The sequence below is a fragment of the Neofelis nebulosa genome, chromosome 14 (genome assembly GCF_028018385.1).
Source record: "Neofelis nebulosa isolate mNeoNeb1 chromosome 14, mNeoNeb1.pri, whole genome shotgun sequence".
Taxonomy (NCBI): domain Eukaryota; kingdom Metazoa; phylum Chordata; class Mammalia; order Carnivora; family Felidae; genus Neofelis; species Neofelis nebulosa.
Genome location: NC_080795.1, coordinates 41,548,247 through 41,836,604, shown reverse-complemented (window position 1 = coordinate 41,836,604; position 288,358 = coordinate 41,548,247). Strand labels below are relative to the sequence as shown.

General features: G+C 41.6%; 3 protein-coding genes across 17 annotated transcripts; 2 read left to right on the top strand and 1 right to left on the bottom strand.

Moving 5' to 3' along the window:
• The first annotated feature begins 55,331 nt into the window (after nt 1-55,331).
• Nucleotides 55,332-83,547, top strand: PLEKHF2 (pleckstrin homology and FYVE domain containing 2). 5 transcript variants are annotated; one of them, XM_058698628.1, is made up of 3 exons: nt 55,843-55,980; nt 80,409-80,563; nt 80,914-83,547. In XM_058698628.1, exon 3 carries the CDS (start codon nt 80,928-80,930, stop codon nt 81,675-81,677), a length of 750 nt encoding a protein of 249 aa, XP_058554611.1. In that variant the 5' UTR covers nt 55,843-55,980; nt 80,409-80,563; nt 80,914-80,927; the 3' UTR covers nt 81,678-83,547. The 5 variants fall into 5 exon arrangements, with proteins under 5 accessions (XP_058554610.1, XP_058554608.1, XP_058554611.1 ...); XM_058698627.1 differs by lacking the exons at nt 55,843-55,980; nt 80,409-80,563 and adding an exon at nt 55,332-55,480; XM_058698625.1 differs by lacking the exon at nt 80,409-80,563 and having other exon boundaries at nt 55,841-55,980.
• A 15,532-nt stretch (nt 83,548-99,079) lies between these two features.
• On the top strand, nt 99,080-255,664 carry TP53INP1 (tumor protein p53 inducible nuclear protein 1). Of its 4 annotated transcripts, XM_058698623.1 has the most exons (7): nt 99,080-99,642; nt 101,112-101,148; nt 166,347-166,492; nt 192,382-192,535; nt 245,342-245,601; nt 246,150-246,507; nt 250,819-255,664. In XM_058698623.1, exons 5-7 carry the CDS (start codon nt 245,490-245,492, stop codon nt 251,066-251,068), a joined length of 720 nt encoding a protein of 239 aa, XP_058554606.1. In that variant the 5' UTR covers nt 99,080-99,642; nt 101,112-101,148; nt 166,347-166,492; nt 192,382-192,535; nt 245,342-245,489; the 3' UTR covers nt 251,069-255,664. The 4 variants fall into 4 exon arrangements, with proteins under 4 accessions (XP_058554606.1, XP_058554605.1, XP_058554607.1 ...); XM_058698622.1 differs by lacking the exons at nt 99,080-99,642; nt 101,112-101,148; nt 166,347-166,492; nt 192,382-192,535 and adding exons at nt 237,469-237,700; nt 238,789-238,909; XM_058698624.1 differs by lacking the exons at nt 99,080-99,642; nt 101,112-101,148; nt 166,347-166,492; nt 192,382-192,535 and adding exons at nt 237,469-237,700; nt 249,673-249,710 and having other exon boundaries at nt 250,819-250,956.
• Nucleotides 125,850-157,073, bottom strand: NDUFAF6 (NADH:ubiquinone oxidoreductase complex assembly factor 6). 8 transcript variants are annotated; one of them, XM_058698615.1, is made up of 11 exons: nt 156,447-156,613; nt 155,568-155,758; nt 149,281-149,384; nt 144,141-144,263; nt 142,616-142,742; nt 138,543-138,599; nt 134,699-134,801; nt 133,536-133,669; nt 133,009-133,110; nt 128,724-128,780; nt 125,850-125,993 (listed from the first exon to the last, which is right to left on the bottom strand). In XM_058698615.1, the coding sequence occupies exons 4-11, from the start codon at nt 144,194-144,196 to the stop codon at nt 125,865-125,867; spliced, it is 765 nt and encodes a 254-aa protein (XP_058554598.1). In that variant the 5' UTR covers nt 144,197-144,263; nt 149,281-149,384; nt 155,568-155,758; nt 156,447-156,613; the 3' UTR covers nt 125,850-125,864. The 8 variants fall into 8 exon arrangements, with proteins under 8 accessions (XP_058554598.1, XP_058554597.1, XP_058554600.1 ...); XM_058698614.1 differs by having other exon boundaries at nt 149,285-149,384; XM_058698617.1 differs by lacking the exon at nt 142,616-142,742 and having other exon boundaries at nt 156,447-156,616.
• Nucleotides 255,665-288,358: the final 32,694 nt, after the last annotated feature.

The window sequence follows — 288,358 nt, the reverse complement described above, 5'->3', positions numbered from 1 at the left end:
CCCCTTGTTCAAAAAGTAAGGGAAAAGTGCTGTTAAAGGTACTGAAATATAAAGCTTTTTCCTTTCTTCCATGGTGTTTTTAATTTACTATTTAATATTGTTCTCAGTAAAGGAAAAGTAAACTTTTAAAGTATTAGCATGAATTAGGGCGCCTGGGTGGCTCAGTCAGTTAACCCGGCTAGATCATGGTCGACTCAGGTCATGATCTCACAGTTTGTGGGCTCGAGCTCTGCTTCAGGCTCTGGGCTGACAGCATGGAGTCTGCTTGGGATTCTCTCCCCGCCCCCGCCCCCCCCCCCCCCGTCTCTCTGCCCCTCCCCTGCTTGCACACGCTCACTTGCTCTCTCTCTCAAAAAAAATAAACTTTAAAAAGAAAGGTACTAGAATGAATTATACTGTTCATCTTTATATTGTACAATGCCAGTTTTAAACACAAATATAAAAGCATTTTACAAAGTTTCTATTTCAGAGTTGGTACTTGCATATGTATTTCATTTTTAACAGTGGAAATGTTGTACAAAACTAACTCAGCTGATATTATTTCACTTAATACAAAACGGAGTACCAACAGAAATGCCAAAGGATACGATAAGAGTCCTTTGTTCACTCGTGTTTCTCACCTTCTTTATGTGTTCAAAGCAAGTCCTGATTCAAACAAAAATGTACAGTCCCCCAGACTGTTAGAGCTCCTGCTCACCCAGGCAGAGATCACATACCAACCTTGCACCTGCTTTAGTCTCACTGAACTCCTGTACATCGTGGATCCACCAGAACGCTGTGTCCCGAGGGCATCACGAACATTATATGTAAATGGGATGGTGAGGAATGGCATTGAACACTCATATTGTGTAAGTCTGTCTCTCACGTGCATCCTCCATTGTCCCGCTGGACTTCACTTATGAAGCAGAAGTTCAAAGAAAACAGTTATTAGGAATTTTGGCACAATGACAGCAGAGCATTAAATCCAGCACAGGACCCTTCTGAACACAGGTCTATGCGACTGCACAGAGCACACCCAGGAAGCTGACCGTGATGACAACCATATCCCCTCTCGTCTCATATTTAGCAACTCTGAGTGACACTGATCTAAGAGGTGTGAACAGAGCTTGAGCGATATGGCCTGCCATTATTTGTTCATCACAAATATTTATTGAGCATTTACTATGTGCCAGGCACTGTTTCGAGTGCTGGAGATAACACAATAAACAAAACAGAAAGCCCTGGCCTCATAAAGCTGAACTTCTGCAAGAGAGACAACACAGTGTGTAAACAAAATAAATAGTGTGTTAGATGGTAGTAGATGCTAAGGAAGAAAAAAATAACAAGGAAAGGAGTAGGAAAGACTGGAGTGAGGGTACAGCTTTATATATTCATGTTTAACCTTTAACAGCCATTTACTGCCATAGTTAAACATAGATAAAGTATCATAAGAGAAAGCTGAGAAAGCTGATGGGGAAAAAAGCAGATCCTGGTAGTTAGAGAATAGGAGGGTTTTCCACAGAGGGGGCCTATGCTGGACAAACCACCCCTCCCCCCACACAGGCAGGGTGCCTGAACAGGGGGCTTCCTGTCTTTTCCAGCCAAGATCATCGATTGTGTGTAAACGTGAAATGAGGCTCGTTAAAAGAGTTTCCCTGAATGTAAGGACTAAACAAATTATGAGCTTTTGTAGCACCGGGAAAGTTCGGTAACCTACATTTAAATCAACTTTTCAGTCAAACTGTTCACATCCATGGTTAGATGAGCTCGTAGATCAGGCACCATAATTTAAGCCCCAAATGGGGGGGGGGGGTCCCAAGTCCTGGGAACCAGATAGCCAATTTTCCTAAGTGAAAGAGAGAAGGTGAGGTATCTTCTGCCAGGGCTTTATTCTGCTGGTTGAGTACAAAGCAACACCAGACCTTCAAGAACACTGTCCTTGCCAGTCTGTCTTTTTAGACATCTCTAAAAGTCATTCAATTTACTCCAAGAGAATTGCTCACTAAGCAGATTATTTAAAAAAAATTTTTTTAATGTTTATTCATTTTTGAGAGAGAGAGACACATAGAGCATGAGCAGGGGAGGGGCAGAGAGAGGGAGACACAGAATCCGAAGCAGGCTCCAGGCTCTGAGCTGTCAGCACGGAGCCTGACGCGGGGCTCGAACTCACGGACCGCGAGATCGTGACCTGGCTGAAGTCGGACGCTTAACCGACTGCGCCACCCAGGCGCCCCCTCAGATTATTTTTTAAATGAGGTTATAATGCATTTCTCGACAAATGTAACATTTGACAATAGACATTAAGATGGAAAACTTTGGAAAAAACAAAAATTTCCTCTTTACCCTTTGCTTTTATGATGTTTTTCTACTCTTCTAGTAAATTAATGGACAAAGATTATCAGAAGTCTCTCTGGGGGACGCCTGGGTGGCTCAGTCAGTTAATCCACCACCTCTTGATGTTGGCTCAGGTCGTGATCTGGAGTCATAGGATCAAGCCCCTCATCCGTCTCTTCACTGACAGAGCAGAACCTGCTTGGGATTCTCTCTCCCTCTTTCTCTGCTCCTTTCTCTGCTCATGCACTAGTGCATGCTCTCTCTCTCTCTCTCTCTCTCTCTCTTTCTAAATAAATAAATAAATGAACTTTAAAAAAAAAAGGCTCTCTGGGAACTTGTTCTTGAGTCACTTTCACATCCTGGGTTCAAATTCCACTTCTATTAATTTTTAAGACACCGGGTAGTTTGGGGAGAAGAAATTATAATTTCTGCAACTAAAGTGTGGTGACCTTGTAAAAAAGAAATCAGCATCAAATATGCTAACCATCCAGGGACACCTGGGTGGCTCAGTTGGTTAAACGTCCGACTTCAGCTCAGGTCATGGTCTCAGGGATCACGAGTTCAAGCTCTGCATCAGGCTGTCCATTGTCAGTTTGGAGCCCACTTAGGATCCTCTGTCTCCTTCTCTCTCTGCCCTTCCCCTGCTCATTCTCTCTCCCTCTCTCTCTCTCTCTCTCTCTCAAAATAAATAAACTTTAAAAAACTATGCTAACCATCCAGACACAGAGCCACGTACTATTGTCTCCTCGTCCCCTCTTTAATCTGGGCAGAGCTTGACTTGAAAATTAATGCTTAGCCAAATCTTCCTGCCTGGCTCCCCAAACTTGTGCCTGCAGGCTGGCAAGGGAAGAGGCGCTGGGGCAGCCAGCCGAGGAAACAGTCACTGGAGGTTGGGGAGCGGCCCACATGGGCACCGTTTATTCTGTGCTCTCAGGCAGAATGAAGAGGGCTGGTGGGGATGCTCGTTACTCATTCACCACTCCTACTCAGAACTCGGTCTGAATGGCTTCATGTTATTATTTGTTGGCAGATTCTGCCCACGTCCCTTCAGCGTAAACCCTGGCTTCTCTGAAGCTGGCTTTGTCTCTCACCCCATGGTTGGGTGCGAGCTGCTTGCATTTTGAGGCCCTTAAAGAACTTCACGAAGTAGAAGAGACAAGAAAAGAGGCAGTCACACAGGACACACTGGGTGTACTATTCTTACCAGTCCTTCCAATTCCAAGGAACTCCCGCATCTTGAATAGTTAATGAAAGTTAATGCACAGCTGGGCCCCACTGACCTGATACCTTATCCTAACATGCCGGATAAAGGGTGTCCTTAGGAGGGCTCCCGGAACACAGGGATGACAGGACGACCACTTTACAGAAAAATTTATATTTGCAAATAGTATAGTTAAAAAAATAAAAAGCCAATGTAGGCTCATTGATTATAACAAAGGTATCACTCTGATGCCCCATGATTACTATGGGGAAGGCTGTGAGTGGTGGGGAGAGGGCACACATGGGAACTCTGTACTTTCTACTCAATGTTTCTATGAACCTAAAACACTTCAAAAAATAAAGTTCATTAAAGACTAAAAAAAAAAAAAAATCTATGGGGATATCTCCCTATTCAGAATAGTTTCATAGCCCAACCATTTTTTTTATCTTCAGGCAGCAGCTATTTGCTGTAACTTAAAATACAAGTGTTAAATTTATTATTTTTTAATGTTTATTTATTGTGAGAGAGAGAGCAGGAGGGAGGGCAGAGAGAGAGGGAGAGAGAGAATCCCAAGCAGGTTCTGTGCTGTTAGCATAAAGCCTGATGTGGAGCTCGAACTCACAAACTGTGAGATCATGACCTGAGCCAAAATCAACAGTTGGACATTCAGCTGACTGAGCCACCCAGGCACCCACAAGTGTTAAATTTAAAACTCAAAATCTTGGGGCATCTGGGTGGCTCAGTCAGTTAAGCATCTGACTCTTGAGTTCAACTCAGGTTGTGATCTCACGGTTCATGGGTTCAAGCCCCACATTGGGCTCTGTGCTGATAGGCCAGAGCCTGCTTGGGACTCTCTCTCTCTCTCTCTTTCTGCCCATCCCTCAGTCACACACAATCTCTCAAAATAAATAAATTAATTTTTTAAAAACCTGAAAATCTTAATTTTTTTAATGTTTATTTATTTTCAAGAGAGAGAGAGAGAGCAGGTGAGGGGCAGAGAGAGGGAGACACAGAATCCAAAGCAGGATCCAGACTCTGAGCTGTCAGCATAGAGCCCAACGCAGGGCTCAAACTCACAAACCATAAGATCATGACCTGAGCCCAAGCAACTGACTTGAGGCCAAGTCAGTTGCTTAACCGACTGAGCCACCCAGGCACCACCCCCTAAGAAACTGAAAATCTTAATAGTTACCATTAGTTAAACATTTGCTATTTCCAAGCTGAGCACTTTAATTATCTCATGGGCTTCTTAAAAACAACTCTACCAGAAAGGTGCTATTATTACTCCTATTTCACAGAAGAGGAAACAGGCTTAAAAAGGTTAAGAAAATTGTATCCAGTCATACAACCAATAAATGACCAGCTAGGAAGTTAGCATTAACTGAAAAAAAAAAATTAAGTTGAGGAGAAGCCATCAAATATTTTTTGCCTAAAAACAAACAAAATAAACACTCAAAAATTTAAAAAAAATAAAATAAAAAAACCCTTACCCTAGAAGATAAACAAGCTGTAGTTGACAAGCTTGGGCGAAGGGAGAGATAAAGGAGTAAATAGAGGGACATAGAAAGTGGGTATCATTTTCTAAGCAAGATACAGCTAGTGGGGGGAAGGGTGGTTAAAAGAATTCTCCCAGAAAAAAAAAAAAAAGCTAAATTTGGAGAAAGAAAGGAAAGGGAAGCATAGGAGAAGAGAGAGAGAAGAGTATTGAGAGGATGGGTCATCTCATTTATTTGACTTTCATATTAGAATTAATTGGTTTCAGGGTGCCTGGGTGGCTCAGTCGGTTAAGCCTCCGACTTCAGCTCAGGTCACAATCTCGCGGTCCGCGAGTTCGAGCCCCGCGTCAGGCTCTGGGCTGATGGCTCAGAGCCTGGAGCTTGCTTCCGATTCTGTGTCTCCCTCTCTCTCTGCCTCTCCCCCGTTCATGCTGTGTCTCTCTCTGTCTCAAAAATAAATAAACGTTAAAAAAAAAAAATTAAAGAATTAATTGGTTTCAACAAAATCATAGTCTCTGGTGGCATCAAACGGGCAAATATGCCTTAAAATACTTAAATTCAATTATACAGTTCAATAAAAAAGGCTTTAAATAGTTTTTAGTTTTTATGTAGTGTGGCTGCTTCTGCCTGCCTTCTGTGTCTTAGAGTTTACACTACTGTGTCCGGGGCCCCTGGTGGGGTGAGGATCTCACTGCGCAATACTTAAAATATGTGTTTTGGGAGACACCTGGGGGGCTCAGTCGGTTGAGAGTCCAACTTTGGCTCAAGTCACGATCTCACAGTCTGTGATTTCGAGCCCCTCATTGGACCCTCTGCTGTCAGTGTAGAGCCCACTTTGGATCGTCTGTCCCCCTCACCTGCCCCACTTGCACTCTTTGTCTCAAAATAAATAAACATTAAAAATTTTTTTTAAAAAAAGATGTGTGTCTGGGGTACACCGTGGCCCCAAATGCAAGCCAGTTGCTTCGCCTGGTGCTTAAATGAAGAAACAGCCACCTGTTCCTAAACTGGAGAAAACGCTGTGTTTGTCTTCCTGAGGCTGTATGCTGGTCTCTTCCTGAAGGATTTTCAGAAGGAGCCTTAACTTTGCTGGAATTCTGCCCCCATGTGCTATTGTAGAATGTAAGCCCTACGGATGGATGGACTCGAGGGGCAGCTGTCCTTCTACTTCCTACCCAGCTGTCCCCAAACACTAGAACCATGTGTCAGGAGAAGCCACACCCAATATCAACGATGAATCTCTTGCTCTCTGTTCTCTTCATTAAGACATTCATTTTAAAGGACACACCTTCATTTCAGAATTCTTTACCAAAATTACACTGTGACCTCAATCATTCCAATTAGCAAATACCACCAAGTAACTAGGAAATTGGGTTGTTGGCAGGCCCCTGTCTCACAGCCTCAGGTAGGTCATCACCTTGCATCTCACATTCCTTATCTGGACACACAGGAGTGGGTCAGGTGACCTTAAGCCCTTCCAGATACAAACTTCTATTATTGTGTTCACCTCGAGCCACATAGCAGGCAAAAGCTAGAGTTAAAAAGAACTCTAAATCTCAAACTCTGACCGATGAATGAACTTTGGATATATTACCCAAGACAGACCAGTTCACACTCAGACATAAGATCACACACACTGCACAAATATACTCATGTACATGGCCTCTACCCTATATACCGCATGCAGCCTAAAAAAGTTGTATCTCAGGGCACCTGGGTGGCACCAGTTGGTTGAGCGTCTGACTTTGGCTCAGGTCATGATCTCGTGGTTCATGGGTTCAAGCCCTGCATCAAGCTCTGTGCTGACAGCTCGAAGCCTGGAGCCTGCTTTGCATTCTGTGTCTCCCTCCCTCTCTGTCCCTCCACTGCTCGCATTCTGTCTCTCTCTCTTTCTGTCTCTCAAGAATAAATAAACATTAAAAAAAAAAGTTGTATCTCATGCACGTAAAATAAGAAAAACAGTCTCTGTTATTGCCCTGGTATCCCATGAGAACATCTTAGGACAAATTGATAATAAGGTCAGCAAAATGAGCTGTCCTTTATGGGTCATATGACTGAACTTCCAAACCTGTACAGACTCCTGCTGTTATTATTACAAAACAGCAAAAGGAATAAAATAGTGATGAGTTAATATTTAATTGTTGAGCAATCGTGGAGAAACCCAGACTGAATTCAGAATGTTTAAACATCCAAATGGTGGATGACTCTGAGAATAGCACATCTAACAGTCACTGTGTGAGTTTACTGATCCCTGTAGCACTTCGGAGCCTCAAATCCTGCATTGGCTCTCTAGTTAGATTTTTACTTCAGTTACCTTTTATTTATTTAGTCTGTCTTTTGTTTCTGAATTACTTACCCCTGGATTTTTAATTAAAGAAGTCCAGGCATGAATAAATTCATAAATCAAGAATAACAATGTCTCATTTAAGGATTTTCAGGTGGTGAGGTGACTGCAGCTTCAATGATGTACATATATTTGGTTTCTAGTGAGTTTGGGGTCTTAGATTAAATTACAAGAGATTTAGTATAGTTAATAATCACCATTTACAAGAAGGGAGGATAACAAACTACATGTACATGTTCACGTAGGTCACGTAGGTCCTGACAAAAGCACGTAGGTCACGTAGGTCCTGAAAAAGCAAAATGTACAGAAAAATCTGTTCCTATTTAGGGTGGAATGGAGTCAGTGCAGCAAGGGTCAGAACCTCAGCATTCTGGAGCTCCCCCCAACCACAGTCTGCATTCAGCCACTGTCCCCACCGGCATCACGTAACTAGTCACGGCACATCTCTGCTTACAAACACTTGAGCAGGCGCTGTAAGGCCCTGCGGACCCCACCAGTCACTCTTCCACAAACACTGTGTCCCAGCCCCACTGAACTACTTAGTCATTGGTCCCTGGTAGTGTGAAACTCCCTCTTGTGCCTCGGACCATACCCTTCCCTCATTGGGAAAATCTACCCTCTCCAATCCAGAGAAGGCTGCTTTTTTCCAGAAATACCTGAGTCTTGATGGCTCTCCCATCAACTGAAGGACTTCTGAACTTGTGTCTTTGGAACACTTACAGCTCACCAGTTCTTCCAAGCACCAGATTCCTATTATCTTTGAGCAATGGCCAAAAGGTGAGCCCTTCCCACTCCCTGACGGCCCTGGTCATCTCTTTGCCTACTCTAACGCCCAAAGAGCTCTGAGCTTCCTTGCCATTGATCAACTTCCTACTGCTTCTTTCTCTCTGTAACCTTTACCTGAGCCCTATACAACTTCATTGCATGTTAAAATGTCTCTCATCCATAATCATGTCATCAATGTGTCCTTCCCTCCACCTCCTTAGGCTAAACGAACTCCAGCTCATCCCTACAAGGACACCACTTTTCCTTGGCAATTTCCAGGCACATTTCCTGAGGAGATGCCATTCATTCTCCTTCACCCCACAAACTATACCCAGGAGTTGAGAGAACCCCAATGTCAGTTTCAGATAACACAATTCCTTTACCCAGTCAGGCTAATGCTAAACAAGCCTTTACACTACATCCTGTCAACGTCAAAGTGCTGACCTCCAGACATTCCTCCTCCTCATTCAAGGAGCCTTTGGCACTTTGCCCAATCTTCCTTTCCACACCAAATCCTGCCATTATGCTGGATAGCTTCAAGATCTTGGTTCTGTGGTCTCAAAAGAATGTCCCCTCAATGCCACTTAAGCTATCCTTCCCCTGGCCACCTCCTAAACCTTGTCATCACCCAGAATTGTTCTACCTATGAAGTCTTAAATTCAACAGCCTACTCTGATCACAAACTATCACTTTTCATTTCAATTACCATCACCATATCTGTATTTTATTTCAGCAAGACTTTCAGGATCCTGACTCCTCTGCTGTCTCCTTTTCTATCAACCTATTTCTACTTCCCTCCCTGTCAAACTAAGACTCTATGACACATCACATTAATCACTGTCTTACAAATACCCTCAACTCCACTGCTAAGTTCATTATCTTTCCATTGCACTCTCCCTTGATAATCTCATGTCCTCTGTTTGGGTATTTCTGATATATAATTTCTTTTTCTATAGAAGATGTGAAGTCATTTGCTTTGCAATTTCTTTTCACGAGACTGTAAAATCTCTGTACTTAATTTTTTTGAGCTAGAGAATTATCTTGACACAAATACAGGTATAAAATACTGCCAAAAATTTGCTCCCGATGCATGTTTATAGCATTTTTATGAGAAGTTTCCCAAATCATGATAGCCACATGTTTTGCACATTTATTGCATGCCAAGCATGAGTATTCAAGCTTTGTGAACTCTAGGGTCTACCCCAAAATTCTGCAAGATATTTTCTTTTTTTAATGTTTATTTACTTATCTGAAAGAGAGAGAGAGTGCACACGAGCAGAGGAGGGGCAGAGGGAAAGAAATCCCAAGCAGGCTCCATGCCGACAGCCAGAGCTGGAAAGGGGCCTTGAACTCACAACCCCGGGATCATGACCTGAGCTGAATCCAAGAGTCGGAGGCTCAATCGACTGAGTCAGCCAGGCATCCCTCTGCAAGGTATTACTGACCTCAGCTCTCAAATGAAGAAACTAAGACTCAGACCGATTATATGAAACCAACAAGGTCCTGCTGCAAGTCTGCAACAGCATGGGCTGGGCTGTAGTTCTGGTTCTGAAGGAAGCTAAAGTCCATCTGCTTCCCACTTGCTTGCTTCTCCAGTGTGGGAATTTCTGTACCCATCCAGTTCAGTGATGGTCTTCTTACCAATGCTAACTGGAGAATATTTGTTATCTGTGACATGGAAATAATATGCAACAGTATAATCAATAGCTAAAGGACCAGAGATTTTCCCTAGAGTCGACGTTATGGATGACATCTCTTTAATTTTTTTTTTACATTTTCTTTAACATTTATTTATTTTTGAGAGACAGAGACAGAGTGCAATCAGGGGAGGGGCAGAGAGAGAGAGAGGCAGACACAGACTCAGAAGCACGCTCTAGGCTCCAGGCTCCGAGCTGTCAGCACAGAGCCCGAGGCTGGGCTCGAACGCACGAACTGCGGGATCATGACCTGAGCCGAAGCTGGACGCTCAACCGACGGAGCCACCCAGGCATCCCATGGATGGCATCTCTTAAAGAGATTACTCCATGCCCAGGCCACGTATTTTTTAATATTACATGATTTCCTTTACTGAAACATACCATACCCATATCATGCTTTATAAAGACTTACTATAAGAAAATCCTATTAAAAAGCCAGTTCCCAACTTTCTTTTTTTTTTTGCCATTAGAAACAATATTGATACCAACTTTCAAAGTTCCTTTTTTCTAAATTCTGATCACCATAACATCTGGGAGAGATTTCTAAGATCTTGAATTTTTCTTCAGTCATACAGCCTACAATGGGATACTGACTAAAATGTTAGCAGTCACCAGAAGAAAATGATATTTTTCTCTATACACATCCCTGATCCCTTTAACGTGCCATATTTTTTGAAGCTACAAACTGATCAGTCTTACCCTCTGCCTCAACAAAGAGGCAAGCTTTTGGTTTCTCTGTTCATCAGAAAAGAGAGAAGCAGGTCCTCGAAATTTAAATAAACAGATCCAAATTGTTCCCAAAGGGAAGTCAGTAGCAAAGCTTTTCCAAAGCTTTGCAAGGCAGTGGAAAGCAATTTGAAGTCTGCCTAAACTTAGTATTCTTATACTGGTTTGAGGGGGGATTTGAGTAGCTGAGGTAAGAAATCAGGAAAGAGGTAATGATGAGTAGCAGAGACATTCTTCACTTTGGGTAGGATAGCTTTTGTCATTTCCAAAGCGCACTTTGAAAAGGAAAAACCTGCTGAATCTTCTTTTGCAGATATGCGAAAATCAAGAAAAGGCCCCTGCTTGGCAAAGGCAGAGCACAGAACTGTGAAGAGGCCCAGATGCCTTGCAAAGGGAAATCCCTGCCATGGGCTTCTCCTTCTGGCACTTGGAACACAAGGCTGGGAGAGCCGCCTCTCCTGTCACACCCACAGAGCTGGCCTGTTAAGCAGGAACAAGCAGCCTGGCATTCCTTGGCACCCTGGCACTGGATGAATTAAAATGTCAACAAGCTGTAGCACTTCCTTTAAGCTTGCAACACTTGCTTCAAGAAAATAATGTATGTATACAGGCTCAGGAGACATTTATCTTTCTCCTGAGAGAGGATGTTCAAGTGGATACTTTTATCACATTTAATTCAATTAGCAATTATTGAGCACCTACTATATGTCAGACACTGACTGTGTGAAGTGCTGATGATAAAAGTAATGAACAAAACAAACCCCGGCTTTATGAGTCCCACAAAAGCCTAAGAAAGAGCCATGAGAAAGCAACTCTAAGACAACAGAAGCAGATTAGACTAGCAGATGAGTGCAGTTCTGTTGAGAGGCAGGGCATGGAGAGGGGGAGGGGCTAAAGGGAGAGCACAGCAGGGGAAAGTGGTCACTTTGGAGCTGGGTTTTCTCCAAACTTCAAGCCAGGAAGCCCATCTCAATCTTTCCTTTCAAGGTTCACTGTTCTAAGAACTCACAAAGGCCTGGAAAGAGCTACATTCTTTAGATACATAATATCCTAATTAGTGGCCACCCTCGGAAGCCAAACAAATCAGTGGGGCAGCAGACTTCAAAGCCACTCATCTGATGACAGGCTAGGACACAGAATGACTTTAAATAAGAATAAGCCCTGACTGTGCTGCATTTTGCTAACATCCCAGTTATGACCATTCCCAGCATGCCTAATTTTTTCACTCCTAAATTTTTTTTCTCTTTGTCATGCCAGAGCAAGATAAATCTGTCTTCAGTAATCCACAAAGGGAAATCTTAACAATTAATTTATTTTTTATTTTTATTTTTATTTTTATTTTTTTGAGACAGAGAGAGACAGAGCATGAGCAGGGGAGGGGCAGAGAGAGAGAGAGGGAGACACAGAATCCGAAGCAGGCTCCAGGCTTTGAGCTGTCAGCACAGAGCCCGATGCAGGGCTCGAACTCACAGACTGTGAGATCATGACCTGAGCTGAAGTTGGACGCTCAGCCGACTGAGCCACCCAGGTGCCCCAACGATTCATTAATTTAAAAATGCATATAAACTCGATCCTGAAAGTTATCATTCTGTTTGAATTTAGTAAGTGAGCAAAAGTTCTTGAATCCAACTGACATATTTCCCAGCAGGGCCTAGCTTCCTCTTGGTCTAGAGGCCAACTTTATTTTTTAAACTATAGGTTACATAAGCAAATGTTCAGCCTTCAGAATAGAATTATAACCTAATAGTTGGTTCTAGCTTAGGACAGGAGACTACATCTCTATCTTGAGCTGTAACATGCATTCATTCCAAAATTTCTGAAGTACCAGTTATGTACATTAGCAGGGGTTCAAAACTGGAGCCCTCTCCACCTCTCTCCATCTGTCACACCAACCTCATTTTCATCATAGAATTTATACTAGCTGGCATTGTAGGATGTGATATACTAGAACAAAAGCTTCATGAGGGCAGGAACTTCAGTACCTTTGATTTTAGCTTTGATCACTGCTATAATCCCAGAGCCTAAAACAGTGCCTGGTGGAAAGTACTTGCTCAATGAGCTACATGATGGTTCATCCAGGTGAATGGATGAGCCAGGCATTGTGCTGTGTAGTTGACATGAATTTACAGGACACAGAAGTAGCTACCTCATTTCTACATAAAAGTAGTTGATGGGTTTCAGTCTAGAGCAGGATGGAAGGATGTGCCTTCAGGCTGATTTGCTTTAGCAAGCACATTGTTTCCACTTAGATCATGGATTGATTTGGGGTGATTTGACGTAGAGAATAATGGAGATTATGGAAAAGCAGCTAAATTCCCTCCAATAAGTGGATAAATAAATAAAAGAATAAGTGTGTTTGATTGAATATCAAAGTTTCTAAAATAGCAATCTGGGATCCTTTCCCTCAGGATGTTACATTTAGTAGGGTAAATAGACACGTTACGATAAACACAGTGGATGCAAAACACACATAAATAAAGTGTTGAAGAAGCCCCAGAAAATCAACAATTAAATAAAAAAGACAGGTGAGGATATTGAGCTGAGGCTTATCGTAAGAATAAGAATTTGCCAGTTTTGCTCATTTGCAAAAATCTTCAGTAGTTCCCTCAAATACCCACAGAGACTTCCCCGACTTTGTATAGCCTGTTCAGATTAGACATAGCAGCATGACTTTGAGCCAAACTGGCTGGGTTCATACCATGGGCTGGCCAATTATTAGATGTGTAAACTATGTCGCTATCCTTACAAGTTATCCAACAATACTAATATACCTACCTCACAAGGTTGACAGAAGAATTAACTGACTTAATAACTGTGCTTAGAATAGGGCCTGTCATTAGAAGCAACATCAAGTGATAGTTGCTATGATCTGTTATTGTTATTAATGGAATCACTATTACTGTTGTTGCTATGAACAGAATAGCATGCCTAGAGGTGAAAAAAATTACCAATTATGATTTAAAGGCAGTTCTAGTTTCCATCCTAGGCAGTGAGGTCAACGGGGTCTGCAAACGACGACCCATGCCAGAGAGAAAGCCAATTTTAACAGTCTAGGTAAATCTTGCCCCCAAAACACATAGCACAGCCTTTAATATAAAGGGATGTTAAATTGAGCTAGTCACATATATACAACATGAGCTTAGATAACAGATGCATTACAGAAGGGAAGTTCCCTGGGGCGCCTAGTGGCTCAGTCGGTTAAGCATCCTGACTTTGGCTTAGGTCATGATCTCACAGTTCACAAGTTCGAGTCCCGCGTCAGGCTCTGTGCTGACAGCTTGGAGCCTGGAGCCTGCTTTGGATTCTGTGTCTCCCCCTCTCTCTGTCCCTCCCCTGCTCATGGTTTGTTTCTCTCTCTGTTAAAAACAAATAAAAAAAAACTTAAAAAAAAAAAAGGGAAGCTCCCAATGAAAATACATAATTACTACTTATTGATAACGGGATAATTAATTGGTAAAAGGGAAAAAAAATGGGAAAACCTAAATGTTCAACAGCAGTAGAAGATGTAGAATACTATATAGTCATTTAAGAGTCTCATGCTCTACCGACTGAGCTAGCTGGGCAGTTTATAGTCATTTAAATAATTGTGCACAATCCATCTTCTGCCTCTATTGTTGACTCCTAGTTGAAAATTAAGCTTTTCGAAGTCGCTGTGCTCTTAAAGAACTAATTTCTAGAACTTAAAGTCACAGAGTGGGAAGCCTAGGATGTGATGACTGTGGAGTGCTTTGGAAAATCCTGCTAAGTGGCGACTCACCTGTTGCTTGTTAGGGATCTTGAGGGCTGCGCACATTACCAGGACCTACTTTGTTTTCTGAAGTCAAGCCCTCGACTGAAGCAGAGGATGGTGTACAGACCTACTTTGTTTCCTGAATTCTAGAGCTGGGCTGGAAAAGAGGCTGCTGTTGCAGGTGTTTGAGAGAGATTTCTGGTCGGTTCTGAATCCCTTTGTCTGCAGTTGCTATGAAACATTTAAAAGGTGAGAGGCGGTCCTTTATTTCCTATAGCTCCTTGTGTATAAAGGGTTTTATACAGGTGAGAGCAGCTGATGCCTTAGTGGGAATATTCTGATCTGGAGTCTCTTCTGCTTCCCCAGAGTGAATTTCTTAACAGATTGAAAAATTCAAATTAGTGTCCATTGGCTACATCTTGAGTGTTCCCCGAATTGGGAAGAGGTGTAGAGAGCACTGAACAATGAAACAATGAACTGGCTGCAGTCAGGGGGAAAGGTGTGAAACCTCATCAACCACAGCTTCTTAGACCACAGAGGGAGAAAATGCAGAGAAAATTAGTTGAGCCGTAGCTATGGGGCAGCTGGAAAACCTCGTAAGTGCAGTGGCCGCGATTTCTGAGTTAAATATTGGTGTTCTGAGTATAGACCAAAACTGAGCTCTGTTGGAATATTTGGAATATGTGATTTCCTAATTCTGCAAAATCTTAATGGGAAATCAGACAGATTGTGTCCCAAGAAGAAGAAAACATAGTAGCTGCACTTGAGAAATCTTGAGGAAGTTGAAAAGTAAATGGATGATTTGAGAAATCTGAGAAAACTGGAATTTGAAGACAGGTGTTTAAAAATTTTTTTTCTTAAGGTTGTTTATTTGAAGAGAGTTTGAGCATGCGTGTGGGGGAGAGGCAGAGAGCAGAAGAGAGAGAATCTCCAGTAGGCTCTGCATTGTCAGCTCAGAGCTCGACTCAGGGCTCAATCTCACAAACCAAGCGTTCATGACCTGAACTGAGGTCAACAGTTGGATGCTTAATAGACTGAGCCACCCAGGTGCCCCTAAAACTATTTTTTAATTTAAAAAATGTTTATTGTAGAAAATTTGGAAAATACAAAACAGCATAAAGAAAATAAACTGTCTGTAATCTCACCACCGCGAAGTAACAACTCCTGGTATTTTGTTGTATTTTCTTCTACTTTTGAAAATTGAATATGTAATGTTTTAAAACTATGGTAAAATACACATAACAAAATTTATCATATTGCTCAGTTGCTAAATTTTTTCTTTAATGTTTATTTACTTTTGAGAGACAGAGTGTGAGTGGGGGAAAGGTAGAGACAGGGGGAGACACAGAATCCAAAGCAGCTCCAGGCTCTGAGCTGTCAGCACAGAGCCCAACTCGGGGCTCGAACTCACAGATCATGAGATCATGACCTGAGCCAAAGCCGGAAGCTTAACCAACTGAGCCACCCAGGCACCCCTCATTTTACTCAGTTTTAAGTGTGCAGTTCAGTGGCATTAAGTACATTCACACTGTTGTGCAGATACTACCACCATCCATGTCCAAAACACTTCTCCCCTCAACACACTGGAACTCTGTGCCCATTAATCACTAACTCCCTCCCTCCAGCTCCTGGCAGCCACCATTCTACTTTCTGTCTCTATGATTTTAATCGAACACATAGTTTTTATTTAAAATTAAAATTATACTGTATATAGAGTTTTGTGCCCTGCTCTTTTTAACTAATATTGTATCCCTCATTAATAGTCTTGTCAATGTCATTTTGTAATATATTCTATACGGATGTCTCTTCCTTTTTTTTTCCATTTTCTTTTTTTTTTTTTTTTTTTTTTTTTTTTTTTAAATTTTTTTTTTTTTTTAATTTTTATTTTTGGGACAGAGAGAGACAGAGCATGAACGGGGGAGGGGCAGAGAGAGAGGGAGACACAGAGTCGGAAACAGGCTCCAGGCTCTGAGCCACCAGCCCAGAGCCCGACTCGGGGCTCGAACTCACGGACCGCGAGATCGTGACCTGGCTGAAGTCGGACGCTTAACCGACTGCGCCACCCAGGCGCCCCTCCATTTTCTTTTAAAATTGTCCATATGCATACTTAAACAAAGTTTTGTGAGTAAGCGACATTCTGTAGAGTGTTTAAGTAACTCCGTAAAATTAACAGCTGTTGAAATCTTTTGGGAAAAACAAGATTAATGCTGTCACGCAGTGTCTTCTCGTTTGATTTTGATAAAGAAGCTACACTTGTTAGAACAGAAACAAGAAAAATACTTACCTAATCTAAGTGAATTTTCTGAGGCCATCTTAACATGATAAACACCTGTGCCAACATTCTACATTTGTTCCCAGTGTAATTATTTACATAGAAAAAGAGAGGATTATAAAACATAAAGGAACCTACAGTTTTCTATAACACTATCTTTCCTAGGAGAGTTGTAAGATTTTTGGCCTCACTTCTACTATTTTTTTTTTTAGACTAAATGCAGAAAAACCTAGGTGGTAGTTACTCTTAACCTAAAACACTTACCAAGAAGAAAATTTTTCAGTTCTGACATGAGACTAGGAAAACAGGACAGTCTTCTTTGGAGGCCCCATCCCACTCCCATCACCCCTTGGCTCATCTGTTAAGGTGTTAATGGGATTTTCTGTGTGGTGTTGGGATCTTTGTGGAGCAGGCATTGTGTCACTCCCTTCCCTGGGTCTAGAGTGCCTCTCCTGAGGGAAAGAGCAAAATTTACAGTTGTGGCCTAGGTGAGGGAAAATCCCTGAATCTTAAAAGCCTGTTTCTTCCTAGGGCCTCATTTCCCAACAAACCAAGCCCTCCCCAGGACCGTGCACTATGAAAGGAAGTGTCTTTTTCCTTTAAACCTTAGAAAATACACCCATGCTGAATCAGCCATGTTCCAAGCATATTAAAACAAGCCATTGCTAATGGTAGATTTCAACTAGATCTGTTCTCCACTGTACAGACCTCAAAGTCTTCAGTACCATTGAGGACTCTGTTCTTATTTTCCAGTGTGATGGGAGCACCACCCCAATCCAGAGAAATCTAGTTTCCTTGAAAGCTGGCTTTGCTCTCAGGGCATGTTCTTATGGGTGGCCAACGGTTCTCCCGGGCTTCCGATTGGCCAACAAAAATGGCCATGCTCACCATCCCTGCCTCCACATTCTCTCCATTCCATGGCTTCCACTGCCTGGCCAAAAACTTCTATGGTTCATGCCAGGGGTTGATGACGAAGAGTTCCTAGTACTTTCCCTGTCCTAAATGCAGAGGAGAGCTCCTGTAGTGATGGTCCCTGGAGACCAGCCTCTTGAATGTTCTACCCAGGTTACAGAGCCCCAGCTTTCTCACTAGGGCTTTCTGGAGCCACCCACCCCCTCCCTGGTGTTTGGTTCTCATTCCTAACCACCCCATTTCTACTGTCTCATCTCTAAAGTGTTTCCTATAATTGGGCAACTTCAAGTGCCTGTACAATAATAACCTTCCATTAGTAGAAGTTTGACTTCTAATGCTTTCTCTGGTACCCCTCTCATTGCTTTAGGCTTCTGGAGAATATCTGCAATTGTGCTTTCCCAAGCCCTCTCCCTCTGAGGCTCCAAGAGTGTGGGATCTTTTGCATTGGTCTGGGCTGCAGAGAATGATCCCCTCAATCGTACATAAAGCATTAGGATGAATTGAATGTGGATGAGCCTGTCTGATCTAGAAATTGATTTTAACCAATCAGGGAAGCTACATTGTAAAGGCTCAATCCAGAGGCAGTCTCTACCCTTCTCAGCTCCTAATCAATTCCTGTTGTTCCTCATCCTGTGTGAGAAATAAATTGGCAATTGCAAAAAGTTCCCGAAATGAGGATATCCGTAAGAGTTAGGTTTTAACAGTGATTTCCTCCTCAAGTCGATATTCAAAATATAAATAGAGGGAACAATAGTAAACAGAAGGACAAAGCAAATAGTTAAACTTGAAAGCAAGTTTGCCTCCACAAAAACCCTGACGGAGTTGTGGTTGCATTTATTTTTCCTCTTAAAGAAAAGAAAATGAAAATTATTGATAGTGAAAAGGAAATGAGTTGATAGTGAAAAGGAAAAAAAGGTCTGAGTTGCTGAAATGTTTGGTTTAGAGGATTACTTCATATAAGGTCAGATGCAAAGTTGCCTTTGGCTTTCTGAATATCTTGTACCTTTGAGTACTGATTCTCTATAGGTTTTAGTTTCACTTTCTGTGTGTTTTTCATATATGTTAAATCAATTTATATCGTATGCTAATAACTGGCTAGTTTGGGATCAGGTATTTTTAAAAGTTATATTAATTCAGAAGGTGTTGGGAAATATTGGCCCAATAATGCAGCTTTCAGTATAATTTATGACCAGAAATCTTTGCATTAAAAAATCTTCTGAGTCACTGTATCAATTATGTCCATAGAAGAATACATTGTTTTCTATTTTTGTAGGCATTTCCTGTTTCACTTTTACATATTCTGTAATGTAGGTACAACTATTGTTTTGTTGATTCTTGTACTTGGACAAACCAAAGTTCAGCAACACCGAGTTTTTTTCTTCTTCCCCTCCACGCCTCCCTCTCTTGCCCCAAGGTCACTATAAAAAGCAGGAATAAAGTGCATGTTGGCTGTCTCCCAGCTCAATGTTCCATACTTTGGGTGAAGCCGGATCTTGGAGCACTTTTCAGTTACCTACTCATTTATGCAATCTGAGTCAGGTAAATATGCTTAAGCCAAATCAAAGCCAAGTGTTTAATATGCTTATTTTCAGAATGATTTTATTTACAGTAATTGCTTTCCTGTTTTTTACACAATACATTGTGTTCTTAGCAGGGCAGAGAAGTGTATTTAAACCCCCTATCTGGTGACTTGGCCCATTTTCTCTGCATCTGATGATAGCATCTGGCAGGACCCAAAGCTCCAATCCCAAGTGATTCACATAATGTACAATGTTACCCTTGTCTGGTTTTCTCTTCACTAGGACTGTCTAATAGGATTTGAACTAAAGAATTTCCACAAACTTAAAAGTTGAATCTTAGATTTGGATGGGATCTTTCAGTTCATTAAGTGCATTTCCCACCCAATGCAATAATCTCTTCCATAGCCTACCTGACAGTGGTTATCACCCCTTATCCCCCAACACCTCCAAGGACAGGCCCTCACAGTGGATGAGGCCGTTCATTCCACTCTGAACAATGAATTCCTGGAAAGTTCTTCTTCAGGTCTTCATGATGAACAGATATTTTTGTCTCTAATTTCCACCCATTGGTCCTACTTTGATCATCAGATGACAAATTACATTATGGTCATAAAATTAGAATTGACCTTAACATTTTTTTTTCAGTGTATTTACTTATTTTGAGAGAGAGAGAGAGAGAAGCAGGGGACAGAGCCCAACACGGGGCTAAATCTCACAAACGTGAGATCATGACCTGAGCCAAAATCAAGTCGGTTGCTTAACCAGCTGAGCCACCCAGGCACCCCTTGACTGTAACATTTAAATTCTTGGGGCGCCTGGGTGGCGCAGTCGGTTAAGCGTCCGACTTCAGCCAGGTCACGATCTCGTGGTCCGTGAGTTCGAGCCCCGCGTCAGGCTCTGGGCTGATGGCTCTGAGCCTGGAGCCTGTTTCCAATTCTGTGTCTCCCTCTCTCTCTGCCCCTCCCCCGTTCATGCTCTGTCTCTCTCTGTCCCAAAAAAAAAAAAAAAAAACGTTGAAAAAAAAATTAAAAAAAAAAATAAATTCTTCTTTCACACAGTGAAAATGTAAATAATTCTCATACTACCTCCTAAGAAGGTGACTTTTATTATCCAGGTAGATATTTCTTGTTCTTTTAACTGTTCATTCTCCTTTTATGGCTCACATAATTGAGATTCTTCAACTTGCCAGAGGCAGGAAACCCAACTCAAAATGGCTCAAATGAAGAAAAAAAGTATTGATTTACTAATTGAAAAGTCCAGAGGAAGAGGAGGGTTCTGGCCCAGCCAATGCCATTAGGGCTAGGTCTCACTTGCCATCTGTGTCATTCAGTGTCCCATCAGGAGAACAAGCCACACAATCATTTGAACAGGGAAATTTTATTTATTTTTTTATTTTTTTAAACTTTGTTTTAAATATAATTTATTGTCAAATTGGTTTCCATACAACACCCAGTGCTCCTCCCAACAAGTGCCCTCCTCAATCCCATCACCCACTTTCCCCTCTCCCCAACCCCCATCAACCCTCAGTTTGTTATCAGTATTTAAGAGTTTCTTATGGTTTGCCTCCCTCCCTCCCTCTCTGTAACTTCCCCCCGCCTCCCTGGGTCATAGGGTAGATTTATTTTTAAATTTTTTGAGGAACCTCCACACTGTTTTCCAGAGCAGCTACACCACCAACAGTGCAAGAGGGTTCCCGTTTCTCCACATCCTCGCCAGCATCTATATAGTCTCCTGATTTGTTCATTTTAGCCACTCTGACCGGCATGAGGTGGCATCTCAGTGTGGTTTTGATTTGTATTTCCCTGATGAAGAGTGATGTTGACCATCTTTTCATGTGTCTGTTGGCCATCTGGATGTCTTCTGGATGTCTTCTTTAGAAAAGTGTCTATTCATGTCTTCTGCCCATTTCTTCACTGGATTATTTGTTTTTCAAGTGTGGAGTTTGGTGAGTTCTTTATAGATTTTGGATACTAGCCCTTTATCCAATATGTCATTTGCAAATATCTTTTCCCATTCCGTTGGTTGCCTTTTAATTTTGTTGATTGTTTCCTTTGCAGTGCAGAAGCTTTTTATCTTCATGACGTCCTAATAGTTCATTTTTGCTTTTAATTCCCTTGCCTTTGGAGATGTGTCGAGTAAGAAATTGCTGCAGCTGAGGTCAAAGAGGTTTCTTCCTGCTTCCTCCTCTAGGGTTTTGATGGTTTCCTGTCTCACATTCAGGTCCTTCATCCATTTTGAGTTTATTTTTGTGAATAGTGTAAGAAAGTGGTCTAGTTTCATTCTTCTGAATGTTGCTGTCCAGTTCTCCCAGCACCATTTGTTAAAGAGACTGCCTTTTTTTCCATTGGATATTCTTTCCTTCTTTGTCAAAGATTAGTTGGCCACACATTTGTGGGTCCAATTCTGGGGTCGCTATTCTATTCCATTAGTCTATGTATCTATTTTTGTGCCAATACCATACTGTCTTAATGATTACAGCTTTGTAGTAGAGGCTAATGTCTGGGATTGTGATGCCTCCCACTTTGGTTTTCTTCTTCAATATTACTTTGGCTATTCGGGGTCTTTTGTGGTTCCGTACAAATCTTAGGACTGCTTGCTCTAGCTTTGAGAAGAATGCTGGTGCAGCTTTTATTGGGATTGCATTGAATGTGTAGATTGCTTTGGGTAGTATTGACATTTTAATGATATTTATTCTTCCAATCCATGAGCATGGAGTATTTTTCCATTTCTTTGTATCTTCTTCAATTTCCTTCATAAGCTTTCTATAGTTTTCAGCATACAGATCTTTTACATCTTTGGTTAGGTTTATTCCTAGGTACTTTATGATTCTTGGTGCAATTGTGAAAGGGATCAGATTCTTTATTTCTCTTTCTGTTGCTTCATTATTGGTGTATATAAATGCAACCAATTTCTATACATTGATTTTGTGCCCTGCAACTTTGCTGAATTCATGTATCAATTCTAGCGGACTTTTGGTGGAGTCGGTCAGATTTTCCATGTACAGTATCATGTCTTCTGTGAAAAGGGAAAGTTTGACTTCATCTTTGCCAATTTTGATGCCTTTAATTTCATTTTGTTGTCTGATTGCTGATGCTAGGACTTCCAACACTATGTTAAACAACAGTGGTGAGAGTGGACATTGAACAGGGAAATTTTAATCTAAAGAATTATTAACTATAACAAGGGATTGGAATAACAATTTATTTCTTGGCTTTCAAGAAATAAAGAGAATTCTAAAAAATGCAGAAGTAGCACATATAAGGAGCAATATTCCCCCTGGGGCTGGGATAGAGTACCCAAGGAAGAGCCAACCATTCCCATCCCCTGACCCTGAGTTGAGATCCAGACCTTGTTGGAGAGGTCACAGCTCTATTTCACTGATTGGCAGAGGAGTAGCTCTCATGCTGTTTCAGGGGAACTTCCTGGAAATTTACCCCCTGGAATTTGCTGGAAATTCACCTTCTTAGGATGCTGGGGAAAGTGTAGATGCTGATGAAGTTAACATTATTACAGCTACTAAAGAAAAAATATTTGAGGGCCCATGTACATTTTTGCAGAGCAGACAATAAATTGGGGCTGAATAAATTGGGGTTGAATCTGGGGCTAAGAGACAATAAATTGATAACTGGCAAACAACCATTATATTCCTTTCCTTTCTTCAGGCTCTATGCTCACTCTCCCATGGTAACAAGATGGCTGCCAGCAGCTCCAAGTTCCTATCTCTTCCTCTAGGTGACTCAGCTGGGAAGAGAAGACTCTCCCAAATATTACACTGGATCACGGTTAATCAAGTCTAACACAAGGTTAATCAAGATCTTGTAACACAAGAATGTGTTCATTCCTGAACCAATCACAGTATCCAGGTGGCTCTGTTGCCCTGATTGGCCAGGCCTGAGATATCCTACCCCTGGAGGTAGGAGTGAGTCAACCTCACCCCTATCAAATGTACAGAGAAAGTTCCAAGTAAAATCAAGCTGTTGATCCAGAAGAGGGAGTGGCTGATAAGCAGGCAAAACCACACTTACGGTCATTAGGGGTAAAAATCTCAATCAGCCAATGCCTCTCTTTTCTCACCTTGGTAAAGTACAAACAATAATAATGTCTATTTGAGTTAGAAGGGATTTTTAAAATGCCACACCTTTATTCCTGCTCACATTTAGAAAAACTTGGCAAATAGGCTCAAGAGCCAGTGGGATGCAGTATAGCATGTTAGCTTTATTAGGGAGAAAGGCCAATATCAAATGCCATTCAGGGGCTGTCACCATCTCTGGTAGCACTAAACAGCCCACAGGACCCTACATACCTCCCTGCCCCTCAGGCCATATGAACTGGCAACTGTAAAACTTATGAACTTATGGCATAGACAGAGATGAGTAGACCAAATCTTGTGTTCTTTGTAGCTAGACAAATCTCAAAGAGGAGAGTAGTGAGCTGATCCAGATATGCACAATTCTTTTTTCTTTTTCTTTCTTTTTTTTTTTTTTTTGATGGGGGAGCACAAGTGAATAAAGAGCAGAGAAAGAGAGAGAGAGAGAAAATCCCAAGAGGGGCAGAGGGAGAGACAGAAAGAGAAAGCGGGGCTCACCCAAAGCAGGGCTTGTGTTTTTATCCCAAGTGAGGCTTGTGTTCACCAGAAGCAGGATTTGTGTTCTCTCAGTGTGGGACTTGAACTCATGAACCGTGAGATCATGACCTGAGTGGAAGTCAGATATTTAACAACTGAGCCACCCAGGTGCCCCACAACTCTTCTTTCTAAACACTCCCTGCCCCTGCAAAATAAACTATTCTTCTTCCCCTGGGAAGAATACGTGAGGGTGGGACAAGAGAACAGGAATGTAATTCTAGCAGAGTCCCATCTACACTCTCTAGCTTGGTTAATTGGGTTTACCCATTAAGATTATGGTTACCTGAAGTTTTAGCTACCTCCTTGGAGGATCAGGCATCTGTCAGATCTGGCTCCCTCCTTAATGGGGCTCTGTCAGTTCCAACCACTTTTCCTATGGGTTATTTTCTGGGCACTTGCAGTATTTTATTTTATTTTATTTTCCAGTATATGAAGTTTATTGTCAAATTGGTTTCCATACAACACCCAGTGCTCATCCCAAAAGGTGCCCTCCTCAATACCCATCCCCCACCCTCCCCTCCCTCCCACCCCCCATCAACCCTCAGTTTGTTCTCAGTTTTTAAGAGTCTCTTATGCTTTGGCTCTCTCCCACTCTAACCTCTTTTTTTTCTTTTTCCTTCTGCTCCCCCCATGGGTTTTGTTAAGTTTCTCAGGATCCACATAAGAGTGAAAACATATGGTATCTGTCTTTCTCTGTATGGCTTATTTCACTTAGCATCACACTCTCCAGTTCCATCCACGTTGCTACAAAGGGCCATATTTCATTCTTTCTCATTGCCAAGTAGTATTCCATTGTATATATAAACCACATCTTTATCCATTCATCAGTTGATGGACATTTAGGCTCTTTCCACAACTTGGCTATTGTTGAGAGTGCTGCTACAAACATTGGGGTATGGCACTTGCAGTATTTTAAATTTGCATTGGTTGCAACATTTAAAGAGGGGGTGATATCACGTACAAATCTCATTTCAGGTTCTTTGGGTGAAAAAAAATAAGTGACTTAGAACCCTCATTCTCACAATGAAACGATCTGCTCGACCTGAGTAGCAGCTGCCACCTTGAGATTGAGGATGATCTCTCCTGTTTGCTGTAGTCCACACAAATCCCGTTTATTACAACTGGCCACCTCACTCATTTACTTACCTGCCTGGCCAATGTAGGCATTTAAAAGTATAACCCCTGTGCTAGACCCCCTATAACTGGTGCCTTCCCTGCCATTCTGGGTGGCCTGGTTCCACTAGGTGGATGCCCATCCGTACTCTTTTAGGTGGGACTAGCCAACTCTTACCAAGTGAGCCTAGAAGGGTGCAGGCAAAGGCTGGTCTATTTCTATAATTCTTAAAAGAATAAAATGACAATAGGCATGTTACCTGTGCAGTTAAGCATGGCTGTGGTTATTATAATGGTATAACCACCATGTAGAAAAGAATTTAGAATGTCCACATTCACATTCATGAACAGCCCGGAATAGAGGAAGATGGCGGTGTAGGAGGACGCTGGGCTCACCACGCGTCCTGCTGATCACTTAGATTCCACCTACACCTGCCTAAATAACCCAGAAAACCGCCAGAAGACTAGCAGAACGGAGTCTCTGGAGCCAAGCGCAGACGAGAGGCCCAAGGAAGAGGGTAGGAAGGGCGGCGAGGCGGTGCGCGCTCCACGGACTGGCGGGAGGGAGCCAGGGCAGAGGGGCAGCCTGCTGGCCAAGCAGAGCCCCCAAGTCTGGCTGGCAAAAGCAGAGGGGACGGACGGAGTGTGTTCCGACAGCAAGCGCGACTTAGCGTCTGGGAGGTCATAAGCTAACAGCTCTGCTTGGAGAACGGGAGGGCTGGAGGACAATGGGAGGGAGAGATGCTGAGCCCCAGGACGACAGAGCTCAGCTTGGCGGGGAACAAAGGTGCTCGCCAGCGCCATCTCCCCCGCCCATCCCCCAGCCAAAATCCCAAAGGTGACTGGTTCCTGCCAGGGAACTTGCTTGCACCGCGCAAACACCCAATGCTGTGCTTCTGCGGATCCATCCCCCCAGCGGGTCTGACTCCCTCCCGGTCTGACTCCCTCCCAGTGCTGCAGGGCCCCTCCCGAAGGGGATCTCCGAAGGAAAAGCGAGCTGAGCCTGCCCCTCCCACCCCTGTGCACCTTGCTGATCCACCCCAGCTAATATGCCAGATCCCCAGCACGACAAGCCTGGCAGTATGCAAGTAGCCCAGACAGTGAATCCCGCCCCTAGGAGAGGGGAAGAGAAGGCACACGCCAGTCTGACTGTGGCCCCAGCGGTGGGCTGGGGGCAGACATCAGGTCTGACTGTGGCCCCGCCCACCACCGCAAGTTATTCAAGACAGCACAGGGGAAGTGCCCCTCAGTCCCGCACCACTCCAGGGACTATCCAAAATCACGAAACGGAAGAATTCCCCTCAGAAAAACGTCCAGGAAATAACAACAGCTAATGAACTGATCAAAAATGATTTAAACAATATAACAGAAAGTGAATTTAGAATAATAGTCATAAAATTAATCGCTGGGCTTGAAAACAGTATAAAGGACAGCAGAGAATCTCTTGCTACAGAGATCAAGGGACTAAGGAACAGCCAGGAGGAGCTAAAAAATGCTATCAATGAACTGCAAAATAAAATGGAGACAACTACGGCTTGGATTGAAGAAGCAGAGGAGAGAATAGGTGAACTAGAAGATAAAATTATGGAAAAAGAAGAAGCTGAGAAAAAGAGAGAGAAAAAAATCCAGGAGTATGAGGGGAAAATTAGAGAACTAAGTGATGCACTAAAGAGAAATAATATACGCATAATTGGTATTCCAGAGGAGGAAGAGAGAGGGAAAGGTGCTGAAGGTGTACTTGAAGAAATAATAGCTGAGAACTTCCCGGATCTGGGGAAGGAAAAAGGCATTGAAATCCAAGAGGCACAGAGAACTCCCTTCAGACGTAACTTGAATCGATCTTCTGCATGACATATCATAGTGAAACTGGCAAAATACAAGGATAAAGAGAAAATTCTGAAAGCAGCTAGAGATAAACGTGCTCTAACATATAAAGGGAGACCTATAAGACCCGTGACCGATCTCTCTACTGAAACTTGGCAGGCCAGAAAGGAATGGCAGGAGATCTTCCATGTGATGAACAGAAAAAATATGCAGCCAAGAATCCTTTATCCAGCAAGTCTGTCATTTAGAATAGAAGGAGAGATAAAGGTCTTCCCAAACAAACAAAAACTGAAGGAATTCGTCACCACTAAACCAGCCCTACAAGAGATCCTAAGGGGGATCCTGTGAGACAAAGTACCAGAGACATCGCTACAAGCATGAAACCTACAGACATCACAATGACTCTAAACCCATATCTTTCTATAATAACACTGAATGTAAATGGACTAAATGTGCCAACCAAAAGACATAGGGTATCAGAATGGCTAAAAAAACAAGACCCATCTATTTGCTGTCTACAAGAGACTCATTTTAGACCTGAGGACACCTTCAGATTGAGAGTGAGGGGATGGAGAACTATTTATCATGCCACTGGAAGTCAAAAGAAAGCTGGAGTAGCCATACTTATATCAGACAAACTAGACTTTAAAATAAAGGCTGTAACAAGAGATGAAGAAGGGCATTATATAATAATCACAGGGTCTATCCATCAGGAAGAGCTAACAGTTATAAACGTCTATGCGCCGAATACAGGAGCCCCAAATATATAAAACGATTACTCACAAATAAAAGCAACCTTATTGATAAGAATGTGGTAATTGCAGGGGACTTTAACACTCCACTTACAGAAATGGATAGATCATCTAGACACACATTCAATAAAGAAACAAGGGCCCTGAATGATAAATTGGATCAGATGGACTTGACAGATATATTTAGAACTCTGCATCCCAAAGCAACAGAATATACTTTCTTCTCGAGTGCACATGGAACATTCTCCAAGATAGATCATATACTGGGTCACAAAACAGCCCTTCATAAGTATACAAGAATTGAGATCATACCATGCATACTTTCAGACCACAATGCTGTGAAGCTTGAAATCAACCACAGGAAAAAGTCTGGAAAACCTCCAAAAGCATGGAGGTTAAAGAACACCCTACTAAAGAATGAATGGGTCAACCAGGCAATTAGAGAAGAAATTAAAAAATATATGGAAACAAATGAAAATGAAAATACAGCAATCCAAACGCTTTGGGATGCAGCGAAGGCAATCCTGAGAGGAAAATACATTGCAATCCAGGCCTATCTCAAGAAACAAGAAAAATCCCAAATACAAAATCTAACAGCACACCTGAAAGAAATAGAAACAGAACAGCAAAGACAGCCTAAATCCAGCAGAAGAAGAGAAATAATAAAGATCAGAGCAGAAATAAACAATATAGAATCTAAAAAAACTGTAGAGCAGATCAACGAAACCAAGAGTTGGTTTTTTGAAAAAATTCATGAACAGCCCATCACAGTGTACCCAATAGAATCCTATGATCATCACAGTATTTACACACACGCACACACACACACACACACAGAGTGAGGAGAAGAGATTTGCTGGTAACTACTGTTGGGAGACAATTCTTCATGGATCTTCAGTGTTTCTGTATGGCTTGCAAGGACAGGTACTGACCTCCCTTTATTCTAGATCATATTTCTTAGCCTCATCTAAGGATGTTTATACAGTGAATAGCCTTGGAATATAGAAATAGTGTCTCCCTGCAGAGCAAAGGGCAGTCATGTTTACAGTCCAGTATAATAAAAGATAATGTCTCCTCAGGAGCAAAGGGTATTATTACTGCCCATTGTAAAACAAGATTTGTGTTTCCTAACCATAGGCTTCCCTCCTGTAACTTACCCCATTGTGTGTGTAGTTCCCACTGGGTTCTCTTCACATTACACCAACAGCTGTGTTTCTTTATTATGTGACTTCAGTCCCCGCTCATGGCAAAGAAAATTGGGCCAGTGTGGGCCCCTGATTCCAGGACAGCATTACATTAGCTGGTCAACACTTACCCTGTGGTCTGGCTGGGCAAGATAAGCCTGGCCAATCAGAATTCTCTTTTGAGAGAATAAAGTTGCTAGTAACAGGAGCAGGAAAGGAAAGGATGCCTAGAAAGAGTGAAGACAAATTAGAATTGGGGACACAAAATGGTAACAGCAAGTCAAATTTTGAGCAGAACAGATGCACACAGAGAAACAATGTTGCTATAAGAAACAGAGACAGAGATAGAGTAGCCCAAGAAAAAGAGAGAAAAAGTAGCTTTGGTTCCTGATGGCTTCCTAGTTTCTGTTAACAAATATCTTTATCATAAATGCTCTTTTTCTAAAGATTTGAGTGACTCTTTGTTTCAATCAACCAAAGGACCCTGACCAAGACAGCTGGCCATGCCTGTAAACAGGCATCTAGCTGAGAAACAGTACACTATTGCTCTATCACAAAATACTCCTCTTCCAGAAAGGGACCGTGAATGTGGGAGCAACCATGCTAATCACCCTTAGGAAACAGAAAGTTGCCTTTAAGAATGTTACCTTAAAATGATGAATTTTGTGGCATTGAACTATATCTCAATAAAGCTGTTGATTTTAAAAAGTGTTTTTTTAAGGGGTGCCTGTGTGGCTCAATCAGTTAAGCATCTGACTTGGCTCAGGTCGTGATCTCGAGGTTCATTAGTTCTAGCCTGGTGTCAGGCTCCATGCTGACAGCTCAGAACCTGGAGCCTGCTTCAAATTCTGTGTCTCCCTCTCTCTCTGCCTCTCCCCCACTTGCACTCTGTCTGTCTGTCTGTCTCTCAAAAATAAATAAACATTAAAAAAATTTTTAAGTGCTTTTAAAAGAAAAGCTAATGTAATACAAATTATTGGGTTTTTTGAAGGTACCAGGGAAGTCATTAAGGACAAATGTGTGGGACAGATTGAGTCTGCCTTTAAGGAAGAGGAGGAGCTTGGGAGTGTATAACCACATGCCCTGGGTCATTTGGATTTGTGACCTAAGAGCTTGGACAGTCCCAAGGAAACCTGAGGGGACCAGGATGGCCCCTGACTGTGGTATTAAATAGTCTGGGCAGCAGGTGTCTACTTAGGTAGTATTGACAATCCCTCCCACTCAAATGATCTTAACATCTGCTAGTGTTTCTCATCCATTAGGATGGCTATTAACAAAAGAATAGAAAACCGCAAATGTTGGTGTGGATGTGGAGAAATTGGAACCCTTGTGCTTTGCTGATGGGAATGTAAAATGATGCAGCCACTGTAAAGAAATTGCTATACTATTTTGTACAGAAAAGGAAACCAGTTACATGGAGGTGACTGTCTAAGTGGAGACTGTGGAGTGGAGAATGCCTAAGGAGGAATGCAGTGAGATTAACCCAGATAGGGCATTAAATGACACCAGAGACCATCACTCAGGTTTTAGCAAAATAAAGGACCCAGAAGAATTGAGCAGAGGCTTGAGATGACTCTCAGACCAACATGGAATTCTTAGGGGCTCTTCTCTCTGTAGCTCCAAGCTCATGCATAAATATTCATATTCATATTGTTTTGAGTCTGCAAATTGGAATATCATAAATGTACATGGCATCTAGGCCCAAGAACATTGGGACAGGCTAAGGGGAGGACATGCTGTGTGAGACTTGAGGAGAAAAGCCTTGTCTGAGCCAGGTGAACTTTGCTGCAGATGCACTGGGGGCATCATAAATGAGATGCTCCTCACTACAGACCCTCTAGGATAGTGTTTCTAACGCGTCATGTGAGATTCTGCATGTTCTAGGTAAGAAAGGATTTGGTCTTCCAATAAGGCTGATCTAGGTCACTGTCTGCAACCTCCCTACTCCCTTTGCTGATAAGGAAACAAACTTTAATTTGTGAAATAAAAGTGACTTATCCAAGATTATGCAGGTAGGGCCATCTCTGCCTCTTCTCATGGAATATTTTGCTACACTTCCAAACAATTTGAAGTTGTGTATCAGTAGGTCTTTATAACAATTCTACTTTTCTCTATTTTCTTTGAATTACCTTTATCCAGCACCCTGAATGATGATAGAATGCATTCTTATTAATTCAGGAAGGGGATCCTAATGTTGCCCATGGAGTTGGGGCAGTTTCTCCAATAATGGCGCCCTTAGCCCAAGAGTAGCAAATAATGGTGGCCAGGCATCCTTAGGACTAGTGGTATATACCTCAAAGATGGTTAGAGAAGCAAAGGCTTCATTTGGGGGTCATGGGACAGAATGAACATATTGAACTCTACAGCTGTGGTCCCATTAGCATCTTGCCTAACCAAAAAACCACACACCAGACAGAATATGCTTCGGGTCCCTACCCAGCAACTTTTAAGATGCCTTTGCGAAACTCTGTATCAACAGACACAATTTCATTGCTCTGTGATGTATCTATCATTCATGGGTGCCATTTACTTCAGACGCCAGACGGGCTGCTTAAGCAGTTTCCACTGTCAGTTGTGTAGAGTGTTGGACACATTCCAGTAAAATTAAAACTAATACGTGTTGAGTGTTTGCTATGTCCCAGGGACTGTTCTAAGTGTTTTTTAATTTTGTTTTAACATTTATTCATTTTTGAGAGACAGAGCACGAGTGGGGGAGGGGCAGAGAGAGAAGGAGACACAGAATCCAAAGCAGGCTCCAGTCTCCCACCTGTCGGCACAGAGCCCTACATGGGACTCAAACTCACAAGACTGCTGAGATCATGACCTGAGCTGAAGTCGGATGCTCACCGACTGAGCCACCCACGTGCCCCTCTAAGTGCTTTCTATACATTTATTCATGTAATCTTCAAAACAACCCAGTAAGGTAGAGGCTATTATTATTCTGATTGAGTAGGTGTAGAAACTAAAATAAAGAAACTAAACTAAACTAAAATAAGTTAAGTCACTTTTCTGAAAGCAGCAGCCAGTAAGTGGCAGAGCTGGGATTTGAGCCCAGAAAATCTGGAGTCAGAATCTGTGCTTTTAAATCTTTACACTATTCTGCCTCTCGTGTACTATATGGTTTAATATAATGGGTAATTATACATCAGAACTACATTGTCTTTCAGTCTCCTGAAGGGCATTTTGACCTTCTTCAGGGTTGACTATCCCCCCCCACCCCAACCCTTTATCAAGAGGCCATTGGTTAATATCCTTTCTGGATCCCAATGTTTAGTGTCAGTGCTATAATTTGTGTTGCTATGGAAAATTTCTGGCTGAATGCAGTTTTCCTTATGTTGATTAGTAAATAACTTGTAATTTTTTCAGGCAAAGAGTTTCTGAAAAGGAATTACTGGGTTTTTTTAAGATTTTATTTTTTTTAAGTAAATTCTACACCCAATGTGGGACTCAAACTCACAACCCCTAGATCAAGAGTCACATGGTCTACCAACTGAGCCAGCCAGGCATCCCTAGAAAGGAATTATTATCCCATGTCTCTAATCCTCTACTTGGAGGTGAAGCCTGGTGGGCTGTCCCTGCTTATCTGACCCAGAGTAGCCTGGGCAGGGAGCCTGAGGTTCTCACCCATGGCTATGAAGTTGGAACCAAGACTCTCAGACAGATTGGGGACATACATAGACAGATAATGAACTCAGGAGTTTTATTCTAGCAGGGTCACCTAAACAAAGTAGCACTGAGGTGGGTCAAAAGAGCTAAAGCAGAGTGGAATGGGTTGAGAAACCCAGCAAAGATAGGAGAAGGAAGAGGCAAGCCAAAAGGAATCATTAGAGGGCTTTCCAGGCAACTTTGACTGACTCTGTGCAAGATCAGAGAAAGGAAGCTGTTGCCAGAAGTACTGACATGTTTGAATAAACTTCCCAAACTTCAGAGAATGCTTAAGACTCTATTCAAATCTTTATTAATTTTCACATCCCTTAAATATGCATATAATCAGTGTGAACAATTCTGTGTGCTCTTTCACTTAGTGTTAATAAAGCATTTCTAGGAATCAACACAGTCCACATTCTTGGATCTTTTATGACATTCCTTCCTATTGCTCTTTGGCCATTTCCCTACCCTTGAAGCAATTCCAATATCTTTCTCTACTGGACATGCTTGATAAGGTGTTGTGGACCTGTGCCTGCTAAGGCAGAATTCTCCCAGGCACATGTACACCTGGGCTCGTACTCATTGTGGGCATAGAATCTTGAATTCTGAATAGTCATCCGGGTCCACCTTGCCCAGCTGGCTACCTCCAACAATAACCAAAGGTGTCCTAGGACTCAGGGCCTCATAAAATCCATAAAGAATTAATTTAAAAAGACCAAACCCAGATTGAAAGAAGAAAAACTTATTATGTACCAGTTATCCTACACATAACCAGATATCAAATATTGTCTATAGTGATTCTATGTTAACTTTAAAAATCCTCTGGTCATGGTTAACACTTCTGTCCTTGCAATCCAGTGTGATTCTTCTTCTGCTTCTGTCATCCTGATTCTGTTGATTCCATTCTCTTACTTAAAACCCACCACTGAGTTCTGGGCTCTTAGGATGAAACCCAAGTTCCCAACTCCGGTCAACAGAATTATGGCCCCAACGGGGTTCACGTCTTAATCCCTAGAGCCTGATTATATTATTGTACATGGCAAAAGAGACTCTGCTGATATAATAAAATAAGGATCTTGAAACAGGAAGATTACCCTGGATTATCTGGGTGGGCCCAACATAATCATAAGGGTCCTTATAAAAGGGAAACAGGAGGGCCAGGGTCAGAGAAAGAAGATGTAAATAGGTAGCCTCCAGAAGCTGGTAAAATGAAAAAACTGATTCTCCCCTAGAGCCAGAACAGAAGAATGGTGCTGAGGAACATTTCTAAGTGCCAAGGTTCCCACATTATCCTCTTTGATGTCATAGAATTAGTCTTCTGAAAATCCGTAGACATATATCAGCCACAATATTTATTAAGTGCCCTCTGTGTGCAAAGATCTCTGCTTTAGTACATAATTATAGTTGGTTGAATAGTGGTACCCCCAAAATGTGTTCAAGTCCTAACCCCTACAACCTGTGAATATGACCTTATTTTGAAAAAAAGTTCCTGGGGCACCTGGGTGGCTCAGTTGGTTAAGCATCTGACTCTTGATTTCAGCTCAGGTCATGATCTCACGATTCGTGAAATTGAGCCCTGTGTGGGGCTCTGGGCTGACGGTGCAGAGCCTGCTTGGGATTCTCTCTCTCCCTCTCTCTCTGCCCCTCCTATGCTCTGTGTGTGCATGTGCTCTCTCCCTCTTTCTCAAGGTAAGTAAACTTAAACAAACATAATTTTTTTTTAATTTTTTTTCAACGTTTTTTATTTATTTTTGGGACAGAGAGAGACAGAGCATGAACAGGGGAGGGGCAGAGAGAGAGGGAGACACAGAATCAGAAACAGGCTCCAGGCTCCGAGCCATCAGCCCAGAGCCTGACGCGGGGCTCGAACTCACGGACCGCGAGATCGTGACCTGGCTGAAGTCGGACGCTTAACCGACTGCGCCACCCAGGCGCCCCCAAACATAAATTTTTTAAAAAGAGAAAGAAAAATGTCCTTGCAGATATAATTACATTAAGGATCTCAAGATAAAATCATCCTGGCATTGAGGTGGCCCTAACTCCAACAACAGATGTCCTTATAAGAGAAAGACAGAAGGAGGGGTGCCTGGGTGGCTTAGTTGGTTAAGTGCCAATTTGGTTTAGGTCACGATCTCACAGTTCATGAGTTGGAGCCCCACGTGGGGCTCTGTGCTGACGACTCAGAGCCTGGACCCTGCTTCAGATTGTGTCTCCCTCTCTCTCTGCCCCTCCCCCGATCACACTCTGTCTCTCTCAAAAATAAATAAACATTAAAAAAAAAATTTTTTTTTTTAATTTTTTTTTTTTTCCCAACGTTTTTTATTTATTTTTGGGACAGAGAGAGACAGAGCATGAACGGGGGAGGGGCAGAGAGAGAGGGAGACACAGAATCGGAAACAGGCTCCAGGCTCCGAGCCATCAGCCCAGAGCCTGACGCGGGGCTCGAACTCACGGACCGCGAGATCGTGACCTGGCTGAAGTCGGACGCTTAACCGACTGCGCCACCCAGGCGCCCCTAAAAAAAATTTTTAAGAGAAAGACAGAAGGAGATTTGAGGCACAGAGATGCACAGGGGCAAGGCCATGTGAAGACAGTGGTAAAGATTGGAGTTATGTTGCCAGAAGCCAAGGAAAGCTTGGAGATGCTAGAAGCTGGAAGAAACAAGGAATGATTCTCTTCAGAGGGAGTACAACCTGGCCAACACCTTCAGAGGGAATCCAGACTTCTGTCCTCCAGAACTGTGAGAGAGTCACTTTCTGTTGTTTTAAAACCCTTTCTATGGTCATTTGTTATGGCAGCCACAGACAATACTACAACAACCTTCCCTACACTTCTCTGTTCTGTAAACTACTAAGATCCTGTTTGCCTATCACACTACAGACAAAAGACACCTTTCCATCCTGCTCTTTCCCATCCCTCCACACTTCCGCTTGTGGTTCCTATCTACCTCTCCTGTGCTTTAACCACCTGTTAGTACACACTTCTCTGAGTGACTTTGCTTTCAACACAAAAGCAACCGGTGCTGACCGGCCTGAATGGACGCTGGCTGCCATGATGGAGCAAAGTCCAGGAGGCCTCTGCTGTGTCAGGCATTACCTCTTTAGGTGCTGGATCATGGCTAGCAGATATTGGCAAGAGTCCCGATGGGAATTCTTGTTGTGTACCCAGAACTGTGCTAAGTGGCCTATATCTGTGAAACCACAGCACAACTAGATGGGTGAGGAAACTGAGGCTAAAAAAGGTTCAGTGATGTGCCATATGTCACTAGTTAGCAAGCAAGTAGCAGAGTAGGGGCTGGAAGCCAGGCAGCTTGACTCTGAGTTCTGTTGTGGAGCAGCTGAGGAAATGCATGGAGACGGTCATTTCTCTATGGAGTAGAGAATAGTTGGAAAGAAGTGCCATCCAGTCTGGGACCCTCAGAAACAGGAATTATTTATTTCAGAAAAATGGCATCAGAGGGGATACAAGTTGACTCATCATTCGGTCCCAGCTGGAGCCTCAGAGCCAAGGAATGCATCAACCCCAGGGGAAAGTGAGCAGGGGTGTGGAGCACTCTCCCACTGGTACCCCAGGGAGGGGTGAGCTCCAAGCTCGGGATACAACCATGGCAGAGAACTCAGAGTACATGGAAGGCTGAAGAACTTTTGGGGAAGCTGGGGAATGACAGCCAGAACCCCAAAGGCGGGAACTTGGTAAGATTCCCTGAGGCCTGAGGTTTCCCCGCATTTGCCGTTCTTTCCCCTCCCGCCTCCCTGAGCTGACCCTGTGAAACCTTGGCACGGAAAGGACACATGCGCTTATGTGAGTGATGCGCAGACTGGGTAAAACAAGCCAACCTGAGTCTCCAGCCTTGGAGTGGAGAAGTGAAGCCAGAGATAGAATGGGTAGTGTTGCCTTGAAAGAGGGAAGGGCCCTTAGCAGCCCGAGGCCTGTAGTAGAGAAAAAGGAGAACCAAGGAGACCTACCTCAGCCTCAGCCACAGGCATGGCCCCTGGGGCTTAACCACTGAACACTCAGTGCTCCCTGCACAGACAGGTGGAGGGAAAGTGAGGGGAGCCGACTTAAAAGTGAAGAGCAGCTGGCACCATGGAACTTACCAGTGCATGACCTCCTTGCTTTTACTCCCCAACCCCCCATATTATGATGGCCATGTTTGCTGACAGTCGGTGGCCTTTTCTGGTACTACGTATGTAGGTGTGCCTTACAGGGATTTTAAAATAAATCTAGTCCCAAGTGATTCATTATTCTATTACATTAGTTAGCTGTTGGCAGATCTGTCACACCGTATACAAAAGCTGAGCTATTTTTGTGCTTGTACTTATGAGTCATCTCGCCAACTTTCTGTATATATTTTCTACCACTGTTCTATAATCACATTTTTTCATTCTGGGGATACAGGTGTTAATTATGTTTTTACTTTCTCCTACATTCTTTTTATTCTGAGACCAAAATAGCAACAACAAACAAAAATATCTTTATTTCTTTAATATCCCATGGAGATGTCTAAAACTGACTTTGACACCCATGCTGCAACTTAGATCTGAAGTTATAAATAAGCTACTGTAAATGTTCTTCTGAGATTTGCAATCAGCAAAAGTGTATATCAAGATAGCCTTGCATTTGTAGAGCCTGTCATAGTGTGTGCTCATCTTACCAAATGACTAAGTCTTCAAAAATTCTTTTTTGTGTTCACTAGATCTGCCTTGTCCATCATTGCTATGGAACTTTAAAAAGTTCACCTTAAACCCTCAATATGTGTTTACACCAAGAGAGCTGAAGGAGAGAGGGAAAAATATACAGTGACTCAAGAAAAGATGGATTTGGGGGCGCCTGGATGGCTCAGTCAGTTGAGCGTCCGACTTCGGCTCAGGTCATGATCTCTGTCCATGAGTTCGAGCCCCACGTCGGGCTCTGTGCTGACTGCTCAGAGCCTGGAGCCTGTTTCAGATTCTGTGTCTCCCTCTCTCTCTGACCCTCCCCCGTTCATGCTCTGTCTCTCTCTGTCTCAAAAATAAATAAACGTTAAAAAAAAAAAATAAAAAAAAAAAAGGAAGGATGGATTTGTATGGCAGAGAAGACTACAAAACATGTGTTTCATTTACTACACTATTTCTGGAAGGTCTCCCTTTGGCAACTTTAAAAACTTTTTTTTTTCATGTTTATTTTTGAGAGAGAAAGAGAGAGAGAGACTGCGCATGTGCGCGTGTGCAGGGGAGGGGCACAGAGAGAGGGAGAAAGAGAATCCCAAGCAGGCTCCCTACTGTCAGCACAAAGCCCAACGTGGGACTCAATCCCACCAACTGCAAGATCATGACCTGAGCCGAAATCAAAAGTCAGCCACTTAACCAACTGAGCCACCAAGGCGCCCCACCTTGGCAACTTTTAAGTGTTGTTATATCATTTCTTGGAGGCTTCTCTAGCTGTTCAAATGTGGTGAAAAGATGAGAGAATTGTAATATGAAGGTAAGGGAGGGTCTGGCTCCTCTGATTGAAAAACGTTTTTCCATTTTCCCCTTTTATGTCACCTCGAAACCCTGTCGAGTTGACTCAGTTACACTGGCTGGAGCTGAGTTGCATATACTTGAAGGGACACACACTTCCCCATTCGTATGACCACACTGGGAAGTTAGAAGCATAACTTTGACTCAACAGGAATTTTTCTGTCCACATACTTTCCATATCCAAGCTGTCAGGCCTCAGATGAAGGTCTTTACACTGTGCCAAAGTTTATTCTCATGGGCATCAAACCCAATTGCTCAACAGATAGCTTGTTGTTGCTGCTGCTGTTGTTGTTGTTATTTGTTTTTAAGTAAACTCTACACTCAACATGAGGCTTGAACTCACGACCCTGAGATCAAGAGTCACATGCTCTACCAACAGAGCCAACCAAGCACCTCTCAACAGATAGTTTTGAGAGAAATTTGGACCTCAGAGAGCTTCCCATAGTCATTTGTCCAGACCGATGCCCTAAAATTACTGATGTCCACAAGTCAACTTGTGGACTTAAGGGATGACACTTAAGGAATGACACTCTTCAACAGCTGAAAATATGAGATGTTCTTGATTTTTTAAAATATTTCATAGATGCTGCAGATGATAATTTTGTTCTGCAACCATAACAACAGGGGCCCGGACCACTCTTTTTGTGGTAACTATTCTCAATATATTTTCGGCTCAGTTTCACCTTATTTTGAAGTGCAAATACACATATTCTAGAGAATCGAAGGTAGTGCAGGGTGGCTGGATCATTGTTGGTATTAATTAATAACAATCAGTCTTTTTGTTGAAATCAACAGAAAATCCAATTTACACTGATTTAACAAAAAGAAATTCATCGTCTCACCTAAAAGGCAAGAGGTTGTTCAGGCCAGAGATGATTCAGGCCATAGAGATAAATCTTGATGGTGTCAAGGGCCTCATTTCTTTTCCTCTCTCTGTTCTGGCTTCTACTATGGAAGCTGTACCCCCAGGCAGACTTCCTTCATGGTTGCAAGATGAATGTCAATAGTCCTGAGGTCATATGATTCCTTGTTCATGTCAGAAGGACAGAGAACATCTTTTTCTTCAATTATCAAATAAACTCCTGGGTTTCATTCCAGAAATGGGACCGTTTACTGGATCCAGGAATATGGGGTAGCATGCTGGGCAAAAGTAAGCTCATCCCTGGAGCAGAGGGAGAATTAATCACATGTAAACTGTTTTGCTGAGAATGGGGTAGAAATGCTTATGCAAAAGAAAATGGGGGCAATGTTTTACCAAAAGAGGAGTATATGGATACAAGGAGGGAAAAATAACCAACATCCTTTATGGAGTGTTGGGAGGAAAATTGTAAACTACCCAGAAAAGTAGTCATAGTTGTTATGCCCAGAATTCGTGATCCCCAAATACCGCCAGGGAGCCGAGTCCGATGTAAAAGCAAAAGAGCCTTTATTCAGGCTAGCTAGAGCTCAATCCCCTACCTGCACCGACGCAGCGGTGAGATACCGGGGAGAGAGTGAGTTTCAAAAGGACAAAGGTTTTATTGGGGCCTAGGGGCAGTTGGTGAGGTAATGGCTATGGCCTCGGCCGATTGGCTGGGGAAGGGTCCGAGTCCTGTTAGGCAGGTGGGGGGGGGGGGGGGGTTACTCAAGGGGAGGAGGTGTGGTCAAGGTGAAGGACACAGAACAAGATGGAGTCAGCCTGCGTAGGCCCGCCCTTTCATTCCCCCCTTGTCATGTAGCTGAGGGACCCAATCATGGGACCGGCTGCATTTATGGTGACAAGGGGAACAGAGTTTGGAGGTTTACGCAAAGTTCTGGGAACCAAGTGTCCCTGGGGTGGCTCTTGGAGGTCTGATTAAGTATTGTCCCCAAGCTGGTGTCTATGATCTGCCAGGTGATGTTTTGGGGGGCGTGGGGACTCCCGGCAGCATGAGCAATGACAAGCAGAGTTAACAGAGTTACCAATATTAGGTGGGTCGAATGCGCTGTAGCTTGAGCTTGAGCGGGTTGTGTTGGTCCCAACTGATGGCCCATCGCGTGACGAAGTCCTTCCGGATCGAGGAGGGGTCCGCTGGCCGAACGTGGGTGTGATGGACCCAGGTCGCGATGCCGTCTACCTTGAGAGCGGTGGGGGTTGTCAACACCACGATGTAGGGTCCCTTCCAGCGCGGCTCGAGGGTCTCTCGGTGGTGCCTCTTGACATAGACCGTCTCCCGGCCTGTACTGATGAGGTGTCGGGGTCGGGCCAGCCTCATAGATGGCACGGAGGCGCGGCCAAATGTCCTCGTGCACCCTCTGGAGCCCTCTCAAGGAAAGAAAAAGTTCTTGATCTTTAAACTCAGCAATAAGTTCAGCTCGAAGGCTGGGAATAACAGGGGGTGGCCTGCCAAACATGATCTCGTAGGGAGTAAAACCCAGAGTGTAAGGAGTGTTTCTAACCCGGTAAAGGGCGTACGGTAGGAGAGTCACCCAGTCCCCGCCAGTCTCCATGGTTAATTTGGTAAGGGTCTCTTTTAGGGTTCTATTCATTCTTTCTACCTATCCTGAGCTCTGGGGCCTATAAGCACAATGTAATTTCCAGTTTGCCCCCACCGCCTTGGCTACTGCCTGTGTTACCTGCGAGATAAAAGCTGGTCCATTGTCTGATCCTACCATGGCAGGAAAACCGTACCTGGGTAAGATGTCTTCTAGTAGCTTCTTAGCCACCGTCTGAGCCGTTCCATGCTTGGCTGGGTATGCCTCCACCCAGCCAGAGAAGGTGTCTGTAAATACCAGGTCCTCGTGTGGTGCCTAGTCGAAGATGGTGCGTGAATTTTTGAATCCCTGAGGTAGCCATGTCCAGGTGAGTTGCCCACTGTAGCCCTCCTCCGGATCATGCCACTCAAAGGCGAACAAGGGTTCGCTCTGGGGTGCCAACGGCAGACTGAAGAAGGCGTCCTTTAAATCTAGTACAGTATACCAGACCCTGGAGGGCGCCAAGGAGCTCAAGAGAGTATATGGGTTGGGAACAGTTGGGTGTATGTCTGCGACCCTCTTATTTACTTCCCGGAGGTCTTGTACCGGGCGGTAGTCATTTGTGTGAGGCTTTTTGACCGGCAGTAAGGGGGTGTTCCAGGCAGACTGGCAAGGAACTAGTACCCCTAGGCTTCATAGTCTCCGGATGTGTGGCTGGATCCCCTTCCAGGCCTCCTGAGACATGAGGTATTGTTTGATCCTTACCGGACTCTCTCCTGGCTTGAGCTCTACCAGGACTGGGGTCCCATCCCCCGTCTCTGCCCAAACCGAGGGGAATTCTTGTAGCCATCTGTCTATATTATTCTCTCTCGGGAGCGCCTCCTGGTGGAGGAGGTATTCATCCTCCAGTTTCATGGTCAGGACCTGGATGGGGTGGCCCTTGCCATCGGTGACCTGAGGCCCCCCCTTGTCTGAAAGTTATCTGAGCTCCAATCTTGGTCAGTAAGTCCCATCCTAACAGTGGGTAGGGGCATTCTGGTATTACCATAAAGGAGTGGGATACCCGGCCCGTTCCCAAATCTACTGTTCTTCGGGTAGTCCGTGAATACTGGCTCATACCAGTTGCCCCTTGTACCCAGGACTTCTTGCTAGCTAGTTTTCCTTGTGGGGTGCGGAGAACCGAATGTTGTGCTCCGGTGTCGACAAGGAAGTCAACAGGGGTCCCCTCCACTTTAACAGTTACCCTGGGTTCGGGGAGAGGGTCCGAACCCTGACTCCCCTAATCACTGAGTTCATCTAGCTCTAGGACTTTTACTCAATCAGTCTTGCTTCCCTTCCCGCCGGCCCTTTTTGGACAATCTCGGGCCCAATGCCCTATCTCCTTGCAGTATGCGCACTGATCCCTCTGCAGCCTCTGCTTCCCCCCCCTTGGTGGTTCCTTTACCTTTTCTTGCGTCGTCTGCCAGCTGCCGGAGATGGCGGTCTCGTTCCTCGGGGAAGTCAGCAGTGGTAGCTAGTAGTATTCTGGCCAGGTCTCGAGTCTGCTTACTGCTGGCAGCCGCCATGGCGCGAGCCTGCTTGTCCTCAGGAGGCTCCCGGTTATTATATACCTTTTTAGCTACCACCAGTAAGTCCTGCAGACTTTTTTCTCCTAGTCTATCTATTTTCTGTAATTTTCTCCTAATGTCTATGGCCGATTGGTTTACAAAGGCCATAACAGCTGCCTTGCTTTCCGGAGCCTCCGGATCCATGGGGGTATAGGTACGGAATGCCTCCATGATCCGTTCTAAAAAGGCAGCCGGAGATTCATCTTTTCCCTGTTGTACATTTCCTACCTTGGCCAAATTGGTTGGCTTTCTAGCAGCCATTCAGAGACCCCCCATTAGAGTCTGGCGGTAGACCCGGAGCCTCTCCTTACCTTCTGCCGTGTTGAAATCCCACTGGGGCCGAGTTAAGGGGAAGGAGGCATCTATCTGAGCCTGGTTGGTGGTGGGATTCCCGTCTGCGCCCGGAACTAGTTTTCGGGCCTGATTGAGGATTCTTTCTCTTTCTTCAGTCGTGAACAGGACCTGCAAAAGCTGCTGGCAATCGTCCCACGTGGGCTGATGGGTAAAAAGAACAGAGTCTAATAAATCAATAAGCCCTGCCGGTTTCTCAGAAAACTTAGGATTCTGAGCTTTCCAATTGTAGAGGTCACTAGTGGCGAAAGGCCAATAGTGATGGGGCTGATTCCCCTCTGCGTCTGGGGGTCCGGTGGCTCACAGGGGCAGAATAGTGGAGTAGGCGGCGGAGGTGGGTTACTCCCTCTGAGCCCTTTGTCTGGTAAAGGGCGGGCTTCCCACTGGAGTGTTTCCGCCTCCCGCTCTCGGAACAGCGTCTGCCTCCCCCGGAGGGGGAGGATGGTGTTCTTCCAGCATCCTAGAGGGGTTATACGGGGGAGGAAAAATTAATTTTTCTTCAGTACCCCCCTGTAGGACAGGGTAGAGGGGTGCTGAAGGCTGGGTAAGACTTTTCTTCTTCTTTGTCCCCTGCAAAGCAAGAATGGGTTTGGCTCCGGAGGGAGCGGGGCTAGGAAGGGCTTAAGCCAAGAGGGTGGGTCTTCTACAAGGTCCTGCCAAGGGATAATGTAAGGGAGCTGATCAAGATGTCCCGTCTTAGGCTGAGAGATGATACTCCTGACTCGGTGGATGGTAGGGAGGTTGAAGGTCCCCTCTGGTGGCCATCCAACATTGAAAGTTGGCCACTCGCTAGAACAAAAAAACTGCAACCGACCCTTTCGGACTTCCACACTGAGGTTGTTAGCTCTTCCCCTCACATCCTTAAAGTGATCAATCATAATACTTAGAGGAGTAGTCTGAGTCTGTCCCATAACGTCCGTCCAGTAAGTCCACAGAACAAAACAGAGAAACACAAAAACAGACAAACAGAGGGCCCCTAGAAAGTCTTCCAACTCCATGGAAGCAAAACTGAGAGCTAGCTTAGACATTTGAGGGGATTCCACATCCCTCCAAAACCAATGAGGGGATTCCACGTCCCTCCAAAGACGACGGCCTCACGCCGACCAGTGGGAGTGACCTGCCTCGTCTCAGACCTTTGAGGGGATTCCACGTCCCTCCAGAAGGGAGGATCGGAACGTCTTCTGAAACTCCCGGCCCGTGGTCCTCCAGTGCGTCCACTTAGACCGCGTCGGGCACTACCAGAATTCCAGAAGTGAGCTCACACAGAAAAGACAGAACAAACAGACACTAACCATGGCCAGTCAGGCTCTCTGGGTCGGGGCTCCCTCAGGGGTCTTGGGGATCCCGGACGAGCCCCTAAATGTTATGCCCAGAATTCGTGATCCCCAAATACCGCCAGGGAGCCGAGTCCGATGTAAAAGCAAAAGAGCCTTTATTTGAGCTAGCTCGAGCTCAATCCCCTACCGGCACCGACGCAGCGGTGAGATACCGGGGAGAGAGAGCAAGTTTCAAAAGGACAAAGGTTTTATTGGGGCCTAGGGGCAGTTGGTGAGGTAATGGCTATGGCCTCGGCCGATTGGCTGGGGAAGGGTCCGAGTCCTGTTAGGCAGGTGAGGGGGGGGTTACTCAAGGGGAGGAGGTGTGGTCAAGGTGAAGGACACAGAACAAGATGGAGTCGGCCTGCGTAGGCCCGCCCTTTCAATAGTGAAGGGGTTTGTTAAGGAGTCTGAACTCGACATCCTTTGAAGGGTTATAATCAGCTATTATCACCCAACATCTACAGAAAGCTCTCCAGAGCCATTTAATAAGGCTTTTTTTGTGTGGTTGTAAGAGTTTGATGTCTGGTTAGTGAGTACACGGATGCCTATTATTTTCGTCTTTGTATTCTTTTGTTATGTTTAGAATATTTTACAATTAAAAAGTGAAAGTAATGTAAAGTCATAGTAGACATTATATCATTTTTTCTCCTTGCCTCATACCCAAGAAACTATATTTCCTTGTTTACCTTGTCCTGACCTATAGGCTGTAGGCAGCCTATATGATATCTGTCCCTTCTGGGCTGAGGTAGAGAAAGGTCCTGTGTAAACTTTTAGTTCTGCCTTCTCCTTTAGGATGATAATGATGGCCAGCTGTTGAGATGATGGAGCCACAAGAGCAAAGCAGCTTCCTTGGAAAGTAAGTAGTCACATACTCTGGTTATGAATTTCTGTGTGTCAAATAACTCTAAAACTTACTGGCTTAAAGCAATAATTTTGTATTACCTCCCATAGTTCTGTGTGTGCTGAGTGGGCTCGGCTTGACCATTCTCCCTAGGGGTCTCTCATACTGTTGCAGAAAGTTGTTGGCTAAATCTGCAGTCTTTTGACCACTCACCTGAGTTGGAAGTCCAAAATGGTTAGAATTGATGCTATCAACTGGGTGCTCTGGAGCTATCAACCACAGCACCTGTATGTCTTGGGCTTCTTACTGCATGGATCCTAGGTTCTGAGAGGAAGCAGCCCAAGAGTGTGTGTCCCAAGAGACCCAGGAGGAATTAAAAGTTTTCTTATGACCTATCCTCAGATGTCACACACCATCATTGCTGCCATATTCTATTGATCAAGGCAAGTCACCAAGACCAATCCAGATTCAAAGCAAGGGAAATTGGACTCCTACATTTGATATAGGGAGTAGCATATGGTACAGGGAGGGTAAATATTGATAGTGGCCATCTTTTATTATCTGCTATATCTGACCTGACCTACAGTGGACTTGGGATGAGCAAAAAATAAATTTTATGTGTGAAGCCATAGAAATTTGGGGGGTTGTCTGTTACCTTAGCATAAGACTCACTTAAGCTATCAAACAGAATGGGAATTATAGAAAATATGAAAAAGTCCAAAGAAAACGAATGACCATGATTAACCTTTCATATTTCCTTCTTACCTTTTATGCATATTTTAATATAGTGATCATGCCATGTGGATAAGTTTATAGTGTTTTTTCCCCACTTAGAATTTTAATATAAATATAGCCTTTCTTATACAGAAGTCTTAGTAAAGACTTTAAATTATTATTATTTTTTGAAGATTTTATTTTTAAGTAATCCCTGCACTCAACATGGGGCTCAAACTTACAACCCCAAGATCAAGAGTCACATGCTCTACAGACTGATGCAGCCAGGTGCCTCAAGACTTTAAATTATTGAATAATATTTCATTGATAAAGCACTCAACTGCTTCAAAATACACATTTAGTGTTTTCCCCCTTTACTTAATGTCATAAATAATGCTGCCATAAATATCTTTGTGCATAAAGCATTATTTCTTTTTGATAAATTATATTCATTCATCTTTAGATCCTTGATTTTATAAGGTTTTATCCTAATAAATGTCTTGACATCATCCCTAACTGTATTTCCTGTGGACAGTGCCCCAGTTTATAGTTCTAGTCCTGATCTCTCCACTTACTCTAGAATTGACATCACTAGTTGTGATCACTAATAGGCATTTCAAACCAAATATGTCAAATTATTCTTGATTCTCCTTCCATTTCTCAAACCAGTTCCTTTCCTAGGCCTCCTTATCCCAGTCGATGAGGCCATAATCTGCTCAACTGCTTACGCCTAAGCCTGGGAGTTACTCTGCATTCCTCCCATTCCCTTGCCTTCTTTCAGTCAGTTAGCAAGTCCTACCTGTTTTATCTCCAAGGTATACCTCATTTGTCCATTTCTCCTTCCAAAGCTGCCCACAAGGCCATGCTATCATCATCTTCCTCTGAGCTACTGTGATGTTTTGCTGAGAGGTCTTCCTGTTTCCATTTTTGTTTTCAATTCTGAGTTAAATCTGTTAAAACTGTAAATCAAATAGCGTCACTCTCCTACTTATAGCCAGGCCCCTCTGGTTCAGCCCAGAACGCTTCTGGCTTCTACCTACCTCACTTAGCTCTTAACACCAGCTCCTCCCCTGCCACACTGATCTCTCTACTCTGAGTTCACTATAAACTCTTTCTGCCTCAGGGCCTTTGCATAATGTCCCTTCCTGTCCTTGAACACTTTTCTCTACCTTTTCCTGGAGTTGCCTCTTTCTCATCTTTCAATTCGATTGTCTTGTCGATTGTCGTCTTCTTAGAGAAGCTGTATGGACTATTCTATTTAAAATAGCCAGTCACTTTCCATTAAGTACTCTGTGATGGCTCCAGAACTTTTATTGAAGAATAGTTTAGGGACAATAAATAATCTGGTTGAGAATGTGGGATGGTGGGAAGGGCTATGACACGTGTCTTGAAGATTCATTTACATAGCAGTTTACATTAGACTGAGAGACTATCAGTAGTCTTCTCAAAGACCAGTAATAGTGGTGGTGGGGTTGATGAATATTATGGGGATAAAACACCTCCCACCCTAAACACTCCTGGGTGATGTCATTGTACTTACCATATCTGTTTCCTTTACTGCACTCATCACTGTCTGTAATTATCTTATTTTCTGTGCTTTCTCCCCTTGCTAGAATCTAGGCTCCTTAAAAATATAGTTCTTGTCTGATTTCCCTCCATACCCCATGCTACCCCCAACTCTAAGAACAATATCTAACTCATAGCAGTCAATAGATATTTTTAATAAGTTAATGAATTGCTTTATAGATAAATAGGACTAATTTACTCTATTTTATATTTCCACCCCAACCTTATCACCAAGTAGATGTCCATGGATTATTTTGGTTTTCAAATCCAAGATGTGCATATTTATGTTTCTATACATATACATGACACTCCACTTCTGGGAAAGTAGAATGTGTGTCAGGATTCCTCACACAGGAAGGCGGAAGCTAGGAGAAAATAAGGTAAAGATATGCTGGAGATGATATGGAAAAAAAAAAGACAGTAAAAGGGTTCAGTACTTGGAGAATATGGAAAGAAGGTGCTGCATGCAGAAGAGACCATTCATACCTTTGCATTATCATTAAAAAGCTATTCAGGGGGCGCCTGGGTGGCGCAGTCGGTTAAGCGTCCGACTTCAGCCAGGTCACGATCTCGCGGTCCGTGAGTTTGAGCCCCGCGTCAGGCTCTGGGCTGATGGCTCGGAGCCTGGGGCCTGTTTCCGATTCTGTGTCTCCCTCTCTCTCTGCCCCTCCCCCGTTCATGCTCTGTCTCTCTCTGTCCTAAAAATAAATTAAAAATGTTGAAAAAAAAAATTTAAAAAGCTATTCAGTGTTTTCCAGATCAAAATGTTCTTTCTAACCTTTAGGAGTTTTGACCCCAGCTTTAGAAATAGTACTCTGCACCACGTCCTATGGTCTCTGGCTGTAAGCCTGTCTCTTGACTGTGTTCCCTGTTTCTTGGCTGGTTTCCTGCCTTGCCACTCAGTTTCATTTCCAAATTCGGGTTTCCTTATGTGTGAGTCATAGTTCAATAAACAGTGATTGTATGTGCTGAGGCTCAAATGAGGCAGAGCAGGGCTACTACTCTGCAAAGACTTTGGACATTTTCTCCAGAGTACTCTTGGTCCAGGCACCTCACCCCTCTTCTAGAACCAGGGGCCCTGTTGTATTTGGCCATTCAGCCTGGTGGCTGAACTTGGGCTAAGAAGTGAAGAAACATATGGGTGGGTTTGGATAGAAGTCAGGGACTGAGATGGGTGCTGGGGGCTTCTCCATACAGAGCCAGAGGGAGACTAGGTAAGGAGTGCAGTTGGGTGGTTACAACTGAATGATGGCTTGTTTTCATAGGATTTGTTCTGCTTGTGAACATTCTTCATTTGTTGTCAATCTAGAGTGTATGAAGAGTCACTAAAGAGGCACAGATATGAAGGAAGGATCTTTGTAAGAACTGGCCAGAGATCTATAAATCAGGCATGTCAAGGTTTAATATACTATTTCCTGCCTTGTCACATAAGTGATAAAATTTATATTTTATTAATAATTTCAACAGCAATAACATTTAGTACTATAACATTACCACCACATCCACTGTTTATTTAAGACGCTCTATTTTCCAGGCATCTACTATTTGCTATGTGCTTTGCTTATATTAGCCCCAATCTTTATAATCCTAGGGCATAGGGGATTATTTTCCCATTTTTACCAATTTTTACTAACAAGAAAATTGAACAGAACAGTTAAGCCATTTACACAAGGTTATAAGCTAATAAGTTGTAGAATCAGAATTTGAACTCAGGTCTATCTGGCTTCAAACTATGAAAGTTTTTATTTTTATTTTAAAATGAATTTTTAATGAAATCATGCTTAACTTTCTTCCCTTTCCATAAAAGTATGAACGACCTGTTTACACTACTACTCCAGAAAAGTATATTGCTTTTTAAAATAGATTCTTTCAATAATATTTGGATTTAAAGTTTCTGTTGGATTTTATTTAATCTGGCACCAACTTTTAAAAACATAATACAGTATTCTCATTTTGCAGTTTCCATACTTATTTTAAGCTAGTTTATAGAAGGTAAACTTTTTCAATAACTGCTTGTGGAGGTCAACGTTTTGTCATTTACAAGAGTTAATGTTGAGAAATAAGGCATTTGTTGTATAATTCCACTCAACTGGCAGGGAAGGTAATGTGCAAATAATTTAGGAATTTTCTACAGAAGAAAGCAGACATTGTGCCTTTTTGTGTATAGAGTACTTGAATGTGATTTTTACTTCATTGAAAAACTTACCCATGATTATGCCTTGTGTTTTTTTTTAATAAAACAATACATACTTATTGTAGAATATTGGTAAAACACATAAGAAAAAAAATCATGTATAATTCTACCAAAGATAAAAAAAATTAATGTAGTTGTATATTTTACATGTCCCTTTTATACAAAAGTTTCCATATTTTACATGTAATTTACTATCCTACCTGGAATTTATTTCAGGATGGGGTGTTGAGCCTTATGTTTCTAGAAAAACAGAGATGAGCATGGAACTAGTTCCTTAGTTTCCAATATGACGTGATGTCCCTGTTGGAAATATATAAACTCAGTTTGAAGTGAGACAAATCCCTGATCAATTTATATCCACTGTTGGAAAAATTCACAAGATTCTTGATGTATACTAGATGCATATGTTAAAACTCCCAAGATCAAGATAAAAAAAATTTAAGTTTATTTATTTATTTTGAGGGGGAGAGAGAGAGAGAGAGAGAGAGAGAGAGAGAGGGAGAAAGCACACGCAGAGGAGGGGCAGAGAGAGAGGGAAACAGAGAATCCCAAGCAGGTTCCATGCAGGGCAGAGTCCAACGTGGGGCTCAATCCCAGAACCCTGGAATCAGGAGCTGAGCTGAAATCAAGAGTCAGATGCTCAACTGACTGAGCCATCCAGGTGTCCCAACATCAAATTTCTGCCAAGAAAATTTATTTTTTTTTATATTAATAAGGTTCTGTGTTCAAATTTAAATTTCATTTTTGAAGGGCATCTTGGTGGCTCACGGTTGATTTCGGCTCAGGTCACGATCCCAGAGTTATAGGATCAAGCTCTGTGTTGGGCTCTGCCCTGAGTGTGGAGCCTGCTGAAGAGTCTCTGTCTCTGTCTCTCTCTCTCTCTCTCTCTCTCTCTCTCTCTCTCTCTCCCTCTGCCCCTCTCTCCTGCTCACGCTCTCTCTCTAAAATAAAAAATAATAATAATAAAAATGTCATTTTTTGATTCTGAGGTAAGATAGCTTGACAGATTGTTAAAAGCGCAGTAGTCGAGAAATACAATTTACAATAAATCTTTCAAGAAATGAATTAAAATTCCTTCCAAAAAGCTTCTCAACTCCCCAGCCTTAAATTCTAACCTTTCCAAGAGACATATGCAATATTTTTTTCCCTTTGTATGGATTTTATTTTTTAGAGCAGTTTTAGGTTCACAGCAAAATTGGGTGGAAAGTACAGAGTTCCATAAATCTCCTGCCCTTACACAAGCAAGCCTCCACCACTCTCAACAGCCTGCACCAGAGTGGTGCATTTGTTACAGTCAATGAACCTACACTGACGTGTCCTTATCACCCAAAGTCCATAGTTTATATTAAGTTCCCCCCTGCTATAAATTTTGACAAATTATATAGTGACATGTATCCACCATTATAGTATCATATAGAAGTTTCACTGCCCTAAAAATCCTATTTATCCCTCCCTTCCCCCTAATGTCTGGCAACCACTGATCATTTTACTGTCTTGCAATATTTTTTTTTTTAATTTTTTTTCAACGTTTTTTATTTATTTTTGGGACAGAGAGAGACAGAGCATGAACGGGGGAGGGGCAGAGAGAGAGGGAGACACAGAATCGGAAACAGGCTCCAGGCTCCGAGCCATCAGCCCAGAGCCCGACGCGGGGCTCGAACTCAGGGACCGCGAGATCGTGACCTGGCTGAAGTCGGACGCTTAACCGACTGCGCCACCCAGGCGCCCCTGTCTTGCAATATTTTTGAGAGAATTTTCTTTGTCATTTAATCAGAAAACATTTCTAAATGATCTTCTAAGACATGACTATAAGGCTCTCTAATAAAATAGCATAGAACTACATTTCCACGAATCACGAGGCCTTCTTGCTTTAAAGCAAAAAGTAGACAATGATGCAATTGGGGGATGTGGTTATAACTTGGATTATTCTCTTCACATAATGAAGTTTTATAAGGAATATAGTATCTGTTCCTACTTCCTGCAGCCCAGGATGTGATTGTGCCAAACTAGTTTGTACGACACAGTGGCGAGCAAAGCCACAAACATCCCATATTTAAATGTTTAGAAAGACCCACTGTGTATGATAGATTATAGCCAGGGAGCATCTTGTCTTCTGCAAGAAGAAAAAATTCACTTTTTGTTCACTGAGGAATTAGAAAACATAGAGTACATTGTTTTTTAATCATGTTGCTGTCAGTCTGGACCTATTTTGAGACTGGATATTTAAGACAGCTATCCTAGTTTGTTTTGAATTATTTAGTATTGTTTCTTTAGTGCTTTATTATATATATATATATTTTTTTAATGGGTTTTTTTGTTTTTGTTTTTTTTTTGGGGGGGGGTAATTTCAAACTCACAGTTTGCACAAACAGAAATTATAGCAAGAACATCCATAAACTCTTTACCCGGATTCATCTACTAACATTTTACTCCATTTGCTTTATCAGTTATGTAAGTGATTTCTTTCTTTTAGAGGTAATATTTACATTATATGTTATGTATGAAACATTTTCTGAATCATTTGAGGGTATATTATATACCTCATCGTCTTTTACCCCTAAATAGTGTGTATATCCTAATAGGGACTTTCTCTTAAATGACCAAGACAGTAAATTTAACTTTAATATAATACCTTTGTCTACTTTTCTGTTCATATTCCGATTTTTTCAATTGGCCCAATAATGTCCTTTGTAGCGTTCTTCCCTTCCGCTAGAGGGCTTAGTCTAGGGTCAGGTATTATATTTAGTTGCCATGTCTTTTCACCTCTTTTATTTTATTTATTTATTTTTTAAGTTTGTTTATTTATTTATTCTGAGAGAGACAGAGACAGCACAAGCAGAGGGAGGGGTAGAGAGAAAGGGAGAGGGAGAATCCCAAGCAGGCTCCACATGTCGGCGCAGAGCCCAAAGTGGGGCTCAAACCCACAAACTGTGAGATCATGACCTGAGCCAAAACCAAGAGTTGGACACTTAACAGACTGAGCCACCCAGGAGTCCCTCACCTCTTTTAATCTGGAACATTTCCACTGCCCTTTTTAAGAATACAGCCCCACCACCCCTTTCAAAAACGGAATATTATGTTTTCAGGTTTGTCTGATATTTTCCCAGAAGTCTATGGAAACAGCCCCCTCTAATCTGAGCTGTTTGAAGCTGTACTGGAGAATAATGGTTTCTCCTTTTCTTCTGCTTTTCAAATTTCACACATGTGTCTCCATTGGCGGGATTTAACCTGGAAACATTTAAGGAAAAGTCTTCTGGAAAATGGAATTCTAAACTTTCTCCCACAGCGCACAGAGGGGTGGCAATAGTGCTAAGTTGACCATGGAGAAGCTGGGGATAGAACAAAGAAGACCGTGAACTCCCTGTCCTCATGGAGCATACTGTCTCCAGGGAGATCTATAAGTGCCATGAGGGAAACATAGGGCTGTAACCCAGAATAACAGGGGCACTCTCTCGGGGCACAGAGAACTGAAAGATGACAAGGAGCCACAGCTATGTGAAGGGTGGGGTGCGATGGGCTTGACTTTCTAGGTAGAGAAGTGGCCAGGACAGCGGGTCCCCTAGCAGAAAAGAGCTTGGTATATTTTTAAAACAACAGGAGATCAATATGACTGGAATTTGGTGGAGCTTGGCATTATTTTATGGTGGAGAGGATGGCAGAGGTTGTATTGTGCTGGGGTTTATAGGACCTAGTGATCAACTGGCATTTTGTTCAAAGTGAAATAGAAATGTTCCTACCCCATGTGGCACCTTTGGGCAAATTAGAAAAGAGCATCCACTTCTCAAAGCATTTCCATCTTGTTGGGAAATTGTTGTAAAATACTTTTAGTAGAACAAGGCACTTCACTGAAATCTGCCAGAGAATACTTGTAATAAATACAAAATTTGGGGGCACCTGGGTGGCTCAGTCAGTTGAGCGTCCGACTGCGGCTCAGGTCATGATCTCGCGGTCCGTGAGTTCGAGCCTCACATTGGGCTCTGTGCTGACAGCTCAGAGCCTGGAGCCTGTTTCAGATTCTGTGTCTCCTTCTCTCTCTGACCCTCCCCCATTCATGTTTTGTCTCTCTCTGTCTCAAAAATAAATAAATGTTAAAAAAAATTTTTAAAAAATACAAAATTTACAGTGTTCCAATGTGAAAGGCAGTCTTCCAAAGGGTGGGTTGTTCTACTACAACCTGTACAACTGCATATTGCAGCCTCCATGGGGAGTTATAGAAGGCTTTCTGTGGGGAAGTTGAACAATCCTGTGTTATCCCTCTGCGGAGGGGACACAAGGAGAGGAGAGGATTTCAGATGAGGTGTTTTGCAGGCAGATCCTACAATATTTTAGAAGCAAAGAGACTGGATGAAGGAGATAGGAAAGAGGATGAGATGGTGATGACTCATCAGGTTTGAGGGTAGCAGTGCCATTTTGCTGAGATGGGCACAACTGGGAGAAGACGGGGGCCTATGGGTGGGGAGAACAAAGAAATCAAGGAGTAATTAAAATCCAGGTGTTTGCCATCTCCCCTTGAATGCTCTTTTCAACTAAAAGTTTACCAAATTCTTAACTTTAAAAAAAATAAATATCCTTGAAAAACTTACCCATTAGAATCAAGGACAATAATAAACTTTTCAGGTTTATCAAATTGGGTAAAACTCAAATTTTACCAATATTTTCAAGTTCCTCTATGTTTTAAGTATTCTGCCAGAGACTTTACATACCTTATCTCATTTCCTCTGCTCAGCAGTCCATGAGGTAGTTCCCATTTTTATTTCCATTTTATAGAGGAGATGTGAGGCTCAGAGAAAGATCTTATCACTGGATTTGAACATGGTGCCATGGTTACAGGTCCTAGTCACAAGTTGATCCTACTGCCTTAGTCCCTTGTTTATTTCAGCTTTATCAGTGCTATCCAAGAGTACATTCTGCAACGAAGGAAATATTTTATATCTGCACTGTCCAGTAGTCATGTGGCTATTAAGTTCTTGAAATGTGGTCAGTGTGACTGAGGAACTGAATTTTTAATAACTACATGTGGTTAGTGGCTACCATATTTGTCAGTATAGCTCTAAATCAGTGAGGTCCAAAGAGGGTTGTGCTACAACCCAGGGAAGGTACAGAACACGCAGAGTGCAGAAAGAAAACACAATGTTTTACATAATTACTTCTGATTTTTTGTGTGTATGTTTTATAATGTACCTAATATAGGTATACTAGGTATATAATAATAGATGTATATCTGCATACCATATATTACATACATTATTACATATGCAATTAATATACATCCTATACAATAATTTTTATCTAGCACTTACATAGCACTTACCATGTACCAGGCACTATGCTTTACAAATATTAACTCATTTCACCTTCATAATGAGACTATGATGTAGATACTTTCATTATAGTTCTTTTAGTTTCTAACTCCATGCATTTTAGGTTAAGCTAAATAAGTACGCTGGGAAGGGAGAGAGGGCAAATATGTTCACTGATGGCTGAATGACCAAAAATGTTTGGTGACTAGACATAGCAATTCCTAATCTCAAAATTTAAAGAGATTTTGGAGATGATCAAGCCCATCTTTTTCCCCACTGAAATGTGCTTTGCACATAGAGGGATGAGGCTGAATGAAGGTGGGGTAGGGTGATGGTTGAGACAAGTGTCCTGGAGACATTTGTACTTGTCTACAGAGACAACCACAGCTAACATATGTTAAGATTTGTGTAATGATCCTAAAAGTTTCCCCATTAAAAAAAGTTCATCCTTGGGGCGGGCACCTGGGTGGCTCAGTAGGTTGAGCTCCAACTTTGGCTCAGGTCATGATCTAGTGATTTGTGAGTTCGAACCCCAGATTGGGCTCTAAGCTGAAAGCTCAGAGGCTGGAGACTGCTTCAGATTCTGTGCCCCCCTCTCTCTCTGCCCCTCCCCCCTAGCTGTCTCTCTCTCTCTCTCTCTCAAAAATAAAAAATAAAAACATTAAAATTTTTTAAAGTTCACCCTTGCTAGTTTTGTTCTAGCTACTAATTAAAAAAATTTTTTTTATTTTTGTTTCTGAGATGTTGAAATAGGAGAGGATAGGAGCCAAAGACCTAAAGATGATAGAATCCCACATCAAAAGAAAGCCGATCAGGATCAAGGCCTGCTCATGTTCCCTTGGTGGGTGCTCAGTTATGTGCAGCTCGGATGCTGGCGGCTCTAATTCAAGAACTGTCAAACAAAGGTTAAACATTCTTGAAATAATACCCAAATCTAATTTACACCTACACACTTTTTGTGTTGAGTATGCCGCAGTCCCCTTCCCCCATTCCTTGTCCATTCTCAGACATCTTTGGTATTTCTGCATGTACCCATCAGCGCGCTTAGCAAACAGTTGCTGCGGTATGAGGAAGGGCGGGTTAACCTTATATACTATCATCACTGTTTCCAAGCCTGTTGAAGTAGGTAGATGAGGTTTTGCAGCGTCAGAGAAAAGTTCTGGGAAGACGAGAGTTCTAAGGCAGGCAATAAAGGCATGCCCTTAAAGGGCTGTGCAAAGTACATGGGGTAGGTGTTGTAACCGCAGTCCTTTCGGTTTCAAGAGGTATAGGCTTTACGGAGAGCAAATGAAACATGTGATGGGCAGGAACGCCGTGCTAAGCGGAACTAGCAAACAGACGTACGCCCGGACGCCTTTGCGAATCTACATTTACAAAGCCTTTCTTTCCCGCCTGCAGAAAGTTCTGAAGTTCCCTGGGGAGGCCCGTTCGTGGTAGGGGAAAGGGAACCCAGCCTTCCTTCCCTTCTTCCCAAGAACCTCGTAAAGAGATGAACAATCCTTTCCAAAGGAGTGCCAGAGCCACGCAAACCAGGTAAGCCTTCCCACGTGCACCCAAGGGGCCCCGGAGACCCTGACTGCACACAGAGCGGAGGAACGAACCCTCTGCCTCGGACTGCCTAGGTGGGTGTGTCCACTACAGAGGCCCCGCCCCCTCGAGCACGTCGCGCGGGCCGCACGGGCGGGGCGAGGGAACAAGCAAGAAAGGGCGGGGGAGTGAGTGGTGTGGGTGTGCTCGTGCCCGAGCGCTCGCGCCTGGCGTGTGGGCGGCGGCGCGCCCGTGCACGCGCAGGGGAGAGGCCAGCCCCGGCGGCCGTTGTGGGGTTCGACTGGAGGGGCGGGGGAGTCACCTGCGAGCGGCTGTGCCGGTCGTCCGCCCGCCCGCCGCGTCCGGATCGCGCCGCCTGCGCGGGGCCGCTGGCTGCACACACCCTGGGAGACTGGGGCGGAGGAACGGGCAGAGTCCGCTCCCGGCGCCCGGGACGACGAGGAGTCGGACCTTCGCTGCCGTCGCCGCCGCCCGCGCCCGGCCGGGTAGGTGAAGCCCGAGGTTGGTTGTGCGCCCGTCCCTGGCGGGCCGGGAGAGGAGAAGCGAAACTTTCCGGCGCTTGCCTCCGCGGTCTCCGGGCCGTCTGCGGCGCGGGGAGGTGTCGTCGTCGCGGGCGGCGGCCGACGCCATGTTGGGGTCTGTGAGAAACGGGGCGCTCCCGGGCCGCTCCCGGGCCGCTCCCCGGCCGCTCCCCGCGCGCTGGCGTTGGCCCGCGGGCGCCGGCAGCGAGCCTCGCCCGCCCGTAGAATACAGCCGCCTGCGCCCGCGGGCTCGGGGGCCGTCCGGAGGGTCCGCGCTGGTGCCTGCCGGGGCCGCGGGACCGCGGGCGGGGGGCGGGCCGAGGCGCCAGCGGGGCCCCGAGGTCCGGCGAGAAGAGAAGTTGCGGGGCGTGAGGACTGGGGTCCGGTTCGCGGCCGGTGGCGTCCTGGGGCCCCATCGTTTTTCTTTCCGAAAAGTTTGCAGTGTCTGGGCATCAGGGACGGTGTAAGTTGAACAGCATATTTTTATGTGACTTGGCAAAATACGGCACCGCAGAATTTGCTCGGATAGAAGCGTTGGCTGCAACGCATTGTTTATTTCGAGTCTTTTAAAGTTGTATGGTCTTCTGCCGAATTTATTTTTTCTTTTTAAAATGTTACGGAGGGCCAACAGCTTGCTGCTCATGTTGCTTGAATTCCCTTGTGTGTTCTTTCATCATAGCAATCACTTGTGAGTGTGCGATGGCAATGGTAGTATTAAGGTTACAGATAACTAAGCCCTTTTGTAAGACTCACAAAGTATGTAAGTTGTTAAATAGCTTCTTTGTTGTGTTTTATAGTACGTTACAGAGGAGACTAAAGAAAGACTTACGAACTTTGAGGGACTTACAGGCATGTGTCATAAGGTGAAGTGATCTTTTCATTACGAAGTTTTTTTTCTCCTTTTCATTTTTTAAAGGTGCATGCCTGCCATGTTTTGAGCATTTACCTTTTTTTCTGTATTCTCGTGGCTCACGGGGTCCTCAGGTTAATTCAGTATTAACGAAGGCTTCTATTTTTAATCTATTTGGGTCCTGACGGCGCTGGAGGTGAATGGTATTAAGTTTCTGTCCTTAATTGGAAAGCACATGCTATCGCCTCAAAAAATAAAACTGGTGTACTCACCAAGGCATCAGAGATTCAGCTTGAATTACCCCAGTAAATGAATGTAAATTGATATTTTTAAACAGAGGCATCTTAGCTTTAAAATTCTGTTAAATGAACTGAGGGGACTCTTAACCACAAGTAAGATAAACCCTAAATCATGTTTTGGAGAATTTCTTTTCTTAATCTAGAGGTAGAGATAGTTTCTGCTCAGATATGGTTGCTAATTTCCTTAGTTCTTAAAAAAAAAAAAATCCTTTTTGTTTTGCTTCACTGTCAAGTAAACACCATTATACACATTTGTTTTTCTGGATGAAGAATTAACCTAGAAATGAGGTGACTTAACTAACTTCACAGATCTAGCAACCAAACTGGTATTTAACTGAGGTCTTTAGGATTCTGAAGCCTTCTTGTTTTTCCTATAGCATAACTTTGTAGAATACATAACTCCCAGTTGTGGGGCAATCTCTGTCCACCTTGTCTCCTCTGTCTTTGCTGCTCTTCTTGATTTTAGTTCTTCAGTATACTTATTTCCTAGAGAGCTGACTGACAGGGGTTCTTGTGGTGAAATTTTCACTTGAGCCTAACTTTTTGAAACCTTTCCTATGCTGTTCTCCTTACCATAACCCCCTTTTCTCCTCAAGAATAAATCACTTATCACATTGCATTCCAATAAATATTACATTGATCTGTCTTCGCACCTCCTTGACCACAGACACCGCACGGAATCTGATTTACGTCTTCATCCCCAGTGTGCCGAGAACACAGCAGATGCTCACTCAGTAAAGGTTTGAATGGATGAAGACACATATGTCCCATATAAATGTACTTCATGAATTTCTTATTAAATTGCCCTTTCCATGGGCATAGAAGTTAAATCTTCTCTAATGCCTCTTTCTTTCTTTTTTTCTTTCTTTCAGAATTTGTTAACTCAATAAATTTTGGCCTAGGGATACAGAACTTGAATGTTTATGAAATTTCCATGTAGATAATGGGCTGAAGTATAAACAAAGAAGAAGCAGTGTGTCAGCAAAAGAATAATCATTTTAAAGTGTAAAATAGAGATAATGCCTGATAAATTTGAAGGTCATGTTTATACATTGAAGCTCTTTGGTAGAGCAACTCTCATTTCTCTGTCAATTTTTCAGAATTGTCTTAAAATTTTGGTTTAGAATGCCTTACTCGATGCAAAGCATTTAAAAATTGCTTTTCTATTGATAAGCTTATCTTTGAGAACTGGCTTTGTATGCCAGCTGCATGCTTAATAGCAATGTTCTTGTTGGCTTAACTGAATAAAGCATATATGTAGATACACTTTCAGAGTGCTGTTTCAAGTTGCAGGTCTCTCTAGGTGAAGGGGTTTAGTAATTCTATAATGAAATTACTGTAGAATTTGGGGTCAATTTTCTGCTCCCATCCAAAGTAACTTTCTCTCCAATTGATCCATACACCAAAAATTGGTATGCTCAATTTGGGAGGCATTCAAGTAGTTGCTGTGAGTGCTAGAAAAAGCAGGTTGCTTATATGATAGACTTGAACAAATAACCAACAAATTTGAATTCTAGCTCTCCTCCTTACTAGCTTGTGACTCCTGAACAAGTTGCTTCATTTCTCTAAACTTCACTGGACTCATTTTTGAAATGGACACAAATATTGCCTCAAAGAGTTGTGAGGATCTACTAAAATATGTTTGTGAAAGTGCCTGGTGCATGATACTCAGTAAGTTATATTAGCAAATGAACAAAGTGGCTGTCATTTACTTAGAATCATAGAATTTTAAAAGGAAGCAACCTTAGAAATAGGCAGTTTAGTTCTCAGCCTTGCCGGCACATTAGGATTCCTTGAGGAGCTTCTTAAAAATACTGATGCCTGAACTCCACCCTAGAACAGATCAGAATTACTGGGTTTGGGGTCAGGCATAGGTAGTTTTGCCTGTTTTTTTTGTTTGTTTGTTTTGTTTTTTTTAAACCACCCGTGATTTTAATGTTCTGTCAGAGTTTGAGAATCATTGATTTAATTCATTATCCCATCTCCTTATTCTCCTCATTTTGTGGTTGAATCAAATGCAGAGAGAAGTTAAGTGCCACCCAGATTCCTATCTCTCAGGCTGAAAAGGATGTATCTGAGTCAAAGGAAAGTAAAGGATTGCAGAGGTTAAAGTAACAGTTATAGTCATTTCAGACCATAAAGGTGGGCCACATTTGTAACTACAGTTCACTAACTCCAGTGACCTTCACCTGTACTCTACATCAGTAACCTACGTGGATGACTGAGTTACTTAACCTTGTCATCATCCTTAACTACCTCAAGTCTTAAAATCACCAGAGGTGATGATTCAAGAGCCCGTGTTTCTGTTTCTGTTTTCCATCATACCTGATGAACCAGCTTTGTGTCCTCATTGTCACCTCCCAGGCTGTTATTTTTCTTCCTTCTTTCCAGTACTGAACCTTATAGTTCATATTCTCTGAACTCACTAGCACCTCATATTCTTCTCCTTGACCTTTGCTGTGTATAACTGGTCAATTCTCAACCTGTAAATACCACCATTTCCTTTTTCTGCCTAGCACTCCTGATAAAAGTCACAGCTTTGGTAACTTAAATATTTCTTTTCCAGCTGCCTGTGTACTAGTTGCTTTCTAATCCTTTTCTCATCCCAAAGTTGACTCATTTTCTCTGTTCTGTTTTTACTTTAACTCAGGTTGCAAACCCCAATCTTGACATTGTTGTCTCTTAGAGATGAACATGCTTCCTTCTAATATGATTAAGATTTTGTGATGTGAATTTTCTATTTTCCTCTTTGTATCAACTTTTTCATCTTTCTTTCTTTACATTTTTTGTAAGTGGAGCTACCCTTTTTTTTTTTAATTAAAAAAAAATATTTTTTTATTTATTTTTGAGACAGAGACAGAACCTGAGCAGGGGAGGGGCAGAGAGAGAGGGAGACACAGAATCCGAAGCAAGCTCCAGGCTCTGAGCTGTCAGCGCAGAGCCCAACGTGGGGCTCAGACTCACAGACTGTGAGATTGTGACCTGGGCCGAATTCGGACGCTTAACCGACTGAGCCACCCAGGTGCCCCTAACCTTAATTCTTTATACTTGTTTAATTTAACAGTAGTTGGGGGGAGGGGGGGAATTAAAAAGATCTTTTTTTTTTTTTTATCAATTGTACCTATAACTTTGCATTTGTTTTTTTACACCTGATTTTTTCTACATGTTCTTTGCATTTTGTTACTTAAGAAGGTTTATTCTTTTTTTTTTTTAATCAGAGAATATGTGTTCATTATAAAATAATTAAGCAGTACAGGAGTGCCTGGGGGGCTCAGTGGATTAAGCGTCCGACTTTGGCTCAGGTCATGATATCACAGTTCGTGAGTTTGAGCCCCCTGCATTGGGCTCCACACTGACAGCTCTGAGCCTGGAGCCTGCTTTGGACTCTGTCTCCCTCTCTCTCTGGCCCTCCCTCACTCGCACTTTGTCTCTCTCTCAAAATGAATAAAAACATTAAAAAAATAACAATTGGGCAATATTAGCATATTTTACCCTAGTGCTCAGAGACAACCTATACTAAATTTTTGATGTGTATTTTCTAGACTTAAAAAGAAAAAAAGTTTATATGTGCTGTTTAGAAACCTTTATTTAAGAAACTGCCTTATTTAACAACTTTCCACATTAAATATTAATCTCTGTTCTGTCAAAAAAATCCATTATATAGATAATGCCATTATTTACTTAACCAGTCTCCTATTGTTGAATGTTTAGGTTATTTCTGACTTTTCAACATTACTAAGACAAAGCCACAGTATGTGAATAACTTTGTACAATGATTTAAATTTTTTTGCATATATACTTGGAAATAGAATTTTTGTGTAAACTTTCTAAAGTGCTTCTGTTGCCAAAAATGGCATTCAGAAAAGTTGTTCCAGTGTGTTTTGTCAAGAATATGAGTGCCCATTTTCCCCATATCATGGAGAGGTGAATAATACATCATTTCCCTTTTTATTTCTTTGATTAGTACTGAGAACCAACATTTTTCTATTTACTGGTCATTCTTATTTGTTTTGGAAATTGCCATTCGTATCTTACCCATTTTTCTTTGGGGATATTTTACTTTTTTCTTATTGATTTAATTACATGGGCCCTTTGTATCTTAAAAATGTTGACCCTTTGTCATAGGTTACAGATATTTTTCTTTTCTTTTTTTTTTTTTTCAATGTTTTTTATTTATTTTTGGGACAGAGAGAGACAGAGCATGAACGGGGGAGGAGCAGAGAGAGAGGGAGACACAGAATCGGAAACAGGCTCCAGGCTCCGAGCCATCAGCCCAGAGCCTGACGCAGATATTTTTCTTAACATTAATGCTTTTTCCTTTCAATGTTGAAGTTTTAAAATTTTATGTGGTAAATGTTTTCTTTTAAGATATTTGGCTTTTCATGTTACATTTAACCATTCCTGTCTATGGCTAGGAATTTAGATTCCATTTTCACTATTAGAGTTAATGGCAGAGGGAAAATTTTTTATGCACAGATGTGTGCCCCTCCCCCTGCCCTCCTCAAGAGTTTCTTTCTTAGGATAAATTTCTGTGATTAAAAATTCCAGGGTCAAAGGGCATTGCTTTCTGAAGTATTTTATTATTATACATTATCATTAGTCCTCGATTTGTCCACATGTTTCACTACTTATTGTGGCCTTTTGGCACAATAAGGTTATTTAGTCTGTGAGGCTTGTGAGACATGTGCAATTATGTTGAAAAGGTGCTTTGTGCTCTGTTTTCTCCCCTTCTCTTGCTTCCTCTCTAGGTGTTCTGAGAGGTCAGTCCTTTGCACTCTTCTTTCTTCCAGAGTATCAGTCAGTATCTCTACATGAATGACTACTCCATCTTTTTAGTCCTGGAGCTCCCTGCTCATCCTAGCATTTCTGTTTGTCTGACAGATGTCTGTCTCGTGGATATGCTGAAGGTACTTCAAGATAAATATGTCCCAAACTGATTTCTTGTCCCTCCTGAAGCAAAACCAGCACCTGCCAGTGGCTTATGCTTAGACCTTTGAAGTCATCTTTCACTCACTTTTCATCCACATGTTCAGTTGGTCTCTAAATACTGTCCTCTATACCTCACTAATTCTCTCTTCCCCTTCTTATTTCTGCTGTTAATTATTGTGACTCAGGCTTTTGTTAATTTTCTGGGTTTTTGGGTTTTTTTGTTTGCCTTCAGTCTAGTTTCAGGAGTCTGTCCAGTCCATCCTGTGTACTGCTTTTGTATATGGATTGATATTTTCCTATTTGAAGGCCTTAATCTTCCTGTTGCCTGTATAATAAAGTCTAAACTGTTCAGTCTGATACTTACCTTTCTTTGCGGTTTGCTTTTCCCTATCTTACCAGATTTCTATTCAACCACCGTACTTTCTCCTGGCCCTACCCCCTCTAGCATGGACTCAACTGTTTCTTCTGTGGGGAAAATGTTTGTACATCATCGTCCCCCTTGTCTTCCTCTCTCCCTCTCCCCCAAATAGTTTGACCTACTATTGCATTAAGGCCCAGCTTGAATTTCTAGTCATTATAGAGTTGTTTCTAGATGTTCTCCCTGTCTACAGTTATCTCCCAACTAAACTTTTTGGCCCTGGGCTTTATCACTCTTAATTTTTTGAAAATATTTTTAGTTTGTTCTCCTCTGCTCCTTTATTTTTTTTTTATAATGTTTAGTATTTATTTTTGAGAGAGAGACAGCATGAGCGGGGAAGGGCCACAGAGAGGGGGAGACACAGAATCTGAAGCAGACTCCCGGGTTCTGAACTGTCAGCACAGAGCCCAATGCAGGGCTTATACTCACAAGCCATGAGATCATGACCTGAGCCAAAGCCAGAAATTTAACCGACCGAGCCACCCAGGCGCCCCTAGTTTTGAGTGCTTCTTTTATCACTACTTTGTACAAAGTAAGGGTCAATAAATGTTTGCTACTACTTCATGTTTTATTGAAAGTTAATACTAGTTTTACCAGCTTCCTCGCTGCTTAGACCAAAAATCTGTGGAGTTAATTTCAGCTTTATTCTTCCATATCTAGTCAGTCATAGCAATCCTGGACCTGATCTCTATTCTTTCTTTTTCTGTTGCAAACTTCACTCTTATCAATTCTTACCAGACCACTCCTTCCAAAAGCTTCAGAAAAAACTGTGAGGAACAAAAACTCACCGTAGTCTTATTTTTTTTCTCTCCCCATTTTTCTACTAAATGTCTCTGTCTAGCCTCAGCTGCAGACGTACGTGTGAATTTCTGTCTTATTTTATTTATAATGTTTATTTTTAAGAGAGAGACAGAGTGGAGCGGGGGAGGGGCAGAAAGAGGGGAAGATACAGAATCTGAAGCAGGCTCCAGGCTCCAGGCTGTCAGCACAGAGCCCGAAGTGGGGCTCAAACTCACGAACTGTGAGATCATGACCTAAGCTGAAGGCAGACACTCAACAAACTGAGCCACTCAGGCACCGCACATGTGACTTTTTTTTTGAAACAGATATTTTCCTGTAGAGCTTTGTGCCTTTACCATTGTTTTACTTTCTGAGGTTCCACATATTGTTCACACCTATTTCAAGTGTTCAAATGCTACATTCTTTAAGCCATATCTTCACTCTTCCTTTTTTGCTTCCTTACCACTTTATTATTTTTATCACAGTATTTATCTTATTGTGCTTTTCATTAAAATTTTGTGGTAACGTGTCTTGATTCCCAGCATCTCATTCATTCTTTCCCTCTGACACAAAGCATAAAGCCTTGAATGTGGTGAGCAGATTATAACTGCTTTGAAAAATACTAAAGAAAATTTATTAGGGATGTGATGGAATAATCAACTCCACAGTAGCATTTTAGTTGAGCTTTACTAGCTTTGTTTTTCAATATTATACGGTGGGTTTTTTGTTGTTGTTTTCAGCAGTCAGCCCTGTACAGCTGCCCCTGTACAAATACTTTTTGAAATGATGCACTTTTTTATCTGAATTTTGTTGATGGTAAAAATATGCACACATCATCATTTTTTGTTTGCTAACTAAACAGCTGTGCTTCTTGGCAAGAGAAGAAATAATTTTTATATATTATCATGAGATTGAGATTTTTTTAAAACAGGATCTGCCATGCTCAATACTTAGAATTTATAATTAGATGCTAGCTGAATGGACCTGAACATTTGCTTGTAAATTTAAATTCTGTGGGTCTAGTGAAGCAGTTGATGTATAGGGTGTGGTTCCTGTTTTCTGTGAATATTAGTACAGATGTCAAAAATGAAGTCTTTGATTTTCTTTAAACTCTAGGTTGAGAAGCTTCTGCTTCTGCTGGTTATACTCACCTCAGTACAGATTGATGGCATATATATGCAAGCATTTTTGTAAGTGTTTTGGGGAATACAAAATTGTACGAAATAATATTCTTCTAGGAACCTCCAAATATTTTAGGGAAAAGTAGGTATATAAATCTTGATTCAAACCTGATAGAACATAAAGTGCCGTGAAGTGGTACAGATAAAATGATAGGAGAATTTAAAGATGAAACAATATCTCTGGGTGTGAAGCTACTGAGCTGACTACATCTTGAAGAATTGGTAAGATTTCAGAATGGCAGGGGAGAGGGGCACATATTGGGCTCAGAGGTAGGTGAGGAAGCCAGAGTATATTCTAGGAACAGGTGGTAATCTGGTTTGATTATAATAGAACATATAGAAAGAGGTAAAACTAGAAAAATAGACTGAGGACAAGCTTAGGCATGACTGATGGGCTTTGAATGCCAGGTTAAAGATTTTTGATTTGATTTGGTTGGCCAGGGAACCTTTGGTTTTTGAATAAGGAGTTAACCTGATTATAGTATAGTTAAAGAATATTAATCTTGCCTTGGGTTATATGGCTTAAATGCTAGTTAAAGTCTGGAGGTCTTGTTTAAAACCTGAGGTCCTTATTCTTCCCTCTATCTCCAACTTTTCTAAAGATGTTTTGTAACTCCCAGTGTCTTTATTCTGTTTTTCCAATTTTTTAAAAATTCTCAACTATGACTTAGTTCTTACACACCATGGTGAATTTCTCTACCAAGCCTAACCTGTTTGAAATTGCCTTTACTGACACCCTAAAGTAGTCACAGCTTTTACTTTTTACTCCCTTATAGTATTTGAATGATTACTTTTAGCATTTTAATACTTATTACCATATTTCAGTTCTTTTCCTCAGTGGCTTTCCCCAAATACATAATAAGGTTCACATAAGTTAAATATTTCTATAATGTTTATTTCTGAAGGTAACAATGTATATTAGAAAAAAATTGCATTTTTATAAAAACTAGCTGTGAGACCATGGGAAAATTGTTTAACTATACATGACTCAATTTATTTTTTTGTAAAACGTATGTAATTACCACTTAACGAAATTTAGATCATTAAAACAGTAAAATGTGGAAATGCCTAACACTTGTATAGGTGTTGAGTACATGTTAACTTTTCTTTTTTCCTTTTCTGGCTAAGCCTGTAGAATAATGCATTTGAGTCTGCTCTTCAGTAATGGGCAGATTGGTGCCTAGAGGAGACTTCTTTAAAAATTACTGTGGCTTCTCTCTATATGTGGTTTAAAATTTTGGTTTCAGTTCCTCTCAAGTCAGCTTTATATGAGTTTAAAATTAAAATACAAAAGCTTGTCCCTCTTTTTCTTATCTAAGAAATGTACTTTTTAAAAAATCATTACTAATTTCTGTAATATGTTGTGGAAGAGTGTTCAAGATGCTGGCATAGGAACTCCCTCCTCCAATGGACACATCAAATCTACAGCTACCTATGGGACAGTTTCCTCTGAATAAAACTTGAAAACTAGCCAAACAACTCCTTCACAACAAACTGTTAAAAGGGACCACATTGAGACAGGTAGAAAAGGCAGAGATACAATCTTGCCAAAAACTCCACCCTCATTGCGGGAACCCTCAGTTGGGATGGATCTCACAAATGGAGCTTCTCCCTGAGGAACCAGGGGGTTCTGCCCTGATAAAGTAATGATCATAAAGATGCTCACTGAACTTGGGAGAAGAATGAACCCAGTGAAGACTTCAGAGATAGAGAAGTAAGAAAGTACTAAACAAGTCACAGAACTGAAGAATACAATAAGTGGACTGAAAAATACTCTAGAGCTGTTCAGCAGCAGACTAGATGAAGCAGAAGAAGGGATCAGTAGTCTAGAAGTCAGGGGAGTGTATAACTCACCCCAACACAGCAGCAAAAAGAAAAAAGAATTCTAAAAAATGAAGATAGTTTAAATGACCTATTGGATAATATCAGGCAGAATAGCATTTGCATTATCAGGGTCCCAGAAGGAGAAGAAAGGAGAGAAAACTTATTTGAAGACCTAATGGCTGAAAACTTTCTTAACCTGGGAAGGAAACAGACATTCAGATCAGGGAAGCCCAGAGAGTTCCAAATGAGATGAACCCCAAAAGACCCACACCAAGACATATTGTAATTAAAATGTTTGGGGTACCTGGGTGGCTCAGTTAGTTAAGCATCCGACTTCAGCTCAGGTCATGATCTCACTGTTCATTAGTTCAAGCCCCACATCAGGCTCTCTGCTATCAGCGTAGAGCCTGCTTCAAATCCTCTTCCCCTTTCTCTCTCTGCCCTTACCCCACTCAAGTGCACTGTCTCCCTCTCTCTCTCAAAAATAAGTATAAATTAATAAATAAGTAAAATGTAAAAAATTAGAGCACCTTAAAAGCAGCAAGAGAAAAAACAACTGGTAACAAAAGAAGGCACTGTCAGCGTACTTTTCAGTAGAAGCTTTGCACACCAGAGGGGAGTGTGGCACAGTGTATTCCAATGCCGAAAGGTAGTAGTAACTTTCAACGAAGAATGCTCTACCTGACAAGGTTATCATTCAGAATTGAAGGAGAGAGTTTTTCCAGATAAGCAAAAGCCTGCTTCAGATTCTGTATCTCCCTCTCTCTCTCTGACCCTCCCCCATTCGTAGTCTCTCTCAAAAATAAAAACATTAAAAATTTTTTAATAAAAAAAAAGAACATCCTATCAAAGAATGAATTGGTTAACGAGGAAATTAAAAATTACATGGAAGCCAATGAAAATGATAACATGACAGCCCAAAACTTGTGGGATGCAGCAAAAGCAGTCATAAGGGGGAAATATATGGCAATCCAGGCCTTCCTAAAGAAGAAAAAAGGTCTCAGATACACAATCTAACCTTACACCTCAAAGAGTTGGAAAAAGAACAGCAAATAATACCCCAAACCAGCAGAAGACAGGAAGTAATAAAGATTAGAGCAGAAATCAATGCTATCAAAATTTTTAAAAACCAGTAGAACAGATCAGTGAAACCAGAAGCTGGTTCTTTGAAAGAATTCACAAAATTGATAAACCACTGGCCAGTTTGATCGAAAACAAAAAGGAAAGGACCCAAATAAAATCAAGAATGAAAGAGGAGAGATCACAACCAACACTGCAGAAATACAATAATAAGAGAATATTGTGAGCAACTATATGCCAATAAAATGGGCAATCTGGAAGAAATGGACAAATTCCTAGAAACATATAAACTACCAAAACTGAAACAGAAAGAAATAGAAAATTTGAACAGACCCATAACCAGTAAAGAAATCGAATCCATAATCAACAATCTCCCAACAAACAAGAATCCAGGACTGGTTGGCTTCCCAGGGAAATTCTACCAAACATTTAAGGAAGAGTTAACACCTATTCTCTTGAAGGTGTTCCAAAAAATAGAAATGGAAGGAAAACTTCCAAACTTGTTCTTTGAGGCCAACATTACCTTGATTCCAAAACCAGACAAAAACTCCACTAAAAAGGAGAACTATAGACCAATTTCCCTGATGAACATGGATGCAGAAATTCTCAACAAGATGCTAGCCAACCAGATCCAATAATACTTTAAAAGAATTATTCACGATGATCAAGTGGGACTTACACTTGGGATTTAGGGCTGGTTCAGTATCCACAAATCAATCAATATGATACATCACATTAATAAAAGAAAGGACAAGAACCACATGATCCTCTCAATAGATATAGAGAAAACATTTGACAAAATACAGCATCCTTTCATAATAAAAACCATCAAGAAAGTAGGGATAAAAGATCATACTTCAAGGGGGCACCTGCGTGGCTCAGTCGGTTGAGCGTCCAACTTTGGCTCAGGTCATGATCTCGCAGTTTGTGAGTTTGAGCCCCACGTCGGGCTCTGTGCTGACATCTCAGAGCCTGGAGCCTGCTTCAGATTCTGTGTCTCCCTCTCTCTCTGCCCCTTCCCTGCTCACACTGTCTGTCTCTCCTTCAAAAATAAAACATTAAAAAAAAAAAATTTAAGAAGATCATACCTCAAGATCATAAAAGCCATGTGTGAAAGATCCACCACTAATATCATTCTCAGTGGGGAAAAACAGCTTCCCCCCCCTAAGGTCAGGAACACGACAGGGATGTCCACTCTCATCACTGTTATTCAACATAATATTGGAAGTCCTAGCCTCAGCAGGCCAACAACACAAAGAAATAAAAGGCATCCCAGTTGGCAAGGAGGAAGTCAAACTTTCACTGTTCACAGGCAACATGATACTCTATATGGAAAATCCAAGATTCCACCAAAAAACTGCTAGAACTGATCCATGAATTCAGCAAAGTCGCAGGATATAAAATCAATGCACAAAAATCGGTTACATTTCTATACACCAATAATGAAGCAGCAGAAAGTGAAATCAAGGAATCGATCCCATTTACATTTGCACCAAAACCCATAAAATAACTAGGAATAAACCTAGCCAAAGAGGTGAAAAAGCTACACATTGAAAACTATAGCAAGCTAGTTGAAAGAAGTTGAAGAAGACACCAAAAAATGAAAAAATATTCCATGCTCATGGATTGGAAGAGAAAATATTGTTAAAATGTCGATACTCCTCAAAGCAATCTACATATTCAATGCAATTTCTATCAACACTGGAATTCTTCACAGAGTTAGAACAAACAGTCCTAAAATTTGTATGGAACTAGAAAAGACCCCAAATACCCAAAGCAATCCTGAAAACGAAAGCTGGAAGCATCACAATTCTGGACTTCAAGTTGTATTACAAAGCTGTAATCATCAAGGCAGAATGGTACTGGCACAAAAATAGACACTTAGATCAGTGAAACAAAATAGAGAACGCAGAAATTGACCCACAAACGTATGGCCAACTAATCTTTGACAAAACAGGAAAGAATATCCAGTGGAATAAAGACAGTTTCTTCTGCAAATTGTGTTGGGAAAACTGGACAGCAACATCAGAAGGATGAACCTGGACCACTTTCTTATACCATACGCAAAAATAAACTCAAAATGGAGGAAAGACGTAAATGTAAGACAGGAAGCCCTCAGAATCCTAGAGGAGAAAGTAGGCAAAAACCTCTTTAACCTTGGCCACAGCAACTTCTTACTCAAAATGTCTCTGGAGGCAAGGGAAACAAAAGCAAAAATGAACTATTGGGACCTCATCAAGATAAAAAGCTTCTGCACGGTGAAGGAAGCAATCAGCAAAAGTAAAAGGGATCCGACAGAATGGGAGAAGTTATTTGCAAATGACATATCAGACAAAGGGTTAGTATCCAAAAACTAAAGAACTTATCAAAGTCAACGCCTAAAAAACAATAATCCAGTGAAGAAATGGGCAAAAGACATGAATAGACACTTTTCCAAAGAAAACATCCAGATGACAGACAACATGAAAAATTCTCAACATCATCATCAGGGAAATACAAATCAAAACCACAATGAGGGGGCGCCTGGGTGGCTCAGCCAGTTAAGCATCTGACTTAGGCTCAGGTCATGATCTCATGGTTCTTGGGTTCAAGCCCTGCGTTGGGCTCTGCTGACAGCTCAAAACCTGGAGCCTGCTTTGGATTTGGTGTCTTCCCCTCTCTCTGCCCCTCCCCTGCTCATGCTCTGTCTCTCAAAAATAAACATTAAAAGAATAATAAAAAACCACAATGAGATACCACATCACACCAGCCAGAATGACTAAAATCAACAACTCAGGCAATGACAGATATTGACAAGGATGCAGAGAAAGAGGAACCCTTTTGCACCATTGGTGGAAATGCAAACTGGTACAGCCACTCTGGAAAACCATATGGAGGTTCCTCAAAAAATTAAAAATAGAACTACCTTACAAAACCAGCAATTGCATTACTAGGTATTTGTCCAAAAGATACAGGTGTGCTGTTTCAAAGGGGCATATGCATCCCAATGTGTATAGTGGCACTATTGACAATAGCCCAAGTATGGAAAGATCCTAAATGTCCATCGACAGATAAACGGATAAAGAAGATGTGGTGTGTATATATGTGTGTGTGTATATATATATATATATATATATACACACACACACACAATGGAGTATTACTCGGCAATCAAAAAGAATGAAATCTTGCCATTTGCAACAACGTGGATGGAACTGGAGTGTATTACGCTAAGTGAAATAAGTCAGAGAAAGACAAATATATGACTTCACTCGTGGAATTTAAACAGATGTGGAATTAAACAGATGTGGATATAAAAATGAACATAAGGGAAGGAAAGCAAAAATAATATAAAAACAGGGAGGAGGACTAAACATAAGAGATTCTTAAATATAGAGAACAAACTGAGGATTACTGGAGGGGTTGTGGTGGGGATGGGCTAAATGGGCAAGGGGCATTAGGAAAGACACTTGCTGGGATGAGCACTGGGTGTTATACATAGGGGATGAATCACTGGATTCTACTCCTGAAATCATTATTGCACTATCTGCTAACTAACTTGGATATAAATTTAAAATGTATATATGTGTGTGTGTGTGTGTGTGTGTGTGTGTGTGTAAAATGGTGTATGCCCCCACCCTAAGCAGTTAGGTAATTTTTATGAAATCTCTCATTTTAGTGCCTGAGCTGAGATTAGAATCCAGGTCTTTTGGTTCATAGTTTATTAGTTTTTCCAACTATAATGCACAGTTGAATATTGAAGTTCACTGATATCAGATGTCATGGGTATGTGTAAGAAATTAAGTAGATGACTTTTTGTTTTAAACTCAACTGCAAAGATGAGATAGTAAGTTTTGATTTTCATTGAGAACTGGGCCATAGTACTGTGACTGTTGGGCTCTCTTCTCCATTGTAAGTAGTGTTCTCTTTTTTTTTAGAAGAATTTTTGCCTCTTCTAGTGTTACATTTTTAACAGGTGGTAGGCCTCCACTGAAGAGCATATTCAGAAACAAGATGTAACCAAAGACTAAGGTGGAGCTTGAACAATTGAAATGTAGTTCTTGTCTGCAGTTGTGAAGGAGATAACTTGAAGCTTTGGATTGTTTAATTTTTTTAATTGGTATGTAAATCTGGCTTTATGAAAGTTAAAAGGTTTTTTGTTTTTTTTTACCATTTTTTCGGTTTTTTTTTTTGGTTTTTGTTTTTTATTCTTTTGCCTTAGTTCTTCCCTTTGTAATTATGAAATAGTGCTGCCAGACGCTGTTTGCTGAAAAAGAAGACAAAGGGGAAATCATTTGGAAAACTGGGAATTTATAAATTTCTGTCAAATGGCTGGGCATGGGGGAGAAAAAACAAATAATCAGTAGTTTTCTTATCAATAGTAGTAATAACAAATTAGAAAATACAATGGGGAAAAGATTAGATTCAAAATAGCAACAAAAAGCATGAAATACCTGGGAACCTACTAAAGAAATGTCTCTTGTTAGAAGAAACCTACAAAATTATTGGGCTACCAAGGAAGATTTGAAACCTTAGGAAAAGAGATTATCAACCTGGCTAGGAACAATAAAAACTTAGGATGTTGGGGTGTCTGGCTGGCTTGCTCAGTGGAGCATGTGACTCTTGATTTTGGGGTTGTGAATTTGAGCCCCATGTTGGGTGTAGAGATTGCTTAAAAATAAAATCTTAAAAAAGAAAAAGGAAGATGGGAACTTACTCTAAATTAACATATGGTTGTAGCATGAAGTCCATAAAAATTTTAGTGGATTTTGTTCTTTAGTTATTGTAATTGAAAAATGGTCCTAAACCTTGGCTGCACATTAGAATTACCTGCAGGAGGGGCGCCTGGGTGGCTCAGTTGTTTAAGCAGTTAGACGTCTGACTTCAGCTCAGGTCATGATCTCACGTTTGGTGGTTTGAGCCCCGCATCCCCAGGCTGTGTGCTGACAGCTCAGAGCCTGAAGCCTGCTTTGTTTGGATTCTGTGATTCCCTCTCTCTCTCTGCCCCTCTACCACTTGTGTTCTCTCTCTCAAAAATAAATAAGCTGTAAAAAAAAATTTTTTAATAAAAATAAAAAATAAAGAGTTACCCAGGGAGCTTTTTAAAATATTCCAGTGTCCAGCCATACCTTTCATACCCCAGACCAATAAAATTAGAGTATTTTATTTTGGGGGAGGGACCTAGGAATCAGTATTTCTGTAACCCTTTGTATTTATCATTAGTCCATTGGCTTCCATTTTGGTTTTTGAGTTTCTATTTTAAGCAGTTCAATTATCATAGTAATTGATGTTTTGTAACCTTTATTTCTTAGAGATCTGCAAAACAAAAAAGAAAATTACTTAATAAAAAGTTGAATAAGGGGTGCCTGGGTGGCTCAATTGTTGAGCATCTGACTCTTGATTTCATCTCAGGGCATGGTCCCAGGATCGTGGTTCAAGCCCCATGTTGGGCTCCACATGCAGCCTGGAGCCTGCTTGCGATTCTTTTTCTCTATACGGGATCTTAATGATCTTGCTTTTCTGCATTTTGAAGCATTTAACTATTTTGGTGTCCTATCATACCTTTCAGTTTTATAATGGCCTTGCCGAAAGTACTGCATCATCTTTCAAAAAGATACAAAAACAGTGTGCAGATATTCATCCTTCTTATTCTTTTGTTTGTTTTAAGCCTACATTTAACATATTTGAGAATTTAGATTTTTCAATTTTTAATTTTCCATCTTTAACTGCAAAGAAAAAAATCAGAAGAGGTAGGCATTTCAGAACTAGTCAGAAGATGAGTGTAAAGAAACAGCAATACTTAAACTAATAATATTGGCAAATCATTATAGTGAAATCTCTGAGTGTTCAGATGATTTTCTAGATGAGGTTTTTCCAACTCAGAATTAATAAATAAACAGTACTGAAGACAGAAATGAATATATTACAGGGGCACCTGGGTGGCTCAGTCAGTTAAGCCAACAACTTTGGGTCAGGTCATGATCTCAAGGTTCGTGGGTTTGAGCCCTGCCTCAAGCTCTGTGCTGATAGCCTAGAGTCTGCTTTGGATTCTGTCTCCCTCTCTCTCTGACCCTTTCCAGCTCACACTGTTTCCCTCTCTCTCTCTCTCTCTCTCTCTCTCTCTTTTCCCCTCCCTCCCCCCCATCCCCTCCTCCCCCCTCTTCCCCCTCCCCCTCTCCTTCTCCCTCTCCCAAAAATAGTTTTCTAAATTTTTTACAAAAGAAATGAATATATTATAGACTCAGGTGTTATAACTTATGAGCAATTAGTTGCTTTTTTGGATATATATACCTTCAATAACAAATGTGGGATAAGAAATTTGCTGTTTAAATTCTTACAGTTTTTTAAATCTTTTTTTTATTATTATCCCTTTATTCTTATTTCTATAAATTAGTCATAAAATGGCTTAAAATATAGTAAGAGGGGTATTTTAAACTTAGTAGATTGAGATGGTTGGTTTTTTCCGGTATATTGAAAGTCAGTGCTTTCCTGTGGTTCCAGTGTGCAGCTAAGGTTGGGAAGTACTCTCCTAGTAAATTTCACCTGGACAAATAAACAGAGGAGATTAGGTAAGACGTTTTTAAAAGGTTAAGTAATGAGGATAGCCTGGATTAGTCCTACCAGATGCATAGTAATCACACAAGAATTAGAAAACAGGATAATGGATTAGACCAAACAGCCCAGAAGCAGATGTTAGAATATATAAAAGTTCACTATAAAGAGGGTGTTGTAAATCAGTAGCTTAGATTAATACCATTAATAAATGTTGCCACTTTTTGACTACTTGCTGAACATTTTATATGCATTATCATTTAATCCTCTTCCTGACAAAGCTGTTGCTATTATTATTCCCATTTACAAGTGAGGAAACCTGAGGTCACTTAGTATTTGGCCATTCTAAAGCAGTTGGCTAGCTCTTTTAGAATGCAAATGTTCAAAAAGAAAAAAGGAATTTTTACCTATGTCAGAATAAATTTCAGGTGGATAACAGAATTAAACATAAAGTTCATATCATAAACATAGATAATAAATACAGGTATCCCCCACTTTTTGAACTTTATGAAAGACCCACATTAGTACTTCTGTTCACTGGCTGAAAGAAACCCAAGGTGGATTTTTATTTTTACAAAAAAAGGTGAAACAAGTGAAAATAGTGTTTGTTTTGTGGCACCTGGCTGGCTCAGTCAGTAGAGCATGCATCTCTCTCTCTCTCTCTCTCTCTCTTTTTTTTTTTTTTTTTTTTTTAACTAGGCTCCATACCCAACGTGGGGCTTAAATTCATGAACCCAGGATCAAGAGTTGCATGCTCTACCGACTGAGCCAGCCAGGCACCCCAAGCATGCAACCGTTGATCTCCAGGTTGTGAGGTTGAGCCCCACATTGGGTGTAAAGATTCCTTAAAAATTAAAATAAATAAATAAATAAGTAAATAAATAGGGGCACCTGGGTGGCTGAGTTGGTTAAGTGGCTTGGGCCGTGATCTCACAGTTTATGGGTTCAAGCCCTGCATTGGGCTCTCTGCTGTCATTGCAGAGCCCACTTTGTATCCTCTGTTCCCCTTTTTCTCTATACCTCCCCCCTCTCAAAAATAAACATTTAGAATAGAGAAAGAGAAAGAAGAGAAAAAAGAGAAAAGAAATGAGAAAAGAAAGAAAATAGTATTTGTTTTGCAGTGAGCCATCATAGAGTTAGTACATACCCCGAGCAGTGACAGTGGCACCACCAAGCTCCTCTCCTGGAGTTCAGCATCTCTGCATCAAGCCACATAGTTTTGAACTGTGTCTTAGATAATGCATCTGTGTTTTATCTTGATTTATTTTTGTGTATACATTAGCAAGATTTGTCCTAAGGTATCAGAAAAGCCTAAAAGTGGGGGATTTTTTTGGTCTGGGAACACCCAAAAATGTTTCCATATAAATTAATGGGAATTGCTTTTTTGCTTTTAGCCTTTTCGGTTTACAAAAGGTTTCCTGGGAAGGCTCTACTTTCTAATAGTAGATGAAACCTGTAGGTGCACCTGATATCTGGATAAGGAGAGCTTAGGAGTAATGGAAGACAGATCACAAAGGGAAATGTCTAAGTTTAACTAAGAAATAAAACTGCCTCTGTGTCAACCACCATAAAATACAGTTTAATATACTAGGAAAAGCAAAGAAATAAATGGGTTAATAGCCTTTATGTGTGAAACACTCATACAAATTAATAATTCCTAAATATACAAGCTTAGAAATACAGGTGGTTAATAAACACTTTAGAAAGTGGTTGGCTTCACTAGGTAGTTGTGAAATAAAACACTGAATTAAATTAAAAGTAAAAGATGGGATTTGAAGAGGGCATTTGTTGGGATGAGCACTGGGTGTTGTATGTAAGCGATAAATCATGGGAATCTACCCCCAAAACCAAGAGCACACTGTATACACTGTATGTTAGACAACTTGACAATAAATTATACTAAAAAAAAAAGTAGTATATTATTTTTTGTCTCAGGACCTTTGCCCGTAGTATTAGGTCCTTTGCATGGCTGACCTCCCTATCCTTTAAGACTCAGTGTGTTGCGGGGCGCCTGGGTGGCGCAGTCGGTTAAGCGTCCGACTTCAGCCAGGTCACGATCTCGCGGTCCGTGAGTTCGAGCCCCGCGTCAGGCTCTGGGCTGATGGCTCGGAGCCTGGAGCCTGTTTCCGATTCTGTGTCTCCCTCTCTCTCTGCCCCTCCCCCGTTCATGATCTGTCTCTCTCTGTCCCAAAAAAAAAAAAAAAAAAAAAAAGACTCAGTGTGTTGCACCATCTCAGTGAACCCTTTTTGAATTACTTAGTAAATGAGTTTTTCCCTGTATCTTGACACCCTGCTGATTTCCTTCATTGCACTTCACCTTTCAGAATCGTTTACTGCCTTTCTCCTTCAGTAGACTCTGTGCTCTGAGAGGAGAATAAGAATGCCATCTAAAAAGTGTTCAATAAATGTTAAATAAAAAAGTAAATGAAAGTAATAGAGTGACATGCCATTTTTGGTATCTAGTTTGCTGACATTTTTGAGGAAAAATATGTGAGACAAGATTAGGTATGTACAGTCATTGTGCTGCTTGGTAAATTGGTGTTACCTCTCAGAAGGGAAATTTTGTAAAAGGTAACAGCCTTAAATATTCATGCCTTTTGACCAAGTAATTTTATTTCTTGGAAACTGTTCTAAAGAAATCATCTCTGCCAGAGGATGGGGAAGCTTTCTTCCTAACTCTTCCTATAGTCAGTGGTATTCCTTCCTAAGAAAAGTAGATAAAAATTTAATTAGGCCATGTCTTAGAGTTGTCTTCTCCTTTTTCTGTGCCCCTCATTGAGTAAGTTATGCAAAGGACTCCTTCCATGGCTGGCTGAGTAATCTTACATTCTATATTCTCACAAAAGTCTTTAAGAGTTCTTACTGCTTGAGGCACCTCACTGTGCTCTTGGTAAATTTGAATTTGGGCTTTGGGGGAAGGCAGAGGCCCTGTTTAGGCCCTGAGTGAAAGGGTAGTACCCTAATCCAGTTTACCAAAGAACCTTGCTTTGGGGTATCTAGCAGTAATCCAGCTAAAAGTGGTACTTTGATTTTGCTTTTGGTGACTTCCCCCTATTCTCCCATCCCTCTATGTGCTGTCCCTGCTGGACACCCAACTCTTTCTGTTATGTGTGTGTGCTTGTGCGCACAGGGCATTTGTGTATTCCTGGGTTTTTTAGCTCAGTGCTTCCCTTCTTCATGTCCTTCTTCATGTCCATACAGAAATATTTTAGGACCAACAGGGATAATGGAGAGGTCTTTATGCTCATTGTTGCTCAAATATAGGTCACAATCCATTAGTGAAATCAATCAAGTGGGCCTGCAACTATCATTAAAATAAATGAAGATAACAGAATACATTATTTATAGTTGGAAGAATTATGAGTATGTATTTGTAATCCTGCAGTATGAAATGTATTTTTTATGTGGGTCACTGTCAAACTTTGAAAGCTATTTGTTCTAGCCAAATATCAATTAATGATGCCCAAACATCTCTTTTGTTTCTTCATTCTTAAATGGGGCAAGATTTATGAACAGAGATTCAGGCTTAAAATTGTAAAATTTGAAGAATGATCCATTCAGGAGACTGGCTAAATAAAGCATGATGACTTGTCCTTTCAGGTTATTTTTTCTCAAGTTGGTATTCTTTTCTTTCTTTTTTTTAGGGTTTGCAGTGAAGGTCCAAAGGTTAGCAATAGCTTTCTTAATTCTTGTAGAATCAATGGAGCCTTAAGGAATAATTAGTGTACCATAATACACTGGTAACAGCACAGAGGAATCACATTGGAGCCCCAGTTCTGTGACAGCCTTGGACAGCATTCTTAACTCCTTTATATCTGTTTACCCATCTATAAAATGGAGCTAATAGTGCATTTCTATTGTAAGGTTGCCCTGAGTAGGATATACAGTAATGCATGCAGTGCTCAGCTGGGTGCTTGGACTCCCAATGAGTAGAATAACTTCCAGGCTGTTTTGCCTTGGACTATTGAATGTCTGTCTTTGTGCCTTAGTTTCTCCTTCAGCTCACATTTCAGCAAATATTATTAGATGCTTCTTTGGAAGATGTAAAAACTTGTTTAATTACTTCACAGGAATTTGAGACCATTAAAGTCAGAAAATAATGAATGTAAAAAGTATTGCACAAATTTGGATGGTATTAATTCCAGTAGTAGCAATAATAGGAAACCTGTTTGCACTGCATTTGAGCTGATTAATATCTGTATGTCCAAAGAAGTAAAATCTGCCATTTATTTAGATGGAAATAAATAGATACTTTCAGTTCTCTAAAAGCACCAATCTCTTCTGCCTTAGGACCTTCAGTTACTTCTTTTGCTTGAAATATACTTCTCTGTCTCCACGCCTCATGTCTGTGTATCTAGTTCCTCCTTATCAGCTGAAAGAATACCACTTTAGAAAGGCCTTCCCTGACCATCTAGTCTGAGTAGCTTCTTAGTTCTTTTTTTCAAAAATCACTTTAAGGGGTGCCTGGGTGGCTCAGCCGGTTAAGCATCCGACTTCAGCTCAGGTCATGATCTCATGGTTGGTGAGTTTGAGCCCTGCATTGGGCTCTCTGCTGACAGCATGGAGACTGGAGCCTGCTTTGTCTCCCTCTCTCTTTTACCCTTCCCTGCTCACACTGTCTTTGTCTCTCTCAAAAATAAACATTTTTTAAAAAATCACTTTAAAAAATCAGTACATTAATTTACAACTTGGTTCTCGATTTTGTTTTCTGTTTCCCTTCTCACCAGGTAGGATGTAAGCCTTGAGCAAGGACATTGCATGTGTTGTATATTATTTTTTCTCCTGCACCTAGATCAGTGATTAACAAAATAAATACTTGTTGAATGTTTAAAGATAGTGTAAAGTATGAAAATTATCTATAATTGTACTTCTTAGAAATAAGTAACCATTGTTGACATTATATAGTTTTCTAGTTTTATTTTCTATGTGTGTGCTTACATATTTATAAGTGCCTATGATTATATGTTAAACCATATTTCACTGTGTGTAAAGGTGAACATGTTTTACTGATGTCTCAATTTGGGGTGTCATATAATCAGGGGCATGCCATGATGTAATTGTCAGCATTTTTCATTTTCAGTGGCACATAAAATGAGGATGTGTCTTATAGTATCTTAGATTTGATGAAACACAGTATATATTTGAAACAAATGAGATTATGACATTCAACTCTTTCCCCACCTAAATATCTTGAGCATTTTCCCATATCACTATGTTTAGACCTATCTCATTATTAACATATACTTAGCATATTATTATGAGTGTATCATAAATTGTTCAGCCAGTTTCCCTTGTGGACATTTGGAGCTTCTCCAACTTTTTTGTGTGTGTTACAAACAGTGCTATGTTGGATATACTTGCACATGTTTATGCACTCAACTGGAATTTCTTTTGATAAAATACTTAGATCAGTGAGTATACATATTTTCTGTAGTGTACAAGAGTGCCTGTTTCCCTGTATCCTCAGTAGTACTTCATCTTAGGAAATTTAAAAAATTTGTGTTAATCGGATTAGTAAAAAATATCCTAATGTTGTATATCATTGAATTATGAATGAGATTGAGACTCTTTTAGTGTTAATGAGGTGTTTTTATTTCCTCTCCTGTGACGCACTGTGCATAGAACAGTAAACCTTTAATTGGTTGGCACATTTGCTGCAATTAGAAAAAGAAGTCATCACAGTTTGGAGCCATGCATTATCATATAAATTCTTTGGAACAACTTTAAGGGCAGAGCCTACCCTTGTGGAGGGCAAGAGAGCTTTATAAGGACCCAAGATTGGAGGAGAGACAAATTCAGGAATAATCAGAATCTTTGTAATGGAGACCAAAAAGGGGTACAGTATCATCAATTTATGAACTGAATACTGGAATTTAGACTGTGTTCTTAATCTTTAAACTTTAAATGCTCCTCTTTAATATGACTTGGTTGTGGTAGTATTAGGTTAGTAAGTTTGAAATAGGGCACAACTCAAGGACTTGAATGAAGTCAATATTGGATCTAGAGATTAAATCTATGGTCATTTAAGATTAGATTAATATGAAATGCCAAAATGTTCTTGTCAACATTTTTGAGCACCTTTGCTGTGCTGGAGGGTGTCATTTTCGGAGATAAAGATCAGATAGCCTCTGTCTTTTAGGTTCCATTGCAGCCTTGAAGGAGACAGATTTCATCCTTTGGTAAGAATGAAACCAAAAGGTACATGGAATGTAAAGAGCATAGAGGAATGTATTTAGTCTAATAGAGTTTAAGGGAGACTTCTGAATTAGATATAACCTAAACTGAGTCTTGAAGGATCACTAAGAGTTAGGTGTGAGTAGTAAGTATTAAAGGATATACGACAGCATAAGAGAAGGTACATGTGATGAAATGGACTGTAAATAGTAGGATATTAGAACAAGTTTGAGGTGAAGAGTGACTTCTGATGAGTCTAAGAGGGTAAGCAAGAACTAGATAATGAACAGCCTTGTATGCCATGCTAAAAATTCTGCATTTTGTAGATCAAAGGGAGTTCTTTTGAATAATGACATGGTGAGATTTGCATTTGAGAAATCACTGCCTGAAGATTGATTTATGGGGCAAGACCAAAGGCAAGGAGACACGTCAGGAGATAGTCTGGTAATCCAGATGAGAGGAATAAGGCCTTAGCTCAATGGTAATAGCTTAATTAATTTCTCTTATTCAGAACCCCTCTGAGATTAAATTTCATGGGACTGGGATTATTATTTTGCAGAGAGGACTTCTATTTATCATCCAGTTGCTTATTCCTTTATGTCTGTAAGAAGTTTATGCTTTTCATAAGTACCTAATTCAGTAGTATAGTGCTATATTGAGATGGTTAACCTTTTTTGTATGCTTTGTAATTTTCTTAGAGGGAAACAATTTTGTTGGAGTATTTTGCCTATAAGTAAAAGTATGGATTTGTTAAATTTAGGTTATATAATCTTTAACTTACATAAATTTCCAATTTCTATGTGCTAATTTCTTCTTCTTTTTTTCCCAAAGGCTACTAGCAGAAGATGGTGGATCGCTTGGCAAACAGCGAAGCAAATACTAGACGTATAAATATAGTAGAAAACTGTTTTGGAGCAGCTGGTCAACCCTTAACTATACCAGGAAGGGTTCTTATTGGAGAAGGAGTATTGACTAAGTTGTGCAGAAAAAAGCCCAAAGCAAGGCAGTTTTTCTTATTTAATGATATTCTTGTATATGGCAATATTGTCATCCAGAAGAAAAAATATAACAAACAACATATTATTCCCCTGGAAAATGTCACTATTGATTCCATCAAAGATGAGGGAGACTTAAGGAATGGATGGCTTATCAAGACACCAACTAAGTCATTTGCAGTTTATGCTGCCACTGCCACTGAGAAATCAGAATGGATGAATCACATAAATAAATGTGTTACTGACTTACTCTCCAAAAGTGGGAAGACACCCAGTAATGAACATGCTGCTGTCTGGGTTCCTGACTCTGAGGCAACTGTATGTATGCGTTGTCAGAAAGCAAAATTCACACCTGTTAATCGTCGTCACCATTGCCGCAAATGTGGTTTTGTTGTCTGTGGGCCCTGCTCTGAAAAGAGATTTCTTCTTCCAAGCCAGTCCTCTAAGCCTGTGCGGATTTGTGACTTCTGCTATGACCTGCTTTCCACCGGGGACATGGCCACGTGCCAGCCTACTAGATCAGACTCTTACAGTCAATCATTGAAGTCTCCTTTAAATGATGTATCTGATGATGATGATGATGATGATAGTAGTGACTAAGGACATATTTTGAAATATTTAATTGGGTGTGACTACCTGAGAAATCAGCTCTGGGGGAACATAGAATTCTGAGCTTTCTCTCAGTTTTGCTCTAGCCGTGAATTTGCCTGAGAATCTTTTAACCTATGTGCCTCGATATATTCTATAGACAATAGGTCCTGTCATTTTGTCCCCCCACCCCCACCCAACTCCCCGCTCTTCTACAGGGATAGACTTTTGCAAATCTACCAGATAAATTTTTGGTTTCTTACTCTTGTTTAATTTTAGATTATTTTGTTGGAAGGTTGAGAAAAGATTTTTTTTTAACAGATCATGTATTACATTGATGTTTACTATATGTTCTGTTATATGGAAATACTAAAAGCAAAAAATGATGGAAAAAGTTGTATAACGCAGTTAGCTAATATTATTAGCTTTTTTCCTAACCATTCTATGTAATGGTTAAGACACCAGTAACAAAAAAACGTGATTTGAAAATACTTTGTTCGGCTTTTTCATATACCAAGTGGTGCCTTATCATAATAGCACTGTTACATGAAATAAGCCCCTACCTTCTCACTTTTAGTTTGTTTTGAAAATACACTGGTGCTCTTTGAGGTGATAAAATGAGCATTTATGAATGGGTATACTTAGAAAATACTTCTCATCTGCAAGCTACAAATAACTAAATTTAGAGCTTCTTCATTTTATATGAATATTTTTCCATAAAATAGTTGTGATTATATTTTTATGTTTTATAGGTACCAAATTGTCAAATATATATTTTAAATTAATAGGTTGTCATTCTTAGGGATTTGATTTGAAATTTATCAAATACAGAATTGTCACACTGCATTAGTTTCTACTTTTAGTAAGTAGAAGTAAGTAAGAAGTAGGTATAAATTCATCTGCTTTAACATTATTTCTAGAATGAAAAATCTTACAAAACTTTTGAAATTAAACAATCTCTTTAAAAAAAAAAAAAATCCCACGATAGAGCATAGATCTACTTGGGCTGAAGACTTGGAAGAAATAATGTGTAAGAATGATGAAGACGGACCAGTTAAGTTTGACTAGACTTATATTGGTGGAAGTATTGTCTATTTCAGTGTGAAACTATCTTGAATTTGCAAATATAGTGTTATATTTTATAAAGTTTTGTAAAGTCCCAAATGATACTTCTATTTTTGTAAAACAATTATATGTTAATCTGTTTCTGAAATCATTTTGCAATCTATAGAAATAGAGTAGCAATTGATCTTTCTAAATTGTAAACTTTATTGAGTCAGCCTAGATTGCTTTTGAGAATTAGTAATTTTTCACTTTTTGCTTTTGAGGCAGCCATTTAGGTTGAAAGTATATTTATCATATAAAACTTGATGCATTTTGCACTATTCTCTCCATTTGTATGCTGCAAATAACTACAGTCTTTCAAATATGAAAAAATCAGCCTAAAGTTTATTTTAAATTCCAAACTTCTGTGTTTTTAAATATTTAAATCTGGATATATTGCAGATGTCATGACTGTTTGATTCAGTAATATGACAGAGAATTTTTGGGTTTGGTTAAGGCACTAACTTTACTGTTAGATTGTGAAAGCATCTGAGATACATAGACTTCCCTGTAGGAAATGTGAAACAAAGCCACAACAGGTTTTTTTGTTTGTTTTAATATCATATGGACATTTGTTTCCAAGCAATATATACAGTATAATTGCAGTATAATTAATCAACATATCTCAAAAAGACCATGAAGCCTGAGAAGTGCTAATGGAGACTTTCTGGTACATAGCAACCCAGCAAATTCAAGAACCAAGGGGAAATCTGGGATGACATTTGCATTGTCAACCTCTGTTGACTGTTCTTACAATAAAAAATATTTTACAACTTAACTCTCTGTTTCTTGCATACTATGATTGAAGATTTTTCTCCCTTTCTAAGGTAATGAAGATATTCTGCATATTTTACCTCTTTCAGTAGCTGTAGGGTACCTTTTATGTGCCAGGCATTGTTCTAAGCACTAGGGACAGAGCAGTAAACAGAATTTCCCTCCTTTTAATAGAGTTTACATGCAAAATGGAATCCAAGATGTATTTTCTTCCAGAATTTGTTCTGTAATGTTTAAAGCTTCTGTAAATCTTTGGTGCCTATTTCTCATGCCATTCCTCTTGAATAAAATTTACTTGGACTGTACCTGCAGTACATTAACCAAATTGGTAACTTTTGATGTAAAGGAAGCAAGATTCCATAGATGCCAACCAAAAATATTAAATTGAATACACCTTATTACAGTACATAAAATGTCCATAGTTAAAGTCATTTTGCTTCTATATCTTTATTACCTTCATGCTGAAATTCTTATATTCAATTATAATATTGAATTGTAATATTCAATTATAAGTATTCAATTGTATACCTAATGATTCTTGAAAGGTTCTAGTACTTTAGCCACACTCTTTTCTCTCAGATAGGCTAATTTTGTTCTCAAATACTTTGTATCTTTAAAGCGTATAATAGCAATGATTTGCACATCCACACGTATTAGATTGCTATACATTTTACAAGATAAATAAAACTTAAGAGTGAAGTCTAGGATTAAAATGCATGAAATTTATTGATGGTAATTTTAAGGCTTTATTTTTTATTTTATTTATTTTTATTTTTAGAGTGTGCGCCAGCAGAGGAGAGGAGCAGAGGAAGAGCGGGAGTGAGAGAATCTCAGTCAGGGCCCACACTCATCCCGACAAAGTGCTCGAACCCTGGAACCATGAGATCATGACCTGGGCCAAAAATCAAGGGCCACTCGGGCACCCCTAAAATAACTTAGTTTTGAAAGAAAGCCTTGGGGCACCTGGGTGGCCCAGTTAGTTGAGCGTCTGACTCTGATTTGGGCCCAGATCATGATCTCACACACAGTTTATAGGATTGTGTGTGGCTGCAGGCTGACAGGGTGGAGCCTGCTTGGGATTCTCTCTCTCCCACTCTCTGCCTTTCCCTCGCTTGTACGTGTGCTTGCTCTCTCAAATAAAAAATATAACGTTATTTTAGATCATTTATTAATTATCTGTTCTGTCAGGCTCCATAGATTTAGTGTTGGGTGTTCTAAACTTTAAAGGTACATTTTTGTAAAGGTTATTATCAGTGGCATTCTCTTAAACATCAAGTCAAATTTCTTAAAAATTACGTTATACTTGGCATCTGCACTAATTGAAAATTTTTACAACAGTATACTCATATATACAATTGGTTGGCATGATAACCCTGTCATTTTAATTTATCAAGAATTGAAGAGTAGAGGAAGTTGGTTGAAAATATTGCTAACATTGTCTTTGCTTCAGCATCCAAACTGTTATTGTTACATTATTTATACTAGTTAAAATGATTCTCTAGTAGTTTTTTCAAGAACAAAGTAGCAGTAAGTACCACTTTAATCAGACTTTGTGTGCTCCTGTTATCTTAGTGTTGAGAGAAAATACATACTTTACTATTCTTTATTCTTAGCAGCTTTGAGATATAATTCACATACCACACAATTAACTGATTTAAAGTATAAAAGTCAGTGGCTTTTGGTATATTCTCTAAAACCGTGCCACTATTTCCAGAACATTTTCATCACCATAAAAAAGAAATGCTGCACCATTAGCAGTCTCTCCTTGCTCCTTCCCCAATCCCCTGACCCCAAGCAGCTGCTAATCCACTTTCTATCTCTGTAGATGTCCTTATCTAGACATTTCACAAATGAAATCATACATTATTTGGTCTTTGCTGGCTGGTTTCTTTCACTTTTTATGTTTTTAAGTTTCCTTCATGTATCAAGCATGAGTACTTCTTCCTTTGTATTGCCGGATGATATTCTATGATATGGATGTCCTGTATTTATTCATCAGTTGACATTTGGGTTGTTTCCACTTTGGGGCTATTATGAATAATGTTGCTGTGAACATTTTGTGTTCAGGCTTTTGTGTTGACCTGTGTTCCTTTCTCTTGAGTATATACCTCAAAATGGAACTGCTGGGTTATATGTTACCTCTATGTTTAACTTTTTGAGGCATCGCCAAACTTTTCCAAAGTGGTTGCACCATTTTACTTTCCCATTAGCAGTACAGGAGGGTTCCTCTTTCCCAACACCTGCTGTCTCTGATTACAGCATGTGAAGTCTCTCTGGTTTTCATTTACATTTTCCTAAGGGTTAATGACAGTGTGGATCTTTTCATGTGCTTATTGGCTATTTGCATGTCTTCTTAGAAGTGTCTATTACATCCTTTGTTCTAGGTTGTTACCAGTGAGTTGTAGGAGTTATTTATGTAATCTGAATACAATACTCTCATCAAAAGCACCATTTACAAATGTTTTCTCCCATTCTGTAAGTTGTCTTTTCACTTTCTTGGTGGTATTGTTTGAAGCACAAGAGTTTAATGAAGTCCAGTTTATCAATTTTTTCTTTTATTGATTGTGCTTCTGATGTCATTGCCTAACATAAGATCATGAAGATTTACTTCAGTGTTTTCTTCTAACTCTGAGTCTGATTAGGACTCTTGGTTATTGATACCCAGAACATATCATTAATATTACCTCCAAAATTAGAGTTGGAAATGATTTCCTAGTAAATTAAATCATTCGTTAGCAAATTTCCAGGCAAGTGAAACAGCAGTGCGTTCCTATCAGCCTTCTGTTTCAAGCCAGTAGGGTAAGACCTTTTGGATGTACTGCGGGCAGACTCAGAAAAATATTCCATATGCTGATGACATGGTTTATTGTTATTTGGAGCTGCCTTAATATATATTTGGTTTTGTACTCCAATTACTATCAGAATGTCTCAAGATAAACTAAGGTTTTTTTTGTTTTGTTTTTTTGGGTGTGTGTGTGTGTGGTTTTTTTAAGAGCGAGAGAGCATGAGCTAGCAGGGCAAAGACAGGAAAAGAGAATCCCTAGCAGGCTTTTCCCTGACAGCACAGAGCCTGACTGGGGGCTTGAACTCATGAACCGTGAGATTGTGACCTGAGCCAAAACCAAGAGCTGGAGGCTTAACCGACAGAGCCACCCAAGCACCCCAAGATAAACTATTGTGAAAGTAATAGGGTAAAACTTAAGTTTAAATTTTTTATATATTTTATAGGAATATTTTGATGACTTGAAGAAACCAAAATTCCAGAGCTACTTAAGGCAAACTTTATACCTCATAAACATGTATTGAGCACTTTTAATGTGTCTACTGTGAAAAAGAATGAGCTGTTTAAACTCACGATTCTCATGATTTTCATGACCTTGATATTTCTAAAGATGATGCACCAGTGATCTTTAGGATGACCCTCAGTGGAAGTTTGTCTGATAATTCCTTATTATTAAATTCAGTTACACATCTGTGTAGCAGGAGTATCACAGAAGCTGTGTTTCCTCATTATGTCAGGTGTGCTCAATTTCAATTTGTCCCATTACTTATGTTCACTTTGATCGCTTCATTGGGTGGTATATGCTAGACTTTTTCATTATAAAGTCACTTTTTCTGATAAGTATTTTGTGAAGTTATACTTTGGAGACTATGTAGAAATTATATTCCTCATCAAACTTTCATTTTGTTCATTTCTTTAATGGACTCATGGTTTCTTAGTTCAGTGGTTCTCAAACTTGAGTGTATGAGAATGCCTTGGAGGGCTTCTGAAAACATAGACTGCTAGACTCTCATCTCCAGAGTTCCTGATTTTGTAGGTCGGAGTAGGACCTGAAAATTTGCATTTCAGGCCAGTTTCCAGGTGCTGCTGTTGCTGCTGGCCCAGGAACCATACTTCATTACCCTTTATTATCAGAATTTATTTTGATGCTCCTATTGTCCCTAAATTTGGTCAGTGGCAAGTTGGCTCCTGTGGTCTACTGACAAGTCATTATTTGAGTCCTTTACATTTTTGCTACAATAGTATGTTCTAGACTCCTCTTGAATTTTCCCTGCCGCAACCCAGGAATTGGCCATTTCTCCAAAGAGCTGTTGTGTTTTTTAGTGGAGGGTGCTTTAAAGCCAAGGTCTGGGCAGTAGGTGTGCCTGTTGCTTTGGGAAGAGTACCACCCCCAGGCCCGTTTAGGAGACAAATCTAGGGAACATGTGTATGTGTGTGTGTAGATAGAAATCTAGATTTCTGTGTGTGTGTGTAGATAGAAATCTAGATTTCTACCTATCTCTATTGAAATTATGACTTCATACTGATACTCCAAATATAACAACACTATAGGGTTTCTCTCTTCTCTGAGAGTAAAAGACTGGTTCTCATTAGCTTTAGTATATTTAAATTATTTGATCAGTCTCCCTGTAGGTAACTTGTCTCTCATCACCACTGCTACCTCTCTCTCATATGGATACCTCTAACCCCATTCAGGCTCTGATGCTTCATACCAGGCTTTTCCTATCATGGATGCCCCCCTTATCCCACTTAGGCTCTAATACCCCATGCGGGGCTCGAACTCACGGACCGTGAGATCGTGACCTGGCTGAAGGCCTCCCCCACTTCACCCTTCTGTGGATGTCTTCACTATGATTGTTCTCTAACACCTCATTCTAGGCTGCCCTCACATATGGATACCCTCCACACTTGGGTTCCAGTCCTCATTAGTGGACCCCTTTTCTGTGGGGATACTCTCATCACCCTGCCTATCTCTGACATCCCACTCTGAGCCATCCGCACACAAGGACCCTTCACCCTGTGAGGTCTCTGACTTCCTCATACCTGAGCACCCTCCTCACCCTGCTTGGGCTTTGACACCAGGCCCCCAGCCTTCCTCCTGTGTGAATGACCTTTTCACCATGCTTGGGATATAGAACTATGCTGCTCCCATGGAAGGATACCGTCTCTCATTCTGCTCAGGTTCCAACCACCAGGCCAAGCTGCTCCCCCCATGTGGACACATTGCTGTCTTTGGGCTCTGATTCCTTGCACCAGGCTATCTGCCCTCCCCCACCCATCACACCCCCTCCACACACTCTCCTCTAGTCTCTGACACCCCACACCAGCTGCTCCTTTGCACAGACCCCTGCTTTGTTCTGGCCCACCTAACGTCTGTAGGACTGAATTGTGCAGATGGAGAAGGGAAGGACTGCACATTATGTAACTCCTAACAAAGAAAGGGAGGTAGAGGAGAGAAAAAAGAGCAAGCAGGCAAAATGAACTCACTGGTAGCATATACAAATAAGACAGATAAAAGGAGAGGTCCGGAGGCAGGGTTGGAAAGCAGGAACCAGGCCCGCCCCTCACTCATCCTAACTTCACCCTAAGACCCCAAGGGGATTTGGAAACCATTATCAGTCGATATTTGTCAGAACACCCAAGTGTTAGGTTTCCCAAGACAACTTGGTTCCCACTTGTTCTTATTTAATGATGATTAAAAAGTAAAGGCGTAAAGTTATTTTCAGAGCTTTAGTTTAACTTACAAGTAAATCTGGGGCGCCTGGGTGGTTCAGTCGGCTGAGCGTCTGGCCTTGGCACAGGTCATGATCTCACGGTCCGTGGGTTCGAGCCCTGCGTTGGGCTCTGTGCTGACAGCTCAGAGCCTGGAGCCTGCTTCGGATTCTGTGTCTCCCTCTCTCTCTTCCCCTCCCCCGCTCATGCTCTGTCTCTGTCTCAAAAATAAAGAAAAACATTAAAAAAATAATAACTTACAAGTAAATCGCAAATCAACTTGCTTTAACAGTGGTAGGACCTGACATAGAGTAAACTTGAGGTAGGAGACTTAGACCTCAGTCTGGATGAGGACTTCATGAATGAAATTTTTTTTTTTTTTTAAATTTTTTTTTTCAACATTTTTAATTTATTTTTGGGACAGAGAGAGACAGAGCATGAACGGGGGAGGGGCAGAGAGAGAGGGAGACACAGAATCGGAAACAGGCTCCAGGCTCCGAGCCATCAGCCCAGAGCCTGACGCGGGGCTCGAACTCACGGACCGCGAGATAGTGACCTGAGCTGAAGTCGGACGCTCAACCGACTGAGCCACCCAGGCGCCCCTAGCTGGCTTTTTTTGAAACCAGTTTATTTTTAACTTGGTATAATAAAGCATATTTTGGCTTTTCAATTTTCATATTTGGCTTCTCAATTTTATAGGCTTCTATCTTTTAAAAGCAGTTCTCAGGGCTATTTTATCTAAATCTGCCAGTAGAGAAACTAAAAGCTGTGCTAATAAAAGTCAGGTTTTGTGGGGCGCCTGGGTGGCTCAGTCGGTTAAGCGGCCGACTTCGGCTCAGGTCGTGATCTCGCGGTCCGTGAGTTCAAGCCCCGCGTCGGGCTCTGTGCTGACAGCTCAGAGCCTGGAGCCTGTTTCAGATTCTGTGTCTCCCTCTCTCTGACCCTCCTCCGTTCATGCTCTGTCTCTCTCTGTCTCAAAAATAAATAAACGTTAAAAAAAATTAAAAAAAAAAAAAAAAGTCAGGTTTTGGGGCGCCTGGGTGGCGCAGTCGGTTAAGCGTCCGACTTCAGCCAGGTCACGATCTCGCGGTCCGTGAGTTCGAGCCCCGCGTCAGGCTCTGGGCTGATGGCTCTGAGCCTGGAGCCTGTTTCCAATTCTGTGTCTCCCTCTCTCTCTGCCCCTCCCCCGTTCATGCTCTGTCTCTCTCTGTCCCAAAAATAAATAAAAAACGTTGAAAAAAAAATTTAAAAAGTCAGGTTTTTCCTTGTTGCTTTGCATGAATAAAGGAGTGAAAAAGCGTATCTGATGTATAAACAAATGACTTATAAAATTGTTAATGGTTTCCTAAGATTTAGATACCATTATAGAGAAGCATCAGTGTAACATCAAGTTTACAGTGATAGTTTGACGTTTTACATCTAATGGCTTAGAAATACCTCTTGTGACTTGGAATATTTTGTAGTAACTTTTAAGATATTAAAACCAGAAAGAATCGATGGCAAATATTAAAAGCAGTTTTCACTTGGCCAGTTGCTGAAATGCCAAATTATCTTAATTCCAACCAAAGCAAGTTGTAGAGTCTAGACTAGAAGGTGTAAATTAATATATGGTTGACCCTTGAACAACAAACACAGAGGATGGGGTGCCAATCCCCACGTGGTGGGACATCTGTGTATAACTTTTTACTCCCCCAAAACTTTACTAACAACCTACTGTTGACCAAAAGACTCACGGATAAAATAAAGTCAAGTAACAAATATTTTGTATAAGTATTTTACACTCTATTCTTACAACAAGGGAAGCTAGAGGAAAGGAAATTATTAAGAAAGGCATAAGGAAGAGAAAATGCATTTGCAGTACTGTACCATATTTATCAATACCATAAGTTTATATTTTCTGTTTACAAGATGAATCATCTGTCATTACCTATGTCAATATTGTCTCGTATGATACAAAACACTGTAGCTATTATTATTGTTAACACTGGGCATCAAAAATGAAAAGATAATAAGAAAAAGAAATTCGTATTTACAAATACAACAATTCATGCATTGATAGTAAAGAAGCAGCAATATGATTGCTCTATGGTATCCCACTGTAATCAGTAGGATTGCTTCACAGTAGCCTAGTTTGTACACTAATGAATGGTTACAAACGTTTTACGGCATATCACATTACCATCATATTTATAATACAGTATTAGAAGCATTGTACATTTTATTTATTTATTTATTTATTTTAAATTTTTTTTTCATTTATTTATTTTAAGAGACAGAGAGAGACACAGCACAAGTGGGGGAGGGGCAGAGAGAGAATGAGACATAGAATCTGAAGCAGACTCCAGGCTCTGAGCCGTCAGTGAAGAGCCCGACGTGGGGCTTGAACTCACAAACTGTGAGATCATGACCTGAGCCAAAGTCGGTCTCTCAACCGACTGAGCCACCCAGGTGCCCCAAGCATTGTACATTTAAAAAAAACCACTTGCCTGTGATAACAGGCTAATGTGTAGTTTCTCCAATTATGAGAGAGGCACACTGTATGGCAATGTAATTCTCTGAAAGCAAGGTTATAAAACAGTAAGATAACTAACATATTACTTATTTTCTATTAACTATCACTCACTTCATGCCTATGTGAGGATAAGCTATCTACTTCCATACAAGTCTGGCACACGATGTTCTCCACAATGAATACTTAGGCGTGATGATGATGATGGCACCAAAACGTCTCCTACAGTTCTTGCTGGACAGTTATCAGGTTTTCACACAAAGACACACACATACACAACAGATAGGTTTTTCAGCTATACAGCATGATGATTATTTACTATTCAGTAAGTGGAAGTGGATCATCATCACGGTCTTCATCCTCCTCGTCTTCACATAGGCTGAGGAGGAATAGGGGTTGGTCTTGCTCTCCCAGGGGTGGCAGAGACACAAGACGTGGCAGACGTGGAAGCAGAGGCAGGTGAGGCAGGCACACTGAGTGGAACTTTATGGAAATGCATCATAATTCCTGACTGTCTCACTTTTTTTTATTTCTCTAAAACTATTTCTATATGGTACCAATCCTTCTTCCACCATTTGCTTTCGTTTCAGTGCCCATGTCTCAAAAGGGTCCGTGTCATAACAGAAGTCAAGAGCAGTCTTGAATAACCAGAACCCTTCCACAAGTTTGTCTAATGTCAGTTTGTTTTCTGGCACCGCTTCTTGTACGTCTTCTTCCTCATCAGCTGGCCCTGGTTTGGACTAACTCATCTCCATTGGGTGTTCTTCTGTTAATTCCTCTGGTGTGGTGTCTGTTAGCTCTTGAATTTCTCCAAGACCCATATCTTGAAACCTTTCACTTTCCACCTTTTTCTTTTCTTTTCTTTTTTCTTTTCTTTTTTTTTTTTTTTTTTTTTTTTGCTATATCCACAATCTCTTTCATGATTTCCATGATTGGTTCTGCTGTAAATCCTGTGAAGTCATGCACAACATCTAGACACAGTTTTCTGCAGCAGGAATTTATTGTTTCAGGCTTGATGGCTTACATAGCTTTTTCTGTAACAACAGTATCTTCAGTGGTGTAACTCTTCCAAACTTTCATGCTGTTCTGTCTGTTAGGGTTCTCCACTGTAGTGTTGACAATCTTTTCCACAGAGTACCATGTGTAATAAGCTTTAAAGGTCCTCACGACTCCCTGATCTAAAGGCTGAATTAGAGGGGCGCCTGGGTGGCGCAGTCGGTTGAGCGTCCGACTTCAGGTCACGATCTCGCGGTCCGTGAGTTCGAGCCCCGCGTCGGGCTCTGGGCTGATGGCTCGGAGCCTGGAGCCTGTTTCCGATTCTGTGTCTCCCTCTCTCTCTGCCCCTCCCCCGTTCATGCTCTGTCTCTCTCTGTCCCAAAAATAAATAAAAATCGTTGAAAAAAAATAAAATAAAGGCTGAATTAGAAACGTTATATTTGGGGACAAGTAAACACCTTCACTTTTGAACTCATGGAGTTCTAGGCGGTCAGAGCATTTGTCCAATATCAAAACAACTTTAGAAGGCAGTCCCTTATTGACAGGGTACTTCCTGACTTCAGGGACAAAGCATTGATGGAATAAATACAGAAAAGTGTTTCTCGTTGTCCATGCCTTCTTGTTGTACAACCAAATACCTGATAGCTTGTGTTTTATCTCTTTCCTTCAAGGCTTGGGTGTTAGCAACTTTATAAATGAGGGCAGTCCTGATCATAAACCCATAAACTACATTTGCATTTGCCTATCCCTTCCTGCCTTAAATCCTGGTGCTCGCTTCTCTTCTTTACTAATAAATGTCCTTTGTGGCATTTTTTCCCCACAGAATAGGGTACTTTGACCTGCATTAAAATTTTTTCAGGTAGATATCCTGATTCTCCTCAGTGATTTTCTTTTCTTTTCTTTTCTTTTTTGTTTTGTTTATTTTATTTTACATAGAGAGCAGGGAGGGGTGGGGTGTACGGGTAGAGGGGCAGAGGGAGAGAGATGATCCCAAGCAGGCTCCACACTCAGCATGGAGCCTGATGCGGGGCTCCATCCCACAACCCTGGGATCATGACCTGAGCTGAAGTAGAGTCAGGTGCTCAACTGACTGAGCCATCCAGGCGCCCTTCTTTTCTTTTCTTTTCTTTTTTAAGTTTATATATTTTTCTTTTCTTTTTTAAATATTTATTCATTTTGAGAGAAAGAGAGAGCACAAGCATGAGTGGGGGAGGGACAGAAAGAGAGGGGCTGTCGGTACAGAGCCCAACTCAGGGCTCAAACTCACAAACCATGAGATCATGACCTGAGCTGAAGTCAGATGCTTAACTGACTAAGCCACCCAGGCGCCCTTGTTTCTGCTTTTTTAAATGTTTGTTTGGTTTTTAGATTCTACCTGTAAGTGAAATCATATGGTATTTGAGATATTTCACTTAGCATAATACTCTCTAGGTCCATCCATGTTCTCAAAATGGCAAGATCTCATTCTTTTCTATAACCAAGTTATACTCTATTTTATATATTTATTTATATATAAATATATATTTACATATAAATATATATCAATATATCACATATAAATAAATTTATATTTATAAATATAAATATATATAATATATATATATAATATGCCACATCTCCTTATCCATTCACTATCAGTAAACATTTAGGTTGCTTCCATATCTTGGCTATTGTAAATAATGCTGCAATAAACATAGAGGTGCATTATCTTTTTGAGTTAGTGTTTTCATTTTCTTTGGGTAAATACCAGTAGTGGAATTACTGGATCATATGGTATTTCTATTTTTAATTTTTTTTAGGAATTTCCCTACTGTTGTCCACAGCGGCTGCACCAATTTACATTCCCAACAGTGCACAAGTGTTCCTTCTCCACATTCTCGCCAACATTTGTTATTTCTTGTCTTTTTGATATTAGACATTCCAACAGGTGTAAGGTAATAGTGATTTTAATTTACATTTCCCTGATGGTTAGTTATATTGAGCATCTTTTCATGTGTCTTTTGTCCTCAACAGTTTTCTTATTGGTGTCTGGGATGTCATCTGTTACCTCTCGGTCATCAGAAACTGCTCCTCCTGTTATCTTGACATTTTTTAAGCCAAACCTCTTTCTAAAATTATCAAACCATCCTTTACTGGCACTAAATTCTCCAGCTTTAGATCTTCCACCTTTCTTTTGCTTTAAGTTGTCATATAATGACTTTGCTTTTTCTCGAATCATATTAGAGCCCATAGGTGTGCCTTTCTTCTAGCAATCCTGCACCCACATGAAAGCTGCATTTTCAATATATAAAATAAAACAGTATTTTGCAAAGAGTGCAAGGTTTTTGCACCTGCTGGCATAGCTGCAGCAACAACTTCATGAATTTCCTTCTCTTTTTTTACAATGATCCTGACGCTGGATTCATTTATCTTGAAATGGTGGACAACTGCAAGGTGCAGACCTTAGTCTATGGTACGTACCTTGCAATTCAACTTCCTCTTGTAATGTCACAACTTTTCTCTGCTTCTTGGGAGCACTTGTGCCATCACTAGTGGCACTTCACATGGGTCTCAGGATGTTATTCCAGGTTTATGGTACTGTCCTCACATGATGAAAAATACGTGGGAACCATGAGAGATCAGTGTTTACGGTGATACACAATCACTGGAAAGAAGCTCTTCACGGAGATGATTAGCGTCACATGACTTTTTAAACGGGTCCTCACATTGGAGCTCAGTGCAACAGCAGCAACAGGAGGTGGCTATGAAATTATTGCAGTAGCACAGTAATTTTATGCGATTATGATTTAATACCACATCTTTACGTTTGTTTATATTTTCTCAACTGCGAATAGCAACATGTACAATCGGTGTTTGTGTGCATAAATTTTGATAAGTTTTAACTTTTTATAAGACATTTGTGTATATTTTATGGTAGTGATAAAATAGCCTAGAATCTATACGTATTTTATACATTCATGACATACTTAATTTTCTTCGATATTTCTGGGCTACACAGTTTGTAACTTTCTCTAAATTTTCACAAATCTTCAAAAACATTTCCAATATATTTATTGAAAAAAAATTTACATATAAGTGGACCCATGCATTCAAACCCATGTTGTTCAAGGATCAGTTGTATTTTGGATATTATTTCTACACATAAGGATGGATGTAGGAGAGTTTTAAGAGGCCTTATGAGCCTAATAAAAGGTGCTTGACCAAGCTTGGGGTCTAGCCTGGAGATGATTAGTACAGAATCAAACTATGTCAAAGAAAATTAAAAATAGACTTACCCTATGACCCAGCAGTAGCACTGCTAGGAATTTACCCCAGGGATACAGGAGTACTGATGCATAGGGGCACTTGTACCCCAATGTTTCTAGCAGCACTCTCAACAATAGCCAAATTATGGAAAGACCCTAAATGTCCATCAACTGACGAATGGATAAAGAAGTTGTGGTTTATATACACAATGGAGTACTACGTGGCAATGAGAAAGAATGAAATATGGCCCTTTGTAGCAACATGGATGGAACTGGAGAGTGTGATGCTAAGTGAAATAAGCTATACAGAGAAAGACAGATACCATATGTTTTCACTCTTATGTGGATCCTGAGAAACTTAACAGAAACCCATGGGGGAGGGGAAGGAAAAAAAAAAAAGAGGTTAGAGTGGGAGAGAGCATAAGAGACTCTTAAAAACTGAGTTGGTACCAAACTGAGGGTTGATGGGGGGTGGGAGGGAGGGGAGGGTGGGTGATGGGTATTGAGGAGGGCACCTTTTGGGATGAGCACTGGGTGTTGTACGGAAACCAATTTGACAATAAGTTTCATATACTGAAAAAAAAACACTATGTCAAAGAGGAATTTGAGGTTAACCACATGCTAGATAATTCCATTTAGACACAGCAGAAGACACACAGGTGTGATTCAAAACTCTTGGGTGCAATGTGACGTTGGGAACACTGGTCTAGATGTAAGTGAGAAAGTATAAGCATGAAAGATAAACAAGACCAGTTGTTTACAGCTAACATACAGTTAGGCAAATTGCTCAAGAGCATGACAAAATTAGAAGGAGGTGGGCAGAGTCGGGCTTGGCTGAAGGGCATATGAAAGAAAGGGGAAGAGGAACAAATGAGTTATTTTCATTTGTCCGAAAGAATGAAGGGAAGAATTTCGGGGAGGGGGGGTACGTAAGAGAATGGGGAGTTTTCCTGGAAAAGCTTCCAGGAGAAAACATAGAAGATAAATCTCAGCTTGGTGTGGGTGTTGGGAGGATGGGACAGATGACTTTCATGACAGTAAGCAATAAACAAGAGCAGCAGCAAGAAATAGTAAGTGGGAGAAGATTGCTCTTAAGAGGAAACGAGAGGACCGTGATTCCAGTTTGTCTCAAGCCAACAGAGGAGGAAAAGGAGGGAGAGGAGACCACCCAGGGGAATTAACAAGGGAAAGGTGAGATGGGATAAGAATCAGAGGTTCACTGTAGAAATGTCAAGTCTCCCAGAAAAGAGATATTGAAGCATAGAACCAGAGAAACCAGTAGAACATGAGATAAAGGCAGAGCAGGAGAAGAAGGATATTAACATCATAACACTTGAGTACGGGTACAACCATGCTACTTAAGTAGGCGAGGAATGAGAAATTCTAGAGATGGGGCCTCTAGATGGAAAACTCCCATGTGATACAGAGAGGGCTGCTTCCTGTGCAGGGGGTTCTCCCCCACCACAATGGGTTATTTGGGAAAGGGGGGCCCGGTCGGTAGACTCGCGTGTGATCTGAAATACCTAACAAGAGCTTCCCACACCAATCAAAAGGTGACACCTGCTGAGGCACAAGGTCCTGGAGCCCTCACACTGTGCCCGGGACACAGGAGGTAGGGGAAGACATCCCAGAGGAAGGGCTGGGAAGAGCCCATCGTCGGGGGGACCAGGGAGGCAGATATTTGCCCAACCAGTAGGAAAGTACAGTAAACTGCACAATAGCATAATAAGTGGCAGCCAGTATTTAAACACAAAACACAGTCCTCACTATTGTGAAGTTAATTAAGAATAGTATTTTTCAGGGGTGCCTGGGTGGCTGAGTTGGTTGAGTGTCCCACTTCGGCTCAGGTCATGATCTCATGGTTTGTGAGTGCAAGCTCCACGTCGGGCTCTGTGCTTCAGATTCTGTGTCTCCCTCTCTCTTTGCCCCTCCCTGCTCGTATTCTCTCTCTCACACACACAAAAAATAAAACGTTAAAAAGAAGAAGAAGAAGAAGAAGAAGAAGAAGAAGAAGAAGAAGAAGAAGAAGAAGAAGAAGAAGAAGAAGAATAGTATTTTTCAGGGCACCTAGGTGGCTCAGTCAGGTAAGCGTCTGACTCTTGGTTTCAGCTCAGGTCATGATCTCATGGTTTGTGGGTTCGAGCCCTGCATCCAGCTCTGTGCTGACAGTGTGAAGCCTGCTTGGGATTCTCTCTCCTTCTCTCTTTGCCCCTCCCCTGCTTGCTCTCTCCCTCTCAAAAGCAAATCAATAAACTTTAAAAAAGAAGAAGAGGGGCGCCTGGGTGGCGCAGTCAGTTAAGTGTCCGACTTCAGCCAGGTCACGATCTCGCGGTCCGTGAGTTCGAGCCCCGAGTCAGGCTCTGGGCTGATGGCTCGGAGCCTGGAGCCTGTTTCCGATTCTGTGTCTCCCTCTCTCTCTGCCCCTCCCCCGTTCATGCTCTGTCTCTCTCTGTCCCAAAAATAAAATAAAAAATGTTGAAAAAAAAATTTAAAAATAAATAAATAAATAAATAAATATAAAAAAGAAGAAGAATATTTTTCAAAATATTTTCACAAAAAGCACACACAATAGAGAAGCTTATTCTGAGCCCAGCTGACCCCACACTGAACTCAACAAGCGCAAATGATCCCCAGGCTGTGAGCTGACTAACCTTGCCCCACCCCCAAGATAGGAACTACCACCAGCTTGGAAGACAGGTGCCCATTGCCGGTTGTGCCACATCCCACTTCTCCCATGGAAGGGTACCACCGGGGTTTGAGGGAGCAAGTGGGGCACAGCCATGCTGCAACTTTCTGAGAACGACTGCTTCCATCCAGGAAAAAAGCACTAAAGCTCTGAGGTTTATGAGGATGGTTGGAGATATAAGTTGTAGAGGGAAAAATTCTGTTATCAAATATGAAAAGTAAGAATATTGACAACTCCCCCTTCCTTTCTCTCCTAAATAGTTGATAACCTATGTACATTTCTTCTAAATACAGTGGCACCGGAAGGGAATTTCAGAGGGATCTTTAGGAAGGTAGTTTGGCTGAAAATAATCTTATGCCCGATTTCTGAAGCCAATGCCTTAGGTCACTGTGTGAGTAGTAGAGCCAGAATCTCCAGCGCACTGTGAACAAGGGGAGTTGGCAGAGAGGAGCTACCACTGCAGACCCATCCTGGTGGGTTTACAACGTGTGGGAGACTTACGGGGGAGGGGGGGGGGTGTTGTGGGGTGGGAACTGAGTGAAGTCGGGGTAGAAAGAAGCAGAACCAGTCAGACAGTGTACAATAGAAGAATATTCAGCTCTTGCACCACTTGGGGGAATGTAACGACTTTGAACCTTTCACTTCCATTTTCCGGAGGGAATCTAGAAAGAACCTAGCATGGGCGAGGCGTCACATTGGGACGCCATCTAATGTACATGCCTGTCCCTTTCCAGTCCTGGCAGGGCTCTAGGGGTCCAGGATCGGCCAGTCTGCAGTAGAGGTGAGAGAGTGATGACAGCGGGTAGAGGCTGTCAAGCCAGGTGGGCGCCCTGGACTCTAGGGCTCCTGCAGCAGGGAGGACTGCAGGGGGCGCTGCGCGTGGCAAGTGCAGGCACCTGCGATAAGACCCCGCGTGCGGACGAGATACTCCGCCCTGAGGCGGGAGGGAGGGACGGAGGGCTGGTGAGCGTTGGCCTTCGGCCTTCGTCTCCCAACGCCCCAGGGCGAGGCTGGACTTTCCACAGTTAGCTGGACGAGGGGAGTCTTGAGAAATGGCGTTTTGTTGTAATCGGGTGTGTGCCACTCCCCGGCCCTGAACCGAATGTGCAAGAAAGATTGGAGGTTGTGAAATCCAAATCGGAAGACGCTGCCTCACTGCGGATACTGTGGTAAGAGTGGAAATGGGGGCCTCAAAGGCTGGGGGAGTGGTGGGGGGGGGGGAGGTGGTCAGCGTTACCCAGCACTTGGCGACTGTGTGTTACAAAGAAATGCAAAGTAAAATAAAAGGACAAGGGAAGGATATTTGGATCTCTTTTCAAGGAAGTACAGAATGGTAGGCAATGTTTTTTAAATGTTTTAAAAACATTTGGGGAGCCTGGGTGGCTGAGTCAGTTGAGCGTCCGACTTCGGCTCCCGTCATGATCTCGCAGCCTGTGAGTTCAAGCCCCGCGTTGGGCTCTGTGCTGACAGCTCAGAGCCTGGAGCCTGCTTCGGATTCTGTGCCTCCCTCTCTCTCTGCCCCTCCCCTGCTCATGCTCTGTCTCTCTCTCTCTCTCTGTCAAAAATAAATAAAACATTTTTTAAAAAGTTTTAAAATAAAAACACTTAAGGTGAAAGCCAACGAAAGGTTTTGTTTTTTTTTTTAATTTTTTTTTTCAACGTTTTTTATTTATTTTTGGGACAGAGAGAGACAGAGCATGAACGGGGGAGGGGCAGAGAGAGAGGGAGACACAGAATCGGAAACAGGCTCCAGGCTCTGAGCCATCAGCCCAGAGCCTGACGCGGGGCTCGAACTCACGGACTGCGAGATCGTGACCTGGCTGAAGTCGGACGCTTAACCGACTGCGCCACCCAGGCGCCCCCAACGAAAGGTTTTAAACAGCAAGCAGTCATATGGCTGCACAGAAGTTTAAATGAAAGGCATAGGTCAAGGACACAAAGGCTGAGAAATGATACAGCAGCCAGAAAAGTGCAATTGTCATAGCCAAATGATAGAATGAAGAAAAGGTCTAGGGGGTTTTAGGGGAAATATAAAAGGGAACAGAGTGTCTTACAACAAGAAAGGAAAAAAAAAGTACCAAGTATCAGATATGGGGATGAAGAGTCTGGATAGCAGAAATATGGACTCCTACAAATGTGTAAGAAGCAGCCAGAAACAGGAAAAAGCAATGTAGAAAGGAGAAAGGGGAAGGTGTAAGCATGAAATCTGGCCCCTGGTAACCCCCCAAAACAACCATCTGTTCACCCAGAAGATAGCACACCCCTCCCTCAGGCGAGGGTGGTGACCACCTTCCAGCCATAGACTTCCTGTGGCTGGACATTAGGATGTATTGACCTGATTGCAGTGAGGGAGGGCGCTCCAGAGGACCACAGCATCTTTCCTCAGGATTCTGAGGAGAGTGTAAGAGAAGGGGCCACTTCCAGATTGACTGCTGGTTCTCAGGCAGCATTAGGAGAAGCTGAGATTAACTGAGAATTGAGTGCTGTTTGTGGCTGAGCAGTGGGCTATCCACAGTGATAAAGGTAAATAGCAAGGTAGGTCTGGGGGCGTCATTGATACGAATCAATTAGCACTCAGAGAGGGTTATTGAGGCATTTTACAGCCTTGACAGAAAAATATTTTCTGTTTATTTTGCAGCCGGCCTTATCTGTCTGTCCTCCCAGCATGGTTAAAGGTAGGGCTGCTTTTTTTCTTTTTCGATTTGAGCTGGTTTTTACTGTTAAGTATCAGTCAGGTGTTTCTCTTTCAGCCCCATTTTGGCTGAGAGCAGACAATGTCAGTCCATAGGACAGTATTCTGTGAAATCCAGATCTTCCCCATAATCTGGGTTGATCTAAAGGCAGTTCAGAGAACATAACCTATAGTCAGATGAAAGGAAGCTTCTCATTCCTTCTGTTGCCCAATCAACTGTTGCTCATGTGATAGGGCAATGGCTATGCACTAGCTTCTGATCTCTGGAGGTCACACATTTGAATACTGCAACACAGGTAGTAGTAGAATAGATTATGATCAGGGTGTGTTATCCATTTCTAAACCAAGAGCTAATTTACTCAAAATTATGCCAAGAAAACAGGTTCCAGCCCCAATCTGCAGAGCCTGTAGAACCAGATACAGGGGTATTAGCTAAATTACCTAATCTCTTGATTTCCATGTTTGTCCCTCAAATCTTTTTAATAATGTTGAAGATTCTAAAGAGGTCTATAGGAATGCAGGTACAACACTCTTCAAAGATGACCTGTGTTCTACCTTGAGAGGCCTGTATGGCATCTAGAGGGTTCCATTCTCAACCACTGCCTGTCTGATTTTATGAACCTTCTGGATGAAGCTTTCCATCACCTTAGTGACAGTGTCTAGTTCTCTTGCTATTCTCTGAGCCAGGGCTCATAGGATTTTTCTCATTCTTCAGGTCTTTTGTAAAGTATGGAATGAAAAGGCATGTGAAAAGATAGCCCCAGATTCCTTTTGAGTGGTGAAAGTTTTTGAACTCAGATCAAAATCTAGTTTTTCTCATTCTTAGAATCACACAATCTAAGGGAATTTTATGGGTCAAGTGGACCCTGGATGATCCTGAAGGCAGGCATTAGTTTACCAAAATAGCAGATCTCTGTCCAATTTTCATGTGACAGCTAATAGGCTTTTGTGCTGCAAATCTGATCCCAGTTACTAGGGGCCGTCAGAAATCTGTCTTTGGCCAAAATGCTACTATGCAGTTGTCAGATGGTATTGTAATTTGTCAAGTGTGATTCAGGACCAAGCAGTGCAGTTTTTCGTGTAGAGATCAAGTAGATCTAAACCAGAATTACTTGGACCTGAGCCTATATACTATATTTAAAATAAGATCTGTAGGGGCGCCTGGGTGGCTCAGTTGGTTAAGTGTCCAACTTTGGCTCAGGTCATGATTTCACGGTTTGTGGGTTCGATGCAGGCATCAGGTTCTGTGCTGACAGCTCAGAGCCTGGAGCCTGCTTCAGATTCTGTGTCTCCCTCTCTCTCTCTCTGCACCTCCCCTGCTTATGCTGTGTCTCTCTCTGTCTCAAAAATAAATAAAAGATTTAAAAAATTAAAAAAAAAAAAGATCTGTAAAAGGAAAACAGCCTCTAATATATTCCCTCTGTTCCCCAGTACTCTCTCAAATTCTATTTCTGTGGAAGTTTGGTTATAAGAGCTCACTCCCATGATAGGCACCCAAGTGCATTTACAAGAATTGGTTTCTCTGCCCCCGTCGGTCAGTCAATTAATCATAATGTATTCTATTCTTTTGAGAAAAGGTCCGCAGCAGGGTTTGGGGGGTTTAGGGGAATGTGTGTGCCTGTGTGTTTGCCTAAGTGTGGGGAAATAGGTTCTACTTACATAAATGGATCAGAAAAAAAGCTTAGGGTGGAAAGCCACCACCACAGGGGAAAGTGCCCAAGGTTAGGTAGTGAGATATTGTAATGGAATCACAAGTAACTTGTAATATCACCTGCAGGAAATTACTTTCCATCTGACACTAATATACTATTGTACTTTGATTACAAATCCACGTGCCACCCCCCCCAGACCCTTTGCTTCTTACGCATACAAGTTATGATTACTGTCTGATTGTTTTCTCCACATTCATCATGTGTGTAATATCTTGTTTTCTTCACATTCACCATGTGTGTAAGATCTTGTTTTCTTTCGTTCACCATGTGGGTAATATCTTGTGAGCTCAATAAATACAGGGACAAAACACCTGTTCAGGGCTCTTGTCTCCTCCCAGAAATTAGCCTTTCTCGTATTCAGTTCTGTGTCTGCTCTCTTGCTGGACAAGGGAGAACTCCAGACTGATAGTCTGTGACACCCAAGTGCTGGTTACATCACATCCATCTGACTTTCTCCTCAGGTCACTTGTTGGATGTGTGACTTTAAGCAAATCGCCTCATCTTTCCTTATGTGCATAATGAGTACCTATCGGTCCTTCACTCAATGAATATGTACTGAGAACCTATGTGTACCAGGCACTGTGCTAAGTCCTGGGGATACTAAGTGCAAAAGTGGACTCTGTACCCCCAGAGCTTATGCTCTACAACAATTAACTGATTACTAATAATTAATCAGATTATTAAAATAGTCACAATTGGGACACACCAAGGTACAAGGGAAGATGTGTGCTGCTCCAGGTCTGGGAAGATCACCCAGGGGAGGTGATGCTCCCTGCAAAGGATGGGACAGGAAGGAAATGCCTACCGGGCAGAGGGAAGGCACAGGAAGGGGTGGGAAGGGCCTGGTGAGTCAGGTGGCCTGGCCGCTGCCTCCTCTCTCTGATCCTCCAGCTAGTTCCTTCAGTGTGCTGAATCTGGGAAGGTCATGAAAAGGGACCCATGTCTTAAAAGTAATTAGCCTCACAGAAAGTCCTCTCCCGTCCATTCCTGGGAAATGAAGACGCTAATAGGCTCCATGGCAGCAGGGGAGGTGCCTGCCTCAGGGGAACCTGTCCCAGCAGAAACCCTCATAGCTCCCTGCTGCTCAGAGACCCCCACACACACCTATGGCTCCTGCCTCCACTTCTCGTTCTCTCCACTGGCTCCTTCTGCCTGCCTGACTGCTTATTCTGACCTCTTCTGCGCCTCACCAGTTTGTTTTATGAGTGGCCATTGTGGTCTCCTTTAGTAGCTCTCGGCTTCCTCCCCCCATCCCACCAGCTCCCCCTGCTAAGGGAGATGGGCTTGCTCAGTGGCCCACTGTCTGAAGTTCATCTCCCTGGGTCAGGCATGCACCTGACACAGGCTCCAAGGTGCTTAACCTGGTTGTATGGGGTGGAAGTAGGAAGGTGAAATACACAGGAAGACCACTGCCCCTGGGCTCCTTGGGAAAGGCAGGCACTTCTCAAGAGCTTTACAACCCAGAGTAACTCCCCCTGAGAAAGTTCCCCACAGCTGAGGTGGATGCGCCTCCTGGCATAGTGCTTGCCAGTCTCTGTTGTACCTGCTGCCCTGCTTCCTCCCCGGATGTTAGCCCTCTCTGTCGGTTGGCTAGGGCAGCTATAACAAAGCACCACAGACTGGTTTCAGAGTCAGTAGCTTAAACCATGCTGTGGAAAGGCATGAGCATGACCAGCGTGAAGGGATGCAGAGAATAGCACGGTCAGTATAAGATGTTTATTTTGTTGAGTTGTAGGAAATGAAGTTGAAGGTCAGGCCCATTTCTGGAAGCCCTGAGTGCCCAACTGAGGCATTGCAAGGTGCCTGGAAATTACCCTGAGGCATCTGGAAATTACCCTGCAACCAACATAGCTGTCCTGAGAAGTCTTGAGCAGAGGAAGAACTTGAGGCAAATGGCATTTTAATGTTAGTGAAAAATCTGGCATTAGGCAGCTTCTGCCTAAAGATATGCAACTTTTATTAAGAATTTGAGAAAATTGTGAATTATGCAGGGGAGGGAGGGGGAACCTGCTTCTTTCTGGTCAAAGGTTGATCTTTCTCATGATGTAACATTAGGTAACAGTATCACTGAGGCCTCATTTGAAAATCAAATCCTTTAGGGGCACCTGGGTGGCTCAGTCGGTTAGGCATCCGACTTTGGCTCAGGTCATGATCTCAAAGTTTGTGGGTTTGAGCCCCATGTTGGGCTCTGTGCTGACAGCTCAGAACCTGAAGCCTGCCTCAGATTCTGTGTTTCCCTCTCTCTCTCTTTGCCCCTCCCCTGCTCATGTTGTCTGTCTCTCTCTCTCTCAAACATAAATAAACATTTAAAAAAATTTTTAATAAAAGAAAATGGACTCCTTTAGAGGTACCTGGGTGGCTTAGTCAGTTGAGCGTCCAACTCCTGATTTTGGCTCAGGTCATGATCCCAGGGTCGTGGGATTGAACCCAGTGTTGGGCTCCACGCTGAGCCCCTGAGCATGGAGCCTGCTTGGGATTCTCTCTCTCTCTCCGTCCTTCCCCCACTTACATGCACACTCATTCTCTCTCTCTCAAGTAAAATCAGCAGCTCCTTTTATGACATGACAAGGTCATTTTCTAGGAGGTGTCAATCACTACCCTTGCTTAAAACTTTTAAAGAGTTGAAGTCTTTCTACTGCCTTCCAGGAGACCCCAGCAAGTGGCTCTCTTCTTTTATTGTTTTGATTTCACATGGTTACCTTGCCCTGCTCACGCTATCACTGATCTGTGTTTGTCAGAGATTCTCTTATGGTAATTGATTAAAAACAAAAACAAAAGACTAAAGCTACCAGTTAAAACCAAACGCTTTCTAAGCCCAAGTAACTAGAGAGGTAGGGATGCAGCTGGCCTCAGTCATGCTTGGAACCAAGAACTCCAGTCCTTCAAATCTCTCTTATGTTGGCTTCATTCTTTCAGGCTGGCTGGCTGCACAAGACCCACAACCTGAATGGCTACATCCTTAATTTCCTCCAAAGAAGACAGAGGACCCTTCCTTACCAGAACCAATTAGAAAATTCTAGGGAAACACTGGTTCATTTACCCACTCCTGCCCCAAGAGATGCTTATGATTGACCTAGGAAGGAGAAAATCCCTCCTCAAAAGAAGGGGGTGCTAATCTAGGCTGATAATAAAGGTCTCTTTGGGGGCCTCAAAGAAATTAGTTTTATTTTCAAGCATCTTGAGGCTGTTTGGCCCTGGTGACCCCATAGCCCGAATTTTCCTGGACGGTTCCAATTTCATTTAATGTAAGTTTTCCTCAATAAGGATGATTTTTAAGTATATAACAATATGATTTTTGTACACTTTTGTACAAATTTCATATGAATGAATGAACAAATCTGAAAATGATTTGTCAAATCTTATGTCCTTGGTTTAGAAAACCTGACGTATTATTGCTCTACTATAGAGCATACTAGAGAAATTAGCAGAAATCTCTGGATCTTCCTTCTGTCATATGAGTTCTTTCATTTGTCTGTCAACCCACTTGAATGGAATCCTTTTGACCTTGAATTCTGCTTGATGATCAACCAGGTCTGGGGTATTATGGACATATCAACAATTGGTGAAGGATGTATTGAGAAATAATGTTTTGCACGTTAGACTCTTTGAGGTGTGGAGCCCTTTTTGTTGGTTGCCTGATAAACATCATCCCAGGTTCCTTTGAATGAGACTCCTTTGAGATTGTCAGGCACCTTGCAATGCCTACATCACGATTCCCCCTCTTTTGGCTTCAGACTAAACCTGAGGCTCTTGATCTAATGGCACTCTCTAATGGCCAAGGGTAATGAGATGGCTGGAAGGATGACACTAAGGACAGGAGCTCGTGAGAAAGTAAAGGCACACAGGACAGAAAGAACCCACACCTGGAATTGGAGGATCACTATAAGAGTGAAAAGGAAGAGCTGAGTCTGAGGGACACTGTGAAAGAAGAATCCATGGAACCTGCTGACTAAATGGATATACAGAGAGAAGAGTGGGGAGTTGAAGATGGCTCAATAGTCTGGCTCTAGTCTGTGATAGTAGCAAAGGAAGTACTCAGCCATTAATAGAAATGGGGAATTTGGACGGGGTGCCTGGGTGGCTGAGTCATTAAGCATCTGACTTTGGCTCAGGTCACAATCTCACAGTTCGTGAGTTCGAGTCCCACACTGAGTGAGCACTAGCCCCACTTTGGGTGAGCCCCACTTTCTCTCTCTCCCCCCGCCTCTCTCTTTCTCAGCCCCTCCTGGGACTCTCTCTCTCTCTCTCTCTCTCTCTCTCTCTGCCCCTAGCTCACTTGCACCCTCTCTCTCTCAAAAACAAAACAAAAAAACAGGTCAAAGATCAACCCAGTTAGGGGTCAGAGGGCACCAGAAAAGCCACACAAGTCAGTAACAAAAATCTTCTCAGGTTATCTTCACACACTTGTATGTAGCCCTGGCAATGATTGGGACTAATTAGCTGGAACATAGCCTTTTCTTCCTTTTTTCTTTCTATTTTTTAACTTCTTATTATAGAGAACTTTAAAAATAAGCAAAAGTAGAAAGAACATAATGAGCACCCGTGTTCCCATCACCCAGCCTTGACAATGATATCATGGTCCATCTCGTTTTCTCCCAACCTGCACCCACTTCTCCCTGCACTGGTTTTGAAGCAAATTCCAGACATCATATCTTTCATAATAAATATTTCAGTATGAATTTCAAAAGATAAGGACTCTTTTTTTTTTTTTTAATTTTTTTTTCAACGTTTTTTATTTTTTTATTTATTTTTGGGACAGAGAGAGACAGAGCATGAACGGGGGAGGGGCAGAGACAGAGGGAGACACAGAATCGGAAACAGGCTCCAGGCTCCGAGCCATCAGCCCAGAGCCTGACGCGGGGCTCGAACTCACGGACCGCGAGATCGTGACCTGGCTGAAGTCGGAGGCTTAACCGACTGCGCCACCCAGGCGCCCCAGATAAGGACTCTTTTTTAAGAAACATAAGCACAATACCATTATTGTGCCTTACAAATTGAGTAATATATTATTAATATCAAGTCAGGTTCAAATTTCCATTAAAAAAAAAACAGTTTATTTGAATCAGAATTCATTTTAGACCATAGATTGGGATTGTTTGATAGGCTTTTAAGTGTCTTTTACTATGTGGATTCTCTCCCCCCCCCCCATCTTCTCCCTTTATTTTTGAAGAAATGGAATTCTTTGCCCATAGAGTTTTCCATGCTCTTGGTGTGCTTTAACATGTTCCTCTGTCTCCTGTATGACCTACAAATTGGAAGCCCTGATCAGATTCAGACCCATTTTTTATTTTAAATGTTACACAAAAGATGCCCAGAGAAGGTGTTAGAGGGAGCCATGGCTGTGGATGGAATCAGCAAGAAGGAGTATAAGGAGAGGGCTCCGAGAAAGGGCAACATGGAAGGGGCGGGCAGAGAAAGAGACTCTCCTGGGCAGGAGAGGTGACAGAGCAGGTAGAGCAAGGCTGAAGTGGGATGGCCAGCTCACACCTGGGGGCTCTTCTGGGACCACGCTGGTGTCTGCACCTCGGAGCTGCCCATGGGAGCAGGGGCATTGCTCACCCCTCCTCGCCTTCCATAGAAAGCAGCCGGCTGGCTTCTCCTCTAGGGGCCCCAATTCTCTCCTCTTAGGGGCTCTGGCTGTCTGGGAGGAGAAAACAGGAGGAAACAGGGTTGTCCTCTAGAAGTACAGAAACACAGCCTGGGGTGCATGTGCAAGACCATGCTTTTCCTCACTACTTGGGACTGGGCTCTTCTTCTGAGTGCCTCCTACCCACTGTCCTCACTGCCGTGTACCACTTTCTTGCTGCCTGTGAAGGTTATTTGTAGTCACCCTTGTTCTGGGGCCTTCCATGGTAGAACCTGTGGACACCCCATCCTGCAGCACAGGCTACTACTGGGCAGACACGCCTGGCCTCAGGCTGGTGGATCAAGACAACGTGGTCACCTGTGTCCCGGTAATGCCCATTTGGCTGTTTTGCTCTGCCTTGCTGCAGAGACCAGGAGCATCAAGTTCTTTGTCTTGGAAAGTTCTGGCAAGAGGTTGGGCCCATCACAAAGGTCTCTCTTTAAAAGGAAATGCTGGTCAGGGCTTCTGAGCCCTAATAGTAGAAACCTGTGAGCTGAGAAGCACAGTCCACTGAGCTCCCCTTTTCCAACTGCCCAGACACTTCCAAAATCTCAGCATCAATCACAGCTTTATTTGGCATCGAAGGCCTCTGGCACAAGGTTAACTCAGTACTAACAGATACCCAATGGCTCTCAAATGTACTATAAAATACAGATTACTATAAAGGATACCGTGGCTTCAACATGAAAATTAAGCTGTTTAGGGAGTGGGACAAAGGATAGTTCAGTTCTGATGAGGGTTGAGAGGGTTCTAGCAGGGGGAGCAGCCCTGGGCAGGTCCAGGTGGGGCTGCAAAGTGGGGGCAGCCCAGCAGGAAGGCCCTGGGTCTTAGCAAATGGCCAGGATGGGGAAGGCAGGACATATGCAAGGAAAGGAAACTATCATTTTATTGAGCGTTGAGAAGGCGTGCTGGTGCAGAGATTCATACAAAGATTAACTTCTGGGGAAGAGGGGTTAAAAATTGCTGAGGTGGAAACCGGCATCTTTTGTTACTCCTTTCCCTTGAAGATAAAACCAGTCTGTGCTGAATGAAAGAAGACTTGAAAGAAGCGGATGTGAGGAGCAAGAAAACCCCTCGTGACTGGCACCAAACTCGCTGCCAATATAGTTCATTCCTCAGCCTCAAACAAGGCCCGGGCGTAAGGCTGGCATTAGTCACAGCTGGCTCCGAGGTGCCTCTGGGCTTTGCTGGAGCCAAGCCCAGGGACCAGGAAGGGCTTTAGCCCACTTCCCTTAAGATTCCCACAGGCCACCCAGTCACCATCTCTGAAAGTAGGAGGGATACCTCTCCACCAACCATCCAAACTCATTCCTGGCAGGAATTCTGCCAGGAACTACTTACAGCCAAATGGAGCCAGGCTGGCTATTTTTAGGACGGAGGCCATTTTCCCTGTGCCCACTGAACAGGATGCAGGACTCTTGAAGCCCTCGTGGAGAAGCTGCAAAGGCCGTTGGGTCCGCCTTGGTGAATGGCCAACCTCTTGAATTCCCCTGCAGGCCCGGAGCCCCCAGGACAACCTGTGGTGGTGTGCATGGGAGACTGTGATGCTGGCTGACTAATGGGGGCTCTGTGCTGGTGAAGTCTGCCTTAGGCTTTCAAATGACCGTAGGGTGCTAACAGACGCAAAGCAAGTTGGTTTTACCACAGAGTATAGATTTCACTTTTTTTTAATTTTTTTTTTTAAATATTTTTATTTATTTTTGAGACAGAGAGAGACAGAGCATGAGCAGGGGAGGGGCAGAGAGAGAGGGAGACACAGAATCCGAAGCAGGCTCCAGGCTCTGAGCTGTCAGCACAGAGCCTGACGCAGGGCTCTAACTCACACACTGCGAGATCATGACCTGAGCCAAATCGGACGCTTAACCTCCTGAGCCACCCAGGCGCCTCTGTAGATTTCACTTCTAAGGGATCTGGATTATCACCAGTTTTGTTTCCCTGTAATAGAAATTGCTTTTTACTGCTTGTTGCTTTGTTATTTTCTCCCTCTGATTTAGACAAATAATATAGGGAGAGTGATTAGAGGGGGAAAAAGTCATGGGAAACATGCTTCCAAATCACAGACCTGAGAAAAGGAGAAGAGTGGGAGAGGCTTTTTCTGCTTTTAATTGCAGGTGAATTACACAGCAAAGTGCTATAGAAGCGAATTATGACACCAGAAATTCTCTGCCCAGCTCTGGTTGTTGATACATTTTAATCCTTATGTGCGACATTAACAGTTTTAGTGTATCTTAATTACCTGCCATCTGGCCTATTTATTTTAAATATAGCTTCTGAATTCATGGATTTTTATGTGCTTTTTTTTGTTTATATATAGATATGTGTATATATGTCTATATGTGTACATGTATATATATATATATATATATCTTTTTTTCATAATCTAAAGTAGAAACTCAGCACTTATTTTTAGAAGCTCACTCTTTGAAGTCGCAAGAGACAAAAATGTATTTCCTCTCTTAAAGTTATTTGTTTGATAACTTGAAATCATTAAAGCATCCAGGATATAAAAGTCCAAGATTCAAACCTTAATGTCTATAAGATACCAACAGATAAAATATAGCGACCCAGTTTTCTCTCAAAGTGAGATAGATATGTATATGGATAGATTAAAATGGCCAGCATGCATGTAGCACTTACTAAGTGCCAGTGTTAACTCATTTAATCTTCACAACAGTTCTAGGGAGTAGGCACTGTCATTACCCCACTTTATGGATGAAAACATTGAGGCACAGAGAGGTTAAATAACTTGCTGGGGGTCAAACACTAGGAAGTGAAGGAGCCAGCGCATAAATTCAAGCTGCCTGGTTCTAGAGCCACGTTCTTGTTCTATGTTCAGTGTCTCTCAAAAAAAAAAAAAAAAAAAAAACCCTCCCCTCCTTAGGATACAGAGGACCCTCAAGACACCTGCTTTGAACTGAGTCATTGTGTGGGTATGAGGTTCACGAGTTAAGGAGCTTATGGGACAAGAATAAACAAGGTGCAGAGAAGTGAAGTCTGCCCCAGACAGTGTGGCTGGTATGTGGCTGTGGCTGGACAGGTTTCAAAGTCATTGTGTAACATCAAGCACACACTAAACCGCTTTGAAGTATTTGTAAATAAAGTTCTTAGAAAAAAAAATTTAATAATTCAAAGGAGTTTTAAAATCACCAGCTATGTGAAAGCACATCTTTAAAGCAAACCATAGTATAAATAAATATAAGGTGGTAGCATTGGTCTTATGGAAATAACACAATTCTTACCCTCAGTAATTTTAGAATCTAATAAGTCATTGTGGTGATGCACACAAAAGTTTACAGGTTTGATTAATATTGTTGAAATGGCATCTGGCTCCATAACTAAGTCCGTGACAAGTCCATGACTTGTTGCTCTTTGTTACACTCTGTATCTTCCTCTAGATTATAAATTCCCTGAGAATGGCCACCTTACCTTGTTCCCTGCTCTAGAACAGTGGCTGCTACTCAGCAGATGCCCAATAAATGAACACTGAAGAAAGGAATGAGTGAGTGAGTGAGTGAGTGAGTGAGTGAGTGAATTTGCCAGGTTGTTGAGGCCATGGACTTGGGTAAGCAATTTGAGGATGAGACTGCCATTGAAAGGATGGGGCCGAAGGAGGAGACGGATAGCAAGCAGCAGGATAACGGTGACCCCAGAAAGTAGAGGTCCGTGAGAGCCAAGACTACGGATACAGTTCAGGAAGTGGTGAGCAGCGTTAGGAAGCACCGCAGAAAGATTTAAAAGGGTGAGAATTGGGAAGACACTGTGGCTTTTGGTTTGGGGGCTGAAAAGAAAGGGTAGCTGCAGGAGAGAAATTGCAGTGGAATCCCATTTGCACGGGACTTAAGGAGTAATTGGGACACTAGACAGGAAATTTGGCAGCGAATGGAAGGAAAAAGAGATGACAGCACTGGACATTTTCTTGTAAATGCAAGGACATTGTTAATTCACTAGAAAAGTGTCATGTTGTCACTTTGTTGCTGTCTCAAGTGGAGGCTCCCTCTCACTTGTCCTTTGTCCTAAGAGAACAAAAGGGGCCTTGAATTTCACAAGTGCCCTAGTGATGCATCTGAGAGCCTGGGCTTTGGAATCAGAATGCCCTAGTTCAAATCTCCATTCTTCCTATTTACTAGCCAGGCTTGAGACCTGGGAGAGATTATTTAATTCCTTAAATTTTCTCATAGGTAAAGTGGCGATTCAGTCACTGAATGTTGTGAAGCTCCTACCGTATGCCAGACACTATTCTGGCGGGGGAGGTTAGCATATCATGGGAAATAGGTCTCTGGACAATTCCAAAAACATGAAGCCAACTAATATTTTTAAATTATGTCTTGGCTTCCACTTCCAGGAAGATGGAGTTTCCTGGATGTGCTGTTTCCTAATGCTCCCACTAAGTACAACTAAAAACCTTGGACATTATTTATAAGACATAAGAAGACTCTGAGGGTGCCTGGGTGGCTCAGTCATTAAGCATCTGACTTCAACTCAGGTCATGATCTCACGGTTCGGTTCGTGAGTTCAAGTCCCACATTGGGTGAGCCCCATTTCTCTCTCTCTCTCTCTCTCTCTCTCTCTCTCTCTCTCTCAATATCTCTCCCCCTGCCACACCACCCTCTCCCTCTCTCTCTGCCCCTCACTTGCACCATCTCTCTCTCTCTCTCTCTCTCTCTCTCTCTCTCTCTCTCTCTCTCTCAAAAAAAAGAGAAGACTCTGAAAGGTGGAGAGAAGACAACCAGACCAGAGACTGTGGGATCCAAGGCACAACCTGGCAATGAGTCCTCCGAGTTTTCTTTTAGCTTCATATACACAGACTTCTAGCTTTAAGAAGCTGGCAACCTAGAAGTGCCAACAGGAGCAAACAAAAACTCCCCAACACAGGCCTATTCTTTCTAAGCAGAAGTCCAGGAAAGGGGCAGCCTAACAAGACGAAAACCTTTTAGACAGTAACTACTTGCTCCAGCTAAAAACCACAGGAAGAACAGTGGCCCCACTCTCACCCACAGCAGCAAAAGGGGGATCAGGAGCCTAGACTTCCTGCTTCACCAAGCTATATCAAAGGGCTCCAACTGCAACACACACACACACACACACACACACACACACACACACGCTGAGGTGCTATCAGGGAAGGCCATAGACAGCTGGGACTTTTATCCTCACATGACAGTAACAAGGCCCCTGCCACCACAGTGTCAGTGGAGACCACATGGGGAATCTGAACTCCACCCACAGACAGCAGTAACAAGGGACTCCTCCCCCTCCCTGCTGGAGTGGTGTCAAAGGAGGCCTAGTGGAGAGTTAGGACTTCCACCACTGCCCAGGGATAATTAGGCCACCTTCCTGTGATGTCAGCGGTAACAAGGCACTTCTGCCCCTCCCAGCCAGGGTGGTATGTATGAGTGGATGCCCAGTGGGATCTAGAACTCCCATTGCTGCCCAGAAGTAACTAGGAGCCCCTAACAGTGTGAACTCAGGTCAAGTGGTGAATGTGGGCTCCTACCCCCCTCACCCCCACCCTCTCTGACCTTGGCAGTAACAAGGCAGTGCTCCTCTCTTCCTCTGCCAGATTGGCATCAGAAAAGCCAGTTAAGGGGTGCCTGGGTGGCTCGGTTGGTTGGGCGCCCGACTTTGGTTCAGGTCATGATCTCACGGTCTGTGGGTTCGAGCCCCGCGGCAGGCTGTGTGCTGACAGCTCAGAGCCTGGAGCTGCTTTGGATTCTATGTCTCCCTTTCTCTCTTCCCCTGCTCTGCTCATGCTCTCTTTCTCTCTCTCAAAAATAAATAAACATTAAAAAAAATTTTTTTAAGCCAGTTAAAACACAGGTTTAAGTAGGATCCAGACTCTCATAATATCCAAAATGCCCAACTTTTCAATTGAAAACCACTCATATACCAAATATTAGAAAACTCTCAGAAGAAAAAAAATCAATATATGCCAACACTAAAATGACAGAGATGTTAGAATTACCTGACAAAGGTTCTAAAAAAGCTGTCTTAAAAAGCCAATTACAGACATGCTTGGAACGTGAACAAATTGAAAGTCTGAGTAAGGAAATATAGTCTCAGTACAGAAATAAGAAGATATAAAGAAGAACCAAATGGAAACTTAAGGACTAAAAAATACAGTAACTAAAGTTAACTCAGTGGTCGGGCTCAATAGCAGGATTCAGGGACCAGAGAAAAATAAAATCTATGAACTGGAATATACAGCAATAGAAATTGCCCAATATGAATAAGAAAGAAAACAGACTGGAAAGAAAAAAAAAAAAAAGAGAAGAAAGGAAGGAAGAAAGGAAGAGAAGAAAGAAAAGAAGGAAAAAAAAGAAAAAAAACAACAACAACAGAGGTTCAGGGACCTGTGGGCCCATAACACAAAAGTCTAATATTTGTGTCATCCAAATCCCAGTAGGAGAGGAAAAAGAGAGCAAAGCTGAAAAAATACTTGTAGAAATAATGGCTGAAAACTTTCCAAATTTGGCAAAAGACAGAAACCTACAGATTCAAGATGTAAGCAAATCAGAAACAGGATAAACCAAAGAAATCCATACCACGTCAAATTTCTCAAAACTGAATATAGTGTTTGTACTTCTATTTGTTTCAATATAATTTTATGCCTGCTGAGTATAATTAAATTTAGAGCTGATTTTTTAAAAAACTAAGACAAAAGAATCTTGAAAGCAGCCAGAAGCAATACCTTATACAAAACAAAAACAATTTGAAGGATAGCAGATTTCCTATCAGAAACCATGGAGGCCAGAAGGAAATGGTACAATTTGCAAGTGCTGAAGTGAAAAAACTGACAACCCAGAATTCTATGTCCAGTGAAAATATCATTCAAGAATGCGGGGGGGGGGGGGGGGGGTGGGTGCTTAAGTGACTCAGTTGGTTAAGTATCTGTCTCTTGATCTCAGCTCAAGTCTTGATCTCAGGGTTGTGAGTTCAAGTCCTGCACTGAGCTCCACACTGGGCATGGAACCTACTTGGAAAGGAAAGGAAAGGAAAGGAAAGGGAAGGGAAAGGAAGGGAAGGGAAGGGAAGGGAAGGGAAGGGAAGGGAAGGGAAGGGAAGGGAAGGGAAGGGAAGGGAAGGGAAGGGAAGGAAAGGAAGAAAGAGAGAGAGAGGAAAGAAAGAAAGAAAGAAAGAAAGAAAGAAAGAAAGAAAGAAAGAAAGAAAGAGGGAAAATCAAGACATTTATCAGCTGAAGAAAAACTAAATGAATTTGTCATCAGCAGACTTATCTTAAGAGAATGGCTAAAGGAAGTTCTCCAAACAAAAAGGAAATGAAAAAGGAAGGAATCTCAGAATATCACAAAGAGAGAAAGAACAACAGAAAGTAAAAGTTATGAGTAAATACATTTCCTTCTCCTCTTAAGCTTCTGAATTATGTTTAATGGTTAAAGCAAAAATTATAACACTGTCTCTTGTGCCTCTAAATGTATATAGAGGAAATATTTAAAAGCATTTATAAGCAGGGGAAGGCAAAACGATGTAAAAGGATTTAAGCTATGGAGATTCCTCAAAAAATTAAAAATATAATACCCTATGATCTAGTAATTTTCCTAGTAGGTATTTACCTGAAGAAAACAAAAACACGAATTCAAAAAGACATATGAACTCCAGTGTTTATGGCAGCATTATTTACAATAGCCAAGATATGGAAGCAACCCAAGTATTTATCAATAGATGAATGGATAAGAAGATATGGTATATACATACAATGGAGAACTAGCCATAAAAAGGATGAGATCTTGCCAGTTGCAACAACATGGATAGACCTAGATGGTATTATGCTAAATCAAATAAGACAGGACAAAGACAAATACCATACAGTTTCACTTCTGTGTGGAATCTAAAAAACAAAACAAACAGAAACAGAATCATAAATACAGAGAACAAACTGGTAGTTTCCAGAGGGGAAGGAGTTGGAGCCAGGGGGCAAAATAGGTGAAGGGGATTAAAGGTACAAACTTCCAATTATAAAATAAATAAGTCACAGGGATGAAAGCTACAGCATAGGGAATATAGGCAATAATATTGTAATAACATTGTATGGTGACAGATGGTAACTACATTTATCCTGGTGAGCATAGCATAATGTATAGAATTATCAAATCACTATGCTGTACACCTGAAACTAATATAACATTGTATATCAACTATACTTCAATAAATAAATAAAAATAATTCAAAAATGTAAATAATCTAAATCCATCAACTGAAAGAGATTGGCAGAATGGATTAGAAAATATGACCCAACTGAATGCTGTCTACAAGAAACTCACTTAAATATAACAATATAGGTAGGTTGAAAGTAAAAAGATAGAAAAAAAAACATGCAAACATTAATCAAAAGAAAACAGGAGTGGCTATTATAATATCAATAAAGTACACCTCAGAGTGAAGAAATTTACCAGTGATAGGCATATTATGTAGTGACAAAAGGATTAAATCCACCAAGGAGATATAGCAATCTTAAATATGATGGAGGCACCAAACAGCTACAAAATATGTAAAGCGAAAGGTAATAGAATGAAAAGGAGAAGTAGACAAATCCACAGTTATAGGTGGAGAATCCAACATGCCTCTCTCTACAGCTGACAGAACAGCTAGACAGGATCAGCAAGGTTATAAAACATCATCAAGTAACAGGATTTAATTGACGTTTGTGGAACACTTCACCCAACAACAGCAAAATACATAGTCTTTTCAGTTGCCCATGGAATATATGCCAAGATAGGGTTATGACCAAAGCTCACAATTTTAAAAAGTCCATTAATCAGACCTATTGGCCCTTTAAATATTTAGATATACACATTGTGTTTATATTGGAGTTAGTTCATCAAAAACAAAGACTTAAAATAAAATTTATTTCACTTTCATTATGAATTGATACTGATTGAATCTTATCTGCCACAACTGATAACTCCTTTCTTCCTCTCCCAAATAGGGGGCAGCAACCCAAGACAGGGGAGGCACTCTAAGAAAACCAAAATGATGAAAATCTGGATTTCCAAAGATGTTTCCACATTCACAGATGTTTTAAAAAATGATTGGCCAAAATGTTGCTGTACTGGAAGCTCCCCTATTTAGCCTAACTTCTCTTTCCTAATACTAGGTACATTCAACATCTATAGGCAATTTCCTACCTTAACTAAAGTGCATGTACAGTGGCTATGATGAAAGTTTGTCATTTATCTCTGTGCATGCAAACAGACTCATAAGCACACACTTGGTCCCCACTGTCATATAGCAGCAAGATGACGGTTGTGCCTTTTAACTCAGCAAAGGATATGGCACATATATCTCATTCCTTCAGGCTCTCAGCCCCTCAGTTGGCCAGACTATTGTGGTTATGAGTGACAGAAATTCAACTCTCAAACTTGCATAAGCAAAAGGGAAGAATTTGCTGGAAGGCTCATAAAACCAAACTGTTGGCATGACAAGGGGTGCTGTGGCACCATAGATATCCTTGCTTCCCCAGCCCCTAACAGAGCATCCAGTTTGCTGAGTGACTAACAAATCTTTTTTTTTTTTTTTTTAAACTCCCTGGGCAACTCATTCCAGGTGTAGACAATGAGGAGTTGGAACCACTGGATGTACTCAGTGATGTGCATGAAGAAATTGCTGATGTTCACAATCAGAATTAAGAGGTCTATCCCTAAGATAGGGTCACACTTAACATTTAACCACATTCTCTTCTCCCTAGTGTGGTTTCCTTGGTTCAGGGAAGATAAAACTCCCACCAGGAAGTGCCATGTCAATGTAAATAGTGATTTAAGTTGCTACCACATATCTAATGAGTTATATCCCAGAAATGTCACTGGGAAAAAACAAACAAACAAAAAATCCTCCCATCTGGGGAGTTTGCATCAAGATTGAAAAATTTAAAAATCAAGACAAGGACGCTTCTCCTTTCTCCCTTGAACAAAGAGGGAAAAAGATGGAGGAAGAACCAGATGCTTTTTTTTTTTTTTTTCCATTTAATTACGGGAGAAAATTTACCAGTGACGAGAAAGTGACCTTTGCCCCAGAAAACAACCTCTCATGCGCTGGGCATTCTGGACAACTGCAGAACCAGGCCCAGGCCTCTCAGTGGACTGCTCCGTGGTCAGGACAAGAGAGCAGCCTTTCCGGGAAGCAGTCATCCCTCAGATCCATGCCTGCCTCAATTTCCTCTTCCTTCTTGCTTCTCCGTCCTCCTAGGTGTATTTTCTAGGAACATTCCATGAGCCAGGACCACTGTAGCTGCACTGGCGATTAGTTGCAATAGTAAGTCTTCCTCTGGCGGGAGCAAAATAAGTGTCTTTCACCTCCAGTTCTCACCAGGACCCAGCTGGGTTTTTCCTTCAGAGCCCACACATTGTAGGCACATACTGGTGTAATTTTGCCTCTGACATTCAGGCAACACAAGTGTCATCTATTGCTCACCATCCCCGCCCCCCCCCCCCCCCCCCGCCACCACACACACACAGAGGCCCGCTCATGAAAAAGCTGGAGAGAATAAGAACTCGTGCCCCCAGAACTAGTTTAAAAGGTGAGCTGAACAACTGGGCGGGGTCTCCATCTATACGAGACACTAAACATCACAGAAATAACAGATCCCACAAGCATCTCCTCACATAACCAGTAATGGAAACTGGTCCCACTCCCACAGAAGGAGACGATGCCTTGAGTGGGGAAAATGGTCCTCATGGGCACCAGCTCCATCCACACTAAATGAATCGTGAAATTTTACTTAAGTGAACATTCGTTTGGATAGAGCTAAATTATTGTTAATCTGTCTCACATTCCTTGGTCAAGCCCAGCACCCAGCATGCCACTTCTCTTACGATGGCTCACCACTGAGCTAACTCGTCAGGAAACAAAATGAAAATCCTGTTTTACTTTGTACCTGTCCAAGACCACAAGAAAAAAAGAAAATAGTCAAGGAGATTTAGAACTGTGTAATGTGTTGAGAGTGACTGCCCAATTCTCAAAGCATCTTTTATTTTTAACAAAGTTAGAACATTCCTTTAAAAAAGTGACCTCCTCTAAATTATTTAAGTTACCCTTCAGATTCAACTTGGATATTGAGTATATGCTTAGCATGGCTGATGGCATTGGTTCAATCAGGCAACTGTCTGTAGATCCACATTTCACATCTTGCCTCAAATTCATTTCATGTGGTTTAAATGTGAAAATATCAAAACACAAAAATATTAAAAGAAATTGTTTTAAGAATACGGAAAGAAATTGAAAGGCAAATGAAACTGTATGGAGAAGTGATAGAAGTATAGAAATCCTGTGTTCCATTCTAGCCTGGAAATCTTACAAATACTGACAAAGGCTATTATGCTGGCTTTTCAAGGAACATCCCATGGGATGTCCTATACCACTTTATTTGGTTATTAAAGGAAAGGTTGAAGGGCACCTGGGTGTCTCATTTGGGTGAGCATCCAACTCTTCTTTTTTTTTTTTTTTTTTAAGTTTATTTATTTATTTTGAAAGAGAGAGAGCATAAGCAGGGTAGGGGCAGAGGGAAAGGGAGAGGGAGAATCCCAAGCAGGTTCTGCACTCACAGTGCCCATGCAGGGCTCGAACTCATGAACCACCAAAATCAAGAGTTGGACGCTCAACTGACTGAGCCACCCAGGTGCCCCAGAATGTCCAACTCTTGATTTAGGCTCAGGTCATGATCCAGGGTTGTGGGATCCGAGCCCTTCATTGGGCTCCACGCTGTGTGGAGCCTGCTTAACATCCTCTGTCTCTCACTCTCTCTCTCTCTCTCTCTCTCTCTCTCTCTCTCTCCCCTGCTCGCTTTCTCTTTCTAAAATAAAAATTTAAAGGGCACCTGGGTGGCTCAGTCAGTTGAGCATCCGACTTCAGCTCAGGTCATGATCTTGCAGCTCATGGGTTTGAGCCCCACATCAGGCTTGCTGCTGTCATCCTGTCACTGTCTCCCTCTCTCTTCCCCTCCCCCACTGGTGCTCTCTCAAAAAATAAATATTTAAAAAAATAAAAAGATAAAAATGTTAAAAAGAAAGCTTTTTAAAAAAAGGGAAGGTTGACCTCAGGAGGCTGAGGGCCCTAGGTGCAACTTAGATTATCATTGCAAAATAAGAAAGAAAACATACTCCCACGAATGTTCTGTAGAATAAAAATTAAGAATATTTTTCTAATATCTTTTTACACTGTATTACTTTACATTGTATTACTAAACTAAAATGCAGACTAAAAACAACACACAGAAGATACCAATTTTGTATATTTTGTATGCCAAGGAAGAAATTGGAAGAACATAGACCAAAATGTTAATGGTAGTCATCTCTTACCTGGTAAAGTTATAGTTGATTTTAAAAATATTTTTCCTTTATATTTTTGTATTTATTTTTTTCCCAATATTTCTGCAGTGAACACACGTACATTACTTGTGTAAAAAAACAAACACATTAGTTACCAAAAAAAAAAAAAAAAAATCTCAGGGGGAAAAAAATCTGTCTCAGGAAAGAGTACATTATACATTCTTCCAAACCAGGACTGAAACAGATTTCTAACAGCCATATGGAGGAGCTCACAAGGAATGGAGGAAGTGTCTTTATGTTCATTCATTGAAATGAGAACTTTCTCAACTCGTTTGTCAACCTACAAGATTCATATAGGATAAAACCACTGCAGCAAGGAATTAATATAAGAGGGTGAAATAGCTCCTCAAATCGTTAACGTCGACTTCCTAAAAAATCTTTGTAGCACCCGTAAAAGAGATCCTGTGGTTCTAACTTGCTGTCTGAGAAATTCAATCTGTAGGCCTGTGTTTTAAACACACGGGATATTATTATATAACTAAGCAGCTGGGAAGATTAATCGTGATTAAAAATAAAAAGGGAAAGTGCACAGTACACCAAACAGGACTGTTTAATGAGAAAAGGGTGACTCAGAGGAAAATAGTATTTGTACAGGTAATCAAAGTTCCCCTCAGACTTATCAACTAAGAATAAAGACACTGTATCTCATATTTGACTCAAAGGTACTCCTTATCCAAGAAATGATTACACCAGTAATACTGCAAATAATATCCGTGTGCATATACACAAAATACATGTATTCTGGACCATCTGCGAAGTATTTATTTTCAAATTTCGTGCCCGTTCTTAAAATCCAGACACCTGAGTGTGTCTGTGATTTCTTTATCTTTACTTCCTCACTCACACCCTGCTTTGCACGGTGCCCAACAGCCTTGTTTCTTGAACGCCATTGTGTACCATGCAGCAGCCACACCCTTGACACGCATCCCCAGTTCGGCCTGCACATACGAGCCCCATCGTGTTCACATCCCCTCAGCGCCCATCACCCCTGTGCCACAGCATGTTCATTCAGATACAAAGGTGCATGGAGCGGCACCAGGGTTTATGGGAGGTTCTGGGGACACAGAGATGAATAAAACATTGTCTTGCACTCAGAGAACTTTGAGCGAGGGACAGATGCACCAACAACAGTTACCATATGGTTGGGGGAGAAAGTGGGCCTGCTTGTGAAGCCAGCCTCAGATTGGCGTTCCCTTGTTATTAATCCACCACCCACAAATTCTCCAGCAAGCACGACTGCTTAGAGAGCAGGCAAGTAACACCAACACAGGAGTCGGGCTGGGTGGGAGACCCCTGTCCTGGGGCCTGAGGCCAGATGCAGAGTACACATTCTGCCCAAAGGCATTCAGTGTCTTGTTCTTTTTCAGAGGCCCTGCCTGCCGGCCTCATTTGGTTCGGGCTGCCGGTGTGTGACTTCTGTGTATTACGGACACATCATTTAATGTTTATTTAGAACATCTAAGTCATCGTTCTAGGCACTTTACGTGTATTAATTCATTCACTCCTCATAACAACTGTTGAGATAGATATAATTTTGCCCATTTTATAAATGGAGCAACTGAGACACGAGTTCATGTAACTCGCTGCAGTTACACAGCTATCAGGGTGGTGGACCTGGGTTTTGCACCCAGGCAGTCCACACTCTTATAAGAAGTGCTTGAAAACACCATACTGCTCTGTATCTAAACTTTTAAAATGTCTTTACTCAGCTTATACTACAGATGAGTTACATATTTAATGTGCCAAATATCCCTTTTACTGAACAAACCCCTTTACCTGGTATATACCGATTTGATGGAAAAATTCACATCCATCTATCCATTGTTCCATAAATGTAATGACATTCCCTGCTTATCACCCTCTTTCTGATCTGAAGGGTCTGAATTTTTTAGAAATACCTTTTTAGGTAGCCAAGAAATATGTGTCTCAGAGGAGAAAGCAGGCCTTGTTGAAGTGCCAGTTACTTAATGGATTCTTCCCTCACTCCCCAGCTCCTCCCCCCTCCTTCCAACCCACTGCCATTACCCTTCTCAATTCTGGGTGTTAGTGGTTTCTTGCTCAGTCCTCCTTACAGGTACAAACAGGATAATGTTTTGTTTTCAATAACTGTCTGCATAATGTTTACAACTTTGTGGATCTTTCTGGACAAGGTTATTAGGCCAGTGTCTTCAGAGAAATCCTATTTATAAGAGCTAAAACAGATCCAAGGGCACGTAGGGATTTGGTGAAACAGGCAAAATATAAACTCACAACTCTTTGATCTTCATTCAGAATGTCTCACTGGACCAGAGGATGTGGCCACATTTTATTCACAGACTTTTCTGAGAACTCTGGACATTACATTCTGTTCTTTTTTAAGTTAAAGCCAAAATATTGGGTCTTCACACAGGTTATCCGTTTTGCCTCCTGGCTTTTGTTCCCACTGCCTCCTCAGCCAGGACCTCCCTACAGCTACACCCCTCCCCAAACTCTGGGTCCTACCCAACCTTCCTGACACTGTCACATGCTGCCTTCTCTGGGAGACCTTTTTGACCTCCAAAGTGGCGACGTGTCTCTCCTGTATAGACCCCATGGCCAGCACTTAGTATCTATTCCAGTTGCCTATTTATTTCTCTCACCTAATTTGTAGTTGGAATTTATGTAACTGTACTTTTTAACCTAATCTGTACCTAAAATACATACAATAATACTCCTTTTTGAAAAAGTCGTGCCCTGGAGCTTTTAAACTTGGCCGTTTATTTTACAGTCTCAAGAATGGTAAAAATACATGGGTTGTGGGCTTTGGCAATGAACTAATGTGGGTTTGACATCCAGCTCTAGTTATAATGGCTATGTGACCTCGAACTGAACATCTCTGAGGCAGTTTTATCCTTTGGAAAATAAATACAGAGAAGTAACTCTGTGAAGATTAATGCATAATGGTACAGAGCTTTCGTCTGTCCAAATTCGGGCTCCGCTGAGTGTTAGCTGCTGTTACGTTTCTCAAGAGTAATTTAATTTTGTCAAAAGGAGACATTTAATCAAAAAGAGAGGAAGAGTCCTGCCAGTTAAGTGGGAACTAAGAACGTATTTTATGACGATGTGCAACTTTTACCTACATTGAGATTAATCTGTAATTTATACTTAACATTGGTCATCTGTTGCTCTCCACCTGTTCAATACCAAAATACATCTTACATGGTTTGAAAACGTACCGGACTCCTTTACAATGCTCTAATAAAAAAAAATCCCAGAAATTTGAAAAGTGAAAAACAATGTTGGCACCATCTAAGGGAGTGTCTTTTCTGCCATGAAGTTAATAGTACGGTAAATGTCACTGAGTAAGACCCCACTTTAATCTCCAGGAGACTGCAAACTTGAGTTCATCCAAATTTCTAAGCATCAAATTTAAAATGGCTTAGAGAGTATTTTGAAATTATTACCTAATAGTAAATTGGTTTCTGAGCCAATAAGGAATCCACTAATCCACTTGCGTGTTTAAACCCTTCTTTTTAAGACCCTTAGACAGGAACCAAGATGCTTAGTAGATGATAGCTGCCAGATTTGACCTGGGAAGACCCACAGGCAATGCTTCCTAACAAAGAATGTCTCTGATGAACTCTTCAGCTCTGGGCCATTCCAAATCCCAAGAGGAACGTATCCCATTTCCTTGTACTAGCCACTTGTAGATAAGCTAAAAGGCTCTAAAGTCACAGAATCAAACTATAAGGATATTCCTTCAGCATCACTGTCAAGAGTATACTCACACATACAACCACCTTGCATGTTCACACAGACACACACTTGTTATTCTCTACGTACTCTATATCAGAAGCCATTCTGGGTGCTGTGGGACCCCACGATGAATAAAACAATGTAGTCTTGCCCTCAAGCAGCTCTCAGTTTGAGTTTTTTTTGCAAAAATGTAGTATTTTAAGCCATCACTGATTCACAATGGAAGTAGGCACTAATTCCAACCGAAGGTTTAGAGGTGAGACGGAGGGACGGAACACCAGAGGTGTGAGTGGGCAGGAGACAGGACCACCGAAAGGGCGGGAAAAGGAAACTGTGGCATAACCCTGGCCTTGCAGTCAGAGACTCAGAGTCCAGATCTTCCAATGACCAGCAAGTGCACACAACTACGTTTTTTGTGGTTAGTATATATTTTATGATTAATATTTTTTAATTACCCCCCCAAAATCCTTAGTTCTCTTTTTCAAAATCAAATGAGAACATGGATGAAAGTATACAGCCAGAGCTTATACTAGTAGCTTAGCTAGTGTACTAGTTTTTAAAAATGTAGTATCCCCTTTATGAATGCTCAATACAATTTTGGTAATATACTTTACATTAATACACATTTTGTTAATGAAGTTTTGGTCATAACGCTGAGGGACAGATTGTAAAGCAGCGGGGTTAAAAAAAACAGTGAAACTTTCAAGTCAGCTTTTTAAAGTCAAATTAGGGTTCTAGCTCTTGACAGCCAGCTAGCTTACCTTAAAGAAGTTCTTTTATCATGGTAAATTTTCACAGAGTCGTAAAGACGAAATGTTAGGGAGATAAAGCCCTCACGATAGTGATTGACACTCCTCAAATATTAACTTCGCTCTTCATGACCCCCAGCTGTACTGGCCCCTCGAGTTGTGGCTGCTCCACACGTAAGCTGGGTGCTCCTTGAGCCCCTGTGCTCTTCTCCAGGGGTGAGGCAGGGAGGAGACGTTAACTCTCCTGCCCCCTGGTGGCTGAACACGGCCTGCAGCATCAGTACAGCTCAAACCACACTCCTTCCCGGGGGCTCCGACCTGACAGAGCACAGCAGACACCGACACTGTCTGGGCTGCTGGTGACAGCCCTGGTGCCTGTGGCAGAGCCTGGGCAGTGTTGTGGCACTCTGGTCCCCCAGCAACATCTCATCAAGGCTGTGAGCTGCACACACCCATCCTAAAAATTCTTAAGTAAACACCTCCTGTTATTTGTAAACAAGAACCGTTAACTAGTATACTTCTGTAAAACTAATAAAAGTAAAGATCAGTGCCATAAAATTATTTTAATATCTTTTTCTCCATGATTGAACATACAAAGATAATGGTAGTAGTGTATTCTTCTGCTGTAAAGATGGGTGGAATATGTCAAAATCCACTTGTTGAATTTTCTTTAAATAGTCCTCCAGGGCAACCTGGAAAAGGAAAATAATGGTCATTAGATCATAGAATAATTAAGTTTTTAAAAGAAAATGGGGCGCCTGGGTGGCTCTGATGCTCGTCGGTTAAGCATCAGACTTCAGCTCAGTCATGACCTCATGCTCTGTGAGTTGAAGCCCCGTGTCAGGTTCTGTGCTGACAGCTCAGAGTCTGAAGTCGGCTTCGGGTTCTGTGTCTCCCTCTCTCCCTGTTCCTCCCTGGCTCACACTCTGTCTCTGTCTCTCAAAAGTAAATAAAGATTTAAAAAAATTAAAAGGAAAAAAAAAAGACCATGACCTGAGCCGAAACCCAAGAGTCAGATGCTTAACCAAGTGAGCCACCCAGATGCCCCAAAGGCATCTTCTAAGAAGTTTCTATTAGGCCAGTAAAACAGGATCAAAGAGCTAGTACTAGAAATACCAAGCCAATTCTGATCATAATTTATACGGTTATGGCAGAAATGTGTAAAAGATTAGAGAAATTACTGTTTGTCAGGTCTTATTACTAGATTCTGTAGAAAACAAAAGGGGTGTTTCAGTCAAGGACAGTGAATTCCATCACCCCACCCCACTCCCACAGAAATGAGGAGCTCAAGTTGTTCATTTATAAACTTATTTTGTGGAAAAATTTAATGGATCTCCATGTTCTTGCTAGAAAACAATTTGCAACCTGGGAGAACCATCACAGGTCCCTATAAATATCACCCCATGCCTCCCCCCGTCACATAAAACTCGATACAGCTTTCATGAGGATTGAGGAACAGGATGGAACACAGTGTTCTTTATTTTATGGTTTTCAGTTATTTTTATTAATCTGTACCTTTTAATCTTATTTCAATAAAATTTATTTTATTAAATATTTATTTATTTAACAGAGAATCCACTTGGTTTTGCACAAACTCCTAAGAGGCACCTCTTGCCCTCTAGGTCCACATGCACAGCTCCCCCTAATGTCTGCAGTACAACCTGGGTGATCCAACAGAGATCCTGCTGTGGATTCTCTGGACTATGAGCCAAAAGACAACAAGAAGGATTGTATTTTCTCCAGACTTTTTTTCTATACACTTAAAGACAGATGAGGATACGTACAAACTCAGCATCTACTTTTTAAACCCTAAACTTGTATATAACAGGAGATACGTGCATGAATGTGCACAGCTGCTTTCTGTTATATTAGCAAAAAACCTGGAAACAATCTAGAATGTCTCTGATCAAAAAAAAAAAAAAAAGGTATACTATTCACAAAATGAAATATACTGCAGTGAAATGAGTGTACTATAGCTAGATGAAGTAATATGGATGAGTGTGTGTGTGTGTGTGTGTGTGTGTGTGTGTGCGTGTGTGACCTAGAAGACATAAACAGGTATGATCCATTTTTATAAAGCTCAAAAATAAAAGTAAACAATGTATTGTTTAGGAATATATAAAATGGGGAAAATCCTTTGTGGAATAGAAGAAAAAGGTTAATAAATTCAAAATTCAGAATACTTACTTGGAGGAGGCAGGCAGAGGCAGGGGGATGAGATGGGGGAAAACACATGAGTGGGATTTAATGGTGACATTCTAGCTCCTGGATTGAGTGGTGAGTTCATGGGTATTTGTGATGTTAGGCTTTGTAACACATGCATACATATATAGATATATCCGATTCATTTGTAGCATTAAAATTTTTAAAAGAGGGATGCCTGGGTGGTTCAGTCAGTTGAGCATCTGACCGGCTCAGGTCATGATCTCATGGTTCATGAGTTCAAGCCCCACATCAGGCTCACTGCTATCAGCTCCTCTGTCTCCCCCTCTTTGTGCCCCTTCCTGCTCATGATCTCTCTCTCTCTCTCTCTCTCTCAAAAAAAACAAAACATTAAAAAAATGAAAAAAAAATTTAAAGAGAATGAAAGAAAAAACTTTGAAGATATTTTGATGTACTTTCACATGCTGTCTTTTTTTTTAGAAAAAGCTCACATTATTCATAATGTTCTGTAACATTAAGTGATAGTTAATATTTTATGATCAACTTTCCATCTCTAAGAATTCTATGTTCATTTTTAATAGTTTATAATATCCAATTTAAGGAATAGTTAATGAAGTCAAGGTACAAACATGATAGAATATTATATAGCCATTAAATATTGTAGTTACAAATATATTTAATGATGTGGCTAGACGCTTGATAAGTAAGACAATGGCATGTAAAGTGTGATTTCAACTATATACAGAAATTCATTAAAAAAAAAAAAAAGAACAGAATAAATAGTGGTTATGTCTGGGTCCCAGAATGATAGGTGATTGTTATTTTCTTTTATTATTTTTATATTGTCTAAGTCTCCATTCTGAGAATTTAGTTTTTACAACTAGGAGAAGATTCCATTAAATACAGGTGAAACATGACCTCATAATTAGAGCTCAACTGGACATTCACAAATTAGGATTTGGTTCAAAGGGAAAGTCTGGCTAGTGGTGTGTGTGTGTGTGTGTGTGTGTGTGCGTGCGCGCACACACACACACCTGTATAGACCTATGGAGTCTGGCGACTCCACTCACCCGCCTCTGCGAACTACAGGCATGACTGTAATCAAAAGCTGAATGTAACTCACAAAACCCACCATTAAGGGAGGGAAGCAAACACAGACTCCAAACTAAAGAACTTCATTGGGAACTTTATAAAACAGAAAAAGAGATCGTACACATCTGCTTCAGTAATTAACCAGCCTTCTCTGTTAATCCACTTACCGTCTGAAGAAAAGCAGGAAATGCTTTCACAGGAACACTTTTGTGGAAGGACCTAGCCTACAAAGGAAGACAAAAGGAAACCGGTTTCAAACATAAATATTTCTGGAGATAAACACTCTCCTTCTGAAAGTGAACACAAAGCAATACCAGAAGTTTAACAACACAGCTAGGGCTTCTCTGAAAGGTCAGAAAATAGCTCTCCTGCCAATTAAAATTAATCTCCTAAGCCTAAAAGACTCCGGAAAAGGTACTTTAATAAGAATCTCATTCTTTCTTACGGATTGGCTTTGGCCTTTTCCAGCTGCCTAATAACACCCACAACTTTGGCCCTCCAGCTCTGTGGTGAGGGGTGAGTGAGGAAATACTTGCATTAAGAAGTCCCTGCACCTCCCTAGCTTCGATCGTCAGTATCTCCTGGTTACACGAATGTAAGAGGCTCCTAACTGATCTTCCTGCCTGGTTCTCGACCTTTAATTCAGTTTATACAGGCTGCCAAATGAATTATTTTACTTTCTGTTTAAAATTTTTTTTAATTTATTTTAATTTTTACTTTAACTTAACCCCTTGATACACCAAGTCTTATCTCTTCATTTTGGAATCCCAGGGCTTCTACATCTTGGCTCCAACCTCTTCTATCCCGCCTAACTCCCTACTACCCTGGACCACGAAGCCCTGATCCACTCACGCTGATGCCCATCATCCTGCCCTCACCAAGCCCACTCTTGTCTGCGGGTCTTCGTTTACATGGTCAGATACTGCCTCTACCTCCTGACATCTTAACCCCCTGCACTCTGGTCTTACCCTCAACCATCTACTAAAATTGCTCTTTTCAAGATCACCCAAAATTTACTAACCGCCATACCCATCTTTTCAACCTCTCTGTAGCATGCAAAACTTTAATATTCCCCTTTCTTAGAATTTTCTCCTCCTTTGGTTTCCAAGACACTGACTCTCAGTGCACGTACTTCTTTGGCCATTAGTTCCTTTCCCTTCTTCTTAGTAAATGGCCCTTTTTTCCCTTCTACCTGAGAAATGGAGGTGGGCCTTGGGTCCTGCCCTTGGTCCTCATGTCTAGATGTACTTTCTCCTCGGGCAACACCACCCACACTTAGAACTTTAACCAGAGGCTTTCTATGTGGACGACTCCCCAATCTTTATCTCCAGTTCTGACCTCCCTTCAAAGTCCCAATCCTGTAGTCTTCAATAGCCCATCTCCCTAGGTGGCCTCAAATCCCCTTAAATTCAGAGATGTCCAACAGCTGGCCCAGAGGCTCCTGGCTAGCACCAGCACACCACTGCTTTCACAGTAGTCTCTGAACGGCACCTAAACCTGAACTCCGTGCAGCCTTCCCTCTTCCCGATCCTGCTACCACCCAATCCGTCAAGTCTAGTTGATTCCTCCTCTGTTGTGTGTGTGTGTATAAATCTATATAAACATATCTAAACATTTACCCTAAGTCAGACCTTCTTTCTCTCTCTCCTAAATAAGCCTCCTAACTGATCTCCCACCCCCCAAATTCGTCTCAAACACTGCTGGCCAGGTTCTCTAATGTGCAACACTACTGTCACTGCTTTACTTGATGGTGGCGATGATGAAGGGAGCCCACTCACATGTCACTTATGATATGCCAGGCATGGTTATAAAGTCTTACACACATTAACTCATTTATCTAAATCATAGCTCTTTGAGTTCAGCCCTAATATGACCCTCTTTCCCAGAGGAGGCAAGTGAGGCGCAGAGGTGAAGATCACGTGATCAGGAAATGGCAGAGCTAGGACTGAAAGTCAGATTCTGGTTTCAGAGTCTGCACTGTCATCCACTGTGCTCCAGTGCCTCTCAAATCTTCCCGAACTCTATTATCTTCCTTCGGTCCACCCTTCCAAGCCTGTGTTCCAGGATCCTATTTCACATAACCTACAAGCCAGTAGTTTTCAAACCTGGTGTTTAAAATCATTTGGAAATTTTAATTCCTGGCCCCATCCCAGGTTTACTGTATCACCAGGGGGTAAGGCCTGGGAATCTGTATTTTTCAGATGCCTTAAGTCTCCATCAACTGGGACTGGTCAGGTTCCAACTCAGGGCATTCCTGCATTTATGATTCTGTTGTATTCTCAGACCTCATGTAAAACTCTGCTAGTTTTAAGTGATTTCTCATCTAAAGTTCCATGTATTTTACCTATACCTCCATTGGGGTGGAGAACTATGCTTCAGAAAATTCAGAAAAAGATTAATATAGAATCTTGGCCCTCAAAAAGCTTACAATCTGATTACCTATTTAATATTTCACAAAAATTTACTGAGTGCCTATAATGTACCAGGCACTTTAGATGTTGAAGAATGCAGCATAGAACCAAACAAAGTCACTTACATTCTGTGTCAGGCAGTGAGAAGTGCTAGGCCAGGTAAAGGGACTGAGGGAATGGAAAAGGAGGCTGTTATTTTAGATAAGGTAGCCAGGAAGAATCTTTCTGATAAGGTGATATTTGATACTGCCTATGGGTTTGGGAGTGGAGGAGTTGGGGGTGAAGAACATCTTCCAAGCAGAAAAACAGCAAGTACAAGGGACCTGAGGTCTGCAGGTAAATGACAAGGTCTTTAGGATCCACTGAGGCTCAGAAAACAAACAAACAAACAGACAAACAAACGGAAAAGAAAAAGGTTCACAAGAAGAACCAGGGAGAAAGAGCATCATGAGAATCAGGGAGATAAAAAGTTTCCACCAAGTTTTCAGGAGACACTAAAATGAAGTAACGGTTCTAGGAGAATCAGGAAGGAATAGCATGATTCAGATGAAGGACGTAGCTTCACGAAAGGGGAGAAGGGGGCACCTGGCTGTCTCAGTTATTGGAGCCTGAGACTTAATGTCAGGGTTGTGAGTTCAAGCCCCACATCAGGTGTACAGGTTACTTAAAAATAAAATCTTAAAGGGTTGCCTGGGTGGCTCAGTCAGTTAAGTGGCTGACTCTTGATTTTGACTCAGGTCTGATCTCACAGTTCACGAGTTCAAGCCCCGCATTGGGCTCTGTGCTGAGAGTGCAGAGCCTGTTTGGGATTTTCTCTCTCCCTCTCTCTCTGTCCCTCCCCTCTCTCAAAGTAAATGGACTTAAAAAAAAAATTAAAAATAAATAAATAAAATCTTTTAAAAAAAGAAATGTGGGGGAGTCAACAGAAGACAAGGTACAGATTGAGAAAAGATGAAGAACTAACTGTTAGGAAAACACCTAAAGTGATACGCAGGAGAAATCAGGAACCAGTTTAGAGGCTAAGTCAGAGAACCAAGGGAAGAAGATAGTAGAAGGTTTCAAGGTGGTGTTATATAACACCAGGGGATGAATCACCTGATTCTCCTCCTGAAATCATTATTGCACTACATGCTAACTAACTTGGATGTAGTGGCGCCTGGGTGGCTCAGTTGGTTGGGCGCCCGACTTCGGCTCAGGTCATGATCTCGCAGTCCGTGAGTTCGAGCCCCGCATTGGGCCTGTGCTGACAGATCAGAGCCTGGAGCCTGTTTCGGATTCTGTGTCTCCCTCTCTCTCTGACCCTCCCCCGTTCATGCTCTGTCTCTCTCTGTCTCAAAAATAAATAAACGTTAAAAAAAAAAATTTTAAAAAAAACTAACTTGGATGTAAATTAAAAAAAAAGAAAAGAAAGTTTCAAGGAGCAAAAACGTCTGTGATGTCAATAGCAGAAAGAGTTAGCATGAATGAGAGTTTTAAGTGCCTCCTAATGTGGCAATAAGGAGATTATTTAGTGATGCCTATTATTAGAATAGGCAGGATGGAAGTGAAATGATAGCACAACGAATGGTGCTATGGTCCTGCTGGCCTTGAGGTAACAATGAATGTAGCCACTTTCTCACAAAAGTTTAACTGGGAGGGGGGAAATGTGCCACAGAATACCCGAAGGCTGCCTAGAAAAGGGGTGAGTTATCAGGCCAGCTGCGGACACTGAGGACATGAGCTCCTGGGAGAGGAGCCATCAGCCCTGGCAGGGCAGAGACAGCCTGTCCCCTGAGAGTGAGAGCTGGTGGGTGCACAGAGCACAAAGGAGCTCACCGAGGAAGCTGAGGCTGGGCTTGCTCGGTAAAGGATGTGTTCATCTGCTGAGAGGGAGACAGGGGGACCATAAAAAACTGGAGAAAGTTTTCAAGAGTGCCTGAGATAAATCTACTGGGATTTCAATGAGAAATGGAGTAAAGACCAGGAACCCTGACTATGCTCGAGGAACAGCCACATCTAGAAATAGTAGTTTCCTAAATAATTTGGCAGAGAGCCTACTTACATGCTTTAGGTGCAAGTGTGCCTGGCTGGCAATGTCATATATCACATCTCTCACATTTTTAGCTTGGTTCTGCCGTAGAAAATCCTCTTGTGAAACGCCATGCTGTGTGGGAAAATACACATTACATTAGGAATCTGAAAGCACACTTTACCTTAGTTCAAGAACAACAGGTGACAGAATAGAATCTACAGTACAATGTTTATTTTGTTTTTGAAAATACATGTACACACACTTGTGTTTGCACCTACAGACACACATACACACACACTCCTAGAAGAACATGCGACAAGATGTTAATTACCAACAGTTGCGGGTAGAACAAAATTATACAAGCAAGGAAACATATGGATCCACCACTGATCTCAGGTGCCCGACTGATAAAATTCTGATGTGATAACTGGAGCAAAAAAGCAATTAGCATTCATTTCAAAGCAGTTACTTGAACAGATGAAGCAAAGAACCAAGAGATAATGTCCCTCCCCATGTTCCTGAAGTAAATTATTAGAGGAAACAAGTAACAGCCTTACCAGCATACAAATTTCCATGGGAAGGAACACTCTTCTTCTGCTACCATGATAGGGCGTTGCTCTCAAGCAAGTGACAATGCCCTGCGCTTTTCCAATGTGACTCGCAGCATGATCTGCATGAAGATCCTTTACACCTAGGATTTTAGAAATGAAGCAACATGGCTTACATGCACAACAAATCAATAGAGGCAGCTTGGAGAAATCACCTAAACATGTAAAAGTAGGTGTTTATCTTGTGTGTTATATCTGAAAAACAAGACTTATGTGAGCAAAACTGGGCACAAAGACAAGCTGTTTACCACTGAACAGGTTTCTGAACCTCAACTTTTAAATGAAAGTGTTTTCCTCAGACTACAGAACACTGAGAACACATTTGGAATTTTAATCAGCTATCTTGGAAAAACATTACAAGTCTTCCATTTCTTCTCCTCAATGCAATTTCCATATGACCTCATTTTAAGTATACGCTTGACAAACCGTCTGCTCTTTGCTCCCTCCTTTCATTGTGTTGGCAAACATGTCACCGGGCATGCAGGCGGAATGAGCCTGGGAATCTCAATAGGGACTTGTGTTACTCTTTTAGGGTGACATAAAGATATATTACCTTCTTCAAAAGAGAGGGTATTGTCCTTGATCCAAACAATCTCCTCATTACAATAAGACCTCACCAACTTAAAACAAAGTAGATGAGGAAAAGGATCATCTAAATTTGTTTGTTTTATTGATTTTTAAGAGGACAGAGAAAGAAAAGTCTTGCAAGAACTTTGAGAAACTCAGTTTTATATTTTCTACTTTTTATTTTTTTTACACGGGGAAGTTTTATTGACAGGGAAGGAAGAGTCAGGCCCCAGGTCTTCCAAATTGTAGGAGACACTTGAAAAAGAAAAATCACCTGTAATTACCAGATTATTAATTACAGCATTCCCATGAGGTAGCTAAAGTACTTTTATGAGAGCCTGAGTATTTTGATTAGTCTGCACTCCAAAGAAAGATATATGTATTCCCCTTTCTGCTAAAGAAAAACAAACAAAAAAACATTCCTTTACAGATGGTGTGAAGAAAACCTTCGTGTTAAACCAATTAGACTGTCAGATTATGAAAGAGTGAAGTCTGAGAGGTATTTTCTTTGAAAACAGAATTATAAAACTGGAAAAATGACTTACCCAATATTTCTAGTGTTAAATAAAGAAGAGAGCTCTGAGTGTTTTCAGCATAGTTTTCCAGTTCCTGGATATTACGATATGGTTTGTCATCCAAATTTTTTTCCTATAGTCAAACAAAATGCAAATAAAGTTTGATGAATTATCAATATTTTATAAAGAAAAGCACCATTTTTTTGCCCTGAAGAATTAATAAAGAATAAAAATAATTAGTATATATTGTTTAGTACACGATAAGATTAAAATAAAATTAAAATATTAAAGTCCTACACATTCAGTAATTACAAATCACCCCTCAAAATAATACCTTGGGAATAATCTCAATGCACAAATCACCCCAGACATGGGGTTAGCTTAATTTTTAATTCCTTCAAAAGCCCAAGGAATCATGAGACACTGACTTAACTGAGCTCTGACTTAAGCACTTTAGACATTATCTTTTTAATCCTAGAAACCTCCCCCCCCCCCAAAAAATAAAGAATTAATGCTTTTTCCATGTTGCAGATGAGGAAATGGAGCCACAGGTCACATAGCTAGTAAATGGTGGGGATAGGATTCAAATCTATACATCTTAACTGTTAAGCCCATGTTTTTAATAAAGAAAAGGTGCGTAGAAAAGGAAAGGAGATCATAACCAGGACCTACCCCAAAGAAACCAAGCTCCATAAAGTAACGGGGGTGATTACTTTACCTGATCACACTATATTCCAGAAACCGAAAAATGTAAATCTCAGGCGAAGAACATCTAGCCACTTTTATAATAATACATCCACAAAGACCCTACTGCCAAGGAAATATACCCCTTCCTCTTTATTTTTTAATCAGAAGAAAATGGCACTAGCAATGATCCCAGGGGAAAAAATTATGTCCAATCTTTTACATTTTTTAAAAATTGAGTCATAATTCACATACTGTAAAATGTACCCTTTTAAAATGTACAATTCAGTGGTTTTCAGTATATTCACAAAGTTGTACAACCATCACCACTATCTAATCTCATACTGTTTTCCCGCCTCAAAGAGAAACCCTGTATCCATTAAGCAGTCACTTCCCACTTCTTCCTTCTCTCATCCCCCAACAAACCACTCACCTACTTTCTGTCTCCATGGATTTGTTTGCTCAGGACATTTTATAAAAATGCAGTGATACAATATGTAGTTTTTTGTATCTGGCTTCTTTCAGTTAGCACATTTTTAAGGGTCATCCATGTTGGAGCACATATCAGTACCTGATTCTTTTTAACTGGAGAAAGTATTAATAATATTCCATTGTATGGATATACCACACTATGTTTTTATTCACTCACTGGTAGACTATGGGTTGTTCCCACTTTTGGACTACTATGAATAATGCTGCTGTGAACATTTGTTACAGATTTTGTGCAGACACATGTTTTCATTTCTTGGGTATAAATATAGGAGTGATACTGCTGGGTCTTTGGTAACTCTATGTTTAACTTTCTGAAGAACTGCCAAATTTTTTCCAAAGCAGCTATACCATTTCACATTCCCATCAGCAACGTATGAAAGTTTCTAATTTATCTATATCCTCACCAACACTCATTATTGTTCATATTTTTATTATAGCCATCCTGATGAGTGTAAAGGAGTAATTTATTCTGGTTTTGATTCACATTTCCATAATGAAAAGATGTTGAGCATCCTTTTAGGTGCTTACTGGTCATAGGTAGATCTCCCTTGCAGAAATGTTTACTCAAATCCTTTCCCCATTTTTAAATTGGGTGATCTGTCTTTTTATTGTTGAGTTTTAAGAGTTTTACATATTCTAGGTACTTATTCCTTATCAAATATATATATATATATATATATATATATATATATATATATATATATATATATATATAACTTGCAAATACTTTCTCCAATTCCATGGACTGCCTTCTCACTTTCTTGAAATTTTTAATTTTGTTTAAGTCCAATTACCTGCTTTTTCTTTTATTGCTTATCCTTTTGATATTGTATCTAAGAAATCACTGCCTAACCTGAAGTCACAAAGATTTATATCTATGTTTTCTCCTAAGTGTTTTATAGTTTTAACTCTTACATTTAGGTGTTACATTAGGTGTTTGACCTATTTTGAGTTAGTTTTTTCATATGGTGTTAGATAGGAATCCAAATTCATTCTTTGCATGCAGATATCTAGTCGTCCTGATGTTATTTGTTGAAAAGGCTATTCTTTACCCATTGGATTATCTTCACACCCCTATCAAAAAAATCAACTATAAATTTATGGGTTTATTTCTGGACTTTCAATTCTGTTCCATTGATCTATATGCCTATGCTGTGCCAATAATCCACAGTTTGATTACTATAACTTTGGAGCTTTCTTCTTTAGCAGGATTGCTTTAGCGATTCTGGGTCTCTGGTGTTTCCATATGGATTTCAGGATCAGCTTGTTAATTTTTGCAACAAGGCAGCTGGAGTTTTTATAGGAATTGCACTAAATCTAAAGATCAATGTGGGAGACTTGAGCCTAGTCTTTTACTCTTAAATATCCTTCCCTACAAATGCCAAATGTTATTTTCCATTAAACCAAAAAGTTATCTCTGCCTTGATTTTTCTAATTGTCTTTACCTCATAAAAACAGAAAACACCTGAAAAATAGATCTTCTTAGTGCTAATTAACTCTGCAGGCCAACAACTATTTCTTTTATTTATTTATTTTTAAAGGCTTTATCTATTTTTGAGAGAGACAGAGTATGAGCAGGGGAGGGCCAGAGAGAGAGAGGGAGACAGAATCCACAAAGCAGGCTCCAGGCTCTGAGCTGTCAGCACAGAGCCTGATGTGGGGCTTGAACCTGTGAACCACGAGATTATGACCTGAGCCACAGTCGGACACTTAACTGACTGAGCCACCCAGGTGCCCCAACAACTATTTCTTTTAAATGCTCAAGTCGTTATCTCCTGTTTTGGTTTGTAATTACTATAGCCTATGATTATTAATAGTCTGTATCCAAATAAACTAAGTGAACTCACATTTTCATGACAACAGTATGTGATAAATATCAGGCCAATGAGGACACTGAGCCAACCATGTGTCAGAAAGATTACATAAATTAGCCCAGGCCAGAGAGTAATTTGTATGCTTGGTTGGAAGTAGAACTCAGTTCTTAGAACATAGTATAGCATTCCATTCACTAGAATAGAACCATCAGACTTTCCTATTCCCTCAACTATCTGGACAGAGATCCAAATATTGCGTGTACATAAAGGTATGTGTATGACTACTCAAGTTTTGATGATATTAAGGAATTATCTGTAATTTTTTTAAGGTATGATCATTTATTGTGGGTATGTTTTCTAAAAGCATTTTTAAAAATCTTTTCAAGATATAATATATATTTGCAAGATAATAATATGCTGGTTTATTTTAAAATAATCCAGTGGCAAAAAAATAATAATAAAATAAAATAATCCAGTGGCATTTAATGAGAAGAGTTGGTAGAATATAGATGAAACAAGATTGGATATGTATTTATAACTAATTAAAGCTGGGTAACAAATACATGAAAGTATATTACACTATTCTCTCTACTTTTGTATAAGTCCAAACATTTCCATTTAAAAACCAAACAAAATAGTAGAGTGAGGGTAGGGTGCGCATACCCGTCTCTGCCTAGGTACCTGTGTTTGCCTGTCTGACTCAAGGTGCAGGGGCAGGGGGCTGAAATGAGCGCATGTAATGATAGAGAATGGATACAATGACAGTTCTCTAAAATCTCCTTCCTCCAGAATGTAACACACATATTAAAACATTTCCTCCCTGAGGAATTAGCTTACAGATAAAAAGGAAGAAAACACTTACGACTTGAGCAATTTCAACTTACTCTTTCATCAATGATTTTCATAAGCCATCTTTTAGTCAGATTGTGTCTTTTGACAGCCTGAAAAAAACAAGAGTGTTGTAAATTTTTAGAAAGTACTAGAAATGACTTCAGCAGACTGAAAATGAACAAACCAAATACAAAACTGGGTAAGGAAACTTGTAATAACTATCACCAGATAGCTATGTTAAAGTATCAGGGGAAAAGAAAATGTCCCTAGAAAACATTTCAAAACATTTCCAAGTATAGATAATACATCCAAAACATTTCCACTAGACTTTTTTTCTTATGCTATTAGTAATTTAACAATTCCACTTTAAAAATAAAAACAAAACAAGAATTAAATAACAAGCTTCTGTTATGTGATTCATCTTGACTTCTATGCTTATTTATTATACACAAACTTTTTTCCATAGGACAAAAATTTTACTTAGTGAAAATAACCACTTCTCCAAACACGAAAAGAGTAACTAAAAGTTCAAAGAAAATAATCTGTAGGGTACAGTTTTATCTTAGCAAATAGAGATTCCAGTAGGAAAAAGCACACCTAGTGCCCAGATCTTGGTCTCCAGTTCCACTCCCCCCGAAGGAAACGGGACTCTGGAGAAACAGAGGCAGGGGAGATTCAAGGTGATCCTAGAATATTTTACTGTGCCAGAAAATACAAAGTGTCCCAAAAAGTGATGAGGATGCATGTCATAAGGACATAGGACCCAGTTTGATAAGACTCCCACTATCCAAGTCTGGGACAACTTGAACATCAAAATAATCATATATAGTAATGAATTATAAAATACTGGAAAACAACAGGAATTCATGAGTTCATAGCAATAATCAATAAACAAATACAAGAGATTGAGAGCTCTTCCTTATATTAGAATGCCAAGTGCCAACCAGTAATGTTGACCGAGTGCTAGAGTCTGGAAATTACCTTTTTGCAATCATAACAAATAAAGACTGAACCAGACAAGAACCATCAATGAATGCTAAGTTTAGGAAGAAACTGACATGGAGCAGGATATGTGCATAGTCTTAAAGTTGATTAATTTATGAGAGGAATTATAATTACAGACTGGGAACCCAAGCAACATCTTGACCAGGTGATGAAAACAGTGCCAACAAAGAACAGATGGACAAAGTGTGCCAACAGATGTGATACCCTAAGAAGAACACATCACCTTTGCAGTATTCTGGCCAAACATGCATAAACTGAATTAGTCATGAGAAAACATCAGACAATTCCCAAATGAGGAATGTTCTAAAAAAGCAGGGGAAGGAGGCTATACTCTTCAAAACTGTCAGTGACAGGGCACCTGGGTGGCTCAATTGGTTAAATGTCCGATTCTTTTTTTTTTTTTTTTTTTTTGATAATTAAAAAAAAATTTTTTTTAATGTTTATTCTTGAGAGGGAGAGAGGCAGACAGAGCATGATCGGGGGAGGGTAGAGAGAGAGGGAGACACAGAATCCAAAGTAGGCTCCAGGCTCTGAGCTGTCAGCACAGAGCCTGATGCGGGGCTCAAACTCACGAATGGTGAGATCATGACCTGAGGTGAAGTCGGACACTTAATTGACTGAGCCACCCAGACACTGCAAGTGTCTGACTCTTGATTTTGGCTCAGGTTATAATCTCACAGTTCATGAGTTCCAGCACTGCATCACACTCTGCACTGAAAGCGTGGAGCCTGGTTGGGATTCTGTCTCCTTCTCTCTCTCTGTCCCTCCCCCGCTTGCTCTCTGTATCTTTCTCAAAATAAATAAAAATGAACTTTTAAAAAAAAAGTCAATCAATGTCATAGAAGATAGAAGCTACAGAAATGTTCCAGATTAAAGCAGGAGAAAAAGACGTGACAACTAATACATGATCCTAGACTGGATCCTATACTCGAGGGGAAAATACTATTGTGGACATTACTGGGGAAACTGACAAAAGTGGAATATAAATGGAAAATTATATAAAAATGTTACATCAAACTTAAATTTACAAAAGTTAGTAGCTATTCAGATAACATAAGAGAATATCCCTATTCTTAGGAAATACTTAAAGTATTCAGGGATGAAGGGCCATGAAGTATAGAACTTATACTCAAGTGATTCAGATAAAAATTATGAGTGTGAAAATGCACACACACACAGAGCACACATGAACTTGTATGTGGGCACTGCACAAATCATTAACAGGATAAAAATGTTAACAACAGGTGAATCTGGATGTAGATTATGCAAGTGTTCTTTTTTTTTTTTATTTTTTTTATTTTTTTTTTTTTTCAACGTTTTTTATTTATTTTTGGGACAGAGAGAGACAGAGCATGAACGGGGGAGGGGCAGAGAGAGAGGGAGACACAGAATCGGAAACAGGCTCCAGGCTCCGAGCCATCAGCCCAGAGCCTGACGCGGGGCTCGAACTCACGGACCGCGAGATCGTGACCTGGCTGAAGTCGGACGCTTAACCGACTGCGCCACCCAGGCGCCCCTATGCAAGTGTTCTTTGTACCGTTTTAAATTTTGCAACCTTTCTGAAAGTTTGAAATTATTTCCAAATAAGTTTTAAAAACATTGTTTTCTTGCCAAGTCAACAATAAGTAAGATATATTTTCATAAAAAATAAATATGGCAGGGGCACCTGGATGGCTCAGTCAGTTAAGTGTCCAACTCTTGATTTCAGCTCAGATCATGATCTCACAGTTCAGGAGTTTGAGCCAGCATGAGGCTCTGCACGCTTGGGATTCTCTCTCCCTCTCTCTCTGCCCCTCCCCTGCCCTCTCTCTCTCTCTCTCTCAAAATACATAAATTTTTTAAAAAGGGAAGAAAAAATAAATATGGTAGTGAAACAAAGTCTCAGGAATATCCTATACTCCATCTAAGACTCTAAGACATCATTGGTACTAATGACTAATGATACTAACTGGAAGCACAGAGAACAGAGCCCATTCTGCCTTCCAGGAACTAACAGAAGCTAAAGGAGCTGCACAGTGTTGATTGCAAAGCTCTCTCAGCACTGTTGCTATTACATGGCAGGACTCCCTGCAGGCCTCTCCCCAGTCCCAGGAATCAGGTTGGGATTCCTCAGTCATTACAGAGTCCTGATCTTGTTCTATTTTGTACATGTCTGAGTGGGGCACAAGGCATGTTTGATCTTTGTAACCACCATCAAGTACCATTCCTGGCACATAAAAGTACTAAATACATATTTAACCATAGAAAGTCAGATTTTTGTTTACTCAAGGCTGAAGCCATAACAGCTATAGTTCCTTGACCATAAAATATAATTCTTCTGTCTGATTCTGAAGGAAATCAGAGATCAAGGTAAAAAAAAAAAAAAAACACAAGGATTTAATAAGCAGCTGAAAATCTGCTGAATAAAGTATCAACAATTTTTAAAACAGAAGCCAAACAGAATAAAAACCTTGGCTATAAACATAAGTTCAAGCTTGCAACTAACATTAATACACAGAGAAATGGAGAAAACCATATGAAATACACATGTAATTATAGATATGCAATTATCTTGCATCCTAAAAGCACTAATGAATCACTGTGGCAGAAGAGTTCTCCCTGCACAATACACTGTCACTCTTTCCCCACTTAATCTTCTAAAAGAACCTGATGCTCTCTAAAGAACCAATGAAAAGTTTTACTGGACAGTGTGCAAAAAGCATGTGCTCCAACAGAGTGTGGAAGGGTAAACATGCAATCAAGACATCTGCTATGACCACCACCTGCTTCTTTCAAATATTCATATTAACCTTCAACACTGGTCATATCAGAAAGCTGGTCAACAGCAATCATCAACATTTAAAGAGCTATTAAAATCGGATCAATTGGCACATGTGTAAACATTCTACAATTCAGATGGGTCTTCTGTTTTTTTTTTTGAGAGAGGCCAAGACAAGATAAATTTGTCTTGAAGCAATCTCTAAGGATGCAAGCCTTAGCATAAACCCCCACTGCGGGGATGTCTGAGTGTAAAAGAATAGTTTTTCTAGATTTTAGAGAAAATTTTTCTCTAAATGGAGTCCCCAAGGTTGAGGTTCTTAAAGTGAGGTAAACAGAGATAAACAACTAATCTAATACTCACAGCTTCCCATCCACTTTTTCTTCTCAGTCCCAGACTTGGGGGGGCCTGGCTTTTTCCATCCTTACTGGGGCTCTGTGAAGTCAGTCGGGGGCCCAGGAACGGGGCCTGCCTCTGCTGGTACACAGACCTGAGAAGAGGGGCACCCCTGTCAGGCCTGTCCGTGGCTCCATTACAGAACCTGTCTTTTAGCACTCATCACACTACAGTAGGGACACAGATCAGTGACAAAACGCACCTAATTCCCTTCCTCCAGTCATGGTGCAGCACATTTCAGAACTCTGCGTGGCTGTTTATGAATGAGGGATCCATATAACTGCTTTAATGTGAAACTATTCACTGTATACATCTAGCTGTCCGAATAATTCTCCAGCCCATAAGTTTCCATTCTCTAATACTTAAAATTCATCAATGAATATGCAACAAGGCAGTTTTACATTTGTGTCTGGACAATGGTGATCGCAAGTCTCCCTTCACAAAAGATCAGTATGCGTTTTTCTACAGCCCACAGAATGGATTGGAGCACTAGAATAAGGAGCTGCTGGGCAAATAGAACAATTAACCTGCCACTGCTTCAAAATGTATGGGGTTTGGGGTGCCTGGGTGGATCAGTAGTTGAACATCTAACTTCAGCTCTGGTCATGATCTCACAGTTCATGGATTTGAGCCCCACATCAGGCTCTGTCCTGACAGCTCAGAGCCTGCCTTGGATCTTCTGCCCCCCAACCCCCATCCCTTCCCCATTCGTGCTCTCTCTCTTAAAAATAAATAAAACATTTTCTAAAATGTATGGTGTTTAATTTCTACAACCAAATATGTGGAAAACAAATAAGTAGTTGGTAACACAAAGGGACCAGATTCTTTTTTTTTTTTCCTTTAATAAAGAAATTCAGCAAAGATCTGTGCAGGTTATTAGCAGATGATTTAAAATTCCTATCAAAACTAACAGCTTTGAACATTACATGAGCCTAAGATTTTTTCAGGATAGATTCCCCATAGCCACTAGCCAAATTGTATGCATCAAAAAGTATGCTCAAGGGGTGCCTGGGTGGCTCAGTCGGTTAAACGTCTGACTTCGGCTCAGGTCATGATCTCACTGCTCATGAGTTCAAGCCCCACATTGGGCTCTGTGCTGACAGCTTGCAGCTCAGATCCTGGAGCCTACTTCAGATTCTGTCTCATCTCTCTGCCCCTTCCCCAAACATGCTCTCTCTCTCAAATATAAATAAACATTAAAAATAATTTTTTTTAAAGTATGCTCAAATAACACAAATTAAAGGTAGCATTTTGTGGGGCTCCTGGGTGGCTCAGTCGGTTAAGTGTCTGACTTCATCTCAGGTCATGATCTCATGGTCCGGGAGTTCGAGCCCCACATCGGGTTCTGTGCTGACAGCACAGAGCCTGGAGCCTGCTTCAGATTTTGTGTCTCCCTCTCTCTCTCTGCTCCTCCCACACTCACACTCTGTCTCTGTCTCTCAAAAAATGAATATACGTTAAGAATTCTTTTAAAGTAGCATTTTGCTTTTACCTTCCACAGCTCGATGGCCACAGGCTGCTGGGGTGGGTTGTCACTGTATATGTCATCCACGGTTTTTCTCCAAAACTCCATTCGCATCAGTCCAATTGTTTTCTCAGAGACTGAGTCCTTAACCTGTAAACAGCATTCAAAAACCTTAATAAATGCACTCTTCCTTCACAGTCTCAAAATCAGTATTTGTGACTGCATAACCACATGATTCAGCCAAAAACGAAGTTTAACTCTGTATATTTGTTTTAATTTTTCCTTGAAGCTATATATCAATCAAATTCTTGTCATTAAGAGGTTCCTAAATAAAACTGCAAATTACTTCCAATATTTTCAAGGTCTGCATTCAAAAATAGGAGATCGTCTTCTAGAAATAAATTGCCAAGAAAAAGAGTGGGGGCAGACAATTAGATTAAAAGAAATTTGATAGATCAACCAGTTGCAGTATGTGGACTTTATCTGAATCCTGATTTGAAGAGAAAGAGAAAACTAGGAAAAATCTGAACACTAGATGTTTAATGATACTAAGGAATTATTAAATTTTTAATGTTGGACAATGGTTTTGTAGTTATTTTTTAAATGAGTTATCTTTTAGAGATACATATGGCAATATTTACAGATGGAAAAATTTATCTGAGACTTACTTCAAAATAACTTGGAGGTGAGGATGGGGTAGGTGGGGAGAGAGATGAAAAATCAAGATTGGCCATGAGCTAGTAACAGGTGGAGCTGGGTGATGGGTTTATGGAAGTTTACTATACTACATTCTCCAATTCTATATATATTCAAAAATTTTCCATAATAAAAACGTTTTTAAAAGTAAGCATAAGAGAAGAAAAACAATCTTCATTAGATTAGTGATGGTAAAATTATGTGTAAGTCTGGAGATGAACCTAGGAAATAGAGCCAGGGGCTTTCTAGAGGAAGCAGTGAAGGAAGTAACGTTTACCAAATGTCTACGAGTGCCAGGCCCTTTGCTAGGTACTGTCCCAGAGATTATCTGATCTCAGTCCTCACTACATACCCACAGGGTCATTACCAATATACCCATTTACAAATAGAGAAATTATGGCTCAAAAAAGTGGTAGTTTAGGGGCACCTGGCTGGCTCAGTCAGCTGAGCGTCTGATTCTTGATTTTGGCTCAGGTCATGATCCCAGGATCAAGCCCCACATTGGGCTCCATGCTGAGCGTGGAGCCTGCTTATGTATTCTCTCTCTCTCTCCCTCTCTCTCTCCCTCTACACCCCTCCCTCATCTGATCCCTCTCCCTCACTCACAAACTCTAAAAAAGAAAAAAAAGGAGTAGTGTATCTTATGCTGTGCACACTCACAACTCATAACGGAACCAGAAGGACTTGCAAAAGATTATGGGGGAGGGGAGTGGTTGACTACAAAGGGGCACGTGAGGGAATTTTTTGGGTTGATGGAATTGTTCTTTTTCCATGACCACAATGGTGAACGCATGACTCTACGCACGTTTCAAAACCTATAGAACTGAACACCACAAAAAGTGACTTTTACTGTATGTCCATTTAAATAAATTTATTCATTCACAAAGTAATTTTTAAAAAGAAAATTATTATACCATCTCCCCACTACTGATTAAGAATGGTCTTGTTAGATTCAGACAGGAGTAACCAATGCATGCTAAATCTAGGAGGTAAGGTTTTTTTCAAGACAGAATTGACATATACTAGTTTCAGGTGTACAACATAACTTGATATCTGTATGAATTGTGAATGATCACCACAGTAAGTCTCCATTAGCATATGCAGTTACTAATCCTTTTCTTCTTGTGATGAGACCTTTAAGATCTACTCTCTTAGCAACTTTCAAATATATAATATAGTCACCATGCTATATATTACAGCCTCATAACTTACTTATAACTGGAAGTTTATACTTTTTGATCACCTTCACCCATTTCTCTTACACCCACGCCCTATCTCTGCAACCACCAGTCTAATCTATGAATTTTGGGAATTTTTTGGTTTTTTAGATTCCACATGAGTAAGATCATATATTTGTCTGACTTATTTAGCATAATGCCCTCAAAGTCCATCCAACTTGTCACAGATGGCAAGATTTCCTTCTTTTTTATGGCTGAAAAATGTTCTAATGTATATTTACACATTTTCTTTATCCATTCACCTATCAACAGATACTTAGGTTGCTTCTGTATCTTGGCTACTGTAAATAATGCTGCAGCGAACAAGGGGGTGCAGATATCTTTTCAAGTCAGTGTTTTCATTTTCTTCAGATAAATATCCAGAAGTGGAATTGCTGGGTCATAGGGTAGTTCTATTTTTTTTTTTTAATTTTTTTTTTTTAACGTTTTTATTTATTTTTGAGACAGAGAGAGACAGAGCATGAACGGGGGAGGGGCAGAGAGAGAGGGAGACACAGAATCGGAAGCAGGCTCCAGGCTCTGAGCCATCAGCCCAGAGCCCGACGCGGGGCTCGAACTCACGGACTCACGGACCGTGAGATCGTGACCTGAGCTGAAGTCGGACGCTCAACTGACTGAGCCACCCAGGCGCCCCGGGTAGTTCTATTTTTAATTTTTTGAAGAATCTCCTTACTATTTTCCATGGTGACTGCACCAGCTCACATTCTTACCAACAGTGTACAAGGGTCCCCTTTTCTCCACATCCTTGCCAACGCTTGTTATTTCTTGTGTTTTTGATTCCAGTCATTCTAACATGTGTGAGGTGATATCTTGCTGTGGTTTTGATTTGCATTTCCCTGATGTTAGTTGTATTGAGCAACTTTTCATGTACCTGTTGCCCATCTAGGAGGTAAATTCTGATGAGGATCATGGTCTTAAAATGTCTACTCACATTTAACAAGGAAAAAATATTAATATTTTGACTGTGACCAAAATTAGTATCACCAATAAGAGACAGATGGATATTTCATACCTCCTTATGATTTGCTGAAAAGGACATACATCACTTAGTAGTATTAGACTAGGAATGCATAATATGACAAAAAACAAAACAACTCCAAATGAGAAACATTCTAATTTTTAAAAGTATTTTAAAAATAAAAAATAAAAGGAAAAGTATTGTTTTAAAAATGTCAATGTCATAAAAGACAAAGGCTGTGAAAATGTTCCAAATTAAAGGTTAGAGATATGAAAATTAACGCAATACATGATCCTAGATTGGCTCCTGTACAGAAGGGGAAAAAATGCCATAAAGGACATTGGATCATTTGACAAAATTGGAAACCAGACAGATTAAACATTGTATAAACACCAAATTTACTCAAATTGATTACTGTGGTTACATAAGAGAATATTCTCACTTGTGAAATACATACTCAAGATTAAAGGGATAAGGGCCATGGGTAGTGAAGATACTCTAAAATGATTCATAGAATGAAATATATAGACAAAACGACAAAGCATGTGTGGCAGAATACTAACGAAAGGGTCTATGGGTATTTTTTGTACTATTCTTACCTTTGTGTGTGTGCAATTATTTCCACATGAAAAGTTATTTTTGTTAATGGTCTTGGTGGTGGGTGGGTCTCTTAGTAATGTTTAGTATTCAGATCCCGGTGGTATATGGTCTATTCTCAATAAATATCAAGAGTAATCTTTTAAAAATGTGACCAAGCTTTGATGTCCTTTTCTGCTCAGAACCTTCCAATGGTTTCCCATCTCCGAGTAAAAGCCAAAGTGACTGCACTGGTCTCCAAGACCTTGCCTTTCGGGCCCAGATACCTCTAACCTAACCTCCCATGCCCTTCCTCCCTCATCTGCTATACCACACTGGCCTTTTATCAGGTACATTTGCACCTCAGAGCCTTTGTACTTCCTGTTCCTTCTGTGTAGAATACTCTTTGCTCACATACCTTACTCCCTTGCCTCCTTCAAATCTTTGCTCGAATGCTACCTTCTCAGGTTTTTCCTGACCACTGTAAAATCAGAACCCCTGCAACACCAAGCCTTCCCCATCCCCCTTAATTTTTTTTTCCATAGTACTTGCTTCTATCTGATACATTACACAGTACTTGTTTTGTTCCTTGAGTACATGGGCTTTATATGTTTTATTCAGTGTTATACTCCAGGATCTAAAACAGTACCTAGCATATCTGAGATAATCAAATACTTATTGAATGAATGAATGAATGAATGAACAAGACTGTGTGTGTAAAGCAGCAGCAAAACACTCCTACAAGGTGACAGACAATTCAGGGAGAACCCTAATGGTTTGTTCATTAAAAATGGAATTGTAATCACTGTAAAGCGATAATGGAAGATCACAATGGGGACTCTTTACTGCTACACTGTGCTGAAGATGCAGATGTTCAGTTTATGCCTGAAAAAGGATAAGGTAAAAAAAAAAAAAAAAAATGGACTCGTGACATCTAGAAAGACACCAACAAAAATACAGCCAGAATCTATCAGACTGTCTGCAGATTCAGTGTCTCACCTCAGTTGTGCCTCAGTGCTCTACTCACATCCTTTCACTCCTTCCTAGCTCACTTCCTATCCTATCCTATCCACTGGAGAAGCCCTGCCAAAATTTGCACTTTCTTTGAGATTTCAAACCCTCCCCTGCTCCCTCACTCTTAATGTCTGAGCCCTCCATCTAATTTACTGAGAAGACCAAAGCCACACCACTTCAACTCCCACATTTCCATCCTCCAATTCATGTTACGTCAGCCCATGATCTTTCATTCTAAGAAAAAGAAGGCTCTTTCCTTCCTTTGTAATTTTTTAGACAAAAGCGAGTTAGTATGATCTAAGACCTGGGTTTGCTATAATTACTTCTATTGCCTACTTCACGTTAAAGCTAAAACGTCATTTAAAAAGTGCTTTGAAAACTGCTATAAACAGTGAGACTGTGATTAACCTACTCAACTAACAAACATAAATGTTAATTGCATAGTTTTATAATAACCTTAGATAAAAGAAATTAAAATTCCAGAATGGTAGTTCCAGAATCGTTAAGTTTGTTAGCTAGTTTATTTTTGGAATTTAATTGATAAGCCTAACTAGAAGAAGGACAAAGAAATCACCAGCGGAGACCTTAAACACATCCAGCATATAAATTATAACTATATTTCTTTATTGTTCAGCATTAAATATTTTCACTATTTTTGCAAATAATTTTTGAAGGTATTTAATACCAGCCTGAGCCAGTTCCACATTGAAGGCCCTCAGTGCAAAGGCAGAGCTTCTGGAGTCTGCAGGGAGCAGCAGGGAGCACAAATAGCCTTCGTAGTCTCGTTTCCTACAACAAATAGGCAAAAAAAAAAGACCCTTACTTTTCACGTTCTAAACTGTACACACAAAAAAAACGCTGACCAGAATTAGTCCGGCTTCAGCTCAGGTCACGATCTCACAGTTTGTGAGTTCGAGCCCCATATCGGGCTCTATGCTGACCGCTCTGACCCTGGAGCCTGTTTCAGATTCTGTGTCTCCCTCTCTCTCTGACCCTCACCCGTTCATGCTCTGTCTCTCTCTATCTCAAAAATAAATAAAAACGTTAAAAAAATTTAAAAAAAGAGGCCTGAAATTTCTTACTTATTTCTTTATAATTACAAAAATGTATCTGCCCCCAATCCCAGACCAGTTAAAAAGAAATAATCTCTATTATTTTTACTTATGTAGTACTTATAATTTTTTTTAAATTTTAATGTGTTATTTATTTTTGAAAGAGAGTGAGAGAGACAGAGCACGAGTGGGAGAGGAGCAGAGAGAGAAGGAGACACATAATCTGAAACAGGTTCCAGGCTCTGAGCTGTCAGCACAGAGACTGACACGGGGCTCAAACTCACAAACTGGGAGATCATGACCTGAGCTGAAGCCAGATGCCCAACCAACTGAGCTACCCAGGTGCCCCTATAGTACTTATAATTTTAATTGTCTCCAAGTCACTTTGGTTTTGGTAAGAATTCAAATGAGCTACTGAGGTGGACTACTCAAGAAAGTAATCCCAGCTAGTAATGGTATGAACTCACAGTTTGTTTGTTTATTTGTTTTAAGTTTATTTATTTATTTTGAGAGAAAGAGTGCACACATGCAGGGGAGGGGCAGAGAGAGGGAGAGAGAGAATACCAAGCAGGCTCCACATGGGCAGGACAGAGCCCAAAAAGGGGCTCAGTTTCACAAACCATGAGATCATGACCTGAGCCAAAATCAAGAGTCAGACACTTAACCAACTGAACGACCCAGGCACCTCTTTAATACATAGATAAAGACACAGATAAGACACAAAAACAGAAAATAATATAGGAGTGTGGGTGTGTGTGTATATTTATGTTTCCTAGCAGCATCTGCTGAGAGAACATGGAAGCAATGATGTCTCCTAAGCCCCCAGTATCAGCGAACACACCTAACACCTAGACCTTTGGTTTCTAAATACCATTCTCTACTGAAAGAAACGAGGGCTCATTGGAGGAATGACTAAGTCCAGGGCCGGGGCAGGAAAAATACCAGATAGGCCAGAGACATCTTGAGCAGAAAGTAATGAAACGTTCAGAGTAGAGGGACTTATCAAAACAACAAAGAAACTGGCCTGACAGGGGCACCTGTGTGGCTCAGTCGGTTGAGCGTCCAACTCTTGATTTTGGCTCATGTTATAATCCCAGGGTCACAGGATCAAGCCCTGCATCCATCCGGCTCTGCAGTAAACATGGGGCCTACTTGAGATTCTGTCTCCCTCTGCCCCTCTCCCCCATCCCGCTCATGGTCTCTCTCTCTCTCTCTCTCTCAAAAATTAAAAAAAAAAAATGTTTTAATTAATTTTAAAAATAATTAGAAAGAAAAAGAAACTGGCCTGACAAAGTTCCCATTCGCCAAGTCTGAGTCAATCTGAGCATCAAAAAAATAATGATAGTAACATTGTAATAGAACACCATAAGCCCATACCAATATAAATAAATGTATGAATGAATAGGAAGGGAAGGGAAAAACCTGACAACCATACAATGCCAACTGATAAGTCTAGAAGACATGATGAAATATTTTTTAAGTCATCATTTGATAACAAAGTAATTGAGTCAGACAAAAATCATCAATAAAGGTCTTAAAATGTTAAATGGGTAAAAGTTTGATAGAATATTTACATATGCTGTGAAGTATCTCCTCACAAAACACGTATTACTAATTAACATTCTTTTCCTTTGTGTACACATTTAGTTGTATTGTAACAAAGCAACTTGTACACTTTTACCTTTTAAAACTGAACATCATCATTCCTTTCCAGTGAAACAAAAAGAAAATTTAAAAGTAAACAGGAACAAAATGACAATAGAGAATGTCAATTCCAATAAGATCTTACAGGTTCTGCTGATTCTCCCATCGAGTGGCAGGGCTCAAGGCATCATTAGGAGAGAATTTTATTTTAAAAGTGTCTTCAGGGGCACCTGGGTGGCTCAGTCAGTTAAGCATCCGACTTCGGCTCAGGTCATGACCTCACAGTCTGTGAGTTTGAGCCCCGTGTCAGCTCTGTGTTGACAGCTCAGAGCCTGGAGCCTGCTTTGGCTTCTGTGTCTCCCTCTCTCTCTGCCCCTCTCCCATTTGTGCTCTGTCTCTCTCTGTCTCTCAAAAAGAAATAAATCTTAAAAAGAAAATAAAAAATAAAAAGTGTCTTCAACTGCAAGGATGTTAAACATCCTAGTTAAACATGCCAAAGGAGAAGCCATGTTGCCAAAATGCCCACTTAAACCCACCCAAAATCTCAAACCCTTTGCTGACCTTCTATAACCCCATTTTTAAAGTTTTTTTTCTTTCTTTATTATTTTTTTTAATGTTTATTGATTTTTTGAGAGACAGAGTACGAGTGGGGGAGGAGCAGACAGAGAGGGAGACACAGGATCCGAAGCAGGCTCCAGGCTCTGAGCTGTCAGCACAGAGCCCAATGCGGGGCTCCAACCCATGAATCACAAGATCATGACCTGAGCCGAAGTCCAACGCCTCACCGACTGAGCCACCCAGTTGCCCCTTTTTTTTCCTTTTTTCCCCTTTTTTTTAAACAAGAGAAAGTAGACAGATACATGTAGGTAAATGCTAACTATCCATATTCACACAGAGACACAGTGTAATCTCCGAGCCCAATATACACTAATATTCTCATTAACTAAATTTACAAGGGAGAAACCCAGAAGATACCTTCTCAACCAAGTAATAAAAGGTTCGCACCACAGAAATAGGGTAATCAACATCATGTGCTTCCTGAAATGATAGTGAGAAAAGCACAGCATATTCCTGTAATATTCCTGCCAAAAAGGTATAAATCATAAGGAAACATTAAATAAACCCAAACTGAGAGAGATTCTACACAGTAACTGGCCTGCTCTCTTCAAAAAAATGTCACACTCATGAAAAATAAGGAAAGACTGAGAAATTGTTTCAGCCTAGAAAAGAGTAAAGAGATTTGACAACTAAATGTAGCATATGATCCTAGATACATGAAAGACATAATTGAATAATCAGCAAAATTTGAATGGAGTCTGTGGATTTGACAGTAAATTGGATCAATTTTAATATCCTGATTTTGTTGATTGTACTATAGTTATATGGGAGAGGAACCCTGGGTTAAGAAATACACACTAGGGGCACCTGTGTGGCTCAGTCGGTTAAGCATCTGGTTAAGCATTTTATGGGCTCAGGTCATGATCTCACAGTTCGTCAGTTTGAGCCCCACGTCAAGCTCTGTGCTAACAGAGCAGAACCTGCTTGGGATTCTCTCTCTCCCTCTCTCTCTGCCCCTCCCCCATTCATGCTCTGGCTCTCTCTCTCTCTCTCAAAATAAATAAACTTAAAAAAAGAAAGAAAGAAAAAGAAAGGAAGGGAGGGAGGGAAGAAGGAAGGAAGGAAGGAAGGAAGACACATATTAAGGGGAGGTAATGGGACATCATGTCCACACCTTATTCTGAAATGTTCAGAATGTTAACAATGAGGTAATTTGGATGAACAGTATACTGGATCTCTGTGTACTATTTCTGTAATTTCTATGTCAATTTGAAATTACTTCAGGGGCGCCTGGGTGGCTCCCATCAGTTGAGTGTCTGACTCTTGATTTCAGCTCAGGTCACGCTCTTGCCCTCATGGGATCAAGCTCAGAGAGGGATGGTGCTCTGCGCTGACAGCACGGGACTTGCTTGGGATTCTCTCTCTCCCTCTCTCTGCCCCTCCCCCACTCTCTCTCCCTCTTTCTCAAAATAAATAAATTTTTTAAAAAAGTAATGAAATTACTTCAAAATAAAAAGTTTAAAACAGCATAGTCCTTATTATATATACATCATAGGATGACTGCCTATTGACAAGGCTACTTTCACTATAATACATTGGAACTTTATTATAACATTATTTCCTATAAAACAGTAAACTAAATAAAGTTAGGTCCAACTTGATTCCATGGAGTTTAGATGCTGAAATTTAGACTACTCCCAGATTTCAACTGGTTCACTTTTTGTTATCTTCCTAACAGAATTTAAACCTCTTCTAGCCACACCCTTCACAATTTCCTCCAACTTCCACGTAAACAAAAGGAAGGGATCACAAGTGACCCTGCTATCACAAAACAGCTCTACTAAAAAATCTCACCATGAGTGGTTTCAGCTACAAAATGGACAGTGTGGGCAAAACAGCTCTCTAATTTATACTTTAATTTTTTTTAATGTTTTATTTATTTTTGAAAGAGAGGGCACAAGTGGGGTAGGGACAGAGAGAGGTGGGGACAGAAGATCCAAAGCAGGCTAAGCACTGAGAGTAGCAAGCCTGATGCGGAGCTTGAACTCACAAACTGCAAGATCATGACCTGAGCTGAAGTTGGACACTCGACTGACTGAGCCACCCAGGCGCCCCGAATTTATACTTTTAAATACATATAGATATGTTTTAAAATTAAATTTTAATATTAAAAGTCTCTGAACGTCAAAAGTGTTTAAAACACTCAGAAATTAATATGAAACAGAGAGAAAACACTGAATAGCAATCAAGATTACAATCTTAATTTCTATCCAATTAGCTGACAGAAGTGATATCCGCTACATCTATTTCCTAATTTCCAAAATGAGGCTTGATAACCTACCTGTTTCATATCTCCTAAAAATAACCAATATGTGAAGTACATCAGGTTTCTTACAGGGAAATGAAAAATGAAGATATACTAGTATGGTAACAACCTTTGGGAAATAAGATACTCTACACAAATAAGGGTTTCTCTGTAAAGTTGTTGTGTTCTGTGTTGTGTGTGTGTGTGTGTGTGTGTGTGTTTAATTTTGGTTGGAAATTTTTCTAACAATATTACCAACTTCTTTATATTGAGTAAGATATACTGATTACTTAACCATTTTTTCATCACTCAGGATCAGTGTTATAAATACTGATTACTGGTATACAAGGATATCTTAAGTAGCCAACCAAGGTCTAATTATTGAACTCTTTCAGATAGAAATGCCACACTATGACGGTTTTATACAGCAATAGGGCATTTCATTCATTCACTAATTACAACATTTATTCAGGGCCTGCTATGCGCCAGCACTGTCTAGACACTGAAGATAGGTATAGACCTCAGTCTGGTAGGGAGAGACAGACATATGATAAATAAGCATATCTGCTGTCAGGACTGCTGTGCTATTTCCATGGACCTGTGCCACTGAAGCACAAAAAAGTGGTTCTCCAATGAGGTAGAGGGAGGATGGAAAACAGGTGCACTGTCAGACATCTTCACTAACATCTCCTTACCCCTTTATATAATTCCAAAGCCTGAGGCAGGCTTGGGGTTCCTCAAAACAAGCCCCAAGATGCCTATGTAAATTAGGTTTGAGATATTCCCAGGAACCTAGATTCCTAGCAGAGCTCTGGATGGCTAACCCGAATTTCTGGCCTGGTATCTTTTCCAATATTTGGAAGCCTTGCATAAGATACATGTCCAAAACGACCTCGCATGAATAATTTCAGAGGCCAAATTTTTCAAAGATTAATGGACAATCTGAAGCCAGAAAGTGCAGTCTTCCTTTCAAGTTTCATTTTGTTTTTGAATGAAACTACTATTGTGCGTTTGTTATGTACAGCATTTTTACATACATCATCGCATTTAACCCTCATAACCAGGCTATAACGTAGGAGTAGAAATTTACAAAAGAGCAAATAGCTGAATTTTAATGCAACTTTCCCAAATGATGAACCTAGGATTAATAAATGCAGATGAAGTATGCCTGTGAAATCCAGGCTTTTTAATAAATCACTAGTCAGAAGGCTCCATTCCACTCAAATATCTACATAGACACACTAAGTATCTGCCCATTTGTGAATACATATTTGAGAAAACTGTCATGTGATACCCATAAACTATTACTAAAAGAATAGTATAATAACTATATATACATATACTATAACATAGTGATGATACTATTACTTCAATATAGTAATACATAAGAAATTAGGAAGAGTGATTATTCACCTCTGGATAGATTAGTTAGGACGCTCCTGGTGTCAAAAATTGCCCTGAACAAGTAAGTGGATATGGGCGGTATACATTTTGATAACTTGTGTTTATCAAAAAATTATACTTTAAAATATATAAAAATGTGTGTAACTTTTTAGGAATTTTGGCTTATTGCTCTGATTTCCACTATTGTTATCTTGTTTCCCCTGTAAGTAATCCACAAATAGGGCAGAAACATTATTTTAAAAAGTGATTAAAAACAAAACAAAATGCTGAAATGCATGAGAATTCTGTTGTTATGCTACATTTTGCTAAAATTGAATATAAAAAATTTGGATTTACTAGTCCAGTCAAATCCAAGGTAGCTTAATTATCCTAGCATTTCCCAGAAGTTCTTCAGACCAGGTACTTTTTTGAGCCTTTCACCAAGGTTATAAGTCAAAGGCGGCAGAAGGGCACCAGAGGCTAAGCCATTGATCTTTGCAGTCAGGCATAATTCGAAAACTGGCCCCTGCCCAGACTCACTAGGTCACCTGGTGACCTGATTCTTCTAATGATTCCGCGCATGATTAACAGCGACTGCCATGCGCCAAGTCCTTCCGGTGTTATCAAGGCTGAACAAAATTGTCATTAGGCCCTAACTTCATGATACTATTCTACTCAACCTCTGGTAAATTCCCTTATCTCTCTAAACCTTCGTATCTTCATCCATTAAAAAAGATAATAATGGCTTATACTGTACTAACTGTGCCCTTGCTTTGTGCCAGGCACTGTTCTAAACGCGTTAATCCTCATAACCCTAAACGGTAGGTCTACATTTGTGCATCACAATCTGTAAAGAAGATTAAGTAAACTACTTGTACTTTGCATAGTGCCTGACACAGAAGAACTCACTTAGGTAAAAATTACCAGTCGTCCGTCAAACTTTTACAAAGCTGTGCATGCAGTAGGTTTAGGTAAAAATTAAGGTTCAGTCAAGGTGACAGACGAGAAGTTTTGCCACGATTTCGTGGCCTGCGCGAAAGTTCCGGTGGCCTCAGTCCCCGCCAACCGGCTCGCCCCGGCCAGCCCCGAGTCCCGCCGCGCCCACCCGGGTCCCTCCGGGCCACTCCCGGACCACCTGCCAGCGCAGGCCGGGCTCGCTCACCGCAGCAGCTCCATGCAATAGCGGTCGGTGCCCGAGGCGCCCGATCCGCTGGCCGCGGCCACGCTCCGCCCGGACCCCGCGAGCCCCGGGAGCCGCCGCGCACGAGCCCACAGGCCCCGGGGCGGCCGGCGGCGGCACAGGCCAGTAACGCCGAGCCGCAGCGGGCCGCAGGTGGAACCCAGCACGGAGGCCGCCATGACACCGACGCCGCGTGCCCTCCGACCCCGCCACGCCTCCTCAGGTCCACCCGCCCACTTCTCAGCGGCGGGCTGACGGCCTGGGGACGCCGCTCGGAAGGGAGCCAGGTGTCGCTGTGCTCCTCTGCATCTGGGTCGTCGCCGCCGCGCTCTTCTGCTTTGTGGGTTCCAGAAAAGCCCCGCCGAAATCGGCGGACCCCACGCTGTCTCTCCTCCTTCCTTCCGGGTCCTTCTGAAGATGTATTTATCAAGGTAGGAGGATAGAGAATATTTTATTTGACAGTTTACTACCTTAATTTATAACTTTTCAGTATTCACATAGTATGTGAGCCTCCTTTGGTACTCTTACCCGCAGTCTATCAAATATTAAAGCTGGGTCTAGTTGCCATGACCTGACCTGGTCCAAGCCATCCATCTCTGCCTACCTCTGGATCCCAGTGATACCTCCTGCCTCCCAGATTTGCCCGGTCTATTCATGCAGTAGCCAGGCTGGTTCTTTCTAAAGTGTACATCCGGGGGTGCCTGGGTGACTCAGTCCGTTGAGCGACCGACTTCAGCTGAGATCATGATCTCACCGCCCTGAGTTCGAGCCTCAACGTTGGGCTCTGTGCTGACAGCTAAGAGCCTGGAGCCTGCTTCGGATTTTTGTCTCCCTCTCTCTGCCCCTCCCCTGCTCTCACTCTATCTCGCTCTCTCAAAAATAAATAAACATAACATAAAAAAAAAAAAAAGTGTACATCCGATCATGATCCTTGCTTGCTTGACAGCCTTTACTACTCATTGGATAAAGCCCTTCCATGATATATGCCCTCTATTTACTTTTCAGCCTCAACCCTATTTGCATTTGTGACTCCAGTTTAATGTTTCTCCTTAAACCCAAAGGAGTGTATGCATGGTCCTACCAACTCTCTCCAATTAACCCTGCTTTGGTTTTATTGCCAAGACTGCCTCTGCAGCCTATGCAGGACCTCAGTCCCTCCTTCATAATGTTCTCTTCTCTCTCTTTAGCTCTGACAGACACACACTATTAGTGTTTTTGATACCACAACTTAAGCCTGATATGTAAAAGAAAAAAAAAATCATGCATCTACATCTCTAGTTCTTTATTTTTAAAAATTTTTTTCAATGTTTTTTATTTATTTTTGGGACAGAGAGAGACAGAGCATGAACGGGGGAGGGGCAGAGAGAGAGGGAGACACAGAATCGGAAACAGGCTCTAGCCTCCGAGCCATCAGCCCAGAGCCTGACGCGGGGCTCGAACTCACAGACCGCGAGATCGTGACCTGGCTGAAGTCGGACGTTTAACCGACTGCGCCACCCAGGCGCCCCTACATCTCTAGTTCTGATCTCCTGCCCAGCTGGAATTTTCCATCTGGACATCTTGCCATGACTTCAAAGTCTAACTCCCCCTTTTTAGTTTCTTTATTTAACTGGACAGTAATTCCCTTCTCACAACCAGGGGAAGTACTGTGGAGTCATCCTTCTGTCTTCCCTCTTCTATATCTAATGTAATGTGACTGATCAGGTCCATCAATTTCTTTTCCTTTACATGCTCACATACTTGGTTTTGTAGCTGATAACAAAACCTGGATTCAGATCCTGGTCCCACTTCCTACTATCTCTGCGACCTTTGGTGACAGATTTACCTTTTCTTGTGCCTCAGATACTTGCCCTACGAAATGGAAATAATAATAAAACCTACTTCATAAGGTTCTTGTACAAACTAAATGAGCTGATGTATTTAAGGCACCTAGGCAGTGTCTCGCCCGTAAATAGCACTCAACACAAGTCAGCTATGTACGGAAAACATTAAGAAAGACTTTTTAGGGGCACCTGGGTGACTCAGCTGGTTGAGTGGCCAATTCTTGATTTCATCTCAGGTCATGATCCCAGGGTCGTGGGATCGAACCCTGCATCAGACTCCATGCTGAGCTTGGAGCCTGCTTGGGATTTTCTCTCCCTCTGCCCCTTTCCCCAGCTCCCACACACTCTCTCTCTCTCTCTAAAATATAATTTAAAAATTAAAAAACAAAAGAGTTTAAAAGGAGCAAAACGATTGTGTCCCAATGGTAAACTAGACATTGTTCAGGTTATTTGAGTCTAAGAATTCTTGGTGCCTTTCATCATCTTTGAGCTATTTTACATTTCTCTAAGTTACAGAATATTGACAACAGTGCACATTATTCTTGTCCATAAACATACAAATTATGTTCATAGGAGTTTCAGTTGATTATTATTCTATGGATATTGACCAGTTTCGTATGTGTTAAGCAGATTTACTTAAGCATTCCTGACTGCCCATATAGTCTGGTACTTTGATTATTTCTTTGAATTGATTGCAACGTCTTACTGGTTCCCACACTAACTAATGAGTTAAATGAAAAATTTTTTTAATATTTTATTTGTTAAGTAATCTCTACACCCAACATAGGGCTCAAACTTAACAACCCCAAGATCAAGAGGCACTCTTTAAATGAAATTTTTGACATGTCTTCATTTTATAGCTGTATGAGAGTCATGTTTCTACAGTTTTGTTAAAAACTATTCTTTAACAGCTACCATTAGCTTTTATTAACTTATCTTCTATTTTATTTCCTTTACCCAGTTTCATATCTGTCTGATGGACATATTTAGTTTTCTCACTTCCAGGCCAATCAATCTGTATTGAAAAATACCATTTCTAGTAATCACAAATTAATGCAAATCAAAGTCATGCATACTAAAAGTGTTATGAGCCTATAGATACATAAACTTTAAGGCAGAATTCCAATTAATGGAAGTAGAGGAAAAATTAAGGACTTTTAAAATTATGCTGTGGATAACACACTGTCACCAACTAACATTTATAAGAACATCTATTATTTGCTAATCTTGAAATTAATGTTTTTTTAAGTTTATTTCTTTTGAGAGAGAGAGAGAGAGAGCAAGCAGGAGAGGGGCAGAGAGAGAGGGAGACAGAAAATCTCAAGCAGGCTCTGCGCTGTCAGAGTAGAGCCCAATGGAGGGTTCAAACCCACAAACCCATGAGATCATGACCTAAGCCAAAACCAAGAGTCAGACGCTCAACCAACTGAGCCACCCAGGTGCCCGTTGAAATTAATTTTTTAGAGTTATGAGCACATAAAATATTTACTTAGTCTAATTACTTGATATCAAAACGAATATATTTGAAATAGGCATACACTTTCATTCAGTCAAGGTTGCAATCAAGGCAAAATCTCAGTACTTAACTCCAAAATTGACTTTTATAAGTAAATAACCACAGAGGCACAATTTGTTAACTTGGCCTTTAGCTGTGACAGTTGCTCACTATATCCTTTCTGAATATATGACTCTCCATGGTGAGATGTTCCATCTGTGTAATTATGGATGAAATATAATAACATTTCTTTCCAAGCTTTAGCTCAATAAAGATTGTCCTGTGGTTGATTGCTATATTTTAAAGAGCTATGCCTTATTGTCCCATAATATTTCTCCCCCTCTCATTTTTTTCATGGCCTCTGCCAAGAAGTGAGTTTCATTCCTTCTGTTAAAAGTCAGTCTGGCATTTTGGCTTTTACATGACACCTTGAGCATCTAAATGGTCTGGGAAGGTCTACACCAGACCACAGCTGGTTAAATCTCCCAGGATAAAAATACTCCACACACTTTCTCCTCCTTCTCCAAGGCCCTCAGGGATCAACTGACTTCTTGGTCCATTTTGTTTTGTTACATGTTTTTCGTTTTATATATATATGTATATATATATATATATATATATATATATATATATATATATATCTCCACACACACACTATATATATATATTTATGTATATATATATATAATATATATATAGTATATATATACATACATACATACACACATTTGCCTATATATTTTAGACTTCTTTTAATGATATATATGTATATACTTTATATTCTTTAATTATACACACACACATATTCTTTAATGCTATACATATATATGATTAAAGGAAATATGGAAAATATAGGCAAATGTAGGGGGAAAAGTCATGCTAAAACCAATAATTCAAACAGTTACTGTTTACATTTTGGTATTAGATCTAACCTTTTCTCTGTGCATAGGCTTTTTGCTTGTTTTTATATATTGCCTCTATAATATTATTTGAATAGCCAAACATGGTCATAAACATTTATTATGTTATTATTTCATTCATTCTAAAGCATTTATTGAAAGTCTATTATGTTCCTACACTGTACCAGGAACCAGGATTCTAGGGTAAGCAAATAGACATGGTCCATGTCCTCAAAGAGCTTTATTCTTTTTTTTTTTTTTAATTTTTTTTTTAACGTTTATTTTTGAGACAGAGAGAGACAGAGCATGAACGGGGGAGGGTCAGAGAGAGAGGGAGACACAGAATCTGAAACAGGCTCCAGGCTCTGAGCTGTCAGCACAGAGCCCGACGCGGGGCTTGAACTCACGGACCGCAAGATCATGACCTGAGCCGAAGTCGGACGCCCAACCGACTGAGCCACCCAGGTGCCCTGAGCTTTATTCTTTAGTAGTAAAGACATTTACACAAAAAGTCATCACAAATAAATATATAATTACAAAATGTGATAACTGCTATTGTGTTAATGAGGTTATGAGTTCAGCTGCTCAAATTAAGACACAAAATAACAGTGCTGCAGACAAAGTAGACATTGAGTCCTCTGGCAGTTTGGGTGCAAGCAGTCTCAGGTTGCCTGGAGATTCCAAGATCACTGAGCCCCAGGCTCTTGCAGCCTGCTCATTCTACCATCTGAGGAGTGGAGCCTTCACCTGTACGTCCAGGATGGCCCACTGCTAGTTCCACATGGCAGCCAGCAGCAAGAGTGAAAGCAGAAGGGGCAAGATGCCCTTCTCTTTAAGAGAGTAGTCATTTGGTTTGGCAGGGGAGGCGGGGGGGGGGGGGGGGGGGGGCGGCGGCTCAGTTGGTTGAGCATCTGACTCTTGATTTCAGCTCAGGTTGTGGGGTCAAACCCCATGCCAGGCCCCGTGCTGAGTGTGGAACCTGCCTAAGATTTTCTCTCTCTCTCTTTCCCTCTCCCTCTGAGAGGGAGTGTTTGCTGTCTCTCTCTCAAATTAAATAAATTAAATAAATAAGAAGTCATTTCTGGGGCGCCCGGGTGGCTCAGTTGGTTAGGTGACTGACTTCGGCTCAGGTCATGATCTCACAGATCGTGAGTTCGAGCCCCGCGTCGGGCTCTGTGCTGACAGCTCAGAGCCTGGAGCCTACTTTAGATTCTGTGTCTCCCCCCTGTCTCTACCCCTCCCCTGCTCACTCTCTCTGTCTCTCAATAATAAATAAATGTTAAAATAAATTTTTTTAAAGAAGTCATTTCTTTGCCATGGCATATAGCAATGCATGTGCTTCATTAAGCATTAACTAATAAGAGTTGCAGTGAGTCTAATTTCAAATTTCATAGTGGTGATGAACATGATATATTAGATATTTACAAAACTATTATGTGATATGAAAACATCTGTGATTTCATTTGGTGACAAGATCATAGTTACTGCTAATACTTTTATGCTTCATTGCCTGTATTCCTAATTGAAGCAAATGCTAAATTTCCATTAGCCATTCATGAAAACACAGATGTAATTTTTTTCCCATTCCAGTTCACCGACTCCATGAATTCCGTGCACAACTTCCTTGGGTTAAGAATCTCCTGCTTTAAGGGTACAAGCCAGAATCTGCATGTGTCACATCTGCTCATATCGCATTACAGAATTTAGTTTTCTACAAGGGAAGCTGGGAAGTAGTTTTTATTCCAGGCAGCCATGTGCCCAGTTAGAAATCACGGGTCCTATTATTACTGAAAATGAGGAGAATGGATATTGGGGTACCACTAACAAAAAAAAATGAACTTTATACTATGAAAAAATTTAATAGCGAGTCCTAATCCAGATTATGGAGTCAGGAAAAGTATCTCTGAGAAAGTGCAGTTAAACAGAGATATGAAATATGATAAATAATAATAATAATAGTGCCAAACCTGTTACTTATTGAGTGCTTACCACGTGCTGGGCATTCTTCTAGTGTGCTGCCCATATTAATTCCGTCTCACAACAACCATGCTCAGTTCAGGGGGACTGTTCAGGTTTTAGCCCTGAAAGTCCTGTATCCCGGGAAACCCCTCGGTCTAGGGAAGACTGGATGGCTGCCACTGTGTTGGTGCTATTGTTGTCATCCCCATTTTATGGAAAAGGAAACCAAAACATGAAAATGTTAAGTAAGTTGCCCAAAATTACACAGCTAGTATTTGGCAGAGTCAGGATTTACATCTGGGAAGGTTGCTCCAGTCTACCTGCTTACCTGCTGTGTTAGTTTGCTAGGGCAGCTGTAATGAAGTACCATAGACCAGGTGGCTTAAACAACAGAAGTTTATTTTCTTACAATTCTAGAGGCTAGAAGTCCAAGATCAAAGTGTCAGCAGGGTTGATTTCTTCTGAGGCTTCTCTCCTTGACTTGTAGATGGTCACTTTCTCCCTGTGTTTTCACATGCTCTTTCCTCTATATCTGTGTCCTCATATTATCTTTTATAAGGACACCAGTCATTGGATTAGGGCCCACCCTAATGACCTTATTTTACTTTAATTGTGTCTTTGGAAACTTTATCTCTAAATAACAGTTACATTCTGAGGTACTGGAGGTTCGTTAGGACTTCAACATATGAATTTGGGGGAAACACAATTCAAGCCCATAACAACTACGGCATTCTGCTACCAGGCGAAGAGTGTGTGTGTGCGTGGAGGTGGGGCTAGTGTTCCACAAAAGAAAACTGCATGTGCACAAGCCCCGAATCAGTAAAGGGTCCGGTGCATTCAAAGAGTGAAAGCCTTGCAGCTGGCATTTACCGAATGTGCAGGAGGGTGGACCACGTGAAAATGGAGAGGTAAGCAGGAACCTTGGTGCTGTGATCTTTTGTAGGCCAAGTTGAGAATTGAGGATTTTAAGTGCACAAGGAAGGCCCTGGAGGGATTAAAGCAGGGGTTTGGCCTAATCCAAAAACTCAGATTTTAGAAGACAGCTCTGGTGCGTATTTGGAGAATAGACTGGAAGCAGGAGGACTGGTTAGGAGCTTCTGCTTGGAGCCTGGGCCAGTGTTGTTGGGGACGTGGACAGGTGTGGCAGTGGAGATGGAGAAAAGTGGGTGAATATCATGTGGTGAAGGTAGCACCAGCGGAACTTGCTGATGCACAGAAGGGGTCAGAGAAAGGATGCTTCCTGCTTCCTCCACCTGGCAGAACCCTTTTTGTACATGTATTCCCCTTCCTCCCTTAGAAGAGCCAGGTACCATCCTCAGCCCACAGACGTACATCTTACAAAGGAACCTAAGCGTGGTATTTCCACTCCCATCACCAGTGATTGGTCCAGGCCAGTGCATGTTTCCCTGCTCTGGTCAATGACACTGAAGAAAAAGTCTACTGTGGGGCTTCTGAGAAATTTGCCTCAGTAATAAAGGTACAATGTACAATTTCACTTATGAAATATTATTGCCAAAAAGGTTTAACAGAAGTCTAATTAAGCTTCTAAATATAATTTTGAAGTTCACAAGAAATATAAAGATAAGAGGAACAAGATAAATGGCATCATGAGGAAATATATCAGAATAATTCAAAAGAAAAACACAATGTCATGAGAAATGAATTGGGGGAATGTTCTAAATTTTAAAAGACCAAAGAAATATCACGGCACCTGGGCAGCTCAGTCAGTTAAGTGTCCGACTTCAGCTCAGGCCATGATCTCACTGTTTGTGGGTTCGAGCCCCGCATCGAACTCTGTGCTGACAGCTGAGAGCCTGGAGCCTGCTTCAGATTCTGTGTCTCCCCCTCTCTCTGCCCCTCACCTGCTTGCACTCTGTCTCTCTCTCTCTCTCTCTCTCTCAAAAATAAATAAACTTAAAAAAAAAAAAAAAGACCAAAGAAATATAAAACCAAATGCAGTGTATGCAACTTGATTGGATTCTGGTTTGAAAAAGATAAGCTATAAAATATATTTTAGGGACTAATGAGGAAATTTGAACATAGACTGTATATTAAGTGATATTAGGGAGTTACTGTTAATTTGTCTTAGGTATGCTGTTGTTGTGGATCTTTAGGAGACATATATATTCTTAGGAAATACAGGCTGAATCATGTAGGTGTACAGTGTCATGATGTCTGCAACTTACTGTCAAATGATACAGGAAAAAGAGTGAAGGTGGGAGGCTAAGCAATTGTGCCGTGTGGCAAATGTCATCAGTTGTTGAATCTAGGTAGAATGTATATGGGTCGCCATTGTACCACTCCCAACTTTTCTGTACATTTAAAATTTTTCAAAATGAAGAGATGAGGGGTCAGAGAGACACAAGGAAGACACATACCTCTTCTTCCTCTGGATGTTGTCAGTTTTGAATGTGATGCTCGTGACTGAAGCAGCCATCATGCAGCCATGAGGGAAACTAGCGTGGAGCATCTAGCTGAAATGCTGACCTGGCCCTGGAGCCCTGCTGACATTAGCAGTAGATGCATTTTCGGCCATTGGAGCTGCCTTCCTCCTAACTTTCTGTTATGTGAAAGAATCCATATTCCTTACTATTTAAGCATTTTGAGTTGAGCCATTATCTCTAGTGGAGACAGGAAAAAATACTAAAAATAGAGTAGTCAGGGAGGCAGCAGGGAAGCCAGGAGACAATGGTGGTAGAGATATAAATCATAAGTTGTATACAGTTTTGCTCTCTGCTTATCACAGTATAACATGAATTTTCCCATATCATTAAGATTTACTTATGAACATTTTTATTCTTTTGGAATAAGTAATATATTCCTGTGTTAAATATGGCCACAGATTTTTTTGCAGCTACTCTCATCAGAGGTGGTCTATTCCCCACCCCCTTGAAGCTGAGCTGGTTGGGTTTTGTTTTTGGTGTTTTTTTTTAAGCACAGTTAACATACAGTGTTATATTAGTTCAGTTCTACAATACAGTGATTCAACAACCCTGTACATTACTCAGTGCCCAGCACGGTAAGTATAGTCGTCATCTGTCACCATACAACGTTATTACAATATTACTGATTATATTTCCTGTGCTGTACTTTTCATCTCTATATTAATTTATTTTATACAGAAGTTTGTACCTCTTAATCCCCTTTATATATTTCACCCATTACCCCCACCAACCTCTCCTCTGGCAACCACCAGTTTGTTCTCTGTATTAAAGCATCTGTTTAGTTTTGGGGCACCTGGGTGGCTCAGTAGGTTAAGCGTCCGACTTTGGCTCAGGGCATGATCTCGAAGTTTGTGAGTTCAAGCCCAGTGACGGGTTCTGTGCTGACAGTGTGGAGCCTGGAGCCTGTAACCTGCTTCAGATTCTGTGTGTGTGTGTGTCTCTCTCTCTGCCCCTCCCCCACTCATGCGCGCTGTCTTTCTCTCTCTCAAAAATTAAACATTAAAAAAAGAAAATTAAAAGTGGATGTTCCAGCCCCTTCGGATGTACTGCAACCCTGACAACTTCACTGCAACTGCATGAGAGACCCTGTGCCACAGCTCCCCAGAGCCACCCGGCAAAGCGGCTTCCCAATCCTTGGCCCTCAGAAACCCTGAGGTATTAAATATCAGTTGTTTTAGCCCATTAAGGTTTAGGATAATTCATTATATGGCCATGAATACTAATACAGTCATTTCCTTTATTTACATACATATATACAAATATGAACATAGATTCTACTCTCTCCCCACCTTTTCATATAAAAGATAGTATATTGTTCACATTATGACATTAGCATAATTTCTCTTATAGGTATTTCCATAGAAGGCCATAGTGAGTTTCACCAATTTTTTATAGGTACATACTGATTAATTTAACCGGTCTTCTAGTGGGAAACACTTGTTTTTTTTCTATTCATTTCCTGTGACAACTGGCACTGAAATTATTAGCTTTGTACATTACTTTTGTATGCTAATGTATAAATAAATTCCCAGAAGTACAATTTCTGGGTCAAAATTGTGTTTTTGATAGATGCTGCTAAGTTCCCTTGATAAGGTTTATGGCATTTTGCACTCCTACTAGATGTGAGAGAACCCAGTTCTCTCAAAAGTTTTGACATTTTTGCCAATTGGATAAGTTAAAAAGTAGTATTTCAGTATAATTTTAATTTACATTTCTATTATTCAGAGGGAAGATGAGCATTTTTTCATAGTTTTAGAATTACTCTTATATCATTTCCTGTAGACTGTCTTTTCATAAGCTTTGCTCACTTTTCTATAGGTTACAGGCCTTCTGTATTGCTTTGTAGGAGCTCTGTGTACATGAGGGAGATTAGTCCTATGTCTGGGACATAGATCACAACTTTTTTCCCAGTTTGTTGTGGCTTTGACTTTTCCTGTAAAATCTTCCCATGTAGAAATTTTGTAATATATTTGTATTTAGTCAGACTTTATCAATACTTACTTTCAATGCTTCTGGATTTTGAATCATCATTATAAAGACCTTCCCATTAAATTTTTTTTAATTATTGTTTGTTTTCTTCTAGTACTTCTATACTTTTAACTTCTGGGTTTTTTTCTTTCTTGGCTTTTTGTTTGTTTGTTTTGGAGGAAATAAATGTTGCAAAGCATGGATCCAACTTTTTTCTTTCTATCTAGTTCATCATTTATTCATCAGTCCACCTTTTCCCCCTTTGACTTGAGATGCTTCCTCTTTCATGGAATGAACTAATGTATGTGTTTTCTGTGTATACTGTTCCATTTGTCTATTAGTATTCTAGCACTGTACTCTCTTACCTATTGCAAGTTTAAAATATGTTTTCATATGTATCTGGTAATACTGGTTCTTTCTCATTGCTTTTTTTCCCTTGCCAGTATTTTCCTGGCCATTCTTATTTATTTTTCCATTTGAATTTTAGGATCAGTTTTTCTATTAAAAAAATTCTAAAGTTATTTTTTTAGTTATGTTAAATTTATATCTAACTTACAAAAATAGGTATTTTGATTATATTGAGCCTTCATAAACATTTTTGATGACAATGTTATTACTTATCTTACTGATAACACCATTGACTTAACTGTGCTCTTGTTATTTGATCCTTATGTTTTCCCCAATTTTTGATTTTATAAATAATTCTTAGGTGAACCACTGTAGTTGAATCTCTGTGCATATCTGTGATTATTACCTTGTGATAAATTCCTAGAAGTAAAATCACTAGTCAAATGCTGTGAACTTTTGAGACGTCTGACATTGTCACGATTCTTACCAAAGAAATTATGTCTTCCCACAAAATGTGGATGAAAGTCATAGATTTATTAATTCTTTTTAAGAACTTTAATACAGAGCTGTGAACTTTATTTTATTTAATTTGTTTATTTTTATTTGTTTTTGAGAGAGAGAGACAGGGGAGGGGCACAGGGGAGAGTGGGGACAGAGGATCCCAAGTGGGGTCTGCACTGACAGCACTTGAGCCAGATGCAGAACTTGAACTCATGAACCATGAGATCGTGATCTGAATTGAAGTCGGACGCTCAACCAACTGAGCCACCCAAGTGCCCCAGATCTATTAAATTTTTTAACACTCTTCCTATGTTAACATGTCAAAGTGATATCTCACTTTTATTTTTCATTTATTTAATCATCAGTGAAATAGGACATTTTTTGTTTACTACGTATTTATATTTGATTTCTAGTGATTTATTGTCAACATCCTTACTCATTGTTTTTTTTGTTAAAAACCTAGTAGTTTATTTCAAAGTATAATTTTTTTTTCCTTACCCATTTTAATGCTGATGGTCTTAATGTTTTTCTTTTTGATCTGTATGAGCTTTTATATATTAAGGCTCTCAAATCTATTAAGTCTTATATTTGTGTCAACTACGTTAACACTTTATTTTTTGTTGTTTATAATATGGTTTTTTGTGTCAATTTTTTTTTTTTTTTATTTTAAAACACATACTCACTGAGGGGTGTCTGGGTGGCTCAGTCGGTTGAGCGTCCAGCTTCTGCTCAGGTCATGATCTCGCCATTCATGGGTTTGAGCCCCGCGTTGGACTCTGTGCTGACAGCTCAGAGCCTGGAGCCTACTTCAGATTCTGTCTCCCTCTCTTCCTGCCCCTTCCCTGCTCGCACTGTCTCTCTCTCTCTCTCAAAATGAATAAACGTTAAAAAAAAAGAAGTTTTAAAATACATACTCACTGAATGAATTAAATAATACAGAAATAATATAGTAAGTATAGTAATAAGTGATAATATAGTAAAAAGTAAATTTTTTCTTTGCCCCAACCCTCTCACTTCTGCTTTGTGTGGTGATGTTTTTTAACATTCAAGATTTTAAGCTTTCTTTGTTGTCAAATATATATAATTCTTACTTTCTTAATTTCTTCCATTAGTTTATGCTCAGAAAGACGTTCCCATACTGAAATCAGAGGTAGAGGGGAGCCAAAGTGAGTATAGAAAAACCAGTAGGTGGGATATTGAGGTTGTCTGGGCAAGAGATTATTGTGGCTTGGACTGGGATGATGGTAGAGGACATAAAAAGAAATGGACAGATCAATATATAATTTGGAGATTGACTTGCTGACAGACTGATGGGGAAAAGTAGTGGAGAGGAGAGAAATAAATGATGGTTCCTGTAGTTTTGGCATATACAACTGTTGGAATGGGGTTATCTTTTTCACATTCCTAAGCTGAAGAATGTGAAGTCTTTATGATACTTTCTCAGTGATATTCATTGACAAGTGATCCCCTTTTGCAGGGTCCTTAAATACAGGCCAACATATCCTTGGTCTGGTTATTATTTTTTTTTAACATGCCATATTTTAATGTGCCTGGCTACTTAGTAGGAATGTTCTTTTGTTTACAAAGTGTTTTTGAGTTTGTCTCTTGTTCTCATTGATGACTCTTACCTAGGTACTAATATGGGCTAAGGTTTTCCATTCCCTAGTCAGTGAGAGCCTCAGAAAGAATGTTTGGAGCACTGGAGGATCGAAAACATGGGCGGGGAGGTATTTCTCAGTGCTCTCTGCTGTTATCAGATTGTTGCAATGAGGGCTCTCAGGCAGTTCCTGAGGGCTGGTGCTGCAAAACTCACCACCTCCTTTTATTTCAACACAGGGGTCATCAAAGGAGAACCTAGTTTATGAGTGTGTGGCCTGGAATAGCTAGTTTGGAACTAATCAGTAAAAACACAGTCAGCAGGTTTGTTGTTGATATCCTTATTGTGCAGAACAGTGCTCAGTGAAGCTTCTAGTCCTCCTTGAACTCCACAAACAGGTTCAGGGGACACTGTCGTTTTAGTACATCACAGCAACATCAGAGTCCCTACCATAGGGGAAGAAATAAAGGTGATGGCCTCTGATGCCCCCACCCTATACAATCAGTCTGATGACTGCATATGACCACTCTCCCTTAATGACCCAGAGAAGCCCTCTCTAACTTCCTGCCAGAAGGACACACACCTAGTTGTTTTTCTGAGAGTCACAGTGGCTTCTGTGGAGCTATGCTCTACACATGCTTCCTCCTGATTCTTCTAGCAACCAGTAGCACAGGCCAACAGGGGGAAAGGTTCATTAGAGTTAGAAATGTAGTCTGTGGTCTTAGAACAGCTTTTCTGGGCAAAAGTAACTGATCCTTCTAGGGAAATGAGCAGTCTACGTCTTTGAAAAATTACATTCTAGCTGATCCACAATTCTATTGCATAATCATGGGTCACACCTGCAGCCAAATTAAATATGTTTGTCACTAGGATATTTCCATCTGGCAAACAAAATACTGTGGTATTATACTGCTCCCTCTTCCTGGAATGTCCTTGTGTGCTATATCTTCAAGGAGGCCATTTGGCCATGTTCCCAAATCCCTGGCCTTTGACCAGCCACCTCCTGCCTCTGCAGACTCCCAAGAGAACTATGTGGAGGGACAGTCCTGGCAAATGAACATTGTTTTTTACACTGTTTATACAAGCCTCACTGCTAAGCTTGTCTGGATCACTTCAGTAACAAAAAGAGACATAGACAAACCCAACATAAATGGTGGGACCCAAAATCTAGGTCAAAGTGATAAAGCTGCAGCCCTGTGCTTTCCTGAGAAAGCAGGGGTGCAGGAAGAGACTCTCAATCTTATCCTTGTCATCAGTGTCCTAATGCTCTTTTCCCACCTCATGAACGTCTACTCATTCTATGAACCCCAATGCAGAAGCCTCTTCCTTTCTGAGTTTTCCATGACCACAGCCCCATCCAAGAAGAATGAGTGGTTCCTTCATTTGTGATCCTGTTTATGTTTCTCCTTGATCACTGTACTAGGTCTTATTGTGGTGATCTGTTTATTTGGCCCTCTTCCCAGACACCAAAGGTAGACTCTGTCTTACTCCCCCTTTTATTTCCAGTGCCTGGCCAAGTGCCCGGCCTTGGGAGGTGTTTGGTGTAGTGTGCTGAAAGCCATGTCTTTTGGCACTGGAAACAAGGCACCTGGTTGTACAAAGTGTGCAGTGCACAAACATGCTGGGCCAAGGTGGTGAGTGGGGCTGGTGTGGGCTGCTTTGGGGCTGTCTCTGCGGAAAGGGAGCCTAGTTTTTCACACAGAGGCACTAGCTGGCAGGGCTGTCTGAGCCCAGAAGGGGTACTTCCTAATTTGCACCAAGACACTACATAGGCTTGCAGTCTTCCCGATTGCAGACCCAGGCAAACCAGACCCAGCAGAATGGCAGAATATGAAGAAATTCAAGCTTGAAAGGAGTAGTTTCCCTTGTGAAAAGTTTCCACTACTCATTTAATAGGCAAGCCTTACAGTTACCTGATTTTGGAGAACTTATTGTCAATTATGAATAAGAAGAATTTGAATGTATTATGCTTTTCAGTGTAGTGTATTTAGTTCTTTCTCTTCAATTACAATTTTTAAAATGTATAAAATTATACAATTTTAGGCCTGAAAGTTATCTATTGATTTTTTTTTTGAGCTTTTAATACTGTCTCTATGCTCAGTATGGACTAGGCACCAAAAACTGTAATAAAAATTGACCAGTGTCAAATAACTATTTGGTGGCAGGTTTTTCATTTGCTAAAAGGGCATTTACCATACAATTCTATCAGAAACAAGAGGCAAAGTGGTCACTATGTTAATGCAATTGGAATTTTATCCATCTCACTCTTTGGTTTCCACTGTGGTCTTATATTGTCAATTTTTCAATGCAGAAGCTGTCATTTCTTTAGTCCATCCCCCTTTTATCTGTTCACACCTACCTACTAAAAATAGACTATCAATCATTTGGGGGATATCATTACTAGATTGGGAGAACCTTGAGGAAAGGAAGTAAGTCTCAATCTTATTTGTTTTTATCTAGTTGTTCAATAAATCTTTTTATTTTATTTATTTTATTTTTTAAAATGTTTATTTTTGAGAGAGAGAGTGAGAGTGGAAGAGGTGCCGGGGGTGGGTGGACAGAGGATCCAAAGCAGGCTCCACGCTGACAGCAGCAAGCCCGATGTGGGACTTGAACTCACAAACTATAGTGAGACTATGAGCTGAAGTCAGATGCTCAACCATCTGGGCCACCCAGACCCTCAATAAATCTTTTTAAAATGAAAGTAATGAATGGCGGCATTAATGAATGAATGAGTAGGAGGTAATGAGAAGTGACAAGAAGGCTTACACTCTTATCTGTGATATTTTATTTAACAAATGTCACAATATTAAATTATTTAAATTTTTTTTGACATTTATTCATTTTTGAGAGACAGAGAGAGACAGAGTGCAAGAGGGAGAGGAGCAGAGAGAGAGGGAAACACAGAATGTGAAGCAGGCTCCAGGCTCCGAGCCACCAGCACAGAGCCCAACACGGGGCTCGAACCCACCAACCGCAAGATCATGACCTGAGCCGAAGTCGGACACCCAGCCAACTGAGCCACCCAGACGCCCCAAAATATTAACATTTTCTAAATCAGGGTGGTGGATATATGGATACACATTATCTTTTTCTCCATGGTGTTTTTCATATTTCAAAATTTCTAGATTTTTAAAAACCAAGATGAGTAATAGAGGTGATAGCAGTATGACAAAAGTGCCTTTCTTTAAGGATCTCATTACTTAATTAGGGAGTTGTTCCAAGTATGTATAATTGGACTGTACATTTTTGGGAGTTGACTGGGGAGGGGGGATAAAGCAGCAAATAACTCTGAAACTAGAAAAGCAGGAATTGACACAACTTGTCTAGTTGTCAGGGTATCCCATGAATCAGCAGATAGGCACTTTGGCATATTTTAATACATATCCAGCATCTATGAATTATGAAATATGGTCAAGAAGAACGGGATCAATCTAGGTAGCACAATACCAGCTAAATACCTGGAGGTTGGTAGAAATCCTGTAGAGACTTCTGGCAAAATATCTTTTGACCTTTCCAGTCAGATCTGTTCTTTCTCCTCTCCATCCTGCTCTCTTCCTGGAATGTTGACCTGTATGGACTACATCAGTGGATGCTCATGACTTCTGCCTTCTACATCTAACAGCGGACGCCAGTTATTTTTGCATGTACAGCTTCCTTTCCCCATTCCTTAGGTTAGAGAACCAGGGACCACCATGTATGCTCTCTCAGGGATTGTACGCTGCAGTGAGTCCCATTCATACAGACTCGAACAGGAATAAGAGTTCTGAAGCTGTACAACTTTGTGGCCCTGACGTAACTCTTTCTTTTGGTAAATGTACCTCATCTACCTAGATAGTACAATCTGTGAGTCTGCTTCCTTGCCACAGAAGTGGACATGTGATTTAGGCTAGTCAGAGAACTATCTCTAGAAACCACCACTGATTATTGTAGGACAAGGCTCATGACCCAAGGAAGCTAACGACACTCTTTGAGGGGTTGTTTGAATGGTAGGAGAGAAAGAATCTCTCCTGAGATTTCTAATACTAAGAAGCATGAAAGTCTAGAGCCTCTAGCGGTTCTTTTGCCACATAATAATAAAAGCCTACCTGCAAATAAAGTCAACACAGAGGAAAGGAGAATTGAAAGAAGTAGAAAAGGAGACAGATTGTTGATGATACAGGTTTTATCCACAGCTCTGCCTAAATTACTCATGAGCTTTTTGGTTATATGAGCTAATAACTTCCCTCCATTGCTTAGGAGAGTTTGAGTTGATTCTGTGTCACTTGCAACCCCAGGAGTCCTGGCTAAAACAGATGCATAAGCGAAACCATAAATCAGGAACTTGGAATTTGTTTTCTCCTTAACAGAAAACTCAATGTGCTGCTTTTGACAATGATGATGGCATTTTTCTGCCCACAGCCCTCTAACGGCTTCTCTTCTTTCCCAGGGAAGAAGACGACTGTCCACACATGGCCAGTTGGTCCCTATGTGGTCTGACCTTATCTCTAACCGCCCCCTTTCCTTCCCTTTGCTCACAATGCATCAGGAAACCTGACCTTGGTGATCCTTACACTTGCCACTCATGTGCTCCCACCAGAGAGTATTTGCACCTGTTCTTCCCTCTGTCTGGTCTATGCTTCTCCCAGTTATCTTCTTGACTGTATTCTGTTCTCTTTTCATATGGAAACTTCCCTCATCACCCCATCTAAAATCTGAATATCCCTCTTGGTATTAGTGTCCTAGGGCAGTCATAACAAAATACAATCTAAAAGTTTTATACAATAGAAATTTATTGTGTCACAGTTCTGGAAGCTAGAAGTCTGAGTTTAAAGTGTTGATAGAGTCAGTTCTTTTTTTTTAAATTTTTTAAAAATGTTTATTTATTTTTTAGAGAGAGAGAGAGAGAGACAGAGCATGAACCAGGGAGGGGCAGAGAGAAAGGGAGACACAAAATCCGAAGCAGGCTCCAGGCTCTGAGCTGTCAACACAGAGCCTGACATGGGGCTCGAACTCATGGACTGCAAGATCATGACCTGTGCTAAAGTCAGTCACTTACCTGACTGAGCCACCCAGGTACCCCAGAGTCAGTTTCTTCTGAAGACCCTGAGGGAGAACCTATTCCATGTCCCACTCCTAGCTTCTGGTGGTTTGCTGGCAATCTTTGATGTTCCTTGGCTTGTAGAAGCATAATCCAGATCTGTGCCTTCATCTTCATGCCGTGTTCCCCCTGTGTACATGTCTCTCTGTGTGAAATTTCCCCTTTCATAAGGACGCTTGTTATTGGATTAGGGCCCGCACTAATGGCCTTATCATGACTTGATCATCCGCAAAGATCCGATTTGCAAATAAGGTCACATTCACAGGTACTGCGAGATCAGCATATTTTGGGGGGACACAGTTCAACTCATACCACTCTTCTTATCTTGTCTTATTCTTCTTTATAGTATGTATCACCATCGACATAAACTTATGTTACCATTTTTTTTTTAATTTTTTTTAACGTTTATTTATTTTTGAGACAGAGAGAGACAGAGCATGAACGCGGGAGGGTCAGAGAGAGAGGGAGACACAGAATCTGAAACAGGCTCCAGGCTCTAAGCAGTCAGCACAGAGCCCAACGCGGGGCTCGAACTCACGGACCGCGAGATCGTGACCTGAGACAAAGTCGGACGCTTAACCGACTGAGCCACCCAGGCGCCCCTATGTTACCATTTTTTAAGTTTATTTATTGATTTTGAAAGAGAGTGAGGGAGGGACAGAGAGAAGGAGAGACAAAATCCTAAGCAGGCTCTATGCTGTCAGTGCAGAGCCCAACACAGGGCTCAATCCCACGAACCATGAGACCATGACCCGAGCTGAGATCAAGAGTCAGACACTTAACCAACTGAGCCACCCAGGTGCCCCTGTTTTTATCATTTAATGTCTCTCTCTCACCCAACTAAGATGTAAATTCCATGAACATGTGGATATAATGTTACATCCAAACTATTTAAAACAGTGCCTAAGCATATAGAAGGTATGCAATCTAATATTTGGTAAACAAGTGAATACTAAACAAGAAAATAGAGGGGCGCAGTCGGTTAAGCGTCCGACTTCAGCCAGGTCACGATCTCGCGGTCCGTGAGTTCGAGCCCCGCGTCAGGCTCTGGGCTGATGGCTGGGAGCCTGGAGCCTGTTTCCGATTCTGTGTCTCCCTCTCTCTCTGCCCCTCCCCCGTTCATGCTCTGTCTCTCTCTGTCCCAAAAATAAATAAAAAACGTTGAAAAAAAAACAAAAAACAAGAAAATAGATTCTCCAATTTAAAAATATTAAAGTCTGAGACTTCTCTTTGCAAAGTCAAGTATTTGAAGACACTAAGGCTTCTCCAGTTTCTTTGATGTGCATATTCAGAGTCTAAGACTCACTGGAGATCTATCCAAAATCTCTATCACAAACTAACAAATACCATTACTTTGAAAATAGAAGACTGGCTAGAAACACTTGGAGGAAGAATGGAATTTGGGGGTGGCAGGTTGAGAGAGGACATGTGAGAAGTGGTAGAAGTTGAATGAGGTTAAAAGTGGTCAAGTTCTTGCAAAATCTTAAAGTAGTGATCTTTATGCCTGACTTCATGACAAAAGTATGCCAGTGGCCATCGATGGAGTTACCTTGTGTTCATTACACATTAAAAAGCATTTTTTTAACATGAAAACAAGTTTTGCCTACTGAAGATATTAGGAGTGCCCCCTGTGGCATTTATTGTGATGTATTATCTGTATATAACTTTATCAAGTGGTCTTATTATTATCCATCTTTCATCTGATGCCCCCTTTGGACTGTGAGCTGAGGGGCAGGAGGTTCTGTCTTTGCTAGCCCATAGACAGTCAAAAGACAAGTGGTAAAAGAAAATATTTGTCGCATACTACACAAAAGAGAGTTAAGAGCCCTTAGTTACATAAGGCTTTTATAAATCAGTAAGAAGACAAATGAGCCAGTGGACCAAAGGAAGTGCAGGTGCCATAGAGACATTACAAGCTGCTCCATCCTGGGGGATCCCGGGGGGCTCATTCGGTTGGGCCTCTGATTCTTGATTTCAGCTCAGGTCATGATCTCACGGCTCATGGTTTAAACCCCACATCAGGCTCTGTGCTGGCAGTGCAGAACTTGCCTAGGATTCTCTCTCTTTCTCTCTCTCTCTCTCTCTCTCTCTCTCTCTCAATAAATAGACTTTTTAAAAAGTTGCTCACTATTACCAGTAGCCAGGGAAATGCAAATCAAAATAATAACAAAATTGAATTTGCCCATCTGCTTGGCAAAAGTTGAAAAGATTGATAACTTCCAGGCTGGTGAGGGTGTAGATAATCAGGAACTTTCATACTTCTGGGTGTGGGGCAGTATATGGAACTGTATGTTCAGATTTGAAATATATTGACCTTCTGTCCTAAAAATCCCATGTTTAAGAATCTATCCTATAAAAGAATCCCTCAAAATGATACATATCAATAAAACTCCCAAATTTCAATACAGGAAAGACACAGGGGTGCCCATTTGGTTTTTAAAAAATCACGAATATGCTATTTCTTGTACTTTTGAATTTATGGAGTAAAATTCCTGTTCTCTACAGAATTAATTAAATAGCACAATCAACATTTATCAAATGGCAAGTAGAGGCAAGGGATGTAGTCAGATTCCTCAAAATGCTGTTTTAGGGATTTAGTTGTGAATATTTAAGAAAATGATTCTTCAGCTTCTACCACTCCTACCCTAAATCAGTCTCTGGTGTAGGTAAACCATTAAACCCCAAAGCTGAGAAGGCAAGAAGTCAGAAGGGCGGGGAGTGTATCCAGGGCAGTAAACCTGTCAGCTTTTGCTCCCAAATGTCACTCTCTGTTTTTGCCATCCTTAGTTGTTTGTGTTTATAATAAGAAGGAGAGGGAAAAAAAAAATGTCATTAAAAAAAAAAAAAAGGGGCGCCTGGGTGGCGCAGTCGGTTAAGCGTCCGACTTCAGCCAGGTCACGATCTCGCGGTCCGTGAGTTCGAGCCCCGCGTCAGGCTCTGGGCTGATGGCTCGGAGCCTGGAGCCTGTTTCCGATTCTGTGTCTCCCTCTCTCTCTGCCCCTCCCCCGTTCATGCTCTGTCTCTCTCTGTCCCAAAAATAAATAAAAAACGTTGAAAAAAAAATGTCATTAGAAGGAGAGGGGCACCTTGGTGGCTCAGTCAGTTAAGTATCCAACTTCAGCTCATGTCATGATCTCGTGGTTTGTGGGTTCAAGCCCCGCATCGGGCTCTGTGCTGACAGCTCCGAGCCTGGAGCCTGCTTCAGATTCTGTGTCTCCCTCTTGCTCTGCCCCTCCCGCCCCCCTTGTGCTCTGTCTCTTTCTGTCTCTCAAGAATAAATAACTGGTAAAAATAATAATAATAGAAGAAGGACAAAATCCTGGGGTGCTTGGGTGGCTCAGTCAGTTGAGCATCTGACTTTGGCTCAGGTCATGATCTCACAATTTGTGAGTTGAAGTCCCGCATTGGGCTCTGTGCTGACAGCTCAGAGCCTGGAGCCTGTTTCGGATTCTCTGTCTCCCTCCCTCCCTGCCCCTCCCCTGCCTCTCTCTCAAAAACAAACATTTAAAAAAAATAAAGGAGAAAGTCCTATTTAGAGCAAGAATTTGCCACAACCACTTTCTCATATTAAGGGAGCAGCTTTATATTTCATATTTATAGCCAGGGGAAAGACCAGGTAGTAGGTAGACTCTTTGAATATAAAAGTTGACTCCTCTCACCAGGAAAGAAGAATTATTTTTATCGTACTAACTGCTCTGTGGATAAAAATGTGAGAAGAGTGGCGCCTGGGCGGCTAAGTCGGTTGAGCATCCAACTTCAGGTCAGGTCGTGATCTCATGGTTTGTGGGTTTGAGCCCTGCGTGGGGCTCTGTGCTGACAGCTCGGGAGCCTGCAGCCTGCTTTAGATTCTGTGTGTGTCTCTCTTTCTGCCCTTCTCCCACAAGCTCTTTGTCCCTCGAATAAACATTAAACAAAAATTTTTTAAAAAGTGAGAAGAAACTAGACTTCTAGGGTAAGGGAGAAGATGCTGGTCAGGGAAATGGGTGAGATTTGAGGGGTTTGAGAGTGAGGAGAGGCTCACCCAGCACAGGGCACTGGTATCCCTCTCTACCCCCGCCTCCCCACCAGCTGGGAGCAGCATAGGTTGACTGATAGCCTCCAGCTTATACCTCCTTCAGGATCTGCTGTAGGTTTTTTTGTTCTTTTGGTGTTTTTGGTTTTTGTTTTTGGAGGAGGGTATGGAGGGGTTCTGCTCTTCCCAGGGAAGTCCCCAGCAATGCCTGAGGCAAGCCCTGTACAAGAGCTAGATCTTTTCGCCAGATAAAGGGCTCTTTACCATGTAAGCTGTGCTTTGAGCATCTCTGATTTTGGCAAAGCCTTTGTCAAGTTGGCCTGGGTTGGAGGGCTCCCCCTGCCCAAGCTGGCTTGCCTCCCCTTTGTCTTCACCTTTTACTCCTCCAGAAGCCTTTTCCACCCCTTCCCCATCTCAGCACCTGCTCCCTGGAGAGCCCACTTGGCACAGCTAAAGACCCTCATTTGCAACTATAGGTGGACTCACACCAGTGGGGGTTTTTAAGACACTTAATGGAACTTTTTCTCATTTTAATTTCCAGTTCAGAATTTAAAACCAAGTAATTGCCAATCTGTTCTCTACCACACAATCACTGTGTAACCTTGAATGATGGCTGATTTTGTCTGAGCAAACAGTCGCAGATTCCCTCAGGAGCATATTCCTTTTCATTTTTTTGTTGTCAAAGAGAAATGAAAGAAATTCTAGGGGGAAATTACCTACAAATATTGCTACAAAACTTTCTAAATTTTATGAAAGTAGAATCCTAGTTTTAGAATAAGAAAAGATCTTAAACTGTGTTCCAATTAAAGTCCCTCACTTTACATTGGAGCATTTATCCATAGAGCCCTTGAAAATTATAATCTAGATCTCCAGTTACGAAAACAAACAAACAACACAAAACAACTTGGCAGCCATCTTAGTTAAAACAGTTGATGTTCCAAATAATTATACCTGTGTTTGCATTATTCAGGATTACTGTCATTCTAGGTGGTAACACCCACCTAGAGAAACTAACATTTATTAAAGGAGAACAAGAAGTTCAATCATTAGGGTCTCTTTTTTCTAATGGATATATTTTCCTTTTCATTGTTTTCAACTTACCAATTGTATTTCCTTTTTTTAAGTTTATTTATTTATTTTGAAAGAGAAAGTGTGAGTGGGGGAGGGGCAGAGAAAGAGAGAATCCCAAGTAGGCTCTGAGCTGTCAGCATAGATAGAGCCTGATATGGGGCTCGAACCCACAAACCCTGAGATCGTGACCTGAACCGAAGCTGGACTCTTAACTGACTGAGCCACCCAGACCCCCCCCCCAATTGTATTTCTTTTTTTTTTTTTTTTTTTTTTTTAATTTTTTTTCAACGTTTTTTATTTATTTTTGGGACAGAGAGAGACAGAGCATGAACGGGGGAGGTGCAGAGAGAGGGAGACACAGAATCGGAAACAGGCTCCAGGCTCCGAGCCATCAGCCCAGAGCCTGACGCGGGGCTCGAACTCACAGACCGCGAGATCGTGACCTGGCTGAAGTCGGACGCTTAACCGACTGCGCCACCCAGGCGCCCCCCCAATTGTATTTCTTAAAAAGACAATTCCAGGGGCGCCTGGTGGCTCAGTCAGTTAAGTGTCCCAACTTCAGTTCAGGTCATGATCTCACAGTCCGTGAGTTCGAGCCCCGTATTTGGCTCTCTGCTAACAACTCAGAGCTTAGAGCCTGCTTTGGATTCTGTGTCTCCCTCTCTCACCGCCCCTCCCCTGGTCTTTCTCTCCCCCTCTCTCCCTTTCTCTCTCTCAGAAAGAAATAAACATTAAAAACAAAAACAGGACAATTCTGTTTTCTTTTTCAGAAAAGCAATGCATAAGACCACTTCGCCTTTCTGGTCTATTCTATGTGCTGGGGAATTTGCAGTCATATTAATGCAATACAGTGTGTTTTGTGGGGAGAAGCATTCTTTGTTAAGAAGAAAAATTACTTTAAAAATGCATAAAATGTTTTAAAATAACATTAGTAAATAGTTATTACTTGTTTAATAAGCTTTTACATATGTTTAAGGGGAAGTTGACACTCAAAATGATTTTTCTGGGTGTGTAATAGAGAAATAATACATATCAATTCCTTTTATTCTCTAAACACTCCGTTCTCTACCCTGTTGTGTGATCTCTGCTGAAATTACATCTCCACTTGGCTCTTTCTCCTTTACAAAAAGGAGAAGCTCAACTTCAGACCCAGGCTGCTTGACCTTCATTTATCCACTTTCTGCCCCAGCTGGCCTGGAGCAGATGAGGTTACAGTGAGATTTCTTAGCCTCTTAGGATGACTCTGGTCCCTAGACCTTTCTCTGCTGCTGCTTTGAGGGTCTCTCCTGCACTACCCACCCTCTCTCTCCCATGCCACACTGACCCAGTAGTTCCCTGGACAAGATGGCTAAGGATCTAAGTCCAACTATACCTGGTTTCTATAGTTTTCCAACTATACCATGAAACAGCCAACTCATCTACAGGAAAGGGTAATTTCAGCTACAAATTACACACAGATGGTTGAGTGTCTTTCCTATGCTACTAAAATTGAGACAGAGTGTTTCCAAATCAAAGGCAGTCATTTGAGTGAACAGTATTTACTTATGTGTCCTTGTATGTGTATGTATTATATGTTGGCTAACAGTGATGGCGTCTGTGTTCACAAGCACAGAGTTCAGAATATTTCCACATTTATAATATGTATGTGTAAGTGTTAGTGAGCCCATATCATAAATGGACAATTGTTTAAATCTTAAACAGTTGAGTGGTGCCTGGGTGGCTCAGTCAGTTAAGTGGCCAACTCTTGATCTCAGCTCAAGTCATGATCTCCCAGTTCATGAGATGGAGCCCTGAATCAGGCTCTGGGCTGACAGTGCAGAGCCTGCTTGGGATTCTCTCTCTGCCTCCCTCCAGCTCTCTTGCACGTGTGACTGCTCTCTTTCTCTCTCCCAAAATAAATAAAAATAAACTTTAAAAAAAATCTTGAACAGTTTAAATGGGAACTACCCAATAACATTAATTACCGTTTTTAGTAACAGCTCAGGATAAATAGAGTTCCTTGTAAGGAGCTTGTGATCTAAACAAGATTTATCAAACCAATACTATAAAAGTTAGCTAAGAAAAGCCTAAGCTTTGGGTACCTGGGTGGCTCACCCAGTTAAACATCTGACTTTGGCTCAAGTCCTGATCTCACAGTTTGTGAGTTCAAGGCCCGCATCGGGTGAACACGCGCCCTGCTTCGGGTGAGCCCCACTTCTCTCTCCCTCTCTCTCTCTGCCCCTTGTGGGATTCTCTCTCTCTACCCACCTCCCCCACCCCACCGCCCTCACTCACTTGCTCCCCCTCTCTCTCAATAAAAGAAAGAAAGAAAGAAAGAAAGAAAGAAAGAAAGAAAGAAAGAAAGGCCTAGGCTTCAGCATCTGGGGGAGAAACTGGTCTTAGAATTTGCCCTTTGTTACACTTCCCAAGCTAGGATTATTCAAGGTTTTTCTTTACACAACTGGTAATGGATAAGACCTGATGATCATCATCTTTAATTCGCTATGTATTACTAAATAATAATGTACTTTCCCCATTATTGATTAAATATTCTCAGTTTATGGTGAGAGAAAGGAAGAGGAGAAGAAGCAGGCACAGAGCTGGAAAGCTATCTGGCCCAGTCCTTACATTTATAAAGGGGCTTGCATTTAGGCTTTTGACATTACCTCCAAAAGAGATTACACAAAAATATGCTGATGGGATTGAAATAAGACAGCCTCATCCAAATTTAAAATTGAGATCCCTGACTAAACTATATCACCTTTAGTGTACTATAGATTTTAAAAAGTAAATCTTGGGGTGCCTGCGTGTCTCAGTCAGTTAAGCATCTGATTCTTGATTTCAGCTCAGGTCATGATCTCATGGTTCATGAGATCAAGCCCTGAATTGGCCTGGACCCTGCTTGGGATTCTCTCTCTCTACTCTCTTAGCCCCTCATGTGCTTGCTCTCTCTCTCTCAAAAACAAACAAACAAACAAACAAACAAACAAACTTAATAAAGTAGCTTCTAAAAATTAAATCTTTAAATTTTCTTCTGACTAGCACAACTGTTTTGTATTGTAATTTTTTTGTGTTAAAGGCATTGATTATTAAAAATGTAAACATTCAAAACACAGTAATTTTCAAACCTCATTTAAAAAAATGCACTATACTAGGAACCTCAAAAATAATGGAGGCAACGGATCTTCAGCCTTTGAAAAGTTCTGAAATTATTTGGTTAGAATGCAAATATTTCCATGAGGTAGCAAGAGTATTTTCTTTTTTTTTTTTTTTAAGCAAGAGTATTTTCATATAAACCTAAGAAACTATAGACTAAGAAATCCAGAAAAGGAGGTTACAGGAAAGAATGAATTGTATGCTTCAAATGAAAACTCATTGCAACATTTTTTTATTGGGTTTTTTTTTTTTTTGCCTCTATATTGGATTGTGTGAATTTTAAGGGGCATTTCAATCTTACTATTTCCACATGTTAATACATATTTCAGATACATAATATCTGCACCTTAAAGCATACTTTCTCTGCATGAAGTCACTAACTTGCTTTGGTAAACTTACAGAAATAGCACGTGTGTGAAGCTGTGAATATTCAACCAGAGTAGCCTGCATGATGAACCAGTGTTCTTGGACACCTGAGGCTTGGAATGCTGAAATAAAACTTGACAGATAGAGGTGCTTTGAAAGACAGGTCTTACAGAGATGTCTTAAAGGAGAAAGGAGTGACAACTAGAATGATAAGAAAGTCAACTGTCATGACTTAGAAGGGAAGGTTAATCCTGGGCAGCAGGTCAACAGAGGTCATTATCTGAATTACAAATATTCTGAAAGGGAACTTCTTGTTTGCCCAATCCCCATAACTGCATTGTCTCCTGGGGAAGCATTTATGCTTCTTTCAGCAAATTCAGTACAGAGTAATAGAAACAACCATTTTGAGACCTCTTAATAGACTAAAATATGAAGGCAGCTGTCCAGTTGGGAAATTATATCTTTGAGACCCATAGCATTGGTTTGACCAAGGGAATTCAGAGAAGAATAGAGGAGAAAAAGATGTAAAGGGCACCAAAGGTGAAAGGAAGGTTTGAGTCTGAATTCCATCTCTGCTACAGAGTTAATGTATTCCCACTGGTGTTAACACAAGTGCCTAAGGTAAAAGCACAATAAAAGGAGGAAGGCTCATAGTGTCAGCCCCACTCTGAAGAGCCCAGAGTTCTGAGAGCTAAAATGCAAGCTACTGAGGAACAATGGCACAAGCTGTAACTTTCTAGGATTCCACAGCAGGCAGGTTGAGGAAGATTTTAAAATCTGCAGTGGTATTCCAGGAAGGAGCATAACAGCCACAACTAATGGTTTGTTTCATGGTGACCTGAAATATACTTCAAGAGAAACCCTCTGAATGTCCCTGATGTCTTTGGGTCTCTGTGTCACACCTCAAGATGTCTAGCTTGGTGAGGGTCTCACTCAGGGTGGGTGTATGCTCTGAATATATAATCTCAAGTATTCCTCATAGCAGCTCTATGAGTTGGAGAGTTTTACTCGCATTTTACAAAGTAGGAAACTGACCTCAAAAAGAGATGTCAAGTCATTTGCCCAAGGTTGGGTGGGAAAATTGGGCTTTAGATCCATCTGACCCTAAAAATGATTCTATTTCCACAGTATCTTTCTGTGTCATTCTTACTGTTACTTTACTGCTTGTAAGTTGACTTGATTTCCCCTTTCTTTAAGGGAAATCACACAGGCTTAAACCTTTGTTGACCCTTCCAAACAATCATTCCACCACTATTTATTGAGCATGTACTAAGAGCTAGGCATTGGGGTTAAAGAATGAATGAAATACAATTCCTGGCTCCAGAGAGCATGCAGTTCATACATGGAATCAGTTACTAAACTGTATAGGATTCATTTATCATATACCTCTCCCCATATTTCTCTTCTGAGTATCTGGTACGGGCCCTCACTGCCTGGACAGTAGTCTTTTAACTGGTCTTTCTGTGTTATTAGGCAGGTCACGGGAGATCTACTCACAGAGTTGTGGACAAGGTAAAGAATTCTTTTAAGCAATACGGAGACATCCAGAAACTAGTAGCAGTGGGAAACTACAACCATGCCTAGGGCCAAAATATTCCAGAGCTGCCTGCCCCTTAGGAGCTACAACCATGAAAGGAAGCAGCTGGGAAACGTCTCTCTTCTTCTGCCATTGTGATCTATTGGAGCCATGCTCTGCTCCAACTCAGAAGCCAGACGGCCAAACAGAATCAGGTCTGCAATCTGCAAGGGTCAGCCTCCCTGTACAGAGAAGTAGGGAATGGATTGGGTAAAGGCAAATGAAGAATAAGCAGCTCTCTATCTATTCATTTGCTCAGCAAATACGTACTGAATGTGTGTAGTCCATGACAGGCACAGTGCCTACAGTAGTGAACAGAACAGGTCTTTTCTTCATGGAGCTGACAGTTTGGTGAAGGCCACTGAGAATGAGCCTAATTCAAACAGAAGGAAAAGCGGTGAAGAAAAGGAACACAGGTCAATAAGAGAGTATAATAAAGGAAACTGAACCAACTTTGAGAGCCAGGGAAGGTTTCCCAGAGAAAAGGACAGGAGCTGAGAGATCAAGGAGATTAGAAAGAGGAGAGAAAGGGCTGGAGAGAGCATTTAAACACAGAAGATGGAAGGGTGAAGTGCCAGTGGTGGGAGGGAGCCAGGCTCCTCCAGAAACAAAGAGAAGCACAGGAAGGGGAATTGTGGCCTGCGTGGAGCTAGGGAGGGCAGCCAGGGCAGATCATGGGAGGCTTCATGGGCCAGGTTAAGGATTTTGGTTTATATCCTAACAGCAAGTGGGAAGCCAACAAAGCATTTTAATTCAGGAAGGGAATGAGGATGGGTGGATACAGTCAGATGCCAGAACTGGTTTGGAAGATCACTCTGGCTACAACATAGAGATTGAATTGGAGGGTGGGTAGAAACCACTTCTAGGCTATTGTGGAAGTCCAGGTGAGAGAGAATGAGAGCACGACCTATCATGGTGGCAATGGAGATGGAGGGCAGTGAAGATATGAAGAGTGACTTAGGAGCCATAACAGAACTTGGCAGTGCATTGGACATGGTGGGGCAGGGGGGGAAGGAGAGTGAAGTGCCAGGATGACTCCTAGGTTTCTGACTTGAACAAATGATTAAGGTATTCACTGAGCTAGGAAAACATGGTAGGCCAGGTTTGGGGATTGTTATCGGTTGAACTGTATCCTCTCAGAAAAGGTATGTTAAAATCTTAACTGCCAGTATCTCAGCATGTGACCTTATTTGGAAATAGGGTCTTTACAGAGGTAACCAAGTTAACATTAGTGTGGGTCCTAATCCAAAATGACTGCTGTCCTTACTAAAAGGAGAATTTGGGGAGCGCCTAGGTGGCTCAGTTAAGCGTCCAACTCTTGATTTTGGCTCAGGTCACAATCTCATGGTCTTGAGATCAAGCCCTGTGTCAGGCTCTACACAGAGCACAGAGCCTGCTTGGGATTCTCTCTGTCTCCCTCTCTTCCTGTTCCTCCCCTGCTCGCTCTCTCTCTCTCTCTCTCTCTCTCTCTCTCTCTCTCTCAAAATAAATAACCTTTTGAAAGGGGGGAGTGGATTTTGGAAAGAGACAAGCACAGAGAGAAGACCATGTGAGACACAGGGAGAACACCATCTATAGTTCAAGGCATACCTATGCTACCAGAGGCCAGGAGAGAGGCATGACACAGAATATTCCTCATTGCCCTCAGCAGGAGCCAGCCCTGCCAACACCTAGACCTCAGACTTGTAGCCTGCAAAACTGGGAGACAACAAATCTCTGTTTTTTTAAGCCACCCAGTTGGTGGTACTTTGTGATAGTAGCTCTAGGAAACTAATACAGGAAGGAAAATCAGAAATTTGACCCTGGACGAGCTGAGTTTAAGGGGCTATTTGAGAAACAGCATCACAAAGTAGTTAAGCATGGACTATGAAGCCATCTGCCTGGGTTTGAAGCTAGGCTGTGCTCCTTACCAGCTACGGGAGCACACTCACATTAATGTAAATCTGTTAGCCACAGCCCCCTCACCTGTAACTAGGAATAATATGACCTTTCTCATACGGTTGTCATGAGGAGAAAATGAGCTGAACCTAAAGCACTTAAAATGGTACCTGGCACATAGTAAGCACTACAAAAGTTTATTTACACATAGACAACACATAAAGCATCCCAATATTGAATAGAGTTGATAATAGAAGTCTGGAATTCAGAAGAGAGGAGTTGTTGTTGTTGTTGTTGTTGTTGTTGTTGTTGTTGTTGTTGTTCTTCTTCTTCTTCTTCTTCTTCTTCTTCTTCTTCTTCTTCTTCTTCTTCTTCTTCTTCTCCTTCTCCTTCTCCTTCTCCTTCTCCTTCTCCTTCTCCTTCTCCTTCTTCTTCTTCTTCTTCATTTTAGAGAGAGAGAGAGACCACACCAGTGGTGGGGAGGGGCAGAGAGAGAGAGAGAGAGAGAATCTCAACCAGGCTCCCTGCTCAGTGTAGAAATGAATGTAGGGGCTCAATCCCAAGACCCTGGGATCATGACTTGAGCCAAAATTGAGTCAGATGCTCAACACACTGAGCCACACAGGCGCCCCTCCATTTTAAAATTAGGACTCATTGGCATGTAACTGAAATCATAGGGGAAAACAAAATGGCCTAGAGAGAGAGTATGGGATGAGAAGAGGAGAGGGCTTCTGGACAAGTCTTGACAAGTCTTGACACCTACAACATTAAAACGAGATTCATCAAAGAAGTTGAATCATCAAAGGAGATAAAAAAAAAATGTCTAGAGAAAACCACAATGAAATATTATTACCTCACACCTATTACGATGACTGTTAGGGACTGATTTGTGTTTCCCCACCCAAATTGTATGTTGGAGCCCTAACCCCCAATGTTACAGTATTTGGAGATGGGGCCTGTAAGGAGGTAATTCAAGTTAAATGAAGTACTAAGAGTGAGGCCCTAATCCAATAGCAGTGATGTCCTTATAAGAAGAGAAAGGGACACCTTCTCTCTACTTGCATATGCACAGAAAAAAAGCCATGTGAGGGCACAGTGAGAAGTTGCTGTCTGCAAGCCAGGAAGAGAGACCTAATCAGAAACCAACCCTACTGGCATCTTGATCTTGGACCTCTAGCCTTGAGAACTGCGAGAAAAGAAATGTATGTTGTTTAAGGCACCTATATGTGGCATTCTGTTATGGCAGACTGAGCAAACTAATATAATGACTATAATTTATAGAATGTAAAATAATGTGTTGGTGAGGATGTGGAGAAATTGGACCCCTCACATATTGCTGGTGGGATCAGAAAATGGCATAGCCACTGTGGAATACAGTATGGGGTTTCCTCAAAAAGCTAAACATATAATTACCATATGACCCAGCAATTTCACTCTTAGGTATATGTCCAAATTAATTGAAAACAAGGACTCAAACAGATACTTGTATGCCAATGTTCATTGTAGCATTATTTACAAAAGCCAAAAGGTGTATCAGCAGATGTAGTATACCTATACTGGAATGTTATTCAGTCATAAAAAGAAAGGAAGTTCTTACATGCTAAAAATGGATGAGCCTTGGAAACATTATAGGTGAAATAAGCCAAACACAAAAGGACAAATTATATGATTCCACTTACATGAGGTATCTATTTTTTTTAATTTTTTCTAACGTTTTATTTATTTTTGAGACAGGGAGAGACAGAGCATGAACAGGGGAGGGTCAGAGAGAGGGAGACACAGAATCTGAAACAGGCTCCAGGCTCTGAGCTGTCAGCACAGAGCCCAACGCGGGGCTCGAACTCACGGACTGCGAGATCATGACCTGAGCCGAAGTCGGCCGCTTAACCGACTGAGCCACCCAGACGCCCCTACATGAGGCATCTAAAATAGGCGAGTTCATAGGAGCTAGCAGGGTTTGGGGAAGGGAGAGACGGGAAGCTATGTATTAATGGGAACAGAGTTTCTGTTCAGGGTGATAGTTTTGGAAAGAGATAGTGGTGATGGTTGCACAACAAGGTGAATGTTGTTAATGACACGGAATTGTATATTTAAAAATGGTTAAAAACACAAGTTTTATGTTATGTATGTTTTACCACAAAAAAATAATAATGACTAGAGAGTTTGGAAGATAGCAAGAGAGTGTGGCCTCATGGAGTCAAGGAAAAGAAAGTTTATCAAAGGAGAAAGTAGTTAATTAAGAATGTTAAAGGTGAATAAGTGAACTGATCACCTTAGCAAGAACTGATCAATGGAAATATGGTAGTAGAAGTCAGACAGGGTGGGTTGAGGAGTAAGTAAAAGAGGAGGAAATGTGGGTGGTTGTAGCTAAGTCCGTCAAGAAGTTTGATTAAGATGAGAGAATTGAATATGTTTGATGTTGATGGGGAAGATACCGATTGAAAAGAGGGGTCACAGAAGAATGAAGGGATCGTCTAAGGGCAACTTGCTTGAGGCAGAGCAGCAGAGTCCAAAGCATGGGTGCAGTGGCTGGGCTGAGACAGGAAGAGGAACTGCCCCTAAAAAGCAAAAGGAAGAGAAGGAGAGATGAGGGCAATTGGGGATTCAGTTCTCTTGTGAAGTAGAAGGTGAGATCCACCAGCTGGGGGCAGCAGGGGGGTGAGACTGAAGGAGAGAAGTTGGAAAGCGTGGAGAAGGTTTGAAGTCAGCATGTGGGAAAGGGAATGAGGAGTGAAGGTGGTTTGTCTTGCAGTGCTAAGGGCTGGTCATGGGTGCCTTTCTCCAGCACTGCTCAGCTACCAGAGTCAGGTTTGGAGAGAGCATGGAAGGAGGGGCCTGCTCTGAGTTAGGGTTTCCCCAGATGGTACAAAATTGAAGGTGCAGGAGAGTTGAAGGCTGAAGAGGCAGAAGCCATGGGGAGTTACCAGGGGGCCCAGGGCTCTGAAGGTGGGGGAGGAGTGGCCAGCAGGGTGAGGGGTTAGGAAGTGGAGAGCATTACCGTATGCCACCCACACTTATCAGGGGAGCATTTTTGAAGTACAATTTCAATCACGTCCCTCCCTTTGAATCCACCAACTTAAGTAAAGACTGAGCTCGCATTAAAAGCCTTTCCCAGTGGGGTCCAAATGTGTCCCACTTCAGACATATTCCCAAAACCTTCCCCATCATCTTCTGTCCCTTCTGTTCCTCTTGGTAGACCTACCCAATAGTGAACCAAATTGGACTATAAGGTCTCCATTGCTTTCTTACCTCTGTCTACTGCTTATGTATTTTACTCCCTCAGGAATGTCCTCTCCATGACATAAATCACACTCCTTTATCAGCATTCTTATGGCACTTAATGCACATGTCTATTACAGCCCTTGCCACATTTTATTCTAACTTTTTTGTTTACATTTATCGAGGGTATCTGCTGTACTCATCTACCCAATATCCCTTCTACCATGGCCCCTCACTTTTTTTGGCAACAGATCCACCATGCAGTTAGATAATTGCCCTTCCTTCACTCATCTGGATCTGGCATGAATCCCAGTGCGGCTCCAGGACCATCAGGCTATAGTTATGGGCACATGACCCAAACCAGGCCAATCAGCATCTTTTCTCAGGATCATATATGTGGAAAGTGAAAAGATCTCTCTCTCTTAGGTCTACTAGCTGAGATGATGTCATCCAGAAGTTGTCTGTGGCCAGTTTCCACACCTTGACTTCTAACCACTTCCACATAAAGGAAGCCAATTGAAATGGGGAGCCGGCGGGGACGGAAACCCAGGCAGGGATCACATTATTTGACTAATGCCACCTGATGTCACCTTCTTTCCTGGAACTCACAATTGTACCAGCCATTCAAGTGCCTTTTTTGCTTAAGCCTGCATGAGCTGGTTTTGTTTACTTGCTCCCAAAAGAGTCTCAATGAGTATATATGTTGTCTCCTCTGCTAGACTCTAAGTCCTCAGCTAGACATAGACTTTGAATCCCAGCACCTTGCATAAAGGGTGACCAATAATGTGAAAGAAACATTGAAATCCTAACAATCATTCCAGGCCCAATTCAATTTCATATCCATCTATAAAAATTTTACTAAACCTTCAGACCAAATAGGATCCTTCTCAGAACTCTGTGACTCCTAGTGGCCTGTTATAGACTTTGCTTCTTATTTTGGCTGTTTGCATTCTTGGCCATCTCTCCCTACCAGATAATAAATACACTGGATGCAGGGCTTAAGTCTGTGTAGTAAGTGCTCAATGAAAGTTAAGTCTTCTTCGTTGCTCTCCCATGTGCACAGAGGGAAAAAGAAAGACAGTGAGACTCAGTTTCTGCTCTGAGGCGCTCGCAGCACATGTTCAACAAATAATGGGAATTGCCTTGGCCTGAATAGAAAATGAATAGAGAAGAAAGAAAGTAACATATATCCTTCCGGAGAAACAAAGCTCTAGACTGAGAGCAAAAGATATTTTTATCAGGAAGTGTTAGAAGAATGCAGAACAGGCTCAGAAACATTTTATAAGTAGATCAGGAACCAAATATACTGGAAATATAAAACCACTCACAAATAAAGTCAAACACGGCATTTCCACAAATATACACTAGCAACCATAGGAGTCAGTAAATCCTCTTTTCACTGTCTCCAAATTTCTTTCCAATTAAATACAAGTAAGTTAATCTGATTCCCCGTGTATGTGTAACCCTAGATAAACACAATTGCTATAAAATGCCCTGCTTCAAAATACAAATCAAAGCCACACGGAGATGCCACCTCACACCAGTCAGAGTGGCTAAAATTAACAACTCAGGAAACAACAGATGCTGGCGAGGATGTAGAGAAACGGGAACCCTCTTGCACTGTTGGTGGGAATGCAAACTGGTGCAGCTGCTCTGGAAAACAGTGTGGAGGTTCCTCAAGAGATTAAAAATAGAACTACCCTATGACCCAACAATAGCACTACTAGGAATTTACCCAAGGGATACAGGAGTGCTGATTCACAGGGGCACATGTACCCCAATATTTATAGCAACACTTTCAACAATAACCAAATTATGGAAAGAGCCTAAATGTCCATCAATTGATGAATAGATAAAGATGAGGTTTATATATACAATGGAATACTACTTGGCAATGAGAAAGAATGAAATCATGCCATTTGCAGCAACATGGATGGAACTGAAAGGTATTATGCTGAGTGAAATAAGTCCGTCAGAAAAGGACACATATCATGTTTTCACTCATATGTGGATCTTGAGAAACTTAACAGAAGACCATGGGGGAAGGGAAGGGGAAAACATAGTTACAAACAGAGAGGGAGGAAGGCAAACCACAAGAGACTCATAAATACAGAGAACAAACTGAGGGTGGATGGGGGAGTGGGGGAGAGGGGAAAATGGGTGATGGGCATTGAGAGGGCACTTGTTGGGATGAGCACTGGGTGTTGTATGTAAGCCAATTTGACAATAAATTATATTTTAAAAAATTAAATAACTTAATTGATTAATTTAATTTAATGCCCTGCTTCTCCAGAGAACACTGATGAAGTTTACATTGTTCCAACTATTCCGGCTCTATCTTAAATATGCTGGCAGAACTTCATTCAACTCTGTGGCCCCCATGCACCACCACCCTGAAGCTTTCAATCTGCAGACACTCTGGGAAGGAAATATCTGTTGGATGAATGGTGAGCAACTTAAATCAAACCTTCTCCCTCAGGTGTGATCATATCCAACTTCCTCACAGTTTTCTCTTCAGCTCCTTCAGAGGTTTAAGAGTCCAGCTGGACAGCCAAATTGAAGCAGAAGTCTATGCCAGAATCTTGGAATCTTAGTCTAATCTCTGGATAGCCTTGGGAGAATCAGGCAAAAGGCATCTGACAAATATGCCCAAAGTGATTATGTCACCTCAGCAGTAAGAACATTGTTCAGTGTCCTCAGTCACCTGAAAGCTCTCCGTGTTGCAGTTAAGATCTGGAGAGACCAGCCGGCTGGCTGCTCAGCAGGGTGTCATCACAAAGTGGCATTACCAGGGTGAAGCACCAGAGGCTCAGGGCCTCAACTTTTCTGCATTTGATCAGAAATTTGATTGGACCTATTGTTCAAGATAGGCGTATTAGTCAAGAGTTCTCCAGAGAAACGGAACCAGGAATGCCTTGTGCAGTAGGATGTTAGGAGGATATTTATCCTAGGAATTGGTTCCTGTGATTATGGAGCCTGATCTGCAAGCTGGAGAGCCAGGAAAGCTGGCAATATAGTTCTGTCTGAGTCCAAAGGCCTGAGAATGGGGGCTGGGGAAAGGGGGGAATGATGGTGTTGGTCCCTGGTGAGGCAGAAATCCAACAACCAGGAGCATCAATATCTGAGGGGCAGGAAGAGAAATGTCTCAGCTCAAGTTGAGAGAGCAAATTTATTCTTTCTCTGCCTTATTCCATTCTTATTCCTCTATACCCTCAGTGTAGACTGGAGGATCCCCACCTCATTGGCAAGGGTGACCTTCTTTACTCAGTCTACTGATTCAAATGCTAATCTCTTCCAGAGACACCCTCACAGGCACACTCAGAAATAATGTTTTACCAGCTGTCTGGGTCTCCCTTAGCCAAATCAAGTTGATAAAATTAACCATCATAGAAGGGTGATCAAACTCTGGGAAACTAAGTCACACTCCCCCAAAACAGTTCCCAATGGGTCAGAGATTCAACCAACCGGAAATTTAGTCCTTCTACCCTAGTGAAATAAATACAGAAACTTTATGCACAAAAAGGTCAGAGGATTTTTTTTTCTTTTTAAAAAAAAATTTTAAGTTTATTTATCTATTTTGAGAGAGAGAGAGCAAACAGGGTAGGGAGAGAGAGACAGGGGAGAGAGAATCCCAAGCAGTCTCTGCACTGTCAGCGCAGAACCTGATGTGGGGCTTAAACTCATGAACCCTGAGATCAAAATCAAGAGCCTGATGCTTAACTAACTGAGTCACCCAGGCACCCCAAGAATGTACAATTATTAAAGCACTGTAAATTTTGAAACAGCCAAACTGAACAATTCAGGTCAGAATATACATGGAAAGACTGAATTATCTGAATTGTGCACCCTACTCCCTGTCATCAGATGATTATATGATTTTGCTTTACTTTGTGCTCTGTAGACACAAGCTTGCTCTTTAGAAGAAGCTTCTTGGGCACTTTGTGAAGGAAGAGCTTAGTGCTTTGAATGGTTTGTTGGGACTCCATCATCCCTTTGGTGCATTTACTTATATTTACTGAAAAATTTACTTATATCTAAATAAAAAGAAAAATGAACACATATTAGCATTTAGTATAAAACACCAAACCTGAGTTATAAACCACATTCTACATCATGTCATATTTTTCTTTTTTTATAGGTTCTATTGTGAAAATTTCCCACCATACACAAAAGTCAAGTATAATAATCCTCCATGGGCACCTGAGTGGCTCAGTTAAGCCTCTGATTCTTGATTTCAGCTCAGGTCATGATCTTACTTTTGCGGCTTTGAGCCCCCGCTTCAGGCTCTGCGCTGACAGCCTGCTTGAGATTCTCTCTCTCTCTGTCTCTGCCCCTCCCCTGCTTGTACTCCATCTCTCTCAAAATAAATAAATAACCCCCCCAAAAAAATCCCCCATGAATCTTTCACCTAACTCCAATAAGCATCATACTTTGCCGTCTTGTTTCCTATCTCCCTCTTGGTTTGCCTAGGATATTTTAAAGTGAATCCTAGACATTAAATGTCATTTCACCCCAAAATACTTCATTATACATCTCAAAATATGACATTTTATAGTCACAGTGGCAATATCACACCTAAGGATTTTTTTTTCTTGTAAGAAGAAGGGATTAACTATTCCAACTATTACATAGTTGGAATTTTTCTTTATAATAGGCATGTTTTACTGTTACACTAAAATGCACATTTTTAAGTTATTGTAGCACATAATTCATCTGTGAGACCAAATTTTGGTTCTGTGAGGGTAGAGACCATGTTATTTTGCCTTGACCCTGTACCTCTAGCACATAGCACAATGTCTAAGATGCTGTAGGTGCCAAATAAATTTCCAAATAAGCTTCTTTACTCTTGTCATTCTATTCTAATTTAAAAAGTGTTCACAGTCATATAAATTAGGGAAAGGCTGTTTAGTCAACAATCAGAGTCTTTAGACACTATAGTCCATAGTTTCCCAACTTGCAGATAGTGTCTATTAGTGGTTTGTGAAATTAGTGCAGTGAATCACAGCTGGCATTAAAAAAAAAAAAAAAGAATAGAATTCAGTAGGAAAAAAAAACAGTACATTTAATGAGGATATTGTTTCATGAAATTTTGTTTCTGTTTTGCACATGCTGTGTGGTGATGTAAAATGTATTTCTTAACTCTGGGTTGCAGTCAAAAAGTTGGAGAGCCACTGGTCTGGTCTCATTTATACACACACCCTGCTCCCCAGCCATAACAAACCACTTTCAGTTCCCTAAAATGTCATGCCAGTTTCTGCTCTAGAGGACCTGGTACTTCTTGTTTCCTTTACCTGAAACGTACTTGCCCTCCTTGTCTACCTGTGGGCCCCTGGCTTTCTCTTCAAGATGCAGCTGAAGCCTCTCCCCTGTGAACCCCTGTGATCCTTCTGAGCAGAGCCAGACTCCCTACCAGGTGTTTCCCCCTCCCCTTCCACCTGATTCATCACAGTGCTGCTCACTAGACAGGTAGTCACCTCTTCTACTAGTGTGGGTTCCTGAGAATGGGGACTTCATGGTCCTTACCTCATATGCCAGGGCCCCACACAATGGCTGTAGCACTCAGTACATGACTGTCAAATAATTACAGGGCAAAGCCTTTATAAAGAACAAAGCAGTTCTTTATGTAATAAAATAGAATAACATCGGGGCGCCTGGGTGGCTCAGTCGGTTAAGCGTCCGACTTCAGCTCAGGTCACGATCTCACGGTCCGTGAGTTTGAGCCCCGCGTCAGGCTCTGGGCTGATGGCTCGGAGCCCGGAGCCTGTTTCCGATTCTGTGTCTCCCTCTCTCTCTGCCCCTCCCCCGTTCATGCTCTGTCTCTCTCTGTCTCAAAAATAAAATAAACGTTAAAAAAAAATTAAAAAAAAAATAGAATAACATCCAAACTGGAGCATCCAAATTTTTCAGCAGAAAGTGAAAAAGCAAGATGCCATACAGTGTGGATAACGTGCTGCCAGTGTGTGTGTGTGTGTGTGTGTGTGTGTGTGTGTGTGTGTGTGTGTGTTTGTGTATTTGGTGGCAGAGAGTAGCTTTGGAAGAATACAAAGGAAACTAAGTAACAGTGGTTGCCACCTGGGGACAGGCATAGAAAGGACACTATTTCACTCTCTGCCTCTTGATTTTTGTGCCGTGTGCATGGGTTACCTGTCATGAAAATTAATTAATAAATATTCCCCCAAAATACTTTTATAAGCAGTGAATATAATAAAGACAAGATTAAAAAAAAAAGACAAGATTCATGGCTTCCAAATATCCCACATGTAGAAAGGCATAATTATTTTTTCTCGACTGATTTAAAAAAAAAAAAAAAAAAAGCCTGTATCGTCTGTGACACTTAAAGATAAACCTAGACTTTTTCTGATTTACAGCAAAAAGGAGAAGTTGCCTCTCCGTCTAACCAGGACAGCCTGGGTGTAAGGGGGAGACTGGGGTGGATGGAATTGCAGTTGCCCAGAAATAAGCAAACCTCCAACCGTTATGGAAAACCACAGGTCCTTAGGAAAGCCTGACTAATGAACACTCAGCAATTGTCAAAGAAGGCAATGGTAACAAAGGAGAATCTAAGCTAATTTTGTAAGCATTTGGAGAATAGGGTTCTTCTTCCTGCATTCCTCTGATGGGGCTCTCCAAATTCTTCACCTCATTAAAATATTCCTTTATGTAAGGCTAATTATGAGAATTAAAAGAGCTGCTTATTACAGATCTGGGTTTCTATGACAACAGTAAAATAAATGCCCAAGTGTCTGAAGCATTGAGAAAAATAATATACACTAATAATAGGTAACCCTGTGAATCCTTTTAATAAAACAACTAATTGAGAGCCAGCTACTCTACGTGTTATAACAAGAACGACTGTGGAGATCTGCATACTTCTTAAAACCTAGCAAAACATCCTCTGTTAAAGTCACTGAAAGGATTCTGAGTCAAAATACATCCTATTTTAGGAGTATCATTGAGGTGTTCCAAGCATACCTGTTGTGGAAGGAAAGATAGTTTTCCCTTTTACATTACATTACAAACCTGTCCTTTCCATTTCCTCCCTCCCTCCCTCTCTCTTTCTGTTTTGTTGAAGTGCCTGCTGAAATCCTGGCAGGGGTGACCCTGGCCCCAGGTCAGAGCCTGCCCCAGAGCTGTGTGCAAAAGCAGCAGGGAACTTGCTCCCTCGTGCAGCATCTGGTTCCTCTCCTCAGCATGGAGGATGGACTCCACATGGGGAGCCCTGAGATGGGCCTTTTCGGATTAATGTTCTCAAACGCACATTCTTTTCTGAAACAAGTTATCTTCCAGACTTATTGCAAAGCAAATGGCATGATCCTCTATATTCATTTGCTATGGCTTCCATAACAAAGTACCCCAGACCAGGTGGCTTACACAACGGATGTTTATTTGCTCACAGCTCTGCAGCCAGCAGTCCAAGATCAGGGTGTCAGTGGGCTTGGCTTCTTCCAAAGCCCCTCTCTTTGGTGTGTGGGTGGCCATATTTTCCTACCTGTGTTTCCCATCATCTTCCCTTTGTGTGTGCCAGTGTCCTAACCTCCTTCCCTTATAAGGACACCAGTCATATTAGATTAGGGCCCACCCTGAAAACCTCATTTTAACTTAATTACCCCTTTAAAGACCCTGTCTCCAAATACAGTTACATCCTGAGGTTCTGGGGGTTAGGATTTCAACATACGAATTTGGGGGAGCACAGCAGGATCAGTTCATACCAACTAGCACGCTCCTTTCCAAGGTCATTTTGCTGTCCTTTCCAGTAAGGTGAGCACCACCCAATATAATTGTTGTCTTTGTAAGAGGAGGGGATTAGGACACAGATACACATAGAAGGACAAATGCCATGTGAACATGAAGACAGCCATCTACAAGCCAAGGAGAGGGGCCTCAGAAGAAACCAACCCTTGATCTTGGACTTCTGGCCTCCAGAACTGTGAGAAAATAAATTTCTGTTTAAGCCCCCTGATCTGTGGTATTTTGTTACAGTAGGTCCAGCAGACTAGTGCACTTAGACCAGAAGAATTGTTGCGGCTATAGCTTATCCGACAATCTGCCACACCCTCCAAGATCTTATGTTCCTTGTGGTCTGGAATTCTGTTGTTCTTGTGCATCATTGGCATTAAATAAATATTACGTGTTATTAAGCCTGTTTTTCAAGGCAAGAGAAGAAAGAGAAGCCAGAGAAAATGGTAAAGGATCAGAGAAATATGAGGGAACTAGAAGGATGTTTGTGTCACAGAAGCCAAAGAAAAAGAGAATCTTGGCAAGAGATCTTTGGAAATCTCAAGAAGGATGAGGGCTGAGAAATGGCCATCGGATTTGAAAATTGGTAACTGACACACCAAATAGTTTGCAGCATGAGAGGGGCTGAGATGGGTGGCAGGGAAGAAATTCACCAAGGAGAATTTTACATTTTTACCATATATTTCTACTGCTTGATATGTTTTACATTAAGGATATATCTACATGTAAATTTTTTCTTAACATATAATCATTTTAATTTTTTTTTTTATTTTTTTTCGAGAGAGAGTGCACATGCAGGCACATGAGCTAGGGAGGGGTAGAGGGAGAGAGAGAAAGAGAGAGAGAGAGAATCTTAAGCTGACTCCACACCAAGTGTAGAGCCTGAATATTTAACTGAGCAACCCAGGCGCCCCTCTCCCATATAATTTTTAAAGAAAGAAAATGAAGTCCTCTCTGGGCCCTCTACCCCTACCTTTTGGAAGTACAGACTTCCAGGAGTTTAGTGCACATTCTTATACGTTGCTGGGGAGTGCAAAATGGAAGAACCCCATTGGAGGGCGATTTGGCAATAAAAGAAAAACCAAAATTATAAATGCAGTTAACTACACTTTAATAAAATTGTTTAAAAAACATTACAAATGCATAAATCCTTTACACACACACATACAAAATGGCACTATGTACAAGGATATTCACTACAGCTTTATGATAGGAAGTCGGAAATAATCCAAGTGTCTTCCAATAAGGGACAGTTAAATAAACTGTGCTACAGACACACAATGGAATCTTATCCTGCTGTTTAAAAAAAAAAATGAGGAAGCTCTTCTTGTACTGATATGGAAAGATTTCCAAGATAGATTAAATGAAAAAAATAAGATACAGAACAGTTGTATGCTCCTTTTATGTAAGTAGGCAAAAGAAGAATAAATTTATAAGTATACAAATAATATATGTATTTTTAAATTTGCTTATATTTGCATAAACTCCAAAGGGATAAGAAGCAAATAGAATTGGTTACCTGGAGAGGAGGGTGTAGATATGGACAGAGGATCATCCTAGATTATTTTCCCATTTATATACAATGTTATTAGATCCTTATAACAAATCTGAGGCAAGTATTATTATCCCCATTTTACAGATGAAGATTAGAAAAACTAAGTCACTTGCCTTGTTTATCAGTTTAGGCAGCTGGTAAACAAGGAGCCTGATTCCAGTCTAGCTCTGCCTGGCTCCAAAGTCCATGCTGTAACATCGTTCAAACTGTTCCCCAAATAAACACAGGCCCCTGGTCTTCAGATTTATGATCTAAAATAAATGACATCAAAGGCAGAATAATCAAAAGTAATAGCCAAACATATTTTAACATGTTTATGCAAATACAAGGGGCTAGAGATTGGGAGATGTTTTTTTATTAGAGGGGCTGGTTTTACTGGTGGTTTGTGTTTGTTTATTTGTTCCTTTGTTGGCTTCCTGGCTTTTTAGATGTCTGGTTTGGAAGCAATAATGGAGGAGGGGATGGAAAGATGATCTACTTTATGTGGTATATACGGTTCCCTTAGGCAAATAATTTTTTTGAAGCTTTTGAAGTTTTGCATTTGTGCTGTTTAGCTCCTGTACATGTGGTCCAAGAAAGTCTGGAGATAAAGGAAGGGAAATAAAAGGTGAAGAAAAGTCCCTTCCTGGTTAAGACTTCTGCTATCACTGCTACAAGTCTTCTGGGTAGAAAGGACTTACTGTCTGAGCATAAATGGAAAAGTCTGGAGTTCATCCAATGACAAGAAGGTTTTGGCTCCCAGTTAAGTTATACTGAGTGTTCTAGATCTTTTCTTAACTAATTGTGTCCTTTTTTCCATGTCATAAGGAAATCTCTCTTAGGCCAGAATCCTTTTCTAAATGGAAATATCCAAGCCTTGAATGAAGTAGCTCTTACTCTGAGTAGTTCACGTCCTGAAGTCCATTGGTTACATATTCATGGTTGTTATTTATGTGTAAGACCTGAGTGGTCCTTCAGAGGGGTTCTAATTAGAACTCTCTGAATGGCAAGGGTTTTTTTTTCAAGTTTAGTGAGAAAGAGGGGAACCTTCAGAACCATAGTAGAAAGTGGAGGGTTCTCCATGTCTCAGTTCTCTGATAAAGATGGAATAATAGAGTAGTCGCTTCTTCCTGAGGTGACTCCTGTCCCCACTGCAGTGACTTACAATGCAAGGACCACACAAAATTGTTGCCCTAGTTCCAAACTACCTTATGAATACTTTGCCTTTGTCTTGCAGCAAAGCTGACATCCGGGCTTGACCCACGGGCCTTTGGTACTCCCAGCATGACTAGACCACACCTTGTGGTGCTTTTGTTCTGGAGACCAGCCTCTCCTTGGCTCATGACAACTAATAGAAGATGAAGCAATCTTAGCTATGACACTGCTAAAGTCAATGTAGGGTAAAACTTTCCTTCTTTGTGGTCTTAAGGGGAAATAAGAACCACTGTGATCTGCAACACTTGAAAGAGACTTAGCACTCCCTTGGTAATGGATTAAGTATGACACCCAGATCCGCCCCCTGCCCCCCCCCCATCCACTGTCAGCATCAAAGCAAAAATCTGAATGTGTTGGCTGGTGAAATGGTTTATTGGCTGGGCAGTGTCTCACTGTTTTCATTCAGGGACCCTCGGTTCATTAATTTCATTACTTACTCATTCATTGCTCATTTTCTCATTCATTCGTATGTATTGAGCCAGACGTCGTATTAAGCACTGCGCTTGCAACAGAACAAGACAGAGAAGCAATCCCTGACCTCAAGGAGCTTATTGTCCAGCTGTAGTTCTTTCCCTCACCACTCCCAAACTTCAAACTGCTCCCTCTCACCTGATCTTCAGGCTTCAGAGCCAGAGCTCTGTCTCTCAATCTGCACGAGTGCCAGTTGTCACTGGAGAGCCCTTAGCCTATCAGCTTCCAGCTGAAGGAAGTAGTGAAGTCTAAAAATAATCAGCATTATATAGTTTGAAATACCTTTCTTATTTGGAAAACAACTCATTTGAGCCTCACCACATATTTGAGCTGGGTGGAAATTTTCTTTCTTTCTTTCTTTCTTTCTTTCTTTCTTTCTTTCTTTCTTTCTTTCTTTCTTTCTTTCTTTTTCTTCCTTCCTTCCTTCCTTCCTTCCTTCCTTCCTTCCTTCCTTCCTTCCTTCCTTCCTTCCTTTCTTTAAATAACAGCCTTATTGAGACATAATTCACATACCATACAACTTAACATTTAAAGCATGCAATTCAGTGGCTTTTATTTTTGTAATGTTTATTTATTTTTGAGAGAGAGAGAGAGAACAAGCTGGGGAGGGGCAGAGAGAGAGAGGGAGAAGCAGGCTCTGTGCTGAAAGCAGAAACCCCTATGCAGGGCTCAAATCTGAATTGTGAGATTATGACCTGAGCCCAAGTTGGACACTTTAACCAACTGAGCCACCCAGGCGCCTCATCATTAGCCATTTTAAAGTGTGCATTTAGTACACTTTAAAGTCAATAACATTTAGGGGTGCCTGGGTGGCTCAGTCGGTTAAGCGTCCGACTTCAGCTCAGGTCATGATCTCACAGTCTGTGAGTTCAAGCCCCGCGTCAGGCTCTGTGCTGACAGCTCAGAGCCTGGAGCCTGCTTCAGATTCTGTGTCTCCCTCTCTCTCTGCCCCTTCCCTGCTCATGCTCTGTCTCTCTCAAAAATAAATAAAAACATTTAAAAAAATAATAAAGTCAGTAACATTTGGGGTTTTCACAGTATTGTATAAACAACACCTCTCTGTAGTTTCAAAACTTTCATTATTCCAGAACTCCTGTACCCATTAAATAATCACACCCCATTTCCTCCTGTCCTTAACCCCTTGCAACCTCTAATCTGCTTCCTATCTGTATGGATTTGTCTATTCTACATATTCTTAAAAAGGAATCATAAAATATGACCTTTTGTGTCTTGCTTCTCTCACCTAGCATCATGTTTTCATGGCCCATGCGTGTTGTAGCATGTGTCAGTACTTTATTCCCTTTTATGGCTGAATGATATTCCATTATGTTGATATTTCATATTTTATTTATCCATTAATTAATAGATGGTGTATTTCACTTCATTTTATACTTTGGAGTATTTCATTTTATATGTGAAGAAACTAATGCAGATAATTGGCTGGATCGTTCAAAGCCAGGTTTCCTGGCTCCCAATCCAGTGCTCATCCCAGAAAATCCACTAGGTCCCATAACTTAAAAGTACACGTTCATTTCTATCTAAAACATTTATCAATCAGATTGTGCAATAGGGAATGAAGCTAAGAAATGCAACATAGAGGGGCGCCTGGGTGGCGCAGTTGGTTAAGCGTCCGACTTCAGCCAGGTCACGATCTCGCGGCCCGTGAGTTCGAGCCCCGCGTCAGGCTCTGGGCTGATGGCTCGGAGCCTGGAGCCTGTTTCCGATTCTGTGTCTCCCTCTCTCTCTGCCCTTCCCCCGTTCATGCTCTGTCTCTCTCTGTCCCAAAAATAAATAAAAAATGTTGAAAAAAAAAAAATTTAAAAAAAAAGAAATGCAACATAGATTCTAGGACCATCACCTCAGCAGCCTCCTCACTATTTGCTATTGCCTTTTACAGGTTTTTCCCAATTTCCAGGGAAAAAAGAAAAGTCAATAAAAAAATGGTCCTTTGCCGAACATAGTTCTCACTCTTGCCCCTGTCCCTTTCTCTGATTCTGTCTCTCTTTTATGTTGTTGTCTGTGAACAAGCCATAGGTCATTAGAATGGGCCCGTGAGAGCTAAGACTGAGAAAAAAAAGTTCCTGATTAAAAAGAAGTACATCAGAGGTCAACAGCCATCATCATTCAACTTCAGTTGCCAAGGCACAGGCTCCAGAATCCACAGGCCACATACGCAAATGTTAAGAAATTCATCCCAATTACTCTTGTCTACCCAATAGTTTTATACACTTAGATGAGGCACTTGGTGGGGAGATATTGTAGTGGAGGCTACTACATTATAATAATTATTTCTGTATATGGAGATTTTATTCAATTTTAAAAGAAAACAACTTGAGACCCTATAACAAAGCAAATCTGTCCAGCTTTAGATCAAATTCCAAGAGTAGCCAACTTCTGTTTTTCAGTAGCTGGCCAGAGCATCTGGCCTTAATGAGCTCCACTGACATTTCTTCATCCCATATAGTGTAAAACAAAACCAATCCAGACTCCTTGATAAGCTTTACATGAGTTTTACAAATGGTTTCTCTAATGGTAAGCCAAAATCATTTTTTGTATTCTCTCCAGATAACTTTACTGTAACATATAGTAATGTGGTGAGTCTTGTGTAAACTGTCAACCAACGCTCTATGATATAAAAATCAATATACTGTATATGCAAGTGAAATAGTGCATAGATTCTAACCTGGACCTACTAGGAAAACAGTCTCAATACATTAATCACAACACTGTGAAAATCTGTTCAGGCTGCTATAAAGAACATCATAGACTGGGTGGTTTATAAACAACAGAAATTTCTCACTGTTCTGGAGTCAGAGAAGTCCAAGATCAAGGTGCTGACAGATTCAGCATCTGGTGAGGACTCACTCCCTGGTTCGTAGATGGCCATCTTATCACTGTGTCCTCAGACAGCAGATGATAGGGCAAGAGAGCTCTCTGGGGTCTCTTTTGTAAGGGCACTGATCCCATTCGTGAGGGTTTCATCTTCATGACCTAATCACATTCCAAAGGCACCATCTCCAAAAGCCATCATATTAGGGATTAGGATTTCAACATATGAATTTGGGGGGGACACAAATATCCAGTCTATAGCATATAGCAAGGCTAATAACATTGAATAAATTAACTCAGAAACATCACAATTAAATACCAGCGTAGTAAGCCAGGCTAAGAGAAGGAGGCTGATATAAACAAGAAAATGTCAGAATTTACTGTGCAGAATACCAAATTGATGTTTCAACCCCAGTGAGTTTTTTGCAGTTCATCTCTCATTTCCCCTCTGTCCAGCTTTCGTCTCTTTGGGGTTTCCTATTCCAGGACTCAGTTAGCTAGCCAGCTTAAATCTGGGTACATCTGCCAGCCGGGAACTATTCCAGTCAATAGTGACTGCTGTTCCTCTTATGAATATTTGTGTGCTAAGAACTAATTCTAAACATATTCTAATGCCAGTGCACCTCCTATTCTAATGGTTTGCTCTGTCCTGGCGTGGCTGGAGACATAACGAGTCCCACAAATCAGCACTCTTGGACAGCAGACCTCCTTCAGGGCAGGAAACTCCAAGGGAGAGGAGTGAGTGTATGTCTAAAATGAAAAACCTGGTCTTTCCCTCCTGTTGTGGGAGGGGGGAAACCCTCAGTTCAGTCTGTCTCCTGAGTGTTTCTTTTACTACTCACACAAAACACTTCACTTCTGACACTTCTGGTCACCAAATGTGTGGGGGGAGGGGTTCCCCCACAACAACAAGCAAGTCTCCAGCACCAGCTGGATGTCTTACAATTTGACTCAATCCTGACACTATCTGGCCAGAAACACACCCTCATTTCAGATGCCAGTTGTTAAGCCCAGGTTATTACCTGTGCTTCTGAACTACTGACTATTGATAGGAGGTTCCAGTGACCCCCTCCTTGGGGTTGGTTAATTTGCTAGAGCAGCTCACAGAACTCAGGGAAACACTTACATTTACCAGTTTATTGAGGAATATGATAAAGTATACAGATGAACAGCCAGATAAAGAGATACATAAGGCAAGATCTGGGAGGATCCTGTGCACAGGAACTTTTGTCTCCATGGAGTTGTGGTACAAAATCATCCTCCCAGGATGGATGTGTTCACCAGCCTGGAACCTCTCTGAACCCCACCCCCACCCCCAGTACTATTGGGATTTTTTTGGAGGCTTCATCACCGTAGGCATGATGAGTCATTAACTCTGTTTTCAGCCCTTCTCCCTTTTCAAAAGAATGGGGGAGGGGAGCAGAGCTGAAAATTCCAAACTTCTAATCATGGCTCCGTGTTTCTGGTGACCAGCCCTCAACCTGGAGGCACCCAGGGTTGCCTTCTTAGAATAAAAGACACTCCTATCACCCAGGAAATTACAAGGATTTCAGGAGCCCTGTGTCAGGAACCAAGAGCAGAGATCAGTGTATAGTTTTTATTATCTCACAATGTCCTACCATAATTTCTGAAAGAGACTAGGAGCAAAACATCAAGGCATATTAATACAGTACTAGGAAGAATGCATCTCTGATTTGCTTGTTCATCTGTAAGGGCGAACAAACCGAGAATAACCAGTACAAGTTGAAGAATACTGCATATAGTATGATTACATTGGCTTAAAATTTCAAAACTATATGTCCCCAGGGATATATCCAAATTTAGAAATACAGTAAAGAAATACATCAGAATGTAAACACCATCCTGGATAGTTGTTACCCCTAGGTGACAAAGAAGCAGTGCTTTCAGGGAAAGGCAAAGGAACTCAATGGTATCAGGAGTTTAATTTCTGAAGCTGAGTGATGGGTACAGGAGTGTTAGGAGCACCATCTGTTCACAATGGAGTTCCTTTTTTTTTTTTAGTTTGTCAGCTTTAACGATTAACAAAGTAAATGTTGAGAGACACCACCACATAAATGAGAGCTCTTTCCAGTCCTCAATTTGTCTGTTTCATGTGCCCAGTTAGTCTTTTTTTTTGTTTTTTGAGAGAGAGAGTGTGCATGCATGCAAGCAGAAGGGCAAAGAGAGAGGCCAAGACAAAATCCCAAGCAGACTTCTTTCTGTCAGCATAGAGCTTGGCACGGGGCTTGATCCCATGAACCTGAGCCAGATGCTTAACCAACTAAGCCACCAGGCGCCCCCAGCATCTTTTCTTAATTGTGGTAAAATATACATAAGATTTACCATTTTAACCACACAGGTGTTCTTTTAATGATACTGGCTCACATGTGACAGGTGAATATCAACATGACACAGAAATGCAGTTGGTTCATACACAACTTTTCCAGTATGTTAGTATTTTGAAATGATCAGGGCAGACCTTCTCACAAAGAGGAAGTGTTCATCATATTTGAGGACCCCAAGGAAAGAGCTGAAAATCCCACATCAGTGCCTTCCTTGAGTGGATATAGGGGCTGGTTTTGTGGCTTCAAGAACCTCTGCATTTTCCACTACCTGAAGCCGTCTGGGGAAGTTGGCAGTGCAGATGGCAAATTATGAAGACCCTTCTTATGTTTAAATAAAGTGATTCAAGAAAGTTAGATTGTATTTTTTTTTTAATTTTTTTTCAACGTTTTTTTATTTATTTTTGGGACAGAGAGAGACAGAGCATGAACGGGGGAGGGGCAGAGAGAGAGGGAGACACAGAATCGGAAACAGGTTCCAGGCTCCGAGCCATCGGCCCAGAGCCTGACGCGGGGCTCGAACTCACGGACCGCGAGATCGTGACCTGGCTGAAGTCGGACGCTTAACCGACTGCGCCACCCAGGCGCCCCAGATTGTATTTTTTATAAGTTTTTAAATTTATTTTGAGAGAGAGAGAGAGAGCAAGCAAGCAGAGGAGGAACAGAGAGAGGGGGAGAGAGAATCCCCAGCAGGTTCTGTGCAGTCAGCGCAGAGCCCAGCACGGGCCTTGAACCCACAAACCCCAACATCTTGACCTGAGCTGAAATCAAGAGTTGGACGCCTGACCAATTGAGCCCCAAGAAAACTAGATTGTATTTTTAATTATGGTGATGAGCATCTGTTTTGGAAGCAAATGCCTTTAAGGACCCTCATCTCTAAGGAGGAAACAGGGGTGCCAGGATACAGGCTGCAAAGAAAGGCCATGTGTTTGGTTGCAAATGCGAATGGAGAGTGAAGTGTGCCAGGATATTTATTAGGATGGTTATTTTTATTAGGGCTCTGCTTACAAACTTCGTAAGATTTTGAGTGCCTGTTCTTAACTCTGTTCTTCCCATAAGCCCTTTTATTTGTCATGCATGATTTGGCTTGGTACGAGGTTTTTCAAAACTACAGAAGAATTGTTCTTGCTGTCTACATATACTCGTATATTCTAAACAAATCTTAAAAGTAAGAAAAGGCTGTAATAAGGAGAAATAATCTAAGTAGGAGAGTGACTTCTTTTCTGTCTTCCGGGCTGATGTTAACTCAGGGGCGAAGCAAATCAAAATGGCTTAAACAATAAGGAAAATATATTATTTCATACAACATAGAGTTCCAAACATAGGGTGGCACATGTAGAGTAACATAATGATGTATTTGAGGTCTGAGTCACTTTCCATCTTCCTCCTCTGCCATCCTTACCACCTTGGCGTTCATCCTGAACTTGTGCCTTCTGGACACAAGATGTCTGCCATAGCTTTAAAACTCAGTGTCATGTAACTGTGTTCAAAGGCAAAAAGAAGTTTTTGCTTTAGAGTCTTTTTTTTTTATTAGGGAGAAAACTCTTTCCAGAAGTCCACCTGCAGATTTCCTTTCAGGTTTCTTTTGCCAGAGTTGGATCACGTGGCCATCCCCTAGCTGCAAGAGAGGCTGTTTAATTTTTAGCCTTTAGAGAGGGAGGCAGCTCTACCAGCAAGGAAAACACGATGGGAATGGCTCTTGGGTTGGCAACCAGCACTGTCAGCCAAGATAGTAGGTGACCAGTCAGGTCTGTCAGCAGACATAACCAATGCTTTACTCCATGATGTCACCTTTAAGATTATTCCAGTTCTTAAATGGTCTTTTCATCACAAAGTCTGTAATGTACCACACCCTCAAATTCACCCTATGCCTTTCTGCCTCCCATCTTTTGCACATTCAGTTCCCTCAGCCTGGGCTTCTGTCTCCTTCCCCATCTGCTTTTAGACATAGAGTCCACTCTTGAAGATGCCACTCAAACACCACTGTCTCAGTAAAGCCTTCCAAATAATTGGTCATTCTTTGCAACTCTTTCCTCTGGTCTCCCATAGCATGGGGAAATTCCCCAACACAAGGTCTAGCACAGGGTCTACAAAGGCTCAACAATTCTGGCGGATTGAATTGAACTGTTTTGCCCTCTGAGCTGAAGAAGGAAATTTAATAGAAAACAAGTTTCTCTTCATATTATAGTATTTGAGGGGATTTGAGTGAAGTGATATTGCACAAAGGAGCCACCCTAAAAGCTTAACATTGTCTTTTTCTGTTTTACACTGTGCTTTAACTATAAAAATATTTCTTGCCCAAATTATTTAGGAAGTTGACCTAAAAGCAGTTGTTTTCCTCTCCCAAATTATTGGAGTGACTGTTTTCACCCTTTCAAATTCTTTAACTTATAAGCACTGGTCTTTATCGATTTTTAACCTGCTTCTCAAAATTAGTAACATGTTAATAGTTGTTGAAGTTGGATGATGTTGCATGGGAATTCATTACACTACTCTACATTTGTGTATGTTTAGAATTTCCATACAATTAAAAACTAATTGGTTCTCCATGTTTCAGAACCTTTGAAGCTTATGGTTATGTATTTAGTAGAAAGTATAGTAGATATTCAAATATTACACATGGGAAATTAGTTTCCATTCAATTCAGACACAAAATCTGCAGTCTTTTTGGTAGGGTTTTCTTCTTTCCTTCCCCAGATTCAATGAGTCATGAAGCTTTATTCTTCCATTTACTTTTGGGAAAAAAGTGCCAATGCAGAGTATGAACATGTGCCAGCTCGTCAATGATGTTAAAGTTCTTCACTGTTGAGGGGCACTTGGGTGGCTCAGTCAGTTAAGTGTCCGACTTCAGCTCAGGTCATGATCGCATGGTTTGTAAGATCGAGCCCCATGTCAGGCTCTGTGCTGACAGCGAGGAGTCTGCTTGGGATTCTCTCTCCCTCTCTCCCTCTCTCTCTCTCTCTGCCCCTCCCCTGCTCATCCTCCCTGTCTTGCATGCTCTCTCTCTCAAAATAAACATTTTTAAAATGTTCTTTATTGTTGATATGTACTTTTTTCTTTTGATTAGATACTTCTGTGGCTGTGTTGGGTCTTTGTCAGGTGGGTTCCAAGTGCGATGGTTTCACATTTGCTTAAGTAAGCTAGAGAGCTTTCATATAAGGGAAGGGAAGAGGAGAAGGGAGAAAGAAAGAAAGAAAGAAAGAAAGAAAGAAAGAAAGAAAGAAAGAAAGAAAGAAAGAAAGAAGAAAGAAGAAAGAAAAGGGAGAGAAAGAAGGAAAGAAAAGAAAAGGAAAAGAAAAGAAAAGAAAAGAAAAAAGAAAAGAAAAAAAGAAAAGACCTTTGACTCAGCTGACACCAAATTTTGGCAACAATAGTTAACCAAAGGCAAAATTAACCAAAATTCTTTTAGGTGAGATAACAACTTTACTCTTTATGTGATCTCAGTAAATGTGTCTTTCAGTTCATATAAAAGGAACTACAGAGGTTGCATTTTATCACATTTTTTTGTAGAAGATATACACAGCAGAGCTTCCTCCCTTGTTCCCTTTTTACAAAGTTCTGTCTGTTCTCCACGGCTTAGTTTAAATTCTGCCTCCTCTGTGAAACCCAAGATTGAGGTCTCTATTGTAATAAAAATAATTATTACAATCTTAGCCAACTTGTATTGAACTCTTACTATACCAGAGGCCACAAGTTGAAGAGCAATTATCTACCTACTCACCAAATTCATTTGGGAAGAATAGCAAGAATAGAGTCCCAAGTCCTTCCTCTAGAGAGCCTAATTTGGTAGCTCTGAGGTGAGCCATGGAATTTCCACTTTAATAAGAACCTTCTGGTGATTCTTCAGCCCAGCTAAGTTCAGGGAACCAGGTGGAATGAATAAACCCTGCGCCCTGGACACCCTTTGGATGCAGACTGCCTGGCCTGCAGACTATGAAGATTCATTAGCTTCCTGTAAAATCCGCTGCTAAGTAGCTTTTATTGTGCTCAAGCTTCATGTATATTCTTCTACTTAGTTCTTGCAACAACCCCATGAGAAAATTATTATCTCCACTTTATAGTAGGAGAAGACAGAGGCTTCAAAACAGAAGCTGAGGGAGATGGTGACCTGCCCAAGATTATACTGAAAGCAGTGCCAGGAAATCCAGGTGTGCTGTGTCCCGGAGCCGACTAGTGTTGTCAGAACCACAATACTGAATGTTCACACTCTGCCTTTATGAATCTTCTCTTTATGTGAATGAGCCTGTTAAAGTTAGAGATATAATGAGTCTTAAGTTGGTTGGCTCCTCTGTATTACTGTGGGTCACCGGTGAGTTGGGACTCTTCTCAGCTTTGCAGCCAGAATCTCAAGGTTTCCAGTTTATGCAAACTCTAGCAACTACTTGCTTAACCAAATTCATAGGAGGCTGACCAAGCACATGTAATGCTAGTATGTTCATGGACAACGGGAGGGTACCTACCTGAATATCAACCCAGTCAAGGGACTAAATCACAGGTCGGAAGATAGTTGGGTAAATCTGGAATCAGAAATAGGAGTGGGATGCCATGCGGCAATATTTTCATCATGCTAGGTTAAGCAAACAAATGACTGTTTCTGCATGGGAGGGATACATCTGTCCAACCAATAGGGGTGGAGGTCAAGAAACAGAGCTCTTATCAACTCTCTTAAGAAAGCACTGAATAAAAGGTAACAATTCTTATTTTCTAGTCTTCCTTTTAAAACAAATCTCCATAGGGGTGTCTGGGTGGCTCAGTCGGTTAAACGTCTGACTTCAGCTCAGGTCATGATCTCATGGTCCATGAGTTCGAGCCCTGCGTCGGGCTCTGTGCTGACAGCTCAGAGGCTGGAGCCTGTTTCGGATTCTGTGTCTCCCTCTCTTTCTGACCCTCCCCCGTTCATGCTCGGTCTCTCACTGTCTCAAAAATAAATAAATGTTAAAAAAAAATTTTAAACAAATCTCCATAAGCACAGTTTGTAAAACTATCTTGATTATAAGCATCTAAGAGCCCAACTCACCTGGCTTACTGAAAATCTAAGTTGCAGAAGACCTGGCCTCACCATGGCCAGAATGGGGTTCAAGTGGTTTGCTGCTTTCCATGTACTGTGTAATTCTCAGGCTCCACGTGGAAGCAAGATGGCTACAGCTACAGTTGCTGCAGCCACAAGGTCCAAGTACAACATGAAAAAAAAGGAGCCTCTTTACAGTGGCTTCAATTTAACTCGCTTAAATTACTTGCTCACCTTTGAACCAATCATGAGGCAAGAGGAATGTGAAATGCTGATTGGCGTGGGCTTAGATCATGTGCTATTCCTCTTGAGGCAAAGGTGGAGCCCCAGACACTTCATGGGCTATGGAAGGATGGATGCCCAAACCAATAAAAGGCACTCTTGCTGAAAAAAATGGGAATAGAGGTAAACAAAGATCAACTAAACTATGGCTTCATGCCCAATACAGTTAAGGTATCAGGTGACAATGTTAGTTTTCTTCTGACAATAACCACAGGCACACCTTCCTCAGGTACCCCAGTCAGCTTCTTTGAGCTTGGGTATCTCTCACAAACCATTTCTTAACATGGGCAATTTCTGCAGTGGACTAAACTCCTTCAACATGAGTAGTTCAACTTCCCCAGCATTATAAAATAAATATAAATATAAATATAAATATAAATATAAATATAAATATAAATATAAATATAAATATATGTATATTTATATTTATATTCATATATGTATTTCATCCCAGTCTGTTTTCCATGAATAAAGTTTGGTTTTTGTCACTGCCTTGTTTTACATTATTGTCATCCTCCTACACATATTTCTACTTTTCTCCTTAGCATTATATCATGAACATCTTTCCAGATTATTACATAGACTTTATGAGTGTAATAACTTTTTATAAAAATATTTTAAGGAGCACCTTTTTATAAAAATATTTTAAGGAGCACCTAATATTTTAAGGTGGCTCGGTCGGTTGAGTGTCCAACTCTTGATTTTGGCTCAGGTCATGATCTCACAGTTCATGGGATCGAGCCCCATGTTGGGCTCTGAGCTGACAGCAGCAGGGCCTGCTCGGGACTCTCTCTCTCTCCCTCTCTCTCTGCCCCCCACCCCCATGCTTGCCCAAGCTCTCTCCCTCTCTCTTTCTCAAAATACGTAAATAAATATTTTAAAAATATATTTCAAAAGATTATTACAAAAGTAATATGTTTGTGGGGGGAAAATTCAAATAACACAGAAGTGTGTAAAGTTAAAAAGTAAAATCATCAGGTTTTAAGAATGTGACCTAAACTCATGCTGAAATCTCTACCTCCTTATAAGACCTTGAGAAGAAATTTTAAAGATACGAAAAGGAAGGAAGGAACGGAGGGAGAAAAGTAAAAACAATATAGCCACTCCTGGAAGTAAGAAAGGCCCCTCTCCATAATGGCTTCCTTAAGGAAGGGGAGATGGGAAACCATGTGAGGAGCTGAGGCCCCCCCATCCCAGAACCTCCACATGGGCATTAACATAGCCAGACCACAGCGGACTCAGGGTGGAGGCAGAGATACAGTCCAGGTAGCAGGTGAGCTCACCCAGCCTCTGAAAAAGGCCAGCACCATCCAAAAGAGACAGAAACCTCCACAAAAGGAGGACCTTGCACCTGAGAAAACACAGATACCAGAACAATGAGGATGTGACAATTAGGGATTTCAGATCCTCAGAGACACAATTCTCAGTCTCCATTCTGGAATAGCCCGGGAGCTTTTGCAGATCAAGATACCTACTGCTCCCCAGACCACATTTAACTGCTCCCTAGACCCCCAGTTAAGTCAGAATTTCTTGGGGCTCAAGCATCAGTATTTTTAAAGTTTCCAGGTGAATCCAGTGTGCAGGAAAGGTTGATTTCAGTTATCCAGTAGGGAATCACATTCATTAAATGAAAACAGAAGGCTTAGGGCGCCTGGATGGCTCAGTCGGTTAAGCGTCCAACTTGGGCGCAGGTCATGATCTCGTGGTTTGTGAGTTCAAGCCCCTCATTGGGCTGTCTGTTCTCAGCACAGAGCCCGCTTTAGATCCTCTGTCTCCCTCTCTCTCAGCCCCTCCCCCACTTGTGTTCTATCTCTCTCTCTCTCTCTCTCTCTCTCTCAAAATTCAACATTAAAAAAAGAAAACAGAAGGCTATAAAACAACAACACATGATCCTAAGAAAGAATCAGCTAATGATGCTGAAAATAAAATAAAATAAAATTGTAGACAAAAAAAAATTAATAACCTGAATATCTGACTGGAAATGACCTGAAGGCAGTCCCTTCAGATGAGCCATGTCCCAGCATTCGTTCTGCCTCTTTCCTCCCCCAAGCCCTCCCTCCCTCTCTTTCTCTATTCCCAATCTTAGATCCTGTAAATACAGTCAAAAGAGCACCATATAAAAGTCTAGCAAACACAAGCAACAAAAAAGTTTCTGGGAGACCAGCAGCTGCAGGTCACAGGAATTCTGTGAAAGTGTGCTCTTTCTAACTGCCTTGGCTCCCCTTTGCCTGAGCCTTGGTGGGATTCAAACTCAGGGCCTGGGAGGCACACCTGGAACTTTCAGTGAGGGTACAAATGGGGAAGCCTTGAACGAAGGAATAGTTCAGTAGACATCTCACTGTGCCTTCATCTACTCTTTTCTCCTCCCACACCTCCCTCCTAGGAAGATAAAATCTGGCAAAAATGATCAATTAGGACAGCTTTAACGGGGAAAATAGACTCAAGAAAGCCACCTGCAGCATGTGGATGAAAGGGGACCCTCCATCCCACCCATCCCCCCTCTCTGTCTCTGCTGGCCCCAGCAGCATCAGGGCAGGCAGAGAAAGGCTTGCTCTATCCTACGGACAATTTAGTATTTGCATGACACAGGTGGGGCTGGCAAGCACCCCACACAGTAAATTTGGAAGGCCAGAAAGACAGCAGTGAGGAGCTAGAGTTTTGGAAACAAACCTGGGTTTGACTTCCTGGCTGCCACTTACTCGTTTGGGACCTTGAATGCCTTGGGTTTCAATTTCAGGTCAATGCTTGAGGCAAATGTCTTCACTGAGGCATTCAGAGACTCAGTACCTGTTCCGGTGATAATATCGCCCACCTCCTAGCATAGGGCTAGAGATTAAACTGGATAATGTAAAGCCCCTAGCACAGGGGAGGTACTCAACAGATGGTCAGTCATTCTGCCCTTCTGAAGGAATCCCTACAACCAAGTCTCAGTTACTAACTGGAAGCTGTTCTCTCTCTAGGACCTGAGAGCTGAAACACACAGGTGAGATCTATAATATTCTCCAAACTATTTATAAGCATGTGCTCTTGCTATGCACATATGTTTCACATAGTTATAATGCCTTATGGATATCTATTTTTAGGAGTGTAAAAATATCTGGATTTATACAACTTTCTCCAGATGTTTTTATATACACTGGATTTCATTTTATCCACAATAAAGGGAGTGAATTTAGTTTGGGAGGGACCATTAGCACTTTCAGTCTACAAAGACCCTCTGAAAAAGATAGTTCCATCCACCGATAAACTTGCCTCTGAAGGATCTTGGGCTGGGATCTTGCTGATAAAATATTAATCTGCATGAGACTTCTATTTGGAAGTATATCAAGACACTCCTTGCAAAGATTTTTTAATTAAACTTTTTATTTTGAGATAACTGTAGATTCATATGCAATTATAAGAAGTAATACAGAGAGATCTCCGGTATCCTTTACCGGTTTCCCCCAATGGTATAGCACTTTCAAAATTCTAGTACAGGATCAGAACTGGGATATTGACTTTGAAAGAGTCAAGATACAGAACATTTTCATTGCTGCAAGGATCCCTCTTGCTGCTTTTTTCATAGCCACACCCACCCCAGCAGAGGACCCCCAGCAACCTCTAATGTGTTCTTCTTGTCCATAATTTCATTCTTGTCATTTCAAGAATGTATAAATGGAATGATACAGTATGTAACTTTGGGAGTTAGCTTTTTTTCACTCAGCATAATTCTCTGGGGATTCATCCAGGTCATTGATTCTATTTATTTTCTTAATTTTTCTAAGTGCTTATTTTTGAGAGAGAAAAAGAGAGCAGGAGAGAGTGGAGGGGCAGAGAGAAAAGGAGACAGAGGATCCGAAGCAGGTTCTGTGCTGACAGCAGAGAGCCCGATGCAGAGTTCAAACTCACAAACCATGAGATCGTGACCTGAGCTGAATGAAGTTGGACGCTTAACTCACTGAGCCACCCAGGTGCCCCAGGTCATTGCTTTTATCAATAGTTTGTTCCCTTTTGCCACTGAGTAGTTTTCCATGCACCATAGTTTGTTTAAACATTCACACATTGAAAGACGTCTGGGCTATTACAAATAAAGCTCCTGTAAACATTCATGTGTGGGTTTCTGTGTGAATATGAGTCTTCATTTCTCTAAATGCTTGGGAGTGCAATTGCTGAGTCATGTGATAGTTACATGTTTAGTTTTAAAAGAAATGGCCAAACTAGTTTTCAGAGTCATTGTGCCATTTTACATTCCTACCAGCAATGTATGAGTGGCCCAGTTTCTCTGCATCCTCATCAGAATTTGTTATTGTCACTATTTTTGTTTGTTTGTTTAGCCGTTCTGATAGGTGTACATAATATTTCACTGGGTTTTTTTTTTAATTTTTTTTAATGCTTATTTATTTTTGAGAAAGAGAGACAAAGCACAAGCAGGGGAGGGACAGAGAGAGGGAGACACAGAATCCAAAGCAAGCTCCAGGCTCTGAGCTGTCAGCACAGAGCCCGATGCGGGGCTCAAACCCACGAACTGCAAGATCATGACCTGAGCCGAAGTTGGATGTTTAACCCACTGAGCCACCCAGGTGCCCCAATATTTCACTGTGGCTTTAATTTGCATTTCCATAATGGCTAATGATGGTGAACATCTTTTCATGTGTTTCTTTGCCATCTGTATTCCTCTTTGGTGAAGTGTTTCTTCATTTTACCCATTTTATAATACGATTTACTTTTTATTGTTGAGTCTTGAGAGTTCTTTTATATTCTAGATACTGGTCCTTTGTGGAATATGTGATTTGCAAATATTTGCTCCTGGTTTGTAGCTTCTCTTTTTATTCTTTTAACAGGGTCTTTCTCAGAGCAAGTTTGTAATTTTGATGAAGTTTGGTTTAACCATTTTTCCCTTTACAGATTATACTTTTGGTGCAAGTCAGAGAATCCTAGATTCTGAGATTTTTCTCCTTATGTTCTTTTCTAAAAGTGTTGTAGTTTCACATTTAAGTCCATGAGTTAATTTTTGTGTAAGGTGTGAGACATAGGCCAAGATTTGGGGGTTTCTTTTTTGGTTTTGGTCTGTGATTTCTAATTGTTCTAGCAACATTTGTTGAAAAGGTTATCTGGGCCACGAGGCATGGGAGGAAGGGTGTGCCTTCCTTGCAGCACAGCACAGCCATCCCTCTGAGGGGATGCCACCACTTGGGGCTCTGCAGGGGCATGCTAGCTCATAGGGCTCCTCCAGGAAATGTCTTCCTGCACCCACATTCCTCACTCACCTCCACCTCTCCAGGGACACTCAGCATCACCTGTCACTTCACTGGGCTTAGGCTTTCCTTAAAGAATGGAAGAGCTACTGGGTTCAGGCGCCCATGAACTTCCCAGCCCGCAAGAATCCCTCAAGCCACAGGCATGAGCGAGCCTGGCTCCCTGCTTGAAAGGGGGAGAGAAGGATGCCTAGAGAAAGAGGAAACATAAATGAATACTCCAATATTTTGTCACAGAACTATTTTACATGCTAGTTTTTACTTCTGATGATTGCCTTATTAACAAGTGATAGCAAGAAAAAATCAGCAGTTACTTTTATTTTATTAATATTTTTGTTTAACAAGAAACATATATAGCAGGTATCATATACCAGGTGCTGCTCAGAGCTGTTTATGAATACTAATCCACTTGGGGCACCTGGGTGGCTCAGTCGGTTGAGGACCCAACTCTTGATTTCAGCTCAGGTGATGATCTCATAGTTTGTGAGATCAAGCCCCATATCAGACTCGGTGCTGAAAGCCTGGAGCCTGTTTGGGATTCTCCCTCTTCCTCTCCCTCTTGTGTGAGTGCACACTCTTTTTCTCTCTCACAAAATAAATAAATAAACATTAAAAAAAAATCAATGCTAACCCATTTAGTTCTCATAGCAACTTTATAAGGTAGGTCCTATAATTGTCCCCATTTCACAGAAGAGGAAAAAATGATGACACAGAGAAATTAAGTAGCTTGCTCAATCAAGGTCACACAGCTAGTAGTGGCAAAGCCAGAATTTGAACCCAGTTTGTCTTTAAACGGTGCAATCCTAATTACAATGGCAATTCCTGAGAATTCCTCTTGAGAATTGAATTTTTTAAATGTACTTATTTTTGTAATTAGAAGCTCATTTTCCTTTAGCTTGACCTTTATGACCAATTTTAAAGATCACATCTCTGTTCTCTAAATCTGTCTTGCATGCTATTGACTAAAAATCACTTAATCATTTTGAAAAATAACCTCTTTCATCTTTTCAGAAAACAGCTTTCCAGGAGAGCTTTCTCCCTGATGCTATCAGAGCCACTATTTTTCTTATTTAGCATTTGTCAAATGGCTGCAATTTGATACGTGAGGGAAGCAAGGTTGAGGTGACACTTGCCAGAAAATAAATAATAGCTGGTTGGTTTCACAACTAACAACACCATTCTTCAATTTTCAGGTGAGTCAGAATTTTTAAAAACATATGTGAAATACACATAAAGGACTAGAGAAATAGAAGTTATGGCTGTCTGTGTTCTTTATCCACGAGAACCCCGAAAACAGAAGCATTCCCACCAGCCTGACCCTGACATCACAGCAAGAACCTCCAAAGCCAGTCTTTGCCAAATCAGTAGGATAGAGAAGCAACTGCAGAGGAAAGGAAAGGACAACAATGACCCATATGTTATTGCCCAAGTGCTTTTAAGCAAAGGCCTGTGGAGGCAAGGTTGCGCCAAACCTGTTGTTACAGGAAATTAGATAACACGTATTGTTTGGAAGCTTCAGCTCTATCCTCCAATTCCATTAGCTATTCCTTGACTCTCAGTCCTTTGGGGGTCAGGGCCACCTCAACTCCAGCGCTGGGGGCTCCAAGAAGAACTCAACTGACAGCTACAACTGCCCACCCAGCACCCGATCACTTGGACCCTAGGGCTGCAGGTCTAGGCAGGGCCCCCGAAGGCCCAGCTGTGTGGCTGGTGTTCACTTGGTGGCTCATTTTTGCTCTGATATTTTGGGATCCCAATTAATGTTCATACCTTTTGAGACTTTATTATTTACTCCCAAAGAACAGTTTGTTTGTTTTTTAAGTTTTAGTTAGATGCAGACTCCTCAAGGGCAGAAATTTCTGAATTATCTTTGTAATCCCAGGACTTGACACGTGGAAGCCAGCACAGAGGACAACAAAGAAAGAAAGGTAGCCAGTCTTCCCGAGAGACCTGGAGGGAACATTTTGATAGGTCTCCTTCCTTCTATAAATGTTTTTCCCAGGGGTGAGAATATAAAGTATGTACAATTTGCAATCCTACTTTTTGCTTTCAATTAATGTGATACAGGCATTTTCCTGTGTGCTATCATCTGAATAATTGGGCCTCCCACCCCAGATTTACGTGTTGAAAACTTGATGCTCTAGGTGGTAGTATTAGGAGGTGGGGCCTTTGGTCAGTAGGCCATGAGGGTGGAGCCTTCATAAACGGGATTAGTGTTCTTATAAAAGAATCCTCAGACAGCTTGCTTCCCTCTTTTACAATGTGAAGATATCACAAGTGTGCGACCTGAAGAGGACCCTTACCCGACCATGCTGGCACCCTGATCTTGGACTTCCAGGCTCCAGAACTGTGAGAAATAAATTTCCATTGTTTATAAACAACCTAGTCTTGGGGCGCCTGGGTGGCTCAGTCAGTTATGCGTCCAACTTGCATCCAGCTTTGGCTCAGGTCATGATCTTGCGGTTCGATTCGTGAGTTCGAGCCCCACATCAGGTTCTGTGCTGACAGCTCAGAGCCTGGAGCCTGCTTCAGATTCTGTGTCTCCCTCTCTCTCTCTGCCCCTCCCTTGCTCATGCTCTGTCTCTCTCTCTCTCAAAAATAAATAAACGTTAAAAAATTTTTTTAAACAACCTAGTCTCTGGTATTTTCTTACAGCAACTGAAATGCACTAAGATACTGTGTTACCATAAATTCTTCCCACTTTTTGTGTGTGTGTGCATGTGGTGTGCATGTGATTAATACTAACATTTGTGTGAATGTACCAAAATTTTCTAAGCCATTTTTTTGGTGTTTAGCATTTGGATTATCTCCTCTTTCTGTTGTAAATAAAACTGTGGCCAGCTCTTTCATCTGCAGTGTGGCTTAGTTTCTTAGGATTCTCTAAACTGGAATTGCCGGGTTAAAGGGAATAAACAGCTTTTGCTAATTTGATAGTTTGAAACACGTCATCTTGTGGTTTCAGTCTGTATTTCTTTCCTTGCTAATGGTGCCAGACATTTTTCTCTATCTTTGTTTACTAGCTATAGTTCCTCCTTTGTGAATTGTCTGTTTGTGTCCTTTGTCCATTTGCCTGTTAGGGTCTTAATGTTCTTCTTATCGATTTGCATGAGTTTTTTTCCATTTAAAAACATTTTTTTAAGTTTATTAGTTTATTTTAAGAGACACAGAGACAGAGAGAACACGAATGGCGGGGGAGGGGCAGAGAGAGAAGAAGAGAGAGAATCCCAAGCAGGCTCAGTGCCAGCAGCACAAAGCCTGATGTAGTACTCGATCTCATGAACCGTGAGATCATGACCTGAGCCGAAATCAAGAGCTGGCCACTCAACCGCCTGAACCACCCAGGTGCCCCAAGTTTTTTTTCCATTTTAAAGATTCTAAACCTTATCATATTTTCTGAAAACAATTTCCCTCTTTCTGTGGCCTGGGTTTTAATGCTATAGTGTTTGTTTATTGATATAGAGATTTTCTACTTTGTATAACTTAATAAGTGCTTTTCCCCTGTACTTCTATTGTTTCTCACATTGAAATTCTTGAAAGAGGGTCATATGGGTGGCTCTGTCAGATGAGCATCAAACTTGATTTTGGCTCAGGTCATGATCTCATGGTTCATGGGTTTGAGCCCCATGTCGGGCTCCATGCTAACAGTGCAGAACCTGGTTGGGATTCTCTCCCTCCCCCTCTTTCTGTCCCTCCCCCGCTCTATCTATCTCTATCTCAATATACATAAATAAACTTTTAAAAAAGAAGAAATTCTTGAAAGAGAAGCTCATACCCAGGTTGCTTTTTTAAACTCCACTATTTTCCAAAATTCACCATCATCCAGCTGTTGAGTCTAGGACTCTTTACAAGGTGTTCTCTGTAAACTCACCAATGATCTTCTACGACCTTGGAAATCTTATGGCCCCCACGTGACCTGGAAGCATCTGGAAGGTGGAGAGCACCTCTCCCCGTGACCTCCAAGGTGGACCCTGTTGATTTTACCTCCCTAGCATCATCTGCTGTTTCTCATGGGCTGCTCCTTCTCAGTCCCCTTCACCAGACCTTCCTTATCTTCCTAATCCTCCTAATCCTCCCATTTCCAAAGGTTCTGAGAGATGTCTCCTCTTGTTCATTAAGTCTTATTCCCCAGGTGATTAATCTCATTTAGTCCTTGGCTATAAATGCCAACTCCATGCTGGTGACTCCCAAATTGCCATTGCCGACCGGGACCTCACCCCTCAACTCCATACTCCCAACTTCCTCTGCACCATCTCTACTAGGACATATAACAGGCATCTCAAACTTCACACGTGGCCACAAGACCAAAGTCAAATCTTTGATTTACTCTCCTAGACTTCTCCTCCCTATCTCAGCAAAAGGCAACTTCAACCTTATAGATACACTAAAAACTTTGGAGTTATCTTTGACTCCACTCTGTCATACCCTAAATCTCCAGTCTATTAGAAAATCTTATCAAATGTATCTGGAATCCAATCACTTTTCACTTCCACCCAATCCAAGATCTGTCACCTGGGCTACTGCAGTAGAATCTCAACTGGTCTTCCTGCTTTCCCTCTTGGTCCTTTCACCATCTGTTCCCCATACCACAGCCTTTTAAAAGGTGTCACACCACGGCTTGGAACCTTCCAATAAAGTCTTTACCACGTCCCGTAAGTCAGCACGTAATCTGTCTCCCACCTCACCTTTTTGATTATTTTCTCCCTTGCTTACTCTGCTCCAGCCAAGTTGGTTGTATGATTCAGTCAAGATAACCAAGCATGCTCCTGTCTCAGGAGGTTTGCACCTGTTCTGCACTCTACCTGAAATGCTCTTCCACAGATTCCCTTGCTGCCTCGTCTGCTTCAGTCTCTACTCAAATGTCATCTCATGAAAGAGGCCTTCCTTTACTCTGCTTTATTTTTCTCCATAGCACTTGTTGTCACTTACATATGATGTATATATTGTTTATTGTCTCTCTCCACTGACTAGAATATAGCTCTATGGTAGAAACCTTAAAGTGGTTTCCCATGATCCTGACCTCCCAGTATTCCTGCCCTTAGATAATCCCCTCCCCTTGAGTGTGAGCTGAACTTAGTGACTTATTTCAAAACAAACAGAATGTGGAAAAAGTGATTGGACATCACTTCTAAGATTAAGTTACAAAAGACTAACTGCTATCCTGCTTCTTACTTGACCTCTAGCCCATTGGAAAGGCCCGCATTGCAATGAGTTGATGTCTCTGGCCAACAGCCAGGAAGACATGAAGCTAACAACTACATTGAGTGAGCTGGGAAATAGATCCTCTTCTAGCAGACCTTGAGATGACTACGGCCTTATGTGAGACTTCAAGTCAGAGGCACCCAGAGTCCCCAAGTCATGCCCAAATTCCTGATCCACAGAAACATAATAATAATAAATATTATTATTTATATAATAATAATAAATGTTTGTTTTAAGCCCTGGGTTTTGGAGAAATGTGTCACACAGCAGTAGCTGACTAAACAAGGTCCAACGGAGCAGGATTACTATTTGTTTTATTCACATTATCCCCGACATCTAGAAAAGGCACACAGTAGTTACTTAGGATTTTTCTGAATGAATGAATGAGTTTCAGTTGTGCTGGGAAGAGGGTCTGTTTTGCTCAGGACAGTGAGGTATGCCTATGTGAGTACCAGAAACTACTTCAGCCATTTAATTACCATTTGTTAAGCCATCCTGAATGCAAAGCCAATACAGAGGGGGCAGAGCCAAGAAAATACATTCGCAGAGTCAGAGACCCAGGGAACACACCTGGCCTACCTGGGAAATTTTTTGGTTACTTGAGCAAAGTTTAAACTAGCTTGGGCTGAGTTCTCAATTCTTTGAAATGAAAAGCATCCTAACTATTACAGTTTTTATAGCATCATTTTCTCCCCTGCCCCAAATATTCTTTATTTTTTTCTTTCCTCTGCCTACCCCCTTAATGGCAGAGATTACAGTTGTGTATGCAGTTTCCATTCTCCCTTCTTCTGTATCAAGAGAACGTGATTTGGTTAAAAGAATAAGGGGCCTAGCTAAAGAACTACATTTCCCAGCCTCCTTTGAAGATAGGGCATGTGACTGAGTTCTGGCTAGTGTAAGCAAAAATTACGGGGTGGGTCTTCTGGAAAGACATTCTTTTTTTTTTTTTTTTTTTTCCAATATATGAAATTTATTGTCAAATTGGTTTCCATACAACACCCAGTGCTCATCCCAAAAGGTGCCCTCCTCAATACCCATCCCCCACCCTCCCCTCCCTCCCACCCCCCATCAACCCTCAGTTTGTTCTCAGTTTTTAACAGTCTCTTATGCTTTGGCTCTCTCCCACTCTAACCTCTTTTTTTTTTTCCTTCTCCTCCCCCATGGGTTTCTGTTAAGTTTCTCAGGATCCACATAAGAGTGAAACCATATGGTATCTGTCTTTCTCTGTATGGCTTATTTCACTTAGCATCACACTCTCCAGTTCCATCCACGTTGCTACAAAAGGCCGTATTTCATTCTTTCGCATTGCCACATAGTATTCCATTGTGTATATAAACCACAATTTCTTTATCCATTCATCAGTTGATGGACATTTAGGCTCTTGGAAAGACATTCTTAAAAGAGGCTCACTTGGCTGTCCTCTTCTGCTCTCCTGCTGCCTGAAATGTGATGGTGGGATCTGATGTGGCCATTTTATGATTGAAGCAAATTTGAGGATGAAACACACACACACTAAATATGGTGGAAGAAAAGACAGGGCCTATGTCTCTAATGAAGCCAACATACTAACCCTGAGAACCCCACCTCAGAACTTCTGTGATGAGAGAAATACAAATCCTAATCTTGTTTTTTCTGTTCTCTATAGCATAGCTGGCATAACCCTTAAATATGAACTTCCCCAGAATGTGTCCTTGTCTTCTCTTTTCATGCACACACCTTTCCTAGCTGACCTCATCTGCTCCCATGACTTCAAGAATCTCCATGACTTCTATGTAATAAAGACTCCCAAACTGATGCCTGTGCCTCCTGCCAGTTTTCCAGACTCCAGACCCAGAGTCACAAGTGACTCCTGATATCGCAACTGGATAGCACTTTAGAAGCATTGGGGGGATCGCATGGATTGTGGTTCAGGTAGATATCTTTTCCAATCCTGACTCCACAACTCGGAGTAACCTGGTGTGAGCAACGGCATCTCTGAGCCTTAGCTTTCTTACCTGTGAAATGAACATAGTAATACTACTTCATAGGGTTTTTTTGAAACAAATATATGTAAAACAGTGCTTGTCATATAACCAGCCCTAAATACCTTTAATTCTCTCCTTCCTGTCACCCATCTCCAACCCCTACCCATGTCCATTCTCTTCTTCTTACCTTCAGGTACATGTCTTCACCAACTACCCAGTCTCCCAAGATAGAAATCTCATAATCTTCTTCAGCTTCTGTCAGTCCCCATCCTTCCCTCATAGCCAATCAGTGACCAGATTCTGTTGATTTTATCCTACAACTGTGATCGTGCTCTTCTATCTCCAGTGTTACTCTTACCAGCCCTTACCTAGCTTCTTTCTTTTCTTTTTTTTTTTTTTTTAATTTTTTTAACGTTTATTTATTTTTTTGAGACAGAGAGAGACAGAGCATGAACGGGGGGAGGGTCAGAGAGAAGGAGACACAGAATCTGAAACAGGCTTCAGGCTCTGAGCTGTCAGCACAGAGCCCGACGCAGGGCTCGAACTCATGGACCGCGAGATCATGACCTGAGCCGAAGTCGGCTGCCCAACTGACTGAGCCACCCAGGTGCCCCTACCTGGCTTCTTTCTATGGCCAACCATAGGCTCTTCACAACGTAATCTTCCACCTTTCTATCAGAGTTGTCCCTTTGGGAAACAAAACACAAAACAAAACAGGATCTTGTCTCTGCATAGCTTATGGACCTTTCCTGAATTTTGTTGCCTACAGAATAAAATCCAGATTCAAGAAACGGTCATCCGAGGCTGTCCCATCGCATCCCATTCAGCTTCTTGCTCCTCTCTCCCCAGGAACTCACCATTCTCCAGACATATTAGGCCATTTCCTGACTCTGTCTTCACAGCTTTTGGGATGTGTATGTTCCACCCTTGATCCTTTAAACCACACGGTCACCATCAATAGGTGGCCCAATAACAGTTCAAAAGTTTAAAACGTTACTCCCTGCACTTCCCCCTTTTCCTCCACCCATTCTAAAAGAATCTGTTCTTAGTCTCAGGGGAGGTTAGGCAGGTGGAAAGCAGAGTTGGCCTGGAGACACTGCCCTCCTGGCTTGCATTTCCCAAGCCCTAAGCCCACTGAGCTGAATAGGTGAGAGTGTGCCCCTGGAGGAAGCAGGGCCAGAGGGAGGTATTTCCCTAAAACCAAGATGAGATGCCTGGGCCTGGGGAGAGGAAAGAGGTCTCTGGGACCCACCAGCATCAGGGAACCTGTGCCCTGCTTTCTAGATGCACCAAAAGGTATAGCAGGCACTTGGTGGGATTACCCATGATACACCAAGGAGAAGAGATTCTACAGCCAGGGTTTTGTGTCATTGAGAAAGTGGTGCAGGGGACTGCACAGCCCTGCAGGCTGAATAGCACACCAGGATTTTAGCACAGCCGTGGGTGTGGGGGGAAGCCCCAGGAAGGACTAAGATTAATTTCATACAAGCCTAATAAGATAGGGCCTGGGGCTGAAATGAAGCTGAATGATAAGAAATGAAATGGGGTATTTAGTGCTCAGAATTTCTTACTTCCTTGAGAAGCAAGCCTTGACCCATCTTCTTGGGCTCCTGCCCTGCCCCTCCCCACTTGCCCTGTGATCTCTTGCTCTTGTCTTTCTGCCCCAGATTTCTGGCTCCCTAGACCTGCTGTCAGGGGGTTTTGCCAACCCTCACAACTTCCCTCCTGGTTCTTTGGACTTTGAGCTTCCTGCAGAGCTATTGACTCTGCCAGCAGCTTGTTCCAGCATGCCCCCACCCAGCTAGGCCAGCCTCTGGCCCTGAAGGATAGGGGTGAGAAGGGACACAAGCCCAGAAAGCTTTTTTTTTTTTTATCTGTATCTTTTTTTTTTTTCGATATATGAAATTTATTGTCAAATTGGTTTCCATACAACACCCAGTGCTCATCCCAAAAGGTGCCCTCCTCAATACCCATCCCCCACCCTTCCCTCCCTCCCACCCCCCATCAACCCTCAGTTTGGTCTCAGTTTTTAAGAGTCTCTTATGCTTTGTAGAAAGCTTTTTTTCTCTTCTCTACCTGGCAGAACTTTACTTATCCTTCAGGGCTTTGCTCAAATGTCACCTCCTGGGAGCCTCCCCTGACCTCCCTAGGCAGGGTTCCTTCTCTGGGTTTCACAGCATCTTGCTCATACCTCTGTGCTTGTCACAATGTATTATTATTCATGTATTTACCCTGTGGCTTTTTCACCTGGAGTATGAACACTTTGGGGATAGGAACCACGTGTCATTCACCTGGCACAGTGTCAGCTGAAGAACAAGGCCTCACAAATGCTTGTTAAACATCATTTCTCATGCGGTCCCCTAGACTCTCATGCACCATTCTATCCTGTTCCTCTGTATTGGGTAGGGATGCATCTGGCTGCAAGTAACAGAGAACCTGACTACAGTGGCCTAAATAGAGATTTATTTTTCTCACACAGAAACAAGTCTATAGGTAAGCAACTCAGAACTGTCAGACACAAAGCTTCTTCATATCTTTCTATCCTGCTGGGGGTTTTTTTTTTTTAAGTTTATTTATTTATTTTGAAAGAGAGAGAGAGAGCAGGGGAGGGGCAGAGAGAGGGAGAGAGAGAATCTCAAGAAGGCTCAGTGTTCTCAGCACAGAGCACAGAGCCTGACTCGGGGCTCAAATTCACAAACTGTGACATCATGACCTGAGCCGAAATCAAGAGTCAGACGCTTAACTGACTGAGCCACCCAGCATCCCTATCCTGCTGGTTTAATGTGTTGGTCCTAAGATGACTACTGTACCTCTGAGCATCACATATCAGTTCTAAGGAGGAAGAATTAGGAAGGGTGAAGAGCCAAGTATAACCCTTCACATCAGGAAAACACAGGTTTTCTCAGAAAACTTCTGCTTATATCTTATTGTCCAGAACTATGTCACATGACCACCCCAAGCTGCAAGGAAAGCTGAGAAGGGAGGGGTAGGCAAGGGAGAAAGTGGAGGAGCAGGGGTGTGAATGAGAACATCCTTGGGCCCAACCCCAGGCCTATGGAATCACAAATGCTGGAGGTGGAGTCCAGCATTCTGTGCTGTAATGAGCCTCTGAATGATTCTGATTCAGCTGAAGTTGGAGAACCCTAGTCCTATATTATGGCCAGTTGTATGGTAAGGAAACAGTCCTAGACTGGAATTGAAATCGCCCTTTTTTTCTTTTTAATGTTTATTTATTTTAGAGAGAGAGCAAGCGAGCAGGGGAGGGGCAAAGACAGAGGGACAGAGGATCCAAAGACGAAGGCTCCATGCTGACAGCAGAGAGCTTGATTTGGAGCTGAAACTCACAAACTGTCAGATCATGACCTGAGCCGAAGTCAGACATTTAACGACTGAGCCACCCAGGTGCCTCACCCATTTTTTAAATATAATTTTTGCTACAGGCCAGCCAGGAGACCACAGTTTTCTGATCTATAAAATGGGAATAATAAAGGTTGTCCCAACTTTATTCACTGAATTGTTGTGAAGACCAATTTAAATATTGCAGATGAGGGGCACCTGGGTGGTTCTGTCAGTTAAACATCTGATTCTTGATTTTGACTCAGGTCATGATCTCATGGTCTGTGAGCTGGAGCCCGGCATCAGGCTCTGCACTGATGGTACAGAACCTGTTTGAGATTCTCTCTCTCCCTCTCTCTCTCTGCCCCTCCCCTGCTCGTGCCCCTCCCCTCTCTCTCTCTCTCTCTCTCTCAAAAAAAAAAAAAAAAAAAAAAACTTTAAAAAATAAAATAAATATTGCAGATGAAAACATACTGAAAAATTAAGTCATGGGACAATGGTACTGATTTTGGAAATTTAGAAGTTCTGAGTTCAGTTTATGTAACTGATGTATTCAGCAGAGTAGAAAAGCCTGGGAAAAGCAAAACTATCTGTACAAAGTATGAAGAGATAAAAAAAATTAGACAGTAAAGGACGAAAATAGAAATTGAAACCACAGACGTTCAAAATACACTGTTATCAAAAACAAATGTTTGCATCAGCCCCAGTTGTTGCTGCTACAGGTGGTTTCCATGAGAGGAAAGAGGACATTCGTGGTTTCAAAACAAACACTTTGGAGGATAATGAGATGGAGTATTTAAGGGAAAGGGTTGGTAAGAAGATATGAGACAAATGTAAGGGATTTGGTGTTCTACCATTTGGATTAAAAATACTGAGATGCCGGGGCGCCTGGGTGGCTCAGTCGGTTGGGCGTCCGACTTCGGCTCAGGTCATGATCTCACGGTCTGTGAGTTCAAGCCCCATGTCGGGCTCTGTGCTGACAGCTCAGAGCCTGGAGCTTGTTTCGGATTCTGTGTCTCCCTCTCTCTGACCCTCCCCTGTTCATGCTCTGTCTCTCTCTGTCTCAAAAATAAATAAACGTTAAAAAAATAAAAATAAATAAATAAATAAAAAATACTGAGATGCCATTGAGCACCAAGTAGATTGTCCATCCCTCACTGTAGGAAAACCTGCTCATTCAGTTCCATGTTTATTCATTCCACAACAGTCGCCCATGCAACCAACACTGTATTTCATCGGTGAATTGGGATGGTTCATCAGCTGCTCACCAGGCCCCAGGGAAGTCACAGAGTGACATTTGCCTTCAGGTAAACTCCTTAGGTTGGGTTATTGCTGTGACTGAAATAGCAGAGCCATCCCAACAGCGGGAGATTGACCTGTCCGCTGAAGTGAAAACCACAGTGTCAAGAATGAAGTGTTGACAAAACAAAAAACATACACTGAAAGACAAGGACTTGTACACTACAAATGGGTGGATTCTGTAACAGGTGAGTTGTAGCTCAATAAAGAAGAAAAGAAAGAAAGAAAGAAAGAAAGAAGAAAGAAAAGGAAAGGAAGAAAGAAAAAAAAGAAAGAGAAAGGAAAGGAAGGAAGGAAGGAAGGAAGGAAGGAAGGAAGGAAGGAAGGAAGGAAGGAAGGAAGCAGGGAGGGAAGGTAGCAAAAGAGAATGAAGTGTTTACAGGCGGAGATCCCTGTGACTGGGAGGCTATGCAGCCGCTAAGAGACACTGTGTGGTGTGTGTGTGTGTGTATGTGTGTGTGTATGTGTTAAATTTGTCCGTACAAAATGTGAGGCCAAGGTTTATTTACTGATTGATTTGTTTAACATCTGGGCTCCAGCATGCAAGTGCTATGATAAGAGAGTTTGTAGAAGCAAAATCACAAAGCCACATGCTTCTTGGCTCTGGTGAAAGAGGGTAGCAATCTGCATACGGAAAGCTGATGATGTAACTGTCTGAAACTGGTGGTGACCTGAAGCCAAGCTTAGTTCAGATAAATAGGCCAATTCCAGGGCACAGATCAGAAATATTCAACCACTTTGGGGACTGGACTTCCTGAGGGTGTTTTCTTTCATCAATCAGTCAAATAGAGCCTCACCCGTTTCTCCTCCTTCCCCTTCTGTGAACCCCTCACAACCTCCCTCACCCCTGCAAGTGGTAATAGGTGGCCAGGACAGCTATAATTCCATATGTGAACACGTTTCCTTTGTTGTGTTACTCTCCTTCCTTCCTAGGGGATTGTTCTGGTTATTGCTGCTCCCAAGAACAGGTATTGAAATGTAGTCAGTGGGACAGTATGTTTTGGGGTTAAGATCCTTGGGATCAGGTGCAAGCCCTACCCTTCACAAGTTAGTGACCTGGATAAGTCATTTAACACCTTTTGATCCCATCCCTTCTCTGGTATTCAAGAACTTTATTCTGAAATAACCCCCTCTCTCCTGCAGCTACAGTCTCAGATTCTCTATCGTGCCGTTCTCACCAGCAATACCAGCGACTGGAACTTCTCCCGTAGTAAAAATCCAAAATAAATACAAAACCTCCCTGTCTCCCCATTTGGAGAGAATGTCTTTAGTTCCACCTTAATCCTTTGTTCTGTTCTCCTTCACAACAAAATTCCTAAAAAAGAATTGCTTAGGGGCACCTGGGTGGCTCGGTTGGTTGACTGTCTGACTCTTGATTTTGGCTCAGGTCATGATCCCGAGAGTGGTGGGACCCAGCCCTGGATCAGGCTCCGTGTGAGAGTCCAGCCTGATTAAGATTCTCTCTCTCTCTCTCTCTCTCTCTCTCTCTCTCAGGGCAGCTGGGTGGCTCAGTCCCTTAAGTGTCCCACTCTTAATTTCGGCTCAGGTCATGAAGTGGTTCATGAGACTGAGCCCCACGTCAGGCTCTGTGCTCACAGCACGGAGCCTACTTGGGATTCTTTCTCTCCCTCTCTCTCCCTCCCTCTCTCCTTCTCTCTCTCTCAAATAAACTTTAAAAAAAAGATTCTCTCTCCCTCTGCCTCCCTACCCTGCTCACTCTATTATATAAAAGAATTAAAAAAAAAAAAGAATTGCTTAGTGTACAGGCTGAATTGTGTGTGACCCCCCACCCAGCCCCAAAATTAATATGTGGAAGCCCTAGCCCTCAGCACCTCAGAAGGTGATTATATTTGTATACAAGGCCTTTAAAGAGGTTTAGGTTAAACCAAGACAGTCTGATTGGGACCAATCCCAATCTGCCATATTTACCAGAAGAAACTAGGACGCAGACAACACAGAAGGAAGTCCATGCAAGGACACAGGGAGAAGGCAGCCATCTGCAAGTCACGGAAAGAGGCCTCAGGAGAAACCAATCCTTCAACACCTTGATCTTGGACTTCCAGCTTCCAGAACCGTGAGAAAATAAATGCCTGGTGTTTAAGTCACCCTTCTGCAGCACTCTGTTATGGTAGCCATAGCAAACTGATACTCTTAGCACCACTGACCACCATCTTGCTGGAGCCAGAGACCATTTGACTGTCCTTAATCATATTTGACTTCTCCACACTCAGTCCCAATTTCCTTTCTAAAGGCATTTTTGGCATTTAGATTCCAGGTTACCTCACTCTAATTTTTCTCTCACCTAATCAGCTGCTACTTCTCAGTCTTCTCTGCTAATATTCCTTATCCTTCTTTCTTCTAAATATCAGAGCCCTAGGCCCAGGCCTCAGCCCTCTTCTCTGTTTAGATCCTCTCTCTGGTCATTCCATCCAATTCTGTGGCTTTAAATATTATTTAAAAGCTGGTAAGTCACACATTTATGTTACCAGCCCCTACCTGTGCCTTTAGCTCTGCACTCAAATATGCAATTGCCCACAAGATTTCCCCCTAGATTTCCAAAGAGCATCTCAAACTCAACATGTCTGAAACTCTAATGGCCCATCACATTTAGAATGAAATCCAAACTTCTCATCCCTGCTTGCACATTTCCTCATGACCTTTCTGACCTCATCTTCCACTGCCCTCCTCCCTCACCACCCTCCAGCCACACTGCTGGCCCTCTATGCACACACTTACTGTTCCTTCTGCCTCTACTACTAGTCACTGGATAGAGCCTCACAGAGCTTACTTACTCCTTTACATCATTCAGGGCTTGGCTCAAAATTCACCTTCTCGACCCACTGTCTCACATATCACTCTCCTAAAGGTTGTAGAACTCAGTACTCTCAGGTTACCCTTATAACATTTTAATAACCTCATACTATAGTGTCAAGCATTATATTAAATGCTGTATATGCATGATCTCATTTAATCCTCAGGACCACCTGGTAGAGACAATCTTATCTCCACTTGCAAATGAAAAACTAAGGCTAAGAGAGGTCAAATCCAAGGTCATAGAGCTTGCACTAAGGTCTGATTCCAAAACTAGTACTCTTAACCATTAGAAACAGCTGCTTCTCACTTTAAATGCTATTCTTAATTATGGACGGTATGGCCTCCAGGCTTGATTGGTTTCAGTTGCACTTGTGTTTGAGCAGGTAAAGTAACTCAGGGGTATCGGTGTGTGTTGGGGAAGGGCTTATTTTCCAAACTGTGGCTTTAAACGTTCAGATAATACGAAATGCAGGTTAAGTAGGGACAAATTCAAACATGGGTCTAGACCTCTGTGGCTTGCTTGTATAGACTTATTAAAGATGATGAGAGCATTTTGTCCTTAACCTTGTTGGGTTTTTTTAGGCTCAAGTTCTGAGAAGCTATTAAAGCTTTTAAGCTTTAGATTTTTCCTTTAAAAAAAAATCCTATTTCCACAAGGTGATTAGAAACAAAACCCTTACAATAAAGTCCTTAGGAAAAGGTCTGTGTGCTGGTGAAAACAAATATTTATCAAACACCTAATGTCCCAGACACTTTACTGATTTCATTGTCTCTCCAAGTTGGTATTATTTTCCTGCTCTTCCAGTTGAGGACACTGAGGGACTCAGAAGGTAAGTAATGTCCCCATACGGAGCAGGAACCCCCCAGTTTCCTCCTCTTGCTTACCACATGCTCCAAAGTGGTTTTGCCTTCCCAGCATGCAATGTAATTGATTACCTAAGGCCCATTCCATGACTCCTGTTCTCCAGGCTCTGAAATTTAGTTCCATGCTATGGTAAACATGAAAAGTTACTTCCTAGGGACCTATGTGCCTTTCTGGAAGTGTTGCAGAAACCCAAAAGACTGCAAAGGAATTTAAAGTTCTCATAGATCTGTGGGTCTGCTCAGGTAACCAACAGATACCAGATCACACCCAATTCTCAGTTGACACTGTTTCGTTCAAGAACAGTGCTATTCCTCGAGCACAAAAACTCTTCTGCCTCCAGCCTTTGCAGTGACTCTTCTGGCTGCCTAGGCTACCCTTTCCCCTCATGTCTGCCCTCCTGTTCTGGCTGCTCAAGTGCTACCTCATCAAAGACGCCTGCCTGACCATCCTATGTCCCCACCAGCCTCTCTAACCTTTTACCCAGCTTTGTTTTTCTTTGCAGCACTCATTGCATTATATATTTACTTGCTTATTGTTTCTCTTCCACTAGGTGGAAACTTCTTGATGGCTGAGAGTTTGTTTTGTTCACTACTGAGTCTCTGGTGCCTGGCATAAACTAGGTGCTCATTAAATAATTATTGGAGGCATGAATGGATTCTGTGAATACAATAGACCTGAATGAATGGGTGGATGGGGCTTAACCACTACAGGTCTATATATTTATGTGTTCCCTCTTCCTGAGCTACAAAGGGAAAGAAATGGCTACTCCTACCAAAGAGGACTAAAGCAGAAGAGGCCCCAAAAGAACAGAAACCAAAAACCCTCCTGCCTCAGATTATCAACATGCTTAGGTCTTTTGCCAAAGCCATGAACAATCTGGACATTTAAGAACGTAAATTAATCTTGCAAAATGTAGTAGATATTTAAGGTAGTTAATTCCAGCAAAAAGAATAACCCAAAAACAAGTTTCCTTAAATAGGAAGACCATGTAAGTGGTGTACAGCTTATGTAAGTACCAATCATATTATCTGCATCATCCTTTTAAGAAGAGCAGAAAGACACATTCTACTCAAGCTGTCCCCATAATAGAGCAATTCATGGCTACAGACCCCACCTGGGGCTGCCTCTGGCACATGGCAACAGTTGGGCAGTGACCCAGAAGTAGGCATGTGAGTGAAGAGTTAGCTTTGGCAGCAGGAGTTGTAGAAGACCTGACCTGCACTCACACAGGTAGCCACTGCAACTGCCCTTTCACCCGGTTGGGTCTACCCCACGTAACTGGTCCCTAGGGCTTTGCGGCTCCCTAGGGCTGGGATGGTGTATAGAGGGACATTCTGTATCATGTATCCAGGCCATATGTATTAAGGATGTGATTAAGGATAATCATCATAAGGGTGATTCCCTTTCTGCTCTGCAGCTAAGTTTTAATACAGTTTAAAATAATTGAGTACTTATTTGTGCATTCACCTAAAAACTAAGAAGCCTTTAAATTCAGGACTTTAAAGGAACTGGAGAGAGCACTGTGTGTCTGGGAGACTGTCATCGATCTCTCATAATCCAGCCTATGCCACCACAGCCCCAAGGGCTCTTCTCCCCAAATACTGGCTGCTGAATGGGCTAGGCCCACCTCCCTTCTCCTTTCTGGTGCCTCAGCCAGAACACAGGCTCTTTTCATTTTGAGGATTTTGTTTCTAATCACCATGTGAACATAGGTAGGATATAGGGTTAAAAAAAAAAAAAACGAATATGCAAGAGTTATAAGGTTCCAGGGGCTTGGAAAGCTGTTAACACCTATGGCCCTGGTATCATTTCTGACTTCTTCCTGAGATGGTAAGGGCATCCCAGTTAGATTTGTTTTCTGTTTTTTTATTTCAGAAAGTAGAGCACCAAACCTCTGGCTTCCTTCTGTTTCAGGCTTTCTGGAGACCATGAGAGACCCTTTCTTTTCTTCTCTTAGAACAGATTTCACTGGAATTCCAAGTGATTGCTCTTCTAAAATGCAATTAAACAAAAACTCTTCTGTCTTTCCCAGACACTTGACAGCATGCTGGATGGACGATACAAGCCCAACAGGCTGCATTTGCTGATGGACCGATTGTAAATTGCCTGAGCGGACTTCACTTTCAGACCCTCCTCAGTATAGACTGGGCGACTTGTTGCTTTATTGTTCTGAGCTTGCCCTGAGTAGCCACCCAGTGGGGTTCTCCATCTGTGGCTTGATAGGAAGCAACATTCTTTAGCAGCCTTGAAGCAACTGGCAGGGCAATGGCCACAGCCTGCCTTTGTAAGCAGGAGGCAGGGGCATTAACTGTATTGTTTCTGGATGTTGGCATAAATGTGGCCCTGCCCTGTGGTCCTTCACAACAAAACTTGAGGTTGAATCCCTTTTGTTAGGGTAGATAAGGGAGTGTATTGAGCTCCATGGAAAACAGACAGGAGGACTCTGACAGATGGGGAAAGGGTCACCCCCACAGCAGGGAGTCAGCCTGGACGTGGGTACTATAGCAACCTGCTGAGAATTATCCTGCCTATTAAAGGATGGTTGGATTCACTGGGTCTGCCCAGGCAGGGAACCTGGCTGGGTCTTTGTCAGCAGACAGACGAGAAGCTGGTGTGCAGCTGTGTGATTTGACAGTTTGGTTGTATTCAGACAGCTCTATGTTGTGGAGATGACATTACTCCTGGGTCTGACCGCATGCATCTATGTAAACCAGTGGCATACCCGAGGAGGGAGTCAGTGGGAGCAATCCACTCCCGGTGCAGACAGTAAGCAGAAAATTTCTGTGTGTGTGCTTGTCTGTAGAAAAATTTCAAACAATAATAAAACTAAGTAAAAGTCAGTTTGCTTTTTATTATTTTCATGCTCCAACAGTTCCAAACAATGCACAGGGATAGAATACTCCCTCATAGGGGCAGACTTCTCCCACACCCCCTCTCTCACCCCCTTGGTACGCTACTGGGATAAATAAGCACCGGGTGGGGAGATTACAAATCAGTGAGAGGGTAAACAGAAAGCAAATGACCCCTGAGATAAGAAGTTTTTTTTTATCCCCCAAATTCTACTTTGTGGAGTTTAGAGAAGGTTGATCTGTCTGCCAGAGGCCTTCCTATTGTTTAGCTTTGCGTTTTGGTTATCTATTGCTGCTTGTAAAACCATGCCAACATTTAGTGCCTTAAAACAGTCATTTATTTGTTTGTGATTCTGCAGTTTGACAGGGCTCAGTGAGGATGGCTCATCGTTGTTCCCTGTGGCGTCTGCTGGAGTTGGAACTTCCTAGAGGGCTTTTTCACCCCTATGTCTGGTATCTCAGGTACCATGAGCTAAATAATCTAGGGGCTGGCCAGGCATGTCTCTCTTTCCATGTGGCCTCTCCACATAACTATATGCTTGGGTTTCCTTGCAGCATGGTGTTCTCTTCTTATGCGGTAGCAGGCTTTCCCCAGAATGCAAAGCAGAGGTTGTCAGGTTTGCTTAGTGTCTGGTCTTAGACATGCTAGAAACATTATGTCTGCCACATTCTATTGGTCAAGGCAGTCACAGATCCAGCCCAGATTCAAGGGGAAGAAAAACAGTCTCCACTTCATGATGCAAGAAATATTATTGTGACCCTCTTTGGAAGCATCATCTACCTCACATTGTTTTCTCCATCATAACAAAGTATTGTATGCTTTCACATTTTGCCTTTAACAGTGATAAACCTTATCAGATTGGAAAAGGTAGGTCTCAAATTACGAATTAGACCTTTAGAATTATCGTGCCTTTATTCTGAATGGGAAGATGGTCTCTTCATGGATTCCTAAGAAGGAGCAAGAGTTTATGGAGCTCCAAAGATAGCAATGATATTAGAAAATATCGGGGTGAGCCTGATTTGCCAAAACCTAAAATCTAAAAAGCACACTCAATTCCATGAGATTGTCCAATCCAAGTTACAGCCTCAGTCTACCTCCTGAGGAAAGTTCAAATGGCCACCTTATTTTTGTTATTACTTCTGGGTATCAGAAAATCCCCTGAACTTTGAGTTACATCCTTTAAAACCAGGATTCTTGTGAGAGTCAGAATGGTGAGAGCCCTTCAGACACTGTATGATTATATCTGTGAGCAGTTGCTATAAATTTCGCCCTGGGTCAGAGAATTGCATCTCAGTCCAAACAGGAACCAGGAGAGAAGAGATGCATCAACATGACTCCCTTGTCTCTGCCAGACACAGTTAATCCATCCATCTGCATACAGAACTTTGATTTGGAAAGCATCTGTTGGCTCACCCTTTCATTCTCTTCTCACTATAAATAACCGGTGAGCAGGTAGGCCCCATGTGAATGCCAACGGTATGCAGGTATGACAACAGTAAGAGGTCAGAGCTTCCGTGGGTCACTCTCGAGCTTGGATGCAGAGCCTAGGGAAGAAGCAGCTCTCCACGCTCTCCTCCCTCCAGGGTTCTTCAAGTCTGCTGGAGCAGAAGCCCGGCCAGATCACTGACCTCACTGCCTTCAGGTTTGGTCTCATGGCCTCTTCTGCTCTGCCTGCCTGCAGGTTGAATCCTGAGCCTGCAGACAAGTTCGGTCAGCTCCCAGTGTCAGTCACCACAGGATGCTGGGGCCTGGCTCAAAAAGGAGGCTAAGGAGGCCAGCATCCCCTGTACCTAGAACCAGACTTTCCTTCCCAAGAAGGCCAAGAAGCAGGCCTGGAGCTGCCTTTACAGAGCCATGTCTAAGGCTTTACCCCTATATTGGCCTGAACAGGCCTCTTGGGGTCTCTGGCCTCCATCACTCTCAACGCCTTTTTTTTTTCTTTTTTTTTTTCTGCTCACAGCAAAAACTGCTGTGTCCCTCAGTGCCCCAACCCCTTGGCCCCTGCCCCCTTACTGGGGCAGACGGGCCACTGGGCTCCGGCTCTTCCTCTCACCTTTCCCGTTCTCCTCACACTCCCGCGGGTTCCCATTTCTGTTCGCCCCCAGGCCCGCCTGGCCTCCCCTCCCCTCCCAGTGGCCCCAGGGCCGGCACCCACCCCCTCACACCCTTCTCGCCCCCCCTTCCGCTCGCCCCTCTTCTCGCCCCTCGGCTTTTGTTGCCCGGGCTTGTTTCTAACTTGAGAGCGTCGCCCGGCTCGGCGCCAGGTCACGTGCGTTAGTGACAACCTCTCGCAGGGCGGCCCCGGGCCCCTCGCGCCGCCGATTGGTGGGATCGGGCCTGGCGCGGCCCCGGGGCGGGGCGGCCGGGCGGGCGGGCCCGACGGGCGGGCGCAGCGGCCGATCAGCTGTTCCGAGCGCTGCACAACAACAAAAGGAGCGAGACGGGCGGCCGGCGGCCAGCCGCTCAGCACCACGACCGCCGGACCTGCCCCGCGCCCCGCGCTGCGCGCTCTGCGCCCGCCGGCCGGGGAGCCGCAGCTACCTCAGCAGAGCCCCGCGCCCGTGCGCGCCGGTCCCCTCCGAGCGGCGCGCCCGCTTCCCTCGCCGCCGGTCCCCGCTGCCGGTGGGGCCCACGTAAGTGCAGGCGGGGCCGGCGCCCCGGGCCGCTCTCTCCCGCCGTCCCGCGGGCCTCGGGCCGGGCACCCTCCGCGCCTCCCGCCTCCTCCCCTGGCGGCGGCCGGCCCGAGGCCCCGGGTGCGGGCGGAGGCGGACGAGCCCGGCGCTGGGCGGCGGGTGGGTGTTCAGTTTCTGTCTCCTCCCGCGAGCTTGGCCTGTTTTCTTGGCCGCGGCGGGACCTCCTCCTCCCCTTACTCCTCCTCCTCCTCCTCCTCCTCCTGCTCCAGCACTCGGCCGTTGGACTGGCGTCGGGGGCTGCGGGAGGAGCGACCTCGGCGCCCCGCTCCGCCGGCCCGGCGGCCCTGCGCTCCTCGCCTCCTCCGCCAGCCCTCGCGACACCGGCTCGCTCCCGGTAGCACCAAGGGTCCTGCGGCGCCGGGGAACCCCCCTTTCTTGCCCGGCGACCAGCGCCTGAGTGTCCCAGGTGTCCGCCTGTCCGCCGCATGTCCCCTGACCCTGCCTGATCTTACACATCACTATATGAGATTGCACCTGTGGGAAGGACACTGTACTTGCCCGTCAGGAGTAAAATCCTAATCGTTTTGGTCGCTGACGCCGATTGGGACCTTACTCTGTGCCAGATACGACATCGAGGGCTTTACGTGCATTATCTCCGTTGCTCCTCGCAGAGACCCTCTGAAGTAGGCTTTATTATCTTGTGGATAGGAAACCCGAGGCCCAGAGAGATTAAGTTATTTTACTCGAGGCCACACAGCCAATTAAAAGGAAACGGTGTTTTCTCTTTCAAAGTTGCAGATGAATTTATATGTGGGCATGCCTCATTTTGTATTGTATTTCGCAATTGCCTCTTTCGTCATCTTCTGTGCCAATTCCAAATTAGAGTGGGTTAAGGAAGAGCCCCTTTCCATCTGTAACTTCCAAGAACTTGGGCATTTGTTGCTAAAAGAGCCTTTTCTGAATGCAGAGTAGTTTCCGAAAAGGGGAGGAGAAAGTGACCCATAGGGTCATTGAACAGTCGTAATAATGAGGTACCCCCAGATCCTGAAATCATTTGAGTGGTAATTGAAATACATTTTTCATTGTAGATGTGAAAATCCCGGGGAAGCTTTTGATTTTTAAGTCACAGCCACTATCATTCTGAATGTGAAGCATAATTTTTAAGAGCTCCTATCTGGAACCAAGACCTCATTAATTTAAATGACCAAGGTCTCTTTTGTTTTTTCATCCCATCTTTTGTTCTTTTCTGTGAATGCTTGCTTGCTCACTCAATTGTTCCCTCCTGTTTCTCTTGGGAATGGTCCTACTTTCAAAATTTGAGGTTAACAGGCTAGGAGTTACCGCTTATTGCTGTCTTTGTCCACTGGCATTCAGCCTTCAGGGCAGACGGTGGTGGGTCCCTGAGAGGAAAAGCTCCCCATGACCAGTTGAATAGGCAGAGTACGAGTGGAGCAAGCAAGGGCAGCTTTCCTGGCTTGGTTTTTCTGCAGTTTAAAATCAATTTTAAATTGAATGAGCATATTTATTTTTCTAAAATAGGGAGGGTGGGATATAAAGAGAAAAATCATTTTGAGGCCGCTTTTCAGTGAAGACGTGTTAGTTCAGCCACCTGATATTTCGAAACTGTCAAGAAGCCACAACTGTACACATAGTTCGAAGTTAGATCATCAAAGTTGTGGGTTGGTTTTTGTTTTTTTTTTTTTTTAATTTAAAAATGTTGTTTTTGGAGCCGCCTACTGGCAGCCAAAACCAACTGAAAAGCACTGTTCTCTGAAATTCATAGAGCCCGAGTTGAGGCTGGAAGGAGCCTGAGCAAAATGATGTGCAGGGAAAAGCAAGACACTTGGAACCACACAGACTTATGCTCTATTGCTGGCTCCACACCTGACCAGCTCTATCACTCTCAAGCAAGTTACTTAATTTCTGAGCCTAGTTTCCTTATTAGTAAAATGTGACAAATAAGTACCTCAACTCACTGTTATATATCACAAGTATTCAGTAGATTGTAGCTGTAATTATTATATAAACATTTTGTAGATAAAGGCATTCTGACCCAAAGGTGCTAAATGGCTTACAGTCACACAGCTGGCGTGGAATGGAGTTAAATATTCCAACTTATATTTCATATTCTGAGTTAATACTTACTGGCTGCCTGCTATGTGGCAGGCTCTATTCTAAGGGATACACACTTAATCCTCACATTGGCACTATCTTCTCCATTTTAGGGATGAAAAAACTGAGGCACCAAAAGGTTACTAAATATCTTAACTTCATACAAGTTGCAAGTAGCGTAGCCAAGATTTCATACACAGCAGGGTAACTCCAGAGCCACACTACCTGTTGGTTGTTTGCCTGTCTCAAAAATAAGATAAATTATACTAACAAGCTCTTCTAGACTAGCAACGCCTTTTCTGAGTTCTCGAACTAGAATGCTCTTCCTCTTAAGTATTAAACTTAAAGGTATTAAACCACCTTTCTGCCCACTGAGCATTTCTAACTCATGTAATAATATGAAAAACATTAATGATAAAATGTTAAGTAACAAAGCAGGAAACAGCATTGTGCCTTCACTAGACTTTATGGTAAAAAGAAACCTTATGTGTAGAAGAAGCTAGAAGGAAATGCATAATACACCAACAGTGATTGTAACAAGGCAGTGGAATAATTGTTTTCCTTATTTATTTTCCAAACTTCCTATAATGTAGTTAATTTTATAAGGAAAAAGACGTGTGTGTGTGAGAGAGAGAGAGAGAGAGAAAGTGAGTGAGTGAGACAGGGACAAAGCTGCCTTCTTAAAATGCTGGTGCCCAGATACTTTGTTTCTTTTCTCCACTGGGATGAAACTGCCCTGGCAGGTTGGCTGAGGTTGGTTAGTTATCGTGTGGAAAGCTTGCACATGCCTCAAACAGCAGTACTACCTTACCAGTCTTCTTTGCCCCTCCCTCTTTGCTGAATTCCAGAATTTTATTTGTAAATTTGTCCTCTTAGGACAACTTCTTTCTCTGGAATTTTCATTTTAGTTTTATCCATTGCCCTAGAGTTGTAAATATCAACAAGTCCACAACAGGGGTGACTGGCTGGCTCAGTCCAGTAGAGCATCCAACTGGATCTCAGGATGAGTTTGAGCCCCATGTTGGGGGTTTACCTTTTAAAAACTTAAAATTTTTTAAAAAGTCTGTGACATGTAGTGAGGAGTGAAGTCTGAAGTTCTGCTTTGACTTACGGCTTCACATAGAACCATCAAGAGCCTCCATTCCTGGGCAGGAGCCAAGGTGAAGAATAGCAGTGACTGGAGAGGGACGGTCCCTGGGTCGTCAGCAGGATAGGCTCTCAAGATTCTGGAGAGATTTTTCTAGAACTGCATTGTCCAGTATAATATGTAATGTGAATTACATGTATGTTTAAATTTTTTAAAATATTTCTTTATTTTGAGAGTAGAGGGAGGGGGAGGGGCAGAGAGAGTGGGGGAAAGAGAGAATCCCAAGCAGGCTCCATGCTATCTGTGCAGAGCCTATGTGGGGCTTCAACTCACAAACTGTGAGAACCTGAGTCAAAAAACAAGAGTTGGCTGAGCCACCTAGGCACCCTGTTTAAATTATTGAGCTATCTTACATTCTTTTTGAGGGGGTATTAAGTCTTTAAAATATACTCTGGTAGGGGCGCCTGGGTGGCTCAGTCAGTTGAGTGTCCAACTTCAGCTCAGGTCATGATCTCATGGTCCGTGAGTTCGAGCCCCGCATCGGGCTCTGTGCTGACAGCTCAGAGCCTGGAGCCTGCTTCTGATTCTGTGTTTCCCTCTCTCTCTGCTCCTCCCCTGCTCACACTCTGTCTCTCTCTCAAAAATAAAGATTAAAAAAAAATTTAAATATACTCGGGTATATATTTTAACCTATATCACATCTTAATTCACATGTAAAAATTTCATTGGACATGCTTAATCAATTGTTCTGAACATACTTGAAATTTTTCCAAGAATAGCTCAATTGTCAACTTCCAAATTTGAATTTTAAATGGGTTAAAATTAAATAAAATTTGAAATTCAGTTTTTTGGTCATACAAGTCATATTTCAAGTGTTCATCCACCCAGGGTGCCTTGCAGCCACCTCATGAACCGTTCTAGCATGTTGGGGTCTCTCCCGACAGCTCCTTTTCCTTTGTGACACCTACAGAAAGCAGGGTAAAGGAACTTTGCATAGTTAGCCCAACCCCACTTCTTCATTGTGCTAGAGGTCTGTGGAGAGAGTAAAGATGTGATCCATTTTTCCAGTGGTAAGACTGAGGCTCAGGAGGGCTAAATTGTTTAGTCTGAGCCACCTGTGGTAGAGGGAAAGCCAGAACCCCCTACTGCTGGGGCCCAGGCCAGCACTCCTTCCCTAAGACGACTCTGTGTCCTGCCCGCAGGCTTCAAAAGGTGTGTCATGTAAATACCAGCTCTGACTCAGGACAGATGAGAATGAGCTCTTCCCTTGCCTGGCTGGGCTCCTGAATACTCTGCCCACCCACGGATGGTTGCTCTTGCAGGAAATAGGAGATATCTTAAGGCAGCCACTGACTTCAGGAAACCAAAAGAAGATTGACTTGTGCTGCCCTGTGGAAAGTTCCTCCAGAGACACCTTTCCTGTGGCAGAATTGTATATGTTCCAGGCGTAAGCTGGCTTCCATCACATGGGTTTGGAGCTAGAGGAGCGCAGTTTGCAGTCAGGAACCTGCAGCTAGCTGCCCGACCACCGTGGCCCCAGCATTGTTCTCTGCCTTCTCGCTGCCACCTAACTGGCCTGGGCCCTGTTAGGTTACCCTGATGTGACATCGCTCTTGGGGGACACGGTGCTCACTCAGGATGAGCAGGGGTTTTCTTGTGAGGTGCTCTGCTTCCTGCCCAGCAGCTCTACCTTCCTAGCTGATGCAGGGCCTGCAGTCAGCCCTGTACTCTGGAGAATTGGGATTATTCTCTCAACTATTTCAGCAGACACAGAATTGTACTTGGGACCAACGTATGCCTTTGTAATTTAAGATAAGGGGGGATTTTTTAAGTATCTTTTTTTCCCTCCTCACTTACGTCCTCAAAACCTTTACTTATGTCAGAACTTGTGGTAGCTCATCACCTACACCACAGTAGTAGGTCCAGCAAACTACACAAGCCCACTTTTCTCCTAATTTCTTTTACATGGAACATAAAGCTGAATTTGAATTCTGTACTAGAGCTCCAGCCTTCATGGTTTGGCCCTGCTGCTTTCCAGAAGGCTTTCAGGAAGACTGGTTATGCAAGTAACATTTCCTGTTGACTCTCTTTTAATAATTAATGGCTGATGATGATGGATTGTGACCACAACAGTGCTCAGATGTCATTTATTTGAACACACACTCGTAGGATTACACATTCGTAGTAGCATGCCAAACAGTTGTAGCACTCCCATTTGCACATAAAGAATTCAACCAAGAATCTCATCAAATACAGATTGTAACTACATGTACTGCTAAAAATGATGATTGTTTGAAAGTGAAGAAGGGTCGTGGCGCCTGGGTGGCTCCTTTGCTTGAGCATCCAGCTTTTGATTTTGGCTCAGGTCATGATTTCAGAGTCGTGATATCAAGCCCCGCATCAGGCTCTGTACTGAGAGTGGAGCCTGCTTAAGATTCTGTCTCCTTGCTCTCTGCCCCTCCCCCACTCATGTGCATACACATGCTTGCGTGTGTGCTCGCCTTCTGTCTCTCTCTCTCTCAAAATAAATAAATAAATAAAAGAAAGTGAAATGTCAAGAGTCTGAAGTTAGATTCAAGGCTGATGCTGGTGAGAAAGAGTATCATTTAGGAAGATGCTTTTCACTATCCCTGGATGGTCTCATCTACTCATGGTTTCTGTCACTCCCTTTTGTTGACAACTCCTAAATCAGTGCCCCCAGCTGAGACCATGCCCTTGAACTCCAGAGCCCTATATCTAGCAGTCTACTAGACATCTCCAGGTTCATGACTTGCAGATTCCCAAATTCAGCTTGTCCAAGATGCCCAGCCTATGCCTTCTGCAGTATGCCTCTTCCACTAAATGGTCCCGCCATCTCCCCAGTTGGCCAAGCCATAAACCTGGGTCATCCTTGACTTTTCATTTCTGGCTTACATGGTCCTACAGGATCTGTTTCCTGCTTAGCACCCCTAGCGCGCTCTCACACCTGTCCATCTGGATCTTCAGCCATACAGAAGCTGCCACATTCTCACTCATCTGCAGGTTTCCGGTGTTCCTTCTCCCCCTTCCTCCATTCTTGATCTTCTCAACCACTCCAGATCAAAGTAATTTACTGTAGGAATCCTTCCTGACATCTACCTGTGTAGATCTGAGGAACACTCAGTACTTTTTCCATGGCATTCATCACATTACCTGTCTTCCCCTGTGCTTAGCACTCTGCTTGATGCATGATACGTACTCAGTAAATATTTGTAGAATAATAGTTGACACTGACTGAGAATTTGTGCCAAGTGCCTTGCTAAGTAGGTTGCCTGCATTATCTCATTTCACAAGAGTGGGGTCAGGGAGACCATCTAGGAGGTGGTGATTGGCAAAGTCCAAAGGGACACCAGATTGGTTTCAACTAGGATAAAAGTGGTGGCAAGAAGTGGGCAGATTTGAGGCACGTGCTCAGCTAGAGTCAACAGGACTTGGTGAGAATTTGGTTGAGGGGTTGGGTAGGGAGTGGAAGGAGTCAAGGGTAACCACTGGGTGCTGCTGCTTCTCCTTGCTGAGAAGAGAAAGAAGGACAGGTAAGTTTGTGGGGAAATAATTAAAAGTTCTCTTTGGTATGTGTTAGGATTGATATGCCTATCAAGTAACCAGGGAGAAACGGATATATAAATCTGGATTTCTGGAATAAGATCAGACAAGCCTGGAGTTCCTCGTTTAGAACTCACAGAACTCCATGAGGTAGAACTATTGCCAGCTGAAGTAGTGTAACTTCCTAACTCGCGCAGAGCAAAAGCAGCAGAGACGGCATTTGAACCCAGGCACACTGACTACAACACCTTCCTGCTTGCCACCACGTGGTGAATGGTTTCCAGTTCTAGTTGCTGTCGTCCTCAGTTTTCTATGGCATAAATTTCCCTGTGCCAGCTGTAGAAATTGTTTTGAAGGCCAAATCATGCTGTACCTACTGATTTTAAATGGAATTGGGTCTGCTTGCAGCCCTGTAGAAGAACAGAACAGAAGAGAAAATGAGCCAGGGAAACATGGCAGACATCTGGCCCTGCTGCAGCCTTCCTTTGGCAGCTTTGGGGCAGTTGAATATCATATAGCAAGACCATTAGTATCTAGTTTTTCTCTTCTTACAGGAAAGGAGTATGTCACCTTGAAATACATAATTCAGATTGATCCCTTATAAAAGCACAGATGTGGAAAAGAGCCTTTCATTTCACATGTAAGATGTTCACAGGTTGCATTGAGAACTCAGTTCATAATGGTTTATAGATGAAAGGTACTGCATTTCTTGTGTTTGATGCCTGCTGGAAGGGAACAGCTGTGACTGTAGACTAAGGCATGAGCTTTCTTCTAGAGGGGTGTGCACATGTGTGTGTGGGCACATGCTTTTAAAACCACACACACATATTATATAAATATATACTGATTTGAAATAACCTTCTTTTCCTGTTTTATTTTAGGGATAATGATTCTTCTTGCTTCCCACCTAAGTTGAATAAGCACCTCGTGCACTTTAATCTCCTGTCGTGCCATCAGGCTGACTGAAGACAGTGTTTTGAAATCTCAGCTATAAAGACATCCCGCCAAAGTCTCAATCTTGCCTTAACAATGTTCCAGAGACTGAATAAAATGTTTGTGGGCGAAGTCAATACTTCTTCCAATCAAGAACCAGAATTTAGTGAGAAAGAAGATGATGAATGGATTCTTGTTGACTTCATAGGTAAGGTATTCTCAGCAGTTAATCATCACAGCAAAAATGGAAACTCTTGCATCTTAGTTTTTGCAGAAGTAAACCAGTAACTCTGAAGGTTTTTAAGCCTTTAAAGTAAATAAGCAAGAATTTGTCTAAAATAATTGCAGGAAACATCCTGTGCCAGATAATCAGTCAGTGAAATTGATTGACGTCAGATCTTCCAGTTTTGCAACTCTCATACCCTGCTCAGATCAGATGCACTTTAATAGGAAATCCTTGTAACCCACATTGCTCATCATGTTTACTTTAGCAGGATAGAAAAATCGTCTCCTGCAAAGCCACCATAATACATCTGATGCAGTGATACACCACACATACACACACACTAGGTGCTCAGAAGTTCTTTTATAATCATTGAGTGAATGTAGATGCTTTTGTGTCTGACCTAAATGAAAGGAGAAATGTGAACATCAGCTAACAGTATCATCTCTTCTTTTTCTGTGCTCTCAATCTGCTGTCATTGTGATGCCCGTCCTCCCGTGGGACTTCACCAACGTATGTGGACTGTGATGTAGACACTTGCACTGGTTTCTCAGCAGCAGAAGATGAAGAAGAAGACATCAGTGAAGAGTCACCTACTGAGCACCCTTCAGTCTTTTCCTGTTTACCTGCATCTCTTGAGTGCTTGGCTGATACAAGCGATTCCTGCTTCCTCCAATTTGAGTCCTGTCCAATGGAGGAGAGCTGGTTTATCACCCCTCCCCCATGTTTTACTGCAGGTGGATTAACCACTCTCAAGGTGGAAACCAGTCCTATGGAAAACCTTCTCATCGAACATCCCAGCATGTCTGTCTATGCTGTGCATAACTCCTGCCCTGCTGTCAGTGAGGCCAGCTGTGGGGCTGATGAATTTCATAACCCAAGTAGCCCCAGGTACGTTGTAAGTGCAGCTGACCCTTGTACAACGTGGGTTTGAACCGCATGGGTGTACTTATACACAGAGTTGTTTTTCTTTTTTTCTTTTTTCTTTTTTTTTTTTTTATGAACACAGTACAGTACTGTAAATGTATTTTCTGTTCCTTATGGTTTTCTTAACATTTTCTTTTCTCTGGCTTACTTTATTGTAAGCACACAGCAGGTAATACATATAACATGCAAAATATGTGTTAATTGGCCATTAATGTTATTGGTAAGCTTCCCAGTCAGCAGTAGGCTATTCGCAGTTAAGTTTTTGGGGAGTCCAAAGTTGTACATAGATTTTGAACTGCACAGGGGCTGGTGCCCCTAACCCCTGAGTTGCTCAGGGGCCAATTGTATTTTATTCTGTCCATGGGCAGTCTGTTCGGCATGCATTTTATTTGTTTCTACTACAACTTGAAGCTAATTTTTTAGAAGATGCAGAGTAATATTAGAGATTTATGAAGGCATGTCTATAGTGCACAAGGTAGTAGATGGTATAAAAAAAAGTGTTCATTTTACATTTTCAAAAAAATTCATTAGAATACAGCCCCAATTATATAATGCAGAACTGTTGCATTTATAGTACTCTGCTGGTTGGGGCGGCTGGGTGGCTCAGTCGGTTAAGTGGCCGGCCGACTTCGGCTCAGGTCATGATCTCACAGTCTGTGAGTTCGAGCCCCGTGTCGGGCTCTGTGCTGACAGCTCAGAGCCTGGAGCCTCCTTCAGATTCTGTGTCTCCTTCTCTCTCTGCCCCCACCCCTCCACTCTCTGTCTCTGTCTCTCAAAAATAAATAAACATTATACACACACACACACACACACACACAACACACACCCGTACTCTGCTGGTGACCAGAAAGAAAAGACTAGCATTTCTGCTAAGTGTCTTAGAATATAACTCTGGCACTTTATACACTGAGTTATTTGGTGTATCAAATTCAACAAGAATAGTATAGCTTAAAATAAAACTCTTATTTTCTTCCAAGTGGTCTTAACTGGGTTGCATCAAATGTCACTTAACCTCAAAAACCTGGCAGATCTCAAGTATGAGTTTTCTGTCTTACGGAGGAAAGGCTTCATACCCAAACAATACTTTTTTGTTGTGTGGAGTTCAAGGGGTCTGAAAGGCTCTGTTTGAATGGCAGATGGGTTGAGGGCTTGGAAAGGTTCAGGGAGAGAGTACCTTGTCAATAAAGATTGACATGTTCCCAAGCAAACTTACAGAAATACTGTCACCTTTATCCAGCGAGCATTTTCAAGATTGCTCCCACCTGCTAAAATAAAGTCTATGGCCTTGTTAATCAGCTCGAATTCTGGCTAGTCATGATGCATGGTAGTGAGCTGTGCCTGTGGTATTACGATGTTTTGGTGATGTTGGTACCGACTTAATTCTCTAAATACCTGTCAAGGCTACAGGTGAATTGGAATCTTTGGAGCAGCTCAGAATGTTCCTGTAGTTAGTCCTGTAGTCCAAAGGGCCTCTTTTTAGATTGTCCAGGCTCTACCTTGACTAACTGGATCATTGTATATATCTTCTAGTTCCTGTTTGCCAGATAATAAACAAAACCCAGGCAGCTCATTAATTTAACTTTACCAGAGTTTGCTGCACTCATAAGTCTTAATATTGTAGATAATCTCGTCATCTTCTATGAGGATAAACATATCCTTTACCAAATTGAAAAATAATTTGCTTATATAGTTACCCAGGCTTTGTACTGGGTAAGATCTTTGATGGGAAATGTTACTCTAACTGGCACTTTGTTCAATGCTGTAAGTTTATCAAGAGATCAGTGTCTCAGGCATTTCAACAAAAATTTAAAATGAGATTTTTTAGACATGGTATTGATTAAATTGCCATATAGTCTATTCAAATTAATTTCTTCACTTCTTAGAAATCCTTCCCACCTGGTTCTGATCTCACCTCTGTGGAATTGGACTCAAGAGTTTCCCATGATTAATAGTCACTATAAACTTACTGGGATTTGTGTACTTACTTCTCAGTGTTTAAAGCGTGTGTGTATGTATATACAGCACTTTATAACATTATTACAGAAGCAGTACATATGCATTGCAGGAAGTTAGAAAATGCAAATATGTAAAAATTAAAAAATTTAAAAAGACACTTGTACTACCTAGAGATGGATGCTGTTAACACCCTAGAGTGTATCCTTCCAGGTGGTTTTTTCTCTATATGCCCACAAGTTTGTACACGCGTGCGCACACACACACACACACACACACACACACACACACACATTTTTAACCTAAAGGGATCAAGTTGTATATACTTGTATATAGTTGTGTAATCTGCTTCTTTAGGCAATGGTCTCCACCTTTTTTTTTCCCAGTAAAATTTCATTTCATCTACTACCCAAACTATACTCTGTTTTCTGCACCAGAGCCCAGAATATTTCACCTAGTTTTGCCCAGACAAGCATCCAGTCCAAGACCATGCGCTGCATCTGGTTATGTGTTTGAGGTTTTGATGCAGTCATTATGCTCATTGTCTGTATCTTGTTTGTTTTTATATCTTGTTATATGTTTTGGTATAACATGTAAGAAAGTTAAACAAATACGTGCTTTTCCATATATATAGGATCAAAAGAATACCCTTAACTTCATATGAATTCTTTCTGAACATAGGAAAGTACTGCAAACTATCTTAGTTTTATAAAAACTAAATGTTTTTAACATCTTTATTTCTGGATTTCAAATTCTTATTTACAAAAGCCCACTAAATCAAGATAGATCAGGTGTTACCAACATTAGGATGGCTATGTAGTAAATATCTGTATTTTCTGAGCAGGAAACAAATCATGTCTTTCAGAAGTTAGATTGCTTCCATCCTGTCTATCCTTGGGAATATTACCATAAAGCATTACATAAAGCATGTAAGAATAAGGTGCTTCATAATTACTGTAGATGGGCTTCAGAGTGTGTGTTTTATTGCATTTTGACCTTTATAAGTATTGTTTATGAAGGTTTATGTGCTATCATAATCTCAAGTAATACATGTGCCTTTAATGACCCATAGTAAGCCAGTTTTAATATAGAAAATGCACCATGTCCTAACAGTAAAATTAAGTAGCATTTTAAATCTTACTAGTGATTTAATAGTTCACCATTTAACATTTGTAGGGCCAGGAAAAGCTGCTTATAAGACTCACTGGCACAGAGTAAGTATATTCCCTTTGAGACTGTGTGATATGTGTTATCAGTCTGAACAGGAAGGTTAAGAACTCAAAATGTCCACCTTTTAAAAACTGCTCTCTTTGTATTAACTTCTTTCTATTAGTTTCTTAATGTGATTCCCTTTAATTCTACTATTTTTTTTAAAAATCTTTAAAAAATAATAGCATTTTCCTCTAGTGATTATAGCCACAATTTATAACTGCCCATGTTGTGTAAAATAACCCTAAAACTCTTAAAACTCTTCATGTTATGTGTTAATTTAGTTTACATCTATCCTATTAAATTAGCTTTTAATATATAAGACAGATAATAACCACATGGTTTGTAGCCGGATTTTAAGATATGTTCTCCTCAGGTCTTTGTAACATTTCTATGCAAATGCCATTCCAAACTGTGCCCTGTTGTGATATAAATTTTATAGTAAGCAGGTAGCTTTTTATCTATAAAAATGTTAAATGAGTAGAATTTTCTATGCATGTTTCTATTACGTAGAGACCTGCAGCTTATTTCCTGGAACCGTTACTTAGAGACAGAAAACGTGTGAAGGTGCAGTTAGCATAGTTCACCAGTGTCAGCCTGCTTCATAACAGTCTTTGGAGTAAGACCTGTATTAGAATCTTGGTTGTATGAGGTAGTAGTTGTGACTTTATCGTTGTTGAGCCTCAGCTTCCTGATCAGTAAAATTTGAGAATTAATATGTTTTCCTTTTAAGATTATATCAAGAATTAAATACATTATATTTGCAAATACAGATATGCAGTAAATGTTAGTTCCCCTCACAGAAAAACTTATCTAATGCTGCATAATTGAAATTCATTCAAAATGTAAAGCACTTTTTAAAAGACAGTGTACTTAATCCCCCCCAACCCCCGCTGTGGATTATATGGCATATTTCTGTGAAAAGGTGGTTTCTCCTTTCTAACATTATCAGTCATTGTGGTTACAAAATATAAACTTGTCTGTCAGCCATCAGACAGTAAGATCTCTTTCAACCACAAATCAGTGTGGCAAATTGAATCACTAAGTAACTTCTTCAAGTTCATGAATAACGTACTCTGTTACTGAATGCATCCTCGTGTTTTTCTGTTTCAGAGTGGAAGCTCAGGATGAGATGGGGCAGCACATTCACTGCTATGTTGCAGCTCTTGCTGCTCATACAGCTTTTCTGGAACAACCCAAGAGCTTTCGCCCTTCCCAGTGGATAAAAGAACATAGTGAAAGACAGTCTTTAAACAGAAATAGCCTTCGTCGCCAAAATCTTACCAGGGACTGCCACTCTAGGCAAGTCAAGCACAGTGGCTGGGCCGTCCATCAGCCCTGCCCACGTCAGTACAATTACTAAGAATTTCAAGGTTGATTGGTTTCTCTTGGTTTGTGCATATGTGTGTGGATGTATGTGTACGGACAATGAAGATGCTGTTTCAGCCAACTGATGACCAATCACATAGTTTTATCAATGTGTTTAGACACTATCTTGAAAACCAGATTTACATGCTGTGTATCACATAATGCCTTGCTTTTAACATTTACTTTTTTGTAAATTTTTTCAGAATATTTTTGGAAACATATCAATACAGTTACAGTGTTTGGTGTTTTGGGATGTCTTTAAATCTATTAAGGTGTATATGAGTTAGCATTCTAAAGACATTTCTTCCCAAGTATGAGGATAGGCATCTTTCAATTTCATTTTATTTTGTATTAATCAATATTTCGAGTAAGCAAAAATTTATTCTCAGGGTCAGCCATACACTTTATTGACCAGTACTTGATAATCTTTTCTGTATATAGCGAATACATTTTTACACACTAACATGAGCATTAACAGGTGATAGTTGCCATGGATATAATGGAATTATGGCTGAACTTTCTCTTGAAAGAAAACTTGATATATTTCTGTGTGTACAGGTTTTTTGTTTTTTTTTTTCCAGATTAGCCATACAGTTCATTTTGGAATTCAGGTACATTAAGTGTTAGTGAACAGTGCTTTCAGTAATTCCGATGTGACTGTGTGACGTGGTACAGAGACATTACAAGGATCGTGGGACAGAAGCGCTGTCTCACATGCAGAGGGGATCTGTCAGATCTGTGAAATTGTGTTTGGGAAAATGTATGTCTCCACCTACCCCATTAGTCCACCATTTGACTTGTGTGGATTCTTTCCTGCCGGCTCTGCCCACTTGGCACTTCACATCAGCTGTAAATTCAGAAGTACCTGTCCAGGCACTTTAGTGACTTCTTATTTATAACTGTCCAAGGAAAAAGAGGTAGGCTTTGTATTTCTGATATGGTGACGGATCATCTGCCGTGGAGCCTGCCCTGCTGAGTGGCAAGCAAGGCTGAGAAGGAATTCCTGGTGACAACTTTTCCTAGCATCTAGATGAAGAGTGCCGGGTTGGCTTCCTTGAGTTCTCTTTTTTTTTTTTTTTCCCTAACTCGGGCTTCAGGCAGAATCTTTAACCACTTTGGCCTCTGTTTCCTCCACCTATGGGGGAGTAGTAGTATTTACCTCCCTCACGGTCGTTGTGCGCACTGTGTACTGATGGAAGTGGGCTGTCCAGGACTGAACCTTGTGTGAAATCCCAGGGGCCTCTCTACTGAATCTGATGGTGGGGGTGGGGCCACAACTGTTCTTCAGAGTGTTGGTGCTAATGAGGCCAGGGTTCAGGGCTCGAGTCACATGGAGGCCAGTTATTTATCATTTAGAGAAAATCTATCTTACCTCTAGCCGGTCACTTTATTTTTTTAGCGATTGTGATGGGTTTTGCTGAGCCATCCACATTCACCAATTTCCTCTCAAACTAAACTAAACATAGACAATCCAAAGCACATTCTACTGACAAACAGTAGTATCACCTTTGTGGTCAAAGAGCTTATTTTTCCAATGCCTCTGCAACCCTAATTAAGTAAATACATGTCTATACAAGGTTTTCAAGGGAAAAAGCAGCATATAGTTATGTGAAGTATTATATTTTCTAATAACCCTGTAGCAGCTGGATGCAGGGAACTATGGGAGACTTTTTCAAGTGAAGAGCTGAGCTCTTTTCTGACCAGGGCTGGGAAGTTTGGAGGCGGAAGACGTCACACAGCATCGTCAGATGGTGGCGGTAGGTGGTTCTTCCACTGGCTGTGACGAAGTGCCAGGAATGTCTCTTTAGAACAAGAGTCTAGACCCCCTGCTTTCCTTATTCCCTTTCCATTTGAACCACCCCTTTATTTATTTGTTTTCTAACTAGGGGCCAAGTCTGTAAAGTTTTGTCAAACTGAGCTAGAAGTTATTTTGTTACTATTTGTGTTTACGAGAGTTGAGAGGTGAGGTAGAGTTTTCATGAAGGTGTGTATGTTTTACATCGTGTCTGTCTCTAGGGCCATATGTTGGTAACTTGAAAATATACCAGCTAAATGTTTTCTGGATGTAAGCCTCTAACTATATGGGGGTCTCTTTTTTCATATATTACATGCAAGTTGTTAGTACCTCACAAGCTACAGAAGTTCAGCCATGAGAATTTGTTTGGCAGCATGAACAGATTTGTGTATAACATAGCTAGGATCTTTTCTTTCTTTTTTTTTTTTTTTTTTACTATTATTTTTCAAATTTCCCGATACCTGAAATACATCTACATCTCTGTCAGTTATTGACTTTTTTTCTGGCCTTCTCTGGACCTAGTTTTTTATGGTTTATACCTGGAAAACAAATACTTTCAGGCTTGGGATTTTTTTTAGGGTTATCATGCCATCTGTCATATCATACTGTGGTTTTTGTATCAGTATCTAAGTTTTCTGTCTTAAATTGGCACATGTTAGAATGGAAGAAAGTGGTTACATAATTCATTTGAAGTTCTTGGTCATTAGGGGTTTGTTTGGCATCTACTACGTGTGGTACCAGGATGATGTTGACCTGTTAAGTATTCCTTGAAACATGGCCAAAATGCAATTTATTATAAGTTATTATTTTTGCTCTTGTAAATATTAGTGGTTTACATAAATGTGCTTCAGTGCATATTTCTTAAAAATTCAAGCAGTGAGAAATAAGACCCCTCCGAATTTAGTGCTCTACTTCTAAACTGATAATATATAGAACGTTACTTGGAAAAAGTCTGGAATGGGTGGTGCACAAGCAGTGCTTCATGGATGAGTCCCTTAGTTTTTATAACGCACCGTGTTTCTCAAAGTTTGTGTTTTCATTAATAAAACATTTTATAATGTGTATTCTATGTTTGTTACTTTTTCTTTCTCTACTAATTATGTATTGCACTGTGAGCTGAAGATTAACCCTGCATTATTTATCTTCTGTGGCAATGCATTTATATGGCCGGGCAGGTGGGGGATTTTTTTTACAGAAAGGTTCACAGTGATTGGATGTTTGACTTTCTACTCCAGCGAGCTGTTTCTACATTAATTTCCTGTACATTTTCCCAGTTCCCATGCAGGCTGTTCCTGTTTACATACCTTCTCTGTTTTATCAGTGCTTTGATTCTAGTGAGAACACAGTTTACTGAAAACTTGAGAGGGCGCTCAGCATCGCCTGTTGTTTTTCCTTCTCAAATCTGTGTAGTACAGTGGTTTGTTATCTTTACATCTTCATTGAATGTAAGTGTTTTTGCTATCCTCTTCTTCAAGGAAATATATTGTCTTTCTATATCTTGAGAAAAAAAGAACAAAAAAGAGTGTCTTTCTTATCCTGTTTTTCTTTGAATTGTAAACAAACAAACGAAAAAATGAAGGACTCCAACTAGAAGATAAACATTGAAGTTTAAATAGGTTAGTGGAGAAAGTTTAAGAGTTTCCAAGTGTCTTTGTTTTTAGAATCAGTTAAGAGACTGCTCCTTGTACTGGAGACACTAGCATGTTTGTAATGTTACCTTAAAACTATCTTCATTTTATAAGGCCCATTCATGCTGGCTAAATTCTTTTAAAAGTTGGGCTGTTCTCATGGATGGCTTCACTGTCAGCCATGTTGATGCATTATCAATGGCATCCTTATCTACTTATTTTAATGCTGAAAATTTTATATGAAATGCTTTATTTAGGAAACCTACCTAATTCAGTGGTGTCAGCCTTGCCACGTACCAATTTCACTTGAAATACGACACCAGTTAACAGTGGTTTGGGGTGGAGAAAGAGGGACCGGAAAGCATACAGATAAGGATATTTCTTTCTCTTTGCAACAGTATCCTTTATGGGGGAGGAGAGGTTACTATTCAAAGGAAGGCAGCTTCAGTGGATGTTTTATATATCGTTTAGAATTTTCCTTACAACATATTTTTTTAATTGTATAATTGTTAAATGCCCCATTTTGCTCTGTATTTGCCTGAAGTTTTAGTATTTGTTTTCTAGATGGACTTCTAAAAACCAAATCAGTACTTGGGGAGCTAGATGTGTGTGTATCTAAGCTTGATGTGTATGAGTGGTTTTTGCTTGCTTTTTGGTTGCATTTTCCTCCAGAAGTTTGGAATTTTAATCAATAATTGTGTGTTGTTATTACTTTTTTGAGTGGCTTGGTTTTTTTGTCTCAAGTAAAATTGTGAACACATTTGCTTTTCAAAGACAGGGCATCAGTTATAGAGACTGAAGAGTATTGTAGATTGTACTATGTGCCTTCTTGATGTATTCCTAAACACAGATTTTTTTCAACTTGAAAACTCAAAAGGGACATTTGGTTAGATTATATACTGTACATCATCTATGCATAAATGGCAGCTTGTTTTCTTGAGCCACTGTCTAAATTTGTTTTTATAGAATTTTTTATACTGATTGGTTCATAGATGGTCAGTTTTATACACAGACTAAACAATACAGCACTTTGCCAAAAATAAGTGTAGCATTGCTTAAACATTGTGTATTAACACCAGTTCTTTGTAATTGAGTTCAGTGGTGCGTTTTGCACTACTTGGAGTTGTGGTTTTTAATCTGTCAGTAAATAAAATGTTCTTTAACTTCACATTCATCTGATTCTCTTATTTTATCTTTATGGTCATCAGCCTTAAAACTAGATACAACTGAATGAAATTACTTGCTGTTTAGTTTTACTTGCCCAGAATATATGTTTACTATTCACTTTAAATACTGTTTTTGAAACTTGTATAAAATTAGTATGTTAAAATTTTTCACCTGAAATGCATGAACATTTAAGTGAACATGAATTTGAGAATGACTTCCAGCCAGTACCTTTCCTTCCGACCAATCTGTGTTTAAAAAAAAAACAGATTAAAAAAAAATTTTTTTTTAATGTTCATTTATTTTGAGAGAGACAGAGCATGAGCAGAGGAGGGGCAGAGAGCGAGCGAGACACAGAATCCAAAGCAGGCTCCAGGCTCCAAACTGTCAGCATAGAGCCCCACACGGGGCTCAAACCCACAAACCGTGAGATCATGACCTGAGCTGGAGTCAGATGTTCAACTGACTGAGCCACACAGGTGTCCCCAAATAGAGAATTTAATACAGAATTTAATACACTAGTTCTTAGCCTTTGTAAAGCTAGGTTGGCGAATTCTCAATGGCTCTTTCCCAGTTAAATACAGACATAAGCTTATGCAAACATTTTAGGGCAATATGAACGTTCCTGGTGTCCATTAATACCCTTATTGTGGAGCTCTAGTTTAATTAGGCCAGTAAACATTCAGACAACCCAAAGAATATCTCCCATGTTAATGAATCCTTGGGGAAGCTCTTCATTCTAGAACTAGCCTATGTCAAGACAGATTTTTATCATTTATGAGACTCTGAGCTGAGAGGTAAAGATTGCGACTGGGAATGAAGAGGGGTCACCCCAAAAGTGGAAAGAGCATCTTGAAATGAAAGACCCAACCCTGGAACAGCAGGTGAGTAGTCATTGCTGAGAAGTGTTTGCCAGGCCTACTTAACAAGGTAAAGGAGTGACTGAGGTATCTAGCAGCTCCATCACATCTCAAAGGCAGTGACTACATGGAGTCTGTAAGGTAAGTTAGAAGTGAAGGTGTTTTGTGGGGATGGGCATGTCAAAGTTTCAGTTTGACATGTGGCTTAAGATTATCTAGCTCCTGGGGTGCCTGGATGGTTCAGTCGTTTAAGCATCTGACTCTTGATTTTGGCTCAGGTCACGATCATGAGATGGAGCCCCAAGTCGGGCTCTATGCTGACAGCGCAGAGCCTGCTTGGGATTTTCTCTCTCCTTCTCTGCCTCTCCCCCTCCCTTTCTCTCTCTCTCTCTCTTTCTCTCTCTCTCAAAATAAACATTAAAAAGTAAAAAATATTATCTAGTTCCTTTGTACTTACCAGAAGGTTATTCATTTCAGCATTGTCTGTGAATGCAGCATCTCAAAAACCACCTAAATCCTTATACAGGGGAGAATGATTGAAAATATTATGGCATACCAAAAATCATCAACACCTAGGAATAAACCTAACCAAAGAGGTAAAAGGTCTGTACACTGAAAACTATAGAAATCTTATGAAAGAAATTGAAGAAGACACAAAGAAATGGAAAAATATTCCATGTTCATGGATTGGAAGAAAAAATATTGTTACAATGTCAATACTATCCAAACCAATCTACACATTCAATGCAATCCCTATCAAAAAAAAAAACACTAGCATTCTTCATGGAGCTAGAACAAACAATCCTAAAAATTGTATGGAAACACAAAGGACCCCAAATAGCCAAAGTAATGCTGAAAAAGAAAACCAAAGCTGGAAGCATCACAATCCTGTACTTTAATCTGTATTATAAAGCTGTAATCAGAACATTGTGATACTGGCACCAAAATAGACACAAAGATCAATGGAATAGAATAGAGAACCCAGAAATGGACCCACAAATATATGGCCAACTATCTTCAACAAAGCAAGAAAGAATATCCAATGGAAAAAGGTCTCTTTAGCAAATGGTTCTGAGAGAACTGGACAGCAGCATGCAGAAGAATGAAACTGGACCGCTTTCTTACATCATACACAAAAATAAATTCAAAATGGAAGAAAAGACCTAAATGTGAGGCAGGAAACCATGAAAATCCTAGAGGAGAAAACAGGCAGCAACCTCTTACCTGACATGTCTCCAGAGGCAAAGGAAATGAAAGCAAAAATGAGCTATTGGGACCTCATCAAGACAAAAAGAGCAGAAAAGGAAACAATCAACAAAACTAAAAGGCAACCGACAGAATGGGAGAAGATATTCATAAATGACCTATCAGATAAAGGGTTAGTATCCAAAATCTATAAAGAACTTACCAAGCTCAACACCCCAAAACAAATAATCTAGTGGAGAAATGAGCAAAAGACATGAATAGACACTTTTCCCAAGAAGACATCCAGATGGCAAACAGACAATAAAAAGATGCTCAACATCACTCATCAGGGAAATACAAATCAAAACGACAATGAGCTACCACCTCACAACAGTCAGAATGGCTAAAATTAACTCAGGAAACAACAGATGTTGGAGAGGATGTGGAGAAAGGGGAACCCTTTTGCACTATTGGTGGGAATGCAAACTGGTGCAGCCACTCTGGAAAACAGTATGGAGGTTCCTCAAAAAATTAAAAATAGAACTACCCTATGACTCAGCAATTGCGCTACGAGGAATTTATCCAAAGGATACAAAAATGCTGATTCGAAGGGGCACATGTACCTCAATGTTTATAGCAGCACTATCAACAATAGCCAAATTATGGAAAGAGCCCAAATGTCCATCAACTGATGAATGGATTAAGAAGATGCGACACATATATGCAATGGAATACTACCTGGCAATGAAAAAGAATGAAATCTTGCCATTTACAACACGTGGATGGAATTGGGTATTATGCTAAGCAAAATAAGTCAGAGAAAGACAGTTATCTATGATTCCACTTGTATGTGGAATTTGAGAAACTCAACAGATAAATATAGGGGAAGGAATGGAAAAATAAGACAAAAACAGAGACGGGGCAAATCATAAGAGACTCTTAAATACAGGGAACAGACTGAGGGGTTGGTGGAGGGGAGGTGTGTGGAGGGATGGGTTAAATGAATGATGGGCATTAAGGAGTGCACTTTTCAGGATGAGCACTGGGTATCGTATGTAAGAGATGAATCACTGGGTTCTACTCCTGAAGTCAAGACTACACTGTATATTAACTAACTTGTACATAGATAGATAGATAAATAAATAAATAAATAAATAAATAAATAAATAAATATCAAGTGCTAAAAATAGAAGGAAAAATTATGACACATCCACACAATGGAGGTCTATGCATATCAATCCAAAAAAAATGAGGATAACCTCTACGAACTGATTTGGATTGATTTCTGAGACTTTTAAATGAAAAAATAAAAAAGCAAAGTACAAAAGAATATAGTAAGTTACCCTTCATGTAAGAAAGAATGTTGGAAAACACACACATATCTATTTGTGCGGAATATTGGAAGAATAAGCCAGAAGCTAAAGAGACTGGTCACCTACAGAGGATGGGTAAAAAAAGAGTTGGACACAAGGGAAGAGGTGGATCAGGTCTCTGAGGATGAGGGAGTGCCTCATTTCTCTGAGCATCCCCGTTTGTACAACTTCAGCTTTTAGAACCATAGAAATGCAAAAAAAAAAAAAAAAAAAAAAAAAAAAAACCATAGAAATGCTTCCAATACCTCCCAATAAAAAATGAAAATCAACCAGGATGTTTGGAGGAGAGGAAGAACCCCAAAGGTGAAGCAAGGGCAATTGAACCTATTAGAAATGAGTACATAACCACACTGAAAGGAAAGGGGCGGGGGAGAACTAAGCAACAGGAAGTCAGTATTTTGACCAGGTATGCAAAGCTGGGACAAAACTGCACAAATAACCTGCTCTAATTAGTAGATCTATTTCTCACAGACATAGCAGTGAGACATAGCAATTATGTCATTATTTGATGTGTATACCAGGACTGAACAGTGAATGTGTGATAGAAAATGAGAGCCGGGTTTCTCACAGTCTTTGGTGGACACCCACCTAAGACGACCTGTGTAAGTTACAGCTTCTACAACCAATCCCTTCCCTTTCAGTGAGGGCTGAACCTGTTGCTTCCCACCAATAGAATATGACAAAGGGGATGTTGCTCCTAGATTAGGTTACATTCTATGGCAATGGTAGGGATTTTGCAGATGTAATCACAGCCTTAATCAGTGGACTTCAAGATCAAAAAAGAGATTCTCCTCGATGGGACTGACCAATCAGGCAAACTCTTTGAAAGAGACTCTAGGGGTCACGGACTTGAAGCAGTTTGCTGCTGGTTTTGAAAGAGACAGCTGCTATGAATTCTACAGCCACAAAGAAAGCCAACTGCCAGTGACCCAGAGAACATGGGGGCAGATCCTTCGTCAGTCAACCCAGTACCACTACTCCTCCATGTAGCTGTTTCTCCCACTTTACTTGCTTCAAGTTACTAGAAATATTCAGGCTCCCACCCACTTTCTCTGTGGCCACCATCCCCCCCATTCAGTCTACACCTCTGCACCATTTGGCCATTCCCACAACTACATGCTCAACTGAATCTCTTATCTTTCCAACATGACTTCATGTCATGACTTCATGACATGACTTCATGTCAACCTCAGTCTAGGACTTTGTTCCTATGATCAAGCTGCTCAAGAGCTACTGTACAAAATCACACAATTGTGGGGAGCAGGACCATGGGATACTTAGGGTATACAAGCTCAAGTGCCATTCTTTGGCCATTCTGCATGCCTCTGATCAACTCTATGCACTTCCCTTTCTCTACTCTCTTCGAGCCCCCAAGTCCAACGCTATCAAACTTTAATGTGCAAACGAACCATCTGGGCAATCTTAGTAAGGATGCAGGTTCAGATCCAGTAGGTCTAGGGTGGGGCCAGAGATGCTGCATTTCTTTCTTTTTTTTTTTTAATGCTTATTTATTTTTGAGAGAGAGACAAAGCCTGAACGAGAGAGAGCCAGAGAGAGAGACACACACAATCAGAAGCAGGCTTCAAACTCTGAGCTGTCAGCACAGAGTCAGATGTGGGGCTGGAACTCATGAACAATGAGATCTTGACCAGAGCCAAAGTCAGACACCTAACTGAGCCACCCAAGCGCCCAGAGATGCTGCATTTCTAATAAGATCCCAAGTGATGTCCATGCTGTGAGTTCATGGGCCACATTTTGAGTAGCAAAGCTCTAACCAAACAGTTCTGAAATTTGAGTGAGCATCAGAATTACAGGAGGGCTCTTCAGACACTCTGGAAAACAGTATAAAGGCTCCTCAAAAAATTAAAAATAGGGGCGCCTGGGTGGCTCAGTCGGTTGAGCGTCCGACTTCGGCTCAGGTCATGATCTCACGGTCTGTGAGTTTGAGCCCCGAGTCGGGCTCTGTGCTGACAGCTCAGAGCCTGGAGCCTGCTTCGGATTCTGTGTCTCCCTCTCTCTCTGCCCCTCGACCGTTCATGCTCTGTCTCTCTCTGTCTCAAAAATAAATAAACATTAAAAAAATATTAAAAATAGAACTACCCTATGATCCAGCAATTGCACTACTAGGTATTTACCCAAAGGATACAAAAATACGAATTTGAAGGGATACATGCACCTCTGTGTTTATAGTAGCATTATCTACAATAGCCAAATTATGGAAACAGCCCCAGTGTCCATGGACTGATGAATGGATAAAGAAGATGTGGTATATATATACAATGGAATATTACTCAGCCATAAAAAGGAATGAAATCTTGCCATTTGCAACAATGTGGTGGAGCGAGAGCGTCTAATGATAGGCAAAATAAGTCAGTCAAGAGAAAGACAAATACCATATGATTTCACTCACGTGTGAAATTTAAGAAACAAAAGAAACGAACATGGTGGGGGTAAAGAGTGGAAAACCGAAAAAGACTTAACTATAGAAAACAAAGTGATGGTTACCCGAGGGGAGGTAGGGGCAGGGGATGAGCTAAATAAGTGGTGGGTGGAGATTAAGGAGTGTGCTTGCTGTGATGAGCACCAGGTGTTATATATAAGGGGTGAATCACTAAATTCTACACCTGACAGGCACCTAGCTGGCTCAGTCGGAAGAGCATGCGTCGTGAGTGCGAGCCCGATGTTGAGTGTAGAGATTAAATAAACTTAAAAAATTATTTTAAAAAATTCTACAGGGGCGCCTGGGTGGCTCAGTCGGTTGGGCGTCCGACTTCGGCTCAGGTCATGATCTCACGGTCTGTGAGTTCGAGCCCCATGTCGGGCTCTGTGCTGACAGCTCAGAGCCTGGAGCTTGTTTCGGATTCTGTGTCTCCCTCTCTCTGACCCTCCCCCGTTCATGCTCTGTCTCTCCCTGTATCAAAAATAAAAATAAAACGTTAAAAAAAAATAATAAAAAATAAATTTAAAAAATTAAAAAAAATCTACACCTGAAACTAATACTACACTGTATGTTAACTGGAATTTAAATAAAAACTTGGAGGGGCGCCTGGGTGGCGCAGTCGGTTAAGCGTCTGACTTCAGCCAGGTCACGATCTCGCGGTCCGTGAGTTCGAGCCCCGCGTCAGGCTCTGGGCTGATGGCTCGGAGCCTGGAGCCTGTTTCCGATTCTGTGTCTCCCTCTCTCTCTGCCCCTCCCCCGTTCATGCTCTGTCTCTCTCTGTCCCAAAAATAAATAAAAAACGTTGAAAAAAAAATAAATATAAATAAATAAAAACTTGGAGGGAAAAAAAGATGACCTAGAGAGCTCGTTCAAACACAGATCACGGGGTCCCACCTCCAAAGTGTGTAATCAGTAATTCTGGGTTGGGGCCCCAGTATGTGTATTTCTAGCAAGTTCCTAGGTGTGGCTGCTGCTGTGGGTCCGGGGAACACACTTTGAGAGACCACTCAAACCCAAAGCTGTCCTGATCTCTCAGCAGATGATTGTGTCTTCTCTCTGACAAAGGCAAGGGAGAAGCCTGCGTGGGCTCCTGTGGCACCCTTCCCTTACTGCAGCCACCATCACACCACTGGAGGATGTTATCAAGAGGAAGAATATGTCTACTAGGGAAAACATCGAGTGAAGCAGAGATGGGTTGTTTTGTGGAAATTCTCAACCATTTTCCTTCTGATGGTAGCATCCCTATTTTCAGCTAGGGATCCTCTATTCTCCTGCCATGATCCACATTAGTTACAGATGGCCTGAACGTTCCCAGATCTGGGAGTAAGTGTATGAATGAGGCCTGGCCTGGCAGAAATGCACTCCCCTTGGCCACAGCGGTGAGCCCATGGATAGGATTGTGAGCTACCCAAAGCTAATGAGATGCATTTGAGATTCTTTCTGGGCCTGCAGAGAGAGAGAGTCTGAGGCCCATTTCCACCTGACTTCAGTCAAGGAACACCTGAACCTAGAACTACAACCATGCTCTCAGCCCAGAAACAGGGAGGCTCTTGGGGGCAGAGCCCGTGTGGAGGAAGTGAAGAAGGGAAGGAGAGACGGCCCTGCTTGGTAATATACCCTACTGCCTTGGTCAAGCTCTACCTTTGGACTATTGTGTAGGTGAGTAAGATTTCTCTTTTTGCTTAAACTGATTTGGGTTGGGTTCTCTTTATGCCCTCTTGGCTCCTAGTAAAGCAATCAAAGAGCTTTTAGTTCAGCCTCACTGACCAGGGTTAAGCTGGGTATGCCCTAGAGAATGGGTAGAGGTGAGTGCTGGGAGCCCAGGAGCGTGGCTGAGACCATGAGCAGAGACAGGAGTGAAAGACCTTTGTTTATGGAGGTTCAGCCCCCTGCTGAGTGTGGTACCCCACATGGGGGGTTGCTGTGGGTTGCTGGCAGAGGCTGTTCAGTGTAAAACCCAGCCCTTGAGACAACAGCTCTCTGAGGGCAAGGGGCTGAGAGCTGGGAGGCAGAGCTCTGGAAGGGCACTGGAGCTCCTGCAACGTGGGGCTGCCTGGCAGTGACGGCAGCCACAGTGGGACCCAGCTCCAGCTGCCCCCACCTTTTATTGTACCATCTGCTGGCATTCTTGCCTGATCCTGGGAGAGGGACACAAGGGGCTCTCTCGCAAGCCAGTAGAAGGGGTGCTTGGAGCTCACTAAATTTGACTTGCAATGTCCTAACATCTGGTGTTATGTGGTCCAAAATTTTTATCTGCTGCTCTTGTTTAAATCTGCTTCTCCTGGGGCGCCTGCATGGCTCGGTTGGCTAAGCGTCCGACTCTTGATTCCATCTCAGGTCCTGATTTCATGGTTCGTGACTTTGAGCCCTGAGTCAGGCTCTGCCCTAACAGGGAGCCTGCTTAGGAGTTTCTCTCTCCCTCTCTCTCTCCCCCTCCTCTGCTCCCTCTCTCTCATTCTCAAAATAAACATTAAAAAAAAAAGAGTTTTTTAAAAATCTGTTTTTCGGGGCGCCTGGGTGGCTCAGTCGGTTAAGCGTCCGACTTCAGCTCAGGTCACGATCTCGCGGTCCGTGAGTTCGAGCCCCGCGTCCGGCTCTGTGCTGACAGCTCAGAGCCTGGAGCCTGTTTCAGATTCTGTGTCTCCCTCTCTCTCTGCCCCTCCCCTGTTCATGCTCTGTCTCTCTCTGTCTCAAAAATAAATAAATGTTAAAAAAAATTTTTTTTAAAAATCTGTTTTTCCTGCTAGGTATTCTATTCCCTCTGAATCGTCTACATTTCTTTCCTTCCATTCCCCTTGTTGTGGAAACTTCCATGTTCCACCACTTTTAAGATGCACATTGATTCTCACTTTAACACCTGTGATATCCACATGTGTCCCACAGTCAGTGGCATGCCATAGCACAAGTGACTGTTTGTTCTTTCTTAGTGACACATAAAACGGGCTTTCTTACAATTCGTGGTATCTTAGATGCAATGAGACCCGATGCAATGAGGCCCTTCTCTGGGCAGCACGCTGATCTCTCCGAACACATGTAATCCTGCTTCACTTAGGGGTTCTTGGAGCTTGGCCACAGGTGGTGGTCACTCACTGGAGCATTGCCAGTGTCTTGCACTTAGCAGATCCTCAACATGACCTTAACTCACGTTTTCATTTGAAACTGGGACTATTAAGATTCATCCTTCTTGCTTGGCTACCTCCTCTAAACTTGGAGTGTGACCTGCCAAAGTGAGTAAGGCTATAAGAAATTGTATATTAAAAAAATATCTATCTATATATCTATCATCTCCATGGATACTTCCTGAATCAGCTCCATTTTATTTAGAAATTTTGGTCCTAATATATTGCTCCAAGTGTAGATTTCTGAATGTTTCTCTACTATATTTTATTTTTAAATTCACCGCTGTATTTTAGACTTTGTTGCTAACTTGACTGGTTTATAATGTTGATTGTGGATAATGAACTCAGATAATACAAACCATCTGGAACTCAGGATGTCTGCAGAAGCAGAACACTGGCCTGTGGGAGACCTAGTACTGTTCCGCACCGGTCGGGGGGCCTGGTGGATTGGGAAGAGGGGACATCACTCTTGAAAGGTCTTACAGGATCCTCTCTGCCGCTGGGATGGACTAAGTATAGACAAAAGCAGTGGGTGGACTCAAAGATATGAATGCCTGGTCTCTCTGAAAATGATAGAGCAAATCATGGCGACTACACCAAACAAATGACATTCCCAAGTACTTGATTTCTTACTTGAGAATAAGTAACAATCAGTAATTATGGGGTACATTTGATAAGGAGGAAAGTGATGGGTATTTTTAAATGCTTTTATTCAAATGATTATGCTGGTGCATCTAGTGGGGTGATATTTTATTTTCAAGTTCTATAAGCTAAAAACTACGTATTCAAAGGGATAGGAACCAAAGGGATTCCTACAAGAAGTGAGGGGTTTGTTTCCTATAAGAGGAATAAAACTTTGAACGTTTTTTTGTTGTTGTTGTTTTTTTTTTTTTTGATGTCGAATGATTTACCTGAAGAGAATATGTCCTAAAGTTGCTTCAATACACCCTGGCCTGGTGGTTTTGCATAAAATTTAATGTTTAACTAAATTAAAATTAATCTCCTATCCAAATACAAGGAATGAAAAGGGAGATGGATGTTATCAGTTGCTCGGCATTTACTGAACACCTCCCTGGGGCAAAATGTGGAGTCTGCGTTGGAGAGGAGGGTGTTGGGGGTCCTGTGAGGACAGAACTATGTGTAATAGAGGTGGGGGTGAAGAGGATAGGAAAAGGAGGCTTTTTAATTCGGGCAGGCCTGGGACAGAAAAAGGATACACTCTACCAACCTCCATGTGGGGTGCTCTGAACAATGAATTACAGGAATAAAATTATTCGTGTCAAAGAAACATTCGAAAACTATGTTCAAGAGTAAATCATCATACAGAAATCAATGAAGTGATATTTTATACAGCTATCTCATAGGCTAAAAATAGCCTCTAGAGAAGTTTACAAAGGTGAAAAATGGATTGGTAATTAAAGAGCTGACCAGGCTTTATCTGTGATAAACAAAGCCTCTAAAATAACACTAATAGAGTCTGTTGTGGTGGCTTCCCCGGACAACTTCTTTCTCAGCCAGCCTCCCAGGACCTACCCTGTCACCACTGCCTCGGAAATCCTGGGAGGCCCAGGCCAGGGTTACCTGCTTCAAACCAAGCCTGGGCCCCAGGGAGCACGAAGAAGAGTGGCTTCTCCCAGATGAGCCTGGATCCTGTTGATGGCAGTGATCAGGAGGGGAGTCCAACATGCTTAGAAGTTCTTGAGTTTTACAGGTCAGGCAATATTTTTTCGGTGGGGGGGGGGGGGGGGGAAGAAAGATTACAGATATTTATCCAGTAATCCAGAGCGAGTTAGAAAGCCTTGCAACTAAAAAACAACTGAAAAGAAACAAAGAGACAGCTTTGCTGATCCTAAAACATTTGACAAAGAAAGCGTTTGGCAACAACATGTGCTAGAGAATGTCCATTTGCAGCCCCAGAGTGCTGCAGAAATTCTCAGGGGTAAGGGGATTGCTATTAGCACACAGAGGCTGCAATTGATACCTTGTACCTAAGTAGCAAACATGAGAACAAGATTGATGTATATTCTTTTTTTTTTTTTTTTTTAATATTTATCTATGTTTGAGAGAGAGAGAGAAACAGGGTGCAAGGGGGGGAGGAACAGAGAGGGAGACACCTGAAGCAGACACCTGAGCTTTCAGCACAGAGCCTGACACAGGGCTCGAACTCAAGGAACTGAGACATCATGACCCGAGCCGAAATCGGACGCCTAACCGACTGAGCCACCCAGGCACCCCAAAATTGATGTATATTCTTAAAGGAAAGTGAATAAACTTAAGAATTATTTCTTATACCCTTGCTATAAAATTGGATTGGTAAACCATTAACACATGAGGTTATAAAATTTAGGGGAAGATTTGGCAGAGTGGATGACCTACTTTTATGTTGCAACTGAATTTTTGCCCTACTTTTTAAGTAGAATTTTTACACTTATTGATGTTTTCTAAAATCTCTATAGTGTTGGGGTGCCTGGGTGGCGCAGTCGGTTAAGCGTCCGACTTCAGCCAGGTCACGATCTCGCGGTCCGTGAGTTCGAGCCCCGCGTCAGGCTCTGGGCTGATGGCTCGGAGCCTGGAGCCTGTTTCCGGTTCTGTGTCTCCCTCTCTCTCTGCCCCTCCCCCGTTCATGCTCTGTCTCTCTCTGTCCCAAAAATAAATAAAAAACGTTGAAAAAACAATTAAAAAAAATCTCTATAGTGTTGATACATTAAATTTTTTCTTAGAGATTCTTTGTGGTTGCATTTTCTTTTCCTTTACTTATTTATTTACTTTTTTTTGGATTTTCTTTTCCTTTTTATCCTTGCATTTTCTTTTTTCTTATTACTTTTCAGAGAGAGAGAGAGAGAGAGGGAGAGAGAGAGGGAGAGAGAGAGCGCATGAGCAGGGAGAGGGGCAGAGAGAGAATCCCAAGCAGGCCCCACACCCAGTGTGAAGCCTGATGCAGGGCTCGATACCATGACCCTGGGATCATGACCAGAGCTGAAGTCAAGAATCAGACACTCAGCCAACTGAGCTACCCAGACAACCCTTTTGCATTTTCTATTTTAGAGCCAGTTTGGGGGCGGGGTGCCATTGTCAATATACTTATAATTTGACCATCTTGTCATTACACAAAAATAATCCATTTCAGACCGAAAGTGTTATACATTTCATTGTCAAATTTTGACAGAGCTTACTTTTACTTCTCTCAGTTGTTATATTGGAGGAAAATACACTAATCTGGAAACTGGGAGATGTGGGTTCCTGTTGTATACCATAGCAACTCCTCTGCTGTAGCTGAAGTTCCAGGAAGGGTGTTCCAGGAAGGGTGTTAAAGTACCAGAGGATGTGCGGCTAATGCAAAGATGTTAGTAAATGCCTCTGCCGCTCTCATACGGGATACTCTGGAAAAGGTAGGCACCAGAGGATTGCAATCCTTAGATTATTGTAGTGGGGTTAAGTTTTACCACAGGAATTTATAAGCTGATACTACACTGTCCAGTGATCTGTCTTCTGCGTCCATTCTTTGTGGCTGTTCTTGTTTAATAGGTAGAGTAAGATGAAATTGGGCCTATTCTGTAGTAATTCTTTTACATGTAAATACTAAGTAAAACCTAAGTGGCCGACAGGATGACAGTGGGATAGAAAAGGGACTGGGCCATTTATGAGGCAGGGCACTGGCCCTCCCCTTGGGCGGGTGGACTAGTGGACAATGGTTCTATTAAGGAAGTTTCTAGTTGTTGAGTGGTACTGATCTCACGGGACAAGGGTCTGGCTTGCCTCTGTGTTGTTTGTTGTGTTAGGACCACCTCAGATTCAGTGTTGAATTGCTATTGAGAAATCACAGAGAGAAAAGCATTGCATCAGGCTCTAAGAAATTGCACAAGGCTTTATTTCTGCTCTTTTTTTATACCGATCTTGCTACTTCCCTCTGCTATTTTGTGACCTTCAGACCAGCCACACTTTCATGCCTTACTGCCTAAGTTATATACCCCATTTCTGCTTACATTGCACTAACTCAAATTCAGTCAGTGGCCTCCCCTCGCTGCAAGGCAGAATGGGAAACTGTCTTTATTGCAGCTGAATTAGATGTATTACTGACAGGTGTCAGGGGAGGGGGATCCCCCACATCCCTGTTATCCTACAAGGTCTACTACTGGCGTCACTTCCAACAGGTCTTCCCTGCTTCTTCTGGGCAAACTCTTCATCACTCACTGCTCTCAAGTCCCCCTTTTTATCTCTACTTGCTTTTTGCCCTATGATGACATGATCTGGGTTCTATTCAGGTCTCATTCTAAATTGTAAGTCCTGAACCATGGACACCTATGACTCACCTTTGTATGTGTGAGTTCTCATGTTACTCACTTTTGTACTTTTAAGGGCCATACATTTCTTTCCTTTTTTTTTTTTTTAATGTTTATTTATTTTCAGAGAGAGATCTATCTATCTATCTAGAAAGAGAGAGTAGGGGAGGGGCTGATAGAGACGGCGAGAAGGAATCCCAAGCAGGCTCCATGCCACCAGCACAGAGCTCGATGGGGGACTCGATCCCATGAACCATAAGATCATGATCTGAGCTGAAATCAAGAGTCAGACACTTAACTGACTGAGCCACCCAGGCACCAGTAAGGGCCATACATTTATTTCTGAGTGCAGAGCCTGACACACATGTGGAAGTTTGCAGCCTAACACCCTCGGACTTCCGGCAAGATTAGTAAAAAGGAATGTGTGTTATGTTCAATATATATATATATATATTTTAAATTTTTTTTCAATGTTTTTTATTTATTTTTGGGACAGAGAGAGACAGAGCATGAACGGGGGAGGGGCAGAGAGAGAGGGAGACACAGAATCGGAAACAGGCTCCAGGCTCCGAGCCATCAGCCCAGAGCCCGACGCGGGGCTCGAACTCACGGACTGAGAGATCGTGACCGGGCTGAAGTCGGACGCTTAACCGACTGCGCCACCCAGGCGCCCCATGTTCAATATATATTTAAACTATAATACAGGGGCACCTGGGTGGCTCAGTCGGTTAAGCATCCAACTTTGGCTCAGGTCATGATCTCACGGTTCGTGAGTGCGAGCCCTGCGTTGGGCTCTGTGCTGACAGCTCAGAGCCTGGAGCTGCTTCGGATTCTGTGTCTCCCTCTGTCTCTACCCCTCCCCCACTCACACTCTGTCTGTCTCTCAAAAATAAATAAACATTAAAAAAAATTTAAACTACAATATAAAGCCAATATATTTTCTGTATAACCTGAGTTGGTATGCCAGTCAAAATGTTTCTTCCTATAAATGACAACCTTTCAGTGTGATTAGGCTGGTTATCCACAGCAGTCAGAACCTTTGACCATTATGTATACATTGTTCCAAGACTAAAGGGGTCTCTGGTTAAAAAAATTAGGAGTACCTGTCCTCAGTGCTCAGGAAGCATTTCTTAATATACCAGGAAACTGATATTTCTTCCACTGCATAAAAAATTCTCTGCAAAAAAATTAGGCCCCCAATTCCTTATCTGAAATTCTGATCTGAAAAGCCCTTAAAACCAAAAGTTATCCCATAAGTTTGGCACCAAAACTTATTTTGCAGCAAAACAGGCTTGAACTGACCAAAGACTCAGCTGTCACAACATCCCTCTCAAAATATCTGCTGAGTGCTGGTATTCTGTTGCCTTTTTTTTGTTGTTGTTCTTTGGTAACCATGAAACATCAGAGTCAAAGACACCTTTCTGGTAATAGTGAGAAGACAAAAAGAAGAAAAGAAGCACCTCCCATTCACAATAGCACAGAGAGTGAAGTTATTACAGAAGCTTGATCCTGATGTGTTTGTGAGGTATTTTACTAAAGATTATGGACTAGAGTCATTACTACAGATGAGCTGAAGAAACAGAAGCTAAGTTTTATACTGATGGATGAACAAGAATCAATAAAAATAAGAAAACATTGCATAGGACAAAAATCTAAGATTTTTTAAAAGTAATCTCTACCCCCAATGTGGGGCTCAAACTCACAACCCCGAGATCAAGAGCCACATGCTCTAACGAGTGAGCCAGCCAGCTGCCCCCCCCCCCCCAGAATTTAAGATCTTGACCACGTTTTGCTTGAGTGAAAGTGAATATGTAACTAGAATACAGCTAGAACATATCCTGAGGAACTGCACCTTGAAGGTGCATCTGAACATTCATCAAGGTAGCTACAGAACTCGAAGAGGCATCGTTGTGTAAAATCTGCAAATCAGCTGGGAGAAGCTTCTAATGATCAGGAAGCATCGGAAAATTATATTAATGAATCTGATAAAATCCTATCTGAGTGAAACATTTTTCTTGAGAAAACGGACAATGCTGATGAAACAGCTCTTTCCCGAAGCTGCATTCCTGGAAAAACCTCAATAACACTGGTGGGTGACCAGTGAATGAGAAAGAGCAACAGGCAAAATATTCAAAAGGTGTATGTAATTTCCCTGGGTTTTTCTATGCAAACAAAACACGGTAACCAGAGAAATCCTCCCACTGGTCAATAATGACTGTGTGGCAGGAGTGGGACTTCCTGAAGGCAGGCTGGTCAGGAAGGCCTGTGAGGTTTTACTGTTCCTACAGAGGTACTCCCCACAACCGCCATAACTTCTCGTGATGCCGATGTGCAATCGTATCCTCTGTGATGAAGCAAAAGCACCTAAAACATTAAAACTGTCTTAGGTGCTTGCTTGCTGCAGTTAATAAGGGCCTCGGAGTCAAAGACTTCTTGGAAGGGGTGCCTGGCTGGCTAGTGGGTGGAGGCGTGTGACTCTTAATCTTGGGGTTGTGAGTTCAAGCCCCATGTTGGGTGTAGAGATTACCTAAAAATAAAATCTTGAAAAAAGAAATAAAAAGACTTCCTGGGGCTGGGGCATTCCTGCCTTCGGGATGCCATTAATACAGTTAACTAAAGCTTGGAATGATGTTGATAAATTACTATTAAAAATGCTAGGGGCACCTGGGTGGCTCAGTCAGTTAGGCATCCGTCTTTGGCTCAGGTCATGATCTTGTTATTCCCAAGTTCAAGCTTGGTGTCAGACTCTGTGCTGACAGCTCAGACCCTGAAGCCTGTTTCAGATTCTGCATCTCCCTCACTCTCTCTGCCCCTCCCCCACTCACGCTCTGTCTCTCTCTCTCTTGCTCAAAAATAAACAGTAAAAAAAAAAATAATTTTTTTTTTTAAATGCTTGGAATTGATGGGGCTCCTGGGTGGCTGAGTCAGTTGGGCATCTGACTTTGTCTCAGGTCATGATCTCGCAGTTCGTGAGTTTGAGCCCTATGTCTGGCTCTATGCTGACACCTAGTAGCCTGGAGCCCGCTTCGGATTTTGTGTCTCCCTCTCTCTCTGCCCCTCGCCCACTCACACTCTGTCTCTCTCAAAAATAAATATCAAAAAAAATTCTTTTAATGCTTGGCATTGATGTGATGCATAACCACACACTAATTATGAGAAACATAAAAACAGACAGACTCAAATCGAGGGACATTTTATAAAATATGTGACCAGCACTCCTCAAAAGTTTCAAGGTTGTGGAAAACAAGGATAGACTGAGAAAGTGCCATAGACTTGATGAGGCAAAGGAGACACGATGATTAAAATGTAGTGAAATGTCCTGGACGGGATCCCAGAACAGGGAAAAAAAAAAAAAAAAAGCCATTAGCAGAAAACTGGTGAAATCTGATAAAATGTGGACGTTAGTAAATTGTACTGTGCCATTATTAATTTCTTAGCTTTTTAAAAAATGTTAACTAGTGAATCTGAGTAAACTTTATTTTTATTTTTTTTAAAATATTTTATTTTTAAGTACACCCAATATGGGGCTCAAACTCACAACACCGAACTTAAGAGTGGCAAGCTCTTCTGACAGAGCTAGCCAGGCACCCCTAATTTCTTAGTTTGACAAATGTGCCATGGTTATTTAATGTTAGCAGAAGATGGGTGCCAAACACACGGACTCTGTGCTGTGTTTGCAACTTGTCTGTAAATCTAAGATTACTTCAAAAATAGAAATTTATTTTTGAAAATGCTTGGCATGGACTTTGGCTTAGGGTGATGTTTGAAACCAAATCTATAAAAACTTTGAAGGATTTCATATCACTAATGAGAAGACCACCTTATGCCAAAAGTTTGTCAGCTCAGCTAAAAGTATTAGGCTGACATCAAAGAATGTTCCTCATTGCGAACGGTCCTCCTGTTGTACGTCTTGAGTGAGAAAATTGCTGAAGTGTTTTTGAAGATTTTGTGTGCACAAAGGTTTTTATAATTGTGGCAAAATACACATAAAATTGGAGTGCCTGGGTGGCTCAGTCTGTTGAGTGTCCGACTTCAGCTCAGGTCATGATCTCACAGTTTGGGAGTTCAAGTCCCACATCGAGCTCTCTGCTGTCCGTGCAGAGCCTGCTTTGGATCTTCTGTCCCTTTCTCTTTTCCCTTCCCCTGCTCACACTCTCTCAAAAAGTAAAGAAAACATTAAAAAAATGCATGTAATATTTACCATCTTAACCATTTCTGAGTGCACAGTTCATTGGTATTAAATATGTTCACATTGTTGTGCAACCTTTGCCACTAAGCTTCCCCATTACTCTTTTCATCTTATAAAACAGAAACTCTACACCTAGAAACAGTAACTCCCTATTCTTCCCCCCCCACCCCCCACCCCCAGCAACCACTATTAAAATTTCTGTTTTTTATTTTGACTACTTGAAGTACCTTCTATAAGCGGAATCATACAGTATTTATCTTTATTGTGACTAGCCTGTTTCACTTTGCATAGTGTCCCCAAGGCTCATCCATGTGGTAGCATATTGCAGGACTTCCTTCTTTTTTAAGGCTAATTAACATTCCATTGTATGTTCTACGATTTCGCTTATCCATTCGTCAGTGGACACTTGGGTTGCTTCCATATTTAAGATATTGTGAATAATGCTGCTACGAAAATGGGTGCATATATATCCGAGACCCTGCTTTCAATTCTTCTGAGTACCCAGAAATCTGACTGTATGGAACTGTTGACTATGTGGTGATTCTGTCTTCTGAGAAAATGTCATCCTATTTTCCACAGTGACTACATCATTTTAACATTCCCACCAACAGTGCACAAGGGCTCGGATTTCTCTACATCGTCACCAATACCTGTTTTTTTAATGGTAGCCAACCTAATGGGTGTGTGAAACGGTTTTAAATGTAGATGATCATGGGCACCTGGGTGGCTTAGTCGGTAAACCGTCAGACTTTGGCTCGGGTCATGATCGCGGGGATCGTGAGTTTGAGCCCCACATTGGGCTCACTGCTGTCAGTGCAGAGCCCGCTTCAGATCCTCTGTCCCCCTCTCTCTCTGCTCCTCCCCTGCTTGCATTCTCTCTCTCAAAAATAAACACTAAAAAAATGTTAAATACAGGTAATCATGAAGATAATGGTGATGATGAACATGAAACTGTAAACAGGTGGGAAAAAATACCTAAATGATATGGTGAAAATGTGTGGTGTGTCAGTAGTTGGCCTTGAACCATGCACATTTATCAATGAACGTGAGTTTATGCTGGTTTTTGTAATTAATGAGGAATTGCTTAAATGGAAATCTAAATTAATTAATCATCTGACATGGGGAGAAGTCTTTAAAGAAGCCCCTATTAGAGTGCTTCCCTTGATCCAGCTCCTGATGTCATCGGTAACCCAGCTCCTTTTAGACTGCTGCCAGCAATAGGCACTGAGGTTCCTCTCCTCTGGATGCTCAGGCAACCAGAGGTAATAGATGTTCATGGTTTGCACATTTACAGGCATATTTAGCTGAATCTGAACTGGCATATTTAAAAGACTTATAAAATGTTTTCTTAGAAATAAGAGTATTAGGAGCGCTTGAGTGGCTCAGTCGGTTAAGCACCCAACTTCAGCTCAGGTCACAATCTTGCGGTTCGTGAGTTTCAGCCCCACGTCGGGCTCTGTGCTGACAGCTCAGAGCCTGGAGCCTGCTTTGGATTCTGTGTGCTCTGTTTCTCCTCCACTTATGCTCAGTCTCTCGCTCTCTCTAAAAAATGAATAGACATTAAACAATTAAAAAAAATAACATTAGAGTATTTACAATCTATTTTTATCCCACTGTTTCATTTAGTGGTTTATTATTTAAATAAACTACATACTATTTGTCCTAATGGATGTTTCACTGTAGAAGTATTAGTATGTTTGATTATGATTTGCTGAGTTAAACCCTGCTGGGGCTATTATATAACATACAATGTTATATACATGCTACCTTTCAAGAGATCTGAAAAATTTTGAGTTCCAAAACCCCCCAGGTCCCAAGGATTTTGGATTATAGATTGTGGACCTTATTTTAGCAAAAAAGCAAATAACTCATTTGTAGGAAATCATTCCATTATTCCAGGTCAATATCCTTTTTGAACAATCTCTAATGCCTCTCTTGCCTCTCTCTAATGTCACTCTTGACTATGCAGCTTTCTATCTTGCCCTCACAGTATAAAGACCTCTGTTATATTCTGTCACTAATAGGAAACCAAAACTTACTTTTTATTTTATTTTTTTACATTTATTTATTTTTGAGAGACAGGGAGAGACAGAGCACAAGTGGGTTCCAGGCTCTGAGTTGTCAGCACAGAGACCGATGTGGGGCTCGAACCCACAAACCATGAGATCATGACCTGAGCTGAAGTCGGACACTCAACCAACTGAGCCACCCAGACACCCCCAAAACTTACCTTTTAAGCAGCAAAGCTGAAAAAGTTTAATCATCTCTGGTGGTAATACTTCTGGACTGCATTACACTCTAATTAGGGCATTTATAAGATCATATAAAGGATGAGGAGCGCCTGGCTGGCTCAGCAGGAAGAGCATGCAACTCTTGATCACTGGGTCATGAGTTTGAGCCCCATGGTGGGTATAGAGATTATTTAAGTAAATGAAGAATTTTAAAAATATTATGTTAAGCATGAATTAATTTCTCCCTAATAATTCAGCATCACCACCATGAAGATAAGTTATGCATTGTGAAAACAGGGCCTGGCTCCAGACCATCCAGCTTGCACAGTCCTTGTATCTTCCAGGCACCCCTGGGCTCAGACCAGCTGTCCCTCCTGGCTGCTGTCAGGGTGCTGCCTGTCTTAGTGTCCTCACTAATGTGTTAGGGCCGGAAAAGCTTATTGGGGTTGTCTAAAATAAGAATAAATGATCCAGTAAGAGCTTGAACTTTAGAACATCTGTTTTGGCTATTCAGAGGCCTTCACCCCTTCCTACTTCTCACCTGGGTTACTGACTGAGGTTCCAGGTAAATAACCCCCAGAGGGCCAAGGCAACATCATACATTACTCTTATTTTGTTTCTGTAAGGATTAAGGAGGGAAAGAGAGATTATCACCTGGATATTTTTTCCCAGAGAAGCACTAATCCACCTCTTTGGTAAGCCCATGTAAAGTTGAGAACATTGGGATAATACAGCCTGGTAACATTGCCAACACATTTTATGTGTGTTCTAATATTCTACTCCAAACTGCTCGTGTAGAAGGAAAAAGAAACAGAAGGATTACAATGTGAGACATGCTTTGTATACGTCCTTTAATCAAACACACTGAGGTAGATATTATTCCCTTTTTACAGATGAGGACTGAGGTTAGGTAATTGACCAAACCTCTCACAAGTAGTAAGGGATAGACAGATGGGTTATAATCTAGTTTCTATCTCTCAAATTCATTCTCTCACATTTTTTCACTTTATTTAAAAAAAAAAATCACAGTATCAATGCATGTTTGTTGTAACAAGTCTAGCTGAGATGGTATCCTGTCACTTCTTTCTCCATACTCATGTAATCACGTAGACACACGTATGAAGATTTATTTTCCCCAAAATGTAAGACCATTTCATTAATATTAGTCTGCAACTATTACTATACTCACATGATAACACAGCTTTCTTAGTCCACACAAGGAAGCCTAATTCCGTTTTTAAAAAATAATTGCACGACATATTCTGTACTACAGATAAACCACACTTCCTGACAGAAATTCAAATTGTGTTTAGGCTTTTGCCATTATAAATAATGCTGTGGTAAACTTTCTTGAACACATGACCTTACAAACTGGAACATTGATTTCCACAGGATGAATGAACAAAAATAACACTGCTGAATGTAATCTCTGTATTTTTTTTTAATAGATAGTAAGCTGCATTCCCAAAAGATACAGCAATTCATGTTTACAGCAGCAATATCTGAGTGTTCATTTTCTCACCCTCTTGCCAGCACAAAATATTATCTTTTTTTTTTTTTTTTTTTTGGCCTATTGGATGGTTGAAAAATGGCATTTCATTGCATTTCTCTGATTACTGATAAGATTGAGGCTTGTGCTCTTGTTTGTCAGGTTCTCACTCATAAAGAGTGACGTACAAGGCCAATCAATGGAATTATCTTCTCTAAGGCCTGGTAAACTCACTCCTACTGGACAGAGGCAAGATTCCATTAGATTCCAGGCAACGCAAACCCTCAGTATGCAGGGTCTACAGCAGAGGGCATCAGAGAAAGAAAGAAAAACAAAACTAGGTTCTGAGTTGTGAACAGTTCAAAGCCAGTAAATAAATGGAGAGTGAAATGAGGTTACTTTTACTAACTCTCGGCAACCTTTATCAAAACCAGGGGAGGGAGCAGGGAACCTTGGCTAGATGCCTCTTCCACAATTCTCACCCTTCACCTGCAAGGTAATTAAGAAAGAAGGAAAAAGAAATGACAGAAAGAGGGAGACAGAAGAACCTTCAGCCAGGGCCACACTCCTGTCAGAGCTGGAGGCTTCCAGAGGGGCTGGAGTTCCAGAGGCTTCCAGGGGCTCTGATGCAGGGAAGCAGAGGGCAGCTTGGCCTCCTGCAAGCTCCATCCATTCTCTCCAGCTGAGAGTGAAACCTGAGGACAAACCAGAGGCAGTAAGGGGAGGAGCCAGCTAAGGTGTAATTCCTTCTTCAGCTGGAGGTGTCCCTTTGGATACATCACAGGACCTCTCTGAATCTTACTTTCCTACTTTGAAAAATGAGGGAGGAGTTCGGAAATGTTGATGTACAAGGCCACTTCCATTTCCAAGATTCTACAGTTCCAATTATAAAACGTTGTTTTCTATTACCCTTGTCTCACCTTCTATTGGTCTCCATGAAAAAGCAGAACGATCAGAAAACCTGGAGTCAAGTCTTGGGTTCAGTTCCAACCTGCAAGCTGTGCCATCTTAGACAATCCCTTTGATTCCTCTGAGCCTTTTTGCTCATCTGTAAAACTTACCAAATAAAGCTTCAAGGACTGTTGCAAGACTCAAATGAAGGGGTATTTATGAGAGCATTTGTAAACTCTAACACTGTTCAGACAAATGTAGTATAGTGTTCTTACTAAATCTGAGCCACTCACTTCCGTTTCTTTGCTCAATTTAAGCTTCACTCAACAAATACTTAAATCATTCATTCCAAATCATTCATTCCATAAATACTGACAGACTGTTTGGGGCACTAGAGTTACCTTAGTGAATCAGATACTGGAATTCACTGACATCACGGGACTTGGATGTGAAAATTCTTTTAACATCTGGATCAGATAAGACAATCTGTGTACATAAATATTTCAGCAAGGTACATAAAAGGTAAAAAAGCTGTATCCAGTATATAGCCAGTAAATGTCTCCAGTAGAGAGACAAATTCAACAGAGTTCCTCCTATGGCCCCATAGTGATCAGACACTGTTTCAGGTATTGGGAGACTGAACACTGAACAACACAGACCAAGTCCCTGGCCTTTTGGAGTTTACATTCTATCAGAAGGTTTAACTGGTCAGACTATACTAACCACATATGGAAGATACAGCCAAAGAAAGGTATGAGGCCAATTGTGAGAGGTAGGAAACCTAGTTCTGGACCCAGAGCTTCCAGCCTCTTGGCAACATTCAGTTTTCCCTTATCAGAACTGAAGGCATTACGAACTCTGACTTACACTTCTCTTGTGCCTCATTTCTAATTCCAAGTATTCAGTTTGGACAAGTTAACAGTCTTTACCAAGTAGTGAGATATTGGGGATAGGGAATAATCACAGCTATTTTCAGCCATGGTCAGTTGTCACAGCTTAATTAGATTTTTAAACAGCATTCATCCATACATTCTGCAAATGTATGATTCAGCTTTCCCCTTTTTTCAGGTTCCTCTGGATCTACCCCATGGCTCACTTAACATGAAGACTCCCATAGCTAATAACAGACCACCAGCTTCTATGTCACCTCTAAAGTATTGATCATTATGCATTCAGCTGGATATTCTACAACTGGAGATTCTTTTGTATGAGGCACTGTGCCAGGTCCTTGCTTCTTGGCATTTATAATATTTGAAAATTTAAAAGAAAAATGCAAATAACTCTGGTATAAGCACTGGATTAAATGAGATAAAGGAGGGAGATATCACTTCCGACTCAAGGAATTAGGGGCAAGAAGGATGCAGCTTTGATGAGAGCTTGCTCACACATCAGTGCTGCACACAGTGCTGGACATTTTACATGGATTCTCTCACTTGATGTGGAAGGCTCCACAAATGACTTGGACTCTAAGACTTTGAGTGATGGGAGGAATTAAGAAAGGCAGAAATGTAATTTCAGTTGAATATCTATTGACTGCCAAATGCTGGCCAGGCACAATGCTAGGTACTGGGCACCCAATGGTGAACAAGTGTGGGTCCTGTAATAAAGGGCTTACAGTGGGGGATACGGACAAATACAATAACCATGCAATTATAATTACTAAACAGTGTGTTGTGTGTTAAAATAGGTAAAAGCACCAGGATGATAGGAAACAAAGGTGCTTTCAGTTGCACGTGATAAAACTGACTCAGTTTCTTATGCTAACCTGTAATAGACTGTAATAGACTGGTTTATGTTATTAGGAACCTCAGAGTGGATCCAGGACTTAAGGAAACTCTCTCTCTCTGCTCTACTGTCACCACAGCCTTTCATACTGCCGATGGGGTGTTCCTCCAAATGAACACTGCTTGATACAGTGACCTTGGAGCAAGAGACTCTTCGAGCAAGAGATCAGCTGGCTCTCAGGGAAGGAAAATTCAGGGAGGGACTCTGGCCCTGCTTGGACCATTCAACTCTCCCTGAAACAACTGTTGCCCACGGAAGGGACACCATGATTAATAAGCTCGTATTGTACACCTATCCCTGTTGGTGGACGGTGGGTAGGTTCTGATAGCAGAAGAAAGGGAGAGGGAGAAATGCATGCTGGCTGAGTCACCAAACAACAGCTACCATACAGAGGCCCCTGAAGGGAACACTGCAGCCATGGAAAAAGCAGGAACACAGAGAAAGAAATTTGCACGATGAGTTCCCGGGATGGTAGGTAGACCAGTTTGGCTGGAGCAGTGGTCACACCAGAGAGCTGGGAGGACAACCAGACTGTGGAGGGCTCTGAATGCTTGCCCATCGGCTCCAGAACAGCCTGACAGGGGCATGTTGACAGCTTTGTTCAGAGTCTTTGCAATTCTCCTGAAAACCATTCAGCAACAAGCATGAAGGTGTGAAACTCCTCTACAAACTTACATCTTCAGAGAAATGAGGAAATGAGAAAGGTCCCAAACTTCATATTGTGTGTGGCGTCACCCCTGAACCAGCAGAGTGAACTACAATGTGTGGTTTGCCAGCTGCCACAGGGAAGACCAGAAACCGCATGGAGGCCCGGGTGGTGCAGGTCCCAGCAATCCACAGTGAAAATTCAACCCCAGGAAGAGAGGACCCAGTCTGGCTGGGAACTGCCATGAACAGGACAAGGAAAGAGGAGGAAGAAAAAAATCAAGTGCCTGGAGGGCTCACAGGTGCAAGTTAGGAAAGAGTGAGAAGCGTGCTGGCAGGAAGGGCAGGGCCCTCGTTGTCAGGGGCTCCATCAGGGGAAGGAGCCGGTCGTAGGAGGCCTCCTGAGCCAGGCTGGGATCCTAAATAAAGAGGAAGCCCAGCTACAGAGGCACCATGTAGTAAAGAAAGTGGACATCTCTGTGGGAACACCGGAGGGAGCCCTTGAGCTGAGAAACGAAGACAGCCTGTGGAGGAAGGCTTCCTCACTCGAGGCCCCAGCATTCTCTTGCAAATCGCTGGTTTTGAAAAATCCAACGCATGTAAAAATAAATGATAAAAAGTTGTAACTCAACATCCAGTCAGAGGCACCGTAAGAAAAAAACATCTGTACAAAGGTACTGTCAGAAAAAAATCTGAAAGGGAGTAGCAAAACTTTCCCGCAGACTATGAAAACTCATCAGAAAAATGTTGCCAAAAAGCAGAAGAAAAATTTAACCAATATCCTATTATAACATTTAAAACATGTAACCAGGCTGTGGCCATGCAAGAAGCTGAGGGGCAGAAATAACTCAAGGAAGGGATGGTCGGGCAGTAGAGGGCCACAGACAACAGGAAGACTTGAAACAGGAACTGGTAGATTTAGAAAATAAGAAAAACACAACGTTTCAGAAACCACATTACAAGAAACACAAGAGAGAAGAGGCATCACGCTAAAGGACACTGTGGAAAACAAGAAAAGTGAAGAAGATAAAATAGAAATAAATAAAATCATTAGAGAAGGCATGACAGAGAAGACAAAGGAAATCGCACAAATGTAAACTGAGAGTCACTGAAGAAAAAAAAAAACCCGAATGGAACAAAACATTTTAAGATACAGCTCAATTTTGGGGCGCCTGGGTGGCGCAGTCAGTTAAGCGTCCGACTTCAGCCAGGTCACGATCTCGCGGTCCGTGAGTTCGAGCCCCGCGTCGGGCTCTGGGCTGATGGCTCGGAGCCTGGAGCCTGTTTCCGATTCTGTGTCTCCCTCTCTCTCTGCGCCTCCCCCGTTCATGCTCTGTCTCTCTCTGTCCCCAAAAAATAAAAAATAAAAAACGTTTAAAAAAAAAAAAAAAAAAAAAGATACAGCTCAATTTTAAGAGGGTTTGTACTTGGGGTTGGGTGGAGAGCTTGGGCCAGATCACAGAACTAAGTTTAGGAAGTAGGTCGGAAGGAAGGGCTGGAAGTCATCTGGAGGCTGCAGTAGCAGGCAGGTCAGGGGCGGCCTCCGCCAGGACCTGCCCCGCTGGGGCCTCCTGGGGCCCCTCCAGCACCATGCTGCCACCAGAGGGGGCTCAGAAGCTGAGTGAGCAGCTCCTGTTTCCTGAATCCTGATTCTGCCCAATCTTAACTAGTACAGAGGTACAGGCCAGGGGTGAAGGAGTAAATGAGATAAATACTTCAGGAGAAGCTCCTTAGACAAAGTTAGAAATCAGAGAACCAGAAAGTATGATATGATCCCGTTCATCTTCCTGCCCCATCCCAAGGTACTATTACCTTTGGATAGTAAAAATCAATGATTATTTTTGCAAAATATGCTTTTATGCGGGGCGCCTGGGTGGCGCAGTCGGTTAAGCGGCCTTCAGCCAGGTCACGATCTCGCGGTCCGTGAGTTCGAGCCCCGCGTCGGGCTCTGTGCTGACAGCTCGGAGCCTGGAGCCTGTTTCCGATTCTGTGTCTCCCTCTCTCTCTGCCCCTCCCCCGTTCATGCTCTGTCTCTCTCTGTCCCAAAAATAAATAAAAAACGTTGAAAAAAAATTTTTTTTTTAAATGCTTTTATGCTATTCTAAGTATGTACCAATAACTATATGTGATATTTGTTTCACATGCTTTTGAACTTTATATAAATGGTATCATACCGAATGTTACAATTTACTTTTTTCCCAAACATTATATTTTTGAAACTTATCCATTGTTGATACATGTGGTTCTACTTCATTTTAACTACAACACAGTATTCCATAATAGGACTATACCACAATGTATTTACCCATTCTTTTGTAGATGGACCTTTCAAAAAAGGTCTGACAGGTTTCGTTTTTGTTTTTTTCAAGTTTTTATTTAAATTCCAGCTAGTTAACATACTGTGTAATATTTCAGGTGTAGAATTGATTCAACAGTTACATACAACACCAGTGCTCATCACAAATTGGTTATTTTATTTATTTTATATTTTATTTCGAGAGAAAGCACAAGCAGAGGAGAGGGGCAGAGGGAGAGAAAGAGAATCTTAAGCATGGGACTTGATCCCATGACACTGGGATCATGACCTGAGCCGAAATCAAGAGTCAGATGCTTAACCGAGTCACTCAGGCACCCCGTTATTTTTGTTTTTTAAATAAAACTAAAATATATACCTACTCTATGACCCCAAAATTCCAATCTTAGGTATATACCCAAAAGGAATGAATATGTCCACAAAAAAGTGTTCACAACAAGAATGTTCACAGCACCTTTATTTGTAACAGCCAAAAAATAAAAAATAAACTGGTGTATAGATACAGTGGAATACTACTCAGCAATAAAAAGAAAGTAATGATATATGCAGTAGCATGGATGAAAGTCAAAAACGTGTTAAATGAAAGGAGTCACACAAGAATATATATGTGTGTTGGGAATGCAAGCTAGTGCAGCCACTCTGGAAAACAATATGGAGGTTCCTCAAAAAACTAAAAATAGAGCTACCCTACGAGCCAGTAATTGCACTACTAGGCATTTACCCAAGGGATACAGATGTGCTTTTTCCAAGGGACACATGCACCCCCATGTTTATAGCAGCACTATCAACAATAGCCAAAGTATGGAAAGAGCCCAAATGTCCATCGATGGATGAATGGATAAAGAAGACGTGGTACATACATGCAATGGACTATTAGTCAGCAATCAAAAAGAATGAAATCTTGCCATTTACAACTACATGGATGGAACTGGAGGGTATTATGCTAAGTGAAATTAGAGAAAGACAAAAATCATATGACTTCACTCATATGAGGACTTTATTAAGAGACAAAACAGATGAGCATAAGGGAAGGAAAACAAAAATAATATAACGGGGACAAAACAGAAGAGACTCATAAATATGGAGAACAAACTGAGGGTTGCTGGAGGGGTTGTGGGAGGGGGGATGGGCTAAATGGGTAAGGGGAACTAAGGAATCTACTCCTGAAGTCATTGTTGTACTATATGCTAACTAATTTGGATGTAAATTTAAAAAAAAATTAATATATATGTGTGATTCCATATGTGTATTTATACACATATAATACAATTTATATATAATACGAAGTTCTATTACAGAACTAGTAAAACCAATCTATGGTGGAAAAAAATCACAACAGTGGCTCCCTAATGGTGGTAGGTGGAAATGGGCATTGCCAGGGAAAGGAAGCTTCCGGGGGATGATGGTAATGTTTTATAACTTGACAGGAGTTTGTGTAACACAAGTGTATCCATTAAGAATGTATAGTTAGCATTTGTACTTTTCATCGACAGTAAGTTTTATCTCAAAAAACTAAACAAATATTGAATTCTGCTAATGCTATGTATGCATACTAAAGTATTTGAGGGGAAGTATACTGATATCTCCAGTTTTGTTGGAAATGCATGAAAAAATAAGGTGGAATAATGGATAGAGGTATGGACAGACGGAAAGAATCTGTGATAAAGTAAGCGCAGCAAAATATTGATGGGATTTAGGTGGGGGGCATATGGCTATTCATTATAAATTCCTTTCAACTTTAATGGATATTTTTAAATTTCATAATAAAATACAGGGGAAAATTTTAACATTTAACCTGTCCAAAACCAACTCCTAATTTCATCCTGCCCTAAAACTGCTCCTCCCTTCATCTACCCAGCCCAGCACCAGTAAATGACAGTCACTCAGCTAGCTGTTCACTCTTGAGCTGTCCCTGTCCCATTCATCAAATCCATCACTACATCCTTTCTGCTATACTTTCAATATACATCCTGAATGCAACCACCTTTCATCACCTTGCCACCCTAGCCTGTTCCAAGCTGTCACTAGCTCTCACCTGGGTCACTCCAGTCCACTCACTCCTCTCCCTGCTGGCATCTCTTCTCCACACAGCAGTCCCATGGGTCATTTTTAAATGGGAGCATTTAAAATGCTGCCTTTCCTCCCTCTCTCACTACATTCCAGCCATACTCACTTCCTTGTCCATTAAATAAGCCAAGGTCTCCTGGACTTCCTGTTCCCCTGCCTGGAATGTTCTTCCTCCTTACCTGCATGGCTGGTTCTCTCACTTCACAGTTCTCAGATCAAATGTCACACCAAGAAGTGTTCACTGAACTTGTATCTAATGTAGCAACTCACATCACATCCCTTATGCTGTTTTTATTTTTCTTACTTCTTATTACTGCTACGTGTTTGTTTTCTATTCCCCCACCCCTGCCCACACACACACACACACACACACACACACACAACTAGAATTAAGCTCCAAGGGGGCAGTAATTTTTGCTTCACTACTGTGTCCTAGTGTTTGTTGAATTACTGAAATGGATAAAATGTCACCTCCTGAGTCCTTCCCAGATCACTTCCTACCTCCTACAGCTTAATAGTCTCCTCTGTCATATTCTGTTTTTTTCTTTTCTATATTGCTTAATGATAATTATTTGCTACACATTTATTCTGTCCCCCACCCCAGCAGATATATGAGCTCTTACAGATAGGGGCGATTTCTTAATTGTCATGTCCCCAGTAGTTAACAGGAACAGTGTCTGGCCCTGAGCAGGCTGATCCACCCTGCATCCACCTGCCAACTTCAACCTCAACCTAGAGCTTCTGGATTTCTAATACTGCCCTGTTTATCCCTGTTCTTTCTCTGCACTGTGGAGTATCACAAATCTTGCAGGCCTGAACCGACCATCTTTAAAGGGCTCTAGCTTCCACACCTTAAGATGCCTCTCTTCTCCCCCCAGACCTCTAGCAGGTAGCCAAAGGCAGCTCTCACAGAGCCAGGCTCTCTCTGTCTACTCTCACAGATACCAGATCATGAAGTCAGACACTTAACCCACCAAGCCACCCAGGTGCCCCTGAATCTAAAAACTTCTAAAAAAGAGTTGATTAATTTTTTAAAAACCTTATTATTCATTGGTAACAATTCTACCATCCATCAGTCTAGCCTTAGAGAATTAAAGTTCTATAATGGGATATCCTATGCATAACTCAATTCAGTATTTACCAAGGTCCTCTTTGTATGCCTCTGAACTGCTGGGTAGCTGCTAGAAAAAGATGAACAAAACAAAATTCAAGGACTAGTTGGAGATAAAAGACATTTTCATAGGTAATTATTGTCCTGTGAGGTGAGCAGAACTAAAGAGCACAGAGGCAGGGATTTGGAAAGGTTTCACAGAAGGTACGGCAAAGAAAGGCATAGAAGCAAGAAATAAGTGGGCTGGGCCTGATTTTTTTAAACCTGTGCTTCTAAAAACCTTTGTTTTCTCCCTGTTTTTTCCTGAAAATGAAAGCACTGTAGAGGCCACTACTTTATTTACTATGGTATTTTAACTTTGCATGAACCATGGGGGAAAATACTTCAGAAAATGCCCAAATTTCTAAAATTATTACATGTATGTATGAAAGAATTTCATACACTTCAAAGTGAATTTTAAAACTAGGGTCAGTGGGAAAAGAGGGAGCTAAAGGAATGTGTAAAAATATGAAACAAAGAGGGGCACCTGGGTGGCTCAGTTGGTTGGGCTTCCGACTTCAGCTCAGGTCATGATCTCACACTCTGTAAGTTCGAGCCCCGCGTTGGTCTCTGTGCTGACAGCTCAGAGCCTGGAGCCTGCCTCAGATTCTGTGTCTCCCTCTCTCTCTGCTCTTCCCCTGCTCATGCTCTGTCTCTCTCTGTCTCAAAAATAAAGAAAGAACATTTAAAAAAAAAATATGAAACAAAGATAACATATTGAAAGATGATGTCTATGGGGCCTGGCTGACTCAGAAGAGTGTGGGACTCTTAATCTCTGGGTCCTGAGTTCAAGCCCCCCTTGAGTGTAGAGATTAAGTTAATTAATAAAACTAAAAAAAAAAAAAAGACGATGTCTAAAGTAACTACGTAAAAGGACAACTACATGAACAAAACTCTGGGAAACAGCAATTTTATAATTCAGCTTTCTGTGTTATTCAGGATCCTTCAAACTCAATTTCTACAGGTGTAAACGAGTAAGGGAGGTGGACAGGTGAGCAAAGAGCACTGAGCATGTGCTCTGTGACAGTTACATACACAAGAGAGGGTCTCTAATACATTATCAAACGTAACCTTTAAAAAGAGCCTTGAAGTGGGTGCCTTCTATCTTTTCCAGAGAAAATCCATGCTCAGAGGAATTCAGTAACTTGCAACAGAGCAGGGCTGGAATCTGGATCCATCTGAAAGGTAAACTCACCTTCTTTTTAATCCCACTTAACTATTGGTCAGGTACTTGTAACATGGCAGAATTCACTCTGTTGGTTTCCAGACAAAGCAGTCTTGAGATGGCTTCTAATTTCTCCTTTACTTTGTACTCTATTCACTTCCTAGTCAAGGGCACTTACCAAAGTACACTTCTAATTACAGTCTTGTTTACGGGTAATATATTAATTAGCCCAGTGCTGAGCATACAATACATACACCAAAGTTAATCCTACAAATATTAATCGACGTACCTAGTTTTCTGTACATTTTATCAAATTCATTCATTTAGGCCACACCAGTTTTGCTTATGTCAAGGTAACACATTTGTTGGAAGACCTCCCCTTTCTTACTATCTCTAAGCTTTACACCGAAAGTGTTTTGAGGTGACTGCGAAAGGGAGGCAACTCCTCCCCTAACGAGAGCGCCATCAGAAGCATTATAAATGGTATCAAGCTTCTGGGCACTGACAAGATTCTGGGCCTCTCCTAATTCTATGGCACCTGAGGCAAGAAAGACTCTTACTATTTCCTCAGGCATAAAGACGGGAGAAAAAGAATTACTTTGCCGGGGTCCCAAGGCTGTCGCATGAGTAAGAATCCAAAAGGAAAGCGTGAAAAAGAGTTGGCCTTGCGGGCCCAAAACCCCGCAGAGCAGCCGTTATTTCCAGGCTCCGCCGAACAGGCGGAGCGGCACAAAGGGCGCGGGGCGGGGGTGCGGGAGGGGTCCCGGGTCGGTCCCGGCCGCCGCCTCCTGGTGCATCTCGGGAAGGGCTCCCGCCTGGGCCGTGCCGCAGCGCCAGCCTCGGCACCTGGGTCTCCCCGGCCCTACCCCGGCGGCTCGCGCCGGGCCAGGGCAAAGCACCCAACCTGGTCGCTCACCGTCCGGCCCGAGCTGCCGCGAGTTCCAAGGAGCCTGCGCTCGGCTCCTCCACCGCGGGGGTCTTTGTTCCCGTAGGCGTCCCCGCCCCACTGCTCCCGCCGCAAAACCTGTTTGCGAAGTATCAACGGCATGTCCTGCTGGGAGATGTCCAGTCTTGGGTCGCGATGGAGCGGGGCGGTAATAAGGGCAACGAGGGTCCCCCCAGGTTTAGCCATGGGGGTAGGTGGGAAGAGAACGAAACGCGTCGGGCCCGCCTCCTGCCATTATAGTACGGAGGCGGGCGGCTCCCTCCCGCGCGGGCAACTCGCGCGGGCTCCGCAGGGCGCGCTGGCGGCGGCGGGGCGGGGCCGGCCGGGCGGGCCCCGGGCGGGCACGTGGTGGGGCAGTTTTCCCGGTCAGACCCCAGAGAGCTGTGGGGTGGAATCCCGCCCCCGGCCCTGCTCTTGAGAGACATTTTACTTTTGGGGAACCCCGGAACTGCAGGTCCGGTAGACAGGAAGGGAGGGTGAAGCCTAGCGCGAGCGTTTCCTGCGCGCGGGGACTTCGCAGTGAGAATCCGCCTGGCAGAGGCAGGGCGGCGGAGTGCAGAGAGACCCAC

What these genes read in the sequence shown, in the direction of transcription:
- NDUFAF6 (XM_058698613.1), bottom strand. Translation starts at nt 156,896, where the DNA reads ATGGCGGCCTCCGTGCTGGGTTCCACCTGCGGCCCGCTGCGGCTCGGC. An exon ending in TGGCCATCGAGCTGTGGAAG is followed by an intron (nt 138,600 to 144,140) that starts GTAAAAGCAAAA and finishes TGTTTTTTTCAG; the next exon opens with GCTGTCAAAAGACACAATCT. An exon ending in CCATGGAAATTTGTATGCTG is followed by an intron (nt 133,111 to 133,535) that starts GTAAGGCTGTTA and finishes TTTCCCACACAG; the next exon opens with CATGGCGTTTCACAAGAGGA.
- TP53INP1 (XM_058698623.1), top strand. Translation starts at nt 245,490, where the DNA reads ATGTTCCAGAGACTGAATAAAATGTTTGTGGGCGAAGTCAATACTTCT. An exon ending in GATTCTTGTTGACTTCATAG is followed by an intron (nt 245,602 to 246,149) that starts GTAAGGTATTCT and finishes ACTGTGATGTAG; the next exon opens with ACACTTGCACTGGTTTCTCA. An exon ending in CATAACCCAAGTAGCCCCAG is followed by an intron (nt 246,508 to 250,818) that starts GTACGTTGTAAG and finishes TTTCTGTTTCAG; the next exon opens with AGTGGAAGCTCAGGATGAGA.
- PLEKHF2 (XM_058698627.1), top strand. Translation starts at nt 80,928, where the DNA reads ATGGTGGATCGCTTGGCAAACAGCGAAGCAAATACTAGACGTATAAAT.